This window comes from Monodelphis domestica, chromosome 1 (assembly GCF_027887165.1).
Source record: "Monodelphis domestica isolate mMonDom1 chromosome 1, mMonDom1.pri, whole genome shotgun sequence".
NCBI lineage: Eukaryota > Metazoa > Chordata > Mammalia > Didelphimorphia > Didelphidae > Monodelphis > Monodelphis domestica.
The window spans coordinates 735,983,276-736,238,275 of NC_077227.1; the positions used below are offsets into that span (position 1 = coordinate 735,983,276).

General features: G+C 42.6%; 2 protein-coding genes and 1 non-coding gene across 55 annotated transcripts in view; all 3 read left to right on the forward strand.

The window, feature by feature from the left end:
- Nucleotides 1–21,330: 21,330 nt before the first annotated feature.
- On the forward strand, nt 21,331–171,741 carry ZNF638 (zinc finger protein 638). 38 transcript variants are annotated; one of them, XM_056813923.1, is made up of 29 exons: nt 21,385–21,622; nt 90,876–92,397; nt 96,240–96,301; nt 99,410–99,448; nt 103,941–104,242; nt 105,238–105,503; nt 113,453–113,599; nt 117,460–117,594; nt 124,861–124,913; nt 125,351–125,400; nt 129,125–129,196; nt 130,003–130,089; nt 130,197–130,256; nt 130,336–130,431; nt 131,368–131,411; nt 132,265–132,396; nt 132,847–132,975; nt 134,008–134,049; nt 141,118–141,258; nt 145,081–145,206; nt 148,707–148,744; nt 152,963–154,229; nt 154,902–154,967; nt 158,050–159,022; nt 159,481–159,552; nt 161,503–161,604; nt 164,588–164,650; nt 166,179–166,297; nt 169,527–171,741. In XM_056813923.1, the coding sequence occupies exons 1-29, from the start codon at nt 21,444–21,446 to the stop codon at nt 169,587–169,589; spliced, it is 6,447 nt and encodes a 2,148-aa protein (XP_056669901.1). In that variant the 5' UTR covers nt 21,385–21,443; the 3' UTR covers nt 169,590–171,741. The 38 variants fall into 38 exon arrangements, with proteins under 38 accessions (XP_056669949.1, XP_056669958.1, XP_056669964.1 ...); XM_056813925.1 differs by having other exon boundaries at nt 131,371–131,411; XM_056813927.1 differs by having other exon boundaries at nt 130,351–130,431.
- MIR7246 (microRNA mir-7246) lies at nt 133,545–133,605 on the forward strand. Its single transcript, NR_127431.1, has one exon. It is a non-coding gene; the product is annotated as a microRNA mir-7246 (primary transcript).
- A 15,112-nt stretch (nt 171,742–186,853) lies between the features above and the next one.
- Nucleotides 186,854–255,000, forward strand: part of DYSF (dysferlin) — a 279,243-nt gene continuing 211,096 nt past the window's right edge. For 7 of the 16 annotated variants that reach the window (XM_056814043.1, XM_056814044.1, XM_056814045.1 and 4 more), the window contains exons 1-5: nt 186,854–187,378; nt 214,865–214,920; nt 217,431–217,522; nt 242,678–242,783; nt 251,786–251,900. In XM_056814043.1, coding sequence (XP_056670021.1) covers nt 187,291–187,378; nt 214,865–214,920; nt 217,431–217,522; nt 242,678–242,783; nt 251,786–251,900 — 457 coding nt within the window. In that variant the 5' untranslated portion in view covers nt 186,854–187,290. Of the gene's footprint in view, nt 187,379–204,254; nt 204,685–214,864; nt 214,921–217,430; nt 217,523–242,677; nt 242,784–251,785; nt 251,901–255,000 lie in introns of those variants that run through there. The other 9 variants (XM_056814047.1, XM_056814048.1, XM_056814050.1 and 6 more) reach the window with 3 other exon arrangements.

The window sequence follows — 255,000 nt, forward strand, 5'->3', positions numbered from 1 at the left end:
ACTGTGGTGCCTCCAGTCTGACTCTTTGGGACCCCTTCCAAGGTCTCCTGGCCATTTCCTTCTCCAGCTCATTTTACAAATGAGGGTTCAAGCAAATGGGAATTAGTGCCTTGTCCAGGGTCACACAACTAACTCATGAGGGTCTCAGGGCAGATTTGAACTCAGGGCGATGAGTCTCCAGGCCAGGCACTCTATCCACCAAAACTTGGACTAATGTCCTTGCTGGAGATTTTCCTCTGAGCCAGAAGCTCTCCTTGAAACTTCTGCTCTGACACTGGTGACACAACTCCCTCGGCTTGTTCCTCCCAGTTTCCAGGAATTAAAAACCAGTGATGGTTCTTCGGGTCCTCGGAGTGAGAGTTAGCAGGGACCATTCCGAGCCTTTAGAGGAACCTCTGAGTTTGTAGAGGGACAAACTGAGGCCCAGAGATGGCGGGTGATTTGTCCGTGGTCACACAGCGGCTATGAAAATCTTCAGCCAGCACTAGCCCAGGCTAGCAAATCTGCTTCTCCATCGGTCTCCCCTTCCTCCATTCAAGGGTTCATTTCGGGAGGATTACGTGCCAACGCTAGGCTGGTCCTAGAGAAAACCCCTGGAATGCCCAGAGTTTGGACACAGCTATGGCAACTCAAAGGACATTTGGAATCATTGCTTCCAGAAGCACAGCTAGGATGTCCCTGGGCTTCCAAAGCTCCCATCTGTGCCTCTGGACTCTGGAACTCCTTTTGCCATTCAATGGAAAATCCAGCAACCCAAATAGTGAGGTTAAAACAACTGTGACTGAGAAAAAAATATTTTTAGCTGAGTCTAGACAGAGCCAAGGAGGAAAAGTGGGATGGTTGGCCGGCAGCAGCCTGAGCGATACCACTGTGCCAAAAGTGCTACAAGGACAGGAGAAAAAAGCTATCCATCCTTAGAGCAAAAAAGTAGCCTTTTGTTCATCAAGAAGACAATAAACTTAGGCCTAAAAACAAGAAGTCCTGGGTTCAAATCTGGCCTCAGACACTTCCCAGCTGTGTGACCCTGGGTAAGTCACTTCACCCCATTGCCCAGCCCTGACTGCTCTTCTGCCTTGGAACCAATACTTAGCATTGATTCCAAGTCAGAAGGTAAGCATTTAAAAATAAAAGGGGGGAAAGTTAAATTATGAAGAGGTCTTACCTCTGTCTAGTGACAAACTGCAATAATGGCTCCAGAGTTTCCTAGATCTTGACAAAAGAGAGAATGGAAAGATCCTTAGGAACAATGGGGGATTATTTACATTGGTTGCCAGAGAACTGGACTAGATGGAGATCCATAAGAGCATCCAAGGCAGACTCAAAAGAAAGGCAGCACTTTTCTCGGGAAACATTAATCAAACAGATAATGGATCATGAATGGAAACCCAGCAATGTGGCATGGATATTCCTGACATCATAAAGACCAACATCTGAGCACTTCTGGGAAATGGGGGTGGCAATCTGCAAAAAAACTGATTAATTTAGAATATTTTTCCATGGTTCCACGATTCATGTTCTTTCCCTCCCCTCCTCCTACCCCCTCCCATAGCCAATGAGTAATTCCACTGGGTTTTACATGTGTCATTGATCAAGATCTATTTCCCTATTGTTGATATTTACACTAGGTTGATTGTTTAGAGTCTACATTCCCAACCATATCCCCATCGACCTACGTGATCAAGCAGTTGTTTTTCTTCTGTGTTTCTACTCCCACTGTTCTTTCTCTGGAGGTGGAGAGCATTCCTTCTCATAAGTAATGAGGGAATTTCTGACAAGGAGAAGAAGAAAAGTGGTGTTCCACCAGGAAGGCTTGGGGAGACAGAGACAGCCAAGATGGATTGGGTGACTCAGATGAGGAAATGCCTCACGTGCTCTAACTCTGATTTGACTGATGAAGAAATCATTATAATACAGTATACTCAAGCATTGCTGGTAAATACTCTGGTCATTCCGGTTTACTCAATCTCTTCTTCTTGCCTGGGAAAGAGTATTTGCTATGCAGTTTCAAAAGAATATGTTAACAAATCTTATTTGAAGAAGAATGACTGACATCTTAATTGAAACTATGGAAAAGAAATAGATACCAGCAAACCTTTTTCTTGGGTGCAACTGGATGAGGGGAAAATGAATCGTCATGTTGGTCCAGCTCCTGCTATCACACAGAATGTTAGAGTTTGGTCCTGTATCCAAGTTATTCCAGCACAACCCTTCCTTCCTACATTGGGATCTCTGAAGCCTCCTTCAGTGGACCTCCCAGTGTATACTCGGCTCTCTGAAGGCTACCATGTTTCCAGGGGCAGCCCCTTCCACTCTTGGCTAGCTCCCAACATGGAGGAGCCTTTCTTTGCAGCAAGCTTCACTTTGCCTCTTTGCAATTCCCAACTGCTGTGGGAAAAACCTCATTCCTTGGGCCATTTCAGTTCTTAAAATCCTTCTTTGTCACGTTTTTAGAATAGGTGTAAAGACTCATTTCCTTCATGAGCTCTGTAAATGGCAGAGAGTTCTTTCCCATGACTAGAGTCTTGACAAATCCAACCATTTAATTATTATTTTTTAAACCCTTACCTTCCATCTTAGAATCAATACTGTGCATTGGTTCCAAGGTAGTGGTAAGGGATAAGAAATGGGGGCCAAGTGACTTGCCCAGGGTCACACAACTAGGAAATGTTTTAGGTCAGATTTGAACCCAGGATCTCCCATCTCTGGGTCTGGTTCTCAATCTACTGAGCTACCCAGCTGTTCCCACCCCCTACCCTTTAATGATTACAATATCCTTCTTCTCTGAGGAAGGAAAAACTATGTGGAGTAGACTGGAAACATTCATTATTGGCATTTTAATCAATATGCCGATATGAGCCAGATAAGTCATCCAATGGATACAGTAGGGGGCCTGGAGTCAGGAAGACTCATCTCCATGATGATGTGGGCTGACAGTGGTCCGTAAGGGATAGTAACAGGAATGGGACACTCATTCTCCAAAATCTTGCATTTCTCACTAGTTAGCCCTGGTTAATCATCAACTGCAAAACCTGCCATTTCAGCATTAGTCAAGCATGGATGGCAGATTATTCAGTTACCCACTCTGTGTCCTGGATCTATAATTTTCTATACTGGGCATCAGCTTTGTGCCTAATCTGCTTTATTCATTACTCTTAGAACAGAAAGACAGAACTGATTACCAACAGTGGTCCTCCAATGTGCCACATTCCCACCACCATGTTGGAAAGCTCTCCAACATTGACAAATGATGACAGCTGGACAATGGGGGAACCTGGAACCTGCATCCTGGGGAATCCAGAGGAATCCCCCAATCTTGCACGTGCTTCTTATTTAACCCTATGGCTACACCCCCCCCAAACACATCTCCCCCTGAATTTGGCCATGCCCCCCTTCCAGGGTTTGGGGGAAAGGTGATGATTTCTCTGGAATGGTAGATGACCAACTTTCCAGACCCCAATAAATATGCTAACCCCTGATCCACAGGGTGTGGAAGCTGCGGCTCTACAGCAGAACTGTTACCCCATCCCATCAGCTCCAAAGAGGCTACTCTGCTAGCCCTCGGGCTTATCGTCAGCCCTCAAGTGACCTGACTAACCCCCAGACTATTCCACCAGCTATTAGGCTATCATACCACCAAATATCACTTCTTCAAATAAAATATTTTCTTACTTCTGGACTGAACGGACTTTGAGTCTTCCATTCTTGGGGTGAGAACCTGCTACAAACTCGAGTATGTTCCTCCCAAGATGAGTTCAAATCCAGTCTCAGATTTTACTAGCTGTATGATCCTGGGCAAGTCATTCAACCCTGGTGGCCTCGGTTTCTCTCACATGGAAAAAGAGCTGGAAAAATAAATGGTAAACCATTCTAGTATCTTTGCCAAGAAAACCCCAAAAGGAATCACAAAGTATCCAATAGGACTGAAAAACAACTTAACAACATATTAATCAACACTTTCTCAACCAAAGAGGATGGAAAAATAAAGAACCACAAATGTCTTGATTATCCCTCTCTTGCTTAGTTAAGTGAGCTACAAATGGATTCCGACTGGCTGCTCTTGCTTCTGTATGAGGGAGGGGAGCCCCAAAGGCTCAGACCAGGAGCTGAGGGTCCCTTAGGATTGAGAAATAAAGACCAGAGAGATTAGAATTTTTGGGTTTCTCAGAAGAGCTGCACAGCTGATAGCTAATGCTAGCAGCGTTTGTTGAATAGGGGGAGGGTTTATAAAGGAAAAAAACACAGAAATGAAGGGGGGGAGCGGGAGTATATGTGGGGTTCAGCAAGTTCCTGGTTAAATGGCTACAAAAACATTCTTTCTCCAGATTGTTTTTCTGGCTATCTGTGCCACTTCCTAAGATATTTAGTCTACTGGAATAGGCATCAGGCCCCAAACTTGGTTTGTCTCTGTCAATTTTCTGGTTTCCCATAATAACGTGACAGATCTTCCTGTAGGAAAAGCACTCTTAGGACGGAAGAAAGCACCGTGCATGTTCTACCTTCCAAGGAGTCTCCTTAAAGCTTGCACTCTTCCCCACATGCTCTATTATCCAGCGATGCTGCTTTCTCTGCTATTACCTCAAATAAGACATTCCCTCTACCAGCTCCCTGCCTTCTTCTTGGTTCCTCAGCCCTAGAGTGCTTTCCCTCCATCTCCACCTCCTGGCTTCCTGGCCTTCCTACAAGTCCCAGATAAAATCCAACTTTTTACAGGAAGCTAATTCTGATCCCCTGTTAATGCTGGTGCTTTCACTCTGAGATTATCTCTAATTTGTCCTGAATAAAGCTTGTTTAGACATAGTTATTTCTAGGTCTCTCTCCCATCAGATGGTGAGTTCTTCCAGAGCAAGGACTCTTTTGTCTTTCTTTGTATTCCCAGCATGCAGAAAGTGCCTGGCATGTAGAAGGGGTTGCTGAATATTTCTTCACTGACTAAATAGACAGGCAATGTGCCCTCTTTAGGAATTAGGAGGTCCAACAATGGCCAATATGGAAGCAGTTTTGCATGATAATTCTTGTGTAACCCAGATCAAATTGCTTACCATCTCTGGGAGGGGGGAGAGAGGAATAGGGGGAGATCATTTGAATTTTATAAGTTCAGAAAATATATGTTGAAAACTGTGATTACATATAATTGTGAAAATAAAATATTGTTTTAAAAGGGGGGGGGAAGAAAATTGGTGTTCAGGAAACTAATGTAATAATTGTAAAAAAAAAAAAAAAGAGGGGGCAGCTGGGTAGCTCAGTGGATTGAGAACCAGGCCTAGAGATGGGAGGTCCTAGGTTCAAATCTGGCCTCAGCCACTTCCTAGCTGTGTGACCCTGGGCAAGTCACTTGACCCCCATTGCCTAGCCCTTACCACTCTTCTGCCTTGGAGCCAATACACAGTATTGACTCCAAGACGGAAGGTAAGGGTTAAAAAAAAAAAAAAGAATTAAGAGACACTGTGGTAGCATGGCAGCCCAGTGGATAGAGTACCAGGCCTGGAATCCAGAGGACCTGGGTTCAAATGTGACATGAGACATTTCCTATCTATATGGTCCTAGGCAAGTTGTTAAACCCTAATTGCCTAGCCTTTACCACTCTTCTGCCTTAGAATTGATATTTAGCATCTATTCTAAGACAGAAAGCAAGGGTTAAAAAAAAAGGGAATTAAGAGAAGCACATTTCCTAGGGCTATGGAGTTGTTTATAGTTTTATTATTCTATGCATCCATGCATCCATGCATCCATCCCTTCACCCATCCATCCATCCATCCATCCATCCATCCATCCATGCATGCATCCATCCATCCCTTCACGCATCCATCCTTCCATCCATCCATCCATCCATCCATCCATCCATCCATCCATCCATCCATCCATCCATCTTCTCTGGAGTAAGATTCCTCTTCCAGGTTAAAGCTCATCACCATGCTGCTGATTTAAGTCTTATTTAACACACTTCTCTCAGGCTCTTTTCTCCTCTGATTGCAGGAATGGAAGATGCCATCCAGTGCCTTCCTTTAAGGACAGAAACTGGCCTTTTTGATTTTCTCCATTGCATCTGCTGCTTTGCCTGGTTTCACCTCCATGGGACAAGATGTCCTCAAGCCTGTGTTCCTACCTTCTTTTGTGTATCCTCACCCAACCATTAGAATTTCAGCTTCTTGAGGGCAGGAACTGTCTTTCTTTTATTAAATCTTATTAATTGTGTCCTCAGTGCTTGGCACATAGTAGGAGCTTAATAAATGTTTACTGGATTGATTCAGATTATTCCTTACAATGTATTTTTATCTTTTGTATCATACACCAATAACAAGAGTAAATTGTTCAGGGAAGTAGAATTTGAAAGATCATTTTAAAAATTTTACCGTTAAAATAACTTGATTTGTAATGGAAATAGGTCTTGATCAACGAGACATGTAAAACCCAGTGGAATTGTGCATTGGCTACTGGAGGGGGGTGGGAGGAGGGGAGACAAAGGACATGATTCTTGTAACCATGGAAACATTTTCTTAATTAATTAATTAAATAAAATTTAAAAAATTAAAAAACAATTTGATTTGTCACTGCTTAAACATGCATATCCCATATGGAAATAGGTCTTGGTCAATGATACATGTAAAACCTAGTTGAATTGCTTGTTGGCTACAGGAGGGGGGAGGGAGAAGGTGAGGGGAAAGAATATGAATCATACAACCATGGAATGGGAAAATAAAAAGAAATTTAAAATATCTTTTATATTGAAAAAATAAACCAATACCAAAAATATCAGCCACCAGCATTGATGGAGGGGAAAGAACATTTTTTTACAAAGTAGAATTTTCGCTTACCAAACTGGCCTGGTAAGCGTCTCCGACCCATCGTCCTGATTTCACCAAAAGAAACTTGCTTGATGGGACCTTTGGGCTGAGCTCCTCTGTACATCCTGCTCCATTTCCACCCCACCCCACCCCATTCATCTTTCAAGATAGACAGCCTGGCACCACACAGTGGTTAGCGTGCTGGGCTGGGAATCAGAGAAAACAAGCTTCAGATCCTATGTCCGACACTTAGGGACTGCGTGACCCCAGGAAATGAACTTCCTCTTAGCTAATCAGTTGTCACAGTGAATAGAATGGAGTCAGGAAGACCAGAGTTCAGATCTTGCCATGGATACTCGCTGGCTGTGCAGCACTGGGCAAAATCACCGAAGTTCTGATTGCTGGCTGTAAAAGCAGAGTTATCGCGCTCCCTACTTGACAGGGGTGTTGGGAGGATCATGTCCGACTCTTCATGACTCCATTTGGGGTTGGCCATTCCCTTCTCCAGATCATTTTACGGATGAGGAAACTGAGGCCAACAAGGTTGAGTGGCTTGGCCAGAACTAAATGAGATATTTGGAAATGCGCCTTATCAATGCTAGCGATTCTTATTATTACTAATGGGCAGCTAGGCGGCCTCAGTGAATGGAGAATGGAGCTTGGAGTCAGGAAGTCCCAATATGGAGTTCCAATATGGCCTCAGACACTTCCTAGCGGGGTGACCCTGGGCAAGTCACTTCCCTGTTGGCCTCCATTTCCTCATCTCTCACATGAGCTAGAGAAGCTAATGGCAAAGCCCTCCAGGATCTCTGCCAAGAAAACTCCAAATAGGGTTACAAAGAGTCGGACACAATGAAAGCGATCGAATAACAACACTTTGTTATGACTGCCTGTCGCCATCTTTATTAGGTGAACGAGTTCCCAAGCCATTGAAATCGTGGCTCTGTGACCTACCAGGGTTCCTTGTTCCGGGCTCGGTGCTGGCGTGAGGACGGGGGAGACGCAGGCCCACATTTGGGTGATCCAATAATGAAGCCCAAGCGGAGGAGAGGAGCTTCGGAGGGGATTGCTCATCAGCTGTGGGGATCAGGAGGGAGAGCCACAGCCCCCCTGGGGATGGGGAGGGGGTGCCAGAGGGTGGCTGCCTGCAGGCACCAACCTTTATGAAATGCGTGCTTTGTGCGAGGGGCTGGCGGGCGCCCAGCAGAGGCCTGCAGCATCAATCATCCCCTCTGCCTGGAGAAGGATTCCAGAGCCCTGGCTAGCCTGCCCAAGGCAAGTCTGGCCTCCCAAGCGGTCCAGCTCTCCCTTCTCCTCCTTCCTCCAACTTCTCCTTATTCTCGTATTTCCAGGCACCTGCTTTTACTCCAATGACAGTCTCCCCCGAGGGTTTTCCTGATAAAAACTCCTGTAGAACTGTTTGCCTTTTAGGAGAGGACTCGGAAAATCCAGGAAACCTTCCACAACCAAAGGAATGAATCTATAAAGATGGAATGGATGGGGGAATCTTACAGGCTGTTGAGGGAAATATTTTGCTACCAGGCAGCCTGCCCAGTTCCTCTCAAATCACATGGTGCCTGGCACATTTTGATGTTGTTGTTCAGTCATTTCAGCCGTGTCCAACTCTTTGTGACCCCATTTCAGCGTTTTCTTGGCAGAGATACTAAGTGGCTTGGCATTTCCTTCTCCATCTCATTTTACAGACGAGGAAACTGAGGCAAACAGAAATAAGTGACTTGTCCAGGGTCACCATGCTAGTGTCTGAGATCCGGGCCCAGCACTACTTGTCTGGTGCTTAATTGATTGATTGACTAATAAAGATTGGAATGTCTTCTTTCCTTCTCTTCACTTGCTAAATTCTTACCCATCCTTCAAGAGCCACCTGAAACAGCACCGCCTCCATCGAGAAGGTCCTTCCTTCAAGACTTGCCTCCATCTTTGCTTTGTACCTCTCTGAACAGCCCATGCATTCTTTTATGTTTCAGACCGTTATGGGTCATCTCCCATTCTCTGCGAAGACAGCGATGGCTCTGACTTCTTGGAGCCCTTCTCTGAAGCACCAGAAATGTTCATTTGGGGCCCCAGGACCCCCTAGCTAGGGCTGGAGTGGACCTCAAAGACCAGCAAGTCCAATCCCTTCATTTTACAGCCACAAAAACTGAAGCTTAGTGAGAGGAAGGTCCCAGAGGTGGCAAGTCTCAGAGGTGGGATTTGAATCCAAGTCCTCTGACTGAAGCTAGTGATGGGTCCATTTTACCAATCTGAAACCAGCCTCCAAGATGGCCCTGGGGAAAAAAGAATGATTAGTCTCTTCCATTAAGTAAAGGGTTGACAAAATTCTCCAGTTCTCTGGAAATTAGTGACCACCTTTATCCCATATACTAAAGGTGCTGGAGAGAAGAGGGGACAGCCTCTCTGAAGGAGGATGAGCAAATATCCAGGAGGCAGAGGACTCCCACGTTTTCCCCTGGCTTCCTACTCCCCAATCTCCACACACACACACACACACACACACACACACACACACACACACACACACACTGGAAAAAGGCAAAAAGTATATTCACAAAGTGGCCTGATTGTCCTCAGGACAAGCGAAGCCCCAAGAGAGCCTTTGCTTCTGCAGGCAGGATGGAGGCTGTCCATAAATCTTTCTTGGTGCCCCCTTTGCCCGCGAGGCCTTTGTTTTCTTGGTCTAGTCACTGCAAAAGGCATCAAACACCCTGCTGTCCCCCTTTCTAAAGCCCCAGCATCCCCTATTTATCCCTGTAACTAGGGTGATGACAGTGGAACACCCTTGATAAAAAGAAGCGAAGGCTGCCAGCTCAAGCCCAGCTGAGAAGGCTGTGTTTTTCCATCTTGGAACTGGGCAGAGATCGTCACTCATTTTTCTCATGGGCCATCAGAGAGAAACAGACACCAAGAAAGGCCTGTATGGGACCCAATGACACACTCTGAAAGTTCCCTTGCCCTTGGCATAAGGCTGAATGGCTTCCTGTGTTCTCTCTGCAAGAAAGTAGGCCAGAGGGACAGCTAGGTGGCTTAGTGGACAGAGAATCCTAGAGATGGAAAGTCCTGGGTTCAAATATGATCTCAGACACTTCTTAGCTGTGTGACCCTGGTCAAGTCACTTTACCCCATTGCCTAGCCCTTAACCTATCTTCTGCCTTGGAACCAATACACAGGATTGATTCTCAGGTGAAAGATAAGGGTTTACCAGTGGAATTGTGCATCGGCTATGGGAGGGGAGGGAAAGAACATGAATCTTGTAACCATAGAAAAATATTCTTATTTAATTAGTTAAATAAAATTAAATATTAAAAAAATATATAAGGGTTTAAAAAAAGAAAGAAAAAGAAAACAAGTAAGGGGTCCCCAGTCCCAGCCTCTGGGATGGTGAGCCAAGCATCAGCTTTAGAGTCAAGGGCTTTGGGTTCAAAATTCAGCTTTGCTGCTGGCTCTTTAGGAACTATTCCTCTGGACTCAGAGACTCTTAAAGGAAGAATGGACCCAAAGAAGCTTTGGCTTGACCCAGGAATCTCTCTACCATCCTGACCTGCAAGGAAGACCTGAGGAAGCCCTTTTATCTCTGGTCCTCTGATGCCTTATCTTGGAGAGGATATAATTAAATTAAACCTTTCCCCAACTCATTTGCTCATAGGACATTCTGGGGCTGAAAATACAAGTAAGTCATATAACGCGCTCCAATATGGCTCAACCACTCGATAAGTAGAAAATACAAGTAAGTCATATAATGCGCTCCAATATGGTGCAACCACTCGATAAGTAGAAAATACAAGTAAGTCATATAATACGCTCCAATATGGCTCAACCACTGGATAAGTAGAAAATACAACTAAGTCATATAATGCGCTCCAATATGGCACAACCACTCGATAAGTAGAAAATACAACTAAGTCATATAATGCGCTCCAATATGGCACAACCACTCGATAAGTAGAAAATACAAGTAAGTCATATAATGCGCTCCAATATGGTGCAACCACTCGATAAGTAGAAAATACAAGTAAGTCATATAATGCGCTCCAATATGGCACAACCACTCGATAAGTAGAAAATACAAGTAAGTCATATAATACGCTCCAATATGGCTCAACCACTCGATAAGTAGAAAATACGAGTAATATAATGTGCAATATGGCTCAACCACTCGATAAGTAGAAAATACAAGTAAGTCACATAATGAGCTCCAATATGGCACAACCACTCAATAAGTAGAAAATACAAGTAAGTCATATAATGCGCTCCAATATGGCACAACCACTCGATAAGTAGAAAATACAAGTAAGTCATATAATGCGCTCCAATATGGCACAACCACTCGATAAGTAGAAAATACAAGTAAGTCATATGATGAGCTCCAATATGGTGCAACCACTCGATAAGTAGAAAATACAAGTAAGTCATATAATGCGCTCCAATATGGCACAACCACTCGATAAGTAGAAAATACAAGTAAGTCATATAATACGCTCCAATATGGCTCAACCACTCGATAAGTAGAAAATACGAGTAATATAATGTGCAATATGGCTCAACCACTCGATAAGTAGAAAATACAAGTAAGTCACATAATGAGCTCCAATATGGCACAACCACTCAATAAGTAGAAAATACAAGTAAGTCATATAATGCGCTCCAATATGGCGCAAGCACTCAATAAATAGAAAATATGAGTAAGTCATATAATGTGTTCCAATATGGCTCAACCACTCGATAAGTAGAAAATACAAGTAAGTCATATAATGCGCTCCAATATGGCACAACCACTCGATAAGTAGAAAATACAAGTAAGTCATATAATGCGCTCCAATATGGCACAACCACTCGATAAGTAGAAAATACAAGTAAGTCATATGATGAGCTCCAATATGGTGCAACCACTCGATAAGTAGAAAATACAAGTAAGTCATATAATGCGCTCCAATATGGCACAACCACTCGATAAGTAGAAAATACAAGTAAGTCATATAATACGCTCCAATATGGCTCAACCACTCGATAAGTAGAAAATACGAGTAATATAATGTGCAATATGGCTCAACCACTCGATAAGTAGAAAATACAAGTAAGTCACATAATGAGCTCCAATATGGCACAACCACTCAATAAGTAGAAAATACAAGTAAGTCATATAATGCACTCCAATATGGCGCAAGCACTCAATAAATAGAAAATATGAGTAAGTCATATAATGTGTTCCAATATGGCTCAACCACTCGATAAGTAGAAAATACAAGTAAGTCATATAATGAGCTCCAATATGGCGCAAGCACTCAATAAATAGAAAATATGAGTAAGTCATATAATGTGTTCCAATATGGCACAACCACTGGATAAGTAGAAAATACAAGTAAGTCATATAATGCGCTCCAATATGGCGCAAGCACTCAATAAATAGAAAATATGAGTAAGTCATATAATGTGTTCCAATATGGCTCAACCACTCGATAAGTAGAAAATACAAGTAAGTCATATAATGAGCTCCAATATGGTACAACCACTCGATAAGTAGAAAATATAAGTAAGTCATATAATGCACTCCAATGTGGCACAACCACTTGATAAGTAGAAAATACGAGTAATATAATGTGCAATATGGCTCAACCACTCGATAAGTAGAAAATACAAGTAAGTCATATAACGTGCTCCAATATGGCGCAACAACTCAATAAGTAGAAAATACGAGTAAGTCATATAATGCGCTCCAATATGGCTCAACCACTCGATAAGTAGAAAATACAAGTAAGTCATATAACGTGCTCCAATATGGCACAACAACTCAATAAGTAGAAAATACGAGTAAGTCACATAATGAGCTCCAATATGGCACAACCACTTGATAAGTAGAAAGGGAATTTATTATCAGCCCATTTCCCAGATGAGGAAACCAAAAGGTTGCAGAGCTACTGATTGCCTGAGGCCACTCAATTCCTGAGAAAACTTGGACTCAAAGCCCAGCTCTTTGTACCAAATGACAATTGCCTCACACATAGCAATGGGGGAAGCCCATACAGGGGTTCGTGGAATAGATAGGACTCCTGTAATTGGGTGGTATGTGGAGGGGGGAATGAGAAGGAAAGATAAGCCAGTTTTTATAGCAAAACTCCCCTGTATTTACCACATCTGTAGCAAATCAGAGTTTTGTGTGAGAAGCAGCCTGCTAGAAAGCCAGTCCAAAAGCCTCAAAGTCAAGCCAAGAAGTATTTATTATGTGCCTTCTAGCCGAAAGCCTGGAGTAAGGAGGACTTGGGCTCCAATGTGGGCTTAGACCCTTCCTAGCTGTGTGACCCTGGACAAGTCACTTCACTCTGATTGGAGTCAAGGAGGCCAGGTTCAAATCTTCCTTTGGAAATGATCCACTGTGAGAGACTTAGCTACTCTCAGGAATACAAAGATCCAGGACAATTCTGAGCATCAAAGGACAAAGAATGCTATCCGCCCTCAGAGAAAGAACTGTTGGAGTCAGAATGCAGATGGAAACATTTGATTTTTTACTTGTTTATTTGGGGTTATGTTTTGGGGTTTTGGTTTTATAAGATTACTCATAAAAATGAACAATATGGAAAAAATAAATAACTAAAATAAAAATAAAAGCAAACCTTCCTTCCAATACTAGCTATTACTCTTCTCTCAGAGCCTCAGTTTCTTCATCTGTAAAATGGTACCTTAGAGGGTTGTCATAATCAAATGAGATAATCCCCGGACACACACCTTGCTTCCTTATATTCTGGAATTATTATTTTCTTCCAGGCTGGAGGAAAAGAGAGAGAGAGAGAGGCTGGCAAAAGCAGTTTCCGATGACCCTAACTCACAGGAGGCAGACCACCTTTGCTCTCACTGGGGATCTTGGGGATCTTGGAAAGCTGGGTACGAGATTGAATGTAGGCAAGAGATGGAATTGTCCATCTGTCCCCGGTGTGGTGATGCCACTGTCCTCACTCAGGGGGTGCCTTCCGCTTTAGCTCCTCGTGGAGCAATGGATGGAATCCCACCCAGTCTCTGGCCAAGCTCAGAATGGGAGATGATCCTGTCCGGAGGCAGCCACCACAGATCATTGCTGATGCTCTCTGCCCTGACAGGGCTTCAGCCCCCAAGGGGCTTGCACATCGGTGTGCTAATAGCGCTGGGCAGCTGCGGTCAGTTGATGCAAACTCTTTGTAGGTCTGCATTTTGAAAAGAAAAAAAGCACTCCTGGAGAGAGTGGCCTTAGCACCGGCAGGAGCAGTTGGGTTCTCCCCTTGAAATTCTGTGTTTAAATCTTAATGCTAGACTAAAGCCCACCCAGGAAGGAAGACCTGATCAGGCCAATACACTGTTACATCTCTCTGGGCAATTCATTTGCTTCTGTAGACCTCAGTTTCCCCTTCTGTAAAATGAGGAAGTTAGACTAGAATGCCTAGTGTGACTAGACTTTATTTTTTAAAATCCTTACCTTCTGTCTTAGGGTCAGTTCTAAAACAGAAGAGAGGCAGGGTTAGGCATTTGGGTCAAGTGACTGGTTCAGGGTCACACAGCTAGGAGGTATCGAAGGTCATGTTTGAACCCAGGTCCTCCTGACTCCAGGCCTCTGTTACCTAACTGCCCCATCACCAGACTTGTACAGCCACTTTGGCGTGTCCGATATGTCATTTGATTCTTTCATCAGCTGAGAGGTAGGTGCCATTATTATCCCCTTTTTACAGATGAGGAAACTGAGGTAAACAGGATGAAGTCACTTGTCCAGGGCCACATAGCTAGGATATATCCGAGGTGAGATTTCAGCTCAGGTCTTCAGACCCCACGTCTAGCGTTCTATCCACGGAACCACTTTGCTGCTTGTAGAAAGCGGCCCTCGAGCTCGGGCTCCAAAGAAGCCAACGATTCTGAGAGACTGGATCATGCCCAAGATCCCTTTTAGCCCCCACATCCTAAGAGTCTTTGATTCCTGGGCTAGAATTCTAAGCTGGCTACAAGCCCCCAAGAGGTCTACGTATGTGGTCGCGGCCTTCTCCGTGCAGTTGAGGTAGGCTGGAGCATCAGAGCCTTCCCCACACCACAGGTAGGCTCTGCACCGTCCGGATCACCCATAGCAGTGTCTCCCCCCTCCCGCTCTTGCTCTCTCCCTCTCTGTCTCTCCTTTTATGTCTCTGTCTCTCTATTTATTTCTCTGTCTCTGTTTCTTCCTCTTCCTCTCTCTGTCTCCCCTCTGTGGCTCTTCCTCCCCCCCATCTGTCTGTCTCTCCATTTTCTCTCTCCCTTTCCCTCTCTGTCTGTCCATGTCTCCCCCCACTCCCATCTGTCTCTCTGTCTCTGTCTCTCTGTCTCTGTCTCTCTCCCTCTCTCTCCTTCTCTCTCTGTCTCTCTCTGTCTCTCTCTCTGTCTCTCTCTCTCTCGTTCTCTGTCTCTGTCTCTCTTTCTGTCTCTGTCTGTCTGTCTGTCTGTCTGTCTCTGTCTCTCTGTCTCTGTCTCTCTCCCTCTCTCTCCTCTCTCTGTCTCTTTCTCTCTCTCTCTCTCTCTGTCTCTCTCTCTCTCGTTCTCTGTCTCTGTCTCTCTCTTTCTCTCTGTCTGTCTCTCTCTCTTTCTGTCTCTGTCTGTCTGTCTGTCTCTCTCTCTGTCTCTCTCTCACTCTCTGTCTCTGTCTCTCTCTCTTTCTGTCTCTGTCTGTCTGTCTGTCTGTCTGTCTCTGTCTCTGTCTCTCTCTCTCTCTCTCTCTGTGTCTCTCTGTCTCTCTCTCCCTATCCCTATCTCTCTCTTTCTCTCTCTCTGTCTCTTTCTCTCTCTCTCTCTGTCTCTCTCTCTCTCTTGTTCTCTGTCTCTGTCTCTCTCTCTCTGTCTCTGTCTGTCTGTCTGTCTGTCTGTCTCTCTGTCTCTCTCTCTCTCTCACTCTCTGTCTCTGTCTCTCTCTCTCTTTCTGTCTCTGTCTGTCTGTCTGTCTCTGTCTGTCTCTCTCTCTCTCTGTGTCTCTCTGTCTCTCTCTCCCTCTCCCTATCTCTCTCTGTCTCTCTCCCTGTCTCTCTCTCTCTCTCTCTCGCTCTCTGTCTCTGTCTCTCTTTCTGTCTCTGTCTGTCTGTCTGTCTCTGTCTCTGCCTCTCTCTCTGTGTCTCTCTGTGTCTCTCTCTTAGGGACAAGCTTCCCAGATCTCTGCCAACAGATCATGTCATCATATAGCCCATGTGGGAGTGAGCAGTACAGACTGTTCTATTCTCAGCTTCCCTCCTGACCCGCTCAATAACCTTGGGGAAGTCTCTTCTAGGCTCACCACAGACTTGCCACCTGCAAGCCGGGACTGTTTCTCTGGACCATCCCCTGGCTGAGTGCATGTGGGATTCGGATTCTAAGCATCGGCAGCGTCATTGGCGAGGACCGTTACTGGATAGTCTGCTTCCCCTCCTCTCTCAGAAGCCAGAAGCCAGGAACCCCCCTCCCTCGCTAATGATTTCCCTCCTGGGCCATCCACTTTTCAGAACTGTGCCCAAGCCTGGAACAAAGAAACGCGAGGATGCCATCCATCCTTTCCATTTGACCTCCTTTCCCCCAGGAGCAGTGTCATGGGAAGAGCATGAGATCTGAGTGAGAGACTTTGGCTCCTTTCTATCTGGTCCATCTTGGGCAAGCCACTACCTTCCTTCCTTTTTTTCATGTAAATCCTCACCTTCTATCTTGGAATCAATACTGTGCATTGGTTCCCAGGGCTAGGCCATGGGGCTGAAGTGACAGTCACACAGCTAGGAAGTGTCTGAGGTCACATTTGAACCCAGAACCTCTCAGCACCAAGTCTGATGCACTATCCACTCATCTACCCCATTCACACTCTTTCAGTTATTCCTTCCATTCTAAAGCTAAACGGTTCCACTACTCCTATCCAAGTCAAAATTGCTTTGGCTTCCTCTCCCTCCTCCCCATCTTCATTCCACCCCTTCAGCCTCTTCTCCAGTATATCCCAATTTCCCTTACATGGTGCAATTCAATCTGGGGCTGAGAAGGCAGCACATGGCTAACGATTGATGGAGAAGAGAGCTGGGATTACCTCACTTACTGAGGATTGATTGTTCTCAATGCTCCTTATGCAAAGCAGCTTTATAGAGCAACATACATCAGAGGGAAGGATGCTTTGGAGGTCCTCTAGTTCCCAGGGGTCCAGCTTTTTGGGTGGGCTGAGTGCATTTATTAAGCACCTACTGCACTCCGGGCACTATGCTAGGCACTGGGGAGACAAGGAAAATTGTCCCTGCCTTCAGAGGGCTTCCATTCTCTCAGGAGAGATGACATGTACTTATTTAGGCAAAGACAAAATCCTTTTTTTCAGGGTGTGGGGGATAATCAGCTAGAAGATCAGGAAGAATCCCATGCAGAAGCTGTCATCCGTGGAGTCTTGAAGGGAGACCAGCATAGCAGAAGGCATTCTGAGGCTCAGGGAATAGGTGGACTAGATGGAAGAAATGAAGCCACAAGAAAAGGGACTGGGCTCTGAAGGCTGTGAAGGGCAGTGAGGGGCATGAAATAAACCCAGGCTGTTGGCCGGGCTTAGTATCAAGGATTTTACATACCATCAGAGGAGAAAAAAAGGACTAAACAACAATAACAAGTTGAGACATGATAAGAGCTTGATCTATGGCTTGCTGGATCCAAGAAATATTGTGAAGGCAAAAACAAGATTTGACAAGTGAAGAATGACAGCTAATGTTTATATAGCACTTACTATGTGGCAGGCATGATTATTAGCTCATCTGAGACTCACAACCACTCTAGGGGGCAGCTGCTATTATGGTCCCTCTTTTACAGATGGGGAAACTGAGGCAGACATCGGAGAAGTGAATTTGCCCAGGGTCACACAACTGGTCACACAACATGCTTGAACTCAGGTCTACCTGACTCTGAGTCCATTTTGCCCACTTCTTAGATATTTGTGAGAAAGAGAGAAGAATCGAGGACGACAACAAGATTGTGAGCCTGGATGACAAGAAAGATAGTAGTCTAATGGGTAGAGTTCAGGAACTGGAGTCGGAAAGACTAGAGTTCAAATGTGACCCTAATCAGTTGTTGTATGATCCAGGGCAAATCAAGTCACTTAACTATCACCTCCTGCCTCAGTTTCTTCATCTGTAAAATGGGGATAATAATGGCACCTATCTCCCAGGGTTGTAGAGTAATAGTTGTAACAAGTCCTTAGTGCAGTGCCAGCACAGAGTGGGCTTTGTAAATGCTAAAACTATTTTGATTATGATAATGATTATTACCCTTAAAAGAAGGGTTGGAGGCAGGTGGGTTTTGGCTCAAATAGAAGGGGTTTTACATGCTTTTGATGCTAACTAGATGTCCAAACTCAGGAGAGAAACTACAGAAAGGTAAATAGATCTCCAAGTCATCAATAAAGAACCGATTTAACCCATGGGACCTTGTGAAAGCAGTTAGGGAAGGGCAGGGAAAGAAGCAAAGGGGGTTCAGAGCAGAGCCTCAGGAACACCCACAATTACCTGGGGGGGTGGGGTGAGGATGATGATCTAGTAAAGGTGAGAATGAGAAGGTAGAGGCAGAGTGGCAGAAGGAAAACCAAGAGAGAAAAGGGTCCTAAATGCCAGAGGGGACAGTCCATGGAGAAAGGGTTTTCTTTTCTTTCCTTTTTTAAAAAAACTTTTCCTTCAGTCAATACTATGTAATGGTTCAAAGGTAGCAGAGTGGGGAGGTCCAGGCAAACAGGATTGAAGTGATTTCTCCAGGGTTGCACCGCTAGAAAGTGTCTGAAGTCAGATTTGAACCCAAGCCTGGCTCTCCAGCCACTGAGCCCCCTGTGCAGGGGTTTTCCACTCTGCCAAATGCTGCAAAGAAGCCAAGCAGGGTGAAGCTTGAGAAAAGGCCATCGGATGGGGTCCCTCAGAGAAGACTTTCAATGGAGCGATGCTGTCAGAAGCTGGCATGCAGAAGGAAGAAAAGAGCAAAAGCAGAAGTGGAGCCATACGTGGTCGGGGTCCTCTCCAGGGGGTTAGCCACAAAGGAAGGAGAGGCATGGGATGCTCACCAGCAGGGAGGGATGGGGAGGCGGGGGCATGTGTCCAGGCAACAGGGAAACAGCCAGTAAGGAGGCAGGGAGAGAATGAAGGTAATGAGCGAGTGGGATGAGCCAGGGAGCAAAAGGCAATGGAATGAGATCCCTCAGGCAAACCAAGGGCTGAATCTTAGCAAGAGGAAGGGCTGCCTCCTGCTGGGAGCTGGGGGGCTGGGGGTGAGGGAGGAGGACAGAGTGGAGGAAGGCTTCTGAGTGATAGAAGAGGAGAAGCAGCTCTCAAGTTCTCAGGGATACAGGAGGCAAGTGCTCAGCAGAGAGGGTTGGGGAAGGGACACTTGGGGAGTGAATTAATTAAGGAGGTGTAAAAGAACTGCCTTGCAGTAATGAGGGCCCAGTTGAGATTATGTAAAATAAACCATGTCCTATAATAGCACTCACCTGACAGGGTCGTGGTGAGGAAAAATGGGATAATATATGTAAAGTGCTATTAAATGCTATTTATCATCATTATCATCGTGGATAACATTAATTCTTCTGGACAGCAATCATTCTTTTTGAGGGCACCGTATGTCAAAGTATATTAAAGTTTCTTTTTTTCCTAATGAAAAATATTAGACAGGGCACCTAGGTCCTTCATTGGATTGAGAGTCAGGTCTAGAGAGGGGAAGTCCTGGGTTCAGATTTGACCTCAGACACTTCCTTGATGTGTAACCTTGGGCAAATCACTTAATCCCAACTGCCTAGCCTTTTACCACTCTTCTGCTTTAGAACGAATAAAAAACCTATATTAGGAAATATATTTCCTCAGTCTAAAGTCCTTTCTAGAGGGCATCTGAGTGGCTCAGTGGATTGAGAGCCAGGCTTGGAAATGGGATTTCCTGGGTTCAAATCTGGCCTTAGACACTTCCTAGCTGTGTGACCCTGGGCAAGTCACTTAACCCCCATTGCCTAGCCCTTACCACTTTTCTGCCTTAAAACCAATGCATAGTAGGGATTCTAAGATGGAAGGTAAGGGTTTAAAAAAATAAGTAAATAAAGTCCTTTCCATTTTACCTAAAAAGGAAATTTTATCAATTTTTTTTATTAATAGAAGGAAATTAATTAATAGAATTTATTTCTAGGTATCTTAGCCCCTTTCTCTCCCCCTACACTGTAGAAGGCATCATCAAGGTATCTTATCACTTCTTAATCAGATTTTAATGAAAAATTCTTCCACCCTTTTCCAAAGTCTAATTATATTTCTATTAGGAGTCTTTGCAAAAGGGTAGTAACCAACTTTAGATGAAAAACGACTTAATCTTGTGAAGATCCTTGTCTTCCTCCGCACATTGCTCTGTGGCAAGCTGGATGGAAAGCAGGACTTGGAAACAGGAAGTCATGAATTCAGATTCTGCTTCAGGCACTCAGCAACGTCACCTTAGGAAAGTCACTTAGCTTCCTTCAAACTGTTTCCTCATAATAATGATAGCATCCACTCTGCAGCATCCTAAATGGTTGTCAATACTAGATTTATTATTAACCATACAGAATAATTTAGGAAAAGATTCTTTAGGCTTTGCTGACGTTTTATGGCTTTTTCTGTTGGACGAAACAAACTCTCAACTGACATTTTGACTTTCTGTTCAGTCTTTATTAAACTTTTCTTTCAGGAGTATTACAAATTGTAACTTCGAAAGGGCTTCTATTAGAGAGATTTCGAAGGGACTCTGCTAATGTGGACTTTCCTCTTTAAAAAATTAGATTAGAATACTTATTATTAAGAATTAGAATAATTATAATGAATAAATTTGTTTCTGGCCAGTTTGTGCCTAAAATGAAGGAAGCACCATTTCCTCCGCAATGTTAAGGCTTTTTCCTTGCATCCTGAATTCTTCCGCTCTTCGTTTCCATTTACTTGCGAAAAACCAACACAACTGATTCCTGAAGGCTACTGTGGACATTAGAGAAGGTGGAAAGCCACAGAATACAACTTAAATACAATTCCTGAAGAGGCTGTTTTTGTGTGCTTTCGGCACTAGTCACGATTTGTCTGGATGGGACATTCTGCCTCAGATGCCCCCTAGCTGGGTGACCCTCGGGCATGTTTGCCTCAGTTTCTTCCGTTGTAAAATGAGGGTAATAAGAGCCCCTGCTTCCCAAGGAAGACTTAATGAGGTCCCATTTAGATGTTATTGTAAGGTTCAGTGAGGCTGGGGTTCCCAACAGCGGGGACAGCGCTTGCCTCTCTCCGCGAGTGGCTCTTCTGGGGGGGAAAGGGGCATGAGAAAAAAGAGCCCTCAGAAGACCAGTCCGGCGGGGAGCCCAGGCCCAGCCGGGAGCCCAGCCTTTGGCAGGGGCGCAGCGCCCAGGAGGACGTGGCAAGCGGGCGGCGGGGGCGGACCCATGGCAGTTACCAGGGCCACGCGCCCGCCGGCTCCTGAGCTCCGCTGCGCCAGCCCCCCTGCCCAGGGCTCGAGCCTCTCTCTCTCCGCCTTCTTCTCCCACCTATCAGGCTTCCCGCGCTCAGTCCGTTCTCGCCTCTGATTGGCTGACCTACGCGGAGGGGGCGGGCCCCCGGCACGCCTAACGGAGCCGGCGGCGCCCCTCGCTCAGTCTCTCCGGGTCTCCGCCCGGGTTAGGTAGGAGTGCGTGAGAGGCCAGGCGTGGGTGCGAAGATGCCCCAGGACGGTGTCTCCGGCGGCGCGGCTGGGCACGGAAAGGAAGCCTTGGCGGCTGCCGCCGCCGCCGCTGCTGCCTCCGTTGCCGGAGTGGTCGGGCTCGGTGGCGGGGCGTTCCTGCCGAACCCCGCGTTGGTGGCCTCCGTCGCTGCGCCCGTCCCGGACCCGCTAAGGCGGTGAGCGCGTCCTTTGGGGAATCCGCGGCCCTGCGGCGAGTGCGCATGCGCCCTGGGGGTGTGTTTCCCGCAGGGAGGTAGGGAGGGGAGCCGGCTTGGGCAGGGGCGGGGCCGCGCTCTCTGGTTGGTTGGGAGAAGGCAATAAGTATTTCTGTGTATATCGGTTTCTCTACCTTCCCTCTTTCCCCTTTTATTCCCCCCCTGACGGAAAGGCTCTCTCCCCAGTCCAAAGGGGCCTCGGCGCTGCCTTAGCCTCCCCGGCCGGGCTCCGATTCTTGTGTCCGCCCGCCCCTTTCTCCGGGATGACCTTGGGCAGGTCACTTCGCAGGACCAGCTGCGAGGCGCAGTGTGGCTGTCCTTCGGACCTGGAGCCCCGAAAGCCCGAGTTCAGATCCGGTCTCGGGCTGGGTCACTCAACTTCAGCTTGCATTAGTCTCCCCAGCTGTAGATAATAATAAGTACGCCGACTTCCCGACGTTGCTGTGACAAAGCGCTTTACATGTTTTAAAGCGCTATCTAAAAGCTAGTTATAACTATTAACTACTCCCTGTGCCTCAATCTCCCCAGCTGTCATCAATAAGCACACCTACTTCCCAGGGTTGCTGTGAGGATAAAGTGAAATGAGCACTTTATACATTTTAAAGTTCCATCTGAAGACATTATTAACTTCCCCTCTCTAGTCCTCAGTTTCCCCAGCTGTAGATAATAATTACACATACTTCCTGTGAGGATAAAATTTGTATTTTATCCTACAAAAAGTATTTGTAGAGTGCTTTATACATTTCAAAGTACTATCCAAAGGCTAGTTATTCACTTCCCCTCTCTAGTCTTCAGTTTCCCCAGCTGTAGAAATAATTATATCTACTTCCTTGAGGATGTAGATATACATCTACTACTTGAGGATGAAATGAAATTATATTGGTAAAGTGTTTTGAAAGCCTTAAAGTAATATCAAAAGGCTACTTACTATTATTATTAACTTCGCTTCTCTGGGCCTCAGTTTCCCCAGCTGTTAATAATAAGCACAGCTACTTCCCAGGGTTGCTTTGAGGATAATATGAAATTGTATTTGTAAAGTGCTCTACACACTTTAAAGCATCATCTAAAGGTTAATTATTATCTTCCCTTTTCTGGGCCTCAGTTTTCTCATAGGAAAAGTAAATAATTAGGCTAGATAAAGTGTAAGGTTCTCTTCAGTCAGATGAAATTGGGAGAGCTTGGAGCTTGCCCTAGAATGTAGGACCAGCATTTTGTCCTCTCTGCCATAAGCTGCCTTTTAGGAAACCACCAGCCCCTCAGGGTTCTGCTTGTTAAGACTTAATAAAAGACAGCATCTAGTCCAGGGATTCCTTGAGCCCTTTTGGTTCTCTGGTGATGCCCATAGCCTCCTTTGGGGTTTTAAACCACTGCTTTAAAATATAATTTTAAATATTTGAAGAAAGTGCTCCATTTCAGTGGAAGTGAAAATAAAGATGCTCCATGAAAGCAAAGATGGACCCTCTGAAACATGTCCACGAATGATGGACTCCTGGTTAAGAACTCTGGTGACATTCTAGGCTAGCCTCATGTTTTAACTGAGGAACCTGGAAGTGAAGATATTAGATCTTTTTTGAAATCGGAAGGAGAACGTCTAGTTGAAAGCCTTCCTTTCACAGATGAGAAAATAGCCCAGATAGGAAAGCATTACAGAGCACGTGAGGTGGAAAGGAAGGACTTGAATGAAATTCTAATGATGTCTCATCTTTTTTTTTTAAATAACCTCCACCTGCTTCTCTCTATGCATCCATGCTGGAATAAAGTCATTTAAGAGCAGAAAGAAAATGAAATCTGACAAATGGTGAAGCCCAGTGACTTGAGCCTCTAGTATAGAGGTAGGCCAGGATTCTGTGGGGAAGGACCTTCAAAGGAGTCCAGTCCAGTGATCTTTTGGCTAAGGAGGGGAAGGGCCAACTTGGAGGCGAGACAGGGAGTCAGTGGCCAGGAGGAGCAGTCAGGCTTGGCTTCTCCGCCTCCAAGCTTGTTCCCTTACACCAGAAAGATGCTGCTTTCCTCTTTTCCTTTTTTACCTCCTTTTTCAGTTACTTGTAGAAATAATATTTCACAATTATTTTCTGACATTTTTTGATTCAGATTCTCCCGAGGTCATAAAGGGCCTGCTCTAAGCAGTCCAAGTTTCTGTGTGGCCCCTGCCCTGACAGAAGACGCACGCAGGAGGCTTTTCTCTTCCTGCCCTGTGAAGCCCATTTCCCTTTCCAGTAGTCGCTCTCTCAGCTGTCCTTTTTGTAGACCCCGATTTCCTGGAACATATTCAGCGAGAGCCCAGCTCTGTGCACAGGGCTAGAGAGCAGACACAGGAGGAACAGCCATCCCCCACATTTAGCTTAGAGCCTTTGCCCTTTCCTGCTCCTTGGGGATCACAAGGGATTCAGTTTCAAATTTTTTTAATTCAATTTGAATTCAAAAATTCAATTTCAAATGTTTTAGGGCTGTCATCGTGGCTTAGGAGACATCTAGGAAACCCTTGGAGACGGCCTATATTTTTTTCCCCTGGTGGTAGGGAAATGTGGGCAATTGATTTCTGGGGTGGCTCTCTAGGGGGAAGACTGAGGGGGAGAGGAGCCTCAGTCCTGAAGCTCCAGGCTTCTCTGGGTGCTGTGGGCTGAGGAGGGCCCGTGGCCCGCCGCCCTGATGCCCTCATGTCTGCAGGGCACCGAGGAGTCATTTCCTAGGCCTGGATCTACTGCGGGGCGCCTAGCCTGCACGGGCCTGCGCAGACCGGCCTGATCCACTGAACCGCCCAGCTGCCCGGTGGTGGCCTCCGTCTAAGTGCTAAGCCTGGAGAGGGGAGGAGGAGCGGTCTGTCCTCCAACACATTTCTGCTTAATGACCGTATTGCCAGAATTGCTGGTTTCTTGCCGCTCTTCCTGCGGTCCTGCTTGGCTGGGCCTCGTTTAAGAGCATCTCTTTGGTGCCAGGAGCCCTCTGAGGGCGCCGCAGAGCCTCTCCACACCTCCCCATCGTCTCGCTCCAGTGACTGGCCCAGGGCGCCCCGGCTAGGGAGGGTCTGAGGCCACGCTGGAACCCAGGACGGCCTCAGGAGTGCCACCAGGAGCCCCTCCTTAACTGGCCCTTTGTTTAAGGGGCGCCTCTGCTCGCAGGCGGGGAAAGGCCTTGGGGGCCCCCACATCCCCCTGTGCCCCCTCTCTGTGACTCCCTCCGTCCACCCAGGAGCTTGGGTTCAAGGCCTGCACCGAGGCTCGCCGCCAGGAAGGATGAGGTTCCAGAGAGCGGGATCCAGACCCGGGAAAGGGCAGCCGCGGGATTCTGTGGGTCAGGAAGAGCCAGGCTCAGATTGGGCCCGGCAGATCCCCTAACGGACCCAAGCCCGGCGTTCTCCTGTTCAGTGGGGTGATGCTGGGGGGGCCCCCGCAGGGTGCGAGTGCACGCTGGCTGTGCTTCTAAAGGGAGGTCACGGGGAGGCCTCTGGGACACCCGGGACCGGACCCGCGGGAGGGCCGCAGAATGGGCTGTAGAGTGTGGGACAGGAAATCTGGGGAGCTGCCCCTGGGGGATCCTGGAGGACCCGGCCTGGTCAGTGCTGTAGGGGCGGGAGGACCCGGCCTGGTCAGTGCTGTAGGGGCCGGAGGACCCGGCCTGGTCAGTGCTGTAGGGGCCGGAGGACCCGGCCCGGTCAGTGCTGTAGGGGCGGCCCGGCCTGGTCAGTGCTGTAGGAGCGGGAGGACCTGGCCTGGTCAGTGCTGAGGAGGCAGAGGGGACCCGGCCTGGTCAGTGCTGTAGGGGCGGGAGGACCCGGCCCGGTCAGTGCTGTAGGGGCGGAAGGACCCAGCCCGGTCAGTGCTGTAGGGGCCGGAGGACCCGGCCCGGTCAGTGCTGTAGGGGCCGGAGGACCCGGCCCGGTCAGTGCTGTAGGGGCGGGAGGACCCGGCCCGGTCAGTGCTGTAGGGGCCGGAGGACCCGGCCCGGTCAGTGCTGTAGGGGCGGGAGGACCCAGCCCGGTCAGTGCTGTAGGGGCCGGAGGACCCGGCCCGGTCAGTGCTGTAGGGGCCGGAGGACCCGGCCTGGTCAGTGCTGTAGGGGCGGAAGGACCCAGCCCGGTCAGTGCTGTAGGGGCCGGAGGACCCGGCCCGGTCAGTGCTGTAGGGGCCGGAGGACCCGGCCCGGTCAGTGCTGTAGGGGCCGGAGGACCCGGCCCGGTCAGTGCTGTAGGGGCGGGAGGACCCGGCCCGGTCAGTGCTGTAGGGGCCGGAGGACCCGGCCCGGTCAGTGCTGTAGGGGCGGGAGGACCCAGCCCGGTCAGTGCTGTAGGGGCCGGAGGACCCGGCCCGGTCAGTGCTGTAGGGGCCGGAGGACCCGGCCTGGTCAGTGCTGTAGGGGCCGGAGGACCCGGCCTGGTCAGTGCTGAGGAGGCAGAGGGGACCCGGCCTGGTCAGTGCTGTAGGGGCGGGAGGACCCGGCCTGGTCAGTGCTGTAGGGGCCGGAGGACCCGGCCTGGTCAGTGCTGTAGGGGCCGGAGGACCCGGCCTGGTCAGTGCTGTAGGGGCTGGAGGACCCGGCCTGGTCAGTGCTGAGGAGGCAGAGGGGACCCGGCCTGGTCAGTGCTGAGGAGGCAGAGAGGACCCGGCCTGGTCAGTGCTGTAGGGGCTGGAGGACCCGGCCTGGTCAGTGCTGAGGAGGCAGAGGGGACCCGGCCTGGTCAGTGCTGAGGAGGCAGAGGGGACCCGGTCTGGTCAGTGCTGAGGAGGCAGAGAGGACCCGGCCTGGTCAGTGCTGTAGGGGCGGGAGGACCCGGCCTGGTCAGTGCTGTAGGGGCGGGAGGACCCGGCCTGGTCAGTGCTGTAGGGGCGGGAGGACCCGGCCTGGTCAGTGCTGAGGAGGCAGAGGGGACCCGGCCTGGTCAGTGCTGTAGGGGCGGGAGGACCCGGCCTGGTCAGTGCTGTAGGGGCGGGAGGACCCGGCCTGGTCAGTGCTGAGGAGGCAGAGGGGACCTGGCCTGGTCAGTGCTGAGGAGGCAGAGGGGACCCGGCCTGGTCAGTGCTGAGGAGGCAGAGAGGACCCGGCCTGGTCAGTGCTGTAGGGGCGGGAGGACCCGGCCTGGTCAGTGCTGTAGGGGCGGGAGGACCCGGCCTGGTCAGTGCTGTAGGGGCGGGAGGACCCGGCCTGGTCAGTGCTGAGGAGGCAGAGAACCCGGCCTGGTCAGTGCTCAGGGACATCACTTTGGCTCCTGTGGCCCAAGAGGGAGAGGCTGGGGCAGGAAGGGGGTGAGGAAGACTGACCTGGGGGGCGGCCGTGCCAGGGGAGAGAAGGAGGCAGACACGAGAGGTTGTGGAAGCAGCAGCTTATCTGACAAGGGATGCTGGAGGCTGGCATTGAGGATGAAGGCTCCGAGGGGACGAGGGGAGGCCGGTGGAGGTAGGGTGGCTCTGTGGGAGGCGCAGAAGCAGCTCTTCTGCATCTGTTGGCGTCGGGCTGTTTGGGGACGTCCGCTGGGCGCTTGGTGGTGGGCATTGGAGTCCCAGGAGGCCAGCCTGGAGACCGAGCGGGGCGTGTGGGCATCACCATCAGGACGGAGGCCTGCAGCCCGGGCCGTGTCCCCCTTTGGGCTGGGTGCGGGGTGCACGGCGAGCAGGGAGGGTGAGGAAGGCCTCGCTCGGAGCACGGACACCTCCCATTTGGGGGCAGACACACTGGACAATCGAGTTGTCTTTCACTTAGAATGAATCATGGATATTCCTTTGGCCTGTTCAAGCTTGCCAGGCCCATTCAGGCCCGACCCTGTGGGCAGTTAGTTTACGGATCTGACGGAGGCTGCCAGAGGGTAGCTAGGAGGGAGTGGGGCGCCCTGAGAGGCCTGAGGACGTGGGGCTCTCGGGGATGGACCTGGGGGACTCTGAGCTCCCTGGAAGCTCTTCTTGGGCCGGTGCCTGAGAAGGCGAGCCCGGCTACTGCCCCTCTGCCCGCAGCCCCTCCTCCGTGGGGGCGAGCCTGCCCCCTGCCCCTCCTCCGTGGGGGCGAGCCGGCCCTCTGCCCCTCCTCCGTGGGGGCGAGCCTGCCCTCTGCCCCTCCTCCGTGGGGGCGAGCCTGCCCTCTGCCCCTCCTCCGTGGGGGCGAGCCGGCCCTCTGCCCCTCCTCTGTGGGGGCAAGGCTGGCCCGCTGCCCCTCTGCCCCTCCTCCGTGGGGGCGAGCCTGCCCTCTGCCCCTCCTCCATGGGGGCAAGCCGGCCCTCTGCCCCTCCTCCGTGGGGGCGAGCCTGCCCTCTGCCCCTCCTCCATGGGGGCGAGCCTGCCCTCTGCCCCTCCTCCGTGGGGGCAAGGCTGGCCCGCTGCCCCTCTGCCCCTCCTCCGTGGGGGCGAGCCGGCCCTCTGCCCCTCCTCCGTGGGGGCGAGCCTGCCCTCTGCCCCTCCTCCGTGGGGGCGAGCCTGCCCTCTGCCCCTCCTCCGTGGGGGCGAGGCTGGTCACTGCCACACACCTTTCTCGGGGTGGGGGAAGGTGCTGCTGAGGCAGGAGGCTGGCATTTGTGCAGGGAAGAGTGCGGTACTCCAGGGGCTCAAATAGCGAAGAGCACCTCGTGGAAGTCTCATTCTCGGCCGGCTCTGTGGCACGGGGCCTGGGCAGTGGCTGGTGGGGCAGACGTGAGTGGGGAGCCCTCGGGAGCCCCGGCTCCTCCTCTGCCGTGTCCCGAGGTTGGGCCGCTGCCGTGGGGCCTCTTTGTTTTCCATGAATCTTGGCCGTGTTCTCTCTGAGTGGGGCGCCAGGACGGCCCCGGGAAGGGTCCCCAAGGGGCCCGGGCGGCCTCGGGGAGCGGGCATTGCTGCCCCCTCGGTCCCCAGGCTTTTCTGCTACACCGTCTCGCTGTCTCTCTCGGCCTCGGCCTTCCCCAGGCCGGGCTCCCCAGAGAGCAGCTCCGCAGGGGCTCCTCCAGTTTCTCCCCCAGAGCCTGCCCGCCGGGGCGAGGACGGAGAGCCGGAGCTGCTGGTCTGAAGGGAGGATTCAGAGAGGCCTCCTTGTGTGTGTATATGTGGAGGAGAAGGAAAGAAGCAGGAGAGCCGCGGGGACATTTCCCGCCTTCCTATCACTTCAGTTCTTGTGACCCCCCCAGTTTTCTCAGTTACTTAAAAACTCACACGAGAGGGCAGGTGGCTTTCTGAGGGGGAGTCCTGGGTCCAAATCTGGCCTCAGACCCTTCCTCGCTGGCTGACCCTGGACCAGTCCCTCCATCCTGTTGGCCTCGGTTTCCCCTTCTGTAAAATGAGCTGGAGAAGGAGATGGCGGACCCTGGTGGGCTCAGAGTCAGACCCACCTGAAGATGCCCAGCACAAAACACCAAGAATGTAACATGGCATCCGTCCTGGGCAGCAAGTGATGGAAGTTTAATGGAGGGGCCCCGCGCCCGAGGGGATGGACTCTGGGCGTGCTGGAGGGCCTTCCGGCGCGGGCCTCCCCTCCTCTGTCCCCGGGACGTCGGCTGGGGTTCTTATGTGTGCCGGTGCCTGCCGCAGCTCCGGGGGGGGAGGAGGAGGAGGAGGAGGAAGGCTCCTGGGGCCCAGACCCTGCCCTCCCCATGCTGTGCGACTCTAGACGGGAAACACCGATGTGGAGGCTCCTTGTAGAAAGGGACCCATTAGCAGAGGCTCGAACGAGGCTGCTACAGCCAAGAGCCCGAGTTCCGGGAATGGGGCCGCCCAGGGAAATGGGGGTGTCGGGAAGCGCAGGGAAGCCGGGTCCCCGGCGTGGGGAGAGCCTCGGCGGGGCTCCAGCTCTGGAGGGGCCGAGTCCGAAACAGCCGCCTCATTCTTGCGGCTCTCCTACGAGGCACCGAGGGAACGCCAAGCGTCGCCCTTGCCTTTGCCGGCCCCCCTGAGGCCAGACACGGGAGGGGGTGAGCTGGGCCAGGCGCCGTGCCGAGAAAGGCCGCCGACTGGAGGGGCGCCCAGGCTGTGGGAGAGGCGGCCTCTGGCACGAGAGGGACCAGGCAAGGCCTAGAGGCCTGCAGAGGCGGAGGTGGAGCAGACCTTGAAGGGAGCATTATGGTGGCTCTAGGAGGCGAAAGGGCTCCGCTGGAGGCGATGGACTGAGGGAGTAACACGGCCATCCCTACATTTTAAGCAAACCACTTTTGGGGTCACTGAGGTCCTGGGTGCAAATGTGGCCTCAGATACTTCCTCGCTGGGTGACCCTGGGCAAGTCACTTACCCCCACTGCCTAGACCTTGGTGCTCTTCTGCCTTGGAGCCAACACACACAAGTGATTCCAAGACAGCAGCTCAGGGTTTAAGAGAAACCACCTGACTGCAGGATGGACTGGAGCGGGAGAACCTGTGGCAGGACGACTCCCCAGCGGCTTGTGGCCGCAAGGTGGTGCCCTGAACAGAAAGAGGGAGCCTTGGGGGGAAGGAGGAGGAGTTGCGTTTGGCATGTCTGATGGGAAGCTGAAGATTGGAGGCTGGAGGTCAGAAAAGGGCTGAGTTAGAGAAATAGAGGGGAAATCTTCAGCTGATCGTTGGATTCCCAGGAGCAGATGTCATCACACAACAAAGCGGTGTGGAGAGAGACAAGAGGCCAGGCCAGAGCCTGCGGGGACCCCCCCCCCCAGCCCCGAGTTCCTGGGCACGCCTAGGGGGAGGCCTAGCCAAGGAGACTGAAGGAGAACAGCCAGGAGAGGAGAGAGTGGTGAGCAGAGAAGCCATGAGGAGGGAGCACCGAGAAGGGGCCACTGGAGGTGGTGCTGGAGACGGGGATCAGAAGCAGACAGCAGAGCTCGACCATGAGAGAAGAGGAGGTGGCCATTGTGGATGGCCTCCTTCCCGAGTTTAGCCCAAAGGGAGGAGAGATGGCGGATTGTACCTAGCAGAGGAGACAGGGTCCTGGGGGAGGGGCTTGCCTTAGTGAGGAGGAGGGCCGCCTCTTTCTGGGAGAGGAGGGTGCCGAGAAGGTCATGCATGGCAGGAAGCATCTGCTGGCACATGAAGAGGGAGCTCTGGAGGAACGGCTATGGGATGAGATTGACAGATGAGAGAGTGAGGGGAGAGGCATAGAAGAGCTGCTGTGGAGAGTGAGCGAGCCCATTTGGAATAAGGACGGCCTTGTAGCCATGGAAGTTAAATAAGATGAATTTGTGGGCAGCAAGACCGCTCAGCGGATAGAGCCCCGGCCTGGAGTCAGGAAGACCCATCTTTAAGAACTCAAATCCAGCCTCAGATGGGTCCTAGCTGCGGGACCCTGGCCAAATCACTTCACCTTGTTGGCCTCCGTTTCCTCATTCCATAAAATGAGCTGGAAAAGGAGATGGCAAACCACCCTGTTAGCTTTGCCGAGAAGATCTCAAATGGAGTCACGAAGAATAGGACACGACTAAGCAACTAAAATAAACTTGTGGTGGAACCAGTCAACACAATTTCTGAGTTTTCCCCAGAAAATGTATGCTTTTTCTCCACCACTCACCTCCCCCCCCACCAGCAGTCAGCAGGAATATTCCAAAGCTGAGGCTCAGCAGGGCACAATGATGATATGATTGGGGACAAGGACTCAAGAGCGCAGTGTAGAGCAGGGATGGCAAACCTTTTAGAGATGGAATGCCGGGCCCACCCCCACCCCCAGACAGAGTGCTGTGCCTTTCCCCCCACCCCTTAGCCCACACAACAGAGGGAGGAAGTGCTCCCACTGGACTGCTGGAAGGAGAGGTGGGGGAGGGGAGTGACCAGAGCACTCTGCACCCCTCCAGCTCTGCAGCCTGTGCACTCCCATTGGCTGCTGGGCAGAAGGGGAGGGGAGCAGCTTTGCCCAAGTCCCTCTACCTTTCTGGGGGTGGGGGAGGGCAGCCAGTGCCCACAGAGAGTGCTCTGTGTACTGTCTGTTCACCATCACTGGGATAGGGTCAGACTGAGGTGGACAAGGGGACAACAGGGTCTGGTCCAAGGAATTGGTCAATGGCTCCAACTGACTCCATGGCCAGGAAAGAAGCTTCATTGTGAGAGAGCAGGCACAGAGGAGCTGGTACAGCAAGGCATTCATTAAGGTAAGGTGAAGAGGAATGGCAGGTGAAGGGGAGAGAGAGAGAGGGGCGGGGTACTCAGGAAGGCTTTTTCTCTTGCTCAGGGACTAAGGAAGGGCCTTTTGTCTGGGTACATGTTGCCCTGTGTTTCCCGGGAATGACATCACTTTACCCAGGGTTCCCTCTGCCTACTTGGGAGGGGGCAAACTGCAATGTAAATGAGATGCTAATGATATGTTAAAGACCTCAGGGCAAAGGTCAGTCAAGTTCTGCTCTTTTCTTTCTTTTTTCTTTTTTTTTAAAACCTACCTTCCATCTTAGAGTCAGTACTGTGTATTGGCTCCAAGGCAGAAGAGTGGTAAGGACTAGGCAATGGGGGTTAAGTGACTTGCCCAGGGTCACACAGCTAGGAAGTGGCTGAGGCCAGATTTGAACCTGGGACCGCCCATCTTTAGACCTAGCTCTCAATCCACTGAGCTACCCAGCTGCCCCTAAGTTCTGCTCTTTTCTGCAGACTCTTGGGGAGCATTGTTTGAGCCCATCCCTGCGTGGCTGGGGACCTGAACCCCTGTACCTGCTGCCCAGAGACGCCAACCTGGGCTGTGGGTAAAGGCAGATGAATCTAAGCAGCTTGTCTGCTTTACGTGAAAGGTGGCCCCATTCCAATTGCCAGGATTTTTGGCATTCTTCCTGTTCCAGATTGCCTCTTGGCAGGGCTTGGGGGGCTTTCTGACCTCCATAAGGGGTTAGGATGGGGGAAAGGGCAGCGGAGCCTGGAAGAAGACCGAGGGCTCCGGGGATTGGGCTCACGGTGTGAACAGAGAGCAGGTGGAGAAATGCCAGTGTTGCAGGCCCAAGGAAGAGGGCATGTGAGTGTTGGAGGCGCACTCACCCATCTTTAAACTGGGGCAAGGAGAAGAGAAGGAAGAAGCGCCACACACTGGGAGGACCCTCTACAGAAAGCGGGGATTGCCTTCTTGGGGCTGGGAGGGGCCCCAGTACAACAGCCGGAGGCCTTGACTGTCTGAGCTGAGTTTGGGCTTGTGGGACTAAAAGGATACCTCGGGGACAGCAGGGTGGCTCAGTGGATCGATAGGCAGGCCTGAAGATCTGAGGTCCTGGGTCTGAATGTGACCTCTGACACACCTCGCTGTGGCACCCTGGGCAAGTCACTTATCCCACTTACCTGGCCTTTCTTGCTCTTCTGCCCAAGATAGAAGGGAAGGTTGGTTTGGTTTTTTTAAACATGGTAAGGATTTTATTGTTCCATCTGGGGCTACGGTCAGTCTGGGGTTTCTGGAAGACCAGGTTGTCCGAGGGAATATCAGTGTATAGACTGAGGTCCACTAATATCAGAACAGGAGCTGAGGAGAGAAAGACAGAGCTAGACACGGACCCCTGGAGGAAAGAGGATGTCCATTGGGGTGGAGATGGGGTCATGGAATTTCAGAGGAATAGAGGTGACTGAGGGAGGAAGGGGGCTGTGGCCCGAGCCAGGCCGCAGCACCAGGGATCCAGGACCATTCCAGCTTGACCAGCGAGTCGGGGAGAATGAGGGAAAGTCCAGCCAGCCCTTTTTCCCCTGCCAGGCCTTTGGTTGCCAAGCCTTGCTCCGTCGTTCAGGCTTTCCAGCCTCCAAATCACAGAGCAGGGAGCGGTGCTAGTCACCAAGTAACTTGGCTGAGGAAACCCTATTCAAAGTTTCCCAAACTGACCTAGTTCTCACAAGTGGCAGAGATGTTGCCTGCCATCTCTGGTCTTGTTTTCCCCAAGTAAACCTCCCTTGTCTTAGTGACATCTTGGCATTTTGACTACATTTTACCCCAAAGCAGCCCTTAACATTGATCAGCGCATGTCTGTGGAGCGGAGCCCTGACAAGGCTTACGAGCCATCGAGAATGGCTTTAAACATCCAGGAAGGCCAGCCTCGGAGAGCCGGAATAAACGTGGAGGCCCAACAGCACAGCCAAGGCACTGAGAGGCTGCCCTGGGTTCCAAGTCCGCTTTCTCTTGCGAGATAAAATAGATTCACAGAGAAGTGAACTCAGGTGATTTTAAGAGGAAAAGAATAGCAACAATGGGGGGAGGGGGGAGGATAAGGGAAGGCTCCCCTAAAGAGGATTCCAGCAGAGGGGCTGACAGGTCTCATAAGTAAGTGCTCAGCAAATGTTTATCAGTTAAATAGCTCTGAGGGTTAGGAGTCTTTCTTCACCTGAACCCTAATGATGCCATTGGCAGATCCAAGAGGGTGGAGTGATTGAAAACAATGTGGCTCTCCACAAACTCCTCCTAGGGGATCTTGACAATGCACAAGGGGCAGCTAGGTAACCCAGTGGATGGAGCACCAGGCCTAAAGGCTGGAGCTCCTGGGTTCAGATGTGGCCTCAGACTCTTCCTAGCTCTGTGAAGTCATTTCACCCCAATTGCCTAGCCTTTCTCACTAGATGTTAAGACAGAAGGTGCCACGGGCCGGGGTCCAGCCCTACTCGTGGCTGCAGGGCTCCTTGGTCGGTGGAGCAGATAGGCAAAATGAGAGACGGAAGGTAGTTCTGTGTATGTGTGTCTGCCAGGGGCAGACTCTGCATGAAGTGGCTGCTTTGCCATGCCCAGGTTTAGCCTTTATTTTTATACCCATTTTTGGGGCACAGACACATTATTCAACATACATGTTCGAGTATTGGATAAGTGAACATTAACTTTTTTTTCTCTTTTTTTAATATATTTTATTTGATCATTTCCAAGCATTATTCATTAAAGACATAGATCATTTTCTTTTCCTCCGCGTAAATCCACTGGGCATTACATGTTTTCTTGATTTGAACCCATTGCTTTGTTGATAATATTTGCATTAGAGTGTTCATTTAGAGTCTCTCCTCTGTCATGTCCCCTCAACCTCTGTATTCAGGCAGTTGCTTTTTCTCGGTGTTTCCACTCCCATAGTTTATCCTTTGCTTATGAATGGTGTTTTTTTCTCCTGGATCCCTGCAAGTTGTTCAGGGACATTACACCGCCACTAATGGAGAAGTCCATTACGTTCGATTATACCACAGTGTATTAGTCTCTGTGTACAATGTTCTCCTGGTTCTGCTCCTCTCGCTCTGCATCACTTCCTGGAGGTCGTTCCAGTCTCCATGGAACTTCTCCACTTTATTATTCCTTTTAGCACAATAGTACTCCATCACCAACATATACCACAGTTTGCTCAGCCATTCCCCAATTGATGGGCATCCCCTCGTTTTCCAGTTTTGGGCCACCACAAAGAGCGCAGCTATGAATATTTTTGTACAAGTCTTTGTGTCCATTATCTCTTTGGGGTACAGACCCAGCAGTGCTATGGCTGGGTCAAAGGGTAGATATTCTTTTGTCGCCCTTTGGGCATAGTTCCAAATTGCCCTCCAGAATGGTTGGATCAGGTGAACATTAACTTTTAACAAATCGTTTGATTAACATTCTGAGATCACTCTATACATTTGTGTGGTAACTATTGACTTTGACAGGAAACACAAAGGTTCCACACAAGATAAATGATTTCGTCACAGGTGGCTTAATTTTCTCATTAACCTGTGAGGAGCTTTGAGCTTACGGACAATCAAGGAAAATCGCCGATTACCTTTAATAAAAAATGGGTAAGTCAGAAATTCTAGATACAATTCAACAATCATAGCAGTGAGGTTGAGAGATCAGAGGGGTACTAAGAGCACAATTCAAATTTAATATTAGGCTAATCATTTTTCAGGGTTTATTGGGGAGTTTCTCAGGGGGAGTTTTGGTTGGTAAAATCAAGTAACTTAGGCATGATGGAGCTTGTACCTGTACAAGTCTTTCCTTATGAATGATTTATGTACTGGCTTTAGGAGAATGAGTTTCTGTACAGAGAGAGTAGGGGATATTCTGGGCTTGGCTTGTGGGCACAGCTTTTTCTGGGAATTATGTACCTAAGCAAAATTTAACCCATAATAGTCTTTTGGGTTTGGTTTTGTGAGTCTAATCTTTTTGTGATATTTTGGGGAAATCCTGTGCAAACATTTTGCTCTTATATTACTTTTTCTGAGACCATGGAAAGGACAACAATCATGTCAATTCCATTAGTAAGGGATATTGATGAGAGAAGTCATGCAGAGGGGGCCAAGTGGGCAAGTCCATCCTGCCAAAGAGCCACTTTCTGACCTCTTGGCGTCCACGAGTGACCTTGTCAAGACACCATGGCTGATGGCTCCCAGCAAAAAGGAAAGGTTTTAAAAGAAAAAAAAGTATAAGAAGGAACTGTGAGCAAAATCTGGCCAGTCCCATGAGGGGACATTCAGGCGAGTGGGGAAGCCTGGTCAATGCTATTGTGTCCAGTTATGTCCACAAAATTTTATAACATATCTACCATTTCATAAGCAGGCCTTTTTTCCTGGGTTTTTAAAAAACATATTTGGAAATGTTGTTAAAGTGTGATGTTGTTAAAGTTCATAATACAAAAACCAAAACCTGAGTGTGTGTGGGATCAAAAAAGGTCAAGAAAGGCTTCCTAGAGATAGATGAATGAATGAAGCACTTATGAAGTGCTTACTATGTGCCTAGCACTGTGTAAAGTGCTGAGGATAAAAATAGAAAAGTCAGCTGGCCCTTGCTGTAGAGGAGCTTCCAGACTATGAGGAAGGTAAGAGGCGGAAGGGAAGGCCCCAGGGTCCTTCATGGGTAGAATACATGGGCACCTACACCATGCTGCCTCTCCTTTCCTTTCTTTCCCACTGACAGCAGAGGGGCCCTGAATGAGGAGTAGAGAGGAGTAGGGATTTAGCCATGCTGTGGGGAGAGCTTCATACCCGGATTCAGCATGCACTTTGTATGACTTTAGCTGGGGAGAACCCCTGAACAGTCAATCCAGGGACCTGCTCTTCTCCTGCCCCAGCTCTTTCTGAGCAGAACACGGGTGACCTTGGCTTCCATTGCTTTTCATTTATATCTGGAGGCATTTCTGGGGCTCTTGGTTCACCCATGAGCACCCTGCTTTGGAGCCCTTTAGATGTCTTCTTCCTGGTCCATGGAAAATCCCAGTGGACTACCCAAATAATCTATCTGCCCATCCGTCCATCCATCTACACATATATATGTATAATTAAGGTATTCTAAGCACACACATAGGCACCATCTAGCTATTAAGATGCTGCTGAGGGGAGTCACTGGACTGGACGACTTCTACAATCCCTTCTAACTCTGGGGCCATCTTCTCTTAGTTTTTTGTTTTTAATCGTACAGAAGCTAGCTAAGTGGTTGGTTTCTAATCTGGAGAGTTTCTCTTAAGTATTTATGCAGTAGCTAATATTAGAGCATACAGTGAATTTCTGAATATTCCTTTCCGAAAGGCAGAATTGGAAGTCCTCTTTATCATTTCTCCTCCTCCTATTGCATGAAGTTCTTTATGAAATATCCTCAAACTCTTTGGGGCCTGCCCTAGTTAGAAAGGATAGCCACCAGGGGAGACCAGGGCTTGCCTTTAAGAGAAAGCCTGCCAGCCCCAGGAGAATGTTCTGCAGGACTCCCTGAGGACATGGATCCTGTTCAAGAATGTACAAAAGTCCATAACTGTTGTTTGGTTGTTTCCGTCATGTCTGACTTTTTGTGATTCTCTTTGGGGTTTTCTTGGCAGACACTGGAGTGCTCTGCCATTTCCTTCTCATTTTACAGATGAGAAACTGAGGCCCACACAGCGAAGTGACTTACCCAGGGTCACACAGCTAGGAAATGTCTGAGGCTGGACTTGCACTCTTCCTGATTCCAGGCCTGGCTCTCTCTCCACAGTGGCACTGCCCAGCGGCCACTTGTCTTCTTGGTCTTCCAGATGACCCCGGCTTTAAGCACCGACATTGATAAAGCCTGGCTCCAGGACTAAACCTGTCCCTTCCCAAAGTGAACAAGGCTCTCAAAGCTCTTCTGCACAGATGTAAAGTGATCCACTAGCCTAGGACTAAGAGGGTGTCCGGAACCTCCAGGTTTCTGTCATTGCAACCATCCAACGGAACCCGAGGTACCTCCGGGCCTGGCAGCGTCTCGGCTCAAGGCGCATTTTCCTGCATTTGGTCAGATTTCACGTCCGTTCCTTTGCCTTGTGCCTCTCTGTGCCTGCGGCTTTGTTACTGTGTGGGCCCACTGCAGCACCGGGCTGGCCTCTCTTTTAGACAGCCTCCTGCCTAGATCCCATTCCTACCCAGAGCCAGACTGTCCTAGAACTTCACAAAGTGCTCCTTGGAGATCAGTGCTGGTCCTCTCCCATGCAGCTTCTCTGTGTTCTGCCATGATGGCTCCCCTCTGGCACGGCAACTGTGACTACAAGTTTGTCCTGTGAATAATACCAAGAGTTCTAGACTCGTCCTGAGGGCGTGGGGGGGACAGAGGGCCAAGAATCGCCCCCAGTGAGCGGGAATGGATGAGTCAGTCTATACTGCTGGAGGTGGTAGATCCACTGCGCTCCTCTTTGGGTCTTGGGGCTCCAGGATTGGCGATCAGAGGCGACGCGCTGCCGCCATTTATGGCTGAGATGAGCTGGCCAGGAAGCACCCGCCTAACAGAGGCGCTGAGGCATCGTGGCTGGTAGTACGGAGCAGCTTGGTAGGATGACGCGGGGCCAGCTGTGGCCAGGCTCTGACCTGACGACCAAACAGGCACATCTAGAAGCCAAAGGCTCTCAGCTCCGCCTCCCCAGTGGGCTCCCAGGTTGGAGACCCTCCAGAGAAGCAGCCGCTCAAGGATGTGGCTCCCAAGCCCTCCGGCCGAAGAACCAACATAATAGCACTTAATGAGACGGGAGAGCTGGGTCCGTGCGTACACGGGCATGCTTTCCCCCGTCTGGGTCCCCCTGGGGGAAGGGCACACCGACAGAACAAGGAAGCTGCCGTGGGAGCCCGGGGAGCACAATTATAGGGAGTATTAGACAGTCTGCCCAGTGTTGTAGAGCTGCCCCTCTGCTCTGCTGGGAGACTTTGTGCTGGGCGTCATCGCCGTTTGGGCTCTTTCTCCGCTAGTCCTGGTCCCTGAGGTGCATCGGGGCCATTGCGTCAGTAGCATTCCGTGTGGACCCACCAGGCCAGGCCTGGCCCTCTCCCCTGAGGAGTACCCAGCTGCCCAGGGAGCCAAAAAGTCAGGCAGGGGGCCCCGGCTGAGCTTGTTGGCTCCTCTCCCCCCGGGCGCCCGACTCTCTGACCTCGGACCGCCGCTGGACTTGAGGCTGGACACTTCTTTGTTTAAAGCCTCTGAATTTCCTGAAGATGAGCCTGTGTCCCCCAAACCCAATTTCAGGGACGCTTTCCACCAAACAGGCGCGACATGAAAGTCTGAGGTGAGCCAGCCCCCCTTTATCTGAAAGATTCTCCTGTGAAGCAGGCCGGGCCCCATTTCTGCCTATCTGTGCAGGCCAGTGTAAGGCTCCTAGTTGTGCACCCTCGGAAGAGAGAGCAGGGAAGGCTACTAGGATGTGCCGTGAGCGGAGTGGAATTTGTCATCGCTCCCAGGGCGGCCCAGAACCCCACTTTGAGTTCTGCCCCATCGCGGCCGCTCTCCTTCCTTCCTTCCTTGTGAAAACTTGATGTTTGCCCCCTTTTCTTTGGGGCCTTTTCCCCGCCAAGCACATGACTGTTTTGTTCATGCTCAAAGGTTTTATTTCTGACCGGAAATGCCCCGGCTGCCCCCTGCACCCCGCCTCCGCCGGCCTGGGCAGCCTAAAGGCAAAGGGACGAGGGTGGGGGGCGGGGGCTGTGCTGAGGGCACAGGCAGGCTTCCTGCTGGGGGAGGGCCCAGATGAAGGCTTCTTGTTCTAAGCGGGGAAAAGGCTTTGGTTGGCCAAGTGAAAAAGAAAAGCCTGGCCGGGATTCACCCTGCATTTGCCTGCAGTCTTGTCCATGTGTCTAATGTGGCAACGCCCATGGCTTCCGGTTCAATTTTGGCCATTCAAGAACCTCGGGCAGGTGGGTGGCTCCACGAATGGAGGGCTCAGACACTTCCTACCTGGGTGACCTCGGGCAAGTCATTTAACCCACCCCGCGCTGCCCTCGCCAGGTTCCGGCCCGGAAGTGACAGAATTGTTTTGAAGAAGGAAAGTAAGGGCTTAAACTTAAAAAACAAGCGTTTCTTCTTGTGCTGTTCGCCATGGGTGATCGTACCCCCCCCCCATCATCTGTGCTTTAAGCCCCCCTTAAGCTGCCCCTCCCACCTTCTGTGGCAGATCCTCTCCCCGCCCTCCTCGGGGCAGGTCCCGGGCCTCGCCATCAGTCCCATCTCCAGACTCCGGGCATTTTCAGCGGCGGTGCCCAGGCCTGGAATGCTGGCTCCATCTTTGGTCCCCCCTCCCCAAGAAGCCTTTCCTGAGCCCCCAAGACGAGAGCGGCCCCCCTGCCCAAAGCGGAGCTCCCAGAGAGCGGCGGGCGGCCGGGCTTCACCCCCTCTCTGCACCCCCTGGGCTTAGCGGCGCCCAGAAACCCTTCCGCCTCGCCTCCTCCCAGTCTGGGGGTCCGCTTTAGGGCGCTCGGCGAGGAGCAGGAGTGAGCACAGCGACGACTCGGACCCTTGCAGGGAGGCGATACTGGGAGTGGTCTGGGAGGGCGGGAGCCCCGGCGGCTGCTGTGGGTGCAGAGGACACGCAGAGAGAGCTTGTCGGCTATAGCCAGACTGGGGGGCCCGATCTAGAGAGCCTGTTCACTGGCCCTGCCCAAGGCTGCAGGAGACCCCGAGGCCCAGGCGGCCCTCCGCCGCTGCACGCGGCTGCCACCTGCTGGTCTGTGGAGGACCTGCAGCCTCTCCTCTCGGGGGAGGGGAAAAGGGCTCCGAGCGGGCCAAAGCTGCCCTGCCCTCCCCTCGGTCTGGGACCTTGGCTGGACAAGGCCGGCCTGGGGCGGAAACACTTGGAGGTTATCCGAGTCCCGGGGCTGGGCCCGGGCTATCTATACCCCCGGGTTGGGGAACTTCTGTGGCCATGGGAGGCTGCCTGGGCCCAAATCCAGGACCAGCATCCACTTAGGACAAGTTCCACGCGTGACCGGCAGGGCTCAGGGAGAAGCCAGGAGAGGGAGAGCTGGGACTCGGGCCCTCCTGGGAATGAAATGCCTTCATCTCCTCCCTCCCTTGTCTTCTCCCAAGCTTTGGGGAGAACTCTTGGGTGCCTTCCCTGGATTATTTGGGCCCGGGGCCCATCTCTGCTGTGTTACTTGTGTCCTTCCCACAGATGGGCTGATTGTGGGAGCACAAGGGCCCTCTGTGCTGCTCGGGGCTGGCCAGATCCTGCAGCAGCACCAGCCAGAGGCTGGCTCTGCGGTGCCTGTGCATCACAGGGGGGAGTCAGGCCAGCCGCTGACCCTTCTCTCAGAGAATGGATTCTGAGCATCAGCTCCAGGGCCCAGCAGTGTGGGTCACACAGCTAGAAGCGACGGAGGCCAGACTTGAATCCAGGCCCCACTCTATCCCAGAGCCACCCAGCTTCTCCAGCAGCGGCACCTTCAAAACAAAAAACAACAAACAGCTTTTAAATGTTTTGTTGATTTTTTTTGCCATTGCTGATACCCCTCTTTCCAATTTTATGTACCCCGTCCTTACCGGTGCTTGTGCCAAAGTACACAAAGCCTGGGGCCAGCAAGACCCATGTTCAGACTTGCCCCCAGACGCTAGCTGGGAGACCCTGAGCAAGTAACTTGACCCTGATGGTCTGCCTTTTACTGCTCCTCTGCTTTAAAATGGATACAAAGGCAGAAGATAAGGGTTTGGAAAAACAAAAAAGAACACACTGGAGCCCAGATTCCATATTTGAGCTCCAAACAAGGCCTACCCAGAATGCTGTGTCTCCCTGTTTTTAGAAGGCAGAGCTTTCCGGAATTGCTCCTCTTGAGGGAGGAGCCCCCAAAGGCATATTGGAGAGGAGCATTGCAGTGCTCATTGTTAGAGAGCAGAGCCAGGAGTCAGACCTTGTCTTCCTTTGGGCTGTGCCCACCACCTCCTGATGAGGCATGGCCAGTGCAGAGAATAAAAGGATACGGTTGGTTGGGCCTTCCTTCCCCTTCAGGCGAGGCCAATACCAATCTCTGCTGCCTCTCAAATCCACATTCCCTAAGCAGCTATTGAAGGGCTCCAAGGACCCCATCCTGACTTGTTCGCAGTCATCCCAGGGGCCCAAATCACAGGCTTCATCCCTCATTCAGTGGCGGCCAAACTCTCAGCATATTCCTTCCCTTCTCCCTGTAATTCAGTCTAGCCAGGCCCACCCTGGACCATCCCTCCTTAGACTTACCTCTGCTACTCAGTTCCACTGCGTTCTGTGGAGCCTCCATTCTGTTGTTAACTCACTTACCTTCATCATAGAAATCTTTTCAACTCTGTTTCTTCTTGCTCTAAGACATCTGACTCCTGAAGACACTAGATCCTTAGTCATTTTTTCAGTACAAGATACTCTTATCTCTTGGGTTCTTTTTTTTTTCAAACCCTCACCTTCCATCTTAGAATCAATACTGTGTATTGGCTCCAAGGCAGAAGAGTGGTCAGATCAGGGCTAGGCAATAGGGTCACCCAGCTAGGAAGTGTCTGAGGCCAGATTTGAACCCAGGACCTCCCATCGCTAGACTGGCTCTCAATCCACTGAGCCACCCAGCTGCTCCCTTTCTCTTGGGTTCTTGACACACTCTTGGGCTTTCCTGGAGGAGAAGTCGTAGTCCTTGCTTGATACTGCCACTTCCAGGCTATCCCTTTGTTACCATCACTCAGCAGACTCTCTTCTGTCAAGTCTATTCTATCCCTCTCTGTTACCCTACCTAGATCCTTGTGGACCTCGTCTACCAACCCCAGAATCATTCTCCTTCCTTTTTCAAGGGGATCAGTAGCATCCTTTCTTAATCCATAGCTCCTACCCTCATACACATGCCTTTCATCACGTAAGCCAAAATCCCTTTAATATCCTGGCCTCTCAGGCTCAAGGTGCTCTCAATTCCCACTGCCTACATATTCCATCCCAGCTACATGCAAGGGTAAGCCTACCTCTGATCTGATCATGATCCAGAACTTGAACATTTTTCTCTGGCATAGCTCCTTCAGCCTCTTCTGCCTTGGCCTTTTGACATTCTTCATCCTCCCTCTCTGTGGTCTGTTAATTTTATGGTTGGACTGAGTATTTAATTGGTCACCAGGAATTTGATTTCTAAATCTCCAAAATGAATTACTAAAGTCAAATGGAATTTATGGTAGTTTATTTTACAAAAGAGGAAAGATATTAAGGAAGAGAGAGAAGAAAAGGAGAGAGAGAGAGAGCGCGAGCGTGAGCAAGCTCTGGCTTCCTTTGAGCTAGGTAGCAATTCTAAGGCCCCATCCAGGGGAAAAGAGTCTCAAGACAATGGGCCTTTTCCAGAGGCTGATTCTTCCAGAAAGGGCAAGGAAGGAAGTCGGCCTTTACACTCACCATGTGTCAGTTCAATCAGCAGATTCTTTATCAGCCTTTACCAGGAGAACTGCTTCTTACAGCAGGCTCCACTCCAAGTGTCTCTCAAACTTCCAGAAGAACCAACCCTGTTCAGGCCCTTGTCTCTTTCTTTTAAAGACCTTTTTTTTTCCTTGCATCATTTCCCCTAATTCCACATCTACCAATCACAGCTGACGCTCTGCTCTAGGACTGCCCAGAAGGCAGTTAGTTGTTTCTGACTCATTACCTACTATTGCACACGTGGGTTACAGACCTCCCACTTCATGATTAAGTGGGATAGTTACACTTTGGGTGATGACATCTAAGGTGGGCACAATCTTCCCACTCAACTTCAAGTATTGTGCTCACATTTGGGGGGATTAAAATCTAAAAATAGACCCGGGATTACAATTTAATCTTCACAATCAAGAAAGAGCTGAGTACCTTCATTGTTACAATCAGGGGAGAACCAAATCCAGTCTTCACGGGTATCAGACTATTCTTTTGGCTTTGGCTTTATTTTTCTTCCCTGTACAATTGACCCATTAACTGTACACCATCCTTTACTCTTGAATCTCTTGCTCCCTTATGCTGCTGCCAGTGATGCCTTGCCAAACTCTAACCCCATGGTTATCCCACCATACTTATTTTACTTCCTACTTGAAAGTTGCTGAATATTGCTGGAAAAGTTCATGCAATTACTCATACTTACGTAGAATATCTGGATCTGATCAGCTGAAACTGGATCCTACTAGTTTCCTCACTTTTAGTTCTCGAGTGATGGATTTCATGGTTTTTATATACATAACCACACACATATATCTGTAAAATATTGCTCTCATTTGTAGTTCTGTGACTTTTAGGAATATATATTCCTCTGAAGAAATGTGGAAAAGTTATAACTCTTAAAGAGTATACCTGGAGTAGAGTCAAGGTGGTGGGGTAAAGGTAGGGAAGGACTCATCTGAACTCTCCTAGAAATACTCCTTCAAACAACTTTAAAATAATGGCTCAAAATTAATTCTTCAGCGGTAGAACCAACAAAAGAAGGGAGCGAAACAATTTTCCTGCCCAAGACAACTCAGAAAGTTGGCAGTAAAGGTCTGTCTCACTGGGGTGAGAGTGGAGCACTATCCAACACAGGTGGTTGCCAGCAACAGGCTCTGGGGGGTAATAGGATGAGCTGTGGCAGCTTCTGGAACTCCTAACCCACAGAAAGTAAGGAGGTTGGATAATTGGTCAGAAGGTGATTACAGAGAATTAATATAGAGTTAAAAACAAGAAACAGGGAAATGAGCAGCCAAAAACAAAACAAACAAAAAAAAACCCTGACTATAGAATTACTATAGTGTCAGGGAAGATCAAAACAAACTCGGAAGAGGACAACAATGTCAAAATAGCTGCATACAAAAACTCAAAATAAAAATGTGAATTGCCTTTAGGCCCAAGGAGAATTACTGAAAGATATTATAAAAAAGGTAGAAGGAGTATACATAGAGGGTCTAGGATGGGATGACATTACAAAAAAGAGGTAAGAAAGAGGGATGCAGTGGGAGAAAGGGCAAGGGAACAATAAAATGGAATGAATCATCTCACATAAAACAGTCATGAAATAGCTTTTACAGTGGAGAGGAAGATGGGGGAGTGAGGTGGGGAACACTTGAACTGTCATTGGCATTGGCTCAAAGAGGGAATAACATACACATCATTTCAAGGTATAGAAATCTATCTTGCCCAAAAGTTGTTGATAATCCTTTTTCAAAGAGGACCAATGACTTCACAAAGTGATGTCTTTATTTGTGCATGACTTGGATTTAAGTGAGAGTTGTACAAAACAGTCAGCCTCATTCTTTCTAACAGAGTTATCAAAGTTCAGTGGCAAAGCAAAAGTCAAGAAGACTGTCAATGGCCTGGGATGCAGTGAATGGCCTTAGTGCATGACCAGCCTCTCAATACTCCACACCTGCTTCGGCTACCTTTGTGGCCACTGGATCAAATTGTTCTCATCTGCTGTTCTGCTGGGGCAAATAAGAAAGAAGGGAATAAGAGAAGGGAAGGAAGCCAATTGAAGGGAGGATGGTTTGGGGAAGGCATTAGTCAGAATCAAAATATTTGAGGAGAGGCAGGGAGAAAGGAGAAAAGAGAGCAAGAGAAGGAAAAATAGAATGGAGGAAAATATACTTAATAATCATAACTGTAAATGGGAATGGGGTGAGTTCACCCATAAAATAGTAGATAGCAGATTGGATTAAAAACTAAAATCCTAAAATGTGTTTTTTTTTAATAAACACATTTGAAGCTCAGAGACACAGAGTAAAGATAAGGGGGTGATAAAGTTCTTAGTAATTATTGTGCTTCAGCTAACATGAAAACCCCCCAACAATAATGGGATAGTCATGATCTCAGACAAAGCAAAAGCAAAAATAGATCTACTTTTTAAAAAGATAAGCAGAGAAACTGTATTTTGCTACAAGTATTATAGACAATGAAATATCAATACAATGAAGTTTATGCCCCAAATGGTAATAATATCCATATTTTTAAAGGAAAAGTTAAATTATAGGAGGAAATAGTAAAACTATACTAGTGGAGGACCTTAACTTTCAGAATTAAGTAAATCTAACCTACCCCCTGTGATATGGAAATCACTTTAAAAGACTGATATATATTAATTTAAGGTCGCCAAGGAATTCAGCTATGTAATTCCTAAATGAAAACTCAAGTCAGCAGTAAACCTTTTATGGAGTTTTTAATTACAAACAGGAGGAAGAAAGGTATTAGAGAGAGAGAGAGAGAGAGAGAGAGAGAGAGAGAGAAAGGGAGAGAGAAAGGGGAGAGAAGGGAATAGGGCTTAAATACCCCCTCTGCTTAGGCTGGGCCAAAGGCCCAAGCCCTTAGATAGCTGAGGCAAAGAAAAGAGATCAGTCCCTATCACTCACATGACCAAAATGGAGAAACAGTCTCAGGGGCCTCCACCTCCAGCCTCCTTCAGAGCAAGCCCTCCTCTCAGACCTCTCCAGGAGCTCTCCCTCCAGGACCTCTCTCCTCTCAGACTCTTTCAGAGCAAAACCTCTCCAAGCAAAACCTCCCAGAGCAAAACCACCTGTCCTCAGACCCCGCTATCTTTAAGGAAACCATCTAAGTCCCCTCCTCTCAGTTCTCACATCTACCAATCACTGTTGATGTCTCCCCTGTGCCAATGGTGGCTCTAGCTTAACCCAGGACCGCCCAGAGGTCTGTTTCCTTTGCACATGTCTGTTGAAGGTCATATTCTCAAATAATTAAATCTTAATCTTTGCTGCAGCCCTTCCTAAATCCTGTTACTCTGAGTAGGGTGGAGATTGTAAGTTCCAAGACCTGGTTCTGTCATTCCAAGTATCTCTATTGTATCAATTCTAAAATCAATCATGACTCAAAGAACTTCCTGTTCTATGCTTAAGCATAGGTCAAAGCCCTTTCCATTGTTTAGCAAAAAGGTTTCTGTCCTAAAGTAGTCTTAAGTAGGGAGGAGAAGGATCCTCCCATGCCAAGGAGTTTCACATTCCAATAGAATTCTTACTATCAGTAGGAAATTTTTCAAGTATGAAATTTCCCAATGGGGAAATTTCCAACATCCCCCCAAAGAAAGAAGTTAAGTGGATGAATAGAATTTTTTAAAAATTAGTATAATAGACTTCCAAAATAGGAGCATACTTTTTTCTCAGTGGCACAAGATATCTTCAGGAAAACTTATCATAAATCAGGGCACAAAAGCCTTACAACCAAATGCACAAAAGCAAAAATGTTAAATGTATCCTTTTCAGACCATAATACAATAAAAATTACATTCAACAAAAGGCTGCAGAAAGAATAAAATTGAATTGGAAACTAATCTTATCCTAAAGAATGAGTGGGTCAAAGAATAAATCCTAGAAATAATTTCATTAAAGAGAATAACAACAGGAGGCAACATACCAAAATTTATTAGATGCAGCCAAAGCAATTTTATATCTCTAAATGCTTACATCAAGGCATGCAACTAAAATAACTAGAAAAAGGGACAAAATTTAAAATCCCCAATTAAAGACCAATTTGGAAATCCTAAAAAATCAAAGGAGAAATTAACCAAATTGAAAGTAAGCAAATCATTGAATTAATAAATAAAAGGAGCTTGTTTTATTGGAGGGTGGTGGCAGAATAGATGAATCATTTGTTAATTTGATTAAAAAACAAATTCTTATCAAAATGAAAAGAATTCATCACCAATGAAAATCAGGAGCTATTTTGTCCAGTCATAGGCTAATAAATCTGACAATCCAAGCAAAATGGATGAATATAAAAATATTAATTTTTCTAGATATAGAGAATAAAAGAATAGAATACTGAAATTACTCCATCTCAGAAAAAAGAGATTGAGCAAGCCATCACTGAACTTCCTAAGAAAAAAACCCCCAGGACCAGATGGATTCACAAATGAATACTACCAAATATTTGAAAAACAATTCCAATACTATATACTGGGAAAACAGGCAAAGAAAGACTCCTATCACATTCCTGTGACTATACAATTCTCCAATCTGCAAATAAAAGAACTGAGGCAGAGCCTGAGCCAAAAGCTATTTATTAAAGGGACCTGGCCCTTTCCTCATGGTCTGAGACCCCCCACATTCTCCAGAATACAGCTTTTATGTCTTTCAGGGCCCAGCTCCATCCTTATATGCCTAGTCAGTCCAGGTATCAGCCTGTTACATCATTGGTGCATTCCAAACTCTTGGTATTCCCCTTGGCCCTGCTGATGCCAAACATTAAAGTGGACATGCAGCAATGAGCCCATCTACACCCCATTCTCCAGATACCCACTTTAGCCATGGGCTTTAGGCACCCTGGTGAGAAAACTCTCAAGTGATGTGGTAGGTCAAGCTTCTTGTTCAGGGATGCCTGGCATGGGTCACGAGGAGGAAGTGATACGGGATAGAGAAGCTCTTAATATATCTCAGGACTTTTCATTGAAGCTTGTGACATCTGGGTGGAAGCCCCCTGTAAGCGACTCTAATTATTAAAAAGTTTAACATGAGAGGAAAGTCTCACTATATAAAGAACCTACTCAACTGTGACCTACAACTAGTTCCTTTTGATTATTGTCTATTAATGAGTAATCGCTATCCCTGTGCAATCACGTTAAACTCGGTAATACTAATGAGAACTAATCCTAGGGATATAATTGTTGATTTCAGATGGGCAGGGGACTACTAGACTAGGATGGGGTCAAATCATTTCTCACATTCATTTTATGAAACAAACATGATGCTAAACCAGAAAGAAAGAAAACAGAAAAAGAAAACTAGACCAATTTCTCTAAAGAACATTAATGCAAAAAAATTTAAATAAAATACTAAGGAGATTACGGCAATATATCACAAAGGTCATACTTTATGACCAGATGGTATTTATTTTTTAAATTTGGAAATTTTTATTTAATTAGAGTATTTTTCCATAGTTGCAAGATTCTTGTTCTTTCCTTCCCCTCCTCCCAACCCCCTCCCATGCAACACAATTCCACTGGGTTTTACATGTGTCATTGATCCAGACCTATTTCCACATTAATATTTGCACTGGGGTGATCACTTAGAGTCTACATCCCCAATCATATCCCCATGGACCCATGTGATCAAGCAGTTGTTTTTCTTCTGTGTTTCTACTCCCACATTCCTTTTCTCTGGATAGTGTTCTTTCTCATAAGTCGCTCCAAATTGTCCTGAATCATTGCATTGCTGCTAGTAGAGAAGTCTATTACATTCAATCGTACCACAGTGTATCAGTCTCTGTGTACAATGTTTTCCTGGTTCTGCTCCTCTTGCTCTGCATCACCTCCTGGAGGTTGTTCCAGTCTCCATGGAATTCCTCCACTTTATTATTCCTTTGAGCACAATAGTATTCCATCACCAACATATACCACAATTTATTCATCCATTCCCCAATAGAAAGGCATCCCCTCATTTTGCATCTTTTTGCCACTACAAAGAATGCAGCTATGAAAATTTTTCTACAAGTCTTTTTCCTTATTATCTCTTTGGGGGTACAAACCCAGCAGTGCTATGGCTGGATCAAAGGGCAGACAGTCTTTTATTGCCCTTTGGGCATAGTTCCAAATTGCCCTCCAGAATGGTTGGATCAATTCACAATTCCACCAGCAATGCATTAATGTCCAGACTTTACCACACCCCCCTCCAGCATTCATTACTTTCCTTTGCGGTCATGTTAGCCAATCTGCTAGGTGTGAGGAGGTACCTCAGAGTTGTTTTGATTTGCATTCCAGATGATATTTATATCTGGAATGCTGGGCTGGTTTCATGTTTGGAAAAACATCAGTATAATTGACCATACCAATTACAAAACCAGTAGAAATCATGTGATTATCTCAATAGATTCAGAAAAGGTTTTTGACAAAACACAACACTGATTTCTATTAAAAACACTAGATAACATAGGAATAAATGGAGCTTTCCTTAAAGAGATAAGTAGTGTTTATCTAAAACCATCAGTATTATCTGTAATGGGGATAAGCTAAAAACTGACCTAGTAAGACCAGGGTGAAGCAAGAATGCTCATTATCACCATCATTATTCAATATTGTACAAGAAATGCTAAAATCCACATAAACCATCAGCATTTCTACATATTACCAACAAAATCCAACAAGCAAGAGATTTAAAAATTCCACTTAAAATAATTCCAAACAATAAATAATCTGTTTGCTGAGACAAACCCGGGAGCTATATGAACACAATTACAAAACACTTTTCACACAAAGTCAGATTTGAGCAATTGGAAAAATATTAATTGCTCATGGGTAGGCTGAACCAATATAATAAAAATAACAGTTCTACCAAAATTTTTATTTACTTAATTTACTTGTTTAGTACCATGTCAATTAAGTTACCAAATATATCTTATAAAGCAAAAAGAAGTAATAGCTAAATTGATCTTGAAGAACAAAAGGTCCAAAATATCAAGGGAATTAATGGAAAAAAGTGGAGGAAGGTGGCCTAGTCTTACCAGAACTCAAACTATTACAAAATGATAGTCATCAATAGTCTGGTACAGGCTAAGAAGTAAGAGTATTGAATCAGTGGAATAGATTGGGTACACAATATATAGTAGATAATGATGACAGTAATCTAATGTTTGATAAAGGCAAAGATCCCAGCTTTGGGGAGAAGAATTCACTATTTCACAAAAATTGCTGGGGAAACTAGAAAGTGGTTTGGCAGAAACTAGGTATGGACCTCTATTTCCCCTGGGCTCAAATCAAATGCCATATTTTACGGAATTTTAACTCCAAATAGTATGAATTAAAATAATGTGACTACTTAAGGAATTTCATTCATCTTAAAGAGGATTCAGTTGTAATCTGCTTTTCATACTTAAAGAGGTCAGTTATTTCCTCTGGAATGTTCAGACTTTTGTCTAAGTTAGGGATGCTATCTGCTATTGAGCAAGAGCCGTGATCCAATGTGGTCAAACTAAATGCAAAGAACCGTGCAAAGACAGTTTTCCAGAAGGACCATTTCTTTTGGAATTGAGGTGGAACCCTGTTAACTTAAGGCTTTGGTCTCTGTTGAGTGCATTAGTAAAAGGGGAAGGGATTGGAGAATGGTGTTGCAGAATTCCTTGGCCAGAATATTGGGTGTGGAAGGATGACAAAGAATTAGCATGGAAACAGGATTCCTTTTTACCGAGAAGCTAAGGCCCTTGGGAGATTTGCTGGGAACAATATATTTGGAGTAGTCTAGCAGATCTCAGCAAAGAGACAAAAGTTAGCTAAAAGAGGAAAGAAACCTCTAGGCATTGGAATCTTCCCTGGAAGTTACAAATTGGAATTTAAAATATAATTTATATGTTTGTCTTTTCCAGATGCTGAGGGTCTGTTAGGGCAATGCATCTTGGCCTCCATGTTTGTACCTCATCAGTGACCTCACCCAGAGTCTTGGTCCTACGTTACCCTAAAAGTATTTTTGCTGGAGAGCCCCTGTGGAGCTATTTGGTTCCTCCTTCCTACATTACTAACACTTGCTGACACTAAGCACATTCAGCTGTTGTTCAGTCAAAATAACATGAATGATTTTGAAAAGACATCATTCTACTTCATGCTTGTGAACAATGGTGGGGAGAAAAGAGTTTTTTAGGGAAAGGGAAGGCAGGCCCCTACATGTCTACTACTACTTTAGTTTTAGCCATTTCTTTTCTAATTTTTAATATCTCCTTTTTTGCACTTATTTTGGATTTGTTTCTTTGTTGACTTTATAATTTTTAAAAAGGAACATTTAATTCATTAATCTTTTCTTTTTCTATTTTGTTAACATGTTTGTAGGGATATGATTTTCCCCTTGGGGACAGGCTTAGCTGTATCCCAGAAATTTTGGAATAATCATCATTCCATCATTATCATTTTCTTTCACATAATTATTAGTTTTTCCTATGATTTGCTCTTTTACCTACTCATTATTTAGGATTTCATTTTTCTATTCTGCTAATTGTTTTTCTTGTGCAAGCCTTACATTTTGCTTTCAAAATTCTTATTTCTCTTTTAAACTATCCAGTAGCATCCTTCTCTGGTTACATACTTCTTGGAAACCCACAGTCTTCTGCCTTATCAGGTGTTGATTCATTTTCCTTTGTTTTACAATAATGATTTGTGGATTCTGAGCTCTTTTAGCAGATTTGGACATTCTTACTATGAATGTATTCCCTATTGGATTATCTCCTTAACTCAGGGTCTTTCACTTTTTCTTGCTCCTGAGATCTTTGATAATGTCAAGTTTTTTTTTCTTTTCCTTTTTATTCTCCTATTGTTCACTTTGTGACTCCTTCCCTGTGGATGATCAATTTAGGCAATTCACATTTCCCCTCCTGTAGTCTCTGCCCCAGACTTCTGGGTAGAAGAGACTGGCATCAGTTGGACACTGGGCTCTTTCCTTCAGACTTAGAGATATGCCACACAGCCTTGCCTGTGTCCTGCCCTGGTTTCCTGTATTCCTCATTTCTCTGACCCAGCTCTGTGGCCACACAGAATGCAACCACACTGCTGTCCCAGCCAGAGCAAACTTCCACATTTGCATCCCTGATGCCAGAGTGTGGTGCCACTGGGACACAGGGGGCCACGTGTTTGTGGGGCTTCTATTAATTGGATTATTTTGTTGTTAGGGTTCTTGGAATTCTAGAAAATTCTTTGTGTTTTATGCAAATTCCTCTTTTGGAGAGGTGTGAGAGGCTGTGAGGATCAGAAGGAATGTCTAGTTCTCCATTCAGTTATGTGGCCCTGAAGGCCTCCACTACTATTTCAGTATTGAGTAGTCTCTGCAGTGCTTTGGTCTCCTCCCTTACTGGGTAGCACTAGCCATCCTTAAGTTAATGTATTACTGTTTATGAAATACCAACCTGGGGCTTGTCTTTTTACACCCCAGATGTTCCTTTTCTGCCCAAAACTCCTCAAAGAAAGTCACACACATTAAAGAAATTCTGGAAACAAGGGGGACTCCGGATTGTGAGGACCTGAAATGTCACTGATAAGAATACTGGAAACTAGATAATGCCCGTGTTCTAAAAAGATGCTCTTGCCCTACCTGCACACTGGGTGACTTTCTTTCATGTGCAGCTCCTCTGGAGAGGGGGTCCTTGGATCATTTTCTTCTTGCCAAGGTTCTACAAAGGCTGCATGTCTCCTGAGCTGCTCCTGGCTCACAGATGGTGAGTTCCTATGAACGTGGCGGTGCAAGGTTTACAGAGTGCTTTCCTGATGACTGCCCTGTCAAAGGGAATAGCAAATTAGCTATGATTTCCATTTTATTGGTGAGGAAAGTGCAACAGAGACATGAAAGTGTTTTTGCCCACCATCACCCAGTTAGTGGAAGAGTGAAAGATTTAATCTAAATTGGCAGACCCTGAGGTCAGTACTCCTGAGGAAATCATGCTCTCCCCTGCGAAAGAAGACTAATGGGAATTAGGAGCCCACTGTGGAACCCAGCTCTAAATGGGTAGAGAACAATGGACTTGCTCTTTCCTTTATGCCCAAATATAGGTGCACTGCTGCCGCAGAGGTTGTAAACTTTTGTGGCCCAGTGGCATTTGTGGGACTGAAGACTGAAGACTAGATACAGAGCTAGGCTGATCTGTGTTTACAGAAATGTGTTAGGGGAATTATTCTTTTTTCTTTTGTCTTTTTTTCAAACCCTTGCTTTCCATCTTTGAATCAATACTATATATTGGTTCCAAGGCCGAAGAGCAGTAAGGGCTGCGCAATGGGGATTAAGTGACTCACCCAGGGTCCCACAGCTAGGAAGTGTCTGAGGTTAGATTTGAACCCAGAACTTTCCATGTCTAGGTCTGGCTCTCAATCCACTGAGCCACCCGACTGCCCCAAAGCTCATTTACTTTTGCCTATTGTATCTGTGGAAGAGAAGGGTTTATGAAGCAAATGACCAGTGTTTGTGATATTTAGGGGCAGCATTTAAACTACTGAAGAGGATCAACTTTACAGATATTTAGCAGCACCTATTTGTCCATAAGTGCTCTCCTTGTTTTTATACTCTACACTCTTTTTGCTCTCCCTGGATCTTTTTATTTTGGCTTACACTGGGGGTCATGGGGGAGTTTAGCTGGAAGTTGGGTCATTTGAGGAAGGCAGGGAGAGAAGGGGAGGCGAAGAGAACTTTGTACCTGACCAGCAAGACAGTTCAGGTCTCCGTTCTCGCTTCTCAGCTCAGACAGAGAGCACATGAGGAAGTTCTTTCCTGTCCAGCCTTGAGTGCGAGCCCCGGGAAGAAGCCCAGAAATCACCAGGTTACTGGAAGTCCCTGCCTTAAAGTCTTACATCACCTGTAGCCTGTGTGTACAAGGGATTTGCTGCCCTTTGGCACCCTTCAGCTGTAAGCCGGTGTCCTTGTGTGGGTGGGCAGTGCCTAGCAGATGAGAATCCTATCCTCTTTTCCTTTTGGATGGGACAGAGTGAATCACATCGGACAAGCAGGAATGGATGGACTGTGATCTGCATCTGGGACCTCCTTACATTATTTTTTTTTCCCAAGCTCCCTTCTGAGGCAGCTGAGAAGTCCAGTGGATAGTGTTGGATTTTAGATCAGGAAAACTGGAATTGAAATCCTGCCTCAGGCACTTATTAGCCATGGGACTCTTGGGAAGTTATTTAACTTACTCAGCCTCAATTTCCTTATTTGTAAACTGGGATAATAACAGCACCTACCTTGAAGGTTTGATTTGAAGATCTTTTGAATTAACAAAAGGAAAAGTGCTTAATGAACCTTAAAGGGTTGTCATTCTGTTTCTGCTAAGGGTGCTAGGAACTTTTGGAGGACACAAAATTGAATCAATGTCATGGAAGAAAAGGAGAAGCTGTCTAAAAAATTTGATGTGGCTACCTAGGGAACTCTTGGATCAGCTTAGTTGTTAAAAAGACATAGGAAACAGAAGCAATCCCAGGCAGCTGACGGGCAAAAGAACTGATTTGTTCAGTGTCAGAACCAAAGAGCTTAGGCTGGCTGACTGCTGAGGTCAAAGAAGAGGGCTTAGTTTGGGAGCAAGAGGAATATTTAGGAATGAGGAAGAGGGTGGTTCAGCATTAATGAGAAGAGAAGAAAGGATTTCATTGAAAAACAATTATTCAGAGTTTGTTCCTCTTTTTGTGGCCCAAGAATACCCTTTTCATTCTTGGAAGGCTAGAACAAAAATAATTAACAGAAGATTGAAGTGCAAGATAAGAAAGGTAAGACTATGCCTAGATGCCCTGGAGGAACCCTTTCTGTTCCTCTGACAAGACATTCCATATTCCATCTCTGGGCATCTTCTCTGGGTGTGCTCCATGCATGGAATGTTCTCTCCTTATTGTCACCTCCTGGCTTCCCAGTCTTCCAAGTTCCAGCTAAAATCCCACCTTTTGTAAGAAGCCTTTCCTGATCCCTTCTAATTCTAGAGGCTTCCCCAGGTGGAATATCTTCTGCTTATTCTATCTCTAGCTTTTGGTATACTATCTTCTTTTAGATTGTGAGCTCCTTTTTTTTCTCTCTAGTGCTCAGCTCATAGTAGGTGTTTAATAAATATTTATTAATTGAGCCCACATTTAAATAATGTATTCCAAAGGAGGATTAACAGGACACTTCAGCCTGGTATACATTTAGACTTTAGAGCCAGGAAGGAAAACAAAGAAACAGTAGGTTAAGTGACTTGCCCAAGATCACACAGGTATTCAGTTGCAAAAATGGTGGCATATGTCAACCAGCAAGAGCACCAAAGTAATTAAAAAGAATAAGTCTTTAATCAAGACCAGGGAGACAGAGTTCTTGTGGCCACCACACACTCTTGCATGCACACACACACACCAGACCAAGTGATGTCTCTGGGAAAATGTACCACAAATGGAAATGTCCATCATGGGAATTTCCCACAAACTGAAGAACTTGGGTGCCTATATACACTTTGAAGAGTAAAGGAAAGAAAGGGCAACTGAGCAGTTTACAAAGGAGGCTACCTGGAAGAGGCTTAGATATAAAGGGAGAAACTTCTAAGATAACAGGTCCTTGAGATTAGATTATGTCTACTTCTCCTATCTAGGCTGAGATTTTTTGGTACCAGAAGTTTATTGTTCAGTCTAGGACAAACCTGTCTAGGTTGTATCTAGAGTGATTCAGGGGTGCCTGAGGGTTTCATAAAACAAGGTTGTCACATGATCAGACATCAGTATGTACCTTATAAAGCACATAAAGGAAACTCTGAAAGGATGAAACAAGACATTTTATTTTATTGAGTCTAAAAATCCCTTATTGCTCTTTAAAGCAGTATGATTGAACGGCTCTCATTTTAAAAAATATCTCTTTATGTGTTCTAGGGAACATTTGTAAATAATCTTTATTTCTTTAGTTAATTGGATCCCAGTCCTGTCTTTGCTTGTTTCTTCCTCTCCTGCCTCCCTCCCTTTCTCTCTCTCTTTCTTCCCTGCCTCCCTCTCTTTTTCTCTTTCTTCCTTCCCTCCCTCCCTTTCTCTCTCTCTTCCCTGCCTCCCTCTCTTTTTCTCTTTGTTCCCTCCCTCCCTCCCTTTTTCTCTTTCTTCCTTCCCTCCCTCCCTTTCTCTCTCTCTTCCCTGCCTCCCTCTCTTTTTCTCTTTGTTCCCTCCCTCCCTCCCTCTCTTTTTCTTTCTTCCTTCCCTCCCTCCCTTTCTCTCTCTCTTCCCTGCCTCCCTCTCTTTTTCTCTTTGTTCCCTCCCTCCCTCCCTCTCTTTTTCTTTCTTCCTTCCCTCCCTCCCTTTCTCTCTCTCTTCCCTGCCTCCCTCTCTTTTTCTCTTTGTTCCCTCCCTCCCTCTCTTTTTCTCTTTCTTTCTTCCCTCCCTCCATTTCTCTCTCTTTTTCTTCTCTGCCTCCCTCTCTTTCTTCCCTCTCTCCCTCCCTTCCATCATCTTATTTTCTGTATTAGAAGGAGGGTATTGCAAACCAGTATGAACCTGGGTCAATTTGGTATTAGAAAATCTGGAGGCTGGAAGGAAGTGAGGAGGGGCTTTATCTACCTCAAACTCATTTTACAGTTATTGGTTGTGGACATCTTCTTTGACACTAGATGCATCTGTCTTAAACAATGCAGAGATCACAGTCTCAATCTGAATTCTAGACTGGTATACACACACACACACACACACACACACACACAGTTTGTCTGCCTTTGCTACGTAAAAGTGTGTGTGTGTGTGTGTGTGTGTGTGTGTGTGTGTGTGTGTGTGTGTATAGTCTGGCCCTAGAGTCAGGAAGACTCCTTTTCCTGAGTTCAAATTTGACCTCAGACACTTACTGGTTGTGTGACCCTGGACAAGTCACTTTATCCTGTTCCTCATCTGTAAAATGATCTGGAGAAGGGAGTGGCCAACCCCTCCAGTGTCTTTGCCAAGAAAACCCCGAATGGGTGGGCTCATGAAGAGTCAGGCAGGACTAAGAATGGTTGAACACCACCACCATGAGCAATGGTCAGGGGCAGGTGTTGGTGTCAGAAGGTGAGGCACCACACAGTGCTAGGCACAGATGAGCCAGAGGCAAAAACAGCAGCCCTTGGCTTCAAGATCTTACCTTTCTAGAAACAAAGGTGCGACGTGGTGTCTGAATTCTGTTCTCTGCTTACCTGTGTTCCATGTGCTGGGGGGGTTATTGCTAATTTATCCCCAAAGATGAGCTACAGTTATTATTAGTCTTACGTTGTGTCTGAGGAGACACAAGCTGACTAATTCTTAGCCCAATTCAATCCTGCAGAAACCCCAGTTTATGGCTTAAGACCAATCAGCAGCATCTTCCCTGGAATCATGGTCTTACAGGAGGGGACACTTAGCATCTGTACAGCTGAAGGCATCTTGGCCTTGGAAAGAACCTCCAGAGTCATCCAGCTCTTCCATGGAACCAGTAGATGAGCATTCCTGACCCCTGGAGTGCCTCTCTAAGGAGAGGGAGAGGCTCAGTGTTGAACAGAGCTCCAGAGGCTTTGGCTTCCAGAAGGGAGGCCTGAGCTTTTCTGGGATGGAATGAAGGAGAAGGTCATCCCAAGCTGCGTGTTCCTGACCCAGCCCAGAGGAGGGCTGGTCACTTTTTCTCTTCCGAGGCTCTTTCCTTTTAATAAAAATTAAGGGATACCATACTGTAAGTCCAAATTTGCCTCTAGAAAATATTACAGTTTGTTGTCAGTTATACTTATTAAATATAGAATTATCCAGGATGAAAAAGTTTCATTTCTTCTCCTTTGTTCCACAGTTTGATTAACCAGTGGGAATTCTAAGCCCTGGAACAGTTTGTCTGCCTTTGCTACGTAAATATATGTAACCTTCATATGGGGTTTGCGGACAAATTGGTTTGGGAGATACTGGGTTAAGTGGTATTTTTTTATTTAGAAATTGTTTTATTTAGAATTTTTTTTTTTAGAAAAATCTTATTGCTGTTTTCTGTTTCTTATATCACCTTAGTATCCAACTTATCTTTCCCCTCCCTGAGAGCCATCCCATATGGCAAATGCATTTTTTTTTCACGAGGAAAGAAATGTCAGCAAAACCGATCTCTATGAAGAAAGTCAGAAAACCTGTGAGCCTCCTGATAGAGTAGGTTGGGGTGGGCGTTCGGCTTGTGGCTCTTTATTGGAGATTTTCACTGGCTCTATATTTTATAGTTTTGTTACATTGACTTTGGATTTTTTGACGTGTGATTCTTCCCCTTTACAGCGTTCAATCACTGTGCGTACTGCTTTCGAGGCTCAGCTTCTATCATGCTCAGTATTTGCCCCATGCATTATTTCTTAGAGCTCAGTGATAGTCTATTACCTTCTTGTACCACAATTTGTTTAGCCTTGCCCCAGCTGATGGTCACCGAGTTCGTTTCCAATACATTTTGGAGCATACGGGGACTTTTCCTTGTCAGTGGCTTCTCTGGGGTATAAGCCCAGTAAAGGAGTCTCTGCTTCAAAGCATATGGACATTTTAGTTTACTTGCACAATTCCAAATTGTGCCATTTCCTCTCTTCACCAACAAGGGACTCCTTAGTGTCCTTATCTTCCCACAGCCCCTCCAACTTTGATGGTTGCCATTCCCCCCCCCCATTTTTGCAAATTTGCAAGGTGGGAGGTAAAACCATAGAATTATTTTGATCTGCATCTTTTATTATTAGTGCTTAAGAACTTTTTTCTTGTGGTTGTGAATACTTTGCAGTTATTTTGAGAACTGTTTGTTCATTTCCTTTTTTTTTTTAAACCCTTACCTTCTGCCTGTGTATTGATTCTAAGGCAGAAGAGCTGTAAGGGCTAGGCAGTGGGGGCTAAGTGACTTACCCAGGGTCACACAGCTGGGAAGTGTCTGAGGTCACATTTGAACCCAGGACCACCTGGCTCTGAATTCCCCCTGTGCATTTTCTTTGATTATTCATCTTTTGGGGAATGGCTATTACTCTTGTCTATATTTATTAATTGGTTATATTTTTGGATATGAAAGCCTTGTCAGAGAAATTTGATACAAAGATTCCTATTCAAACACTCACCTTCTTATCCTAAATGCATTGATGTTGTCTGTGCAGAAGATTTTCAGTTTCAATAATCAGTTATCTATTTTATCTTTTGTAATTGCCTCCATCTCTGGTTTGGTTAAGAATATATCTCTCACTAGGGGCAGCTATGTGGCTCAATGGATAGAATGCCAAGCCTGGATTTTGGAGGACCTGAGTTCAAGTTTGACCTCAGATCCTTCCTAGCTGTGTGCCCCCTGGGCTACATATGCACTTAACCCCAACTGCATAGCCTTTATTACTCTTCTGCTTAGAAGTGATACTTGTATCAATTCTAAGACAAAAAGTAACGGTTTAAAAACAAAAAACTCATCTTTAAGCTTTGAGAAGTTCGGGATCTGTTTCTCTTCTAATTTATATAGTATGAGCTTTAATATTAAGCTATCAAAACCATTTGGAATATCTTGGGAAGTATAGTGTAAGGTGTTGGTCTAAGCTTAATTTCTACTAAACTGCTTTCTGTTTTTCCCAGAAATTTTAAAAATCAAATAAGGAGTTTGCTCATAGAAAACATGCTACTTTGGGGGCAGCTGGGTAGCTCAGTGGATTGAGAGCCAGGCCTAGAGGTGGGAGGTCCTAGGTTCAAATTTGACCTCAGCCACTTCCTAGCTGTGTGACCCTGGGCAAGTCACTTGACCCCCCATTGCCTAGCCCTTACCACTCTTCTGCCTTGGAGCCAATACACTGTATTGACTCCCAGACAGAAGGTAAGGGTTTAAAAAAAAAAAAGAAAACATGCTACTTTATCAAACAATGGGTTATTGAATTCAACCATTTCTGAATCTTCCTTATTTAGTCTGTTTTAATGATTTGTCTCTCCTTTTTTTAACCAATACCAAATGGTTTTGAAGACCACTGTATTAAAATATAACTTGAGGTCTTTGTCTTTTCTTCTTTTCATCATTTCCTTGAATAGTCTAGATCTTTTTTTCCCAAATTAATTTTGTTATTATTTTAGCAAGCTCTAAAAAATATTTTCTTGGTTATTGGATTGGTATAGGATTAAAAGTAAAATTAAAAAAAATAAGTAATAATTTTTTTAAACAAAAAAAAAGTATAATAAATAAATAAATAAATGTATCGGCATTTTTATTGCACTGACACAGCCTAGCCATGACTATTGAATATTCTTCCAGCAATGCACTATTATTCTTTAATTTTTTAAGAGTGCTTTGAATTTAAATCTTTACAAATCTCTTATGTGCTTTGGGATGTTGACCTCTAGATATTTCATGCATTTTGTAGTTACTTATGGAATTGTGGGTTGGAATTTCCCTTTCCATTATTGCTTTTTAGAGTTTGTTATTATTATATAGAGATACAATTGATTTTTTGAGGATTTGTTTATATGGCCTGAAACTTTGCTGAAGCTACTAATTGTCTCAGTTAATTATCTTTGCTGATTTCCTGGCATTTTCCAAGTAAACTATTGTAAAATTAGCAGACAGAATTTCCCCCTTGCCTTCTTTATTCTTATAATTCTTTTCTCTTGTGTTGTTGTTATTGCTAGCATTTTTTGAACTATATTAAATGATAGCAGGTAGCCATCCTTGCTTTACTCCTATATTTAATGGGAAAGGTTCTAGTATATTCCCATTACATATGATGCTTGCTTTTGATTTCAGATAGATGCTTTTCATGATATGAAAAATAATCTTTCTACTTTATCAAAGGCCTTTTCTGCATCTATGGAGATTATCATCTAGTTTTGGGTATTTTGGTTTCTAATATGCTGATTATTTTCTTAATGTTGAACAATCTTTGCATGCTTGATATAAGCCTTACTCTATGATAATGAATAACTAACTGAAATTTTGTTTAAAATTTTTGAGCCAATATTCATGAATGATATTGGCCCATAGTTTTCTTTTCATATTTTATCTTTCTCTGGTTTAGATTGGACTATATTTGTCTCGTAAAAGGATTCAAGTAGAGTTCTTTTTTCAATTTTTGAGAATAATTTGTTAAGTGGAGGTACTAACTGTTGTTTAAAATTTTTATAGAATCCTCCTGAATCCATCAGGTCTAGGGTAGTTGGTTTTATTTAGTTTTTGATATTTTCTTTATAGCTAGATCTATTTCTTTTTCTGAGATTGAGTTATTTAAAATCTTTATTGGTCCTTCTTCTTTTTTAAAACCCTTACCTTCCATCTTAGAATCAATACTGTGTATTGGTTCCAAGGCAGAAGAGTAGTAAGAGATGGCATTAAGTGACCTGCCCAGGGAATGGGCAAGAAATGTCTGAGGCCACATTTGAACCCAGGACCTCTTGTCTCCAGGCCTGGCTCTCTATCCATTGAGCTACCTAGCTATCCCTGTCATATGTCTTCTAACTCAAGTTTCTCCTGAAATTAGTTCAATCCCATATTTTTTTGTTCATTTTTCTGTCAGATTTACCCACATCTGACAGAGATATATTAAAGTCACCTGTCACTTTTGTCTTTATCTTCTTGAAGCTCAGATGTTTCCTTTATGAATTTGGATGGTATTTGAAGCATTTAAGTTTCTTACTGATGTTGGTTTGTGTCTATGGTTCTGTTCAGCATATATTTTTCTTGTTTACTCTTTTTATTTTTTGAATGTGTATATATATATATATATACATATATGTGTCATATATATATGTATATATATATCAGGATGGCAACTCCTGTTTTTTTTTAATTCACTTTGATGCATAGTAGATTTTCCCCTCTATTCCTTCAGTTTAGTTTCTTTATCTCTTTGTTTCTTAAATGTATTTCTTGTAATCAACAGATTGTAGAATTTTGTTTTAGAATTCATTCCCATTTAAAGTTATAAGAATTTGGTCTATATTTTTCTCCATCTAGCTTTAAAATTGAGCTTTATTGAAGTTATTATTCCTCCCCTTTCTAGTGTAAACACAGTACAGGCATCTCTTCCACATTGCAACTTTCCCTATCAAGGTTACAATATATTGTGGGTGGCATAAGAAAATAAATAGGAATTTTGGGAGAGTTTTGTGGAAGCTGCAGATAACACAGAAAAGCTTTAGAAACTCAGAAATGCTTAAGACATCTGTAAAATATTGTATAATAATATATTTTATCTTTTAATAAAACCATAAATATGCACAATTTCTTTTTTAAAGTTAAAATAAGTAAAAAGTTAAAATTAATGAGAAAAAAGTCAGGAGATGACACAAAAAGGCTAGAAATGTCTTTAAAAGTTTAGTAAATGCATAAAAGGCACTTTAAACACCCCATTAAAGAAAAAGAAAAAAATTCTGACTTCTTCTCTGGTATGAAGAAAGGACCAAAAAATTTTATGTGGATTCTCTAGATCCCAGGGGCGCTGAAACCCCTATGATATGGAATGGATACCTATATTATGTTCCTTCAATTACTTTTTTTTAAAGGTGATCCAATTTCCACTGGCTCTCTTCCCTATGTCCCAGATACCTTCTTCTCATTTGATACTGCTTTCTTCTTAGAGTTTTGTATATTAGTTCCTTTCTCCTGTTTTAATCTATGTACCTTCTCATTTTTCTTTTAAACTGCTCAAGAAGAGTATGTTGTGGTTCTTTGTTCCCCTCAACTTCTACCTGGTCCTCTGTCTCATTAGCCATTAGATCCTTTCCCATTATTTTGAAGTATTTATTCTTAGATGCTTAAACTCATTTACAAGAATGGAGGCCATGTTTCCTTCTGATGTTACTGTTTTTCATATTGATTTTATTCATTCATATTCTAGGTGTTTGGGATGTCTTCTACCTAGAATTCTTGGTCCCTTCCCCCGATTTTCCTTATCACTCACTTTTGACTCCCTCCCCTTTGGGTAAGGCATCCTTAGTAGTTGGATCTCCAGGTGTCTTAGCCTTCTCCCACCTGGGCAGTTCCCAGATCTCCAGCCTCAGTCTCTGTTGGTCTCTGTCAGCTTTCCCTGAGGAGTACCACATGGCTTCCCTTGTGTCCAGTGCCTTGCTTGGGCAGGTAAGAGCTTTGCAGCTGGGTCCTTCAGGGTTGCTGTTACACCTTCTGGGCTTTGGCAGCTCAGGCACTGGCAAAAGGGGGACTGGGGAAGAGGTATGGGTATGAGCCTGTGGGGGTAGTCCTGGGTCTGCTGGGAGAGGTAGGACAGGGTGCTGAGGGACTCAGGCAATGAATGCCAGTTCCTATAAAGGGTTTAGGGTGTTTGTTTACCTTCTTTTGGATCCTTGGTGCCCTAGATGTTGTTGCTTTGTTTTGGGGATATTATTTCTGTTTGGGGAAAGTTCAGGAGCTTTTGGGGATTGGAGAACATGCCTGGCATAGCAGTCCTGTCCTTGCTTGGGTGACTTGGAAGAAGGTGGCCAACATTTTTAGTGTTTGATGTCCTGTTTGTATATTCTGTAAGCTCTCAGGAGGGAGTGGACTCCAAGAGTGGGAGAGAATGGTTATGGTCCCCACTTCAGGCTTTCCCTGCCAACTCTGACCAGGAAGGATGGGCTGGTGCTCAAGATGCCACAGGCTAACTGGCTCTGGTTGTGGGGGGACCCCCTCCTCCTGGAATTGGATTGACTCCAGCTAGAAAGGGGGATGATGGTACTAGATTTTTTGGAGGGGCATTTTCCAGCTCTAACATTCTAGAATTCTAAATAGTGTTTGTAAAGCCCAAAAATATACCATGTAATAGCAACTTTAAAAATGGAATTTTAGTGCCGTGACTGCTTTTTTGTTTTTTCACTTTCAAGCTGTTTATATTTAGGATAGGATTGTCTGGTAGAGTCTGTGGAGTCCTTTTTGCTATAGTTGTTTTTTTTTAACCCTTACTTTCTGTCTTAGAATCAATATTAAGTATTGGGTCCAAGGTAGAAGAGGGAGGAATTGGTAAGGGCTAGGCCATATGAGGGTTCAGTGACTTGCCCAGGGTGACACAGCTAGGAAGTATCTGAAATCACATTTGAACCCAGGGCCTCCCATTTCCAAGCCTGACTCTCTATCCACTGAGCTACCTAGCTGCCCCTTATTTGCTAGAGTTTTTTGCAAATAGGTACTCAATAATTAATGAAGGTATCATTAATAAGAATGAAAGCTCAATTTTTAGCTCACTAGAGTCTCAAATCTTAGCAAATCTGGAGGAAGCAGTATTTGTATTTATTCTGAAATATATATGCAAAGACAAATGGAAATATTTTCAGTCAGGGAAAAAGCAGTTGAAGGTGGCAGGGAGTAGTGGTGGGGAGGCTGGCCCTGCTCTGGCCATTAGACAGGAGTGTAGAGACATAGAGTTTCACAAACAGATTTTCCCCAGGCATTCCAACTAGAGAAAGCTTGGGGAAGGAAGTGCCAACTTGGAAAAACACAGAACCACTAAATTAGTCATATAAACACCTCTGATCACCACCTAAACTGGGATCATTCAGTACTTTAAGGTTATTGTTCAATCTGAAAGGGCAAGTTCCTAGGGGACAGACAAACTTGGGGGTCCCCCAAACCAAGTTGACACAAGTGAGTGGCATTCTCTCTGCCACTGGCTTCCTTCTTCTGGAATTAGATGGGAAAAGAGAGGCTCAGGCTCCCCTGGTCTCCTCTGCCTCCGAAGGGCTGGTTAGGACAGGCTTCTCTTCCCAGGCTGGACAGTTATTAGCAGAACTCTTGAAAGGCTGGATCTCATACAAGCTGGAATTAGAAGTGAATCCCAATGTAGGGGGTGGTCAGGGGCTTTACAGTGGTTGGAATTCCAGTCAGGAAAGGCTAGCTGAGAGGCCCCAAGATGGACCAGCACAGACCAGTTGGCATCCAAACTTACACTTTTGGAATAACCCTGAAAGTTGACCCTTAACTCCTTGCTTTCATTTGTTCTTGTTAACTGAGCTTAGGCCAGTGTTGGAGAACTTTTTAGAAGTGGAATGCTGCCCTTCCAAGTGTTGTGCCCCCCCACATGTTGGGTATGCCCAGCTCCCCTCCCCGCCATACACACAGGGGAGGGGGAGGGAGAAAGAGCTCCCATTGGGCTGCTCACTGGAGAGGTGGGTGACATGAGGCATGTCCTGAGCCCGTAGAGAGGGGAGGGGAGTGGCCCTAGTGCTCTGCTCCCCTCTAGCTCTGCCACCTGTGAGCAGCCCACCTGACCAGGGTGGGCTCCCATTGGCAGCTGGGCAAAGGGCAGGTGAGAGAGAGTGAGGAGCAGTTCATCGAAGTCCCTCTGCTTTTCTATTAAGGACCTGGGGGAGGGAGGGAGGGTGGCTGGGTGCCCTCTGCCTGTGCCATAGGTTGGCCATCACTGGTTTAGGCCCTGATAGTATGGATGGGTTAAACCTTTGCACCTTTCAGAGGCAGGCAAGGGTCTCTACTATTCCTTAGAGGCAGCTCAGAGGTGGGAATTGATCACACCCTCCCCTGACCAGCAGGGTCACTCTAAATAAATTAGGGCTGAGCCCAGCCCCTCCCCCAGCACCCCATCTTAAAGAGGGGTCACTTTCGCCCAAATCTCTGCATCTAGGAACAGCAGTCCTGGGGTTTATTTGGTTTAGTTTTGGAACCCCGAGTCCTTAAAGTGCTGCTTCTGGCAGCCCCAGAGCCACCCCGAACCTGCGTGTTGGAAGGGAAGCTTTGGAGGGTGAATCGACTCCTTCGGCTCTTCTGTGTCCCGGGTGCTAGACAGGCTTGTTAACTGAGGAAGAATGGAGGTTGTGCCCAGTGCATCCCGAGACCCGGCTTTCTTGGCCACTGAAGTGAATTCACTTACTCAAGGCCATGGGCATTGTACCTTGCAGAACAAATGAGATCCCTGGCTGGGCTGGGGGCGGGGCATAGAATGCGGGGATGGGGCTCCCGGCTCCTGGGCTGCAGAGCAGGGCTTTGGCCTGGTTGTCACTTGTCCCTTCCCTCCCCTGCTCTCTAGGGGGCATCGGGCCAGACTGCCCCTGTCCCCCCATATCTCTAATCCAGGGGGGTACAAGACTGGGCGATAGGGGGCCTCTCCTCCCACCAAGAGCTGGGCACAGAGGATCCCGGAGAGCAGCCCGGAGCTCTGGGCAGCTTGCAGGGACACAAGTGCCTCGGGCCAAGGTCGGGCCTAAAGCCCCTGCAGAGTAGCGCCTGCCCTCCAGGAGCTCCCCTTCCATAGACGATGGACCAGAAAGCCCCTTCTGGCAAAGGCCCAGGTCAGGGTGCCCGAGGGCGAACGGCCCCAATCCTATCGATGGGTAGGGGGGGCGGGTCTTGTAGAAGGCCACCCTCAGCCTGAGCTGGGAAGGCCGAGTGCAAAGGTGTGGAGATGGGAGGTGGGCAGGAGGGCCGACCAGCGGCTGAGCTGGCGCCTTTTTCCCGGGAGCTCAACGTCGGGGTGACACCCTCCCCCTTCCATCCCGCTAGGCCAGAGCCTTCAGGCGAGGGCGACCCCCCAGGCTGCAGGGTGTGCTGGGACTAGCAGGTGCGCGGCTGGGAGCCAGGGAGAAATACTGCGCAGATACTAGAGGGGGCGGCGGGTCAGGCAGCGCGGCGAGCACATCACGCATGCGCAGATCGGCCTGCCTCCCAGGCCTCCCTAGATCCCGGAGCTGCCTCTGAACGCGGTCTTCTCTCCGCCTCCCTGGGGCTCGCATCTCATTGGCGCATCGGGGTAGTGCGCAAGCGTCCCCGCGGCCGGAGAGCCGAGGGGGGGAGGGTGGCCCGACGGCGGCTCTGATCAGTGCGCATGTGCGGCAGGGCGGCCGCGGGAGCGGTAGCAGCGGCGGGGGCTCCCTGAGAGGGGAGTTGAAGAAGCTGTGGGGGTGAGAGGGCCGGGGCCGCCGGTCTGCTTGGCGTAGGTAGGACAAGGTCCGTGGGGCTGGGCGCGGGCAGACTCGGACTGCGGGGAAGGGATCCTGGCCATTTGCCGACGGCCAGCTTGCGGGGCCGGCTATTGTGTATAGTGTCGCAGCCGCGGCGGCGGCGGCGGCGGCGGAGGCGGAGGCCGGCGCCTAAGATGGCGGCGGAGCGGGGGGCGGGCAACCAGAGCGAGGCTGCCGAGGGTTCCCCCCCTCCCGCTCCTCCTTGTCTCCTCGGGCTCTCCCATCCTTGGCCGCGGAGCAGAAAGGCTGCGGTCGTGGGCCGGCCCCAGCCCCCTCCCCTTCTCCCCGGGGGGCCTCCAGCGGCAGCAGCAGCGCGGCCTCCCTTCCCCTTCCCCTCCCTCTTTCCTTTGCTCGCTCCGCGGTTGCGCAGGAGGCGCGGGGCTGAGCCGGGGCCCGGAGGAGCGTGCGCGGTCCCCTCCCCCCCCGGGGAGGGCCTAGGGGACCTGCGGCCCAGTCCGGGGCCTCCGCAGGGGGCTCGAGGGCTGCAGACGAGGCAGGCAGGGGATGATTCCTGAGCCCGCGGGAGCAGCAGCCAGGGCCGCTCTCTCTGGCCAGTTGGGGGATTCTCCTGGGAGCCTGCAGCAGATGGTTTGATTTTAACTTCGTTTCAGGACTAGCCTTCTCCTAGGATGTCGTCACTTTATCATTCGTGGTGGGGGGTAAAGACTCCCTTGGACACTGGTAGAGGGTGTAAGCTGTCTGTGTGGTGCTTACATAACGGTGGAGGCCAGGGCCCCACAGAGCCCAGACTGGGCAACTGCTGCCAGAGAGGGGAAGGGTCTTGTGCAAGTCGTGCACGTGACCCGACCGTATTGGGAGGGAAGAAAGGAAACAAGTGTTTATCTAGCACCTACTGTTTGTTGTGCTGGCTCTGCCATCAATGGTGTGTAAATATCTCATTTTATCTTCACAGGACTCCTTGGAGGTAAGGCCTAGTATCCTCATTTTACAATTGAGGAAACTGAGGCAAACAGTGACTTGCACAGGGTCACACAGCTAGTAAGTGTCTGAAGTCTGATTTGACCTGGGTCTTCCTGACTCCAGGAATACTCTATCCACTGAGCTGGCTAGTGGCCTTTAATGTGTAATCTACTGGTATTTCCCTCATACTTTTTAAGTATCTCCTTTTCAAATAAAATGTGTATACTTTTGCCATCCTGCAGATGCAGGTTTTTCCTGTTCTCTTTCACCATGGCACTTTTTTGGTCAGGATGCTCCACAGTGCACATAGAGTTTATAGGCTTAGAGCTGGAGAGCTGGAATGGGCTTAAGGAGCCCATGGAGTACCATTTTATTTTGCAGATGAGGTCTCTGAGGCCAAGAGATCCAGGGAAACACAGTGAATGAGTGTTGAAAGCAGAATGCAAACTCCATTCTATTTGATGCACAAGTTCTAACACTAACTTACTAGGTCACCAAGGTGATTTCTGTACTCTTGACTCATTCTTCATTAGCCTGGCACCTGTAATGTTCTGTATATTCACATCCAGTCCTTTACTCTTCACACTCATGTTCTCCAACAGCCAAACTGGTCTAGAAAGCATCTTTCTCCATTTCTGCTTGTTGAGGTCTTTATTTTTCTTCAAATTCAGCCTGGGGTCATTTCTCCATGAAGACTGCCTTGCTATTCTCACTCCCCTGTGATCCCTGGTTAGAATGACCTTAGAAATTTCTGGCAGTTTTGCCTCTGCCATTTATTGATACTTACATTAATTTGTTCCACCAAGTACTATCAGTGGAAGGATTTTGTAACCGTTAAGAATTATTTTTCTTTGTTTACTCCTGAGACTCATGTGTCTTAACATATTTTCTTCTTTTCTTTCTAGAATCTCCATTCTCATCAAATCTGACTCCTTAATCATCTCTCCAAATAGTTAGCATTAGCATTCCTCAAACTTTTTGGGCTTTGGTCCTCCTTCCTCTTCTTTCTCTTGCCAATCCTTGATTTCCTTTATTTCAGTGGAGTAAATCTACTTCGTGCCTTTTTCCCCCAAATCTTTATTTGTGGCCCTGACTTTGTCCCTGAGCACTTCAGGTGTCTTCTCTTTTCCTCATTTCAAAACTACCATATGTCCTAACTGCACCCCAAAGTCTTTATTTCTGAGATAAAAGTAAACATTTATTTTTATTAAGTGCCTGCTGTGTGCTAGGCATTGTGCTAAAGTGTTTTTGCAAATAACTCATTGTATCTTCACAACAATCCTAGAAGGCAGGTTGTTTCCCCCATTTTACAGTTGAGGAAACGGAGACTGGCAGGTTAAGTGACTTGCCCAGAGTCACAGCTCTAGTAAAGTGACTGAGGCTGGTTTTGGATGCAGGTCTTCTCAACTCCAGGCCCAGCATCTAAGCTTTCTCTACTATTCATCCCTGTCATTTTAACTAGTTACCAGGGATTAATAAGCCAGAGGAAACTAGGTAAGTGGTGAAGGAAGACCTAAATTCAAATCTTGCCTCAAATACTTACTATTCTGTGACCCTGGGTAAGTTACTTCACCTCTGCCTACCTCAGTTTTTTCATCTCTGAAATGGAGGTAACAATAGCATCTAACCTCAGGGTTATTGTGTAAAGATCAAGTGGAATAACTTATTTTAAACCCTTACTTTCTGTCTTGGTATTAGTACTAAGACAAAGAGAAAAGGGGTTAAGTGATTTGCCCAGGGTCACACATTGTAGAAATATCTGAAGTCAGATTTGAATCCAACTTCCCAACTCCAGGCCTGGCTCTCTATCCATTGTGCTAACTAGCTTATTTTTGGTTATTCCCACATTCTGATTTCTCCTTTTCATTCAGTTGTCACATTCTCATTTTTCTATCTCCCCCTCAGCAACTTGTTTTTCCTTCCTTTCCCCATTTCTGCTCCCCTAATATTAGTGGGCATTGATCAAAGTATTTAATTTAAAAGATGTAAATTTGAATCTCAGACCTAAACCAGCTAGGTTTAATCCTGGACAGGTGTATAAAATGAGGGGTCTGAGACAGATGGGCTGGAGAACAGCACCAAGAGTGGAAGGTATGCTGAATTGAGAGTCAGAAGACCTGGGTTTGAGTCCTGGCTATCTATGTGTGTCCATCCAATCAATCTAGCTTACCTATCTACCTAGTTCTGTATCTGTCTATCTATTTTCATATCTATCTACATTTCTCTAACTGTATCTATACACTTAGGTATCTGACTGGGTAAGTCACTTAATTCTTCATCTGTACAGAGGAGATTATGCTAGATGTCTTCCAAAGTCTGAGATTTTCAGGTTCTTCCAGTTCTAAATCCTGTGAACTATTTTAGCCAAATTGCACCCCTTCCCCCTGGCACCCAAAGCCAGCTGGTCCACACTATCCTAGGATCTAGCTCCTTCTCTCCTGAAAGCCTAGCTCAGAGAGGTGATGAGATCCCTTCTCAGTAGTGATCATCTTGGCTCATCTTAGTTACTCCTGTACCTCTCAGCCTGTCCCAAACTGCTTCAGCTAGATGGACCAGGGACATTCAGTGAGGCACCAATTCTTATTTCACTTGGAAATAAAATTTTCATCCTAATATCTATTCTCTTTTTCTTGTGAATAAAACAGTGCACTGCATCCATTTGTGGAGGGTGGGCCTTCTAGATATTCTTTCCTTTAAATCTTTTTTTAAATCTTCATCCTTGATCTAGATGTGGTCAATACATGTTTGTTAAATGGAATTTAATTTTCTTGTATCATTTAAAATATAGCTATTTTCTTATAATTCCTGACTAGACTGTAGATTCCATGAGGGTAATCTTGGCATTTTCATACTTTCCTAGCTGAGTGCTCTGTATACAGTAGGCAGTTTGTAAATGCTTTAAATTTTCATAGTAAATAAGACATGAATCCAACTAAAAAGCTTAATGTCATAGATAAGATTTTACTGAGAAATAAACATAGCTTGCTAATCTATCATTTTAATTTTTTTTTCTGAGAATGTTATGGGATAAAATTTGTAAGACCCCAAACTGAAAGTGATCTCAAGAAAGAGGAAAAGTCAGAATATGTCTGATCTAGTTCCATTTCTTATTTTTGAGAGCCTTGGGCAAACCCCTTAGTTTGCTTGTACCTGATTTTCTCATTTGTATAGCTCTTCCATTTAATATACAGAATATGAGAATCAAATGAAGATTCAATTCTTATTCACTTAAGGGCTGTTGAGTTCATTGATTATTTGTTCAGGACCCTCTAAAATGGGTAGTGGAAGTATTTCCCTATTTTTACAAATGAGGTAATCAGGCGACTTGTATCTTAGGCCAAAGCTAGGGTTTGAACCGCCATGATTCCTCTCATCTCTGTCCATCCCCATTGACTCAAAGAATGGAGACTTAGGGCAATAGAAGCTCTTTGAGGATATTTGATTTGCCCTTGTTCACTCATAATGTTAGAAAGGATCTGAATTCAGCTCTTTGGGGCCCAAGCCAGTATACTGCTACACCCTGCTGAGACTTGGGGGAAGGTGTTTTGTTAATTTAAGTACACCGTACAAGTTGGTTGTCTTAGTTCTGGCAGGTCCCTCCCCTCCCCCCCAATGGTTCCCCTTCCAATAAACTTCCCTTTAGCCTGGAGGTGGGGAATGGGAGGCTGGGAGCTGCATATGGAGAATTGGCCAACTTGACTCTGGCCTTGCTGATTTTTCATTTTACCCTTCTCTCCTCTCCATTTTCTGCCACCTCTTCTCTTCATCTTCACTTCTTCAACTCTGTAATTCATTAGCATTTTATAGAGATCCCAGTGTCAGAAGCAGAGTCCTGATTGCTAGACATTCTGCTAAATTCAGGGGATTTTAATTAAGCTAAGCCAAAGCCAGTTCCTGCTGGCCAGGAGCTACCACAGGCAAACAATGAAGTCCAAGCTAGATAAAGATTATACAATGGAGATAATCAACTGAGAAGGCAGCAGAAAGGACTCCTTAGAGAAGGTGGGATTTTAGTTGACACTTAAAGCCAGGAGGCAGAGAAGAAAGGAGAGAATCCCATTTCTGGGGGATTGCCTGGGAGACATGGAATGTTCTGTGCTAGGAACAGTTTGAGCCTGTGTCAAGGTTACAGAGTATTTTGTGGAGAGAGCAAGGCATGAGTTGTAAGAAGACTGGAGAAGTAGGAAGGGGCCAATTTAGAATGGTGCCTGGAGGCTGGACTGAGGGAGGAGATTTGAGGCAGAAGACTCACTAGCAGGCTAGTGTAGTAGTCCAGGTGTGAGGTGATAATAGGCCAGCTCCAGAACACCAAGAGTGTCAGAAATGAAGGAAGCTATGTGAGTTTAAGGGAGGACATCAAGCTTGATATGTCCAAGGGGCAGTTAGAGATGCGAATCTGACCAGTAGGAGAGAGGTCAAATAGATCCAAGAATCATCAGCAGAGGGATGATTAAATCTGCGGGACTTGATGATATCACAATTAAGTATGGAAGAGAAGAGGACCCAGGAGAGAGCATTGCTGTAATATGAGCCCCCTGCCCATGTTTGGGAAATATAATAATAGAATTAGAGTTGATAAACATTTTAGTACCTATTGCAAATACCAGGTGGAAATATACAGAAACTAACCTAGTCTTGAGAGCAGAGTAAAGGGCTCCTTTCTCCTTCTTTTAAAGATATTTCATTTGGTATTCTTATGGGTGATGACAATTTTGAGTTACATAATTAATCAGCACCGGTAAGAGAATTACCTAAAATTTGATGTGGAAATTTCCCCAAATTTATTTTGGATATTATAGCACACTAATTGAATTTACCCAGTTATTGTGGGGGCTAAATAATAAAAAGGTGAGAGGGAACAAATCTAAAAACCATAAAGTCTAAATTTGACTTTGGCAAATGGGGTCTGTCTTATATTTGTGTCCTTTTTGTTACTTAAAGGATTAGTAGCATTCTTCTCCTTTCCCACCCTTGAGAAATATTGTGTATCCTGATATTACATTCCCAGGCCGCATGCCACGTGCCCCCCCCCCCCCCCATTGCCCTTTGTTTCTTGATTCAAAACATTTGGAGAATAATTTGTCTATTGATATTTTCTCCTTAGTTCTAGAAATGTCTATTCTAATGCAGGTATTGCATGTCATGGTCACGTAGGTTGTTTGTAATTTTTCACTATTCCAAGTAAAGCAGTTCGGCTTTTATTAGTCACCCAGATTTGCCACTTTTATCATCCTCACTCATCCAAGCAGTTCCCACATGTTTCTACTGTTATAGTTTCTTTTCTCTCTTCTCTTCGCCCAGTCCTCTGCCATCCTAGTTCAGATTCTCCTTACCAACCTACCTGTTTCAGTACCGTGGCCTAGTTGTCTTCTTCCTCAAATATCTCCCTTTTCCACTCCATACAGCTGCCAAAATGATTTTTTTTCCAAAGGATAGGTCTGACCAATGCAGTACCCATATTACCTCTAGGATCAAGTATCAATTGTTCTAGCATTTAAAGCTCTTCACAACCTTGCTCCCATCAGCCCCCATAATCCAGACAGGTCTCCTTTTGAATGGCGTTTAAGCTCCTGATTTGGCGCCTTTAAAGCAGCTGCTCCCCATGACTAGATTCCTTCCCCATCTCTAAGACCTTTTGGATCCCTGACTCCCTGAGCTACTGGTTTGTTACCCTCTCACCTTCTGTCTATACATGTGTACACTGTCTCCTGATAGAATTTAAGTTTTTCACTTTCGAATCCCCTAGGACCTAGTACAGCATCTGACATATTGGGCCCTTAGACATTCTTCTTCAATGTTAACAATTGTATCCGGTCCAAAGTTTTGTACTAATGAATAAGACCAGTAACAAGTTAGTTGAAAAAGTTGGGAGAAAATAAGGTTCCAAATCCTGCCTCTGATATTTCTTAACTATATGATTACAGGTGATCTATTTACCTCTGAATTTTAGTTTCCTAATCTATAGAATGAGGGCCAGTTATCCCCACAATATTAAATATGTGAATGTATGGATGTTTTTTATATATGCACACACTTTTGCTGTTTATTCCAAATTGAGGTGGTTTTAATTTGTTTCTTAGATTTATTACAATTTGAACAGTTTTTCAAGTGACCAACAGCTTGTTTCCTTGCTTCTATATTTTCTTTTAGGGTTGGAGAATGGATGTTAATTACTCTCTAATTGTGCCTGAGTGGCAGATTATTTTTTTATTAGATTGGTTTACCATAGTTTTCCTAATTTGTTTCTTTATTTTGAGTATATAGTTTTCTGCAGCATTACGTCTTTTTATTTAATAAAATTCTAAAGTTTGGTTTCTAATGATTCCTTGCATTTGTTGAGTAACTTATCCAGGGGCCTGAATTCCAGTCCCAGTTATGTCACTGCCTCATTCTCAAGTTTGGGGCAAATAACTTCCCTTCTATTGATCTTAATTTTTTTTTTATCTATAAAATCAGAATTCTGGACTGACTGGTCTATTTCTCAGAACCCTTTTGTTTCTAAATGTAGACTTTTTATTATTGTCAAGCCCTTTCAGGCATGCCTGACTCTTTGTTGTTTTCTTGGCAAAGATAATGGAGTGGTTTGACATTTTCTTCAAGCTTGACACCTAATCAAGTGCTCAATCCATGCTCTACCTAGCTACCCACTTTTTATTCTATTATCTAATTTTTCCAGGCCTTTTTACTGATTGATGATTCTTTTCTCAAATATTTTATGATCTTAGTTTTTATTAAATACTGATTTTTGATACATTTTCTTTTCTAGATTTCCTACTTTGTTCTACTGATCTATCTAATCATTTTTTAGTAAGCAGAATGACTGCACAGTAGATAGAGATCTAATTTGGCCTAAGGGAGGTAGAGGCTTTGTGCTGTCTTTTGTTCTATGGATGAGTCTGTTAAACCTCTGTGCTGCAGGTTCCTCATTTGTAAAGTAGGAATAATATTTCTAATGTCCATCTTAATGGGGTAATTTTGAACCTCAAATGATGCAACATAAGTAAATCACTTTGCAAATTTTAAAGTGTCATAAATGTTTGATATTGTGAATTGTCTGGAAAATTTCTAAATTGGAAGATATTTTGAAATTTGACAGTGGCAATGGAGGCTCTCTTGATTTTATTTTTCTGCCTCCTGATGGCAACTTGCTTCTTTTTTCGTATGACATGTTTTAAAAAATCTTTATAAAGTAACTCATTGTCATTTGGATAAGAATATTAATTTACGGAGCACTGGCAAGTTTACAATTGACTATATTGGTTTGATATAGCCAGATAACAGAGAATGTCCTAATAATTAAGTTTTTTTTTATTTCTTTCAAAATTGTAAAGTCGTCCTGCCATATGAGCACTGATATGATTTGCTGATTGACTCATTTAATGTAGATCTCTTTAATGTAGATGAACAAGTTTAGAAAGAATGTGACAGTATTTTTTGTTTTAGATATATAACATTAGATAGAGGATAGTTGAGTTAGAGTTGTCTTCAGTGTTTTTTCTGACATGAACCCTTTTGGCAGTTTTGGTAAAGCCTATAGACTTTAGAAGAATGTTTTAAAATGCATATAAAATACATTATTAAGGAAACCAATTGTATTAGAACACAGTTACCAAAAAATCTTTAAAATTTGAGGATTCCCTGAGGGGCCTGGATATCAGATTAAGAACCCCTATAAGAACCTGTATTTGTATACTCTGTTGTCATATTGATAGTAATCACTTTAGGTAGAGTATCCCAAGACCTCTTGGAGTATACTACTTCTGCTTGCTTTTACAGCCTTCCTGTGGGAACCCCCCACCCCACCCTACTAGGGGGCAGTGAAGTTTTATCTTTTTTTTTTTGACCAGGGAAATTAAGGTACCAGAGGAGGGGTGTGTGTGTGTGTGTGAAATTTGAGAATAGAGAGTGAGACACACTATAGTTTGGAAACAGACTGGAGTCTGTAGTTGGAAGATGGTTGTTATGGTAGCAGAGTACCCTTTTGCAGTGCTCGCAATATGTGGTTATTGAGTTTGTAGAAGTAAAGACATCTTTTTGTTTTCAATCATATCTTGGTAATCATTGAACTTTTCACTACCCTGAAAACAATCAAGGATTTGAAGTTATGTTTTGGGACTTGCTCTTTCAGGCCAAAGCTGTTTACGTTTCCCATCCCTCATTACCTTAGTTTGAGTAGTATTGGAATACAGAGTAGTTTTATCTCAAACTCAGTGTTCAGAGAATATGTTGGAGAAATTTTACAAAACCTTGCCAACCAAGACTTAGTTCTGTTTAGGTTTTTTAAAAGATTTCTTGGCTATGCTGTGGTGGTGGCATACTAGTTGGTTTGTATTGTGCATCATAGTTTTTGATATTCTAATGTTGTAAAGCATCAGTTTTGCCAGATACAGTAAACAATTTTGGCCCTAATTCCAATAGCCTGTAATGAAGAAACTAGACATCCCTTAGTTATTAAAACAAACCATTAGGTTAAGAACTGAATAGATATCACAAAGCATAATTTTCTAAGTTTAGGATCTGTGGAAGTGAGCAGATTTAAATTTGAGGACCCTCACTGAATTTTTGAGCTTGCCTGTGTAGAATGAATGAAACTGACTTCTTTTGGATCTTTCTTGGTATTAAGAATTGATTCTCAGAGCACTGTCCCTACCATTGTGGAAAAATCCTGGGATATCACTAATTGCCTGAACTCAGGTTACTAGATAAATTGAAGATTAAATGTGTTTCTCAATTCCAGGAATGGAATAACAGACTCTTAATTGTCTATGGTGTTGGCCCTCATAGTGGGATCCCACTGAAAGTTTTGGTGGCCTTTTTAAACCCAGAAAGGCATTTCCTTTGTGCTTGCTACTGGAGCTCATTTTCTAATAAAACTTCTGGAAACCACTCTTTAAGGTTGACAGATTCAGGATTATTTTTTCTTAGTGGAGCTAGCAACTCTGTGAGATAGATGAGGAAGATTTTGATAGTTGGACACCATTATCCTCAGTTTCTACTCTTGTTTAAGACACTTGAGAGCTCTAAGCCTCAGGTATTATAAGGAGCTGTTCTTGTGTGTAAACAATATACTATCTACTAACAAGATCTATTCACCACAAATTAGAGATAAGAAAGGGTAGGCACTGGCATTAAGGGGGATCAGGAAAGGCTTCTTGGAGAAAGGGGATTTTACCTGGATGCTTAAAGGAAATTGGGAGGCAGAAAGAAGAGACCATTCTAGGCATGGGGGACAGCTAGTGAAACTGTTGAAAGTCAGAAGATTAAATGTCTAATTCAAGGAATAACCAGTAGGCCAGTATCACAATATTGGAGTATGTGTGCAGGTGTAAGGTATAGGAAGACTGGAAAGGTGGGGAGCAAGTTATAAAGAGCTTTGAGATCGTATCTAGGATGCAGTTGGATTTTATTTTGGGGCGTTTTTGGAGGTGCTTTAGGAAGATCACTTTCATAACTGAATGGGGAATGGACTAGAATGGAGAGAGATTTGGAGGAGGGAAATGAACTATCTATCAGGCTTTTGCAGTATTCTAGGCATGAGGTAATTAGGGCCTGTAACAGTGCGTTGTCAGTGCCAGAGGTGATGGAATATACAGGACATGTTAGGATGATAAACTTGACAGCACACGGCAATAGATTGGATATAGGGAAAGAGTAAGGAGGTCAAGTATAACATGTAGGTTCTAAGTCTGGGAGGATGGTGGTACCACCAACAACAGTAAGAGTTGAGAGTAAGAGAGTAAGTTAAGAAGAGAGAAGTTAAGAAAAATGGAGGGTATGAAGGGGAAAGATAATGATTTGAGTTTGGTATTTGTTAAAATAGTTCCAGGATATCCATTTTGAGATGTCCAGTAGGCACTTGGATTTTCCCTAAAGGTTAGGAGAGAGACTGGGGCTGGACAAATAGATATGAGAATTATTAACATGGAGATGCTAATTTAATCCATGGGAGCCAATGAGATCAAGTGAAATTTTGGTGTAAAGGGAGGTTAGCAGATGTTACCTGGATGAAGATCTAGCAGAGCAGCCTGAGAAGGAGCAGTCAGATAGGAAAACTAAGAGAGAGTAAGGTCCCAAAACTCTAGTGAAGTGTCAGAAGGGGTGGTCTTGACCTTGTCAACAGCTATTGAGCCATTGATTGCAATGGTAGAGAGCATTGGTAACTGGGGAGTGGAACTGGATGGCAGAGTTAGAGAGCGAGAACTGAGGTAGCAGAGGCACTTAGTATAGACAATTTATCAAGAAATTTAGCCCTAAAAGGGGGAAGGGACATGAAGCACTAGCTAAGCAGGGATGGCTAGATCAAGGGAAGGGGAAGGGTTTTGTTTTTTTTTTTCAGGATGGAAGAGAGAGATGTCATGTTTGTAGGCAGTAGGAACATAGCCAATAGATAGAAATAGAAGATTAGCAAGAGTGGGTATGATATGATAGAGAGTACTCTGAAGAAAATGGGATGGAATAGTAACCCTTGTGCATGTAGATGAGGTTGACTAGTAGGATCACCTCATTATGTGGCACAGGTAAAAGAGGAGCTGGCACAGAAAACATCTAGGTAATGTGAAATGAGGACTGGAGAAGAGCAAATTTGGGGAATGACTTTAATTTTTCAGTGAGAAAGGAGGTCACATTTTCCAGCTGTGGGGGTGGGAAAGACTGGGAATTTTGAGGAGGAATAAAAAGATTTGGAAGGGCTGCTGTGGAGAGTGGGATAGGGAGTCAGTGGGGGAGGTGTTCAGGGATTGTCTTGCTCTATTGAGTGTTCAGTTGAGATTATGCAATAAATCTGTAGTGGAGCTAGTCAGTATTTTGTGTGTGTGATTTTCTCCTGTTTCAATAGCATGTAAGTAGTAGTGAATGCAACAGATGATTGGAGTGAGCCATTGCCAGGGTTTGGCAGGGTAAGATTTTCTTTAGGGTAATAGGTAGGAGCCTGAAGAAAACAGTGCAGTTTAATTGGTTCACCAAGGGAAGGGCTCAAGGTGGAGGAAATAGAGTAGTATCTAGAATAGGGATGGAAGCCTGGAAAAGAACTAAGAGATCTAAGATTAGAGGTCAGAATGTGAATGAAAAATAACTTTTGGGCAGAGGGAGAGGTGGAATGACAAGATAGTAAGCAGATAAAGTAACTTCAAAAGTTCACAAACACACAAGTAGAGCTTTTGGGGGTGGTAGCAAGATCAAGGATGTGAGCATCTGGGTATAGCTGAGAAATAGGTAATGGGAAAAGAGTAAGATGAACTGTGAGATTAGGCTATTTGAAGGAGAATATCAAGGTTTCCCCAGATGAGCTTAGAAGCTGGGGAAGAGAGTCTGTTTGAGCTAGGCTCTGAAATAATGGAGGATAAAAGAGGAATCTCTGACATAGTATTTCTTTTTGCCTTAGGGGGCGATAGGACTGCCCACTCCTTTCTCTCTTCAAATTGTATCTGTTAGGCTTCCTTCCATTTATCTGCAACTTCTTTCTTCTGGCTTCATTTCTTTATGGAAAGGTAGCAAAAGATATGGCAGTACTCCTCCAGGAATATGTATGCTTGTTGGGCACAGGGCAGCAAGTGCCTCATTTGGAGTGCTATGGCTACAGACAGTCAGAAAAGCTCAGAGTCATTACACTAGGCCCCTTTCCCACCATGCTATCAGTCAGCAATCATTTATTAAGTCAACCATGTGCCAGAATAGTTCCTGAGTTCTGTGGAAGCAAAAGGGGGCCCAAACAAAGGATCATTTTTTTTGTTTTTTCTTTGTTTCATGTGCTGACATGGCCAAAAATTTCATTACTGCTCAGTTTTCCTGAATTTAGTTCTGACTTCAGACACTGATTAGCTGGGACCATGAGCAAGACACTTAACTCTGTTCGCTCAGTTTTCTCATCTGTAAAATGAGTTGGAGTAGGAAATGACAAATCACTATTTCTCTGCTAAGAAAACCCCAAAAGGGGTCACAAAGAGTTAGACTTGACTGAAAAATGACTAAATGATGACAAAGCATTTATGTAGCTCAGGTGCTATGCTAGGTGCTGGAAATAAAATGAATTAAACCATCTTTGATTTCCACAATTAACTAGACTGGACCTTGGAGAGTAGTGTTGCCTTTCTAGACTGATAGGACATTCCTAACCCTCAAGTTTGTGCTCTGTTGGCATAATATTTAAGAACCCAAGTTTCAGCTCTGTCACATTGTAATTGGATTTTTTTTTAAGTGCAAAGATAGGAAGATATGGGGATAGTAAAAGATATGGCATGATGACCATTTTTTTTTTAAACCCTTACCTTCCATCTTGGAGTCAATACTTTGTATTGGTTCCAAGGCAGAAGAGTGATAAGGGCTAGGTAATGGGGGTCAAGTGACTTGCCCAGGGTCACACAGCTGGGAAATGTCAAAGGCCAGATTTGAACCTAGGACCTCCCGTCTTTAGGCCTGGTTCTCCACTGAGCCACCCAGATGCCCCCTAAGCTGTAGACTTTTATATATCATGAATATTCTGAGAAGAAAATTGGTAAATGCTAGAAATCATGAGAACCAAATAATATCACAAGAAATAAAATTGATTATATTTTAACGTATAGGAAAGGATTATATTTTTAACAAATGGGAGCCAATCCTGTACCTACCTGAGGTGTGTGTATGAGGGGTGGGGGGGTGGTTATGATGACTTTAGATTAAAGGTTAAAATTAGTTACAGTAATCAAAAGTTAATGCCTGGAATTCAATAACAGTTTTGAGTTATTTAAAGAAGTAATTGATAATGAAGAATGAGTAACAATGAGTGATACCAACAATCATAACTTCACACAGACAGATGTGAAATATTTGCTGTAATAAGGAGACCCAAAGGCTAAGGGCATCTGGGTCAACATATCATTACTTACAGAAAGCAGTGATGGCAAAGGGCAGCATTTTTTAAATTGTTAGAGAGAGAAGGATTGATCCTTATGAGCAGAATCACATTATGAGGCAGAAAGAAGCAGTGGAGGATAAAAACTCATTTAGAGACTGCTTGTCAGGAGAGTCAATTGAGCAGATCATCCTGAGGGCAGGACGAAAATGGAAGCACAAAAAAAAAAAAGAAAAATTAACAATATCTGCTAATATTTTTGTTAACAAACTATTCTCCATCAATGATGGGAGAACCCACATGCCCTGGGCTCAAAAATCAAGAGTCTGGAGTATGCTTTTAGCTGTTAGAAATGACACCAAAGAGAACAAAGAAGGGACAAGTACCTGAATAGAACCGAGTGCGCCTAGAGGAGATGCCATGAAGAGGGTACAGCCTTCAAGGCATTGAGGGAGCTGGTCACAGGGCATCTGATTCAATCAGGCATGGGCCAGGCACTGTGCTAGGTGCTAGGGGTATGAGGCATGGAAAAAAAACAAAAATGGCAATTGAGTGACTACTACTAACCCATACTTAATTTCATCTATATTAAATCTGAGAATCATTAATAGGGAATAGGCAGGCTTTTTTTTGGGATCATAAACCTACAATGGACTTACATCTTTTGCTGTCATGTGGTTGAAACATGTAGAAAATACAAATCCTGCTTGTCTTTATTATGTAATTACGAAAACATGTTTTATTTGATAGATCATGATACAGCCTTCAGAGGTGTTCTCCCACCTAGATGTCTCCTATACATTAAAATAAATTATCCCTTAACAAAGTATATATTGCTGTCATTGAAGAATTCCATAGCATGCTAGAATGAGGGGGGAAAGGGATTTTAGGGGTGGAGAAAAGGGAACTTGACTCTTGGATCATGGAATAAGGAAGGAAAAGGACAGTGATACAATTAAAACTTAAAAATAGATTTGCAGATCTTCCTGAAGAGGAGGAACTGGGTGTTCTGAGGAAGAAGCTGGTTATCCTTTCTAGAATGTGTTATAGAATCACAGCAACTCTCAGAGCTACGGTAGTGAGTCTCCCTTCACAAGGACACTAAGGTAGCTGTTTGTCAACCTGATTAAGAGCAAACAGAAAGGGTCTGTGGCCTGACTAGATTATAAGACTTAACAGAAAACTTTGCAAGACTTAGCAAAATGTATGACACCTATCTACTTTTTGAAGATTCATGTGGGCACACATTGCATGAATAGAAGCACCTAAAATTATTAAAAACCAATTATAAAGTCTTGAGCAAAGAACTGAAAACCCCATAGAGGAGATGAGTGGTTTTACTTATTGTTGCCTGTTGAAAGCAAGGGAGTTTAAAATGAAACATTAATTTGGGAAGTAAACACCTAACAAAGGCTTGCATATACTTCCATTGTATCTTGAAAAATCTAATCTAAAGACCTTTGTGTGAGACAGATACAGAGAGACCTGAAAGTTCAAAAGAGACAAACCCAGGAAGGAGATAGAAGTAAAATCCATGGCATCAAGGGTATATATTAAAAAGGTCACAGGCAACACATCAGAACTGGAGGTCCTAAAAGCAAAATGCCAAATTTCACCTTAAAGCTACAATGACTCCAGATGGGTATAGTTATTTGGAAGAAGGATAGGTAAAAGGGTATGTAGATACATAGAGAATAACATTTTATATTAAGGAGTTCTGTAAGTAAATCTTAAGAACTGACAGGATTTGGGATGTGATAGAGAATATTTGGGTTAAAGTCCAAGGAGGGAGAAACAGATGATTTTGTCATTGGAGCATACTACTGACCACTTGGACAGAAAGAGAAAATAGGTGAGGAATTTTGGAAACATCACCAGTCTGGCCCAGAAGTATGATACAACAGCGATGGCAATTGTCCAGACATCTTCTGGAGGTCTCAGAGCTCAAATAGAACCGGCAATAATAAATTCATGTCTTACAAGATTGAGGAACCAGTAAGGGGTAATTGTATTTTAATTCTGATTCTTTGGTTTAAATTGCTCTACTTTTAGATTCCTATGCCTTCTGTGGACAAAAGTGAGTGAACATAAACTGTGTCTCTATGGATTTCAGTTTCTTACCTAAGACTTTATAAATTGTCATCAAAGGGAAGAATTGCTGGAGTGTGGACTGTGGGAAATTTGGGAGTTGGAGGGAAGTGATCACTTCTTCATCTTAGAGAAGAGAAAGCTGGCTATAGTCTGATTTCATTATATTCAGAGGAAATATGAGATCCTATCAGCTAATGCTTTTAGATAAATCAGCTCTGGAGTGATGAGAGAGTCTCAAGAATGAAATTCTAGACACACAGGAAGTCTCATATTTGAGGAAGAAAAATGTTAGAAGGAATCATTTTGGTGCATAGGGAACTTGCCAACTACCTTAGATTTAAGCAAGGGCAGGAAATATGAATTTAAAAGTGTGGTTCAGTTCTATAAAAAGTCAGGAATGCTCAAGCTTAGAACAAAGCCAAGAATTCAAAGGAAGTGGAGGATAACAATAAAAATTTAGAAGTTAAGATGAGCAAAGAAATACTGAGTCTCAAAGAAGGGACAAGATATTTGCTTCCAAGTAGTTTGGAGAATGATAACTGATAAGAGTAAGAAGAGAAAGAAGCTCTGCAAAAGAGAATGACTTTTATACTATGACAGAACAAAAATTACTGAACAGAGTGTTAATTTCAAAGATAAAATAAAAATGACAAGAGAGCCTAGCTGCCTTGGATGGATTAATCCCAACAGGCCCAAGTGGGCTATATCCTTACTCCGAAAAGAATTGTCAGATATGATTTATGGAGCCACCATCTGTGATGTGATGGAAACTAGATCTTCTACATGCCCACAGAAAGGTCCAGATCAGCTAAAAACAGGATCACTAAAGTATTAGATAAGAGAATTTTGTGGATATAGTTTACCTGTATGTTAGCAAAGCTTTTGATAAATATACTCTTGTGGGGAAGATGGAAACACAGTATAATTCAGTTAAATGGATTCTAAATTTATTGAATGGCTGGCCTCAAAATCATGGTAACCAGACTTTGTGGCACACTTCTACTCTACTAGCTACCTCCCAGTTTCCAGGGAGGCTGAGGCCAATGGATCTCTCAAGCTCAAGAGTTTAATGTAGCACAGGGCTGTGCCAATTGACTTCCCTAAGACCAGTGTCAAAAAGGTCTCAGGATTGCTGGACAGCACTAGGTTGCATGAAGAGGTAAACTGGTCTAGGTAAGAAATGTAGCAGGTCAAAAGCTCCTGTGCCATTCAGGCCTGTGAGCACACTCTGAACTCCTCTCCCTGGAAGACTCATTCTTTAAAAACAAACCACAGTGGGCAACTGGGTAGCTCAGTGGATAGAGAACCAGGCCTAGAGACGGGAGGTTCTAGTTTCAAATCTGGCCTCAGACACTTCCCAGCTGTGTGACCCTGGGCAAGTCACTTAACCTCTATTGCCTAGCCCTTACCACTCTTCTGCCTTAGAACCAATACCCAGTATTGATTCTAAGACAGAAGGTAAGGGTTTTTAAAAAAAATTAAAAAAAAAAAACAAACAAAGCCAAACCACAACCATGGCAGGTCTCCAGAGGGGAACCCGAGGATTCTGTAGTTGGCCCTGTGCTATTTACTAGTTTTGTATATGTCTTGGATAAAGAAATTAGATTAGTAGCTAGGTGGCCCAGTGTATAGAGTGTTGGACCTGGAATCAGGAAGACTCATCTTCTGAGTTCAAATCTGGCCTCAGACACTTAGTTGTATGACTCTGGGCAAGTCACCTAACCCTGTCTGCCTCAGTTTTCTCATCTATAAAATGAACTGGAGAAGGAAATGACAAACCATGCCAGGATCTTTACAAAGAAAACCCCAAATGGGGTCATGATGAGTTGGACACGACTAAATGACTGAAAAACTAATTTTCAGATTACACAAATCCTTAACTCGGTGATAGGACCCAAAAGGCTCTTGAATGTTTAGAGCATTGGACTGAATCTCATAAGATGAAATTGAATTCAGAACTACATTTGGGTGGGAAAAAATGATCTCTACAAATGGGAGGGGTGTGGTTAGACAGAAGTTCTGAAAAGGATCTGGGGCTTTTAGTAGATTCCACACATGCTTAGTATAAGTGGGTAGGATGATATAGCATCACCAAAAGGGGAATATAATCTTGGGAATAGGTATCTGGTCATCTCGGCATTCTTGGACTTTGTTTGATGTTTTCTGGAGTACATGTTTTCTCCTGGGTTTAGGGAGAACTTAGATAAACTGAGATGTACAGAGGAGGGATCCAAGATGTAGAAGGGCCTTGATTTCATGATGTATGAGGACTGGTTGGAAGAGCCAAACAGGTTAATCTCAAGAAAAGAGGACTTGGGCACAATGTTTAGTAATTGCAAAGAGGCAGATTATATAAGTCTTAATGTTTGGAGACTTTTTCTAAGAGTAATAAGAACTGTCCAGAAGTGGAATGGTAACTGAGGTAGTTATAGTTTTCCTTTCCTTTCAGTTCTTCAAGCAGAAGTTGGGTGACATCTTACTAGTAGGGTGTATTCCAGTGGGGATTCCTTTGGTAGAAGAGTCAGCTTCTAACTTTGGTTTGGAAACTAAGTTACTAGAGGTGATAACAGAATTTGTTCTCAGTTCAAAATGACTAATTCAGGAAAGAAAACTTCTGGATCATAACAGGTTAGAAAGTACTGTTGAAGACTCTTGTCCATGATAAAATGCACTTTTTTCTGTTTGTTTTTATATCACAGTCATTTCTGGATATTAGTCTCCCCCCTCCCCCCCAAAAAACCCCATCAAAAACAAAGCCTCAACAACAAATAACCAAGCATATACCGTCTTGCTTTATAACAAAGAAAAATAATGAAGTAAAACTAACTGACATAGTGTCTGATAGTATGTGCTACATTCTATACTTATAGTCATTGGTAATAAGTTTCAGCTTTTTCATGCCCATCATGTTCCTCCCCTTTGTAGTAATCTTAGCTATGATTATGACTAGCAAGAATGCAGTTCAGTGGAAGCAGTAGTCACAAGATGGTCAGAAAGACTTGAGTTGGACCTTGAAGGAAGGAGCAAGGATAGCCAATTGGGGAAAAAGAAGATTAGTGCAGGAAAAGGCCCAGAAATGATTTTGTTATTGTGAGTGTTCAGCGAACAGTGAATAGTGTAAAGATTAAAATTTAGGGGATACTGAGGCAGGTAGAAATTAGTTTCTCTCTGCAAGGAATATTACATTTTTTAGAGGTTTATTAAAGGTTAAGGATTTAAAAATATACAAGTAATAAAAGGCACGTGCCAGGTGGGCCATAAGGCCCACCCAAAATTTCACTCACATCATGAGATGTGTCTGTTTGCCAGCGGAGACAGAAAGTAAAGATACCCAAAAGCCTTTGCAATCAGGTTAAATACCCCATCTCGTTCTCGGCCCAGGTGAGGTTACAAAGCATTCTGGGGAAGTGGAGCAAGGGCTTCTGGGGATTGAAGTCCAGAGTTCAAATTCATTTTTACAATAGAAAAGTCTGGCCAAAGTGGAAGTGGACAGTATTTTAATTTTAATTTAATTTTTTAACCCTTACCTTCTGTCTTAGAATCAATACTATCTATTGGTTCCAAGGCAGAAGAGTGGTAAGGGTTAGGCAATGGGGGTTAAGTGACTTCCCCAGGGTCACACAGCTATGAAGTGTGAGGCCAAATTTGAATCCAGGACCTCCGTCTCTAGGCCTGGCTCTCAATCCACTGAGTCACCTAGCTGCCCCTTGCATAGGACAGTATTGAGTGAGGATTAAGTTTTTAAACATTTCTTCCATAATATGGATAAAATAAAGCATTCTAAATGTAAAGCACTAAACTATCCATAAAATTCTTTTGTCCTCTAGTATCATTCTTAGATAATTTTGTATGGCCTATAGAGAATAAATAACTGGATTTTACTTTGATAATTTCACAAATTGTGTAATGTCTCATTTCTAACTGTTCAGAAAGTCATCCTTTTCTGGATTTCCACAAGCCTGACTTTTTTTCTACTTATAGGTTTCTGTTGTTATATTTTGAACCCCCCCTCCCCCATCCCCAGAGTTAATCATTTTCCTGTTTTGTTTTTGATAGGAACTAATTTTAAAACAACACTCAGAAAGTTGGTGGTGGCTTGTAATTTTAGATGGTATAGCATAGAGATGTCAAACACTCGTCTCAGCCTGAACCAGATTAAAATATGAACGGGAAATAATTAACAAAATGAATAAAAATATAACAAAAAAAGATGACATTGTATTTTAAAAGTGTCACTGATGTAGCAGGTAGTTTTGGACTTGGAATCAAGAATGTCTATGTTCAAACCCTGCCTCATACTTAATGGCTGCATAACTTGGCAAATCATTTAACCTCTCCCAGGCTCAGTTCCTTTATTTGTAAAATGGTGATAATAGTGCTTACTTTTTAGGGTTGTTGTAAAAATCCAAAGAGAACATAAATTACATTGCAAACTTCAAAGAGCTATGTAAATGCTGGTTTCTATTGTTATTTTCCTAGTTTTGTGTAAGTTTCTGCTTGTTTCATAGAAACTACTTAGTTGGCTTTTTATTTTGTTTTAATTCTTTCAATAAATAACTTATCCAAAAAGATGGATAGAGTTGAATGCTATTTAAAATAACTGGTTTAGCATTTGTGTTTTCTTGATTATTCTACTTAAGTAGTTTGGAAGTTTAGTGACGAGTGAAAAAATAAAAGCCAAACTGTATATTAAATACACAATGAGAAAACAGCCATGTTTAGCACAATGTTTTGAAATATAATAAATGCTTACTAAATAATTACTAGTTGGTTAATTGATATTTGAATACAAAATGCCTGAAAGGAAAAGAAAATATCAAGATTTATTTCCATGAATTGCAGAATGACAGGTATTGAGCTGAGGCCACACCATTAGAAAAGTTAGGAAGAAGATGAAGCACAGAAAAAACATATGTTGACAAACTAAAGAACTTTGACATTTTGTCAGGGAGTTTCCATTGCTTGTTACTCTGCTCCACCACTTAAGTGTTGTGGCCTTCTATTATAACATGTACTTCATTGGTTCTGGGTAATTGTCACTAGCAAGCTAGAAGGAATTATTCTGGGATTCTCTGTACTTTAAATATCCTTCACATTCATCACATTGATGAACAGACTGTATTCTAAAGTATGATACTGGGGGATAGCTGGGTGGGTTAGGGGATTGAGAGCCAGGCCCAGAGACAAGAGATTCTGAGTTCAAATATGACCTCAGACACTTAGTAGCTGTGTGACCCTGGGCAAGTTACTTAACCCCCACTTCCTAGCCCTTACCACTCTTCTGCCTCAGAACCAATACACACAGTATTGATTCTAAGATGGAAGGGTTAGGGTTTAAAAAAAAAGAAAAGAAAAAAATAAAGTATGATATTATCTTTGGAGCATTGCAAAGGATACTTTCATGTTCCACCTTCAACACATCTTGGCCCCTTGCTCCTGGGCAAATTAATTAAATATTTTTAGTGCTGGAGGCAACCTTAACACTACAAGAAACAGATGTCTCTTGGGCTTGGTGTAGTATCCTTATCCAGTAGTCACCTATATCAATGATCATAGGTCCAGGCCCTATCCATATTTTGGTGTTAATCAGAAGGGTTATTCTTGATCTTTGCTTCTTCAGGAGAATGAAACTTAATAAAATTCAGAAAAAAAGATTTGTAAATCGCCTTGCCCAAGAAATATAAGGGAAACTATAGGGGAGATTCTGACTTCTTAAATTTAAATTTTGTTTTCTCTATGGTGAAAATTAAATCCATTTAAAAACTATTTTGCTGAGACACAGTATGTTTCAATCTTTGTTTTAAGAGAATATATTTTTTGGATATTCTGAAATAACTGAGGATTTTGGAACTTTATTTTTTACTTGGTACTTAAGGCCACTGCTTCCTTTTAAGCCTGGGATGGGGGCCTAAGAGCTAAAGAAGTATATGTAAGCAAGAAAGGAGAAAAAAATGACTGGTGGTTGGTGTGGGAGAGGGCTTTCTCAAAAGCCCTCTTTCTTGCGTCAAATCCATGGGAAATGGTTTTCAAAGGATCAAATATACACATTATAAAACTCATATTTAAGTACTATAATTTGAAAGTAAAGATACATGAACAATAATCAGTTTTGTTTTCAAATGATAAAAGGAACAAATGCTTTCTAAATAAGTTCCACAGAGAGGATCATAAATATATGGAGATTAAAAGTAGGTATTGAGTCAATAAAGACCAATGCTTTCATTTCAGAAAGCATTTATTAAGATGCTTAGTATCATGACAGCTACTGAACAGATAATCTGTGGATAGTCGAATATACATTCAAAAGTACATGTATAATATATAGTTATAATTTATAATAATAATTATTTATTGGCTATATTAATTTCATTAATAATAATAAGTTAAGATGTGGTATGGTTATAACTAAATAGGAACTAAAACAATATGCTTGAAACTGCATAAAAATACCTATATAGAGTTGATGAATCAGAGGTAGGAAAGTGAAGGAAATCTCAGCTGTTGCTCATGGAGGGACAGGAGATATTGAGAACTGTCCTAGGCTGGGCACTCCCAGAGGAACCCTAGTAAATCCTTAAAGTAGTCTTATGCTTATCTTCTCTCAGAAAATAGAGTGATGTCTTCATAGGACAACCAAAATAAAAGACCCTGACTTTTTGCTTATCATATGAACTAAAATGGCTAAATCACATTTCACTTCAAAGATATTGTGTGGTTTCAGAACCGCTTTGCTCCCCCAAATCTATGCCCGCTTATTGAAGCTTTGGGTCCTTTAAAAGAAAAAGAAATTTATTTGTGCTTACTCTTTACACAAGTATGATTGAGTCAAAGGCTAGAATATACCATTTTGGTTAGAGTCCAGTATTTGAGAAGGGACTCAATGTTGAAGTAGTAGAGTTGGGAAGATTGTAAAGGACCTTGAGCTTTTCTATAAAGAATTCAGCCTTTAGTTAGTTTATAAGCAGTGGGGGTGCCCTTAAAGAATTTGAATAGGTAGGCAATAGGATGGGGATATTATAGGAGATTAATCAGGTAACTGCATTTAGGCTGGATTGTTGAAGAATACATTTAGTTTTAATACTGTTCTCTACTTTCTTAGATAACATGCATAAATACATAATGGAGTTAGGAATAAATCTGTAGCATGAGCTAAAAAGATGGTAACCAAGTACAGTTGAAACCACATGTTTTAGCAGATGTATTAGCTGTCCTTGGCTGCCTATGTTCTGGTGTCAAGCATTGGGGGTTCTTGGCTAGAAGTTCTTTGAAGCCTAATATTATATTGTCTTCCACATGCTGAATCATGTGGCTCCTGCTTTGGGAGGGGAGATGGGGCAGCAGTGCCTTTACACTTATGTAAATGCAGGAAATGTTTGTAACTCCCTCAGTGTTATACATTTGGATCTGTTCAGGAGGTTTTATTCCTTTGGAGAGTCTCCAAGAAGGGTTTAAAAGAGGTTGTGCCAACTTAAGAGAAAGGATTAAAAAAAAAGTATTTAAATTTGGAATTCAATGTAATTATTGTAGGGGTACCAAGATAATTATTCGTGGAAGTAATTTGCCCAGTTAAATTGCTACCAAAAGGAAATCCTTTAATTGCATTGCCACTTTATGTCGCACAGGAATCGCTAATGAACTTTACTTGCTTCTAAAAAATGACTTGTATATCTCCCTTTAATGGGTTAGATTTTACTGTTCTGTGGGCATCATGCTACCTTATAATTGAGAATTTTGAATTCTAAAGTGTTCAACATTTTTATGTCTATGTATTTTTGTAACACTAAAATAGCATGGAATAAATTCCATAATCATTTTTTTGGGGGAAAAACACCCCAAAACCAAACACTTTTAACTGTTTTAAGCGTTGGAAGCCATTGCTCAGCACCTCGGACAGTTCTTGTTACTCCTCAGGAGAAGATGGGGGATGGATGTTCAATTACCACTGTCAGTATTTCTGTTTTTAAGAACAAGAAAGAAAATACACTGGGATTATCATGATTTAAAATTTTTCCTGAAGCTTCTATTCCAAAAGCATTTAAAATTTAGCTTGATTTCATGATTTAACATTTCATAATGTTTTTCACTGGCTATAGAATCCACTTCATAAAATAGTTTGAGTTAAAATGATCTAATATTTGTGTTTTAACTTTCAGCTTTGTGTTATTCTTGGAAAATTTCGCACCACTTGTGAATTCCTTGAACCTGGGCATTGCAAACCCACTTCTGTTGGGCCCATCTCCTTTGCAGTTTGCTCAGATTAAGACACAGTTGGCTCTTCAACAGCTGCATGCAGTTGCTTCACATGGTTCAGCATCACCTTATTCTTTATTAAATCAGTCATTCTTGAAAATAGCCATGTCAAGACCCAGGTTTAATCCTCGAGGACACTTTCCAGGTCAAAGGCCACAAGCACCTAACCCTTCTGGGATGAAGCCTCATGGAGGATATATGAGAACTGAAACAATGGGTATCCCAAGATTACAACCCTCAGGAAGACCACATGGAATTGCACAAAGATTTGGGGGCCATGAGTCTTATCAGAGCATGGGTCCCCATCGGACAAATGTTCAGATGATGCAACACCGAACTGATCCAAGATTGGCCAAAGAAAAAATGGATTTTCATGAAGCCCAACAAAAGAAGGGAAAACCTCATGTTGGTCAGTGGGATGATAGTCCTCGTCCATCTGGAACATCAGGACTGAAACGTGGTTCTGCCACGCATATTACAGACCAGAGTCCAAAAGTCCACAGTCGATACACAAAGGAAAGTGCATCAAGTATTTTAGCAAGTTTTGGATTATCCAATGAAGACCTAGAGGAACTCAGTCGATATCCAGATGAACAGCTAACCCCAGAAAATATGCCATTGATACTGAGGGATATAAGAATGCGTAAAATGGGGCGCTGGTTACCTAATTTGCCTTCCCAGAGAAGTGGTAAAGAAACCCTTGGTGGTGAGACAGTTTCAAGTAATGTGATTGATTATGGACATGCTAGTAAATATGGTTACACAGAAGATCCATTGGAAGTACGAATTTATGACCCTGAAGAACCGACAGAAGAAAATAAGGCTGAATTTCAGTCCCAACAGAATATTTCTGTGTCTGCTCCAAATGTGATATGTAATACAATGTTTCCAGTTGAAGATTTGATCAGACAGATGGGTTTCCAAAGTGAGTCCTCCAGTAATCAATCATTTTTCCCAGTTGATAGTGCAAACAAGATGTCAAATTTAAACATGACAGGACAGTCAGTTCTTGAACCAGTGAACTCTGTGAGCCAATCTATTAGTCAAGCAATGAGCCAGTCACTTATTTCTTCAATGAGCCAATCTCTGATACCACCTCCTATGAGCCAGCAGTCTTTTTCAGCTGAATTAATTACACCTGTAAGTCAACAGGAAAGGATTTCGCATGAACCTGTGATTAATTCGTCTAACATGCATATTGGGTCTGGAGGTGGGAAAAAAAATTATTCATCAGAACCTGATGCTCCTATTCAGTCTCCGTTTGGAATTGTGAAAGCATCTTGGCTGCCAAAGTTTTCACAGACAGGTGCCCAGAAGATGAAGAGACTTCCAACTCCTTCTATGATGAATGATTATTATGCTGCATCTCCAAGAATATTTCCACATATGTGTTCTCTATGTAACGTAGAGTGTAGTCATTTGAAGGTGAGTGGTTTCTAAAGATCACTGTATAATATCTCAGCGCCTGAGTAAATTATATTCTACATTCTAATGTGTTCTGGTATTTATTGGGAATTAAGAAATTGAAAAGCAATTTAAGTCTGATCTTTATGTAAACGTTTTTGAAGATCTTATCACAAATTATTGATTAAGATTATAATATTTCTCTGCTTGGATGACAACTTAAGCCTATGAATTATGTAAAAAGTTGACGTGTTGCATTGATCTTTGGTACATCCTTTGGAGACCCTCAGCAGCCTTGCACATACCCTTGTGTTCAGGGCTTGTGACAATTAATGTTGATTTAAGTGTGTTCTGACTGGGGAACATGGACCAAATAACTTTTAATACAGGTAAGGAAATGGAAACAAGTTAGTTTTCTAAGATGACAATTAATGGCAGAACTAAGATAAGAATTATTTCTGTCCCTTATACCTCTTTAAAAATTATATTATATATATATCAATATATTTTGCTTTTACACTGTCTAGTTAAGTAATTCTTAATCACTTGTGTCATAGATGCCTTTGGCAGTCTGATAAAGCCAGTAGACTATTCAGAATGTTTTAAAATTCATGAAAAATATAGAAATACAAAGAAAACTAATTATTGATTACAGTTGTCAAAATAGTAAAAACAAGTTCAGGTAGCCCAGATTAAGAACCTCTGGTTTGGATTTTCCTTTGGAAAATAGAACCAAAAACTATGATATTTGTCTCTTGATGAATAGAACTAATAGGTTTCTGAGGTGCTGTATGTGTGTGTGTATAGCATATTTTAGAGAATGTAAAATGACAGCGGAATATGGATAAACATAAATATGTATTTATTAGGCTTAAATACTTAATGATTAGTGTAGCTGCCACAGTGATATTTATTGAAGTTTGGAAGAGTTATCTAGAAGTAGTAGGATGTTTAAATGATGTAATATGGTATATATTGTTTTTCAAATCAAGTATTTTGGAGTTCAGAATGAATTTTTTTTGCAGTTTGTTTACTATGCTTGTATAAACTTATTTTCTGCTAAAATTCTTTGTAATTTATAATCTAAATTCTTATGCTCAAAATATGAGCAGAGAAAATCCCTTCCTTACAGGAGCAAGTTTTTGTTAAAAGTCCCTTTTTGAAACCTGTGGATTTTTGCCTATGCTCCAGGGTAGTGACTCCTCCTATCATCTTAATTTTCATTTAGTCTAAATCCTCTTCACTTTAACCACATTCATTGCTTTCTCAGCCTCAGCATCTGATGTTCACTTATGGAGATGGGGAAGTTGACATTATAGAGGAAAATGTATTTGAGTTGCTACCACATCTTTTAGTTTAGCCTCTTTAGAAACAGGGTCTCTGTCTCAGTTTGTTTAGGAAAGATGTTAAATGATCTTTTATCTTCTGAGCATGGAGACCCTAGAGGAATTTTTAGAATAAAGAATATGAAGTGAAAATGAAGCTGTATGTGAGGGGAACATATGCTAGATGCCCATATACCCTAAATGTGTATTCATAGAAATTTTATTTCTACTTTTGGATCATTTAAAAGTTGTTCAGAGGAGGTAAATTTTCAGCTCAGGATAAGAAAATGTCCTCCAAATTGGAATAGGTTACTTTGAATTTTCCCTATCATTGAAAGTATATAAGTAGTCAAGGAGGAGTAGGTAGAGGAGTTTGCTTGGATGAAAGAATTCAACTAGATGACCTTTAAGGTGTCTTTCAGTTTTATGTTTACTTCTGTTTAAAGATGGAATTTTGTTTCCATCTCATGTTTCTTTAGCAAAATTTTGTCCTCATGCAGGATTACAAAACTGCTTTTCATTGTTGGACATGCTTGAGTATTTTGAAATTTTTATAGGGCAGAATATTTAAAAAATAAGTTTTAAGTAGCATCAGGGTCTTGTATATAAATATCAGTGTATGTATAGATTATAAATTGTCTTTCTAAGAAAGACTAAAAAAATTGGGCAAAGAAACAAAATGTTAAAAAAGCTCTTTTGTGTTTGGTCCATAAGGAGACAGCTTGATTTGGAGCTGGTTTAGGTTCAGATCCCATCTTTCTCTTTTTCTACTTATGTGAGCAAGTCCTTTTAACTGTTCTGCTTGCATTTCTTCATCTGTAAAATGAGATTGGACAAGATGACCTCTTGGGTACCTTAAATCTCTAAATTGTTAGTGTTGAATTTACACTGTTAAGGGCAGTGTGCCAGTGGCAAAAGTGATTCAGGTTAGGTCAGTCAGATTTAGGAAATTTAGGGAGGGAGTAAGGAGAAGGTAAAGATGGTTAGAAGACTTAATAAACTTAACCTTCTTGGGTTTACTTATATCCTAGCACTTCTGGATTAAAGTTAGAAATTTCCTTTTATCTCTAAGAGATAAAAATTGTCTTCTGGACATTTTGATAATCAGGATGCCATCTTTGGAGATTTCTTAACCAAAACATGAGGAAACACTGTCAACCTGTAGGTACTAGTACTTGTTTTCATTTGACTCCATGTTTGTACGAAGTTTGTCTAAATTTCCCATTTTGGGGGACAGTTAGGTAGCTCAATGGATTGAGAGCCAGGCCTAGAGACAGGTCCTAGGTTCAAATCTGGCCTCAGACACTTCCTAACTGTGTGACCCTGGGCAAGTCACTTGACCCCCGTTGCCTAGCTTTCACTGCTCTTCTGCCTTGGAACCAATATACAGTATTGATTCTAAGATGGAATGTAAGGGGTTTTTGAATTAAAACAAATAACCCATTTTTAGTTCCCAGTCCGTATCATCTGGGGAGGTCTTGAAAAGTTGTGGTCTGGTTTTACACCTCAATTACTGCTGGCACAGAGGCAACCATATGGGATAGCTCTGCCTTTATCTGCTTTAAGGCTTCGTCAGTAACTTGATAGCCTTACCTGTGTACCCTCTGCTTGACACTAGCAGTTAAAGTACTATTCGAAACAAGGGAATTGGGCACTTTTTTAATGGGGGGGTGGGCCTTACTATATGAGAATTCTCTTTCATGTTGGAAAAACAAAACAGCATTAAACCAAATGTTTTGTTTTCAGGTGGGTGGATCACTTCTGGTTTACTTTGAGAATTGTGTATTTTAAGAGATAATGGGCTGCATTTGTTATTTTAGGGCAGAGTTCTTTGTATTGTTATTTCTTCAATTACTTAATAATTTGAAAATGCCCAATATTTAATTCTTTTATTACATATTTTGGTTGTTATAACTTTAGAATGAAAGCAAACAAATTGTATTTTTAGAGTACATGAATCCATATCCTTGTGCAGATCTAATGATGGCCTCTTTTGGAATGATATCTGTCATGAATAATAGGATTTTGATGACATGAATTTTATACTGTAAAACATTAAGTTATGTGTATTTGGAGGACACATGTCATAAAGACCATTTTCTTTAAAACATAGGTGTGGTCTCTGGCATTTCTTTTTTCTTTTGGCAAAAATGAACATTTGTCCTATAGACTTTTACAAACTTTTTTTTTAGTAAGCCCTTTTCTGAGACATGAACAACTTAAAAATCTGAAGTTGTGCCTATGAAATGAAATGGGGTAAATAATATTTTTGTTATAATTTACTTTATCAGCAACATCAGTAAGCTGATGATGCCAAAAATGTACTTGGGACTTTATTTTCTTGTGTTTGTTAAGTTTGTTGAATATAAGTTTTAATATGATACCTGTAATTGTGCACTTTAGTTTTGAAGATCAGATAAATTGCTCAAACAATTGAAAAAATTCTTAATATCTCTGACTCTTAAGAATTGAAATTATGGTGGGCATGTCATGGTATGGCATATTCTAACTTTAGCACTTTCTCCTCTTTTTTAATAGAATTGGATTCAACATCAGAATACACCTGCCCACATTGAGAGCTGTCGACAGTTACGTCAACAGTAAGGAAATTTATTTTTTCTTGGGTAGATAAAGAACCTTTAGAATGCCTGTTAACTTTTTCAATCTGAAACTTTTGGAAAATACTCAAGGCATTTTGAGTTAGTTTTTGTTTATTTTACTGTCATATATATTTGGTCCTTTTAATGGTAGGAAGATATAAAATTGCCTAATGAAAAAAAATGTCTTGTGGTTTCTACCTTACTACTACTCTCAGGGTCCAAAACCATTGAGTCACTTCTGTTACACCGACATTTTTAAGATAAATCTTTTTTTGGTCCCTCTTCTCCCCTAAGGAAGATTTATTTTGAAACAGACCCTATCCCTTTCTACTTTTCCTTGTATGTTTTAGGATTCATTCATTAGCTAATTATTAAGTACACTTGGGGGCTGAGGAAACACAAAAAATTAAAACCCTTCCTGTTTGCCTGTCTTGGAGCTTACATTCTGCTAGGATTGAGGGGAGGTCATCAATTATATCGATACAAGGTAATTTGAGTACTTAAATTTAGGGGGTGTTGAGATGGACTTGACGAAATTTAATCTAGGGTCTGTCATTAGAAAAAATCATCAGGGTGAGCTGGGAGAATTATGTACTACTGCTTCTCCCTTCTCTTGCCCAACTCATAAGACTTGGTGCCTTCTTGGGGAATTTTTCAAGGAGTTTTCCCTGATAATCTAGGACCAGAAAACAATAAGAACACTAGTAGTATTGCCTCTTTCTATCTCAGGGATCACCTTAAATGGTAATGTTGGCCCAGAGAAAAGTTTCTCATTCCAAGTATTGCCATGTGACTTGGTAGACTAATTGTATTGAACTTTCAGACTTTACCTGACCCACAAAATGTGACTAATTGGAGAAGCTATTTTGTCATCTGACCACTTCCTGACAACTGTCATAAGATTGTGACAGTTTTGGCTTTTTAATTTAAATTACACCATAAAAAAAATACTTCATTGCTATTGAACTTGTATACATGGGACCTCAATTCCTTATCTCCTGACTTCTGACCTAAGCCCACAGACTCTTAGTAGGTATCCTAATTATTTTTTCTTAGTCTAAGAGAGGATAAGTACTTCTCCAAGTTGTTAACAGGTAGTAACTATAGGATTTTGAACTTGTGTCTTCCAGTTTCCAAGTCCAGTGTTCATTATTTTTGGTTACTGTTGGTACAATCAGTCTTTTTTTTTTTAATTATATGTAGAAAATTTTTTTTGACAATTTCTTATTTGACATTTTGCAATTCAGATTCCCTCCCTCCCTCCCTTCTTGTTCACCAAGGTTGTAAAAAAGTCTGATATAGGTTATACCAGTGCTTTCATGCAATACATATTTCCATATACTTTGTACCATTAAAAAAAAGACATCACACATACTCTAAGAAGCTCATGAAAGAAATATAGTGGAAGATGGCATACTTTGATCTGTAATTAGACTCCAACAGTTCCTTCTTTGGCCATGGATTTTATCAGAGTCCTTTGGGGTTATCTTGGAACCTTGTTTTGCTAATAGTTTAGCCCTTCACAGTTGATCATCAAACAGTATTTCTGTTACTGTACATATACACACTGTTCTAGTTCTACTCACTTCATTTTGCATTAGTTCCTACAAGTCTTTTGAAGTTTTTCTGGACTCGTCCTGTTTGTCGCTTCTTTTTTTTAAACTTAAAAAATTTCTCCTATTTGTCATTTCTTATGGTGCAATAGTATTCTATTACAACCATATGCCACATCTTGTTCAGCTTTCCCCAGTTGATGAACACCCCCTCAGTTTCCAGTTCTTTGCCACTATGAAATGAATCGCTAAAAATATTTTAGAACAAGTAGGTCCTTTAATCTTTTTGGGATGTAGTTTCAATAGGGATTGATCAAAAGGGATCTATCCAAAGATATGCATACAATCAGTCTTTTTTTAACCCCTCTTGCTGAGGTTTGAACCTCTTATAGAGAATCCTTAACATGTTGGTTTCATGCGTCAAAGAGATTGATTTTAAGTTTGAAAACTGGCTACTTTATATGGAGATAGTTAGCAGAATTTTTCCACTAGTGAGATCAGTTATTCATTATGCAATGGTCCAAAAATTTTTCCCCTCAAGTTATGAGAAGTGAGAAAATCTTACCAGACCATTGTATTACTTGAAGTTACAGTGTAACTTTTTTTGGTAAACTAATCATCTAAGGGAGTTGATTAATGCTTGTAGTTAATTAATTTCATGGATCTTGTATCTACTAGTTAAAGTTGAAATGGTGCCTAAATAATTTTAAGAATACAAAGATTATACAGAAAATAGATTTTAACAGGAAATATTTATTAGGCACTTAGCATAGTCTCCAACACTCCAAATAAATATTAAATGCTAGGGGTAGAAAACAAAAATAGTCGTCCATTTAAGAGACTTACATTCTAATGGAAAAAGACAACAGAATCAGTACATGCAAGTTAAATTGAGTTGATGGGCATTTGGGGTATTTTAAAGAAACTTTTTATGAAAGTACTAAAAAATAACTAATGGTGTTTTTTTCCTAAAAGAAACATGTTAAAGCATATGTTAAAAAGAATTTTTTTTTTGATACTGTCACAGGAGTACTGGTGCCTTTATACTAAGGCTCTGTTCTCCTATCTGAAATTTTGGATACCACTTTGATACATGTTGTTGCTTATTTATTTAATTAATTAATTTAGGATATTTTTCCATGGTTACATGATTTATGTTCTTTCCCTCCACTCCTCCCACATCCTTCCTGTTGATACATATTGATTTACCATTGACTTAAAATTCTTTTCATCATCTTTTAGTTTGTGATTTCTGCAGTAGGAACATTTTTACTTTAAAAAAATTGAATTATAGCTTGTACTTCTTAGTCTTTTTGTCTAAAAGAACATCCAAGAATATCAAGTCATAAGTTATAGATGGATGTCTAACCCAGGAGCACAGTTGTATTGTATTATTTTTTAAAAGTGGAAATTACTCTTGTAAACCTGGGATGTTTGGGAACAATATATATATTTTTTTGTAGTTAGGAAAAAAAAGACATGATTGTACTTCTATAACACTTGATGTTATAACATCGATAATCTTTATGTTCATCAATGTTCTTTCTCAAAATAGATACCCTGATTGGAATCCTGAGATCCTTTCTTCCAGGAGGTAATGTTTTTTGCTGTGTTATTGTTTAGTCATGTTTTACTCTTGGTTATTCCCGTGTTCCCACTGAATGCTGGGCCCTTCCATCCTTCACCATCTTCTGAAGTCTGTCCAAGTTTGTATTTGTTTCTTCCATGACACTATTCTAGCCTTCTCATCCTCTCATCCCTTTCTTTTGGCCATAACCTATCTTTTCAGCTACAGTGGAAATCCCTCTGCCCAACCAACACATACCATTGAAACTATTCTCTATTCTTTACATCCTCTACTCTACTTCCTGTCACTGCTTTTTCTCCAGCCATCCCACATTCCTACAAACAATTCCATCCTTTCCTTGCCTCATAGAGTCCTCATCCCTGAAGATACAGCTCTGATAACACCTGCATGAAGTCTTTCCTGGTCCCTCCCACTGCTGGTATCCATCCTTCTAAACCACTTTTTATGTATTTGTATAGATTAAATTTACATTTATACTGTTTATAGTTTTATATGCACTTGTTGTCTCACCCATTAGGGTTTGTTTCATTCTTGTATTTTGTATTCCCAGTGCCTGGCCTATTGATACTCAGGATTTAATAAATATTATTTGGTTAATCCAGCCAGTATTTTTTTTCTAACCCCTTAACTTCCATCTTAGAATCACTTGGTTTCAAGGCAGAATTGTGGTAAGGACTAGGCAATGGGGGTTAAGTGACTTGCCCAGAGTCACACAGCTAGGAAGTATCTCAGGCCAAATTTGAACGTAGGACCTCCTGTCTCGGCCTGGCTCTCAATCCACTGAGCTACGCAGCTGCCCCTCCAGTCAGTATTTTGATCATAGTTCCATCCACTGCATGTCTTCCAAAGTGATCCCCCAGCTTCTATTTGAATGCTTCCAGGGAATGGGGGAATCTGCCTCTCTCCAAAGCAGCCTTTCCCACTTGTGCAGAATTTATATTATTACAGTTTTTCTTTACATTGAGCTAAAATCTGCTTTGATTTTATTGTTCCTTCTTCTGCCCATTTGAGTCAAGCTGAACAAACTGCCTTTCATCTTAACCCTTTTCTGACTGCTTTCATCTGGCACTCTCTAAAATCTGGCTCCTTCCAGATGACAGTACACTCCTGGTGATCTTTTCTTAAACTGGTTGTATTTTGACTAATAATTCATAGAGCTCCCTCCCTTCCTTCCCTCATTGAATCAAAAAACTCCTTGTGCCCTATTGCCACTTTTATACTCTGCCTCTGCCGCTGTCACACTAATCTTTACTCCTTTGAGATGAGTGTTACCAAGTTTTATCATGGAATCCAGATCCTGATGGCTATTAGAAATTCCTAAATGTATTTAACTTCCATAACTTAATCCATCTCAGCTGCACCCAGGAATGTTCATACCCTTAATCTTACTAGCATCCACAGGTGTTTGTTTTATCATTGACAGTGTACTATTTAATTCCACTATTGTCTCCACCTTGGCATGTTTGAAAGGGTGGCCTGTCTTGCCAAGACTATCCCTTTTATAGGCACAAATGACCCCTTGTCATTTTGTCCTTTCTTGCAGACTGCTCCTGTCCCCAATCTTTGTTCAATCTCTCTTTACTGATTCCTATCTTGCTTAAAATTATAACCATTTCTCCCTCATCCCATCCTGTGATCTCACCATGTCCATTAGCTATTATCCTATATATATGTTCTTCTTGTCAAAATTCCTTGAGAAAACCCATGTATATTCAGTGCCTCTATTTCCTTTTTCCTTTTTTTTTAAACCCTTATCTTCCATCTTAAACTCACTACTGTGTATTGGTTCAAGAGCAGAAGAATATTAAGGGCCAGGCAATGAGAGTTTCATGATTTACTAGGGTCAGACAGCCAGGAAGGGTCTGAGGTCAGATTTGAACCCAAGATCTTCCATTTCTAGGTCTGGTTCTCAACCCAATGAGTCACCTAGATGCCCTGCTCTTTTCTTCCTCTGCAATCTGACTTTGAAGTTGATCTTTCCAACGTTATCAGTGATCTCTTAATTGCTGATCTAATGGCTTTTTTATTAGTCTTCATCCTTCTAAATCTCTCTGCAGCCACTGACATGGTCAGGATTGCCCTTCCTCCTGATACTGTTATCTCTAGGGTTTCAGAACAGTGCTCTTTCCTGTTGCTTCTTGCCTGTCAGACTACTACTTCTCAATTTCCTTTGCTGGATCTGGACATACCTGCTAACCACAGGTGCTTCCCAAGTCTGTCCTGGGCCCTCCTCTCTTCTCCCTCTACACGATTTCACTTGGTGATCTTTTCAGCTCCCACATATTAGATTATCATCTCTCTGCTGAGGATCCTCAGATGTTTGTTGCACCTAATCTCTCTACTGATCCAATTTTACATCTCTACATATCTGTCAGCATCCTAAATGTAGCATGTTTGTCAGTGAACTCTTCATTACTTCCCCCCTGTCCTATTGCAGTAGTGTACTAGATAGTCTCCCCAATCTAGTCCATTCTCCACTTAACTCTCAGCCTGGTCTTCCTAAAGCACAGATGGGACCATGTCACATACCTCCCTCACCTATTCAAGTAAACACTACTACTTCCCTGTTCATTCAGGATCAGATGCCAACTCCTCTCTTTGGAGTTTAAAGCCCTTCATGATCTGTCCCCCTCTTACCTTTCCAGGCTTCTTATTCCTTACCCACCCCCATGTACTCTTTGATCTAGTGATCTAGCCTTCCTCACTCCTGGCTCTGGCCAGGGCTACTTACAAGAAGCTTTCCTGAGCATCCTCCTCAGTTCTAGTACCTACCCTCTGTTGATGATCTCCAGTTTATCTTGTCTTCCCCATTAAACTGTGAAGCATCCTGATAGCAAAGACTCTCCCCTTTGCCTTTCTGTATTCCCAACAGTGCTTATTCTGGTGCCTGGCACACGTTGTTTATCTGATCTCCCTGACCATACTATCTATGATGTTTTCTTGGCAGAGATACTGGACTTTTTTGCCAGTGAATTAAGGCAAACAGGTTAAGTGACTTTCCCAGGGTCACATAGTATTTGAACTGGATTTGAACTCATGTGCTTTTGTCTGTTAAGTCACCTAGCTGCCTCCAACCTGGTAAACAGTGCTTGATAAATGCTTACTGGATTGACTGTTGATCACAAATGCCCTTTTCTCAATCCTGCATTTTCTTTAGTTTCAGACTTTGATCCAGTTATCCTGTGTTTCTAGATATTCTTTCCTCTTTAGCCTTTCATGACTGTGCTTTCTCTTGGTTCTTTTACCTTTATTTGACCATTTCTTCTCAGTCTCCTTTGCTGAATCTTTCAGGTCACACCTGCTAACTATGGTTAGACCTTTAAAGCTATGTCCTAGAACTTCTTTCTTCCCCATTACATCTTCTTGGTGATCCAGTCACCTCACATGGATTCAATAGTCTAATCTAGCTGACTTCTCAATTACCAAGTCCTGAATTACCAAGTGCCTCTGGGGGCATTTTGAACATGCTATTTGGTACCCAGTTCAAACTTCACATGTGTGGTTGACCTTCATTATCTTTTCCCTTATACAAACTCTTATCTTCCATACTTCCCATTTACTGTAAAGGTTACAGTCATCCTCTGGTTATTTAGGCCTGTAACTCACCTTACATGTTCAGTCTGCTGAGAGATTTTTCATCCCTGTTTTCATGATTGTCTTTCACATGTCTCCTGTTCTCTACTCATGAAGCTACCACATCAATTCAGGCCTTCATCATCTATGTTTATTCTGTATTCTTTGTACAATTATAGATATGCATATTTTCTCTCCCCAAGAAAATAATCTATTTGAAGAGGGAAGATTTAATATTTTATTTTTGTGTCCCTTGTACCTAACATATACAGGAAGTGTTTAGTAAGTACTGATGGATTGAGTCCCATAGAGGCTTCAGAAGCTTCTTTGATAAAAATAACAACAAAGTCTTTGTTATTTGTTTCCAGAACTTGCTCTCTGAAATTTAAAATAGATAATACTTTTTTCCTTACCCTGGTCAGATTTTTGGCTTTCCTCTTGTTAAGAGAGTTTTTATTAAATATGCAATTTATACATCTAATACTCTTAACACAGAGGTGTCAATACATCCTGTGTAGCCACAGTATCTGAAGGGACTAAGGCAGATTAAAATGGTGTTAACAAATAAAAATACACTAAAACATAGATGTCATTAACATGTTTTTTAAAGACAATAGGCTGCCTACAAGGATCCTGATACAATTTGTTCGTCTCCTGTTTTAAACCAGTCTTAAACCCTTAGATAGTTGTGTTTGTGACTATCAGACATAAAAACATTTGTGGAGTGAACTAGATCTGGTCTATTGTTGAGTCATTCATCATAAACAGTCTTTCCCTTTTTAAAGCCTTAAGAGCTTGGCGTATGCATGTTTTATCACCCTTTCTAAAAATGATTCTTCTAAAATTTTAAATTAGGTTAATTCTCAATAAGTTAAAATTAAGTGGAAGTTTGCTTAAATCTAGAATGTTGATTTTTATTTTACAGAGATGAGGGCAATCGAAAAGAAAATCAGACTCCAAGGAGACGGACTCACTCTTCTAGTGTCAGTCCCCGACGATCTAGGGGGCCAAGTTTCAGTCACAAGTTGCGGCGGTCTCGATCTAGAAGCCCTGGACGTTATATGCCAAGTAGACCAAGAAGTCGAAGTCCAAGATATTCACATCGATTCAGTCCCAGACACCGGTCTCGGTCACCACATCGATCTCGAAATCCTCTCAGAGGAAGTCCTAAACCCCCAAGATCTGCTAGCTCTGAGTGGACATCAAGGAGACGACCAAGGTCACCAGGTACAATGATGGCCACATTGTTGATGATAAAAATTGGTTTATCTACTACTTTTTCTTTAAACCCTTACCTTCCACCTTAGAATTAATACTATGTATTGGTTCCAAGGCAGAGGAGTGGTAAGGACTAGGGAATGGGGGTTAAGTGACTTCCACTTGCCCAGGGTCACACAGCTGGGAAGTGTCTGAGGCAAAATTTGAACCCAGGACCTCCCAGAGGTTTCTAGACCTGGCTCTCAAACCACCAAGCTACCCAGCTGCCCTTTTAAAGAGACTTTTAAAAAGATTCTCACCTAAATAGCTTGACTCCATAATTTCTTCTTCCCTCAGCAGTGGTAGAAGGTGGCAGAGTATGACTTTATAGTCTGAATCCATTATTCAAATGCTCAAACATGCATATCAAATACTGAATATAAAGGATGTAAAGTAGTAGCAAAAGTGAGAGGCCTATTTTGAATCCTCATTTGCAAATCAGAGTTTAATAGAAAGTCAAATTACTTTCAAATAGAATTAATAACTTTTTGTTTACAAGAATGCATTGTATCGTCTGTCAACAGTTTAATTTCCTATAAATGTCCCTAAAAATAATGTAAACAGGGACAGTTAGTTAGCTCAGTAGATTGAGAGCTAGATCTAGAGACAGGAGGTCCTGTGTTCAAATCTGTCCTGAGATTCTTCCTAGCTGTGTGACCCTGGGCAAGTCACTTAACCCCCATTGCCTAGCCCTTACTGCTCCTCTGCCTTGGAACCAATATTTCATATTGGTTCTAAGAGAGAAGGTGAGGATTAAAAAAAAAGAATGAAGAAGACCAATTCCAAACATTTTTTAAGGACCCTTAGTACATAGGAATTCACCTATTAAGTTTGAAGCTGATGACCAAGCTTTCCCTTTATGTGTCCAAAGCAGTGAAAAGATTGCCCTGCACTGGTTTTTATGATGGTGTGGGTACCAATAGCTTTCAGTCTTGAAGACTCAAGTTGTGCTGTCCCCTGTCCAGATAAAAGAAGCTCATTGGAAGCTGTGGTTCAGAGTTTGGGACACGGTTTCCCTGCAGAGTTCAGTAAGCAGAAACACTTTGAAGCAAGCGGGAAGGGAAGATCCTCCACCCAAAAGAGTCTCAGCAGCAGTTCAAAACTACCCTGTAAGACTGTAGGTTCTACAAAGAGTGAGTCCTCAGCCAGTCACACTGCTCGCCATAAAGCCAAGAATCCTGAAGATGCCAGCTCATCCCAGGTGCTGGAGGAAAGCGTTACTCAAAGAAAGGTTAGTGACTGATACTGGCAGGACCAAGCTTGTGTACTTCATTTTGTTCTACTGGTGAGCATACTCTAAATATAGAGGCCCTTTTCTCTCACACTGGAAGAATCAAAATCTCAAAAGATTAAAGGAGTAAGGATTAGCTCTTTGCTGGAGTGGGGCACAGGAATGAGTACTACATCATACAGATCTCAGCCTGAAGGGGCCCTCACATGTCTACTGGTGATCTGCTGAATGAGCTGGGAATAGTGTAGGGAAAACTGAGAAAACTTCAAGAGAGTGGACCACAGTAGAACCTGTGGGCATTAATATAGTTGGGAAAGATTTCTGAGGATTTAGGAATAGCAGGTAGGACTGAGCAATTTAAAAAAAGGATATCTTTTGTTTTTACATCACCTATGTTACCTATTGCCATCCCTTAGGATAATGAGCTGTGTTGTGTGTGGTTTTTTATTTTTATGTATATATATATGTGTGTGTGTGTATATATATATATATATATATATATATATATATATATATATATGAGGAAAGGAAAGAATTTAAAAGTATCCAGCAGATTAAAGTCTCACATTATAGGCAGAATTCCACACCAACCTCTACAAAGGACTGTAGGGAGGTGTCATCGTCTTCTTTGGAGCCCTGCTTGGTCATGATCTATTATAGTATTCAGTGTTGGTTGTATTACTGTCCTCATTATTTCTTTAATCACAGTGTTGTTTTCCTGGCAATGCTTACTCTGCTTTTTGCATCTGTTCATACTTTTCATGATCACTATTTCTTGCAGTGTAATAATTCTCCATTTTGTTCATGCACTGCAGCCTGTTTAGCTATTCCTAAATCATCAACATCTACTATGTTTCTAGTTTGTTACTCTGCTACCACAACAAAAAAGGGATGTGTATCATTGACTTCCTTGCCTAGCACTGTGTTTAGGTCAAATACAATGGATAGTTTAATACTTTTCTCAGTATATTTCCAGATTGCTCTGAAGAGGGGTTATAATAACCATTTCATAGTTCCACCAAAAATACGTTAATATGTGCCTATATTGACACATTCCCTGCAATATTAACCATTCCCTTCTGTCATCCATGTCAATTTTCTGGATGTGGGTTGAGCTTTAGGGTCCTTTTGATGAATAGTTCTTAATATAATTTCTTTTTATTTTAGTCAATTTGCATTTAAAATTTTTTTATCCTTGCCTTTTCTTTATATTGTAGTTATTTCAAAAGAAAAAAATCTAGCCACTGTCTCTAAATTTACTACTTGTAAAAAAAAGTAAAAAATTTCTGATACAGTGACAGAATTTATGTTTATACATAACATTCTGTCCTTTTTGTTTTGAGGCAAGAAGTACCTTTTGTCATTATTCTCCAAGAGTATCCTTAGTTTTTTATTACTTAGGTTGTGGCAGATTGTTTAGGGTATCTGTCTTCTCACTGTCCTGTTGCTATTATCTTTGTTCATAGGGCATTAGTTGAGGTCTGAGTTGAATTTTCATTTCTCTTTTGCTAGTGTTTTTAGAGTTTGTCTTTAGGTGGTTCAATCATAGTTAGACTCCTTATCTAGTAGAGAATGACTCTTAGTGTTATTCATGGCTCATATATTTTTTAAATTTAAAGATGTTTTATTTTCCCAATTACATGTAATAATAATTTTCAAAATTGTAAGATCCAAATCATCTCCTTTCCCCTACATGGAAATGGTAAGCAATTTGATCTGGGCTTTACATATATTATTATTATGCAAAACACATTTCCAGATTGGTCATTGTTGTAAGACCACACTCATACAAAACCAAAACCCCAAAATAAAACTGTAAATACACTGATGTGAAAGATAGTGAACTTGATTTGTAGCCATCCGACTCCCAACAGTTCTTTCTCTGGAAGTGGATAGCATTCTTCTTCATAAGTCTTTCAGAATTGTCCCAGATCATCGCATTTCTGAGAGTAGTCAGGTTTTCACAGTTGATCATCAGACAATATTGTTGTTACCTTGTTGTATAGTGTTCTCCTTGTTCTGCTTATTTCTCTCTGCTTCAGTTTATGTAGATCTTTCTAGTTTTTTTTTTTAATTATCCTGCTCATTTCTTATAGGGCAACAGAATTCCATTACATATATATATATCATAATTTGTTCAGCTACTCCCCATTTGATGGAAATCCCCATAATTACTAATTCTTTGCCACCACAAAGAGCTGCTATGCTCATCATTGTTTTTAGTTTTTTTTTTTCTTTCAAACTTGGTCCTGAATTTTGACCATGTTGGGATAGGTATTTTTTCCTCAGATTTGGAAGCTGTCTTGTTTGCTTTCAATTTGTAATCTTGTCTGCATGTTTTTAATGTCTAATTTCTTTTTTTTTTTAAACCTTACCTTCCATCTTGGAGTCAATACTGTATATTGGCTCCAAGGCAGAAGAGTGGTAGGGCTAGATAATGGAGTTTAAGTGATTTGCCCAGGGTCACACAGCTGGGAAATGTCTGAGACCAGATTTGAACCTAGGACCTCCCATCTCTGGGCCTGGCTCTCATTACACTGAGCCACCCAGCTGCCCCCAATGTCTAATTTCTAATGTCTAATTTCAACAGTTTTTTTTTTTAACAAGCAATAAAAAACAACAGAGTAAAAATAAGATCTTTGTAATAAAAATAGATAATTACGTGAGGCTGATTTCCTTTTTAGTTGTGTCCAAAAATTAAGGTCCTACCAGAAAGTGATCAGTGTGCTGCATCTTCAATCCTCAGAATCATAATTTGTCATTGTATTGAGCAGCATGCTAAAGTCTTTCGGAGTTGTTTTTCTTTCCCCATGCTATTGTCATTATAGAAATTCTTTTCCTAGCTCTTATTTATTTGTCTATGTCACTTCATAGGAGTTTTTTAGTTTCCTTTGAAACTATTTCTAACAATACCATAATATTCCATTATATTTTATATACTATAATTTCTTGAGTCATTCCTTAGTAGGTGATCACCCCCTTACTTTTCAGTTCTTTGCTACTTTGAAAAAAGCTGTTAAAAAGGTTTTTGTACTTATGGGTCTTTTCTTCTTTCTTTAATGTCTTGTGGTATTGAGGAATTAAAAGGTATATACCAGTGATGGTGAACCTATGGCACTGGTGCCAAAGATGGCAGGCAGAACACTCTGTGGGCTCTTAACCACCCTCTCCCCCCACTCCAAAGTTTGTTACTAGAAAGGCTTTTACTCTCAGTGTACAAATGTGCCCGGTATTAATATTTGTCATTTTCCACTTTGCCAGCTTTGCCTATGAAGATGGTTCTGAAGGAACCTTAGATTTGCTTTAATTTGCATTTCTCTTTATTATTAGAGTTTGGGAGCATTTTTTTCCTGTGGATATAATAGCTTTTATTTCTTCTTCTGAAAAGCGCCTTGTATTTCTTTGACCTTTTATCTATTGGGAATGGCTTTTAGAATGATACATTTTAGTTAATTCCTGGCTTTTTTTTTTAACCCATATCTTCCATCTTAGATTCAATACTGTGTATTGGTTTCAAGGCAGAAGAGTGGTGAGGGCAAAGCAATGGGTCATACAGTTATGAAATGTCTAAGATCAGATTTGAACCCTTTAGGCCTCACTCAATCCATTGAGCCACCTAACTGCTACAGTTCCTTATATGTCTTAGAAATGTGACCTTTATCAGAGAAATTTGTTGCAAAGATTCCTCCCTCCCCCTAGTTACTTGTTTCCCTTCTAATGTGAATTTTTTTCATGTTTATACAAAATCTCTTAATTTTACTTTATTATTTACTTTATTCAATATTCAAACTATTCATTTTACCTTCTTTGATCCTTTCTGTTACTTATTTGGTCCTGAGCTCTTCCTATCCATATATCTGAAAATCATTTTCTTCTTCCTTCTCTAATTTGTTCATGATATAGCTTCTTATATTTAGTTTATGTATCCATTTGGAACTTATTGTGGTATATGGTGTAAGGTATTGATCTGTACTTCATTTCTGCTCTAGTTTTCCCAGTAAGTTTGCACAATAGAATGTCCTTAGTCCATTCTGTGGGGTATTTAGATGATCAAACATTAGGCTGCTGTTTGTGTTTGCTCTCGTATATTTGGAAGCTATAGCGGGAATAATGAATGTTTGGAATATAAAGGAATGATGGTATGCCATCAAGGAAGGATCACTGAATTTTAGATTGATAGGATTTGGAAACATAAGAAATTACAATAAAGAGAAGAATTTTCATAGTTTAATATCACTCTGAGTGGCTTAGAGTGTAAAAATGTAGATCCTGGGATTTGATGAATTATGAGGCCAGGTTATTTAGGATATATACTGAGGTCCTTGATTCTGAAAATGGTAATGGAGCTAAGACATAAATTCAACTAACTACTAATTCATTTAGGAGAGAGCAAGCCTAACCTGGTAGCCAGTAAGTAATGTTAATTGTATCTGACTTGATAATTGATAACACCACATCAGTTTAAAAAAAAAATCAATGCATAACCTTGGTATACATATACTTTCATGTCACATGGATATTATTCATTTGTTTCAGCTATGTCTGACTTGTGACCCTATTTGGAGATTTTTGTGGCAAAGTCTGGAATGGCTGGCCATTCCTTCTCTAGCTCTATTGACAGATGAGGAAACTCAGGCCACCAGGGTTGTGACTCACTCAGGGTCTCACAGTTAAATTATTGTCTCAGGTCAGATTTGAACTCCAGTCTTCCTGATTCTAGATCTGGCTCTTTTATCTACAATGCCACCTAGCTGCCCCATCAAGTGACTATACCACTCTACTAATGTGTATATTATGGTAAAAATTTTACATGTAAAAATGACAACAATATTTTATAAGTTCATTAACAGTATTTTTTTTCTTTAATTTATAATGGGATTGAATAGCTTTATTTTTTAAAATGCCTTGCATATGTCTTGGGGAACAGGTTATAGTTGTAAATAATGGTTTTATGTAATTTTTCAGATAACTTGGTCTTTGTAACTGAAGAAACAGATAGGGTTTTAAGAGTTTTATTTAATTAAGATTCTTATAATAATAGCTAACACAATTATATAGCACTTATTATGTGGGCTAGGCATTATGATAAGTGCTTTGCAATTATTTTTTCCTTTGATCCTCACACCCACCCTGGGAGGTAGATGCTACTATTTACAGTTTTACTTTTACATTTGAGGAAACTGAGGCAGACAGACTACATCTCTTTCCCAGAGTCATACAACTACTGAGTACCTGAATCATTATTCACACTTGGTCTTTCTAACTCCAGGTTCAGTGCTCTGTGATTCTGTGCTCTGTGTTCAGGTGGCTATGTTCCACCTAAATCGGTCATAACAGGAATTGAGTTTTCTTTGAATATAATTGGTCCCCATACAAAAAGTAGACAATGAGCCTAAATAGAATTTTTTTATTTTGACTCAGCAGAAATACTTTTCCTCCTAATTTACTTGATTGTGCTTAAAGGACAATATATGTTTATGATCTCTTCATGTTTGGGTATTTTTGTTGTGGTTTTGTGTGAAGAAAAAGATGAGTGAAAAAAAGGCTGGAAAGATAGATTAGATCTGGTTGTGAAGTTTTAGATACCAAACTGAGGTAATAGGGAGCTCTTAGAGTTGGGAGGAGGAAAGCACTCCAGAATCTTATGGAATCCTCTGTATGGAGAATAGACTAGAATGTGAAGAGCTTTGGGGCTAATAGGTAACTGTGATTGTAGCGAAGAGCCAAGTTCTGAAAGGTGTTTGAAGAGACAAAAAAGATTGGGCAACTGATCTGCTGTCTGGGATCAGGGAAAGTGAAGATTTGCAGATGGGACCAAGCTTGTAAGTAGATAAGATGCTGGGGATGCAGAGAGATGGTTTGAGGATAGATTATTAGCTAATGAGAGCTGTCATGCTTCACTTATGCTTATTCCCTGAAGTATGTTCTTTTCTACTCCAAGTGGAAAATTGCCTTCACTAGTTTTCTGCCCTGGAGGTCTGTGCCCATCCCCCCAGGGCACCTCCATTTCTTGGCTTCTACATATAGCCAGGAAAAGCATTTTTCTTAGCAGCAGGAAATTCTGACCATGCTGTCCTTGTACTTGGATTTCAGTGATTCCCTATTGCCATGAATTATATCAACTTCTCTCCTTAACTTTAAAAAAATCAAAAACTATTCAGAGGGATATTTATTCATCTTTACTACATTGGGGACATTTTGAGGGAATGGAAGATGCCAAATGCTATTTGCAAAGTCATAAGAAAATTACAGGCAGGCTTTTTCAAATGTAACTCTCTAGCAGACTACATTTTTTACCATGTGTTTGTGGAAAGGCACCTGAAGGTGTGATCACAGTGCTTGATTACCAAAGTCTTTGATCAGGTAGAACAAAATACCATATTGAAGACTTGGCCTTATTCTAAAATTATGTGAGATTGATGCAACAGGGAACTTTATCTGTCATCAGTCCAGATAAGGCAAAGCTGGAGGATGTATTATGCTCATGCGAAGTGTTTCCTCTGTTGTGGAAGATGGATATACTTAACAAAATGCTTTTTTATTCAAAATACTGAGATGTTTCTTCTAGATCTTCAGATGCTGCTCTTGTTGGTGAAAGCTTGCTATATGAGATCCATAAGCACTTAATTCTTTCTTGAATGCCTGCTAGATTCAAGGCACTGGGGATACAAATGCAAAATCTTAATCCATATTCTGAAGGAAATCTTTTATTTGAATGAGAAAACAAGTACATATGTAAACATACAAAGAAAAAATGTAATGGTCTGGGGAGACTTTATTCTAGCAGTTGAAAGAAAGCTGAGTGTTATACAGTGGAGGTTGGCAGGTCATGAAGGGATTTACAAGCTGGAGGCCATAGGGAGCCACTTCTGTTAAACAGTGGGAATGATGTGGTCAGAGCTGCTCTTAAGGAAAAGTACTATCATTTCTGTGAGACTGGGAGACCAATTAAGAATCTGTCATTTAACAATGACTGGCATGAGATGATGAGGTCTGAGTTAAAGTAGTGACTGTGTGATGGAATGAAGGGGTCAGAGGTTAGATATGGAGCTAGAAACAGCAAGATTTGGCAGGTGCCTGGATCTGTCTAGGAAGTTGGTAGCATGTTTCATGAGCATGTTTTGTTATCAGCCTTCTGGAATTAGTATTCCATTGATCAGTCTATCAAAATCTTTTTTTTTTTTTAATATTTCATATCAGTTGTTCTCCTGGTTCTGCACATCTTTTCTCTGCATTAGTTCATACAGGTCTTCCCAGGTTTCTCTGAAACTGTCCCTCATTTTTTTACAGGGTAATAATATTAATATTACATCCATAAATTATAATTTGTTCAGCCATTCTCCAATTGATGAGCACCTTCTTTTGTTTGTAGTTGTTTGCCATAACAAAAAGAGATGCTATCAATATTTTGGTATATTAGTCGTTTTTTCCTTTGGTCTCTTTGGAATACAGGCCCCTTTTGGAATATAGGCATCAGTGGGTCAAGTGCAGGCTCAGTTTTAGTTTGGGATATAGTTTCAAATTGTTTTCCAAAATGGCTGAACCAATCCTTTATTTCATTAACAGTGTACCAGTGTGTTTGTCTTCCATACTGGGCTGATTTTCAGACCCTTGCTTTGAGTAAAAATGAATGCCATATAAGAATATGGTTGGCCCAATTAAAAAATCATCACTAATACTAAGGGAAGAAAAACAAAGCACTTGTGTTAATCATTGTGATTTCCTTGTGCCCTCTTCGTTTACAAAGAACAGTATTTGGTATCTTTGTGTCTAAGTGCTTTTCAGCATCTGGTACACTACAATTTGGACACTTATAAGCGTGGTAACTGAAACATTCATGATTTGTTAGTGTTTTTTCCTTTAATTTTAGAAGTATTGTTAATTTGAGGGTGTAGTGACTTATTTGGATTGCTTGAAATCCAAATAACTTTTTTCCTCCTCCCATACAGCCGTGGGAAGATGAATCCTTGCGTTGTGATACAATTATTCATGTATCAGAGTTACCAACTGATGGCTACACTGAGCAAGATATTATAAAAATAGTTCAACCATTTGGAAAAGTTAGTGATCTCTTGATTGTTCCATCTAGAAATGAGGTAAGCAATTCAATCAGCACTTTTGAAGGAGATTTTGTAATTTTATGGAAAATGACTAGATTTTTAAAAAAAATTCAGAAATGACTGATTTTTAACAGCTCTCCTCTACCATCCCATTATCTATTCAATAATCTATCCCGCCCCCAATCTCCAATCCCACTTACATTAGACCTAGGATTTAATTGATGGAGGCAGGTTGGCTCAGCACTTAGTTTACATCGTGATAGTGTAGAGAGTTGTTAAGGACAGTTGGAGGTTAAGTGACTTGTCCAGAGTCGCTCAGCCAATTGGTGACAGAAGTGGCTTTTTTCAAGATTGGTGGTTCTCAAGCATTTATGCTTGTGGTGTGAAGAGTGAATCAAATTCTTTGTCTATCAATCAGCAACTTTTAAGTTATCAATCAAAAACTTAAGTACCCCTACTTAGTACCTTAACAGTAAGTATGAGAATTCACAAGTCACTTGTTAGAGTGGGTGACAACTCCAGAGACCACTGCCCGGCTGTGGGCAGTGCTAGGCAAATTGAAAGACTGCGATTGGTTCCTGTTAAGTGGGGAAGGGACAGTAAGTGACCTGGGAAAAGGACTATAAAAAATCATGAACTTCTTGTTTAAGGGACTTCTCCTTGAGGCTTTTTCCTTTGGAGTTCTTCTTTGGAGTCTCTGCTCCTTGGATCTTCTCCTTTGGACCTCTTCTTTGGAGGATGGCTCCTTGGGGCTTTTTGACTTCGACTTCAACTTGGAGTTTGGGGCTTTGGGACTTTGACTTTTGGCTTTGGAGTTTCTTAAGAGTCAGGGACTTTCTTGTTGGGTTCACTGCTGCCTTGGTGAGCTTAGCTCATGAGGATTTTTCTGCATTAGGACCTTGCGTGGATCCTGCTTGGCTTGCTGATGAGTGACTAGGATTCTCACGTGATCATTGGAACTCTGTCCGGAGCAAGCTTCATTTCACCGGATTAGCATTTAGGGTAGGCTAGGCAGTCTCCTTATCTCTTTCCCTTCCACATTTCCCTCTTTTTATTAATATTCCAATTAAACAAAATAGCTAAAAGCTGCTAATAGTTCTCCTGACTTAAGGGATAATATTTGCCGACCACTTTTTTTATAACTCTTATTTGGTCAAAACTGTGAAAGAGAATTCTTTACTCTCTTGTCTATCTTGAGTTAACATTAACTTAAGTATCCCTACTTAGTATCTCATTAGACTAAAGACAGCATTAACTCTTCTTTGTCTACTTTTAAATTGAATCAACAAAAGATTGAACACCCTACTTAGTAGTAGGTGAGAAGCTAGCAAGGTACTTAGAGAAAATTCACACCCTTAGCTGTGAATCTTTTCAACAAGAATTTAACCTTCAGAAGGTGAGAAGGTCAGTCTCCTGGACAGAGCTAGACAATTTGGAAACTGTGATTGGCCCCTGTGAAGAGGGGAAGGGACAAGAAATCACCATTAAAAGCAAGCCCCAAACTCCCTCAGAGCAGATTGTCTTTGAGAAGATAGTCTGAAGAGATTGTCTTCTGGAGACAGGAGCTTCGCTGGAGACTGTGTCTTGGATTGTGGACTTGGAGCTCGACTTCAAATTAGACTGACTCCTGGACTACTTCATTGGGTGAGTGAAAGGCTGACTCCGTTCCTAGTTTCCCAAGAGACTAGCTTCCATCTTGGAGGAGGCCGCATGGTTTTACTCACTGCCAGCCTTCCTGGTTGAGAGCTAATTAATCTCTGCCTGGATTAAGCAGACCTGGAGTAAGCATTTAGATTGACAGGATAGATAACCTCTCTAACCTCTTCACATTTCTCTTAATTTATTGTTTCCTCTCCATTTTGTAAATATGTGCAAATAAATTTCTGACTCGAGATATAATAAATATTGGTGACCACATAATTTCTTAAAATTATAGTCCAACCATTAAATTTGACCCTTACAAAATCACAATGTAACCATTATAGTGGCCTTTCTCCTTTATGTCTCCTTGCTCATTTATGATGTGTTTCTGGGTAGTTTTATGGTTTATAGTTGGTGTTTTCTGGAAGTCAGAAGTAGTGTTACGTTTCTTGATCTGTACCTACCATTAATACTTGCAGGAGTTGTGATATGGCAGGTAGCTTCTTGTTACTAAAAAAGCCTGACACGGTGTCCAGACTTATGTTGACTAATCCAAAACTCAAAGACTCGAGTTGAGAAGGACTGTCATGGAACTCAGCTTTCCTCCAATATACCTGAGAAGTGATTCTCTTACCCTGTAAAGGAGCCCTTGCAGTGAGATTATATTTTATGCATTTTGAGGGCATTTTCTGATCCTCTTCTGTTCTTTTCCTGTATTTTCCTTCTTTAGATACCTCTCTACTCTAATATGGGGTAGTTTTCTCTTTCTCATAGGTAGTATCTGATCTTAATCTTTTATTTTGATTGGCTGAATTTCAGTCTTGAATGTAGTGGGATATTGGGATGTAAGATGAGGAGAATTAAAGAACTTTCATAGGATTTCTAAAGGACCCTGTCTTAAGCTTCCATCCACATGCTTTTGCATACTTCTGAAATATTTCATTTCAACAAAAATGTTTTATAGGATTTGAAAATAAGTGACTTCTGACCCTGCAACTTCAATCCGTGAGCCAGGAAGAAGTTACTTCTCCTGCAATTCATGCATTTCATATGACTGAATGACCAGCTAACATGCTTCATATGCTGACTGACTGGCTAGTCATGGCTCTCTATTCCCCCCCTTACCCTCCCCAGTAGAAGGAAAGAAGAGTGCTTTTCTCCATCTGGACCCCTTTGCAACAAGGATTATTGCTTTATGGCAGGGGCTGCTTTGGGCAGAGTTCTAGGCATGTCAACACTACCAGAAAAATAGAAAGCGAAAATATTGTGTCAGTTTTTAAAGTGAGCTACTTAATTTTGAAGAATTTATTTTTAAGTATGTATATTTGATTATTTGTGAGTATAACATTATACTATTTTGAAAGAAGACTATCTCTTTTAGGCAAAATCTATGCAGCTTCATATAGCTCTGCTAAAGGCAACTAGGTCTTTTTTGTGTGTCAAGAAGTGAATTTGACTAGTAAATGTTTCCAAAATACCATTTAGTATTACTAATCACTGGCATCTTTTTAGTTCTAGTTCTCTTAGGTTTACATTACATACATTTATTTACCTTTTGACCCTAATCCTTATGAGTTAGATGAGTATTAATCTCATTTTTTTTTAGTTAAGGTAACAGTCTGGGAGAGGTCCCACAAATAGAAAGTAGGTGAAACAAGATTTAAATGTAAGGTCTTATCCTAGCATCATGCTTCATCACAAATAGTGCTATAGGGCAGATTTTTATTTGTACAGTAATATTCATTCTTAAGTGTCATGATGATCAAGAAGAAAAGAAACTACCATTGATTGATGTGAGCAGATCTTGAAATACAGGGCTAAACAAGGAAGGTGGTAAAATAAGCAGAATCCCTTTCTCTTGCTTTCTTTCCATAATGCCTTTTGTAGACCATCCTGTTCTGTCTTGGTTTGTGTTGCTGCTTTGCCCACTTTCAGCCTTCTCTTTCAGGGGACCCCTCAGCCTCAGACAGCTGTCTACTTTTTTCAGTGGTGACTACTTAACCAGTCCTCTGTCAATTTCTAAAGGAGAGCTGGAATGCTCACAGCTCCCTCCTCAGCTAAGAGACAGTGTGTGGGTGCTCAAGGTGGAGAGCTCCAGAAGAGTGGGGTCAGCTCTTAAGTTACCTTAAGCATCAAATGAACAATTAGCCAGGAAGACGGAGTGCACAGAGGGAACCACACAGTCCACTGACGTGTCTGACATTTTTAAACCTAGACCTTAGGGAGATGAGCCATAAACTTGCCATTTATTTTAGGCCTACTTGGAAATGAAATTTAAGGAGGCTGTGGCTGCTGCTGTCAAGTACTGTGAAACCACACCAGTCCAGGTGAAAGGGAAGCGGGTAAAGATCAGCACTGCGGGCAAGAAGAAGTTACCGAGCGCCAATCAGGTAAATGGAAGCAAACACAAGTATGTGCTGGCTTCTCTGTAAGCCCCAATGTTGACACTGGGGGTGAGGGGTTACAATGAAGTTAGAACAATAGCACAACAGCTGGGGACAAAGATTTTACCAAGTCAGGAAGTATCCAATCCAATTCTACAAGCACAGCAATTTCTGAGGCTTCTTCAATGATGTGAAAACTTTCTTAGAGTTATTGCAGGTTGTTAATACTTCAGTAAACTGGATGCTATACCTAGTGTCTTTGGGGATTGTGTTACAGGTGTATATGGTCTTTGATAACCCTAACCCTAACACTAACCCTAATTAATGGACCATATGAAATCAAATAGTTCCTAGACCAGAGGTTCTTTAACTAGAAGCCAGGGAACTGAATTTTTAAGTATTGTGGTAACATTTCAGTATAATTGATTTCCTTTGGAATCCTGAGCATTTTAAAACATGATTCTGAGAAGGAAAAGGATCTATAATATTCACTAAGTTGTCAAAAGGATGGATCCAGGGGGCCAGAGGACCCAAAAAAAAGGGATTAAGATTCCTTGGACTAGAACTTTTTTGGGGGAGGAGAGTACCTTATGTCAACTGTTTTCTTTAACAGCATAATAACATATTTTGTTATTATGCTGGAAGATTAATTATTGAGTTAAAGGATGAAAAAACTTTTTATATATGCTGTGCCCTCTATAAAGCCATTGCTGATATTAATGTCTTTTGACCTATCAAACACATTATGTAACAGACCCAGATTTCTTCTCATTCCTTCTTCAGTATTGATTTTAAGAAATCTATTTCAGGCACAAAAAAACACTTTAAAATCTCATTTCTGATTTTATAACAAGATTGAGAGTAAGGTACTAGAGATGTAAGTACAAATATTGAGACAATCCCTACTTGGAAATGAGCTTTATAATGGAAGAGTTGAATGAACATTAAAATACAGGGTGTCCAAAAGTTTTATGCAGTTTGAATAGATATTTAGAAGCTACTAAACTGTAAGACTGCGCTGTAGCTTGTCCATAAAGCCCAAATATCAGCTGGAAAAACATTTTTATATAGATGCAAGAACACAGCAGCACAAAAGTAGTTAAATACAAGGGACTAGAGGAGGGAGCACACTAGGAGTTAGAGATTAGGAAAGGCCTTAGTGCAGAAGATACCCAGTCTGCGTCTTAAAGGATTTTACGAGCCAGAAGTTGGGTAGGGACTGATAATGAGACTAATAATACAAAGGCATGAAAATGTGTTGAGTGAGGACTAGAAAAAGAGCAAGAATGTAAACATCACTCCATAAACATTTTTAATGTGCCAGGCACCAGAATAAGCACTGTTGGGGATACAGAAAGGCAAAGGGGAGAGTCTTTGCTATCAGGATGCTTCACAGTTTAATGGGGAAGACAAGATAAACTGGAGATCATCAACAGAGGGTAGGTACTAGGACTGAGCAGGATGCTCAGGAAAGCTTCTTGTAAGTGGCCCTGGCCAGAGCCAGGAGTGAGGGAGGCTAGATCACTAGATCAAAGAGTACATGGGGATGGGTAAGGAATAAGAAGCCTGGAAAGGTAGGAGGGGGACAGATCATGAAGGGCTTTAAACTCCAAAGAGAGGAGTTGGCATCTGATCCTGAATGAACAGGGAAGTAGTAGTGTTTACTTGAATAGGTGAGGGAGGTATGTGACATGGTCCCATCTGTGCTTTAGGAAGACCAGGCTGAGAGTTAAGTGGAGAATGGACTAGATTGGGGAGGGATTTGATCAGGGAGACTACACAGCATGTTACTGTAATATTCCAAGCATGAGGTGATGATGGCCTGCATGGGGGTGGCGATGGTATGAGAGGAGAAGGGAGGACATAGGAGAGATGTTTTGAAGGTAAATTGACAGACCTTTTGCAACATACTGAGACACACATAATCTCAAGAATGATATTTAAGCTGGGAATTTATGTGACTGGATTGTAGTGCCCCCAAGAGTAATAGGGAAATTAGGAAGATGTGAAGATGTTGGGGGGAGGAAAGATAATGAGTTCAGTTTTGGACGTGTTGAGTTAGGATGTCTAAGATCAGCAGAGAGGTTAGGGTGGGATAAACAGATCTGAGAATAATCTTTAGCATCTGTGGGAGCTGATGAGATCACCAAGGGAAATACTAAATAGTATAGAGAGAGAAGAGGGCCCAGATATAGTTAAAGGAGACTGAGAAAGAGTGGTCTAAAAGGCAAAACCATGAGAGAGTAGTGTCCTGAAACTGTAGAGAAAAGACAGTATCAGGGCATCTAGTGGCTCAATGGATAGAGAACCAGGTTTTGAGGCAGGAGGACCTGGTTTCAAATATAGCTTCAGGCAATTTTTAGTTGTGTGATCCTGGGCAAGTCACTTAACCCCAGTTGGCTACCCCTCATTACTCTTCTGCCTTGGAGGTGATACTTAGTATAACTTCTGTGATAAAAGGTAAGATGATTTTTAAAAAAAGAAGTTGAGGATCTTTATCCTGTCAGTTTCTGCAGAGAAATTTAGAAAGATGAAAATTTATAAAAAGGTTGTTAAATTGGCAATTAAGAGGGCATTGGTAATTGTTAAAATGTTGCTTCAAAGGCTGCAGAGGGTTTAAACACAAATGAGAAAAGAATCAGAGGCACTGAGTGTGGGTGGTTTTCTCAGAGTTTAGCTACAGAAGGGTAGAAGGATATGGGATAATAACAAATGGGAATGGTGACTCAAACCAGGACCTTTTTTTTTTTAACACAATTTAAAAAAATACATATTTTAAAAATTGTTAATAAAGCTTTTTTGTTTTACTAATTACATGTAATACATTTGCACACAAGTTTTCCAAAGTTATATGATCCAAACTGTCTCCCTCCCTCCCCCACCCGTACCCTCCAGACCCCTCCCAGAGCTGGAAAACAATTTGTTCAAAGCAGGTATTTTTTAAGGTAAGAGAGATGTAGGTTTGTATATAATAAGTAGAGAACCACCATAGAAAATAAGAGAGTGGGTATGACGGAGGCAGTCTAGAGGATGGAATTGGAATTATTTGTATATACAGAAGGATTTGCCTTGTCAAGGAACAGGGCCATCTCATGTGAGACAGGGAAGGAGGAGGTGGTGATGGCAGAAGTCATCTGGGAAGTATGGGAGGAGGAGAGAAGAAGAAGGAACTCTTGTTGAAGAGATAATATCCAATGAGATTAGAAGAAGGTTCTGTAAAACTAAAGGTTTATATTTCATTCTAGAAGCAATAGGAAGCCACTAGAGCCGATTGAGTAGGAAAATGACATGATCAAATCTGTGGTGAAGCAAAATGACCTTGGCAGCAGTAGGAAGGAGAACTCAGAGAGACAGGCAGGGAGAGCTGTTAGGAGTTTGTTGCACAGTCTAGGTGAATGGTAATGAAGGCCTGGACTGATTGTTTTGCTAGTAGAGTGAGAAGTCTGTAGAGGTATGAACAGCAAGGGCTGACAACTGATTGGAGATGGGGTTAAGGTTGAGGAGTCAATTATGATGCTGAGATTACATATAGATAATAAATACAGAAGCACTAGTAGAGTGGTGTCTTTGACAGAAAAGGGGAAGGTCTAGGGCAAGACATCTGAGTTTTAGGCATAGAGTTTAGGATGTCTTTTGGATAGCAGAGAGCATTTGATAATGTGGGATTGAGTAATAAGTTCATTGGCGTATAGAAGATAGTTAAATCTGTGCCAATTGAAGAGGTTGCTGGAAAGATTAAAATTAATATACAATAACTAGATAGTATATTTTATAAAGTTTTTTTAATAATAATTGGTACAGCATGTGGTTTCTGCAGGCAACCATCTTCATGGCGCATTCTGGATTCTGGGAGGTAGCAAGTTTCTTATCATAAAATTGCTCAATTTCAAATAAAAGTTCACAACAATAACATAGTCTCCCCTGAGGAAAATAATAATACATTTCCCTCTGAGGAGGATACAGGGATACATGGCTAAGTTATGAGGTATATGAATCATTTTGCAAAAGAAATAAAAAACATCCAAAAAAATCCATATCCAATCAAAATTTAAAAAAATCCAAATAAAAGAAAAAAACTTGTGGATGAAATACAAAATGTAAAAGTCTTACGTGTAAAAAATTCTAAGTAAAGGAAAAATAAACTTATTAACAGTTCCTTGAATCAGGGCCCAATTGAAGTGATTTATGCAATTATGCACTTACCCAATCAGTAGCCAGTACTATAAAAAGTTTACCACACTATGATAGACAGAAAAGGCACTAGATTTCAGCAGCAAATGCGAACCAGTATGTCAGTGAAAAGGAGGTGCTTGATAGAATGTGGCTCAAGGAAGTCCTGCATGTAAACGGCTGCAACTTTGAACCTCAAACAAGTTAAAGCCCCCTTGTCTTGGCTTAAAATTACATCAATCCCACTGAGAACGGTCTCTTTGACCTTGTGCTCCATAGGCACTATGCAGGTGCTCTGTGCTTCTTTGGCACTGTGCAACGGCTCTTTTTGTATTCCCTTATCCTGGAATCAGACAGAATCATTAAGTAAATTCCCATGATTTTTTAAAATAATCAGTGGCATCATTTTTATAGTCTAAAGCTTTTGGGATATGCATTAATATTAGAACAAATGTATTTAAAACTTATATTACTGCAAAATCAAAAAAATTAAAGAAAAATCTCAATATTGTTGACATGTGCTTCAAATGCAAAAAGGAGAGAAAAAATAATACTGAAATGCTATATTGCACATGCAAAGAAAGACAATAATAAAAAAGTTTTAAAAATCAAAAACATGGCTTAAAATCAGTGACACACTGTGTCAGTCAAGGAGAGGTAAAATACAAAGGTTCCTCACTAAAAAAATGAGATCCATTTCCTTTTTAACTTGGCTGTGAACCATGGTGTGGATACATTATGATTTTCAGAATAAAACTGTAATACAGTAGATAATGCACAAAGAAGTACCAAAGTCCCCAAAATTCAGTTAATCACAATAGCAAACAAACCCACTGTCATATTTCATATAAGTTGCTCTGTGACATAAAAAACCCTGTGAACTGATAAATATTTGTCACAATTTTTACAGATGTAGCAAATCTTTCAACCTTGGCAAATATATTTTTAAACTAAGTAAAACTTATTTGGGTCTAGAACTTCAAGAAATCTAGATTGTTTTGGTGGAAGTAAATTAAATGAGTTTTGCAGGAGCTCTTTTTGGCTTTCCTGATTCATAGAAACACCTTTGTAGGAGCATTTCTTTGTTTCTCTACCTTTAATACAACATTCTTTATTATTATATATATTTTAAAAATCATCCATTCATAAACTACTAGTTACTAAAAGTATTTCTGAACACCCCTTAGAATTACCATTTAAATTCTTAGCTTATTAAATTCTCTAACAGTTATATATAGCTTTTGATGAAGTCCATCTATCATCTATGTGACAATACACAAAGGCAACATGTCATCTTCAGTGGATCTAGTGAAAATGGTTTGGACAAGATATTCATGGGCTTACAATGATATTTTGTTCTCCAGCAGAGATAAAGGTACAAATTAAAGATCAATATAGGTAAAACATGGTAGCTTAAAGTGATTCAGTATAACAGAAAGATATTGATTAGATTAAAACAAATAAACTTCAAAAAAGTTTTAAACCTTAAAGCAATCAGTAAATACAATAATATAAACCAACGAGAAGGTGCAGGCAGGCAGGCAGTGCAGTCAATCCTTTTTAACAATCCCAAATAGACTTTTTCTATATTATAGAAGGAGAATAAACTCAAAATAGTTAGCAAGAAGCTTCCAGATATTTTTAAAAGTTTCCTTCCCCTCTCCCAATATTTATTATCCATTTAGATTTCTTTTGTCAGATCTCTGAATTTTCTCATAGAAGCACAGGGCAGAATCTCCACTCTGCGTGTTGAGAGCAGTTTAGGATTTTTAGAACTTTGTCAAAATATTTCGGGTTGGTTTGTAGCATAAGCAGTCTAGCTTGTGGCATATTCTTGAGGAGAAGGAAATAAAGTGGGAAATCTCCAATGAAAATAAAAAGTCCCAGGAAAAAAATTAAGCAGATCCAAACTGCACTTTTTATCTCTACCAACTCTCAAACTGTTGTTTCAGAGTTTCAAGCGTACTTTGCAATAGCATTTTCCCTGAGAGACACTGAATGAAAAAACAGCTAGCACAGGCTCCCACGTAACAGGATGGGGGTGGGTGGCTTGAAAGGATTGGGGTCTCACCCTCAGCGCAGAGACTCGAATCAGAGATAGCAATGGGAGGCAGCAGCAGAGCAGCTCTTCCTGAGAGCACACAAGGGGAAGAGAAACCACTCCCAGGCTCTTGTGATTGATGGCGGTGGCGGCAGCAACAGTGGCCGAGATGGTGCGAAGGCAGACGGGCTGGGTGGCCAGTGAAAAACTTACTAACTTAACTGGAAACCTCTCTTAAAAATATTTGAGAATCCCATCCCTTGGTAGGTTAGCCAAAAATGTAAAGATTAAAATTAATATGCAATAACTAGGTATTATGTTATATTTTGTAAAGTTTTTTTAGTAATAACTAAAGCAAAAGAACTGCCTGAAACTCAAGCCTGGTCATAGGTCAGAGAGAGAGTGTGGGAGGAGTTACAGCCAGTTAAATACCAATAACGTGATCTCACCAATGTGGAGGTGCAGGAGAGAGTATAGAGAATTTTGGGAAATACTAAGGACTTCTGGGGAATGAAGTCAAAGGTTCAAAATCTCCATTTATACATTGCTAAAAATGAGTATTGAAAAAGAATAGAAAAGACTTCAGGAAACTACTTTGTGGGGAGTATCAATAGTTAAGTGTCATTTGTGATATGAATGTGATTAATAAAATGACTATGAAGTATTGAGATAGGGAGGAGGCAAACCAGGTGAAAGTGATATCATGAAAACCTAATGAGAAATATCTTCCAATGAGCATTATGGTCATGAGTACCAAATGCAAGAGAGAGATTATGAAGGATAAAAACTGAGAAAGTTGTTTTGAATTGAGTGATAGGGTAGAACAAATGTGAGGTGAAGATTTTGATTACTTTAAAGGGAAAAAGCTAGAGCTTGGTAACTTGCTGGGATGAAAACAGTCATTCATGGGGAAGAAAAGCAAACACAGCCAAAGGAAGCCTTTTTAGCGGAAGGGAGATGTGTCAAACTGAAGTATTTATTGATAATAGGTCAATAGAAATACCACTAACAAATAGTTTTGACTGAAGCCTAGGTTTTAAAGTCATCACTTTTATTTTTAGAACAAAGATGGAAAGAAAGTGGTTTCAGAAGCAAAAAAGCTGTCAACTTCAAAGTAAGTGTTTCCACAATTATATTTGGGAGTGGGATATGGAATTAATTTAAGGGGCATTCTTTGAAGAATTGCTTGTTTTACTGTGACAAACCTCTTGCTTTACTTTTTACTTTTTCATTATTTCTTCATAAATCTTCCCTTTTAACAAAGAATAAGAGTCAACTAAAACCAACACACTTGAGAGCTTGACAGTATTCAAAGTGCTATTCAGCCCTGGCCTGCCACTTGCCTACTCAAAAGGAGAGAGGATTTTTTTCTCATCTCTTCCTTTATATCCAGATTTCTCACCTCCATTGTTTGGTGTTAAGCTGCAATTTCTCGCTTGTGTAGGTCTTCTAATGAAACAAGACAGCTTAAAATTTTGTGAAAGTAATTTTAGCCTCCTGCATTTGTGAAATTAGCATTGGTTTTATGGATCTTTCTACTTTTTCTATTAGAAAAGATGGGGATGGTTCAAAGACCGAATCTGTAATGGCAGCTTCCACTGGTAAGTTGACTTTACTCTCCAGTATTTCTGACTGCTAAGCTTAACTTGATTTTTTCCCATCTTTCCTAACTGACTCTAAGCGTAAGCCTTTAGAGGTGAAACAAGGGTGGACAACAGTTCTGTGCTTTTATTTGAGGGGGTCGGGGGGGGGGGGGGTGGTGGTGGTGGAGAGAGAGACAGAGAGAGAATGAGAATATACTTGAGAGTCACCGAAGGGGGAAACCCTGGACCATTTAGTAAGATCCTTATGTTCACACAGACAAGGCACTGTTTTTTTTCCTGAGCAATGCAGGTCAGAAAAGGTTAGGTTCAGAGAGGAATTTGTCCTTAGAGGACATTTGCATGACAACACCTGAAAGGAGGGCAGAGGTTTTCTAGAAGAACTCAAATCATAGAAGTCTTGAAGCTAGAAGAGTCAGCTCCTTAGCATATTAGAATATTTCTGCATAGTATGGTGAGGATTTTGGCAAACTTGAATTCTCAAGGAAAGATTAAAGAATGTTGTATTTTGTTAAAGAACTTAGCAAACATGTAATCTGTTTTAGAAATATTTCTATCCTCATAGATTAAAATGTTTGTTCTCTTTATTCACTTTGATGCCAAACATATGAGATAATGCTATATGCAAAGCCTGGGGAAGGGGGGGGGGGAAGGGTAATAATTTATAATATATCTAGTTAGGGGGCTTGACAGTTAAAAACATTTTACTCAGTTAGGTAATAAAACTATTGTCTTCATTTTACAGATGAAGAAATTGAGAGTCAGCTAGATTAAGGACCTTGACCTTTTTGATAGAGTGACTGTACTGCCTGAATATTGAAGTTACTATAATTAGGTAAAATACTAGTTGCCTGCTCAGGATGAGTAGGAGGAGAGATGTGATTTTAGTTGGTTCTCAAAGCTAATGAGTGTTGTTAGGTAGAGTGATAGAGAAAGCCTTTTTTGACAAGTCACCATGCAAAGGTGCTCCACAAATGTGCAATGACTCCTTTAGGACAGTGAATTAGAATTCTTGAAGTCATGAAGAAGAAAAATGGTTATTTAAATGGGGGAAAAGGAGAGGAAAAGAGGGAAGTCTTTGGTGAAAGTGGAGAAATTCGTTCTGTAGGTAGTTGGCATCAGCTGCTAATTCCTGGATCAGGGTGACAGGATAGACATGACTGACAAGATGATTCTGCTTGATATAGAATACCATTAAAAAGCCCGGGGTAGGTGCTTTGAGAGAGTAGGAGCCTGGGTTTGTGGCATGAAAGCTGGACCCATGGTCAGTCAGTTAAAAAGGCCAAAATAGACCTTCACTCTTGACAGGAGAATTTAGGAATGTTCATTTTGTAGATGAGAATTGAAGGAACTGTACGATACCACGGTCATATACAGCTTCTTGCTTGGTATCATACAGGCTAATGGAACTTGGGTCTGCTCCTCACTCTTGGCTTTACTACACCATTTCCATATGTGAGAAATGCTGGCTTTTGAAAACAGGGAGAAAAATAAAAAAAAACAAACTTGTTTTCATTCTTTGAAAAGTTCAAATAGAAGGATTCTGATAATGACAGAAAAGGGAGATTGAAGAATGATTATTCTGAGGGAGGAGATGTGCTCTTCTCCATTGTTACAGAATACAAAGGAATATGCTTTAGGATGCTAGAGACTGGAAAGAAGTAGGCATACAGGGATTATAGGTTAGAATCATAAAGGAAACTGCCCATTTTCAAGATCCAGGGTGTGAATCTGTGTCTTGGGATCAGCATGGTGATGCCATCCTTTCCTTTGAAACAAAGATTTTACCCCTTTGTTTTGAGCCACAAGTTCCTTGGCGCGAGGAACTGAGAAGCAGAAGTTTTGGGTAGGAATGATAAAGGTATAAGGAGGATGGCAAGACAAAGTGCTGGAGAATATTTGCTAGTTTCAAGAACCAAGAATAATTCTACTTACATCTTTTATTTGGAAATGCTGGGTTATCCCAAATCATCCTGCTTTGCTCTTGGTGCCGGAAGGCAAAGGGTATTCTTTAGTTGTCCAATTGAGTTATGTCAAAATTTGGTTTATAGGAGATTCACTTTGTTGGGTTTTATTAGAACTCAGGGTTTTTGATTCCCAGAGATAGCCATTGATTTTGTGATGTTTTTACAACTAATGATGAAATTTCTTGTTGATTCTTTAAAATCATTGATCCATTGGCTCCTACTTGCATTTGTTAAAATTAATTAGTTTTGGGATTCAAGATTTATAATGACACCTTTTTTCTTACTTCATCCAGCTTAACAAAAACTGGACATGTCAAAGCCACTGCAGCTGTAGTGACTAAGCCTGCTGGTGTGTTGTGGATTGGTTCTCCTCAGTATGTCTGAGAAGCAAAGCAGAGCAATGGTGTTTGATTTTTTATACAATCAGCAGGGTGTGATCCTAATTGAGGAGAAATGGAAGTGCTCACAAACACCTAGAAACCTGAAGAAAATAGGGTTTAGTGTATAATGTTCTTTCTTTTGACTCCATCCCCCAAATAAGCTTAGTAGTCCTAAGTCCTAAGCCTGGAGAAGCAGTTTCTCAGATGAGATTTTCAGTTGAACTTCAGCCATGACAGGCAGAAGGGCATAGGATTGCCCCTTCATAGGCACTGTAAGAGATGCAGGTGGTATTTTCAGTACTTTTACCTATTTTTCTCCTCCTGCTCAGTGCCTGATTGATTCCTGAACCTCTTGTATCCCAGAAAGAGGTGAATTAGTTAACTTGGCCCATTATTAGTAAAGTTAGATCCAAGAGAGGAATTACTGACCAATCATGAAGGCAATTCTCCTGATTTTTTTCCCAGCTTTTGAGCTGTTCTAGCCTCCCCCTGGATATGTAGGTATTTGTGGTATGGTGATCAATTTAAATACAGAGAGCCAAAAAAAAAATGTCTTAGAGATTCACTGCAGTAAGTGCATCCTTAGGCAGTAGTACCATGGGAGTGGTGAGCTGGGACCTTCTGCTCAGGAAGCAGGTATGGAGCATGGGAAACAAATGGGAGCCAAGACTGCCTTTGATGCATTCATTGTCTGCATTGAATGTCAGTCGTCCTGGGAAGTTGACAGGGCAGATTTCATAGAAGGTCTGTGGCAGCTCACAGAAATTAAGAATAGGTCAAGGAGAAGGAGGTTGGGTCCCCTCACTCAGAGACTTGTTATGTTCTTTGACTCATGGTGGTACTAAGAAAGGAACACACAAACTTCAAGAATCCTTGAAGAATCCTTCAAGAATCCTAATGACGACTAGGACCCCAGAGCTTTGTATGGAGCACTTTCAGCATAAAGAGCTTTTGATAGTGACTATGACTGTGAAGGGGGCAGAGACAGGGCTTTAGAAAAGCTACAAGAGCTGAGTCAAGATTGTTTTTCTGGGGCCTGGAGCTCCTGGGGCTCCTCTACATTTTAGGGTTCTAGGCATCCTTCCTCTTGTAGCTTAACTTCCTGGGGGCACTGCTGCATCCCCCAAGAAGTAGGTAAGTAACTTTTTCTAGTAAAATATTTTCATTTTTGTTTCCTGTCCAACTATCATTTATTGATTAACATATGTGTCCCATGCCATAAAGGTGATAAAATCTCAAGTTATGAAAGCAGTACTTTAATTTGGCTGCTTGTATTTACTTTCATTTTTAAGCCATTTTTAAGGAATGAATGATAGCTGAATACAAAGTTTTGTTTTTAAAAATGAACCAGTCTTGACTCTAATTTCTGTAATTTAGGGAAGTCATCAGTTAATAAAAAGTCTGTGATTTCTGCAAGTGCTAAAAGTAATAAAACTTCTAACAAATCAGGTAAGGCTACTGTAAGCAAAAAAAAACACGTTTTAAATAATGATTCTTTAGATAACATCTGAAACAATTTCTAAACTCGTATTTTCTCCAGACATATTCAACTTTGAAAAATCTATTAGGTTTGGCCTTAAGTAGCTTAGTAGATTTGAATGTTTTTGTTTGTTTGTTTGTTTGTTTGTTTTAAGACTTTAACAAAGATTTTGGTGTGAAAATCTTAAATCATTAGGTGCAGAACCTTCTGAATCAAAGTTTGACAATTCTCTATGGTTGCATAGGATTGTCAATTGGTGTCTTTGCTATGTGTAATTTCTGATTGATGCCTTTTATAATAAGACAAATGCTTTGTAAAAATTTAGATTACTTTTGTCATCTCTGAAGTAGAAAATAACTTTTAAAATAGTGTTATTTCTCAAATTCAATATGATTCAAGTATTATAGTAACAAAAATATTTTAGCTTTTACAAAATCCAAATCATATTATGTAAGAGTAATCCTGTCAGCAAAGGAAGAACGAATATGGAAGCAACAGCCTCTAGAGTACCATTTTAATCAGTTTTGTGAAATAAGGCCCACTACATTATATAAGAATAGTTTTTGAAACAATGAAGTTCATTAATTTAATTTTCTCATTGCTTAGTCAAGTGATGTTAATAAGAAAAAAATTATTGATTGAATAAGAAAGAAAAAAATTATCAAAGGAAAAGCTGAACTTCATATTTGACAGTGGTATCTAGATGTAATAGAAAGTTTATGATTAAGCTGTGAAATATATGTTGGAATAATTGTTTTGAATCTACTTCTAACAGCAAAACCTAGTGGAAAGAAGACAATAGAAAACAAAAAACCTATAGATTCCCAAATAAAAGACTCTAATAAGGCTGTGACAGTGCCAGGTAAACTTGGAATACCATTTTAATATTTACTTTCAAAAATAAAAAAACTTTTTGAAATATACTTGAGATATACCTTTTCATTTTTGCTGAATTTTTTTTTTTTAAAGAGAAACTTGCACCAGTTTTGACTGAATCAGATCAACCTACCAAGACTTTAGTTGACAAAGGTAAGTAGTAGGCTGTTTATAGGTTAATTTAGATTTATTATTTGACTTGAGTAGCTTGTTTTTGTGATGCTTTAAAAAGAAAATTTTCATGCAGAACACACTGAAACCAGAAACATTTCAGAAACCAAGAGCATTCCTGAAGCCACTGAGAACACTGCTAAAGAAAATGCTTCAGGTAGGTTAAGAAAAAATTTATACCTATGATAATTTGTGGAAAAAATAGTGATGATTTTGTTTAATTAAATTAGATGCCTTGTTTATGACCAAGTGAAATATGGAATGGGACAAGATTTTCATTCTGCAGTAAAGCTTTTAGAAATATTTTAAATTGATGAGTTTTCCCTCTCCCTATATTTATTTCATCATTGTAAAAATTTGTCCTCAAAAGAAATAAAACTGGCCATCCAACAAAGCTAAAATTATTTTTGTCTAGATTTATAGGGCAGCCTGTTTGCTCTTCTGTCATCTGCTTGTATGCATTTAATTTTTTTTGTAAAGAGATTTTATTTTACTAATTACATGTAATAACAGATTTCCTCATAAGTTTTCCAAAGTTATAAGACCAAAATTATATCTTCTCCCTTACCATCCACTCCCCTTTCCTGGAGCTGGCAAGCAATTCAGTCTAGGTTATACATATATTATCATTCAATACATATTTTCATATTGTTCATTTTTGTAAAGAGCATAATCATAAAACCCAAATACCAAAATAAAAATCTAAATGAACTAAATTGAAAACTAAACTAAAAATTTCAAACTAAATTGAAAAATTGTAGACTTTCATCTGCATTATGACTCCAACAGTTCTTTCTCTAGAGGTGGATAGCATTCTTTGTCATAAATCCCTCAGAATTGTCTTGCATCATTATGTATTGCTGATAGTGGTTATGTTTTTTACAGTTGATCATAGTACAATATTGATGTTACTATGTACAATATTCTCTTGTTTCTGCTTGTTTCATTCTGCATCCGTTTATGTAGGTCTTTTCAGCTCTTTCTGAAATCATCTTGTTTATCATTTCTTATAACACAATAGTATTCCATCACCAAGATTTATGACTTCCAAATTTTTTTTTATTCATAACTTTCATTTTTTTTTGTCTGCAAGAAGCTGTTTCGGGGATCACCGAAAATGAGGATTCAGTTAATAAGGTTGGTTTAAATGTTTATTTGGTTGGAAACAATTGTATTGTTTTTGAAAGTTGAAAATATGGGAGTATTAGATATAAATACAATAAACATTCCCTTTCCCCCAAAAGATAATTTAGGATATCGGTCATGATGACATATTTCTGTGTTTCTTTGGGAAGTTTTGAGAGAAGGAGAATTTGCCTAAACTTGAGTATGCACTGAACAGCATTTATACAGATAACTGACTGGCCATCACTTATCAAGTTGGAACTAGATTTAAATGGAGGATTTGAAATTCTTAGTATGAAAAAGCAAATTTTCTAGAGCCATATGACATATCATTGGGTGGTTGAATGAAGTTTTCTTTGCATTTATTTTTTTAAGATATTGTTTTATTGCATAAAATAATCTTGGGAGTTGGGACTATATCAGCATCTCTCCACCTAGTATATATTAGGCATTTTAACTGAACTATTTTGAGAAGATTGGGGTATAGTCAGTCTAGCAAGTCCCTTTAGCATTGTTAAAATAATGAAATAGTGAAAATAAGCATTTTAGAAAGAATTTACATAAACATTTACATTATTTACTCAGTGTTTTTATTCAGTTTTTCAACATCACATTAAATACTCAATACATTCTTTACCTATTTAGCAAACCATTCTGTGTAACAAAATTTTAGTAGTTTGGAGAGTTTGGGTGATGTAAGCCAATTCACATTCTTGTTTGTGCCAGGGTTCCACACCCATAGTACCCTCATCTTCGTAATGAATTAGAAGTCCTGACTTTGAAAATGTCTAAAACAAATACTTGAACAATATACAGTAAAAAAAGAACTAAAAGGAAATAACAATATCATCATCTTGATTTAAAGGAAACTGAAGAGATGTGCATTGTCCTCATTTCAAATTTGCCAAATAAAGGATATTCTACAGAAGAAGTTTCTAATCTGGCAAAACCATTTGGTGGTTTGAAGGATATTTTGATTTTATCATCTCATAAGAAGGTAAGAATTTTCTTGATAAAGAAGACTTTGATTACATGTTTAAGTAGGTCCACTTGAAAAATGTTTCATGTTCTATAGATTGCTTAATTCAGATATAGATTCAAAATATTAATGTAATTTTCTTTTAATTGTTAAAAAGAAACACAGAAAGTTTAGTCTTGGTGTTTTCTAGGGATATCTAATCCCCAGTGTATTAGGAATGGGGATTGGTGGGACATTTAGGAGCAAAACTGGAGAAATTAAACCTATTGTTTATAGTCTTCAAACTGTTACGTGTGATACATTTCACTTTATATACTTTGATGCTGTAATTGAAACTTCTGTTTACATCCTAGGTAGTATTATACTGCTATAGGTTTGAAAATAGACTTTTTTGTAAAAAAGGTTTTTGTCTATTTTTTTGATGACTATAAATATCTAATTTTTGTTTTCTAATTTCTATTTTGAAAGGCATACATGGAAATAAATAGAAAGTCTGCAGACTCTATGGTAAAGTTTTATACATGCTTCCCAATGTCAATGGATGGAAATCAGCTTTCAATAAATATGGCTTCTGAAAATGTCAATCTAAAGGATGAGGTAAGAAATGGCTGTCACTTGTTTTGGGCCTGAATTTCAGAAATCTTATTTCTGTTCATACACATGAGAAGCATAATCCTTACATACAAATAATAGGTTCTAAAGAGTCTTAATAAAAATTATTTCTTTATTAGTTTCAGGGTGAATATTTTTTAATTGCTTCTACATAGCTTTCAACCTTTTACAATCAGATTTGTTTTTTATTTATCTTATTTCCAATTCTGTTCAGGGCATGTATATTTACAGGATACATTCCAATTTCTTTTAGCTCTATCCCCTCAATCTTCTGAAACTAAAAATACTTAGTTAATTATTGATTCCTCCTCTTCCTTTACATCTAACATATTCTTCCCACTTGGTTTTTCCTTTGCTATATTAAATACTGTGTGCTGCCTTTGCCTCCCCACTGTCCTCCTTCACTCAAGTCTCTCTTTCTCTATTCCTCTGCTGTATTGACTGTCATCTTTCCCTATGTCCCTCCTAAAGAACCTGTGGTGGCTTCTACTGAATCCTGTTCAGACTTCTCTGCCTGACTTTCAAGGTCCTTCACAATCTAGTCTCACCCTACCTATCCAACCTTATTTCCCACTACGTGTAATAGAAGAGTGATGGAAACTAAGGTTGGATAGGTAGAGTAAGACCACATTTGAAAATCAGGGCGTTATATTCAACAAGTAGCATTGTTGACCAGGTAAAAAAAAATGCAAGAAAGGCATCTATGGCTAAGCAAGAAAGATCAGGGGGCTAACATCGGAAACATGGATTCTGATCTCTCCACTAAGGAGTGTGACCTTGGGCAAGTCATTTAACTTGGATGGGCATCCATTTCCTCATCATAGAGGGTGAGGTTCACTCTAAATTCTGAGTTCCTTTCCAACTATATAAATCCTGTGACTGTTAGATAAGGGATTTTGTGAGGATAGAGGTGCCTGTCTTAGGAAAAGTGGATACATCAGCATATTAATATATCATAGGCTAGATGTGTAATTCATTAGAAGATATATCTTTAGCTTTTCAACTTTTATTTTTTAGGAGGCTATATTCACAACTTTGATTAAAGAATCTTCCCCTGAGGTGAGTTTTGTTTTTGTTATTTTCCAAATTCGTTTAATAGATCAAAAAACTAGTATTTTTATTTGTCTTAGGAAATCTAGGACCCACTTATCTGGAATCTAGAGACTGTGAGATTTAAAATAGTGAAGCCCATAAACTGTAGTGAGTTAAAATGGTGGAAGATATAAATTGTGATAGATATGAGAGGGTGAGTAAATTTGACTGCAGAAAATATGTTTCACTACAGTGTCTTGGTTTTAAATCAAATATAAGGTGGTTGCCAGGGAAATATTCCCAATTATTCAAATACCCAAGTCAACTGGGTTTTATAGAGATTTTTAATTAATAATATAATGAGGAATTAGAGAAAGAGTAGGAAAGGAATAATTATGAAGGGCCTCAAGCCAATATGGCCTAGACCTGAGTCTTAAGAGAGAGAATCAGTCAGTCAGTCTTTTAACACTCACCACAAGGTCTGCCTAAACAAGGATTACACCAGGCCAGCTCCATCTCAGCTGACTTCACCAGAGAGCCTTCCAGCCAGAGACTGTTCCAAAGGGCCTCTCTCCAGAGCCTCCAGAGGGACAGAGTCTCCTTAGAGGAGCTCCAGCGAGACCTCCTTAGAGATTGTCCTCCAAGAGCTTCCCTTCTCTAGAGCCTCTCTCAAGAGATTCTTCCCAAGCGATCCTCATCAGAGATCCTCCAAAAGAATATCTCCTCAAGAGATTCTGCTTTTTCTTATATAGGAGTTCTTCTCCCATGTCACCTCCCCTAAGTCCCTACATCTACCTATCACTGTAGATGCTTTCCAAAGGACTGCCCATCTAAATTCCTGCTAAGTCGACCAATCTCCTCAGTAAGTCTGAATCAGAAAAAATGCTTCTGTGTCAACCAATCTCCTCAGTAAGTCTGAACTAGAGAAAACACAGCTGAGTCAACTAATCTCATCAAGAGAAAACTTGCCCGACCCTTTTAGGTACCTAGCATCCCATTGTATCAATTCTAAAAACAGCTGGCTCAAAGAACTCCTTGCCTTATTATAATCATGGGTCCAAGTACTTTCATTGTTTAGCAAGGAGTTTTCTCTCCTAAAGCAGTCTTAAGTATGGGTAGAGTAGGGGTCCTCCCATAGCAAGGAGTTTTCTCCTCTAAAGCAGTCTTAAGTAAGGGTGGAGTGGAGGTCCTCCCATTTCTGAACCTGGCGAGTTCTCACATCAAAATGGGGAATGTTTCTCAGTAGGGAATTTGTTCCAATTAAGAATTCCCCGATGGGGAAATTTTTAACATTCACAAATCTGAGAAATTTCAAGGTTTACAATCCCCCCTGATGATCATTGGGAGACTAGTCTCCCCATTGATCATTTAACATAATCAATTTGTAATCCTAAATGCACTTCTAACTGTAGATATACACGATATTCAATTTTCTAAGAGAAATTAGAATAGTAAGAGAGGAAATAGAAAAGAAAAGAAAGCAAAACCAATGTTTTGCTAGGCACATTGACAGAAAGCCAAATTAGGGGCAGTCCCTTTTGGCATAAATTTACATTTACAATAAATGTTCAATCAAAGTTCAGTTCAATCAATCATATTCAAAGTTCATTCTTGATCTTCTTGATGAAGTGTAGGTTTTCCGACATCTTTCTGCAACAGTTCATTCTCTGGATATAAAAGTTTCAAGCTTCTTTCTTGAAGATCTTTTCTCGAACAAAATCAAAATCTTGAATTTTTATAAAAGTACAATCTTAAAAAATCAAAATTCTTGGATTTTTATAAAAATACAATCTCAAACAAAAAATTCAAAAATTCTTAGATTTTAAATTAAGATACAATCCCCCCTGAAGTAAGTATTAAAAAACATCAAGTTTAGCTCAGAATGCAATGTTCGGTTACCGGGGTGTATGAGTCAATTATCAAAAGAATAGAAAAACAATCAAAAACATAAGAAAAATTCAAAATAGGCCTTGTATAGGTCCAGTTTAAAGTAATTTCTATCCCACAAGTATGTAGGACAGAATGCAGTAATATTTCACTTAGTCATTTGTAGCCAAGACTAGAGGAAGTTGCCATAATGCAAGAAGAGAAGAATTAGAATTCTATTTTGATGGGGAAATGTCATTCCCTCATCTGATTTTTTTGTCATTTTCAGGGATAAAGGGAGCCAGCATGATAGTCAAGCTTTGTACTTGTTTGAGTACTTCGTAAAGAGTGTAGATACAAGGAAGTCCTGCGACTTAACATATGTCAGGCGTTGCAACCTCGAGTCTCACATTACTATTTCCTGTGTGCTCTTTTTGGCACTATTTAGGTTAAGTCTATGCTCCTTGTTTTTTTCCCATTTTCTGGAATCAGATTCAAACATTAATCACAGTCCTATAATATTTTATCAATAAATGGCAGGTTCCCATAGTTTAAAGCTTTTGTGCATATATTGGTATTATAGCAAGAATATATATATATTAACTTCTATTACTGCAGGAAAAAATATTAATTATGTGTACCCTCAGTACAAAAATGAGAAAAAATCAAATATTCTAATCAAAATAAAAGAAAAGCAATAATAAAAATAAGGAAAAAATCAGTAATTCAATGTGTTCTCAAAGAAAAAAACAGCATCCATTTGTCTATGGATTATTATCTCCAATTCATATGATAGGATACAGTCAATTAGTCTCAGCAGAAGATGCTTTCTTCACATGTGAGCAGTGAATCCAAGAGTCCTTTTCTCCAATCTTTATGGATGTTGGAGTAGTTAACAATATTTGGAATGGTCCTTCCCACGAAGGCTGAGATGCTCCAGTACGCTTGAAATTCTTAATATAAACTTTATCTCCTGGATTCAGGTCATGCTGAGAAACGTCTAGTGGTCCAGCTTGTACTGCAGCTCCGGATTCATGAAGTTCATGTAGTTTGTGCTGTAACTCCTGTATATAGGAAGCAATAGTAATATCTCCCCCTAAATGGTGAAATATGTAAGTCTCCTCTAGGCCTGCTTCTAAGATAAAATAGGGCCAGAGGGAGAATTTCAGGCCATTTTAAATGGGTTTCAGTGCATAATTTGCCAATCATAGTTTTAAGTTCTTTGTTCATCCTCTCTACTTGGCCTGAGCTCTGGGGATGATATGGAACATGAAGTTTTGGAGTTATTCTCAAGCAAGAATATATCTGATTTAGAACAGAACCAGTAAAATGACTTCCCCTATTGGAATCAATACATGCTGGCAGGCCAAAGCAAGAAATAATTTCTTTTAAAAGTATCTTTGCAACAAAATCCGCCATGGCTTGGGTCTCAGGAAATGCTTCTGGCCATCTGGTTAGTTGATCTACAATTACTAGACAAAATTTATAACGTCCAGCCTTTGGCATTGTTATGAAATCTCTCTGTAGATGTTCAAAAGGTGTGTAAGCCAGAGGACGTCCCCCAAAGGCTTTTCCAAGAAATGCATGTTGGTTATATGCCTTGCAGGTAGAGCAGGCTGAACACACTTTAGAGGCTATGGTAGTTATACCAGGGGCTATCCATACTCTCTTAACAGAGTCCACGATGCCCTAGGTGCCAAAATGACCATTTTTATGAATAGATTGGTGAATTTGGTTATAGAAACTTCTAGGGAGCAGAGGTTTTCCTTCAAATGACATCCACACTCCATTAATCTGTTTTGATTTGAATTTTGTTTCCATTTTTCCACTTCCTTTTCATTATAGGAAAGTGGTAAATTTAAATCATTAGTAGTTGTTAATGTTAAAATTAATTCAGGCCCTTCTATGGCTGCTAGCTTTGCAGAGGCATCTGCTCGATCATTTCCTCTAGAGACAGGGTCAGTGCCACCTGTATGGGCAGAACGATGAACTACAGCTAGGGCTTCAGGAAGCTGCAGAGCAGAAAGAACTTCATTAATAATTTCTGCATTAGCTATAGATTTTCCAGCTGAGGTTAAGAATCCTCTCTGGAGCCATAACATTTTGACTGAGTGACAAATGCCAAAAGCATATCTAGAATCCGTATAAATTGTTGCCTTTTTATCCTTGGCAATTATACAAGCTTGCTTCAGAGCTATGAGTTCTGCTCCTTGAGCGCTAATGTTAGAAGGTAGTGAAGCTGACCATTCAGTGGCAAATTCTGAGACTACGGCAGCTCTAGTGTAACGTATGCCATCCCTCATAAAAGAGTAACCATCGGTAAATAAAATCAGATCTGCATTGTCTAAGGGAGTGTCCAAGAGATTATCTGGAGGCTTTTCTGCCATGGACACTAATGTTTCACCATTGTGTAATGGTTCTCCTGAAGTTGGTAAATCTGGAAGCAAGGTGGCAGGGTTAAGAGTAGTTCAATGTTTTAAAGTAATGTTTTTACTATTTAATAAGGTTATTTCATATCTTGTAATTCTCTGATCCGAGAATGCCTGTGTTCTATGTTTTATCAATAATGCTTCTATCTCATGTGGGCACATTATTGTTAATGGACATCCCAATACTAAATCAACAGTTTTTGTTACTAGTAAGGCTGTAGCAGCTACTCCTCTAAGGCATGGTGGTGCTCCTGCTGCTACTGGGTCCAATTTAGCAGAATAATAAGCAATTGGGGGCTGAGAAGGTCCCAAAGTCTGAGTTAACATGCCAGAAGCTACTCCTCTTACTCGCTTACTCGCTTACTCGCTCATGCACATACAAAGTAAATGGCTTGTTGTAATCTGGGATGCCTAGAGCAGAGGCAGACATGATAGCCTTTTTTAGATCTGATCTGATAGAGCTGACAAGTGTTCAGGCTCTAATTTGAGGGGTTCAGGAACCGAATCCTTTGTTAATGCTATAAGGGGTTTAGTGATTTCCCCATAGCAAGGAATCCATTGTCTACAAAACCCTGTTGCTCCTAAAATTGCTCTCAACTGTTTCTTAGTAGTAGGAGCACTTAAATTTTGAAATTTCTCAATTCGTTTTGGAGAAATATAACGAGCACCCGCAGATAGGATGAATCCCTAATATTCTACTTTAGGGAGACACCACTGAACTTTGTCCTTCGAGATTTTATGTCCTCTTCTGTACAATTCCAAAAGAAGGTGTTTGCTATCTTCTTGACATGTTTTTGCGTCTGTTGAAGCCAAGAGTAGATCATCTACATATTTGATTAATTTACTATTTTTAAATGTTATATTGTCTGTGTCTTGGCTCAAAATTTGCTCAAATAAACTCGGACTTTCCACATAACCCTGTGGCAGCCAACTCCATGAATATCGTGAGCCCTTCCAGGTAAAAGTAAAAATATGCCTGGAGTTCTCATGTATAGGTATGGAAAAGAAAGCTGAACACAAGTCTACTACTGTAAAGTATGTAGCTGTGCTAAGAATAGAGGAAATAATAGTATTTATGTTAGAAACTACAGAGTGTCTCTTTATAACGTGATTATTCACTGCCCTTTGATCCTGTACGAATCTATAGAGGTGCTTGACATCGGGCCCTCTTTTTGGTTTTTTAATTGGCAGGATGGGCGTGTTGTATTCAGATTTTCAAGGGATTATTATTCCCTGTTCTATTAATGAGTTAATAACTGGTGTAATACCGTCAATTGCCTCCTTTGAGAGGGGATACTGAGGGATGGAAGGAGGTGGGCTAGATTTAGTTTTTATCTGCACAGGAACAGCAGATTTAAGTAAGCCTCCATTGGAAGAAGATGTGGCCCAAAGAGACTCCAGTATATCCTTAGGTTTTTCAAAAGTGGAAGGCTCTTTTGCCTCCTGGTGTTCCGAGAGGAGTACAGGGAATAAATTTAAAGATTCCTCTGGTACTTCCAATGATAAAGAACCATCTGGTGAACAAGTTATTGTGGCTCTGAGTTTGCATAGAAGATCTCTCCCCAGCAAATTTAAAGGGGAGTCAGGCATTAAAAGAAAGGAATGTTGTACCTCTAGGGGTCCTACAGACACCATTCTAGGGGCAAGTTTTTTAACTCTTTGGGGTATTCCTGATACCCCCACTACACTTTGTGAATCAACGGAATAACAATTTAAATCTGGTACATTCTTCAATACAGACCTGGTAGCTCCAGTGTCTAATAGACAATCATAATAAGTGTTACCCACCTTTAAGGTAACATGGGGTTCATAAGTATGGGGAGGGCAGTGGATAGGGACAACGGGCAGTAGGACATCAGGGTCCTGAAAATCAAAGGTTGTATCCTCTGATTCCTGTGCCCCAGCCCCCCCTCCCCTTCCCCGACACCTTCATTGTTGGGATATTCCTTGGGCACCCCCCTGAAGGGCACCTTGACTATTTTTTGGACGAGCTCCATTTCTTATATTTTGTTGTTGGGTATTATCATTTTCTTCATTTGGAGCATTGTCATTATTTTCCCAGTTCCTATTTCTATAATTCTGGTTTCTCAAGTTCTTATTTATATGTTCATTATAGTTATTTCCATAATCATCATTATAATTTCTAGAATTTCTAAAATTCTGGTTTCTATGACCATTATCATCATTATACTTGTTCTGGTTTCTATGACCATTATCTTCATTTCTATAGTTATTTCTAAAGCTATTATTAAACTGTGTATTACTTCCAATCATCTTAAGAAAGGTTCTACATTCCATCATTTTGTGGCCCTTCTTCTCACAGAAGTGGCAAGTTATTGATTTATTTGTGAATTCCCGCAAAGGGGCTATAGTCTCTCCCTTATTTTTCAATTGTCTCTTTAACATTTCAGTTTCTTTCTTTAAATCTTCAGTTGATGTATCGTCTTCCTCAGGTCTTTTTACACGACCTTTATAAACAAGACCAGCTGACTTTTTTATTTATAGCAAATAAAAGATTTAGTTTTGTTCATCATAAGACCTTCAATTAAGCCAATTCTGTGATTAAGGCTTTTGAAAGTTAATGATTGTTAATAGTTAAGAAATTTAGTTTTCCATGAAGCCTGTTCAGTTTTAAACATGAGAACTTGTAGGGGTAATTGTTTTTGTACTCTATGGAGAGGGTTTGGTCTTGACTACATCATTTGTTCTTGGAAACATAGTGTGCAGTCATTTTTTCAATGTGATGCCAAAGTTCTAATAATTATTTTTCTTTTAAAAATGAACTTATCTATCTATACAGGCCAATCTAGATACCATTCACAAGCAGTTTGTGCATCTTGGTAACTTACCAGATGATGGATATACTGAACAAGAAGTTGTTTGTGTTGGACTTCAGTTTGGAAAAGTGGATCGCTATGTGTTCATAAATAATAGAAACAAGGTAGTTTCTTTTTAAATTTTTAGATTCTGATTAGTGTTCATGGTTTAGTCTTTTTTTCCCCTTTTTTCAACTGAAACCTTCCATTTTAGAGTCAATATTGTATATTGGTTCCAAGGCAGAAGAGGGATAAGGACTAGACATTGGGGTTAAATGACTTGCCCATGGTCACACAGCTAAGACATGTCTGAGGCCACATTTGAACCAAGGACCTCCATCTTTAATCCTGACACTCTCCATTGCTGAGCTCCCTAGCTGTCCCCCATGGTTTAATCTTGAGATGTAACTAAATATTAATGAGATCTATTTCAATCAATTGGGAATTAAGTATCTATTCTGCACCTTGCCCTGTGCTCAGTAAGGCCTGATGATACAAGTACAAAGAATGAAACCATTCTTATTTCCTGGCAACTTAGGTTCAAAGAGGAAAAGATAATTTCATATAAAATAGTATATATAAATAGTGTAGAATAACATTGTGGAAAATGGGATGTAATGCAACCCAACAAGACTGTTGTATAGGACTTCACATGCTCAGCAAAGGGAACTATGTTTGATTATAGATATATTGGCTTCAGCAGGAAGCCAAGGGGTTTATTGAAGAGAGTGATGACGTAGTCAGCACTTTGGCAAAAATGCATAAGGTACGCTGGAGTGGGGAGAACCTTGAGGAGAGACCAGTGAAGAAGCTGCTGCAGTCTAGATGAGAGGTGATAATTGGAAAGTTCAGATATGAGAGAAGTTATGAAGATAGATTTGGCAGCTGATGGGATTTGTGAGACATGGGAAATAGCGGCAAATGCTGAGATGAAATCCTGAACAACTAGAATTAGGGTGGTGCTTCTTTGAAGGAGGAAGAAGATGAGCTCAGTTTTAGAGAAGTTTTAGGATGTCTCTAGGACATGAGTTTGAAATGTCCTATGAGCACTTGCTGGTGTGGAAATGTCTGATGCTCAGGGGAGATAGTGAGAATGGAGGTAGAGATCATGGAGCCATCTTCATTAACAGGATTCTTAACTGTAAAAATTAAATTATATCTCTACTAATAAAAATATTATATTTTATGAGGTTTATTAAGGATCATTAGAAATCAAGGAATAAAGAGGATACAAAATAAAACCCACATGCCCATGGCTGATTAGCCCATTTAAAATCCCTGCACTTAGCTTACCACTATACTTGCTATATCATTGCAAGGGAAAAGAGTGTGGGAGGCGTTACTGCCATTTAAATACCAATTGTGCTCTCGCCAACATGGTGACTCAGGAGAGATTATAGGGAATTCTGGGAAATATCAAGGACTTTGGGGGATTAAAGTCTAGGGTTCAAAAATCTCCATTTTTACATAACAAGGTCTGATGAGTTTACCAAGGAAGCAAATCTAGTGGGAAAAGAAAAGAGGACCTAGAATAGGACTTGCAGAACATACATGTTGGCGGCCAGCATTGGAGGCAGAGGAAGAGAGGAGTGTCAGGAAAACTAGAGAGGGAAGAACACCAAAAGCAGAGACCTGTATTGTCAGGATCAGATGAAGCTGAGGAGATAGAGCAGCACTGACCACGGTCAGGGCAATCATTGGACCATTTAGAGGCCATGGCCGATTGATGAGGTCAAGTCAGATTGAAATTATTTCAAACTGAGGAAGTGGATGAACCAAGTAGAGCCCACTTTTTCAAGGAGCTTGGCTAGGGGTAAGGGTGGGAGGAGAAGGTGAGCACAAACACTTCATGAAATCAGAGGGGAGGGGTGAAAATAGCAGGAAATGGTTCAGTTGATAGGAAGAGGCTGCAAATTAGGGATGCTTAAGGATGTGCTTAGCTAGAGAGGCTATAGAGGGAAGGTGAGTTGAGTTGACTTATAGATGTGTTAGCCTTTGTGAGGGGAAATGGGGAGAGAGTGGAGGGTAGTGTTGTTAAGGGGTTATGAAAAAGAAGATGTTTGCTTCTTTTTTTCAGTAAGGGTTTTTTTTTTTCCAGTAAGTTAAAACAAGTTCCTTGATGGAGGGGAAGATAGGAAAAGAAGACACTTGAATAGGGAGAGATTTGGAACAAAATCTGTGAGTGACATAGGTGGGAATAAAAGGACATTAATTTGTATTGTAAACAATCACCACATGGGGTAAAATGTTATTCCTTATTCTGAGCCAGAAAGTATATCTGAATCTTTGTTTTCTTCTTACCCTTACCTTCCATCTTAGATTCAATACTGTGTATCAGTTCCAAGGCAGAAGATTGGCAAGGGCTCTGCAGGGTTAAGTGACTTGCCCAGGGTTACATAGCTAGGAAATATCTGAGGTCAGATTTGAACCCAGGAATTCCCATCTCTAGGCCCACCCAGCTGCACCCCACCTTTTTTTTCCCCTTGGAAGAATACATACTATTTAGTGATACTATTGATAATCCTATATGCACAATTTACCACAAAAAAACTTTGAAGAAGAAATCTGTAGATTTAGTTACAGCATAAGTGAATACAAGTTATAAGCTATTAAATTTTGAGACTGATGAGACCAAAATTAATCAATCCCCATTTGGGCCAAAGAGCTTCATTCTCTCTTTTTTAAACACTTGCCTTACATCTTAGAATCAATACTAAGAATTGGTTCCAAGGCATAAGAGTGCTGAGCAACTGGGTTAAGTAACTTGCCCAGGGTCACACAGCTAGGAATTGTCTGAAGCCAGATTTGAACTCTGGATCTCCTGTCTCTGGGCCTGGCTGCCCCTTGCATCTTTGTTTCTTCTGGTCAAAAGCCTCTAAAGTGACCAGCTGTAGCTTACTGACCCTTATTTCACAATAACCCAGTGTCCCTGGGCAACTGGTTCAAGCCCATGGTTTGTTGGGGAGCATAAATAAGGAGAGAATGAGCCTTGGTGAGATCAGGCCAAATCATGGAATTCCCTCAATTGGTTTAGTTTAGGGTAGGTTGTACCAGATGAGATCTAGGTTGCTTCCAACATAGATTTGTTGTTGAGTTGATAGTTATATGAAGAAAAAAAGAAAAGATGAAAATATTTTCATTTTTTTGTGTCACCTAGTGCTACTTCTTCAGTTAGCAATGCAATTATTGGCAATATTTATTTACAGATGTCCTGCCATCTATACCTTGTACTGATTTATGAAGTATAAGTACCATAATTAGGACATATCATAACAAAGACAAATTAAACTTTATTAGATCTTTGGAACAAAAAGGGTTTATAAATATTTTTAGTGAGGAAATGATTGTTTTGATTGGAGCTAATCTATAAAAATTTTAAGGAGGTAGCTGGGTGGCTCAGTGGATTGAGAGCCAGACCTAGAGACAGGAGGTTCCAGGTTCAAATGTGGCCCAGACACTTCCTAGCTGTGTGACCTTGGGCAAGTTACTTAATCCCCCCCCCCCCCCCCCCCCCCCCCCCGCCCCGTTGCCTAGCCCTTACCACTCTTCTGCCTTGGAGCCAATACATAGTATTGTCCAAGATGGAAGGTAAGGGTTTAAAAATTTTTGATTAAAATAAAATTTTAAAGCAAACTAGTATTTTTGTCCATCGCCCCCCCCCCCCCCCCCAATATTCCCTCCCTGTGACCTCATGTATTCATTTGCTTTTTTTCTTTACTTTGAAAATATCATTATGGAAAGTCCATCTTTAGCAAAGCATACAATAGGTGCTAACCAAGGTTGTATCTAAAATGCAGAACAAAAATTATACTTGAAAGTTTTAAAATATTATGTTTGTATGTATGTATGTATGTATGTATGTATGTACATGTATGTATGTATGTAAAATATTATGGGGTAAATTATGTTTTCCTTTTTTCCTCCTCTCCCACCCCCCCACCCCAAAGGTAATTCTTCAGTTAGATACTTGTGAATCTGCTCAGAAAATGCACGACTTCTTAAAACAAAATCCTTTTAAGATGGGTGAAAATATCTTGTCCTGTTCATTGTCTCTGAAGATAGAACCATCCAAGGTAAGACAGAATTTAGTAATTCAGAGTTTTTGGACTTAAGAGTGACAAGAGTCATGTTGAAAGATGATTGTGAACCACTTGCTTTCTTCTTAATTTTTTTTTCTAATATTGCCTTTTGTTTTTCCATCTCTCCCTTCCTTGATGAGCCTTCCTTATAACAAGAATTAGGAAGAATAAAGGCAAGTTATACCAATCATAGGACCTCACCTTTGGTGTAATATTACCTTGTTTGTAAAATTCTAAAACGTTTCATCTGTATAGATAAATTACTGCATCAAAAATTGCCACAGATCTTCCAACAAGGTGACTCAAGAAAATAAAATGTATGCAGTGCTTTCTTTCAGTGTCAGATTTACTCATTTCTTCAGAGCTTGATTATTTTCAGCTAGATTCTTGTTTTCCTTGGACTTAGGATTGGTGGAGCCATCTCTAGGAGGGCTCTGATAAATATACTAGTCAGTAATTTGAATAACTTTTTTTTTTACCCTTAACTTTTTTTCTTGGAATCAATACTGTGTATTGGTTCCAAGGCAGAAGAGTGGTAAGGGCTAGGCAGTGTGGGTCAGGTGACTTGCCCAAGGATCACACAGCTAAGAAGTGTCTGAGGTCAGATTTGAACACAGTACCCCCCATCTCTAGACCTGGCTCTCCATCCACTGAGCTACCCAGCTGCACCCTTGAATAACTTTTTTAACATGACTATAGATCATGTGGTTTTAGGAAGAAAGTCATTACCAGTGATTTTGTAAAACACTCGAGTAGAGATATCTTTGTATAACTCTTCCTAATCGTTATGAATCAAAAATGACTAAAAAATTTAGGTTCCAGAAGGGAGGTAATAAAGATCCAGATATCTGAAAGATATTTTTATGGAGAAGTCCACAGTTGTGTCAAAATTTCATTAATTTTAAAGGTCTTGTTCTGGCATTTGGTGTACAACTTAAACTCATGTAATATTTCTGTCTCACATTTTCATTATTATAAAATATTGCTAATAATCAATAGTAGAGAAACAGCTGGGTATCTCAGTGGTTAGAGTGCCAGCCTTATGGTTGGGAGAATTGGAGTTCAATTCTGCCCTCAGACACTCCAACTTGTGTGTCCCTTGGCAAGTTGCTTACCTCTGATTGCCTAGCCAATGCCACTATTCTGTCTTAGAATTGGTAGTAAGACAAAAAGCAAGGATTTAATTAAAAAAAAAAATAATCAATAGCAAATCTTTGATTAATAGAATTTGATTCATTAGGCATAATAGTTGTATGTTCACATATATTTCCTATATCAGTATTGTTGAAGACATGGCTCCATTTCCTTGCTTCCCGGCGCCAAGGACATTTTTTTGTATGCTCCTTCCCTCTGACCAGCAGCCCAAAGCAAGCACTTCCTACCTCAGCTCTCTCTCTCTTTTTTTTAAATTTAATTTTATTTAATTAGTTGCTTTAGAACATTTTTCCTTGGTTAAAGAATCATATACTTTCCCTCCCCTCCCCCACCCCTTCCCATAGCTGACATGCAATTCCACTGGGTTTTACATGTGTTCTTGATCAAAACCTATTTCCATGTTGTTAATGTTTGCACTAGGGTGATCCTTTAGAGTCTACCTCCCCAATCATATCCCCATCAACCCATGTGATCTGGCAGTTATTTTTCTTCTGTGCGTCTATTCCCACAGTTTTTCCTCTGAATGTGGCTAGTGTTCTTTCTTGTAGATCCCTCTGGGTTGTTCAGGGACATTGCATTGCCACTAAAGGAGAAGTCCATTACATTCGATTGTACCACAGTGTATTAGTCTCTGTGTACAATGTTCTTCTGATTCTGCTCCTTTCGCTCTGCATCACTTCCTGGAGGTCGTTCCAGTTCACATGGAATCCCTCCAGTTCATTATTCCTTTGAGCACAAGAGTATTCCATCACCAACAGATCTACAATTTGTTCAGCCATTCCCAAACTGAAGGGCATCCCCTCATTTTTCCAGTTTTTTGCTAACACAAAGAGCGCAGCTATGAATATTCTTGTACAAGTCTTTTCCTTATGATCTCTTTGGGGTATAAAATAAACCCAGCAGTGCAATGGCTAGAGCAAAGGGCACACAGTCTTTTAGCATCCTCTGGGTATAGTTCCAAATTGCCGTATATTGAGGAAATATTAAAAGATCATCAGATTTTTGTTCATTTGAATCTGTTTTTTTCTAGTAGTTTTCTTCTTCTGAAAAAGGAAATTTATCAGCACACGGAAGGTTTTGGGAAGGAGAGATTGAAGGGTGGAGTTTTAACAACTGAATTATCATTTCCCCCTTATAGACATCTTAATATCTAGGCACTTTTATTCCCTAACAACAATATTGGTACCATTTCCTCTGTCTCATTTTGTTGTTGTTTTTAGTTTTTTTAAACACTTTTAAAATGAAAATTCTATATAGTACGTATAATATATTAGATATAGCTTGCCTTGGGACCAGAAGGACCTGGTTAAAGTTCTACCTCTTAAAGATTCTAACTGGAAGATACTGAAGGGTCTAAATGACTCTCTTAAGGGGCTCTGACTTTCAAAATGGGAGAACTCCATTGATAGAAGCTCCATGAGGCCTTCAGGCCTGGTACCTTAGCCCCTCCTCCTCCAATACCAAACTTACCAAGATAACTTCAGTTTAATGACCAAATTTGACTTTTGATTCTTTTGCTATTAACTCTTGTCTCCATCCCCTTTCTTTTAGTAAGTGCTAGAGAGTACAGGCTTACTCTCACTTATTAAACATGCTGCTCAGGAAAGGTTTAGAATCCTTTTCTCATCATTATGACAGTGAAGATGCTGGTATTTCAATGACAGTTTTTAAGTTTTATGCAGAGGGTGATACTTTTAAGTCTCAATATTTAATATTGTTCTGTACTAGGAATTTGTATACTTCTTTGGAAGGCAAAGAAAGCTTGTTTTTTGAATGCTCAGAAAATATGGAGGATGGCAAAGGAAACCAGTAATGTTAAAATATAGTTATCAAGATATATTTTAGGGGGCAGCTAGGTTGTTCAATGGATTGAGAACCAGGTCTAGGTTCAAATCTGGCCTCAGATACTTCCTAACTGTGTGACCTTGAGTAAGTCACTTAACCCCCATTGCCTACCCCATATCACTCTTCTGCCTTGGTAAGGGTTTAAAAAGAAAAAAAGATATCTTTTAAAAAGTCTGTGGATCACAGGTTAAGAATACTCGTTCTTTCTCCACTTCCCCCATGCCCTCCTTCCCCAATTGATGTGTGGCTTATTAAGCTAGCGTGAGATTTTTTTCCCAACAAGAACAAGAGATCCTTTTGCCATAACTTGATATTTAAGGTATAGTTACAAGTTGTTGAGAATTTTGCTATTTGCTATTAAAGGTATTATCTTGGTTTTTAAATATTCAAGTCATTTGATTCAACTTGTATCAGCATTGTATAACAGCATGGTCTGGACTATAAGTGGTAATGTGAAGGATTTTCCAAATTAAATGAATGAAATTGTATTTCAGGTTCAAACTGAGAGAGACCCAGAACCTGGAAAAGAGAGGTATGTTTTAGTTGTCTAATGTTTGGTATTGTTCAAATCAGAGAGAGAGAGAGAGAAAGAGAGAGAGAGTGTGTGTGTGTGTGTGTGTTCATTTGTTCTTCTGTGTTTTAAATTAAAGTTTTTGTGTGCATATATAGCCCCAGATGCCCCCATACCTTTGATTTGAGGTTACTTAATGTATGTACAAGTTTGTTATGCTTTTCTTTTTATGTTTGTCCAGAGTTTATATTTTTTTTCCAGGAGATGTTTATTGGTCATATTTATTTTAAGAAATTGTATGAATGCACAGATATGCTTTAATTTGAGGATTCAAATGTAGTGTTTTAGTCAAATAGCAGATTGCTAAATTGTTTTTGAATTAATTAACCATTTGGCTTACCTGTATATTCTTTTGATGCTTTAAATATCAGCACCATTTCTATTTTAAATGATTAAGCATAATATTAACCTTTTATATGATCTATTTTCTTGTCATTGACTTGAAACAAAAAAAACTGATATTGAAAATGTCATTTTTAAAATCTGATTGGTTACTCAAAGTACATAGGAAAATATAAAATCTTAACAATAATGATTCACTTTTATAATAACAATTGCTTTGAAATCCCTTGGGGGAAGAGGAGTGGGGAAAATCCTTTGTGTAGTTTTTGTGGTATTTCTGTCTATATTTTGTAGGCAGAAGTTATTAAAAGCCAAATAAAATAGTTTTAAGATGTTTTATGTTTCTGCAATAGGAAACCATGTTTTTATTGTTTGTGACTTGGTCCTTATCAGTTATTTGCTTCTCCTTTCAGTATATTTAGACTTATTTATTTATTTGTATTTTAAGGTATTCTGCAACATACATGTTTTGGGGTCAGAACATACTCTTTTAGAAAATATGGACAATTTTCTGTTCTTCTGGGTGACCCACTCTTCTAATCTGAGGAGTTCTGAAAATGATGTGGCTCTCAGTCCTTATGTTGTAGAAAAGAAAATATTTAACCATTAGTTCAGAAGTAGTGGATAGAATTCACATAAAAATATGTTGGGAACCTTATCCGTCCAATATTTCATCAGCACAACACACATTGAATCTTTTAAAATAAATATGCCACAGGAGTAATGCTATCAGCATCTTTGAATTCCCAGTGTTAAGATAGATTTAATTTAAGAAAAGTATCCCAAGGAAAGTAAAAAGACCCATACAGCCCATATCGACTTATCCACATTTGTTCTGTGACTGGTAAACAAGTGAATATGTTTCTGCTTTGCACATTTCGACCTGAGCTACTGGCATGTGCCTGGAATAATCTTTCTTCTCAACTTCTTAGACTATTGTCCCCTCCACTTTGGTCTTCCCCCAGCTAATAGCCACTTTAGAAATAAATTTACAAGAAATTAAAAAAAAAAGACAAATTCATGGAAATTCCCTTCTGTATTAGCTACAGCTTTTCTCGCTTCCCATTCCCAATTGAGTTTTCCAAGCTGAGGAATGGGAGTAGAGGGCCAGAGAATGTGATCTGACCACTGTGGATTGAATTTGCTTTTGGTTGGGTGAACTAACCTTGAAGAAATGCTGGGATTTTCTTCGCTCTTGACACAAGGGACCTGTTTGAATGTGGTCTATTTGATCATTATAGCTGCAGTCTGAAGAAGGAAAATTTCACAACTTTTTATTACTCATTGTCAGTCAAGTTCTTCTGAAAACTATTGATTTCTTAAGCAGTATGTGGTTGAAACTTCAAAGCAGGATGGAAGAGCAAGTCTTTAATGTTCCTTAATGATATTTGGAGGGCACTTCAGGGTCAACTGAAATACCAGAGTTTAGATCTGAGCTGAAAGTGTATGTTCTGTGACTTTGATCAGATTCCCCATTTCCTCTGATTGATGGAGGTTCTTAACAGGCACATGTTCTTAAGGGAATTCAATTGTGAAGCTTAAGTATGGTGGGAAAAGTAAGGCTCTGGATTTGGCAGCAACTGCAGTGAGACATAGAACGAGGGCGACGGTGGCATCCTATTTCAGTTGCTGCTGATGAGGTCCTTCTTGGGGCAGCTTGCTGGGCTCTGCTAATGTGACCCCAAAGGGGGACATGCCTTTTTTCCACCTGAGATCTTCATCCCTAATTGTGCTTTCTTCTATCTTGAAGACTGTTGAACTGTATTGTCATGGGGGGGGGGGGGGATTGAATTTTCATGACTGTGAGATACTTTGTGACTAGTAAAGAACCAACTTTTCCTAAAATGCCAAAGCTTCCCCAGAAATCTGGAAACTGAGCCTGATTTTTGTGAAGAAACTTTGCATCTTTGGATCCCAACATATAAGAACAAAGATGGCAAGATAATGCCATTTTCGGATCAGGGACTAGACAGTCTTTCACTGCCTTTCTGAGCTAGTGAACCACAGATGTATTTATCAATTCTTTGGGGGCTCGCTTGTAGTCCAATAAATGAGGAATGGAATGGAGCACCCAGGCCTGCAAAAGAATCTCATGCTTTGAAGAATAAAGCATAATTGAAAAGTTAGTTTTCATATGCCCATTTTGCCAGGATTTTTTCTTGTCTTTATCCCAATTTTTTTTATTGGCATATAAATTCACTTAGACAAGTTGGAGCAGTTGTCCTCAGTCCCAGGTGTTTGTGAGGACTGAATTGTTCTTCCAGTAGCGAAGAGCTACATTTCTCTCGTAAACAAGACACTGCTTGCACCATGGAACTAAATTCTCAGAGTTTTAGTTTGTCATTACAGCTTTTCAGGAGAGTGGAAGATTTTTTTGAATGTGGTTACTGATCTGTTAGAGACTTGGTCTCCTTTTTGAAGCCTGAACCTACCACTTTTAGGGGAGAAGATAACAGTTCCACCAACTGGACTGGACTCTCAGGTAGCAGCAGTAAGCATTTGCTTTTTGTGATGCATTAAGACCTTTTCAGAGAATGATTAGCTTTGGATACCAGCTTCATTACCTAAGGAAGAATATAGAGAAAGATATTTTGTTACTTAAGCCATGGAAATCTCAAAACTTGCTCTTCTGAAAAGCATGGGATGTCATAAATCTTTTCATCTCTTCTTAAAAGAAATGGAAGGGAAAGTAATGTCCTTTTCTGCTCGATATTTATGCCCGTCTGACTATCTCTTGCTTTGAGTCATGCCTTCCCCTCGCCATTTTTAATACATTTTACTTCATTTTTAATAGCATGTTGGGTATATAAGATGAGCAATGATCTGTGTAGTATTAATGAAAAGATGGTTCATTGGGTCTCTTTGCCTCAGGGACAGAGTTGGAAAAGTAGGCACTAAATAAATGTTGACCCAAAAAGGAAAGTGTTGGTGCATAGAATTTTAAAGGAAGTATTTAACTTCCATTTTTCTTCCTATATGTAGCAGAAGACTTCTTTCTGTTATCTTGTGTGTGCTCACATTATGGTAATTTGATTTTTGAAAAATTTTCTCTTATCTTGAATTCCTTTTTGAAGGTCTTTATAGGGAACCTAACTTCCAGTAGAACTGTTCTTTGAAAGCATGACAAACTGGGGAATAGGGGAGGGGGATGGATGGATGGAGAACATTCTTTATCTTCACAGCCTTGGAAACTGAAGGCAAACTCATAGCCAAACCGGTCCCCCCATTTAAAAGGAGGGTGATACATTTGGGGATCAGGGGATATTTGTTGGATAACACTTTTCTCCCCTCTCCCTTCCCAACAGTTTCCAGTTGTACTTTTTTAGCTGTGACTTAGTCAAATGACATCCTTTATGTGAGAATTAGAGCTTCAGGTCGCCACTTTCAGGGAAATGGGCTCTTGGTAGTTAATCAAAATTGTTTTTGATGAGGGTGGTATGGGGATAATGTTTTATGCGCGTACCTGTATACACTTGTCCAACCTCCTAAAATCAGATGTAGCCATGATCTCGGGGAAAAAAAGCTGCTCCTCGTTAAATAAGCAAAAATAATGAGCAGAAGTCTTACTTGTATAAGTAATTTCCCTTGAATTATAGGGAAATTTTCAGTTCTAAGGAGGATTTCTTTTTTTTTTTTAATTAAATTGTTCACTGATTTGCCTCAAATATTTTTAACCATTTTAACGCTGATAGGCTAGATTTCCCAATGCTAATTACTAATGCATCAGGAAATCTTAACCATTGGCGTCAAGAGGGTTATTTGTAAAGATTGAATTCTCATCATAGTTTGATTTTTGTTTGTTTTTTGTTTGTGTTTTTTGTTTTTAAATACCTTTAGCCCTGACTTGAAAAACAATCCAGTTGATGAAAGTGAGGTGCAAACAGCAGCTGATAGTTCCTCAGTTAAACCTAGTGAAATCAAGGAAGAGGCCATCCCAAATCCTGTCCTCCAAATGGAGCCTTCCACACTGCAGGAAGAGCCTTCCAAGGGAGAGCCTGAAAGAGGAGCAGTGTGTGACTCTGACTTGGCTCCTGGCAAAGTGGAGGTAGAAGTACAGGTGGAGGAGGCAGAGCTGAGGAATACCGATGGAAACTCTGCCCCAACTATGGTCAAAGACAATTCAGAGAATTCTATGATTACTCTTCAGGAAAACATGGCTGATTTGGAGAAAGAGGAGAAGGTCAAAGTTAAGCCGGAACTAGAACTGGCTCTCTGCGCTGGGCCATGTGCAGAAGAGGACAGTAAACAAAAGATGGAAGAGTCTCTTCCAGAGACCGAAGATGTCCATGACGTGGAGAAATCAGGAAATGCCCTCTTGGGGTTTGTTGGTGAAGCAACAACAGACATGGAAGTACTCGAAGCCTCTGCAGAAGTGCTGCTACCTGTTTCTCCTATGGTGACAATACAGGGAGCTTCTACTGGGAATGAGAAGGCAGCAGTCAGCAAAGAGGAAATTTGTGATAAAAACACGATGGAGGAAAAAGAGGACAAGGGGACTGATTTCAAGGACACTAGAATAGAGCTGAAAACTGCGCTGGAAATAGGGCCAGAAAAGGAACCCGAAAAGAATGGCGCTGAGGATGCATTGGGCATGGAGAAGTCTGAAAGGATTGTCGTGACAAGAGAGAAAACTGGAGACAGCACTGTGACTAAGGAACATGTGAATAAAGGAGTAGGCCAACCTAGCAAGCCTGACGAAACAAGTAAAACCAGTGTTCAGGTGGTATCAAATGCCTCTTCCAGCAAACTGAGCTCCAAGCTCATGGCTTCCACCCCAAATACACTCAAGACAAAAGTGACTGGTCAGAAAAGTGAGGTGAAAACAGAAGATCAGAGGACATGCTCAAAGCTTTTGCCCAAAAGCCAAGCAAGTGTGGAGAAGAAGCTCACCACCAAAGACATGGGCTCCCTTAGACCTGCCAGTGCCAGGTCCACACTGGGTGAAAGCGGCAGCAAATCTAAAACTTCCCCCAGCGGCATAGCCAGAGGAAGCAGTGGGCGGACCTCAGTTCCACAAGACAAGGATTACAGGGCTCTAGCAAAACAGTCTCAAGAAACAGAGACTAGACCTTCCACCATGAAACGGGATGACAGCGGCAATAAGGTGAGAAAAGGCAGGAAGGCCGGCTCGGTGTAATTGTCAAGTAACTAACTCTGCTGCTCCAGCTATGGGGTAGACTGTGTAAATGTGCTCTCACGTCCCCTTCCCTGAGCTCCCACTCCTTTTCCTTCAGAATTGCTGGTTTTAGGCCCACGGCAGCATGGGACTATCAACATGACAGGTAATTTGTTCATTTGCGTTAACAGCTTCGGTCCATCATTTGAATATTACAGGTTTGAAAAGTGTTATATGGATGAGGTTCTTCCAGAGAGGAAACAATTTCTTTTTTAAAGATTCTCTCCAGTGAATCTCCCAAATGTCATTTCTGCCAATCTGACTCTCAATGGGGGAACAGTTTTTGTCTTTTTGTGAATTGTAGCTTTTACTTTATTCATTTTTTTTATTTTTTTTAATGAAATCACTGATCATACTACCCAGGGATTGGTTTCAGGGAGAAGAGATCTTGAATCCGATATTAATGATGACTTTGTTTCAGAGACTTTGCCTCTATTATTAAGTGATTGATGGCTTAGTTTGATACATATTAAATATTTGAACCATGGAGTCCACCATGACCATGTTACTTGCACTTGATGTGATATTTTGGCTCTTGAAAGAAGACTGACTGCCTGATTGTGTGTCCTGTGTTCCTTCATCCCTTGTCTAATCTTTCAGACTTCTGCTGGGCAGAACACTAAGAACCCTAAAGGCAGCTCTGGTAAGACTGCCAAACCTAGAGAGGTAAGGATGGACCCTTCCCTCTCACCCCTGTTCCTCCATGGGAGGATTCTATGTGAAAAACTGTGTGGGGTAAAACAAAAGGGACAGGAAATAAGAAGAACTGGAGAACTGGACTTCAAGTTAGCTGGTTTTACTAGCTTCGAGCTCTTGTAGTAGACCTGCTGGGACTAGATGAAAGACACATCTGAAATGATCTGTTACTAGTCTTAATAAGGCCATGACACCATAAGATGAGTACTGTAACTCTAGGGAGTTGTATTCAATTTAATTGAGCTATTCCTGATTTATCCTTTTTTTTTCCCTTCAAAAAAAGGAAAGAAATGCTGGGTTTTCCTAAATCTTGCCCATCCTGGAAGTACAGGGGCCACACAGGTCCCATTGTGATAAGCATGAGAGCTTTAACAAACTATTCTGTTTCAAAATTACCTAGGACTTTTTGACCCTCCATAGACAGAGCCCTCTTTCTGGGGCTCACCATATTGATACTGACCAATCAGCTTAAAACTCCTGAGCTCCAGAGATCCACCAGCCTCAGCCTTTCTATTAGTTAGAGATAGCAGAATTATAGGCTGTGCCACTATGCCCAATCTTTACTTGTTGGAAAGAAACAACCATTATTCAGGGTAGACAGAAAAGCCTGTGTGGAAGGGATGTTTTAAGGGTAGAAGAGGGGTGAGATGAAAAAACCATGTACACGGTATCAGGGAGCCTCTGTAGACAGTGGAATCCATGCTATGGCACTACCTTAGGATGAAATTGATGAGCATAATCCTGGGGATCAATCTGGCACTGCTTAGCAAATAAATAATGGGATAGTGAAATTCTAATTTCATAGAGGAATGATTTCTCTCATGTACCTTTTTTGTTTTGAGTTTTGTTGCTGCTATTTAAAGCGTATTTTTCTAAGCCTATTTCTTTTCATTCGATTCTTTTCTTTAAAGGACTAAATATCAGATGGGTTTAATTGTGGGAAGAAACTTTGTTTTTCCACCCTACCTTAAAGGGCAAACTTAATAATAATTCTGGAGTTTTGTTTGAAAAGCAGGAGGGACAATCATAGTTCATCCCATTCATTTGGTAACAGAGCTTTGGGTTTTTTAATATATAACTTAATTGTTTTTGTTTATGGTTTTTGTTTTGTTTTCAATAAAGATCTCCCTATTCTGCAAATGCAGAGAGGTTGCTTAGTTAGAATTGGAAGAAACTTTAGACTTTTTTTAATCCAACCTGTGTAGAGATTGGGAGACCTGAGTGGTTAATATAATTAGTGAGTAGCACAGACCCCTAATTTGAAGTGTCTTTGTATCACACATTCCTTCTCTGTGCACTGTACTAGGTCTGGTCAGGCTTAAAGCTTTGAGATGGAGGAGATAGTAAATGATCATTCCAGGGCAGAGATAGTGCAATATTTGTTATGTTCTGTTGCCTTTGTTAAGACCAGTAATTCAAAGGAATCTTTCTTGGTGGAATTTATTTCTTTAATTGAGACCTATCCACACTCCCTACTCCAATCCCTCCTTTACACAGTTTCCAAAATAATATTGGTAAAACAGAACTGATTGTGTCATTTCCCTGTCAAAACTCAGACTATTTATCACCTCCTAGACTCCTCAGCCTCTTCTTTTTTTCCCCCTGCCCTTTACAAAGAAAATAATAGTGATCCTTTCAGTGGGGAATGTACTTTATTGTTCTTTATTTTCATTGTCCCTAGTAACAAAAGTCAAAAAAGAAGAGAGAGTTTAGCAAAACCAACAAACACATGAACTGTTGAGTTTCTATTATAGTTTATATTATATTCCTTACTTATAGTCCCCCCGTTCTGCAGAGTAAGGGAGCCTGTTATTTAAAGCTCTTCATCATATGGCTCCCAAGTAGTTTTCATATTACTTTTGTGTGTTACAGCCAGAATGGCTACTGACTGTTCCTTGAACTCAACATTCCACTTCCATGACTTAAACAAGGCTTTTATCCATGTAACTCTTCTTCACTTCTACAGCTTAGAATTTATCAGGGCTCAGCTCAGTTGCCAATTAATATGGTTAGTTAGCCACTCTCCTTTTCCTTCAGTTGTTAATGTTTTCTTTCTCCTCAAATTATTCTGTATTTGCATCTTTGGCAATTGAACGATAATATATTGAGGGCAGGGACTAGTTTCTCTTCAGTACTTATTTTTAAACATCAGAATCCTGTCTCAGATCTCCCATCATTGAATCTAACCTTGTAACAAAAATTTGAGCAAAAGTCCCAAACTAAAAAGATAATATATGCCAGCATATGCAATGTGTGTCCATTTGTCCCCTTCCCCACCTAACTTTGTATCATATAGTGCTTGAAGCGTTGCTTTTATTGCACATCATAAGTAGGCATTTAGTAGGTCTTGGTTTGAATTCTTAAACGATGTAATTTTTATTTGGAAAAAATAGTAAAAAAATTTATTCTGTTTCTAAATATAAATTTTAATCTTTGATCCAATGACTCATTTAAAATTCAGATCTTTTGTTATTTTGTCTTTCTGGACATTTTTGAATCTGTTAATTCAGAGGTCATTTGGATTTCATGTGAATATACTGTTCATAGTATGTCAAGACCTTAAAAAATTACATGAAAGCATCCTTGTGATGCTTTATGCATAAAATTTTGAAAAAATAAGTAGCTGATATGTCTAGTAGGGAGTGACTTGAAGCTTTATGACCACATAAAATAGTTAATGACTTCTTTTAAACAGCTTTTCATTGGAATCAAAGGTCTTATAAGATCAGATTCCTTTTGTCCTATAGGAAAGCTCTTTGGGAACATAACCATGGAACAAGACTACATTATAAATGCTTTATCAGTGGGATATAAATATAGTAAGCTTATTCTGTTAAGTCTCCTGAAGGTCTTTAATTCTCCAGGGTTATTTATATTGAAATTATCTTGAAAATATGTAAATAGAAGCATGTGTTATTGATTGTTGTGAGGATCAAATGAAAACAGTATATTTAAGGCTCTGCATAATATTTGTTGTCATTCTTAATGAGTCAGGTGTATCCAAATTGAGAAGCTGGTTGTAACTCAGAATATCATACTTTGATTTTTTCAGGAAGAAGAGCTTTTTCCATTTAATTTGGATGAGTTTGTTACCGTGGATGAAGTTATAGAAGAGGTGGACCCTTCTCAAGCCAAGCAAAATGCACCAAAGGGGAAAAAGAAAGAACCTCTCAAGAATCTTCCATCTTCTGAGATTAACTTAAAAAGAAGGAAAGGGAAAAGTTCAGTAAGTTGTGTTGCTGAGAGTGAGTTATCTTTTGTTACACTGGATGAGATTGGTGAAGAAGAAGATGCTGCTGCTCACCTGACCATTGAGTCTAGCTTGGAAACCAAAGCTCTGGTCACTGTGGATGAAGTTAATGATGAAGAGGAGCTGAATGTGGAGGAAATGGTCCAAAATGCAAATTCCCTTCTTACTTTAGATGAGATAATTGAGCAAGAGGATTGCACTTCCCATAGTGAGCCTAAAGATGTTACTATTTTGTCAGTGGATGAAGAACGAGATCTTTTGAAGAGGGAACCCCTAGTAACTGTGGATGAAATTGGAGAAGTGGAAGAGCTACCTCTCACTGAGTCAGCAGATATAAATTTTGCTCCTATAAATCCCAAGGAAGAAGAAAATGTTGTAAGGGAGTCCATTGGCTTCATTTCTTCTCAGGTGCCTGAAGACCCAACCACTTTAGTTACAGTAGATGAGATACAAGATGATAGCAGTGATGTCCATTTAGTGACTTTAGATGAAGTGACAGAAGAAGATGAAGAGTCTTTGGCAGACTTTAACAACCTTAAAGAGGAGCTTAATTTTGTTACTGTTGATGAGGTTGGAGAAGAGGAAGAAGGAGAAAATGAATTAAAAGTTGAGACAGCTAGAAAAGATGTTTGCTCTGTGGCTAAAACAGGAGGCATTAAGAAGAAACCTATAACTGTCAAGCAGGAGAAGCCTAGAGCTTTGCAACAAGTGGGCCAGATCAATGAAGAGATTATAGAGAAAGACCCCAAAACTATGACTGAACGACATCTAGCAGGTAACAACTAAGTAATGGTGGATTTTTCTCTCTTTCTCTTTTTTAAAAAATCAAAATTCTGTCATAGTAAGCACTGAATAACTTTTTTGACTTGATATTTTTTTCTTCTTTAAAAATTATCTGAAGTGGACTCCTACAAATTATTTCTTCCACTTTACCTTTGAATTGAAAGAAATTTTGTTTCCCTTTTGTAAAGTTATAACTTCTTTTTATTAAATCTCACTAGTTAACCTGAACTAGAATTGTTTTAGTGGAAAAAAAAAGATCTTTAATAATAATAAATATGACCTTGAATTTGAGGGAAGTCATGGATATTTTAGTACTTTAAAAAAAAATTAGTCATGTTGTTCGAAAAGTATTTTGGCCGTGTGGTAGTAAGAACCTAGAAAGAGTTGTTGTGGGTTACTGTGGGGCCTGATTAAACATGGTAAAGATATTTAAACTTTGCTTAATTTCAGAACAAAGCATTTCCCAAGTTGCTTCATCTCAAGAAAAGGGGATGAAGCCAGAGAGCAAGCAAGAACACTCAGGTAGGAAATAGGCATATATAAAAAAAGATCTCAATCCTAAACAATCCTTTTCCCAGTTAGTTTTCCCTATTCTGGATTCACTTGGCTCCACATTCTACCTTGATCATATCTTTGGCCATTTTAAAGTTTAACCAGTTTTTACCTTAGAATTCCCCTGCTTCTTTGACCTTCCTGAATTCTGCCTCCTCCTAGACAGAGAGATTGACACTGTCTAGTTTTTCCTCTTGTGTGAGGACCGATAAGTAGGAATGTCATGGAATCCTTCAGATTTGTCAGATTGTCTTAGCCGGGGCTTTCAGAGTAGCTCGACAGTCTCCTTGATTCTTAGTGACTTTGCGTTCCCTGTGGTATCTTATTGTAGAGACCTTGTTTGTCTTTTGCCACTACCCAGGCTCCACCATAATTTGAGGACCCTTCCACTCAGAAGAGAGCCTATCACTTCCCTTTCTCTATTCCTCAAAATATGTGCAAAAGATTTAGAAGGAACAAGTAGCCAATGGTAAACATGATAGGGCAGTAGGGCAGCAACACCGGTGAGGTTCTGGGGGGAACCTACTGTCCAAGGAAGTCCCTGGGTAGGTGGTCCATCAGCATATCCAGCTTAGCCTTGCTCAGGCTCTTTTCTCCCCAAGGCTGACTTGATTCTTTCAGTCTGAGACATTACCATTCACACATGTCCTGCTGACATATCAATATATTATTTCCCTGGAAGACTGGAAGCAAAAATATTTTCATTTTTTGTTTTTGTATCCTCAGTGCTAGGCACATAATATATATCTGATTTGTTTTCCAGTGGCATAACCTCTCTAATTCAATCATCTAATGTGATGATGTATGTAAAATGTTTTATAAACTTGGAAGCACAGTAATTGTCAGATAATAATAGAGCCTGTCCTGCCTCTTCAGTCTGCTGCTCACTTTGAAACAGTACAGGTGGAAGGGAGGTGGCTCAGTGAATTGAGAGCCAGGTCCAGAGATGGGAGGTGCGAAGTTCAAATCTGGGCTCAGACACTTCCTAGCTGTGTGACCCTGGGCAAATCACTTAACCCCATTACCTAGCCCAATCCATTCTTTTGTCCTAGAACCAATACACAATATTGAATATGAGATAGAACATAAAGGTTTTTTAAAAATTAAAATAATATGTTGAATTCTTTGTGTTATTTTCCAAACTGCCCACTTTTTCTCTTCTGTGCATTTAAAAAAGTGTTACTTTGGCTCTTGATTTTTTTATTTTTTGGCATCAGTCTTGCTACTCTGCTCTTTCCCTATCCTTGATTATCTTATCCTTGATAAGAATGAGAGGAGGAATAAAAAAAATAGATGTCATTATTTAAGACTATAAATCCACAGAATGTCTGTGATTTTCACCTCTCTTTTAGGAGGTAGGTAACACACTTCATCTTTACTTATTGTGACCAGAGTTCTTCAGTCATTGAAAGTTATTTTTCTTATCCTTATACATAAATTGTTCCCATGGTTGTCCTCATTTTATTTTGCAACAGGTCATACTTCCTAAGAGTCTCTTGCTTCTTACAACACAGTAATATTTCATTTGTGTTTGTTCGAATAGTTTCTTGTTCTCTTGTAGGCATCTAAGACAATCCCTAAGAGTTTTCTTTGAAATCCACCTTCAGGATCAGGAGGTTTCTTTGTAGTTTTGCTTTCCTGAGTACTATGCTCTTTAGCCTTTTGCCTCTCCCCAAAGGTTCCCATTACCACTTTATGCACATACATAATTAGTCATTCAGTTGTGTGTTTAGAGAAAAGGAGAAAACACTTCTAGCTCTGGGGATAGGAAAACTTTTAAAGGAAAGGAGAAAAAAATGTCTTCTGTAGGTTTCTGAAGCATACTGGAAAACATAATACAAAGCAGATTATCCTCCTTTTGAAAGTCCCGAGATTGCTACTACAATGTTAAGTTTTTTACCTTTTCACTTCTCTTTAAAGCCAAAACTCCAGCTAAGAGAAGTAGAACCAAGAAAGTACCATCATCAGAGACTTTTGATACTTCAGAACCACCAAAACTTGAAGAGACCTCGATGACTATTGGTAAAATAGGGCTATTTGAAAGTGAAGGTCTGGTACTGATTCTCTGCATAGGGATAGAATCAAAGTCAGAAGGGACTCCTGTCTGAACAGTCATGTTTGGAACAAGTCAGGCCTCTGTTGAAAGGTTCTCAAGAGCGGGGGATTAAGGGGGATGCCTTCCCTAGGCAAGGCCATTCTCCTAACTGAATGCTCAGTTCATTAGGAAAATGTTTCTTGATGTTAAGCCGAAACCTCCTCCACTTCCAGTTCTTTTATTCCTTCTTCTTTCTTCCTTCAATCCTTCTTCTACATGACAATGCTTTAACTTCTCAAGGAGGCTTCACAACTCTCTCTGTGCCTCCATTTTCCCCTTCCCTTCAAGCTAAACCAAGTCAGACAACTTAGACTTAGGCACCTGACCCTTTAGCAAAGAAATCAATTCAGGTCTTTTCATATTTATTCAACAGAAATGAAGCAGTGACTTTGAAGTGAGGAAAAAAATGAAAAGACAGATCAGTAGAAACTTCTTGTATCCATTTAAAAAACTCCATCTAAAAAGCATATTCTTACACAGAGCCACTTAAATCCACCATGTCCCTGTTAGTTTGTGTTTATAGACAAAAGGACCGATACATCTCAACCAAAAGAGTGGACAGATTGGGTTTATGTAACATACATGTAGAATAAGGTCACAGTTATAAAACCACTGTGCATAACACTCTAAATGCTAGTTAATTATTGCAGTGGTCCTTGCCTTCAGAGAGCGTATTTAGCTGTAGATGCAGGACACATTCATAGGAAAATAACATGACAGAGTAACCAGAAGAAATGTCACTTCTGGCCTTGAACAAGTTAAATAATCCCTCTGAGCCTTGGTTTTCAGATGTGTGAAGTGAAAGGATTGGACGAGATATAGATAATCTAATAAATAGCCTTTGCAGTGCTTTGTTCCAAAAGAATTTCATAGAAGGAAAAAATCTTTGTGTAGAGAAGTTATATAGAAACCTTCATGATGGCATGGGCAGAAAGGACCTCTGTTAGACTGGGCTGATTATAGGTCCATACAGTGGCTAGCATCTCCTTACTGCACTTCAGAGTTTTTGGTGTACATCATAATTATTGCTGTTTGTGGGTTTTGAAATTAATAATTAATAACTAAATATTATATTTTATCAAGTTTTGTTAATAATAACTAAAGAGAACTGCCTGACTTCAGCCTGGTCACAGGTCCAAGAGAGGAAAAGGGAGCAATTACCTCCACTTAAATACAATCACGCAAAACATGGGGATGCAGGAAAAGGGACTTGTGGGAAATGTAGTCTCTAGGGTTCAAGGTTCTAAATCAATACATGGTGTTAGAAGGTGTATGAAAGTTATCCAAATGAAACTGCACATGAAGTGGGTCACAGCTGTTTAGACATTTCCACAGTAGATAGACAATAGTACAGTTTAGATGGGTTTGGAATTGGTTAAGTGACTAGACTCATTAGTCTAAATTAAAGGTTTGATGTCTTTGGAGGAAGGTCTACTAGTTGAGTGCTCTAGGAATCTGTACAGGCTGTATAATTTGTCTAGTACACAGATTAAGATGTTAAAAGGAGAGAAGATTACACAATTTAGTTTGTAGATGGCAGAGCTAGCACACAAGGTGGCAGAATTAGGACCTCTAAGGTAGGCATGGGATTTAAGATGAAATGGAATAGAGATAAATGTAAGGTCTTAACCCTTGGTTTCTGAAAACAAACCTTTCACAGCAACAAGGTGGAAGAAGAACATGGCCAGCCAATAGCCTTATTTGCAAAAGATTTGGGTGTTTTAGCAACCTACAAACTCGGTAGGATTCTATCAGGGGATAGAGTAGCCATTAGAATGAATTAGGGCATCATCTCTGGAAACAAAGACAAGGAAGTCCCTCTGTGTTCCATTCTAGTCTGACCACATATAGTATTGTCTTCAGTCTGTGCACTGAATTTAGGGAGGATATTAATGAAACTGGAGACTGTCCAGAGGTAGACATCTGGGATGCTAAGGCAGGGGGGACCTTGAGGCTCTACCTGAGAAGGACCAGCTGAAACACCTGGGGTTGTTTAGCTTAGAAAAGCAAAAGCTGTAGGACCTGCTGTAATTATCTTTAGGTATTTGAATGGCTGCCCAGTGAAAGAGGGATAAGTTTTGGTCTGTTTCTGCTCTTAACTTTACTGCTCTTTACTTTCTTCACCTGGAAAAGGAGGGGATTGGAGGTCCCTTCTAGCTTTTGATCTTTGATCCTATTGTTGTTAAGGTATATTATAGGGGGAACCTTGAGTGTGGTTTGGTTTGAATTTTAATTATTTCAACATATTTTGTTTCTTTTATAATCAAATATTTTAAGCATTTAAAAATATTCTGAGAACAGACTCTTTGATTCCAGATTGCCAAAAGGACTCCATGAAACCAAAAAAACTAAAATTTCCTGGTTTAGGTGGTCTCTGTTTGAAGTCTCTTTCAAAGCAAATTCTGCTATTCTGAGAATCATCATAGCCCATTTGTTTCTGTCTTAATGGCAATGTTACAAAGTCAAGAGTTTGACTTTCTGGCCTATGAAACTGCATGTTCTATTACTCCATATTAGAATATTCCCTGGGCTTTCACCATTCTTCCATTTGTAAATATTATCTACAATGCCAGCATATAGATAATACAAAACATTGATATTTGACGCCCTTTTATTCAAGACTTTTTGATCCCACAAGCAATCTATAAAAATAAATCTTGCATTCCATTCCACAAAGAATTTCTAATATTTATAGTAGAAATAATATTTACCTATTGGTAAGACATGGAGTAAAATGAGTCTGGAAATGAGATGTAAATCATTGCAGACTTCAGATGTGTGAAGTGTTTGGATTTTTAAGTAGGGGAGGGGACGGGGACTCTTTGGGAGATTGGAAAAATAGTATCCTGCAAATCTGATGGGGGAGGTTTTGTTTTTGTTTTTTAAACTAAACTATGATTTTAATTGAAGAATCTGGATCCGAAGATGCAGAACCAGAGAAAAAGAGAAAGAAAGATGAAGAATCTTCACTAGGCAAGTAAACCTCAGACCATTTTAACAACAGACATTTGACCAAGCTCTTTGTAAAGCAGCTATTGGGGGTGACACAACATCTAAACAGAAAACTGCCCTTTGGATTTAGTCTGCTAAGGACTTGGCACATTCACAAGTATTTGACCTAAAAAGTTTATGGGAGGCACTAAGAAAGGACCTCATGGGTTCTGTTAGGAGAGTGATTTTGGGAATAGGACCAGATGGATAGGTTTGGGCCAGTATCAGAAGATAACAGGTTTGGGAAGGTCAACAGAGCCCAGTGCAGGCAGAGCTTGACTCTTAAGATGACACAGCCAGATTACTCAGTGAAGTGGGAAGTAGGTTTTAATAAAGAAGAATAATGTAGAAGAGTATGGGATAACTTAAAGCTAATTGTCTAACTAATACCCCAGGATCTAATATCTCTTCACAGCAATTTCTTCAGAGTGATTTTTCCTACTCTAATCCTCCCTAACTGCCTAAATCCTCAGTTCCTTATCTTGACTAAGTGTTAAACTCACTCACTCACTCACTCATACAAATGCAGTCTCACAATCAGATGCCAGATGGTTCAGGATCACCATGAACTGCAGTAGAGAAAACATCAGCAAAACAAGCAGGCAGCTGTGTAGCAAGACAAGATAGGGAATTCAGGGTAGTATAAGGTAGTATTAACTACTAAGGAAAAGCAGCTTATCCCTCCAAGTCAAACCAGAGAAAGACCCCATAACCTCAGATAACTGCCTCTCCCTTACTTTCCTATTCTAGAATTCTCTCCCTCTTATTCTTATGCTTCTGCAAACTTGCTCTAACCCTTATAACAGTTCTGAGGTCCTAAGGTAAAGCCATCTGCTTATTGGACTTCAGGGGACAAAGATCATTTGAATTATTTTCTCATCATATGCACATTTTCAGGCATAAGAATATTCTGGGTAGAAAATTGAGCAACTTTTGGAGTTTTTGCCAGAAGTAGTTTTAAAATTCAAGAATAGCCTTTTTTAGGTTGGGCATAAATGTAGCATTAGCTTTATTCCTTTCTTGTTATTAAACCATCAATGGGACTGTAATCTGAATACCCTTTAATATGTTCTTTGGGATAAGGAGGTGAATATATTTGCCCCCAAAATTTTTCAGAGGAGAGGTTGTAGGATGGTATCTGATGGCAAGTTATTTCATGGCCTATTAGTATCAAGGGCTTTGCCAAAGATAAGCCCCAGGATACCTTGCTTATGAACCAGTGTATCTTCAAGCAAGTTAATCTCTTCAATTTGATTTTGAAAAGAACTTTCAAGTGAAGTTGATAGAGTTAAGAGAAATTCTGAGGCCTTTCTTGACCTTTTCTAAGAATCCTCTGGAGGCATTACCAGCCTGCCATTTCCCTGGGAATGATGGGTGCCTCATGAAGGTTCTGGAATATCACAATTTCAAATCATAGTATTTTGTTTTTAAAAGTTTGTATACTTTAAAACTATGTAATATAGTTTAATACACACACATCCTTTGTCTTCCTTGTCATTTTGTCTTGTAGATTTAGATTTTCTTATACCGAAGGCTGGTTTCTTCTGTCCTATTTGTTCCCTCTTCTACTCCGATCAGAAAACAATGGCAAATCATTGCAAGAGTGCACGTCATAAGCAGAATACAGAGGTAATATTCTTACTTCTCCTAGAATCTTTAAATGTTGCTCAGTCACCATTGGATTGCTTAGGTCCTTCCTTTTTTGAAGTAATACCTTGACTTAAAGCCTTTGGTTTCTGAGTGAATTCAGTGCCAACTTTGTAGAGTAGCCTGGGACAGACAAGCATATCAGACTTGTAAGTCACAGAGTTCAAATTCCAGTTCTGCCATTTACTTCCATTGTGGAAAATTGGGGGAGTGGGGAGGTAGGGGCAGGTTGGAGTAAATGACCTCTGGAATCTATACCACTCTTAATCTTTAATGTTACTTTTGATCTGTCTTCTTACTGCCAATCTAGGGAGAATTTCATTTATATTCACGGTTTATGTAATTCCCTCTTTTCTCCAATACATGCCTGATCCAAAGCATGCCTATGGATTGGGTGTCCTCCCTCATGTTCTTTTTTTTTTTTATTTATTTATTTTTTTTAATTTATTTTTTTTTTCCTCCCTCATGTTCTTAAGAGAATTCGTGTAGCACCATATCTCTGACCTTTCTCTTGGGAAATTGGGATATTCCTAATTTATATAAATATAATAGATAAGGAAGAAATTAATAGGAACTATTTTGACCAATTTATGTGTCAATAAAACTGACAATATCAATGAAAATGGATGAATATTTATGGAAACAAAATGCTGAGATCAAGAAAAGAGAAAATAGAGTACTTAATAACCTAATCTTACAAGAAGTTTAAAAAATACAAAAATGAACTGGCAAAAAACCTAGGACTGATGAGTTTACAAGTGCATTCCATCAAACATTTAAAGGACAATTTAAATATTACCTAACCCTGGGGCGCCTGAAAACTGCCTAAACCAGGGAAATTCAAAACAAACTATCAACTGATATTCCTAAAAAAATAATGATTTGAAATATTAGAAGGACACTATAGCAGTATGTTACAAAGATTATTATATTCTTATTACTGGGCTTGATTTATGCCAGAAATCCAGGACAATGGATTCCTGGATTCTAGGACTGGTTCAATATTAGTAAAATTATAAACAGAATTAGTCATAATAGCAGCAATAAAAACATCATGATTAGAATGAGAGAGACAGAAAAGGCTTTTGATGAGATACAATACCTGTTCCCATTAAAAATAGTCAAAAGCACAGGAATAAACAGTTTTCCTGAACACGATGAATATCTAAAAACAATAGCCAACATTTATTTATATAATGGAAAGAAAATTTTCAGTTAGATCAGTAAAGCCAGGATGTCTGTGCTCACCATTACTATTTAGGAAAGTATTAGAACTGCTAATTGTAACAATAAGATAAAAAATTTCTTCATAGAATGAGCAGGCAGAAAGGAAACATACTGATTCAGTGGATCATATGATGATTTACTTGCAGAACCCTAGTCAACTCATTGAAAGCAGTTAACTTAAGCAAAAATGTAGTGTATAAAATAAACTCATATACATTATTGTTTTTCAGTTGTGTCTGAACTCTCTGAGATCCCATTTGGGATTTTCTTCACAAAAATGATGGAATGGTTTGCTATTTTCCTTTCCCAGCTCATCTGAAAGATGAGAAAACTGAGGCAAACAGGGTGAAGTAACTTGCCCATGGTCACTCAGCTAGTAACTATTTGAGGTCAGATTTGAACTCAAGAAGAGGGGCCTTCTTGACTGGACCTGACAATCTATCCACTGCACCACCTATTTGCCCTGTGTAAATCATTAGCCTTTCCATAGATTTAACAAAATATAGCAAAAAGAGAGAAAAAATTCCTTTTAAAATTATTATAGGAATTATACATGCATATAGGAACATGTGTCAATGAATATAACTACAAAACTCTTTATATAAATAAATATTGAGCTAAATAATTGATCCCATATCAAGCAGACATTAGCTGTGTGGTGACCCTGGGAAAGTTACCTAACCCTGTTCACCTGTTTCCTCATCTGTCAAATGACCCAGAGAAGGAAATGGCAAACCACTCCGGCATCTTTGCCAAGACACCCCCAAAAAGAGTCATGAAGAGTTGGACGTGACTGAAACAACTGAAAAACAAAATAATTGAAGAAGTATTCATTGCTCTTGGATGGGCAAGAGAACTAACTTTTTTTTTCCTGTTGCTCAGATTTTGAAAAAAGTTTTTAATTGATGATTTTTATCTTTGTATATCACCATAGTTTTTCCCAGTATCCCTCTTCTCTGAGCCATCCCATAAAAAGAAAGAAAAAATTAACACAACTGCTAAACACAGTAAAAGCCTGAAAATATTTACTCTGTGCAACACTCATAGACCTCTCATTTCTTCAGTTATGATGAGAGTGCCTTCTGCCTCTTATTTTGAGCCAGAATTGTTATTTTAAATCTTGCAACATTTACTTTTAGGGGGGGGCAGGGATATTATTTTTCCAGCAAAAAAGTATTCCTTCACAGGAACTATGTATCACAGTTTGTTTAGCTATTCCCTGATCACTAGGCATTGATTTTGTTTCCTATTCTTTGCTAACATTAAAAAAAAAGCTGCTGTCTATATTTCCATGTCTTTGGGGAAGGTATGGATATTTTAGTCATTCTGTTAGCATAGTTAAAAATTGCTTTCCAAAATGGTTTCTGATTCACAGTTCCACCAGCAATGCAGTACTGTGTATCTGTCTTCCCAAATCCTGCCAACATTGACTGTCCCCATCCTTCCTTCCTTGCAGGATGTGAAGTGAATCCTCAGGGTTCTGAATTGTCACTTTGATTTTCAATTTGTCTTATTAGGGATTTGAAGCACTCTTTCATGTAGTGGTTAATAGTTTGTAACTGGAGAATTGGTTCTGTCCTTTGATTACTGATCTATTGAGGAGTGAAATATACAGTGGTATTATAGTTTTGTTCACAGATACATTAATATGGTGTAGGTGTTGGTCTCAGCCTAAATATATATCTTTGTGGTGTTTGGTTGTTGCTTTTTTTTTTAAACCCATACCTTCCGTCTGGGAATCCAAGGCAGAAGAGTGAAGAGTGGTAAGGGCTAGGCAATGGGAGTTAAGTGACTTGCCCAGGGTCACCCAGCTAGGAAGTGTCTGAGGTCAAATTTGAATCCAGGACCTCCCATCTCTAGGCTTGGCTCTCAAACCATTGAGCTACTCAGCTGCCCCCTAAATATATATATCTGGATGGTTACATACCAAGGGATGGAAAACACTTCTAATAAATGGTTCTTTGTTGCATGTTATTTTCAACAGAAATTCATGGCCAGACAAAAAGAGAAAGAGCGGAAAGAAGCTGAAGAGAAAAGCTCCAGGTGATCAGGAGAAGAATTCATTCAGAATTCATTTAGGGTCCAGTTGATTTTATGTATTTTGTTATCACTTAATTTGTAACTTTGTTTCAGAAGCAGATATTCATGTTGTACAAATTTCTGATTGCACTTGATGTAGAAAAGACTGTTGGGGGTGGGGGGAGGGGAAGTATGATGGGTTTGATTTTTATATCAAATCATCTGGCCTGGAGAAACATCTTTTACATACAAGTGTTGAAATAAATGTTGCTACTGTATATTTAACAGCACCTACTTGTGTTTGTTGTTTATTGCTAAGGATCTTTCTGTGATTGCTGTGTCTTATAAAGAATTTTCTTGACTGACAATCTTGTGAGTCATTGTGGTGACATTTAGTGTCCTGTTTTCAGAAGATGATTGTACTTTATTCATTTCCTTGCACTGTGGTGTCAGAGATTTCTTCATGGGTTAGACTGATTGGCCTTTTTGGATAACAGTCACCTGAGAATCTGTCATAACTTGGTATGTGACATTGTCCCCTTTTAGCGGCTTCGCTCGCTTGTTTTTGTAATAGCATGGTGTTTAGTTTGAGTACAAAGTGACTGTTTATTTTGTGCATTAAACTTTAACTGTTAGGTTTTTAGTCAGATCAGAATTGTAGAGACCTACATTTTAAGTAGTTCTCTCAAAAAGGGTATTTATTTTGTTAAAATTTATAAATTTTTTTTTTGCAAGTCAAAAAGGTGACTCAAATTTTTCTTGGCCTCTGGGAATCTCTGTCATATATTGCCAAGACCCAGCTGTGACCCCTAGACTAGCAAGTCAGTATTTGTCATCAGTTCAGGGTAATGGGGTGGGAGGGGAAACAGCTTATCACTAACCTACTTACAATGTTGCTTTTGATGGGTACCAAAGTGATCATACTCACTGGAAATTGTACAGGTATGAATTTATTAGATAAAGGTATAGTAATGGCACATTTATCAAACAGGGAATGTAACTATTTCACATTAATGAATTTCCCTGATTTAAATGTCCTTTTTTATTTTTAAAAAAAATGGTGAAGTAGTTATTTGTAAAATGTATTTCACATTCCCCTGACTCATAGTGTATTGAGTTCAGTCTAGCCTTTTCCTGATGACTTAGGTTTTCAGGTTGAACATGAATTATTCTGTTCTCAAATACAATGTTTTTACCTGTATTGTAAAGCTGATAAGATCTGGGAAGTCATTTTGTTGCATTTTTACATCCTACTTTGGCATATAATTGTTTATTTGAGTTGAGAGGCTACTTGCAGCATGTCCATTGGCTTAGCCAGAGTCATCTCTCTAATTTGAACATAAGCTTTTAGAGGGAAGGCAGTGATAATAACTATATTTTATTTTTGTCTCCCACTCTTTATTGCTGTTCAAGTCACGGTAACTTTTGCCCCAGAATTAGTAACCAAGAGAGATTGTCACCTTAGTAAACATTTAGTGAATGTCTGTGCCCTCTCCTCAGTACCTTACAGATGCTGTGAAAAGACAGAAATGAATTTAGACCACTTATTTATTAACAAGTATGAGATAGTACAGATAGAATAAAGAAAAATGATAGGTGAGAGCCAGGCTAATTAGGGAACGCTGGGGAGGAAGGCACAGGCAACACACATTTATCAGGCACCTACCATGTGCAGAGCACTAGTTAATATTAAGGGAAATGGGCAGAGGAGGGGAGGCTAGTAGAGAGCAAGATTTTAACTGGGATTTGAAGGAAGCCAGTGGAGCCAGGAGAATGGAGATGAGGATGAGAATTTCAGGCATAGGGGACAGCCGGTCTAAATGCCTGGAGTCAAGAGATAGGAATGTGTTGAGCAAAGAACAGGACAAAGTCAGTGTTGCCAGATGTAGGCAGACTAGAAAGGTAAGAGGAATAGGTGTTTTGGGTTTAGTCTTAAAGGGAAGTATGATGGGCTTGGAAGATAAAAGCATGAGTGAAAACATAAGAAGGGAGATGATCCTGTCTAGGTCAGCGGTACCTTGTTTTTTATTGATTTTTAAAATTCTGAACTTATTAACACACTTAGAATGAGCATTTCCATATAAGGAGAGCAGACAATAAGGCTTGTACTTGAAATGACAAATTTATTTCCGCTTGTTTTTCCTTTGAGTGCATAATAAATTCAACCTGTTACTTTCAAAGCTCTCCTGTTTGTTTTTCCTTCTGGTTTTTCATCAGTTCCCTTCTATGCATTTTTAAAAATTCTCGAATGACCCTCAGAGGTGCCATGCTTGAGCAGCAAGAGATCAGGGTGAGCAGGCGGTTAAGTCTAGATGAACACAGGTAGTAATTCAACTGATTGATTCAACTGATCAATAATTGTAATTCAACTGATTGATAGTTGTAGTTCTAGAAATGGGAAAGGATTAAAAAAGTAGAAGAGGAATTATGCCAAGGAAGCCAACATTGGCATAGGAGGAAGCAGTTCAGCCTTGAGGCCTTGGAACCCCAGAGGAGAGAAGGATCTGAACCTGAGACTCGGTGCAAAGAGCAAGGCCTCCCCATGGTCACAGTCTTGATCCCTGGAGAGAGATCTCGAATTCTAGTCCGAGGCACAAGGACCACAGATACTGTCACTCGACCCAAGAGAGGTGATCTCAGAACCAGACTTCCCACAGAAAACAGAGCCATCCTGCTGTCACTCTGACTCCAAGAGTAGGAACATTGTTAAAGCAGTCTAGGACCATACAAGATGTGTTAGTAGCAGAAGTATGTAGAGCCCAGATGGAATGCAGGCTCATTCAGGGAAGTAAGGTAGGAAAAATGAGTCAACAAAGACGAGCATGTCATGCTGCAGGTGATTATGATGTTATTCAGTCGTTTCTGATTATTCCTGACCCCATTTGAGGTTTTCTTGGCAAAGATGCTGAAGTGGTTTGCCATTTCCTTTCCCAGCTCATTTTACAGTCAAACAGGGTCAAGTGACTTGCTTAGGTTCACACAGCTAGAGTCTGGCCAGATTTGAACAGTCGGGGTGGGGGGTTGCGAGTGGCATGGGGCGAGTCTTCTTGACTCCAGGTCTAATTATCTTGGATGTTACTACAACTGGAGATCAAGTTTCCCAAATAGGTCGCCATGGAGCTACGGGTCCCGTCCTTCCTCTGGAGATGAGGCACCAACTGCTCACCTTTGCAAGCTGGAGGTACAAGCCAACAGTGCTTCTGACCAGTAGAGAGGTTGATTTCACAACCTCTGGGATCTGGATCGGGTTGTTGTTTGTTGTTTTTTTCCAGGAATAATCCTCATTAAGAAGCCGGAGATGAATCAAGGACCAAAGCCTGCTGGGATTCCATCCCTGTGATGGAATTTCAGGAGAATCCACTGATCTTCCAGCCCATTACAAGTTGACCTCCATCAAGGTCCCATTGGGGCTGCATGCCCAACATTGGCCTCTGGTGCCGTAAACCTCAGAGGCGACCTTTGCAGACAGATGGGGATGTGGCTCCTTCCCATATGGCCAGACTTGGATGTCTGATACATGGAAAGTAAACTGAGATCGGTGCTGAATGAGGTGTACTTTGGGGAAATAGGCTGTTATTGCAGACAAAGCAAGCCCTTTAAAATGACCTGTTGGGCTCTTTGATGAGGAAGTGCAGTATTTGAAATTCTTGATGATGATAAGCCCATGCTGAGATTCCTTTCTTGCAAAACTCCCTCCCATCGTGTAACAACTCACATCAGATTCTTTCTGCATCTCTCCCCATGAATAAAGGTGTAGAAAACGGTTGAGTCAAGCCGCTTTTCCACCACATTTCCAATGAATGTTTCCATGGACACCATATGTTGTTATTGTTGCTTTTTTGATTCTCCTGCTCTGAAAATCCACTTATTAACATCGTATGCAATCCACTATCTGTCCATTCCACCTCCTGCTCTCCCACCTTTTGGTTACATTGATGTAAAAATGATAATTAAAAAACTACAAAATGAGGAAGAGTCACAGTTACAAGAGGAGGTCATGATAAGTTCTCGTTTTTTGTGCTCTAGATTCATTCCAGTGCCAAGGAGATGCCATTTTGGAGGAATGTCACAATCACAAAATCTGTTATTTGCAGTTTGCCTAAAAATACGTAAATGTATATGTGTGTTAATATAAACATCCTCAGCTTTTCAGTTCTTTGGGTTTTGTTTTGATAACTTGAGTGGAGAGTGTCTATTTTTAAAAATGTAATCATAATTTTACAATTGTATTTTTTTCTGTTCTTTTCATCTCTTCATATATTTATACTGTTTGTCATTTCTAATAAAATAATATTGCCCATGACGTTCAGATATTTTTATCTACTCAGCTGTTTCTCCAATCATTGCATTTGTATCATTTCTAGTCATTTTGTCATTATGAACAAATCTTCCATGAATACTTTTAGACATATACAGCTTTTTACCCTTTTAGTTATGCCCTTAGGTGAAGGATGGAGGCCTAATAGTACCAGATCTTAAACTGTACTATAAAGCTGTGATCATCACAACAATATAATGACCTCAGCAAGATAGTGTTTGATAAACCTAAAGATCCAACTGCTGGGAAAATTGGAAAACCGTATGGGAGAAATTAGGTTTAGCTTAACATCTCACACCCTATACCAAGATAAATTCAGAATGGGTGAATGACGTAAATATAAAGAGGGAAATTATAATTAGGTGAACATAGAATAGTATGCCTGTCAGATCTATGGGAAGGGAAAGAATTTCAGAACCAAGCAAAATGTAAATGAATCATTTTTATTACATTAAATTGAAAGGTTTTTGTACAAACAAAACCAATGCAAGCAAAATTAGAAGGAAAACATGGGGGGGGGGGAGATATTTAAAACAAAAACCTCTTAACAGGTCTTAATTTCTCAAATTTATAAGGAGCCAAGTCAATGGTATAAAAAATTAAGCCATTCCCTGGTTAACAAGATCAAGGGACATGAATAGGTAGTTTTCAGATAAAGAAATCAAAACTATTAATAAGCACATAAAGTTTTCTAAATCTCATTAGAGAACTGCAAATCAAAACCTCACACCTAGCAGATTGTTCAATATGACAAGGAAAATGACGAGTGTTGGAGGGGATGTGGCAAAATAGGAACACTAATGCATCACTGGTGGAGTTGTGAATTGGTCCAACCATTCTGGATGGCAGTTTGGAACTATGCCCAAAGGGTGATAAAGGACTTGTCTGCCCTTTGAGCCAGTCATAGAACTGCCAAGTTTGTACCCCAAAGAGACAATGAGGAAAAAGATCTGAACAAAATTATAGCCGTGCTTTTTATGGTGGCAAAAAAAATTGGAAGACAAGGGGGTGTCCTGTGATTGAGGAATGGCTGAACAAATTGTGGTATATGTTGGTGATGGAATATTATTGTGCTGAAAGTAATAATGAACTGGAGGATTTCTATGTGAATTGTAAAGACCTCCAGAAATTGATGCAGAGTGAAAGGAGCAGAACCAAGAGAACGTTGTACACAGAGACGGATACACTGTGGGCCAATCCTTTGTAATGACTTCTTTACTAGTAGCAATGCAATGGTTGACAATCCAGAGGAACTTATGAGAAAGATGCTATCCACATCCAGGGTTTAGAAATGCAGAAGAAAAACATGATTGATCCATTGGCTCAATGGGTATAAGATTGGGGATTTGGGCTTTCTATTGCAAATAATAATACGGAAATAGGTTTTGAACAATATGTATAACCCAGTGGAATTGCTCATCAGCTCTGGGAGAAGAAAGAGAAGAGAGAAGGGAAAGAACATTAATCATGTAGCCATGGAAAAATATTCTAAATTTTAAAAAAATTTATAAGTGCCCTTGGGCCAAATCTTATCAAAGGGACTCCCCCACTTAACTCAGTGAGCTCAGACCCCATTGCTTAGCCCTTACCACTCTGCCTTCGGACAATAGACATTTAAATGGATAATTAAAGACAACAAACAAAAAAACCCAAGGAACTTTAAAGATTGAGGTTATAAATTTTAAGGCATTTCAGACTCCAATGGTTTATACAAATCTCTGTATTCTATTGCATTTTTCCTGATTGTTTTGTTTAAGGTTTAACTTTGTGATTTTAAGTTCATATATTACTGGATTCAATATTATTCTGTTACACTGTTCATTTAATGTACTGAGTTTTAAAAATTCTGTTGTTTTCCCCCTATAACTGTGCTGAACAAATATTATTGAATAAGCCCATATATGAAAAAACAGCTTTTTTCTATTTTGCTGAGGATAGATGGACTTCAGGACTGGTTACAATTGTTTAACAACCTTTGGAAAATGTAATATGCTAAATACCTCAAATGATTTTAAGGGTTTTTTAAATATGATTTTTGTAATTTTTTTTTAACAATCTCTGGTTATTTTGCCTGCCCCTACCACGAGGTAAGGCCCATTCTAGTGGCTGAAGTGAAATAAATTTTATAACCCCCAACCTTCCCGCATTTCTAAATATGTGAATGGAAGTTGGGGCAGTTAATCTCAGGGCATTTGTACCCCGAAAAACCTCCAAAAAAGGAGCACCTCTCATTTATACCTCTTCAGCTCACTTTTACTTCCACCAGAATGATCTCTAGATTTCTTGATTATGTTCTTAACCCAAGATGAGTTTTACTTTGTTTAAAAATATGTTTATTATCAAGGTTGAAAGATTGCTACATTTGTTAAAAAAAAAGTGTGACAAAGGTCCATCAATTCATAGGTTTTTTAAAATGCCATGCAGCAACTTGTGTGAAATATGATAGTGTGATTGTTTGCTATTGTAATTAATTGGGCTATTGATATCTACATATTTGTACTACTGTTCAATTCATTTGCCTTCCACTCACAGTGATCATGGCCAGATATTAAGAGGAAATGGATCTCAATTTTGGTGAGAAAGCCTTGCATTTTATATTTTCTTAGCTGACACAGAGTGTCAATGATTATAAGCTACATTTTTAAATTTTTTAAAGCTCTTTTATTATTACAAAAATTTTTATATAATAATTATTATATTATATAATATATATTATATATATTATAATATATATTAAGATATATTTGCTAATGCAGGCCCTAAAAAGCTTGTGACTATAAAAACGATGCCACTAATTATTTAAATAAATTATGGGACTTTGCTTAATGATTCTGTCTGATTCTAGGATGAGATATACACACAAGAGCCATTTCACAGGGCCAAAGAAAAGCCAATCCAGGATGGATTGATGCACGTCTAGGCCAATACAAAGGTCTTGAACCTAGTGTGAAGACTCGAGGTTACTGTGTTTATCATTGTTAGACATAGGCTTTCCTTGTGTCCACACTCACTCTGAAGATACTCACAGACGAGTATCCCCAAACCTTGGCTCCTATAATCTGGTCCCCTTTTCTGCCTTTCATAGTCCTTTCTGTAGTCCTGGCTACTGACTGGGTAAATGCATCATTGCTTAGATCATCTAATTGGGCTCTGATTCAAGGACCTGTTATAGATTTATTTTCTTTTCACTTGGAATTTTACACATAAGACCTTGATAGTCTATATTTTCATCCAGTATTTTCTTTTTTTATTTGGATTTTTCTGATGTCTTTTTAATATCTCTTGCCAATTGATTCATATACCTCAGCCATGTATCCCTAAGTGATCCCGGTTTTTTAATCACCCTCTTAACAGGGGGAATGTAAAAAAATATCATTATTTAAATTGCAAAGTTTAAATTCCTTTTGAGAAGAATTTTAGGTAAAGAAGATGCTCCCTCTCTGAATCCAGAACTGAACTGTTGGAGAAGCCACCATGAAGAAGCCTCCAGACCACAAGCTGCACAAAAATGAACTTTGGGTGTATTTGATTGAACATTTATTTGTATGTATACTTTCATGCCAAAGGGGACTGCCCCCTAACTGGCTTTCTGTCAATGCGTCCAGCAATTATTGGTTTTGTTCTTTTTTTCTCTTATCCTAACATTATTGTAATCTTTAAGTTGATTATGTTTTTATGATCCTTTTGGGGAAAAAATTAATTTTTTCCAATAAATAATCAAATGGGGAAATGTAAAAAAATGGATTTGAACTCTGGACTCCATTCCCCAGGAGTCCTTGCTAGCTCCCAGAATGCCCTCTAATCTCACTGAATTCTCACCTGGGACAAGAGCAAAATTTTATTTAAAGGGTCTTCCCCATAGGCAGGGTCACTTTACTTCCTGTCTCCACTGGCAAACAGACGCGTCTCATGATTTGAGTGAAATTGTGGGTGGGCCTCATGGCCCACCTGGCACGTGCCTTTTCTTACTTGTATATTCTTAAATTCTCAACCTTTAATAAACCTCATAAAACATAACACTCCTTGCAGAGAGAAACTAATTTCAGTCTCCTCAGTCTCCCCTAAATTTTAATCTCTACACACTGCAGTAAGCGAAGTCACAGGTACCATAATGGACCCCATCAGAACGATTGCATGATTTTCTCTACCTACTTCCATGGCATTCATAAATCATCGTTTTTTCCATCCATTTCTCAAAGAAGACCACTTGGAAGAACCAAAGACCTGGAAACACAAGGTGATAACCATGAGTATTTTGTTAAATATCCAATCTTTTTCCCCCCTTGCCTTTGACTTTCTCTGGACGTATGCTCAAGAGTGGAACCTGGGGATCAAAGGATGTGGACAGCTTAGTTGTTTTGCTTGTCTAAAACTCCAATTTCATGACCAGAGTGGGAAGGCCCTTTCATAGTTCCACCAACAATGTAGTAGTTCTAGTCTTCCTGTATCCCCTTGAACATAGACTAGTCCTTTTTTTTTTTTTTGACATCTTTGTCAACTTTCTGATTGGGAGATGAAGCATGACTGTTTCTTGATCATTGTCTCCTTTTTTACATGTCTACAAACATTCCTGTATTTGTCTATCCTAGAATTTTGCCAGGAGCCAGTCAAGTTCTTTGGCCTAGAGTTTACAGATGCCACAGAACTGTTGGGATTCAAGATGAATGAAAAATGCTTAAAAAAGAAAAGGAAAAAAGATACATTAATTAAACACCCAAAGAATACACAGAAGAAGAAAAAAACCCAATCAGATCATGATACATACAAGGACAATGTTGTTACTACCATTTAAAATTTAATATGCCCTTAAAAATCTGTATATAACAGAAATGAATGATGTTCATGTACAGTTAGTTCTCTGTTCTTTGTATACTGAAATGTTGGCAGTAGAGTATGACTGAAAGTTCTCTGGCTGCAGAATCAGCAGCCTTGTAAACTCCCAGGTCTGTCTGATGCTTTAGCACCTTTATCACCTTGGGCAACTCACTGGACCTCATCTTTCTGAACCCCAAAATAAGGGTGGGGCATACTAGATGGCCATTAAGGTTCCCATTAGGACCTTTTTGTCCTTTATTTCAGCTCATAAAAAGGGAATTAAAAATAATGATTGGATTGCAAAGAAATTCTTTCTTTATAAAGTCATCCCCCTTTTTAGCCTTTAAAAATAAAATCTATTTGGCTTGATTAGAGAATATTAAAGCCTCGATGGCACCCCCAGCCCCAATATTTTCCTTGTTTTAGCACACAAAGCCCCGGCAATACAGAACTGCAGAAGTTCACATATGGCCGCCATTTAAGACATGATGCCTGGGGGAGGTGCTTTGGGATTCCAATTCTGTTCTGGGTTTCTGTCATGTCATCAGTTAAATCCAGAGAAAAGAAAACAGCTTCTGTTTTTCGGGAGCCGTGCCTGCCAAACCAGTCTGCTGGTCATTGTGCACAGGCACTTGAGTTACCCAATGCCTTCCAAAAGGGCTTATCCCCATGAGGTATTGCGTACCAGGAGTATCAGTGCCTGACTCTTTGCAAGCCAAAGGAGCTTCACTTTGCTTTTCCTACTTGGGAAATAGGAAAACACCATTTTTGTGTAGAACATAAAGGAGATAAAATATTAAGGTAGAAGGATTTTTTTGTTTGGGGGTGTCTAGACCAACATTATTGTTGCTTAGATCTTTATGTGATTCTGAGTTAGTTCCTTCCTTCCTTCTTTCTCTTTCTTTCTTTCTTTCTTTCTTTCTTTCTTTCTTTCTTTCTTTCTTTCTTTCTTTCTTCCTTCCTTCCTTCCTTCCTTCCTTCCTTCCTTCCTTCCTTCCTTCCTTCCTTCCTTCCTTCCTTCCTTCCTTCCTTCCTTCCTTCCTTCCTTCCTTCCTTCCTTCCTTCCTTCCTTCCTTCCTTCCTTCCTTCCTTCCTTCCTTCCTTCCTTCCTTCCTTCCTTCCTTCTTTCTTTCTTTCTTTCTTTCTTTCTTTCTTTCTTTCTTTCTTTCTCTCTCTCTCTCTTTCTTTCTTTCTTAATGGTAAGGGCTAGGCAATGGGGGTCAAGTGACTTGCCCAGGTCACACAGCTGGGAAGTGTCTAAGACCAGATTTGAACCCAGGATCTCCCATCTATGGGCCTGGTTCTCAATCCACTGAGCCACCCAACTGTCCCCTGCTTCAGTTTCTGTCAAATGAACTGGGGAAGGAAATGGAAAACCACTCTAATATCTTTGCCAAGAAAACCCAAAATTGTGGCATGTGACTAAAATTGACTGAACAATGACAATCCCCATTTAACAGAAGGAGAAACTGAGACTGACAATGAGAGGTCGAGTCACTGGTATCAGAAGTTAGATTCAACCTCAGGCTCTCCCGAATCCAAATCTAGCAGTTTCCATTTCTCAGCACCTCTTGTTTGACCTGTGCCTCTCCACCTTACCTGAAGAAATACATGAGCCACTTCCATCATGCCTCACTGAAACCTAAGGATACTCTGATCTTCCAGTCTGCCCAGTCCAAAAAAAAGGAAATGAGCTTATCCAGCACAGTCGGTTCTTAATGAAGCCATGCTAAGTCTTAGTTGTCAGCTGCTTCCTTTTCTAAATGTCTAAAACCATCTTTCTTGCGTTCTGTCCTTTTGAGCCCATGAGAAGCAAAAAGGGACAGAAAGTTGGACTTGAAGCCAAGAAGGCCAGTGCATGTTCTTCCTCAGTCACATCACATGCTGGCTTTGTGATTCTGGAGCAATTTCTCAACTTCTCAGAGTTGAGGCACCTCATTGAGACCAAGTTGCAGAAAAAGTGGTGACCTGCATTATTAGAACGAATTTTTCTTCACCCAAGAATTCCTTAAACCAATTATTAGAAGCCACATTGTTGCACCCATTGTGCGTATATATATATTTCCAATATACATTGGTAGAGTCCAATATATGTGCCTGTAACACAGGGCTTAATAATGATTTTCTATATCTTTCTACATATCTGTCTAATTACTTGTCCTTGCTTCCACCTTCTATAAAGGTCTTCTTTTTATTCCTTACCTTCCATCTTGGAATCAGTGCCTTATATTGGTCCCAAGAGCAATAAAAGCTAGGCAATAGGAGTTAAGTGACTTGCCCAGGGTCATATAGCTAGGAAGCATCTGAGGACAGATTCTAAAAATGTCTTTAAAAAACTGCATTGGAAGGTGATTTTCCAAGTAGCCCAATTGATTTCTTGAGCTGGATTCCTCCTTTCTCTCCTTATAGGAGTCATTTCGCTTGGCTCTCTTCTTTTTTTTTTTAATTCAAAGATATTTTATTTCCCAAATACGTGCAATCAATAATAAATTTTAACATGTTTTCCAAAATTATAAGATCCAAAATGTCTCCTTCCCCCACCTTGGAGATGGCAAGTAATTTGATCTGGTCCATCCACATATTATCATGCAAAACACACTTCCATATTGGTCATTGTTGTAAGAGAATGTTCATATAAAACCTAAACTCCAAAATAAAACTGAAAATACACTGATGGGGAAGATAGTAAGCTTTACTTGCATCCATCTGACTCCAATAGTTCTTTCTTCAAAATTGCTCCAGGTCATGGAATTACTGAGAGTCACCAGTTTTTCACAGTTGATCATCATCCAATACTGCTGTCACTGTGTACAGTGTTCTTCTGATTTTGCTTATTTCACTCCACATCAGTTCATGTAGATCTTTCCAGCTCTTTCTGAAATCATCCTGCTTATCATTTCTTATAGCGCAGTAATATTCCATCCCCAACATATACCCTAATTTGTTCAGCCATTCAATGGGCCTCCCCTCCATTTCCAGTTCATTGCCGCCACAAAAAGAGCTAACATAAATATTTTTGTACAAGTAGGTCCTTTCCTCTTTTTTATTATCTATTTGGGATGCAGACCCAGTAGTGCTATTATAGATCAAAGGGTATGCTCAATTTTATGGTTCTTTGGACATATGTCCAAACTCTCCTCCAGAATGGTTGGATCAATTCACAACTCCACCAACAATGCATCAGCATCCCAATTTTGCCATATTCCCTCCAACATTTATTATTTTCCTTTACTGTCATGTTATCCAATCTGCTAGGTGTGAGTTGGTACCTCAGAGTTGTTATAATTTGCATTTCTCAAATCAGAGGGATTTAGTACACTTTTTCATATGACTATTGATGGCTTTGATTTCTTTATCTGAAAATTATTTGTTCATATCTTTTGTGGATCTCTTCTTCTTAAGAAATTTCCATCCCTCTTGAGCCAGCATCCTCTGAGGAGTCTGAGTCCATTTTCTCCTGCCTAACCTTTCTTTGAATCCATTGAACTTTGCTTCCCCAGAATCAAGAATTCACATCACCCCATGGCTGACTTTTCTCCCCTCTATCATGAACTTTCTGATGGAGTGGTCACTTGCCCTCAGTTTCCCTTGGTTTCAACTTCAGCAACCACTTTCCATTACGCTCCCTAGTTTACCCTGTTTATTTCTCTTTGTCCATTTGTCTACAGAATTGGAATGTGAGCTCCCTGAAGGCAGGGAGCCTTCTTTTGGTGTCCTCAGCACTTAGCACCTTGTTTGGCACATAGTAGGTGCTTAATGAATGTTTGATTGATTCTGATCTTTCTTTAGGGATTCAAAACCCAATAGGAAGCCCCGCAGAGGCAGAGCTCAGAAGGGAGTGGCCCTTGGAGCACAGGATTTTTCCTAGACTGTTTGGGTCTCCTTTCTGACTGGAATGGCCTGATGCTAGGAAGGTAAGGAGGGGTGAGATGGGGAAGTGTTATTTGGCACCATCCACATGATGTTGCCACCACGTAAATAACCAGCAGGGTCACTAAATATAGCTGGAGGGAGCCAGTTCGGGCTGGCACCAAGGTGCCTGGTTACCGAATGCTGAAAAGAGATCTCGGCTTTTAAGTCAGATGAGCTCACTGGGAGTTAGTCCCAACACTGGCTGGTCGCTCTAGGAAGAAGGGGTTTCCTGATCAAATACAAAAACAAACCATGACTAATGTTGCAGGGGCCAATGAACCTGCCAATGGGCCAACATTAACAGTCAGAGGGATTTAGGTCCTTCCAGACACCTTTCAGTATGTCACTCTGGGGTTGCTTAACCAGAACTGACTCTTCTCTCTTCGTGACATTGTTCAGTCCTTTCTCAGTCATGTCTGACTCTTCTTGAGTCCATGTGAGATTTTCTTCACAGAGATACTGGAGTGGTTTGCTATTTCCTGCTCCAGCTCATTTACAGACGAGGAAACTGAGGCAAAGAGAAGTGACTTGGCCAGGGTCACACAGCTAGGAAGTGTCTGAGGTCAGATTTGAACTCAGGAACTCCGAGGCTGGTACTATGCCTCTTGGTGGCCCAATGTAGCCTTGTGATTACATCATTAGAATGGACTCTTCCCTCTTCGTTAATAGGTTTGCTTTATTCTATGGAGTTGAGAGGATGACAACTGGACTTAGAGGACAGCCTGCCCCCCTGATTCAGACAGGAGCCCCCCAGGGAATGACATCACCGAAACGGGGCTTTTTTTGGCTATCAAAGAGGGTTAAGCACAGAAGAAAACCATGCTTTATCACTCTTTGATATGGGTATATGATTGGGGTTTTGCCTTTTCAAGATGGCTCTATTACAAAAATGGGTGATATGGAAATAGGGGTTGAGAGGTGACACGTGTATCGCCCAGGGGAATTGCTCGGCAGCTCTGGGAGGGGGACGATATGAATTATGGGACCATGGGAAAATATTTAAACATTTAAAATGCATACAATAAAAAAGGGGGTTCAGTTCTGAGATGACGTTGCTACTTGGACAGATCTCTGGTGCTTAAAAATACACACATAAGAAGAGTCAACACTTTTTAAAAATTAAAATTTTAACTTTTTAACCCTTACTTTTTGCTTAAGAGTCAATGCTAAATATTGGTTCCAAGGCAGAAGAGCACTAAGGGCTAGGCAATGAGGGTTAAGTGACTTGTCCAGGGTCACATAACCAGGAAGGGTCTGAGGTCAGATTTGAACTCAGGACCTCCTGACTCCAGGTCTGGTTCTCAATTCACTGAGTCACCCAGCTTCCCCCTATCAATTTGTTTTAAAAATTAAATTAAATTCAGTGTATTTCCAGAGAGAGAACTGAAAAGTGGAAGCATGAAAGACTTCATTTATATGAACATGTCTGGCCCCAGGATAATGCCTTCTGTCATGTGAGGGGGAGAGGAACTGGCACACTTGGGGATAAATTCTATTAATTTTTTAAAAACCAAGCAACCAATAAACAAGCATTTCTTCAGGGCCTTTTGTGCTAAGTATTGGGGACCCAAAAATAAAATAGACCCTCGAGAAGCTTATTGGGAGCGGAGGGAATAGTCCTAGAGTGCATTGATTAGATAGAAACATCTTCCTGTCGGGACTCCTCCTTATTAACCTCTCTGAGGGCGCTTGTTCAGTGCCCAGGGCACGCTCAGCTCCTGAGTCATGCTCTTGTGGGAACAGGCAAAGGCAGGTGACGTGGTTTTCCATGGCAGGATGGCCACTGGTCATAGGAGGTGCCCCCTCCAGCAACTCTCAATTTTCAGTTCCTTTTTAGGAGTTAATCTACAGATTATGCAGAATGCTGGAAGCACTGAGGATTCAGAGACAGGAGGAAAAAGCAGTCCTTACCCTCAAGGAGCTTCCATTCTAACTGGAAATGTGACATATATATGTAAAAGTAGAATATATGTGAAATGCAGAGACAGCAGTATGGGAGGGAGGAAGGCAGCCAGGAGACATCATAGTGCATAACAGGCAGGATCTGGAGTCAGGAAGACTGATCTTCCTGAGTTCAAAATCTGGCCTCAAGACACTTCTTAGCTGTGTGACCTTGGGCAAGTCACTGAACTGTTTGCCTCAGGTTCCTTGTCTATAAAGGATGAGCTGGATAAGGAAATGGAAAATTACTCTAATATCTTTGTCAAGAAGACCCCAAATTGGTGTCAGCTGGGTGGCTCAGTGGATTGGGAGCCAGGTCTAGAGATGGGAGGTCCTGGGTTCAAATCTTGCCTCAGACACTTCCCAGCTGGGTGACCCTGGGCAAGTCACTTGACCCCCATTGCCTAGCTAGCCTTTACCATTCTTCTGCCTTGGAACCAATACCCAGTATTGATTCCAAGATGGAAGGTGAGGGTTTACAAAAAAAAAACAAAAACAAATTGAGTCATGAAGAGTCAGACATGACGAAATGCCTGAACAACAACATAGGAAGGAGGTTCTATGAGTGTCTGTCCTTCCCTGCAGGCCATACCCAACTATGATCCCCTCATTTAATATAAAGTTTTAAATATATTTTAATTTAAATTATATATTATGATTTTAATATATAAATGTATAGATACACATTTTATTGTATTTTATATAAATTATATAATTTAAATAGAAATTTTATGCATATATTTATAACATCTATTTATTCATTTTTAAAAAGTATTTTTTACAAAGTTATTTGCATATTGTTTTTCCTGTTAGACTGGCTTGAGGATGCAAACTGTCTTTTCCCCGTCTTTGTAAGCTCAGTGCTTAGCACAATGCCTGACACACAGTAGGTACTACAGGATTTAAATGAATATCAATAACTCCAAGTACTATATTTTATAAAGTGTGTTAATAATCACTTGAAGTAGAAAGTAAATAACTTAAAAGAAATGGAAGTTCAAACCTGATTATCTAACAAGCAGTAAATCCACTTGAGTAGAGTGTGTAGATTCTCCTGCCTGGCATAAAGCCCGCTTTCCCAGCTGCCAGATCAGGGTAAAGAGAGTGAGGGGCGGAGTCACACACTTTATCTCCAAAACCTAAGGATGGAAGGTGAGAAGGAAAGTGGGATGCTGGGATTTAGAGTCCAGGGGAGCAGATTCAAATTATACAGCACTTAATACACTTACTAAAAAACAAACAAGGGAAAAATATCTTCAAATACAGCCTGGTTAGAATTAAGCAACCCCAGTCAGAAGCCCATTCCTTCGGGCTTACCCCCCTCATTCCTGATAACTTAGTAGAGAAGGGTGCCCCCCCCCACTTCAGGTGGCAGGTGAAGAGCAGCCTGTCCTCACATGGATCAATCCCCAGGTCACTCCCGGAGTGGTAAACCAGAGCAAAGGCTGTTCTTTATTAAAAGGGTTGGGGCCACCCTTAGCCATGTGCCCAAGAAGCGTTCTTCATTGTTTTTCTTCCTGTCACCTAGCCCAACCACTCACCCATCTCCTCTAGTCTGGCAGGGGCTTTCCAGAGCACTATGACTTGGTCATATATTCAGTTTTACTATAAACGAGGCTTCCAACATGCTTTTATACATGGTGTGGGATGGGGAATTGTCCAGCCTTGGGAGTCCTGATCATCCCATCAGAGGGGATGAGGAATGGGAGCCAGGAGGTCCGGGGTCCAGTCCTACCCCCCAGGAAGACAATACTTGCACTGCCCACTTTGTTGTGCTGTTCTTTATTGTGCTTTACAAACGTTAAAGCCCTGGGTCAGGGTCTTAGAACCGGAAGAGATTCCGAAGTCATCTTGTCCCAGTTCTGCATTTTACAGATGAGCAGGGTTAGGACCAGGGGAGGGCAATGGTTCTGATCACTGGCTCAACGTTCTACAGTTCTGGAGAAGATCTTGGAGGTCATCTAGCCCACCCACTGGGCTTCCCTTCCCACTTTTACAGAAGAGGAGGTCTCGGAGAAGTTGTGACTTGCCCAAGGTCACTCGGGTACTTAGCAGCAGAAATGGGATTTGAATTCCAGATCGCTAGTACCTCTCCAGCGCTTGACAGTGGTTTACCATGCCATCCTCGCTTACTGTGTTCCAAGCTGGCTCTCACACTAGGAGGGAGTAGCAGGGCTGCGATTCCAATCGCGGTCCTCTAGCTCGGGCAGATCCAGCTCCCCCCTCGGCTGTCACCGTCATGGTCAGGCCCTGCCTCCCTCCTTCCTTTGCTGCCCCCGGGATGGGAGGACCCAAGTGAACTCCCCGCCGCTGGCCGGCCCCTGAGTAGTCCCAGACCGGGGGTAGAGGGCAGTGCCACTGGGAGACTCGGCTGGCAGCAGCAGATCCCGGTCCAGCTCTGGCTCCGAGCCTGAGAAATGACTCCGCGGACAGGAGATCGAGCGGCTTCCTGCTGACTCAGTGTGTCCCTGCAAGCCCACTGTCCCGGGCACGGGCACGTCCCTTAAAAGCAGTCGGTTCCCCTTTAAGAGCGGCCACTCGGTGGGGACCTGCTAGAGTGCGCTGGGCTTAGCCAGAGTCCGCCGGAGCCCGGGAGCCGAGGGAGGCGCCGCAGCCGCAGACTGCCTTGGAGGGCCGGAGAGGCAGCAGCTCCCCGGGCAGTGTCCCTGCGCCTGCGGACGGGAGAGGTGCGTGCGTGGTGAGGGGCTCCCCGCCTTCCGCCTGCCCGCTGGGAGGAGGCAGCATGCTGAGGGTGTTCATCCTCTACGCCCAAAACACTCTCACCGGCGATAGCGATGTCTGCGATGCCTACTGCTCCGTGGTGTTCCAAGGTAAGAGGCCCGCGGGCCGATCTCGAGGGGGACCGGGGCGGGGCGGGGCCGGGGGACGCCAGAGACACCCAGGAGCAGGTGCGGGGATCCCGGATCCAGAGGTGGGACCTCCGAGATCACCTAGCCCAAACCCCTCATTTTGCCGGCCGGGAAGCAGAGATTCTCCGAGAAGGAGAGCGATTTGCCTGAGGTTCCGCAAGTAGGAAGTGATGGAGCTGGGATTTGAACTCGGCTCCCAAGTGCAGACGCAGGCGTGGGCGCGGACACAGGCGCACCCCAAAGTACATACAAGGAGTTAGTGCCTCAGAGACTTGGAGAGGAGGCAAAGACAGAGAAACAAAAATGCAGAATGAGAACGAGGCCCGGAGAGGGAAAAGAAAGCGAGGGACTTCGAGATCCCCAAGCCCAGAGCAGGCTGCAGACGTGTGCCAGGGAGGCATCCGCTGGGAACTGAGACCAGGCAGAGGGGCATGAGGCCAGCCTGCTCCTCCACGCTGGGGGTCGGTGCTCCCTTGGGATGCTCCAGGATGGGTCCAGCCCTGTGAGGCCCTCCATTGGGATTTCTACCACAGCCGTCTCCCCCGCCCCCCTCCCTCAGGCCCTCCGCACCGCCCTGGGACCAGGGTTATTTATAACCGAGCGCTAGTCCCCATCCCCCACCTCAGTTCCACCCCGCTATTCTTGCCTTCCTGGGACGGCCCGAGTGACTCATTCCTGTTCCCAGACCCCGGATGTTGGATGCTGTCCGAGGTCTGAGACCCCCGACCCCGCCGCCAGGCTCTGTGACCCTCCGCGGAGCTAACTTCCAGGCACTGCCTCCCGCTCCCGTTCAGAGGCTCCCAGAGGCTGGGACCACACCTCCCCCATTGTTCTGGGCCGGGGGCTGCGCGGTCGCCCGCACCTTCTCCCTGAGCCTGGAGGGAGGGGTACGCGGCGGGACATTTCCCTGAGAGGCTGCTAACTTCCTCAGCAGCTCTGGCGTCCCGGGGTTCCCTGGCAGGCGCCTCGGTAGTCTGGGAACAGAATATGGGGAGAGGGACCTTGAGGGCAGGGGGTCAGCCGGTCCCAGCTCTGCCTTCTCCGGCCGCTCCCCCACGAAGCCCATTTTCTCCTACCTCGGCTCCGACTCCTCCCCTCCCCCTCGCCCGGCTGAGTCAGGGCCACGCCCACCGCCCTGGAGTCTGCAACAGTATCCTTGGACCGCAACCCGCCAGCCCAGAGATGCTCCCTTTCATTTTCTCAGGCCTTAAGGGGGACGCGGCGAAGAGGAGTGGGAATGAATGAAACGGGACCCAAAGGAACCAACTAAGCCGATCAAGGGATTACTCTTCCAGAACGGAGGCCGGGGAATCAAGGCCGCGGCCCTGCGTGCGCCCTTTGACCTCCGACAAGCTACTGCGCCTCTGAGCCTCAGTTTCCTCCGCCATAAAACGGGGGGTTGGGCTTTGCGCTCTGTAAGATCCGTTCCAGGATCCCTGATGCCAGGCACCTGGGCACGTGCCCCCAGACACCAGGCCTGCTATTCCCCTATAGGCAGGGCGCTGCCTGATTGTATTGCGGTGAGTGAAGGCTCCCCAGAAACATGCACTTACACACCCCAACTACAGACTCCCGTGCAGTTCCTGGCTTGGCACCGGCCTCCAGAAGAGTCTACATTCATCGATCCGGAGAGCTGAGCTCCAGGGAGACAGACAGGGGCAGAGCCAGGGCAGGAAGCTGGGGGGCTGCTTCTGTTCTGTGAACGAGGTGTCTGCTGGGAAAAGCAGCTGTGGACCCTTGCTTGTGTGCTTGTGTACTTGCGACGTCCATCCTTGGGAGGGCACGACAGAAGGGCAGGCAGACAGACGCACGTGCATCCTCCAGGGCTCTTTGCTCTGCAAACCCCAGGGCAGCTGATCTCCATCATTCCTTTCTCAGGAAACTGACTTTGCCAAGGTCTCAGGGGCCTCCAGATGCCTCCTGGACAGAAGGGGAGGAAGCCAGTGGCGGTGGAAAAGACTGTACACGGTATTCCCCTTCTACATGGGAGGGGAAGAGAGAAGTCACTGACCCTCGTTTGAAAGAGGGAGGTGGTAGAAATCATCCCCCATCTCACCCTGACCAGCCCCACTCAGAGGAAAGAGAGAACGACCAGCGCCTGTTGAATTTGATGGGCTCCAGGACCCCTGACTCAGGATCTCCCCAAGCCAGGGTGCTGGGGACAGGGGAGGTATTTTCCACCCCATCGCCCCACTGTTTCATGGTTTCATCATGGTTGTTTTCTTCCCTGGACTGCATCTCAACCTGGATAAACTCCATAGAGCCTCCCTTCCTTCTGGCCCCTCCTCTCCCTTCATCTCATCCGGAGCCATGGCCACCCCACTGAACCTCTTTTCCCATCAAAAGCACAGAATCGTGCATTAGGCAGGGCTTGGGGAAGGGGAGCTGCCAGGCTGACAACACAGAGGCTCCAGCTCTTAAGGACCTGGCTTGATGGGAGAGACTCAGCCCTTCCACGCCCAGGGAGCCCCAGGTCTGATTTTGGAGCCGTCCCTGCACCGTGGTGAGGAAAAGGAGGAACCTGCTCCCTTGTACACTCCAGAAAGCTATAGGCTAAGGCTTGGCTGACTTTTATGGGGCAAAATTTTGCAGATTAACCCCATCTTATTTTCCACTCTAGAATATTCTCTCCAGTCATTCATTTAAACAGATTTAAATATTTCCCCATGTTTCCATGATTCATTTTCTTTCCCTCCTCCCTCCCAGAGCCTACAAGCAATTCCACTGGGGTGTACAAATGTTGTCACTTGATCCCTATTTCCACATTGTTCATTTTTGCTATAGAGCCATTTTTAAAGGTCCAAACCCCAAATCACATCCCCATATATGCGTGTGATAAGTGATGTCCTGTTTTGCTTTTGCATGTCTACTCCCACAGTTCTTTCTCTCAATGCAGACAGCATTCTTTCCCAGAAGTCCTTCAGGAGAGTCCTGGCTTGTTGCTTTGCTACTAGTAGCAACTCCCCAGTCATTCATGATGCCTCTGGCTTCATTCATCATGGCCTGAGGTGCAGCAGGGTACAAGGAAAGCTAGACTTAGAGGAGGCAGGCTTGAGGTTGGAGTCCCAGCCCAGCTTTGACATTCACTAGCTGTGCATGGTCAGGACAAAGCCCTGACCCTGTCTGGCCCTTAGTTTCCTCATTAGTAAAATAGGATAATAAAACCCTGCCTATGGAAAAAGAACTTTGTAAACCTTAACATGCTATATAAACCTTGGGCCATTATTAACTTGTGCTTTTTTATTTATTTGATTTCACATATTTATATAAATATACCTATATTTATGTATTTTATTTTATATATTTATCCATTTTTAGATGTTATATTATGTCTTTGTCTTATAACAATGGCCTGTCTTTTATATTCTCTTTTAATTTTACATTTTTATTTAAGCCCTACCTTCTGTCTTAGAATCAATACTGGGTATTGGTTCCAAGGCAGAAGAGGGGTATGGGCTAGGCAATGGGGGCTAAGTGACTGATCCAGGGTCACACAGCTAGGAAGTATCTGAGGTCAGATTTGAATCCAGGGCCTCCCATCTCTGGGCCTGACTCTCAATCCACTGAGCTACCCAGGTGCCCCCTTATTTTTACATTTTAATATTCATTTCCCCATTTATCTCCTCCCCTGCTGAATCCTCCCTTTTAATATGGGGAAAACTATTAAGCACAACCAACAGAGCCACAACTTTGATAGTGTCTGACCCACCCATTCAGCAATCAGTCTCTCATCTTTTTACTAAAAAGAAACAGTTCATCATTTTCCCTCCTGGGCTAGAATGGGCTGTTATCACTAATTCAAGTTCAGGGGCCTTTCAGAGCCAGAACACTCAGAACAATGGATCCAGGGGACATGCTGTACAGTCTCTTGTTTCTTCTCTCTGTGTCCATTCACACAATCCTTCTATAGTTTATCTTCTCCAGTGGAATCAGGACTTTCAGAGAATGAGAGTCATGACTATCATATTAGCCTGGGAGCTTCCTGAAGCTAGGAGTTGAATTTTCTCTCCTGGTGACCCAGTGGATAGAGGACCAGACCTGGAGTCAGTCTCTTCCTGAGTTCAAATCTGGCCTCAGATACTTCCTGGCTGAGTGACCCTGAGCAAGTCACTTAACCCTGGTTGCCATAGTTTCCTCATCTGTCAAAAGGGCTGGAGAAGGAAATGACAAACCACTCCAGTATCTCTGCCAAGAAAACTCCAAAAAAAGATGCCAAGTAGTTGGACAGAACTGAAAAACAATGAAAACAAACATTAGGCTGGGAACCTCCTGAATTAAGAATCCTCTTTTCTCTGCTACTAGTATTGTCAGAGAATTGTGGTATCATAGTCTTAGAGCTGGAAATTACTTGAGGAGTCATTGAATTCAATCCCTTCATAAAAGAGTGAGGAAACAGGTCGAGAGAGTTTCAGTGACTTACTCAGGATCATGCAGCTAGTTCATATTGGAGGTAGGATCTGAACTCAGGTCTTTCTGACTCTAGGACTAGTATTCTATGTCCTTTGCTACCTTGACTTTCCCTTGGAATGTCCCTTTCCCAATTTAGAATGGAGTGTCGGGACTCTAAACATTCAGATTCATTCATCCAAAGGCAATAGCTAAATGCTGTGACTAAACTCTCTTTCCTGCTGTCTGAGTTGTCCTCCTCCCCCACATGGACAATGTGATCGCATTTCACCTCCAGCATTAGTCATCCCGACCCATTCCCAAATTTGGGATCCTAAAACAAATCTGGCTTCCCTTCGATTGCTGCCAGGCTGGTGAATGATTACACGGGAGGTTTGACCCCAGGGAAAAGCTTTGGTCAATGGATAACATTTCTGGCCAGCTCTCCCTACCTCGGTGTGCTGACTTGTCTCACTTCTCTGAATTCCAATGGAATTTGCAATCTGTCCCACGGAATCCTTTTCTCCCTGACCCAATTCCCCAGAAGAATAGTTCAGGGACTTAGCCTGCTCCCAGCACCCCCCATTCCTAACCGCCTGCCCAAAGCCTTCTAATTCCTCTGTCCCTCCCCCTCCTCCTCCTCGGGGCTCCAGAGCCTTTTTTGATCCTTAATGGGTTCAGGAGAAAGTGGATTCCCTAGTTCTGTGCCTCTGCTCTTAAATCTTGCCTTTCTACACCTACCCCTCTCCCTTCCGGCCCTTTTCTTTTCTCTTTCCTCTCACAGCCACCGCCCTAGTTCAGACCTTCATGCCCGGCTCAGTGACCTGCTAACTGATCTCCCAGCTTCTTCTCCCATCCATCTACTCAGTTACCAAAGAGATTTTCACAAACTCCGGGTCTCACCATGTCACCCCGCCCCCCTGACTAATTCCAGCAGCTTTCTTTAACTTTCCACAATCAACTCTGCTTCTGAAAGCCTTTCAAACACCCAACTCTAGCCCATATTTCCAGTGTGATCTCCTATTACAGTTCCTCCCCCTTCACTCCATTTAAACTGGCTTACTCACTGGTCCTGGTACGTGACCCTCCATCTCTTCATTTTGGGCACACACTGTCCCCCGTGCCTGGGACACATTCAGTTTTCACCTCCATGTTTCCAAGTTTCTGAAACCCTGTGTAGGATCAACATCTTTCTACTGGCCTCTCCGGATCCCCACTCTTGTAGTTGTTCAATAGTTTTAGTTGTCCTCAACTGTTTGTGACTCCATTTGGGGTTTTCTTGGCAAAGATACTGGACTGGTTGGCTATTTCCTTCTTTGGCTCATTTTACAGATGAGGAAACTGAGGTAAATGATGTTAGGTGACTTACCTAGGGTCACACAGCTAGTAAGTATCTAAGGTCAGATTTGAACTCATGAAGATGAGTCTTCCTGACTCCAAGCTGGGTACTCTATCCTTTTCACCATCTAGTTGCCAACCATGCACTCTAATTAACTTGTGTGTGCATGAATAATATTTTTTTATCTGTGTACATGTATCTCCCCAGTAGAAAATAAACTCTTTGCGTTTAGAGGTGATATCATGGAATGTTCTCCCTCCTTACCTGAACCTGTGGTAGTCCCTCCTTCCCCCAAGGTTACCTTGACATCTGTTCTGTTTGTGTTATCATTAAGAGCAACTATTTAACAAATAGCTACTCTTTCCTGGGATGTGGAGGAATACAAATCCAGTGGATGAAATAATCCTCGTTAACCAAGTCCAGCCAAGTCCCTCCTGTTAGTTGTTTATTCATTTCAGTCATGTCCAATTCATTGTGACCCTATTTGGGGTTTTCTTGGCAAAGATACTGGAGTGGTTTGTCATTTCCTTCTCCAGCCCATTTGACAGATGAGGAAACTGTGGCAACCAGGATTAAGTGACTTGCTCAGAAGAATATTAAATATTTAAGTAGATATAGAATAAGTATATGGCTAACAGGACAGCTAGGGAGATGAATACGTTGCCAGACCAAGAATCAAGAAGGTTCAACTTTGTGAGTTCAAATCTAGCCTCAGGCATATCCTGCCTGTAATATCCTGGGTAAGTCACTTAACTCTTTGTCTCAGTTTCTTCATCTATCAAATGATCTAGAGAAGGAAATGTCAAATCACTCTAGTGATTTATACACACACACACACACACACACACACACACACATATAGTGGTTTTCTAAGTTAATATACCTCCTAAATGGATTCTTATTAGGGTTTAGTGACCCTATTTCTATTTGAGTTCATCATTGTCCTAGAATACTATGCTTGTTCCAATCTCTCCACTTCTAAACCTTCAGATTCTATAGCTACTTAAATATGTAGAAGCCTCTTTCTTTTATACTGATTCCTTAGGGCTGTGTTGGTGAACCTATGGCACAAATGCCTGAGGGGGCTGCTCCTTTCCCCCTCTCCATTTGCACCTGAGGACATTTCTGGCATGACCTGCCCCTCTATCTAGCTGCCCAATGAGAGTGATTCCTCCCTCCCCTGTCTTGGGTAAGGGGTGGGGGTTCACATGTGGCATGAAGGTTGCAGTTTGGGCACTTTGTTTCTAAAGGGTTCACCATTGCCTTAGGGCATGGTCAAGTCTCACACAATGGCTTTGATTGATCCTGGGGATTGTACAGGCTCTATTCACACTAGTTTTTGATTGTATGGTTGATTCAATCCCTAAGTGTTCTTACCTAACAGAGGTAATTTCTTTGGGGATGAGAATGCCTAATAAGAAATTGAAGAAGTTATTTATAAACGCAGAGTAGAGTCAAATTGTAGGCTTTAATTGCCAACATGTTCAGGGAAGAGTGGCTGGCTTTAGAATGGAGTGAACTCAGGTCTTCCTGACTCCAAGCCGGGGGCTCTGTCCATTGTGCCACCTTGCCGCTCCAGGGAGGTAGTTACAAGTATTATTGCTCTATTTAGATGAGGAAATTGAGAATCTGAGAGGTTAGGTGACTTGCCCAGTATTAATTAACAAGCAATTAATGTTTGTTGGATTAAGTTGAACTGACTGCACGAGATGGAAGGTTAATTCTTATCAGGCAGCTGCCAATTGGAGAGCTTGAGGAGACATGTGAGGTCTCTCTCCTCCAACCACCAGCAATGATGCTAGGGCTACTTCATTCCTTTGGGTGAAGCCATTGATCCCCAGTTAAATGCAAAGGCCTTGGGACTTTTCCTTTTATCTCAGAAACGATGTGTTTATCAGGTTCCTTTCAAGAGGACAGTGTACTTGGGGCTGATTTGGGTCCTGGGAGCATCATGTGGGAGAACATCAATGTATCTGAGTCATCAAACCTAGGCTCTAGATTATAAAACATGGATCAACATTTCTTACATTCATGGCCTTGTACAAGACACTTTATTGTCTGGTTGTCTTCTTTATCTCTAAAATGGGAATACTCATCTTTTGCTAGCTGCTTCATATAGATGAGAATTATGACATGATAGGTATGGAAGAAAGACAACTGGATTTGGAATCTGAAGACCCTTTTATTATCCCAGTTGGGGTAACCACTACCAGCAAGTCTCTATTCCATCTTGGGTTTCAGTTTCTTCATCTGGAAAATGTCAGGGATAAACTAGATAACGTTGCACATCCTCTAAAGTTTTACATTCCAGGAAATTCTGTATCCATAAAGCAGTGGGTTCAAATCCTGGCTCTGCTACCTTCCAATTATTTGATATTGGGCAAATTACTTGAGCTCTTTGGACCCCGGTTTTTTCATCCATAAACTGAGGGATTTGGGTAGATGGACCTTGAGGTCCCTTCCAGTTCTAATTCTGTGCTCCCAGAATAGAAATTATTATTATTATTATTATTATTATTGTTATTGTTATTATTACTGGCTAAGGGAGAATGGAGAAGACCTGATTTTTTAAAGTGGGTTGCATTAGGAACTTGGCAATTAATAGGAGGGCCACTTGGTGGTGCCATAGTGCACAGAATCAGGCCTGGAATCAAGAAGACTCATCTTCCTGAGTTCAAATTTGGCCTCAGATACTTCCTGGCTGGGTGACCTTGAGCAAGTCACTTAACTCTGGTTGCCACAGTTTCCTCATCTGTCAAATGGGCTGGAGAAGGAAATGACAAAACAATCCAGTATCTTTGCCAAGAAAACCCCAGATAGGGTCACAATGAATTGGACATGACTGAAATGACTGAACAACTAGTAGGAGGGCACTGGATGCCTAAAAGTGGGTAATGCAGAAGGGGGGTTCAAGTTGAAGAGAGAGAGAGAGAGAGAGAGAGACAGAGAGAGGGAGAGAGAGAGAGACAGACAGAGAGAGAGAGAGAGAGAGAGAGAGAGAGAGAGAGAGAGAGAGAGAGAGAGAGAGAGGGAGGGAGAGAGAGAGAGAGACAGAGAGAGAGAGAGAGAGAGAGAGAGAGAGAGAGAGAGAGAGAGAGAGAGAGAGAGAGAGAGAGAGAGAGATATTGAGAGAACTTAATAGGTGGGGATGAAGGGATGCTAAAGGCTACCCTTACTAACTCCACTGCCTATCCTGGGCCAAGTCTGTTTAGATTTCTGTCTGCTTAGAGAATGACTTGAATTTGCTGTTGGAGAGATTGAGAGGAGAAATTCAGGCCCAGGCACATGGGAGCAGGTATATGAATTGAGAGTGGAATAGGGAGAATGACTAGACATGGGGAAACTACTTGGAGCTGTTTTTAAAGGGGGGTTGGGAGGCAAACCAATCAATCAATCATTTACAAGAAAGCAAACATTTATTAACTAATTACTCAACTAATTACCTGTGCCAAGCACTGGGGAAAGTATCAAGACAAAAATGAAAGTCCCTGCCCTTAAGGAGATCATATTCTATTGGAGGGGACATGGGCATTTAGACATTTTTATAGAATAAATATAAAATGAATACAAAGCAGACAAGGAGGGAGGACCCTAGCAGTTGGGGGAATCAGGAAAGGCTTCATAAAGAAGGTGGTACTTGAGCTGGACCATGAAGAAGGAGAGGGATTCTGTGAGATGGGAATGAGAAGGAAGGACATTCTAGGCATGGGAATAGCCCATGTGAGAACACAGAGATAGGAGATGGATTGCCATAGGTGAGGAGCAGACAGAAGGCTAATTTAGCCAGCTGGGGTTATACATATTCTTAGTATCAGAACAAGGCTGAAAAGAGATGGATGGGGCAGTAATCTAGGTTTGGACTTTGCCACAGAGTGATGGGTAAGAGAACAAAGAGGCAAGGGCTCGAAGAGAAGAGGATAGGGTAGAATTGAACTATTTCACCCACAGGTCAAGGCAAAGAAAGGAGAGAAGTGTAGCTAGTAGAGAGGGTTGATGGATGGTCTGAGAATGAGCTGAGGGTTTGAATTTCATGAGAACAAAGAACAGGGATATGGGCACTAAATCGTAGGGGGAAAGAGAAAAAGAAGAGATTTCTTGTTGGATGAAGGCATTTTAGCATTCATGAACGTGGAAGTCGAAGACTTTGGGTGTGATGGAAAGATCAGGGGTATCACCATCTCTGGGTGTGGCTGAGTGGGGGCTGGGGAAGACAATAATACCACCCCAATCAAGAGAAGCTGAAATAGATGAAGAGTTGAAAAAACACATTTTTATTTAAAATAAAAAGAACAGTTTGACACACTCCTCTCTTTTTTCCTCAAGAAAAAAGTACAACCTTGTCAACAAAATAAGCCTGGTACTTGACTAAAAGAATTTCCCTTTAATGGTGACCTGCCCTTCCATTTAAATGACGAGGAACTCTCCAGCAGCTCACCCAGAAGGAAGAGTGGATTTAGACTGTCCCCAGCTGTTCTCCTCCCCCAGTTCCCTAATTTCCTACCCCCACTCCTCCACTCAAAGCTTTTACTTGAATGACTGGCTCCACCCTTGTTTATTTTAAGATTCTGCTCTGGCTTTGGGCTCAAATGATAACTGAGATCTCACCCTCTGGTGGAATTGAATTTGATTGAAAGGAAAGAAAAACATGGGGTAAAGCTAGAGGGGCCCCCCAGGGAAAGATGGGGCTCAGACCCTTGGGGGCTGTTTTACATAAAAACACCAGCAGGGGCCATCTTGCTCTAAGCTGGGTTTCCAGAATCCTTACCCTGACAGAGTGCCCTGGGACTGATTCCCATCTCCATTCCCTCCCCCTAAGCACTTTCCAGCATTTCCAAAAATAGGCAGGGTGATGTGATGTGGGGGTTCTTAACCTCATGTCAAAGGACTCCCAAAGAGTCCATGGAGAGAGTTCATTTAGATAGGAAAAATGACATCTTTATTTCAAACCATTGGTTTCTTCTGTCAACCTCCATATTTTATTTTATATATTTAAAAACATGAGTCTGCAGTGGGTCCATAGGCTTTTGGCAGACTGTCAATGGGACCAGGGTACAAAAAAAGCTTAAGAATCTCTGGTGTTTGTGGCCAAGGATAGACTAGGAGCGAGGAAGACATGGGTTCAAATTCCACCTCCCACACGATTCAATTCAATCCAAGGAGCTTGCCAAGCACTGTCCTAGGTGGTAGGGGCTCAGGAGCTGCCCCCAAGGAGTTTCTAGTCTGCTAGAAGGAAACAGGGCCATAGAAACTGAAGTACAAGGTATATAAAAAGTCACTTCAGAAACTAGAACGTGGGGGGCTCAGGGCGATTCCTGTAGGAGGTGTTCTTAACAGGGACACTGTCTTCTACTCCCAGCTCCCTCTCAGTGGAAATCTGATTCCTACATTAGTCCTTCTGTGAGCAAAGACCTCCCCTAGAATAGTCAGCCTGTTCTCCTGCCTGCAGGCTCTGAGGGGAAAGCCAACCAAGGGCTGAGAGGGAAAGCTTTTTGCTCCCCAGTTCCACTGGCTGCTTGCCTCTGAGGCTCATGCTATGGTCCTTTGGGGTTCTATTCTAAAGTAGGGCAGGGAAGGAAAGAAGGTCTGGTCAGAAGATGCCAGGTGGGTGTGGCAGCAGAATGGAAAATGCTCTTTCTTGGATTCTCTGTCCTACCTACTGCTCGGGGACCAGAGATCCTGCAAGGGAAGCTGGGAGTAACTAGGGGAGGCATGCTGGGAAGCTCCCAAAATGCAATGGGTGCAGCAAAAGCCACTTTTCCCACATGAAATTGCCCCTCCCCCAAAAAGAGACCCAAGGCAACTTATCCCAAAAGTCTGTCATTAAATGTAGCACTCCACAACCGTGTTCCTCGACCTCTGTGAAGAAGTGGGGGAGATGTCTACTCTTATCCCTTCTTTGGGCCATTATAATTTCGTAACATGTTTCAATTGTTTTGTTCTTTCCTTTTATATACTTGTAGCAATAGTCAGGGCCACTAGATGGCGCCATAGGGCACAGAACACCAGCCTGGAATCAAGAAGACTCATCTTGGGGGCAGCTGGGTAGCTCAGTGGATTGAGAGTCAGGACTAGAGAGGGGAGGTCCTGGGTTCAAATCCGACTTCAGATGCTTCCCAGATGTGTGATCCTGGGCAAGTCACTTAACTTACCCTATTGCCTAGCCCTTACCATTCTTCTGTCTTAGAACCAATACTCAGTATTGATTCTAAGGCAGAAAATAAGGGTTTTTATAAAAACAAACAAATAAACAACCCCCCCCCCAACAAAACAAGACCTCATCTTCCTAAGATCAAACCCTGCCTCAGACATACTAGCTGTGTGACTTTGGGGAGGTCACTTTATTCTGCTTGCCTCAGTTTCCTTATCTGTAAAATGACTAGAGAAGGAAATAGCAAGCTTCTTCAGTACTTCAGCCAAGAAAACCTCAATTGAGGGTCACAAAGAGTCAGATGTAACCAAAAAGTGGCTAAGCAAAGTCATCATCAACACTGCTATTTCACCTTGTATCAGTTCATATAAGTCTTTCCACTCTTCTCTGCATTGATCATCATTGCTTCTGCTTCGGTGTTGTACACAGGGCCCACCCATCCCTTGCCTCCCTTTGACCCTCTGTGAGATCCTCATTTTTGATTCCCAAACACAGCCGTATCCCGTCTTTCACTGCTCTGGAGCACGTGCATGGAATGTTGGTTCACCCAAAGATGGCCCTGTGTTTCTTGGTTTTACAATTTCCAGAAGGCAATTCAGCCTGCTTTCCTCTGCCATCTCTCAGCTTAGTCCCAAAGCTGGTTGTTCATCCTTTGACTCTGAAATCTGGGCAATAGACAAATGCCTTTAGTGGGTCCAGTGTTGTTCTTGGGGTTTGGTGGAGCCAACATGCAGCCAGGATAGGGCCACCAGGCACTGAAATCTGTGGGGTGGCTGTGGGTGGGGTCCCTGTGACAGTCGGGATTCCACCATGTCAGAACTTGAAGGCCCTTTGGTGGCCTGGGCTTCTCTCCTCGTGTTGGGATTCAGCAGCAGCTTTGCCTAATCAGACTCTCCCTCCAAAGCAGGCAGGAGGAAAGGAGTTTCTCTAGGTAACAACCTGCCCCCTCTCCAACACCCCCTTCCCTTTGGCTTGGTATCATAGTATCTGCCAGTCCCAACCACATGAAAAGCTTTAGTTCTCCTGGGGAATTGGCTGAGGAGATACACACTGTTTCAAACAAAATGTATCACTTAAGAAAGCTTTGTGTTAGCAAGTGATAAGATAGTCTTTCTCTGCCTTGCCACATTTGACTTTTCCTAGATCATCTCTGGGGGAATATTGGTTTTAAAGGGGAGGCTCCTTTGGTAATGATTTAGGGTCATTGATCAGACTGAGAGAAGACAGGAAGCTCAACCTTCCTATCAAAGGCTTGACTTCCTCCCCCTAAATACCTGCTCTACAATGACCAAACACACCACAGATAGCATAGAAACTCATGCATACAGCATGGGTGTTTTCCCACTCTTAGCTGTCCTTCTCTCCAACAATTTATTTCTTGTCTAGCTTGATTTATCCTCATTCTCTCTGTTCTAGGAAGTCATCACAAAAGAATCCATAATTCTCCCCAGTTGTTCTTTTAGCCTCGAACCCTCAGCCAGGAACAGCAATTTAGAAAAACATTACAGGGTTAAATCTTTCTCCTTTCCTTCGATCAGCTGCCCTTAATCACCTCCTTCTAACTGCATCCTCATTAAGTATGCCCAGTCTAGCAATTCTCTTGATGGTTCATATTTTATTCCTTCTTAGGGCACACTAATATGGTTATGTTCATATGTTAGAGTTTACCTAGCCATTTGCTAGGCAATGAATGGGTTTCTGCTTTGACTCTGTCTCTTAGCCACAACAAAATGCTGCTGTGAATATTTTGGTGTGTAAAGGATCTTTCTGTCTTTAACATCCCTGAAGGATATATGCCTTGAGGTGGGATCTCTGGGTTCAAGGGGGGTGGTTATTTTAGTCAATTTCTTTTTAAGTCAATTTCTTACTATGACTCCAAATGACTTTCCATAATCACTTGAACAATTCACAACTCCACCAACAGGGCATTAGTGTACCAGGCAGAGGGATCAATGAAAACAAAACACCTTTTAAATAAAGACAGAAATCCTCAAATGGTGGAGGCTTGAAAGGGAATGGGCTTCCCTTCAATGGAGGTTTTCAAGCAGCAGCTAGGGGATTATTATAATGGGAATTCTTGTTCTGATATGGTTTGGACTGCTCAGATCCCTGGAAGGCTGCATTCTTTCCAGTTCGATTACCTTTCTACATGTGCCTGGTTCAGCTACTTCTCCAGATTTCACTTTGTTAAGCCTTGCTGATGCTTGCTCCCATCCAGAGAAAGAGCCCTGTGGGTAGACACAAGTGAATCTAAGCCTTGCCATCAGGAGGCAGTGTGGGACAATGGAAAGATCACTAGCTCTGGAATCTGAGGACCTCAGGTCAAATGCCAGTTCTATTTCCCACCTGGGTGACCTTGGGCAGTTTCTTTATCTCTTTGAGTCACAGTTAAAATCGAGGGCTAGGGAAGACTTGAGTTCAAATCTTTCCTTAAAGGAAGGCTGAGATTATGGGCAAGCCACTTTATGTTTCTGAGCCTTGGCTTTCTCATCTGTAAAACGAGAATAATAACCACCATCTCATAGGGCTGTTGTGAGGATCAAATGAGGTAACATTTGGAAAGAGCTTTGTAAACCTTAATGATATATAAATGTTAGCTATTATTAGTGGTAATACTTAGTTTCCACCCTATTTAAAAAAATTACAGGGTTGGATTAGATAATCCTGCCTTCATACCACAGGCATATTCAATCATCCCCTCTGGTCAGTCATTTTGGATTTATATTCTCCTGGAGGATGGAACATGTACAGAGATGAATAAATACAAAGGAATCTGAGCATCATGGGATGGAAGGTCTAGAGCCAGTAGGGATTTTGGAGAATATCTAATCCAATCCTCCTCATTTTACAGATAAGGAAACTGAGGCCAGTAGAAGGGGTAAAGTAACCTCCTCAAGGTCACACAGGTGGTCAGTATCAGAGAGAGAAAGCACTGATGGGAAAGAGGGAGGCAGCATCTGAAAGTTTTAAGAGTTGGTGTCCCCTGAGGCTAGTTTGGAAGAAAATAATAAAGATTGTAAAAGCAAGAAAGGAGGAAGCCTGCTATTCCAGGCTTGGGAAAAGACCTAGACAAATGCCAGGAGGAGGAAGATCCATAGAGGGCAGGAAATGGAGGAAGGGGCAATAAAGCTTGTAAGACAGGTGGGAACCTGATTTTGGAGGTATTAGAACACAAAACTGAGGAATTTGCATTTTATCCGAGAGGTAATCAGGAGACAGAAAATATTTGAGCAGGGGAGTGATGGGCAGTGAAAACCTTCCTCCAGTGGGAGGATCTGGTTTGAAATCCTGCCACCAGAGTCACCTTGGGCAAGTCACTCCCCTTTATGGGAGGCTGTTGAAAGAGCCCAGGAGAAAGATAAATTAAACAGGCTTTAGAACTGACCTGAGACCTTGTCAAATCACCTTGTTCCTATTAAAAATGAATTCAGAGTTAAACAAAAACCAAGAAAACAAAACAGACTCACCTAAGAATTATGGGAACCTGGTTTGTTGTAACCTGGGAATGGGCCAGTCTATATTTTTCATATTCGTCTCTTTGCTTCAGTGTCTCGGTATAGAGGGTTCACTAGGCTCCAGAAGGCTCTTCCAGAAAAGGATAAGCTTTGATAGGTCAAACTATGCTAGAAATTCAAGTGAAAGCTCTGCTTTCTGTCTTGTTCATCTGAGGATCAGGTTAGCCAAGACTGCAAAGACTCATGGGACAGGGAGAGAAGGGAGTCTGAGCTGGGAGCCAGCCTGACTCCATTCCACAAAAGTCTCCTTGTCCTATGGTAAAAAAGGTAAGAGACTTTTTTTTTTTGCTATTAACTTTTCTTGAGCCCTTTTGGGGTTTTCTTGGCAAAAAATTTGAAGTGATTTGCCATTGTTTCTCCAGCTGAGGAAACTGAGACCAACAGAGTTAAGTGACTTGTCCAGGCTCATGTTGCTAGCTAGTAAGTGTCTGAGGCTGGATTTGAATTCATGAAAATGTCTTCTTGATTCCAAGCCCAAGTTTCCATCCACTGTGGAGCCACTTGGCTGCCCTGGGGTAGCAAATTGTCCTGGAGCTAGAGACAGGAAGATCTGTGTTCAAATCCTGCCTCATCTATTTACAGACTTTTGATCCTGGGCAAGTGACTTAATTTCTTGAGCCTCAGTTTATTCTAAGCTGTCAAAGGATCCTTCAAAGTGCATGGGGTTATGATCTGCATCAGTGGGGGAGGGGGAAGCGTGCATCCTTGGAAAATGGACATTTTAGTAATTCCTTCTGGTAAATTCCCAGAATCTGCATTGTGCTTCCAGGGTGCACTGCCTCAGGCTGGACTTCCCTCTGAGAGGCACATCAGAGAGTGGGGTGGGACAGGATGTGGTTAATCCCCAGACAGTGTGGTCCTTCTCTAAGGGTTCTAGGAATTCAGAAGGTGACAAGGGGAAAAGCAGCCTGGGGGAGGGCCCTGTCCTCAGGAGTGATGTCTTTGGAGTCAGAAGAGACCTTGGCTCATTACTTAGTCCACACCTCAATTTCTTCACTTGCTAAATAGAGATGAAAACAACTGCAAGTCCTTAACGGAGGGGGCTGCTAATGTGGGAAGCTGTAGGCATCTGGTTCCAGAGCCCTGATCTTCTTGGCAAGGCCAGTGGGCAAAACAAATGGGTGGCCCTCTATCAGTGTGAGTTATTCTCGTTCAGTTCTGGGGCTTCTGGCTGGAGCTACAGACCAGAGCACACGTGTTATGCTTGTCAGAGAAGGAAACTGAGGCAAACTAAGTGAGCTAAGTGATTTCCCCAAGGTCACACAGCTAGGAGCCGAGCCTAGCTCTGCTTGAGGGCAGCATGCTATAGTAGAGAGAGCCCTGGCTCTGGAGTCAATGGAGCTGAGTTCAGATTCTCCGCATCTGCCTCCCAGGGGGCTCGGGAGATATCAATGATCTTGGCTGGCCTCAGTTTCCTTACTGTAAAGTAAGGGGCACCCGAGCAGATGGCCTCTGAGGATCCTAAGCGTCCGCTTAGAGTCCAGGCTGCTCTGCTCTCCCTCTCCCTCCCCTTATCGGCCCCGCTCCCAGCTTCCCTCCCCGCGCTCCTTCCTTGCAGCCGCGCTGACGGCCCCAGAAGGAGCTTCCTTTCCCACCGAGCGGGGCGCCCTCTGCAGTCCCGCGGACCCCAGCGGGTCCCAGGCCGGCCTGGAGACGCGGGGGGCGGGGAAGAGCCCCGCCCCGCCCCGCCCCGCCCCGCCTCCGGGTGTCCGGTGTCCGGCTCTCTCCGTGGCCTGCCCGGCGCGGTGCCCGCGGCCGCTCCGTTCGTCTGTCAGTCCGTTCCCCGTGCCTGGAGCCATGCTGTGCTGCCTGCTCCAGCAGGCCTTCAACCTGCCCGGCTCCGACAGGAAGGACCCCGTGGCCAGCGTCACTTTCCGAGGTGAGAGCCCGGCCCGAGCCCTCCACCCGCTGGGGCACGGGGGAGAAGGGAGCCTCGAAGGGAGCTGGCCCAGCCTAGCCTGGAGCCCTCACGCCCCCAGGCTTGCGTGGTGGGGAAGGGGTGGGATGCCAGGCTGCTTGGGAGCACGGAGAGAAAGAAAACGGACGCCTGGCTGGCCCCTGAGTGCCGGCCACCCCCAGCGTGCTGGGGTCCTGCCTGGCCTAAGGACCAGGGGCTCCTCATCCGAATTTCAAAAGAACATCCCGGGCTCAGTGGGTAGAGCATCGGGCCTGGAGATGGGAGGTTCTGTGTTCCAATTTGACCTCAGACACTTCCCAGCTGTGTGACCCTGGGCAAGTCACTTTACCCCCATTGTCTAGCCTTAACCTCCCTTCTGCCTTGGAACCAATACATGGCATTGATTCTAAGAGGGAATGTGAGGGTTAAAAGAAAAGAAAACCTGTGGGCTGTAATTAGGTCTAGAGTTAAAAAAAAAAAGGATGGGGGGGGGGATCTTTGTCAAAGATACATTTTCCCTAGAAACTATTTTGAATCCTAGTTCTGATGTTTAACTAGCTGGGTGACCCTGGGCAAGTCACTTCACCCCCATTGTCTACCCCTTATGGCTCTTCTGCCTTGGAACCAATATCCAGAATTGATTCTAAGCTGGAAGGGAAGGACTTAAAGAAAGATCCCACAATAGTGTGGGTTTCCTTTGTCATCCTTTGCCCCTTCTAGGCTTCACCAGACTCCCTTGGGAGTGAGTCCACGACCCCAGAATGTTAAGAATCCCTGCTCTAGTCCGAGCCAATTCTTGTTTTACAGATAGGGAAACTGAGGCTTAGTAAGAGCCCTTCAGCTGCTCGGGTGTGATTCTAACTCAAGCCTCCTGAGGGAATTTTTTTTTTTACTATCTTTGAACCTATCAGCAATCCTCAGTCACGGGAGGTGCCTGGAGCAGCTACAAAGCTCTGGGGGAGATGCAAGGTTTAGGTAAGATGCTGGTCCTTCCCTCTTGGAGTGTGTCTGCCAAGGATGCTGGCCATGGGATGGTGACACGAATAATTAGAGTAACAGTAGAGGCGATGTGAACTCAAGAGGCACAGCAAATTATTCTGTAAAGTATGCAGAGGGGCAAGTAGGCAGGATTGTGTCTGAACCTGCCTGGTGGAGCCCATCTTAAGATTTTTAGTGGAGGCGTTTGCACTCCAAAAATAGGCAAACATTTATTGTCTTGTTGATTGTCTCAGCTTAAGAAAGTGATTGAGAGGGTTGCTCAATGGTTAGAGAGTCATGCCTGGAGCCAGGAGGGCTTGGGTTCAAATATGACCTCAGATACTTTCTAATGATGTGATTCTGGTTAAGTCCCTTAACCCCAGTTGCCTTGCCCTGATCACCCTTCTGTCTTGGAACAGATAACTTGATTATAAGACAAAAGATGAGGGTGTAAAAAAGTGATGGAGAAAATGTTAATAATGAAGGTTAAGCATGAAAGAGTGTTCTGCATGTGTGTGTGTGTGTGTTTTTTGAGAGAGAGCCGGTTGTTAAACATTTGCTAACAGTCCCTGGCAACAGGGCATTGGGAGCATTAGGGTAATTCAAGGGTAGTTAGGAGGAGGGGAGAAGAAGAGTGTGAACATACTCCAAATATAAGGAATAAACAATTTGAGCAAATGCACCAAGGCAGGAAATGGGACTGTGAGTAACCCTCTTGGGTGGGAGGCAAGAGTGAGGGTGGAGACAGCTTGGTGTAGTGGATTGGGAGTTAACCTTGAAGCCAGGAAGACCTGGGTTTGAGTGCCACCCCTCAGACATCCTGGCTTTGTGACTTCCAGCAACTCACTTAATTTTTCTGGGCTCTTGTCAATTCTTTAAGTCTCTACATTACAGAGGAAGTTTGCTTTTGCCTGAAGGGATTTTCCTCCCTAGGTGATTCCTATGTTTATAAAATCATGTCTGATTAAAAAAATAGAACGAAGGGTATGAGGTGAGGAGAGATGTCTGGGGAGAGAGGACAGCCCCAAACTGTGGAGGGGCGGAAAAGGCAAGCAAAGAATGTGACATTTTCCTTGTGGGGAGCCACAGAGGGGTTTAGAGCAGAGAGGCATGGACAGATCTGTGCTAGGGGGAAGCTGTGACTATGGATTAGAGTTGGGGTCTTACCTTTTGGGGTGTTCTGCACCCTTCTGGCAGTTTGGGGGAGCCTGTAGAGCCCTCCTCATAATAATGTTTTAATTGAATAAAATAAACTACAGAGCATCACGTTGACTCCTAGCTTGCCTGGCTTCCTTTAAGCCCCAGCTAAAATTCTTCAGTCTACTGGAAACTTCCCAGCCTCTCTTAGTTCTAGTGTCTTCTCTCTGTTAATTATTTCCTATCCATCCTATAGAGTTGGATAGTACTTAGCCAGGTGTTGTCTTCACCTTGGAATATGAGTTCCTTAAGGGCAGGGATTGTCTTTTGTTTTTCATTGTATATTCAGTACTTTTGATGTTGTATCTGGCACTTAAAAAGATTAATAAATGTTGATTGATTGACAAAGGAAATGAATTTTATCATTCAATAAATATTAAGTGCCTATTATGTGCCTGGTACTATATTAATCTGGATTGCATAAAATATGTGTATATGTATTTATATGTATATACATATATATATACACACAGACATATTTGTTTATATACAGTATATATATACTTTTTCTCATTCAAGTTTCAGGTTTTTTCTTGAAAGGTAGAGGGGTAGCTAGGTAGTACAGTGGAAAGAGTACCAGGCCTAGAGTATAGAGTACTCAGTTTCCAAATATGGCTTTAGGCATTTTCTAACTGTGTGACCCTGGGCAAGTCACTTAACTCCAATTGCCTGAGCCCAAATTTGAACCCAGGGCCCCTGGACTCCAGGTCTGGCAGGCAATTCACTGAGTCACCTAGTTGCTCTTCCCAATAAGTTAATACTTAGCTCTCCCAAGTCTAGTTTAATCTTGTACTCCTGAAACCCCTGTGGGACTCAGTTTCCTAATTTGTAACATTGGACTAGACAACTTCTAAAGTCTTTTAAAAGTCTAAATCTATGATCCTGTGATGGAAGACTGATTCAAGAGTGAACTTTTCCCCATCAGAGGTCTTCCTGACCACTTGCAGGTATGTTGTGAGGGCCCTGGTTGGACCAGATGGCTTTTGAGGTCTTTCTCACTTGGTATTTCTGGCCATGAAAGATAGGACTCAGAAAGGAAATATGCAGAGACTTGGAGTGATTTAATATTGGGGAGCTACACTTCAGAATAATCCAATCCTTCAAGAAGCTATAATTTCTTTGTCATGATTGATCTCTCTATCCACTGAGTTAGTCAGTCAGTCAGTTGGTTAACTAGCTTTTATTGTGCCACTTGCTATGTGCCAAGATGTGTATTAAGGGCTGAGAATATGAGTATCAGTAGAAAGAAAATCCTTGTCCTTAAGAGACAAAACCTATGGGGAAGCTGAAGGGGGTGGGAGGGGGCACAGAGGGATGGTAGAGAAATCCAGAATGCTGGAGAGGAGTGATTGCACCCTGTGGTAATTTAGCTGATGATCACTGGGGATTGCTATGGCATTGAACATTCCTCACCCTGCATTCCTGGATTCATCTCTCCAGTTTCACCCTGGCTCATCCTCAGATGACATCTCTGTGGATGGGTTCATGCTTCATCAAAATCCTCAAATATGGGACCAATTGGTCCAAGTCAAATAGGTGAAGTGGATTCCAGCTCTCCTTCAGGAGAAAAGATGTGGGGTAGGAAGGATTTAGGCTAGATATAAAGAATCACTCCCCCCTTTCAAAAGGACTATTTCTCATTCAATTTAGATATGCTTTGATGAATTATTAAGCATATTTTATATTTAGTATTAGTGGTTGACTCTGGGGAGTCTTTATTCAAATCCCTGCTTTGCTACTTATTAACTGTGACCTTGGGTAAGTCATTTCCTTTTGTAAAATTAAGGGGCTGAACTTTTTTTTAAACAATATTTTATTTGGTCATTTCAAAACATTATTCATTGGAGACAAAGATCATTTTCCTTTCTTCCCCCTCCCCCCCGCCCCCTATAGCTGACGCACAATTCCACTGGGTTTCACATGTATTCTTGATTTGAACCCATTTCCATGTTGTTGGTATTTGCATTAGAGTCCAGGTGTTCTTCACCTTTTTTTGTGTGTCCTGGACTCATTGGGCAGCCTGGCAAAGCCTGTAGATTTCTTCTATGAAGCATGTTTTTAAATGCCCCAAAGAGAAGCTATGGAGGGAGAATCTATGGGACTTGGCAATATGTCATATTAAAGAGAGGTGAGTGAGGAGGTAGGGATGACCGTAAGATCGCAAAGCCCAGCGATGGGAAGAATGTTAGTGCCCTGGACAGAAATAGGGAAATTCAGAGGAAGGTTATGTTTTGAGGGTGCCTAGAAGATAATGAATCATATGTTGGGAATATTGAGCTGCCACATTCCAGCGACCTGCTCCATGTCTGGAGAATGAATGCCCTCTCTCCTTGCCTTTGCTACGTGCAAACCCTACTTCCTTTCAAGGCTTAGTCTGAGAGCCCCTTCTTACATAAAACCTTCCTGATCTCCCACTTGCTTGTGCTCTCCCTTGGGCTCAGATTCTTCTAGCTCCATTTGGTATTCCATTATCTGGATCTCTGTTGTTCTTCCCTCCCTTCTTTCAGCGGCATGTGAGCTCCTAGAGGGCAACCAATGGTGGTTTGGTTTTGTCTTTGTGCTCTTTGGCTTGGAAGCACTGGGCTTTGCGCACCATAGGTGTTAATGCCTGTTCAACCAAATTGAAAATAAAATGAAAAATAAACACTATTGGAATGGACCCTGGGAAAGAGTTCAGACTCTAGGGAAGGGAGTCAGGGCTGTAGCAGGAGATTATCTCTGAAAAGGCCTTTAGTATTTCAGCAGGTAGGAAGGATTAGAGGCAGGGAGGGGGCATTCCAGGCAGAGAATCATAACCGATTTTTAGTCCTGTTAGCCTTTAGTAAGCGTCTACTGTCTTCAGAGCACCTGATAGAACTACGGAGGGAAAAACCTTTACGCAATGATTCACCGAGTGATCATCTTCCCTTCTCCGTGCAAAGAAGCCTCTGGAATCATCAGGGTTCCATTCATTCCCTTATATCTTCCTTCAGCCTTTCCCTGACTGCCTGTCCACCTTCTTTCTCTTTCCCTTCCCCAATCTCTCTCCTCTTTCTTTCCCATTCTTTCTCCGTCTCTGTTTCTATCTCTGAATGTCTCTGGCTCCCTTGGGTCCCCTCTTTCCTCTCTGAGGATCTACCATAGAGGTTGGGAATGGGGGATGGGTTCTTGGGAGAGGGGAAGGTTTTTTGAAGAAGCCGTCAAACAGAAGAAAGAACAATGGTCATGAGTCAAACCTCATAATAATAATAAGGAAATCCAGAGAGGAGAGGGGCCTTTTCTCCCCTCTCCCTTCCCAGCAGCAGGCAATGACCATATACGGGCACAGAAATGTCCCGAAAGATGGAATCGATGGAAGAGGGAAAAGCAACAGGGGAATTTGCAGTAGGGCTTTATGAAGGAATCCACCCCAAAGCCAGAAAGCCAGGCTCCCCAACCTGCTCGGCTCTCTTACATGGAGCCCGTTGGTATGCGGTTGGCAGTTTGGCATTCCATGGATGGAATTTCATGCGCTGCTTCCCGAAATAGCCTGGAAGAGCCGGGGAGGAGGGTCTCCCCGCAATGTTCCTTTGGTCCGGTCGGCTCTTCTGGGCTGCCTCGATGCAGAAGAGTCGAGGAGCGTACTGAGCTGCCCGTTGGCTTTTCATTCATTCATTGGCCCACTGCTTCACTGATTTATTTATTTATTGTGATAGGGATTTTTCACTTGGATCTCGGCACTTAAAAATGTTTTGATGACTAGATTTCACCCTGATAGGTTTTCTTTAGAATCTGGCGTATTTTATTTTGTGCATTTAAAAGCATTCTTTTGAGAAGCGGGCCAGAGACTTCTCCAGATTGCTGCCCAAAAGTCCATAACACGAAAAAGGTTAAGAACTCCCACATTATAGAAACTTGGGGCCAGTAGCTGTCATCTGATAATACGAGCTGGGTCAATATTTCCTCTCCAATCCCCTGAATCTCCAGTTACTCCATGTGGTGAGTATTTATTAAGTGCTTACTGTGTACAAGGCTCCACAAATATTGCAAACTATTGGGATCATTGATTTAGACCTGGAAGGAAACTAATAGACCATCTGGAACATTTTACAGAAAAGGAAACTGAGGCTCAGATAGGTTAACTGATTTATCCAAGATTCCACAGGAAGTGTCAGAGGTAGGCTTTGAACCCTAGTCCTCTGACTGGGTTCTTCCTACTGTACCATGCATATATCCTCTTCTCTTGCCAGACACAGTCTTCTGTCATCCTAATCACTTGTTTTCTAGAAAATGGAATGGAAGAACCTCCATTCAATCACTAACGTGATTTTCCTTAAGCCTAGCCGTGATCCCTTACTATTACTCCCATAACCTTCAGTGACTCCCTATTGCTTCCAGGAGCAAATACAAAATCCTTTGGCATTCACAGCTCTTTGTAACCTTACCCCTTCCTACCTTTCCAGTTTTCCTACACCTTCCTCCCTGGGTCCAGGGACACTGGCTTCCTGGCTGTTCTGTGAACCAGACACTCCATCTCTTGGCTCTAGCCATTCTCTCTGGTTGCCCCCATGCCTAGAATGCTGTCCCTTCTCCACTTTTGACTACTGTACTGGCTTCTCTGGTTTCCTTTAAAGTCCTAACTAAAACCCCCCATTCTACAGGAAGCCTTCTCCTGTTCCCCTTAAAAAAAAAAAAAGAGAGAGGCGGCTAGTACAAAGACCCGAAGGCAGAGTGTTGAGTATGGGGAACAGAAAGAAGGCCAGAACAATGGGGCTATAGAATGTGTGAAGGGGACAGGAAACCTCCTTAGGCACCATATTCTGAAGAGCTTTAAATGCCAAACAGGAGGTAATATTGAAGCTTAGGGAGTTATTGAGGTTTATTGAGCAGAGGAGTGACAGCCTTAGGCTTTAGGAAAATCAATTTGGCAGCTGTGTGGGGATGGGAGACCGGAGAGCCCTGAGAGCAGGGAGGCTCTTTCCATAGTTTGAGGAGAAATGTTGACAGCCTGTAGTAGAGCTGTGGCTCTGGGAGTGGCGAGAAGGGGATAGATGCCAAAGATTTTGCAACTGATTGCATATATGAGGTAAGAGTGTTTGTTGATAGCACTAAGCTATCCGAGGACAGGACTTGGGCTAAATTGAGTAGAATTTGAGGAGCTCCTTCCTGTCCATCCTACCCTCAGCAAAGCCTTGCCCTTTGGTGGTCCTTTGGTGATGGGAAATGAAGGTGCCTTGTGTGAGAATTCATCCATCTCTGCCACTTTCAGATAACCATCTTGGATTCTTGGCCAGCTGGGCAGGAAGAGCTACTCAGCCCTAGTGGATGACACGGTTCCCTTCCTTCCCCACCTCCTCTGACCTCAATGACTTTCCCTGGTGGCTCTTTGTATTCCTCTGGTGACCTTGACTTCATCCTCACTCCTGGTGCTTCTTAGAAAAGAACATTTTGTGGCTCCCGGGTGCTCTTCACTCTCTCTCAACCCTTCGATCCAATCATTTGGGTTCTGTTGACTCTGCCATCATGATATGTTTGTAAAACCCTCTTTTGTCCTATCATTGCCCCCATCCCAGAGCAGTCCCTCATCTCCTCACAATTGGACTATTGCGATAGCCTTTGGATGAATCTGCCTGCCTCAAATCTCTCTTTACTCTAGTCTGTCTTCCACCTAGCTGTCAGACTGATTTCCCTGAAGAGCAAGTCTGGCTATGTCACTCTCTCCCTACTCAGTAAACTTCAGTGGCTCCCTATTACCTCCAGGATTAACCATAAAATCTTCTATTGGACTTTTAAATCCCTTCCTAACTGAGCCCCTTCCTACCTTTCCAGTCTTCTTATGCCTCAATCCCCCCAACATATCCTGTGATCCAGTGATACTGGTCTCTTTACTGTTCCTCCTTACTGGTACTCTTTACTAAGGAAGTCATTCCATTTCTAGACTCCAGGCATTTTCATTGACTGTACATGATGTCTGGAATTCTCTCTCTTCATATCACTTGGCTTTGCTGGCTTCTTTTAAATCCCAATGGAAATCTCACCTTCTGAAAAAAGCCTTTTTAGACAGCTAGGTGGCTCAGTGTATAGAGTATCAGACCTGGAGTTAGGAAGATCTGAGTTCAAATCTGGCCCCAGATATTTCCTAACTCTGTTTGCCTTAAGCCATTAGAGAAGGAAATGACAAATCACTCCAGTGTCTTTGTTGAGAAAACCCCATGCCAGTGTGGTTCATGGAGTCACAAAGTTTAGACATGACTGAATGACTAAACAACAATCCTCTTTGTACTTATTGCTTTCCCTATGAGATAATCTCCAATCTATCCATCCTATATATAGTTTGCTTGAACATATTTGTTCACTGGTTGTTTCCACCATTAGTCTGTGAACTCTTTGAGAAGAGGGACTGTTTTTTGCCTTTCTTTATGCCCAGCACTTAGAATAGTACCTGGTGAGAGTAGCTAGAGAGCAGAGGTGGCTCAAGGTTCTGGGTTTAAATCTGGCCCCAGACATTTCATAGCTGTGTGACCCTGGGCAAGTCACTTAACCCCAGTTGCCTAGCCCTTACCTCTCTTCTGCTTGGGAACAAATACTTGGTCTTGGTTTCAGGACAGGAGGTAAGGGGTTAAAAAATAGTGGTTGACCCAGAGTAGGTGCTTAGTAGATGTTTCTTGATTTGCATTCCTCTGGTCAACCTTTTTATAAGGTTGTTTGGATGAGGCCCAGAGACCAGAGGTCCTGGGTTCAAATGTGACCTCAGACACTTCCTAGCTATGTGACATTGGCCAAGTCACTTAATCCCCATTACCTAGCCCGTACTGCTCTTCATTCAGCCTTGGAACCAATACGTGGTATTATTGATTCTAAGATGGAAGGTAAGGGTTTAAGAAATCCTTTTTGGATAATGGTATAGATGGCATGCTTCTGATACTTCAGAACTGGGAAGATTAGCTAACATGTTTGGTGACACAATTGAGATGCCCTGTTACCTGTAATAAGGGTTGACAAGTCTGTGCAATCATTCAGGTTTCTTCTGGTGACTCATGAGCTCTGGCCACTTGCTAAAGGTATTGAGCCCAAGGCTGGGTCCATGATGACCTGGAAGGAGGCTTTAAAAGAGAGAACCAGCTTTTCAGTCTTTCTTCCATTTGTATGAGTGTGTCAGGACATTTATGACCAGGACATTATGACCATGTATCCTCAAACATCCCAAGTGATAGGATCTACAAGGACCAACAGGGAACTGTTAGTCCCCCAAGCCCTTTCTCGAGGGACCAGAGACCATGACCAAAATGGTCTGAACAGTTGTTCGATCCTGTTGTCCACCATTCAACCTGTCTGGAAGTCTAGACCAGCCTTGGGGAATGAGAGTCCAGGTGGGAGACAGACACTCACAAAACAATCAGAATAAAGGCACAGACTCAGGAGGTGCCCTGAAGGGAGTGGATTTTGAAGACCAGGATAGCTATGGATGAATGGAGAGGAGAGAGGAGATGACTGTCAGGCGAGGAATTAAAGTGACAAGGTGTTGTGAAGGGCATGAGGATATTGACTAAAGAGGGGATACAGGAAACAGATGAGCCCAGCCGGAGTGAAGAGGTGGCATTGGAGAATAAAAAGAGACCAAACAGTAGAGAAGCTGGTGGCCCACTTGAGGAAAAGTCCTACAAGTCAAGCCTGGAAAGCTGGATTGGTTGTTGCTGTCAGGAGTGTTTCAGTTGTTCCCTTCCCCACTGGAGAATGGACACTCCTCAGGGGAAGGGACTACTTGATTTTGTCTTTGTATCCCCAGCACATAGCTTGGTGCTTGCACATAGTAGGTGTTTAATACGTGTTTTTTAAAAAGTAAGTAAATAAAAGAATGCATAGATTATTTTAATGTGACCTCTCTTTGGTGTCTGGGGGTACTATTTGGAGGCTTCTTTTTGTGCCATTTTCTTTTCATGAAGAGGCCATGTTTCAACATTTCTTTGGCTCTGGAGATGACTGAAGGGAATCATAAAACAATCTGACACACTCTTCCTTTCTTCCCCAGGGGTGAAGAAGAGAACTAAGGTCATCAAGAACAATGTGAATCCTGTATGGAATGAGGTGAGGTGCTGCCCATGGAACATGGAATCCTGGGAGGCTTCCTTGAGGAGGCAGATTTTTAAGGGACATTTTAGAATTTTTATTATTTTAAATTTTATTAAAAATTTTTCCATGGTTATATGATTCATGTTGCCTCCCTCCTTTCTTCCATCCCCCCTTCCGGAGTCAACAAGCAATTCCACTGGTTGATACATATATTATCATTCAAAATTAAGGAATATTTTAGAAGAGGGAAAAGCCAGGACACATGTGGCTCAGGGTATGTGCTGGATTTCCAAGGGATTCTTAGGATTCATGAAATCATGTGTGATGTAAAGGGAGGTGGAAGAATAGGTGGGTTACAATTTTCATGAGTTGGGAGGTTGGGAATGCTGGTCTTAGAGTCAGAAAGCCCTGAGTTAAAATCCTAACTCAGGCACTTACCAGCTCTGTGACACAGGACAAGTCACTTTTCTGCTCTGGCCTCAGTTATTGTTCAGCCATTTTCAATCATCTTCTACCCTTTGTGACCAGACTTGGTGTTTTCTTGGCAGAGATACTGAATTGGTTTGCCATTTCCTTGTCCAGGTCATTTGACAAGTAAGGAAACTGAGGCCAATAAGGTGAAATGACTTGGCCAGGGTCACCATAGTTTGTAAGCTGAGACCAAATTTGACTCTGTGCACTGTGGCATGCCTAACTGTCCCTTGCCTTGGTTGGATGAGATTGCCACAGAGGACCCTTCTAGCTCAAGGCCTAAGACCGTTTAGCCTTCATCGATCCCTAACCCTTCACTTGATTACCATCTCCTTTTTGAACCCCACTCCTCCCAAACAACATATATTTAGGAGTCCATTTACTGATATCTGAATGTTACTCTGGGAACTGTCCCCTCTGACAATTAGGGATTTACTGATCAAGGGATTAGAGATTTCCCCTGAAGCTCCTCCTCCCTTAAATCATGTCCTTCCTCTTTCTATAAGACTCTGGTCAAACTCATCTCCTCCTCCAGGAAGCCTTTCCTGATTAGCCTGATCCCTTTCAAGTCATCATCTTACTTTGGCTTCCCTCTCTCACCTCTGCCCCCAATGCTGGATGGTGGTAGAATGTGATTTCAAGTCTGTTTCCTGTATATACGTCTTGTTTCCTCCACTGGGCTAGCCTGAGGGGACACTGAAAGAGAAAAAAGCTTTCTGAGGGATTGTGAAGTCTGATGTGGGGACATGATCCCAAGCAGACCAGAAGGGCTCTTATGCTCATCTACTCCATCATTTTACTTGGGAGCCCTTAGTCTAAAGAGAGAGACTCAGTCTCTGTCCTCAAGCAATCTCTACTTTGAAGGAGAAGCCTGCCCTGCCTGCCCTCAGGGAGCCTCTAGTCTGAAGGGAAGACCCAGCCCCTGCCCTCAGGGAGCCTCTAGTCTGAAGGGAAGACCCAGCCCCTGCCCTCTGATTTGAAGGGGGAGATGAAGACCTAGTCTTCTTGGAGCTCTGATGTGGAAGACCCAGCCCCTGCCCTCAGGGAGCCTCTAGTCTGAAGGGAAGACCCAGCCCCTGCCCTCTGATTTGAAGGGGGAGATGAAGACCTAGTCTTCTTGGAGCTCTGATGTGGAAGACCCAGCCCCTGCCCTCAGGGAGCCTCTAGTCTGAAGGGAAGACCCAGCCCCTGCCCTCAGGGAGCCTCTAGTCTGAAGGGAAGACCCAGCCCCTGCCCTCAGGGAGCCTCTAGTCTGAAGGGAAGACCCAGCCCCTGCCCTCTGATTTGAAGGGGGAGATGAAGACCTAGTCTTCTTGGAGCTCTGATGTGGAAGACCCAGCCCCTGCCCTCAGGGAGCCTCTAGTCTGAAGGGAAGACCCAGCCCCTGCCCTCAGGGAGCCTCTAGTCTGAAGGGAAGACCCAGCCCCTGCCCTCAGGGAGCCTCTAGTCTGAAGGGAAGACCCAGCCCCTGCCCTCTGATTTGAAGGGGGAGATGAAGACCTAGTCTTCTTGGAGCTCTGATGTGGAAGACCCAGCCCCTGCCCTCAGGGAGCCTCTAGTCTGAAGGGAAGACCCAGCCCCTGCCCTCAGGGAGCCTCTAGTCTGAAGGGAAGACCCAGCCCCTGCCCTCTGATTTGAAGGGGGAGATGAAGACCTAGTCTTCTTGGAGCTCTGATGTGGAAGACCCAGCCCCTGCCCTCAGGGAGCCTCCAGTCTGAAGGGAGAGACCCAGTCCTAGTAATCTCAGAGCTCTGGTCTGACGGGAGAGATGCTACATGGAGGTTATTGGGTAATAACAAGTGATGTATTTTCCTGAAGGATGAACTGCTCTTGACTTCAATCCCTAAGAGAGCAGCCAGGTCCACTGGGCACTTCTCATGAGCCCTGCTTCTTTGGTTGGTGCCTCTCCCACACGCTAATCCCTGGGCCCCTATGGTGCAATGGAGGGAGGGGGTGGGGACCTGGACCTTCCTGCCCTCTCTCTGCTCTCGGTTGGACCGCTGCCTTCAGGTCCCTGGGCTCTCCTGCTGATGCTGCCTTTTCTCTCCTTGCAGGGATTCGAGTGGGATCTGAAGGGCATCCCTTTGGACCATAGCTCTGAGCTGCACGTAGTTGTAAAAGACCATGAGACAGTCGGAAGGAACAGGTGAGGAACCACAGGGCCCCTGAGAAGGATGCTGCCCCTTGGCATGGGCCCCTCTCCTGCCCTCTAGTCCAGCCTTCCTTTTCTTTAAGGAATATTTTTCTTTTCTTTTTCTCAATTCCACGTAAAACTCTGGAATTTAACATTCATTTCCAGGATTTTTGAGTTCCCAATTCCTTCCTCAGGACCCTTTGCTCTGGATTATCCATGTGCAGTCAGATAAAACCCCAGCGTTCTCTTATACCTGGGCCAGGCTGAGAGCTTATATGACTAGCCAGCCTCATGGGATTATTGGATAATATACACACAAACACTTTGTAAACCTCAGATGCTGCTTATTATTATTAATAATCACAAACAACTTTAAGGTATTCAAAGTACTTCATATATTATCTCACTTGAATTTCACCACAACTCTGTGAAGTAGGTGCTATTACTATCCCCACTTTACATTTGAGTAAACTGAGGATAGAGAGGGCAAATGACTTACTCAGGGCCACACAATTCATTTCCTGAGCAGGAACATGAAAGATCAATTCCTTTATCCAATATAAAAAAATCATTCTGGGATGTGAGGACATTGGAGCTCTGGGTGGGGCAGAAGATCAGCCCTCTGAGCCTCAATGGCTTTATCTGTAAGATGAAAGGTCGGGGTTAGGGGGTCCCTGAGCTTTCTACCAGATATCCTCTTCTGGGATTTTGCTGGGATTATTCGGCATGCCTTAGAGCCCACTCCATGGTTTATCTAAGTCAGATGAGGGCTGTGTTCGTTCTGAACCCGTGGGATAGGTAAGACGTGGGCATGGGCATTCCTGCTGCTGCTGGAGTCATCCTTCTGGGAGTTCTCTTATCAGTCAATCCACTAGTGGATGGGTCAGGCAGGTGCCTCTTGTGCCAGCCCTGATTGCTGCTGCAGCTGGTTCCTTCTTCCATCCTCTCATTTTTAGCATCTGTGGCTTCTGTTAAGATTTAACTCAATTACTGCCTTCTTTAGGAAGCCTTTCCTCCCCTCCCCTCACTCCTTTCCCCTTTAAGATTGCCTTCTATCTACCAATATTTACTTTTTAAACCTTTACTTTTTGTTCTAGACTCAATTATAAGACAGGAAAGTGGCAAGGGCTAGGTAATCAAGGTTAAGTGACTAATCTAGGGTCACCCAGGCAGGAAGTATCTGAGGTCACATTTGAACCCAGGACCTCCCCATGTCATATTTTTCTTATGTGCTGCCTCCTAATTAAAATGCAGGCTCTGTGAGGACAGGGATTGTCATTTACTTTTCTTTCTTTTTCTAGCATTGTGCCTAGTGCCTGTTGCTCTACGGTCATTTTTCGGTTGTGTCCAACTGGGGTTTTCTTGGCAAAGATACTAGAGGGGTTTGCCATGTCCTTCCCCAGCAAGCCCCCACTTTACAGAGGCAAACAGGATTAAGTGACTTGCCCAGGGTCACATAGCTAGGAAGTGTCAGGTTGGATTTGAACTCTGGTCCTCCTGACTCTAGGAGGGGCACTCTATCCCCTACACCAACTCCCTGTCTGCTTACCACATAAAAGATGCTGATCCTTGGCTATGGCTACTCTGTCCTGAAATCTGGCTGCCCATTCTGGCCTCGATTCTCTGCCTGCTGAAATCCTATCCATCCAGTATTTTACAGAGGAGGAAGCCACCTGTTATTGTCAGTTCTTCCTCAGATCATTCCCTATTCCCAAGCCTGGAGGGAAATAACAGGGTATCGATCTGCAGCAGGTTAAGGTTGATGGGAGGCAGAATGGTAGAGGGTCAGCGTGCTGGACTTATAATCAGGATGATCTGGGTTCAGGTCCCTCTTCAAGTTGTGGGACCTCAGCTGGACCAATCACCTAAACTTATCCAGTCCGCAGTTTCCTGGAATCGTGGACATCTAGGTCTCTTTTCAGCTCTAAATCTATGATCATGTGATCACAAGCCTTATTGTCCCAACTTGACAGTTGAGGAAATAGTTTTAATCAGAAGACTTGAGGAGCAACTAGGCAGCTCAGTGGATAGAGCACCACACCTGGAGGTCCTGAGTTCAAATATGGCCTCAGATGCTTCCTAGCTGTCTGACCCTGGGCAAGTCACTTCACCCCAATTACCTAGCCTTTACTGTTCTTCTGCCTTGGAACTGACAGTTTCAATTTTAAGACAGAAAGTCAGGGTGTAATAAAAAATTAAAAAAACTAGGGGAAGGGACTTACTCAAGATAATATGACTAGTAGGTGATGGAGGCAGGACTTGATTTCTGAATTCACTACTCTTTCTTCCACACTGAATGAACTGTTGTTCCAGTAGTAGTCACACAGCATTGTAAGTCTGCTCTGGCTTTATAGGTCACAGCAGCAAAGTCATCCCCTGGTAAAACTGTGACCCAAACACAGTTTGCCTTCTGGGCTCTTTGGAAAACACTTAGCACAGTGCCTGGCACATAGCAGACACTTACTAAATGCTTATTTTCTTCTTTCTAAATTCCTAAATTTATGGCTGATGCATGAAAATCCCATCTTCATATTCTCCCTGTGGTTGTGTGTTCATTGGGGTATGCCCTTAGCTTCACCATTGTTTTATTATTTTAGATGAGAATTCAGTTGAACTCAATAAACATTAATTAAGCACCAACTGTGTACCAGGCTATGAAAATAGGAAGGCAAAAAATGAAATCATCTCTCCTCTCAAAAAGCTTCTATCCTAATGGAAAGACAATACGTATATGTGATAAAAGGAAAATAAAAAAAAACCTGCACTCACAGAGCATATATTCTATTGTGTATTGACATGAGCTAATACCAGATAATTTTAGGAAAAAGGTAGCACTGATGAGTTGGGAGTATCAGGGAAGGATTAGTGGAGAAGGTGGCATTTCAGCTGAAACTTGAATCCTTTCCCCACCCACTGAGAAGGCCAAGTACCATGACATTTATTCTGTATACAAAATCAAGCAAAAATGTATTTCTGCATTAGTCATGTTGCAAGAACAAATAACCCAAAGGATGTTGGATGGAAATGAAGGAAATGAAGGAAATGAAGGAAAAAGTAGGCTTCAATCTGCACTTAGAGTCCATCAGTTTTCTCTCTGGAGGTGGAGAGCATTTTTTATCCTGAGTCCTTTGGATTGGTATGGATCATTGTATTGATCAGGGTAGAAAAGTCTTTCATGGTTGATCATTATTACAATATTGCTGTAATGGTGTATGATGCTCTTCTGGTTCTGCTTACTTCACTTTGCCTCAGTTCATGTAAATGTTCCCAGGTTTTTTTTTTAAATAAACCCTCACCTTCCATCTTAGAATCAAAACTTTGTATTGGTTCCAAGGCAGAAGAGTGGTAAGGGCTAGGTAATGGGAAGTAAGTGACTTGCCCAGGATCACACAGCTGGGAAGTGTCTGAGGTCAGATTCAAACCTAGGACCTCCCGTCTCTACACCTGGCTCTCAATCCACTGAGCCACCCAGCTGCCCCCTTCCTAGATTTTTCTGAAACTATCCCCCTCATCATTTCTTTTAGCACAGTAACATTCTATCACAATAATATACTATAACTCGTTCATTCATTCTTCAGTCGATGGGCATTCTCTCACTTTTAAATTCTTTGCCACCACAAAAAGAGCTGCTATAAATATTTTTGTATATATGGTCCTTTCCCTTTAATCTATCAGGGGATGTAGACATGATGGGGGCAAGGCTAAAGGATACAAGCTTTATCATGAGAGAATATAGTAACAGAGTAGCTAGTATAGTAAATAAGGCAAGGTAGATAAGTAAAGGTAAAAGTAAAAGTCAGAGTAAGAGTGTAAAAGGGAGAGTGAGAAAGTTCTTATCTTGCTTACTAACTAAGGAAGGGGGTCATTTGTTTGGGTAGTTGTCCCCCTGTGTCTCTAGGGAACTTCACCCTTGGTCTACCTTGATCTGCCTGGCTTGACTCAGGATTTACTCCGTTTGCCCACTGCAGGGGAGCAAACTGCAGTATAAATGTGATTTTAACGATGTGTTAAACACCCTGGGGCAACTTTTGGTCAGTTTTGCTCTTTTCTGCATGGACTTTAAGGAAGGCAGTGAGTGTAGAACTGAACATTGTTTGAACCTAGTCCTGTGTGACTGGGAAACTGAACCACCTACACTTGCTGAACAAAGATCCCACTCAAGGACCTAAGTTATTACATCACAGTTTTATAGCCCTTTGGGCACAATTCCAAATTGTTCTCCAGAATAGTTTGGACTAGTTTACAACTCCACCAGCAATGCATTAATACCTCTCTTTTTCCACATTCTCTCCAGCATTTGTCATTTTTCTTTTTTTTTTTTGTCATGTTAGCCAATCTGGTAGGCATGAAGTGGTAACTCAGCATTGTTTTAATGTATATTTCTCTAATTACTAATGACTTAGAACATTTTTATATGACTATAGCTTTGATTTCTTCCTCTGGAAATTCCCTGTTCATATTCTTTGACTATTTCTTTATTGGGGAATGGCTCTTATTTTTATGAATTTGGCTTACTTAGTTCCTTATGTAGTTGTCAGAGAAATTTGCTATCAAAATTTCCTTCTGTTTTCTGTTTTCCTTCTAATTTCAGCTATGTTGGTTTTTTTTTATGCAAAGTCCCTTTAATTTAAAGTAATAAAAATGATCCATTTTACCACTTGTGATCCTCTCTAGCTCTTGTTTGATCATGAACTCTTCCCTTATCCATAAATCTGACAGGTAATTTTTTTCCATGTTCCTCTAATTTGTTTATGATGTCACCTTTTATAGCTAAATTGTGTATTCATTTTGAACCTTATCTTGGTACATGGTGTGAGATGTTGGCCTTTGCTTAGTTTCTGCCAGATTGCTTTCCAGATTTCTCAGCAGTTTTAATGAGCTCTTATCCCCCAAAGCTTGGATCTTTGGGTTTATCAATAACTAGATTAATGTAGTTATTTACTTTTGTATAATATATGTTGTGTGGATGGAAAATTTGCGACACCTGAGCTACATTCTCAGCATCATTTTAAGTTACATCCTCATCTTATGTAAGGATGCTTAGGAGATAAATTTGTCTGAGAGCCATGCTGTGGGACTCTTTTTTCTGGAGCTTGTGCTTTTGGTAAAGTGCTACAGGCACTGATTTTGCTCTGCTCATTTGACTGGAAGAACCTTTTTTCTTTTCCCTCTCTTTTGATTTAGAATAAAAAATCCTATATATTTTTAAATATTAGGAGTATTTATTCATTTTTACTCCTACAGTGTCTAATCTCTTCCATTGATCAACCTCTCTATTTCTTATCTAGGACCAGATTATTTCAATGATTATCCCATTGTAGTATAGTTTGAGATCTATTCCTGCCTTTCTTCACATTAAAAAAAAAAAAAACAAACTTCCCATGATATTCTTGACTATTTATTACTCAAGATGAACTTTGTTGTTATTTTTTCTAGCTCTATAAAACAATTCTTTGGTAGTTTGATAATGACACTGAACACATAAATTAATTTAGGTAATACTGTCATTTTTATTATATTAGCTCAACCTACCCTTGAACAATTAATATTTTCCCATTTCTTTAGATCTGTCTTTGTGTGAAAAGTATTTTTGATTATATTAATATAATTTCTGTGTGTGTCTTGGCTGGTACACTCCTAAGTATTTTATATTATCTGAAGTTATTTTAAATAGAATTTCCCTTTCTATCTGTTCCTGCTGGGCTTTATTGTTAACATATAGAAATGATGATGATTTATATGAGTTTATTTTATGTCTTGTGATTTTGCTAAAGTTTTAATTGTTTTGATTATTTTTTAATTGATTTTCTAGGGTTCTCGAAATAAATCGTTGTATCATTTACAAAAAGCAATAATTTTGTTTTCCTGTCAGCCATTCCTATTCCTTTGATTTCTTTTTCTTCTCTTCCTGGCATAGCTAGCATTTCTTTTTTTTTTAAGTTTATTTTTAAAAAAATTTTCCCATGGTTAAATGATTCTTGTCTTCCTCTCCTCTTCCTTCCTCCCTCCTGGAGTTGACAAGCAATTTCACTGGGTTATACATATATTATCACTCAAAACCTATTTCCATATTATTCATTTTTGTAATAGAGTCATTTTTTAAAACCAAAACCCCAAATCAAATACCCACATAAACAAGTGATAACTCATGTTTTCTTCTGAATTTCTACTCCCACAGTTCTTTCTCTAGGTATAGACAGCATCTTTCTCATGAGTCTCTCAGAATTGTCCTGGATCATTGCATTGCTCTTAGTAGCAAAGTCAATCAATCACATTTGATTGCCCCACAATGTTTCAGTTACTGTATATAATGTTCTCCTGGTCCTGTTTATTTCATTCCTCATCAGTTCATGGAGGTTTTCCCAGTTCTTATAGCACAATAGTATTCCATCACCATCATATGTCACAATTTGTGCAGCCATTCCCCAATCAAGGGAAACTCCCACCACAAAAAGTGCAGCTATAAATATTTTTGTACGTTTGGTCTTTTCTCATTTTTTAATCTCTTTGGGATACAAACCTAGTAGTGGTATTGTGTAGCTAGCATCTCTAATATAATATTGGATTCTAGTGGTGAAAATAGACATCCTTGCTTCCCCCCTGGTCCAGTCTATCCCTATTACAGATAATACTTGCTCTTGGTTTTCAGTGGATTCTCCTTATTTATTCCTTTGCTTTCTAATGAGTCTTACTGGTTTCTGACACTTTCTTACTTCTGTACTTATTGACACTTACTTTTCCTGAGGTCTCTGTTTTCTCATCTGTTTCTCATCTTTTTTTGTCTGAGTGGCATTTCCATCCTTAAGCTCTCTCTCCATTATCAGTGCTATTCTTAGGTTCCACCATCCCCATTCTATATGAAGCGACTTCCTCTGTCTGATTGCTTTCTACAGGCCTGATAAATGCTATCTCTTTTAGCAATCCCTTCCAGCATTTCCTGTCTCTCATTCCCATTCCAGTTCTGATCCTGGGATTGGCCAGTTGGTCAGTGATTTTGATCAATCCTCAAAAGAGCAGAAAAGAGCCGGAATTGGGGCCCCCACTCTCAGAACATAAGGGTGTTCAAGTCAGCAAGTCCTTATCAAAGGACTTGAATCTACCTAGACTAGACTGCCTAGCTGTACTGTGCCAAGGGAGATGAGAGGACCCAGGCTAGATGGTGCCCATCTGGGCCAACAGGATTGACCTGGGGATCTCAGAGAGGCATGCAGAGCAGCAGAGAAAGCACTGGACTGGGAGACAGAAGACTGTCAGCTCCCCGAGGGTAGAACATTACAGTCAAACAGAACTATGAGTTTTTCTCCATCTTTTCTCCTACCTCCATGCCTTTGTCTCCTGTGCCTGGAAAGTATTATTTTCTTACCTCCCCCTTAATGAATACTTAACTTTTCCCCAGCTCAGTTTAGATAACATGCCTTACAGGAGACTTTTCTGAACTCCAAAGGAATTACTCTCTCCTTCCTGAAGTGACTCTGCAATTTTGGTATTTGTTTATCTCTGTACATGCTATAGTATAGTTAGGTGGTACAGTGATTAGAGCTACAGGCCTGGAGTTAAGAAGACCTGAGTTCAAATCTGGTCTCAGACACTTGCTAGGCTGTGTCACCCTGGGCAACTCATTTCATCTTGTTTGCCTCAGTTTCCTCATCTGTCAAATAAGCTGGAGAAGGAAATGGCAAATCACTTCAGTATCTTTGCCAAGAAACCCCCCAAATGGAGTCACAAAGAGTCAAACAACTGAAAGGACTAACTAACAAGTATGTATTGTTCTCTTCTCCCTCTAATAAAATGAAAACTCCTTATGGGCAAGGACTACTGAAATTTTGTCTTTGTAACCCTGATACATAGTAAGTGCTTGATAAATGGTGACTTGAACGGAATCTTTGTTTCTCAGCCCAGACCACAGGGTCTTGTGCATAGTAAACAGTTTTACAAACCAGTTTTTTGAAGAAGTGATCTTTTTCATTTCCTTTCTAGTCATCAAACAGGAATATTTGTATAAAGAACAAAAAAGGGGACTGTGCATGAAGTGAATTGCTACTATATACATATAGTTAAATTATTAGCCAAGCTTCAAAAAAAAGGCAAGAAAAACCAAGTGGAGAAAATCTGCTTCAATATGAGCGCGTTCGTCCTCTCTGGAGGCAGAGAACATTGCTCACCGCGAGTGCTTTGGAGGGATCATTGTATGATCAGAGTGGCTAAGTCTTTCACCGTTGGTCATTGTACAACATTGCTGTCACTGTGAACAGTGTTTTCCTGATTCTGCTTATTTCACTTTGCATCAGTTCATGGAGGTCTTCCCAGATTTCTCTGAAATCATCCTTCTGTCATTTCTTAGGGCACAATAGTATTCCAGTACAACTATATGCTACAACTTGTTCAGCCATTCCCCAACTTATGGATTGTTGAGGGGGGCAGATGGGTGGCTCAGTGGATGGAGAGTCAGGCCCAGAGACAGGAGGTTCTGGGTTCAAAATCTGACCTCAGACACTTCCTAGCTATGTGACCCTGGGCAAGTCACTTGACCTCCATTGCCTAGCCCTTACCTCTCTTCTTCCTTAGAACATTGGTTCTAAGTATTGATTATTCTAAGTATTGACACAGTATTGATTCCAAGATGGAAGATGAGGTTTAAAAAAAATCCTTGTTGAATCGTTGCTGCCAGAGTGTTTGTTTTTGTTAGTGCTGGCTTGAAAGTAGTGCTAACTAGATCTCGGTGTGACATGGCAGGCAAGAAAGCGAATGCTGCCATAGGCTGTGTTACTCGAGGCAGAGTGTCCAGAATGAAGGAGGTGAGGGCAGGGCCCTGTGGTCCTCCATCCTGGTCAGACCCTACCTGGAGTGCTGGGCTCAGCTCTGGGTGCTACAGTCCAAGAAGCCTGTCTGTAATTTTCTGCAGAACCATTGGAAAATGGCAGCCAAGATGGTGAAGACCCTTCAGATCCTCTACTATGAGGACGGGTTTTTGAGGCTTAGCCTGAAGAAGAGAACACTCAGAGGAAGCAGCCAGGTGGGGCAAGCGGATAGAACTCTGGACCTCGAGTCTGGAACGTTAGAAGCTTGTTAGCTGTGTGACCCTGGGCAAGTCACTTAGCCTCTGCCTGCCTTGGTTTCCTCATTTCTGAAATGAGGATAATGATGGCAGCTCCCTCCCAAGGTTGTTGTGAGGAGAGAAGGAGATAATACAAACCTCCCAGCCCTATGTAATGCTAGCTGTTATTTGATTTTATTATTATGAACATGATAACTGCCTTCAAGCCTGAAAGGTTGTCGTCTGGAGGACCGAGCAGATTTTGTGATGGTGGGAAGGGCTCGATTCTGGCTCCATTCAGCCTTACTCAGCCTTACTCTCCAATGCTAGCTAGAGGGCTCTGAGAGTAGAAGGGCCCAAAGTCACTAACCTGGGCCTTCCCGGTCCCTTTGTCCGGCCCTGCTCCGACTAGTCTGGAAATATATAGAACACGACATGGTTGTATGCATGTATATGTGCTCTCCGCTCTCCTCTATAGTGAGAGATCATCATGGCGGACTTGGAATGGCGGGCAAAGAAGTCTAAGTTCTATCCTTCAGGCCATGAGGAAGCTTCGTCAGCCTGGCTTGGGTGGGAAGCTCCAGAAGCATGCGGACCCCCCCAGACTTCAGTCCATCCTCGTGGGCTGCCTCTCGGCACTGGTTCTGCTGAAAGGCTTCACCAGGGAGAGCTTTGAGTTAGGTCTTGATGGAAGCAACGGGGGAAAGAGGAGGGAAGAAAAGCAGAAGGGGACGATTTTAGGGGCAGAAACGGAGCTGGGAGGGCCCTTTGGGCAGGGAATGCCAGAGCTGGGAGGGCCCTAGAACTTGGAATGTCCAAGCTGGAGGGCCAGCAGGCAGGGGCTTCAGAGCTGGGAGGGAGGACTTTAGGGCGCAGAATGGCAGTCTCGGGGCAGCGGTGCTTCCATGGAGCTGCCCTGCGCTGGCCATCAGAGTCTCTCTCCCACGGAGTGCCAGGGCACATGGCATCTTGGCTTCTTTCCAGCCTTCCTCTACATTCCTCCTCTGGGCTCAGACTTTCTCCTTTCTCCCCCACACAGGACTGAGCAGAGTTTGTTTCTGGTCTGGGCACAGGCTTTACAGGCCAGTAAATAATAGCAGAGAGTTTGTTTTCAGAGGGAAGGCCTGAAGCCCCCCTTGTCTTTCTTGTTCTCTCTCATTAAGGGGATGAGAATGGTGAGAAACACCCTTTATGAGCTGCCTACAAGCCCTTACTCTCCAGCCCCCCAGAGGCTCACCTGGGGCCATTGCTGGAGGGGCCTCAGAGGTCATTTAATAGACAGATGTGGAAACGGAAGCCCAGAAGGGAGGGACTCTGTCCAGGGTCACTGGGGTGGCACTGCCAGAGGCAGGATCCAAACCCACTTCCTCTGATCCCTGGATCTCTTTTTCACTTCCCTTTCCAGGCCCCAACCCGCCCACCTCTTTACCAAGAAGGCCACAATGGGTCCTCTGGGGTGCCCTTCTAGGGCCCCTCACCCCTTTGTGACTCCTTGTGTTCCTCCATTTGTCCAGAGCCCTAAAAATGCACCCAATACTCCCCCAATGTGAACTCTTTGCAGGGTCCTGGGGGAGACACAACGTAGTTCAGCTAAGACATCATCCCTGCCCTCACAGAGCTTTCATGCCAACAGAGAACCAGGATGCCCAGCATCCCACCCTAAGCTCATGAGAGAGGGGCAAACCAGATGCTCTGTGAGGTCTCCCGGTGCTCTCTGCCTTCCTCTCTGTCTCCATCTCTTCCAGTCTTCTGGGAAGACTCTCAAACTAATTCATGCCACAGTGTAGCTGATAATGGCTTACTGTGTCCCTGTCTAGAGGAATCAACATTGTAACAGCCCATGAATGCTTTCAGCCAAAAGGAATAAAGCTCTAATGGGTGGGACACATTTGAGAGGCAGGAGGAGGCACTCTTCGGTCTCACTGGATAGGAAGCTTATTTTGCCAGCCTCAGTTTCCCCAGTATGTGCCCCACTTTCTTCTGGGGGATTTCCCTTGATATTTCCCCTTCCTCACTTCTGACCTCTCTCCCAGGACATGGAGATATTCCATGGGGAAGACAGGAATCAGGGGTGTGTATTTGGAGTTGGAAGTGCTGCATTCTGGTCCTAGCTCCGTCACTACACACTGTATGTATGACCTTGGATAAGTAACATGACCTCTTACTATTCACATCAAGAAAAGGAGTCACTCAGACTAGAGGATCTCAAAGGTACCTTCTAGGTCTGAATTTTGGTCATGCACTATGAAGACAAGTCCCTTCCCCTCTATGAACCTCTTTTTTTATATATCTGTTTAATGGGGTGGTTGAACCAGATTAAGATCCCTTTCTAGGGGGGTCCTATTGGAGGCTCTTAGCTTTCAGTGCCAGATAGGGACAGAGCTTGGCTTTCCGATTTCTGACATCTCCACATTCCCAACTGGGCATGGATTTGTGAGAGCTGCTAATGCTGTCTCTTAATGGGCTGCTTTTGTTACTGCCTCTGTTCTGCATGTGTGGGTGTGGACAGAAGACAGCACACATTGTACAGAGTACTGCAATTGGAGCCAGGAGATCTGGGGTCTAGTCTTAGATTAGTTTCTTACTATTGATGCTACTTTGGGTAAGTCATTTTGCCTCAGTTTACTCATCTGTCAAATGGAGATAATGTACAACCTGCTATGAGAAAAAGACTTTGTCACTTTCCGTTTTAGGGAGGGAGGAAGAGAATTTGGAACTCAAATTTTAGAAAACAAATGTTAAAACTTTTACATGTAATTGGGAAAATATGATATTAATAAATAAAGAAAAGGGCTTTTTCTTAATACTCTGATTATTTTTGCTATTCTCATTCTTTGTGTCTATTTGATGAAGCTCAGATAAAACAATCCTGATACAGGTCACTAGCTGGTCATTCTTTGGTGCTTGATGGTTAAAAAAAATCCTCATCTTTTATCTCAGTACCAATTCTAAAATGGAAGAGCATCAAGAGCTCAGCAATCAGTTAAGTGACTTGTCCAAGGTCACACAGCTAGAAAGTGTCTGAGGTCACACTTGAATTCAGGACTTCCCATCTCCAGGTCTGGCTCTCTATCCACCGAGTCACCTAGCTATTCATTTATAAAGGCAATCTAGCTTCTATCCTACAATCCAGGCCATTAGAGTCTATCTATCTGGGTATGTGATAGGTGTTGCAGTTTTGTGACTATAAGGTGCAGTGGTATATGGGAGTTTCAGTTGCTTCTTTGCCTAATCTACATCAATCCAGGTCAGTCAGTCAGTCAATAAATGCTTATTAAGTGCCTCCTCTCTGCTAAGTACTGTGCTAAGTACTGGGGATTTTAAAAGAAGGAAAAAAAGACAGTCCCTGCCCTCACTGAGCTTGCATTCTAACAGGGTTAGACATGCAGAAAAAGAAGCTGAGGGAGGAAGAGAAGGGGTTGAGTGCAAGGCATGATGGAGAAGTCTAGTGAGAAATGAGGAGATGGCTGGCCTGGGCACCTGCTCTCAGAAAGCCCCCTGTTTCCATAAACATGGCTCCACGACTCATCCCTTTGTTTGATGCTACTTCGTCAGTCTCTCGTTGGTTGAGTTTCTGTGGCTGTCACCCCTGGAGGGCCTTTGGAGTCCACTCATGGATCCTGGGTCCTTCCTAAGTGTGAAATCATTCTGTGTCATGTTCATTAAGTGTGTCGATTGGTGCCGGTCATCATCATCCTTCACCATGACTCTCTTTGCTTCAGAAGTATTTCTGAAGGTTTTAAAGCTTTCTGTCAAAAGCCCGAAGAATCGAAGGAATCCTCCGCCTTCTTTTGGGGCTGATGCTCTAATCTTTCTGTTGCTACTCCCATGGAGTGGTGGGCCTGATGTTTTATCAACATTGTAAGGGACGTTTTTTCTCTTCTAAATCTGACATTCATTTTACTCTTCTAAAAGTATAAGTTAAGGCTGGTATAGAGGCAGCTAGGTGGCTCAGTGGATGGAGAGCCAAGCCTGGAGATGGGTTCGAATCTGGCCTCAGATACCTCCTAGCTGTGTGACCCTGGGCAAGTCACTTGACTCCCATTGCCTGGCCCTTATGGCTCCTCTGCTTTGGAACTAATACTTAGTATTGATTTGGAGAGAGAAGGTGAGAGTTAAAAAAAAAGAAAGACTGCTTTTGCCTCTGTTAATTGCTCTAAGTATATTCTTTCCACTGAGCTTTGATTTCAAGATGCCAATCGGGCTCTTGGTGGTGCTTTTTCTTTAATAACTTTATGCCTGATGTGTCTTGTCTCAAGAAGACCAAGACATCTGTAAGCATCGCAAAGTTCCAGTGGATGTGTTTGACTGCATAGTCCCTAGACTATGTTTTTCCTTAGCATACACTGAGAATTTTGCATTTGGGGCAGCCAGGTAAATAGAATGCCAAGTGTGAAATTGGGAGGTCCTGGGTTCAAATCTAGTCTCAGACCCTTCCTAGGCTGTGTGACCCTGGGCAAGTCACTTAACCCCATTTGCCTAGCCCTTGCCCTTCTGTCTTAGAATTGATTCTATGAATGGAAGAAAGGGTTTAAAACAAAAAGGTTTTGTGCTCACTGATTCCCAATTCCATTTGATGTCATTTGGGTAAATTATCATGAGATGAAAAAGCTTTTTAATGTATTTTCCAGTAAGGTGTAACTCAATGTCATAGAAGCTAATAGCTAATGTTTATAGAATGCTTTAACGTCTGCAAAGAGCTCCAGCTATATTAACTCACTTTGCCCTTGCAATAAGCCTGTGAGGTAGATTCCACCATTTAGTGACCCATCTTCTAGATGAATGTAGAGGCAAGAGAGCTCAAGTGGCTTACCCAGGGTTACATAGCTTGTAAGTATCAGAGGTTCAACTTGGGTCTTCCTCCTTCCAAGACCAACACATCAGAGAATCAAGTTGCCTTAGGATATATGTGCCAGCCCTGGATATCAAGTGATTAATGCACTATTTTGATATGATGCCTCTTTTGATGTGGAAGCCATGTTCATTTATAGGTATGTTAGTAATGGTAGTAATAGCTAGAATTTGGGGCACTTTAAGGTTCACAAAACACTTTTTATGCTTTGACTTTTGAGCTTCACAACTACCATAGGAAATTGGTGCTATTATTATCAGCATTTTACAGATGAGGAAACTGAGGCAGAGAGCAGTTAAGTGACTTGCCTAGGGTAACACAGCTAGGAAGTATCTAAGGTCAGATTTAAACTCAGTTCTTGACTCCAGGCTCTATCCACTGTCTAAGAACAATAGAATAGCTTTCCAGATGTCCCATCAAGGCTCTGGTGTTCTTCTTAAACTTGGGATTATTATCAAATCGATAAATTACACTCTGAATGCCTAGGGCTTGGGGGCATTACATAGTTTTTGCTCAACAGCCAATAGTTTTCTTGTATTTGTAGATTTTTTTTGAGTGGCAAAAGCAGTGAATGCTTTTTGTACATAAACTTATATAACCCTTGTTTAAATGCCCAATTCACAGAGGCTAGAGAGTCTGTGTTTGTCTCTTTAAGTGTGCAGGGACCAAAGAGTGGGCTGGAGAAAGAAACTGATGCTGTCCATTGGAAGCACAATTGAGGACTATATTACAATGATGTGCTTTTCTCTATGGAGTCAGGAAAGGGCCTGTTTTATCCTGATCTAAAAAGATCTGTGTAGAATCTGTAGAGAAGACAGAGATAAGGTGATGTGAGACTTCTTCCTTCAAAGCAACGCCAGAAATGTTATGTTCTAAAGAAACCTTATCAAGAAAATTCTCTGAAGAGAGTTTGGGAGGAATTGAAAGGTATGATATATTTTAGAAAGAATATTCATATGATTACTGTAGCTAGGACAAAGGAAAAGGGCTTATTTAGCTTCTTTCCTAAAAGACTGAATTTAACTCCTGTCTTACGGAGGTTCTTTTTTACCCTTACCTTGCATCTTAGAATCAATACTGTGTATTGGTTCTAAGGTAGAAGAACAGTGAGGGCTAGGCAATAGGGGCTTAAGTGACTAACCCAGGTCCCACAGCTAGGAAGTATCTGAGGCCAGATTTGAACTTAGAATCAATATTATGTATTGGTTCCAAGGCAGAAGAGTGGTAATGGCTGGGCAATGGGGGTTAAGTGACTTGTCCAGGGTCACACAGCTGGGAAGTATCTGAGGCCAGATTTGAACTTAGAATCAATCCTATGTATTGGTTCTAAGGCAGAAGAGTGGTAAGGGCTAGGCAATAGGGGTTTAAGTGACTTGCCCAGGGTCACCCAGCTAGGAAGTATCTGAGGCCAGATTTGAATCCAGGACCTCCCATCTCTGGGCCTGGCTCTGAATCACTGAGCCGCCTTGCTTCCCGTACTTGAGAAGATTCTTAAGAGACTTTCAATATCAGGAATGAACTGAGTAGTGTGAGACTGAGAGTTTAGATAAGTGAAGGAGAGTCATCTGCTATTACACTGAGAGTTGACATGGACTCCAGCTGTGTACATTTGTAAAGACAAAATATTGTAAATTTTTAAATTTTGTCCATAGTTACATGATTCTTGTTGTCCCCATCCCCCCTCCTGCAGCTGACAAGCACTTCCACTGGAGTTTACATGTATTATCCCTCAAATCTGATTTCCATATTATTCATTTTGGTAACAGAGTAAACTCTCTCAAGTTCACTGTCAGAAGCAGTGTTATTATCAGCTGGCTACTGGAGTCAATCCATTGCTATCCTGGGGCAAACAGGTTGCTTCTCATCAAGCTCGGCAACTAGCAGACTCTGGCATGGACTCTCATCTCTGGACCTTATGATTCTTTCTTTAAGAAAATATACCTAGTGTGGCTTCAGTTTACATCAGTTCATAGAAGTCTTCCCAGTTTCTCCCATAATTGACCATTTCATTTTTTACCTCACAATGTGGCTTACTCTTAAAAAAAATACCAACCCAACATTTACCTTCCATCTTAGAATCAATACTGCTTTATCTAAGACAAAGGGAGGACTGATAGAGCTGGACAGAAACAACAGCAGAGCAATGGGTTCATGCCTTCATTCAGGTGTTTTTTTTTTTAACCATTCCAAATACATTTATTAATTGTGTTTTAGTCAAGAAAAAAGCATTTCCAAATTTAGTCATGTCTTCCTGTTGATCTGGGTGGGGCCAGAAGGCTGCTGGCTTTCTGTTTCTTTCTCTGTTCTGTTATCTGTCCCTCAGTCTCTATCTCTGACTCTGATTTGTCTGTCTCTTTTCCTATTTCTTTCTCTGTCTCTGTCTTTGTCTCTGCCTCTCTCTGATTCTGTCTCTCTGTCTCTGTCTGTCTGCCTGTCTCTCTTTCCCTCCCCCTCCCCACCCAGAGTCTTACATCAGTTATTACTGCCTCACTGATGCACAACTGGGAAAAGAGATTGCATTCCCCTCATTGGGAGGCTCGGTTTTGTCTCAGCAGCTAATTGATGAGGCTTATTCCCCTCTCAACAATCTGGGAATTGAACATTGAAACAAGCACACACATCCATGCTCTGAGATCCATATGGGAACTCCTGTCAGGGTGAGGACAGCAGACAAGCTCTGAAAGGCTGGCTGGGCTCTCATCAATACCTTCTTTTGCAGAAACGCTTGTTATAAAGCTTGTGGCCACTTGAGTTCAGGGCTGGCAACTTCACTCATTTGTTGTTGTTCAGATGTTCCAGACATGTCCAACTCTTCACATCCCCATCTGGGATTTTCTTGGCAAAGACACTGGAGTGTTTGGCCATTTCCTTCTCCAACTGATTTGACATATGAAGAAACTGAAACAAACAGGGTGAAGTGACTTACCCAGGGCCACACAGCTAGCAAGTGCCTGAGGCTAGATTTGGACTCATGGAGATAAGTCTTCCTAACTCCAGGCTCAGCACTCTATCCACTGTGCTACCTGGCTGCCCAGCTTCACTAGGGATCATTATATTTTCTTCTGTATAAGGTTATCATGAGAGAAACACTTTGCCAAACTTTGATGTAGTATAGAAGTGTGCTATTATTACCCTAGCCTGCCAAAAAACAATTTATAGGCATAATGGCTAAAGAGCTGGCCCAGGAATCAGAGAGATCTGGGTTCAAATTCTACTCCCTGGGCAGGTCACTCATCTGTGTGCCAGTTTTCTCATTTGGATAATGAGGGGTTTGGGCTTGATTGATTCAGAGTTCCCTTCTAGCTTTAAATCTGTGATCATGTGTAGATTTCAAAATGAGATGTTCTAATTTCTTCTTTCATGATATTAGAGATTTAGAATCAAAAGGGACCTTGGAGGTCATCTCTTCCAACTCCTGCATTTTGCAGAAGATCTGTGTGTCAGAGACACTAAGTAACCTGTCTGGGACTACCCAGGATGTAAATAACAGTCTGGATTTGAACTCAGACCCTTGAACTCCAGATTGCCCTGAACCACACAACTTCCAACTTTTTAAATGCATGAACACCTCACTAGGAGGTGGCCTCTCCACATACAACCTTTTCCCTGCCTCCAGAGTAATTTGAGTCCCCTCCATTTTATTTTTTTGGGGAGAAATATTACCTAATAGCCCATTAAATACTGTCATATATCACTTAGCCACAGCTATCTCCTCCCGCACCCCATCCCATGCTAAGTCCTGCTTGTGCAGTCCCAGAACTTGCCACCCCTTTCTCCTCCTCCTCAAATTCCAGTGTATTCAGAGCATAATGGAGTGAGAGAGATGCCCCACATTCTCAAAGTATGAGAGGGCTAGAGGCTTTGGGTTTTTTCTTCTTCTCTTTCCTGTGTGAGGGAAGAGGTTATGGACATCAGGGAGAGTCGTGTGATAGGAAAAGCCCTGGGTTTGGAGCCAGACAGCCTGGGTTCAAATCATGTTTCTGCTCCTGTGTGATGACGGGCAAATCAGTTCCCTTCACGGGCGGAGGGTTCATTCTTTGCAATAAGAAGGGGTTTGTCTAGTGATTTCCAAGCATAGATTCTAAGGTCCCCTGACTCTTTATTGGGTATCTCTATTTTCTGGGGGAAGAGATGGGAGAAGTATACTGCTTCTTATTTACTCTTCCTTCTTGAGGGATCTTGGGCAGGTACCTCCCTTTGCCTCGGTGGCCTCAGTTTCCTCATCTGTAAACTGAAGGGTTGGACTAGAAGATTTCCAAGATCCCCTCAAGTGTTAGAGCCAGGATCTTTTGGTCCTAAGTACAAACTTAGTTACCTCATGCTAGTGGTGTGACCTTGGGCAGCTCCCTTACCACTTTGGTTCACAGTTTTCCATCTGTAAAATCAATCGACAAGCATTTATTAAGCACCAACAGTTTGCCAAGCAATTTGGGGGGCCTCAGACTGGATTATAGAAGAGCATCCACTCCAACCTTCTTATTTTACAGATGAGGAAACCGGGGCAGAAAGGGTTAAGTGATCTGCCTAGGGTTATGTAGCTAGTAAATGTCCGGTGTGAGGTTTCAGTCTGGCTCTTCCTCATCGTAAGTCTATTATACCACACTGCCCCTTCATTACCTTAGCTATCTCTAAGGTCCTTTCTAGCTTCAACATTATAAATCAAAATGGGCAGCTTGGTATTATAGTGGAAAGATGAAGACTTGAGATCAGATCCTACCTTGGATACTTATGTGACAAAAGTCACTTGATCTCTCAGACTCAGTTTCCTCATCTATAAAATGGGGATAAGTTCTTACCTCCCACAATTCTCCGGAAGATCAAATGTTAACACATGTAAACATTTCCCAAACCTATGTAAATACTAGCTTGTAAAATTCTGCGAGATCCAGGATAACTTCATCTCTCAGCTGTCTTTCTCTTCCTTCAAGACCTTTCTTCCATCTTCTTGCCCTCTTCAAGAAGGTATGTGAGGTTGAGTGGAAGAGAGGAAGCCGTAGCACAGTGCCTGGCGCACAGTATGCACTTAATAAATGTTGATTGATCAAGCTATTGAATTACCTTGAACTTCAGTTCCTGTCCATGGGCATGTCGCCTCTGCAGAACAAGATGAGCCCCTCTGTTCCTATGAAATGTGAGCCTTCATTAGGCTGAAGTCCTTTACAGTCTGGCTCCACCTCTCATTCCAGACTGATTAGATATTATTCTCCTCATAGACTCAGTAGCCCGGGATAACTGGGGTCTCAGCTGTTCTCCGTGGAAGACATTCTATGTTGGGCTCTCCACCATGCCAGGAATGCTCACTCTCCTTCCCTTCTCCAGCTCTGCTCAAATGCCACCTCCCACAGGAGTTGGTCATTCAGTTGCTAAGCATCTCTTAAACATTTACAGTGTGCCAGGCACAGAGGATTTGATGTTTGATCATTTCATTTGTGTCCAACTCTCTGTGACCCCATTTGGGATTTTCTTGGCAAAGACACTGGAGTGGTTTGCCATTTCCATCTCCATCCCATTTTACAAACAAGGAAACTGAGGCAAATGGGTTAAGTGACTGGGTCAGGGTCACACAGCTGTGTCTGAAGCTAGATCTCTTCTAGATGGGGCTTTCTACTGAACCATCCAGCTTCCCTAGACACTGGGGATACATAGATTAAAAAAAATGGTGCCTGCTCTCAAGGAACTTACATTCAAATGAGAGAAACAATATGCAAACATGAAGCTTTCCTTCACTCTCCTAGTTGCTAGTACTCCTTGTGTCCTTAAACTTTGTATTTATTTTGAGGATATTGTGTATTCTTGTTGTGTGGTCCTGGGCAAGTTAGTAGCCCTGGGCCTCAGTTTCCTCATCTGTCAAATGAGGAAGTCTGGCTGGGCAGCCTCTGAGTTCTCTTTCATCTTTAGAGTTGAGGACCTATGATTTGTGTCTATTGTTTTCTTCTAGTAGAATGGAAACTCCTTGAGGGAAGAAGTCATCTCTTCTCTTGTATTTTTATTCCCAACACTGATGGGCAGGGACTGTCCTATCCTACAGGTGCTTCATAAATGCTGTTTAAACTGCTTTGGCCTTCCTCTACCTCCTTTCTCCCCAGGAAAGTCCTTCTTCAATGCCTTCTCTTGCCCTGGAGTTGCTTCACATTTCCAAGGCTTTGTGGGCAGAGTGCCATGACTGGTGGATTTTGTCACTTAGGAAATGTTCTTCCAGGATGGGCTAGGACAGTGATGGTGAACCTTTTAGAGACTTTAGAGACAAAGTACTCAAACTACAACCCTCACACTGCATGTGAGTCTCCTGCTTTACCCCAGACAGGGGAGGGAGGAAGCACTCCCATGGGCTGCTAGGCAGAAGGGAAGATGATGGGAGAAATATTCTCAGGCATGTGTGGAGAAAGGGAAGGGAGCAGCCTCCTCTGACATACTCTGGCATGCATGCCATAGGTTCACCAACATGGGGGATAGGGGAACAACTAGGTCTGGACCATATTTAGAGATTAATGAATGCTTATTGACTGATTTTGTAGCATCTTTTCTGCTCCCTCCTCTCTTCTGACCCTGTCACCACTCTGGTACATGGTCATTCCCTCATGTGATGAATTCCTCATCATCTCCTGCCTAGATTAGAGAAATAGCCAGCTGCTTTGTCTCCTAATCACACGTGTCTCCCTCCTCCAGTCCATCTTCTACTTTTCTGTCAAACTCAGCTTCCTAAAGCACAACTCTCCTATTTAATAAATTCCAGGAGTTCTCTGTCACCTCCAAGATGGAATATACAAACATCTATTTGGGCTACAAAGTCTAGCCCAAACCTTGATGTCTCTTCTCCCCCAAGACCCTGCAATCCAGTGACACTGCTCTCTTGGCTGTTCTTTGAACAAGACCCTCCATCTTGGATTCCTGCCATTTTCTTTGGCTGCCCCACCCTCCCTGGAATGCTTTTCCTCCTCATCTCTGCCTCCTGATTTCCCTCAAGTCCCAGCTGAAATCCTACTTTCTGCCAGAAGCCCTTGTCCAGAAGCATTTTTTCTGTTGGTTATCTCCTGCTCATAGCTTGCTTGTACATTGTTGCTGGCACATTGTCTCCCCCATTACCCTGTGAGCTCCTCCAGACTTTGTATCCCCAGAGCTTGGTACACAGTAGGCACAGCTATTTATTTTAAAACCCTCACCTTCAGACTTAGCATCAGTTCTAAGACAGAAGGGCCACAAGGACTAGGTAATGGGAGTTAAGTGACTTGTCCAGGGTCACACAGGTGGGAAGTGTCTAAGACCAGATTTGAAGCCAGGACCTCCTAACTCCAGGCCTGGCACTTTATCTACTGAGGCACCAAGCTGCCCCTTTAATAAGTCTTGACTGACTGAGCAGCTTCTAGCTACTTGAGTATAGCCCATTAGATAATGAGGGCATCCTGGTTCCTACCATTGATCGGGTCTGCTGAAGGACTTGAGGGGCTTGGTGGGAGGAGGATAGGGGCTTAATTGTAGTGCCAAATAAGTGTTGATGACTACGTGGTTCCATTCCATATTGTTTTCTGTTTTGTTCTCTGAGAGGCAACCGTGATCCCTGGGGCTTTGTCTCTTCTGGAAATCCTGCTCCCTCCTTTTCAGGGGTCCCCAAGGAACTCAGACGCCAGAGGAAGAGGAAGGCCATAAACTGACCCTAATCAGGGCGGGTGATGGATCCCTGTCCTAGGAATAGGAAGCTGAGAGGCTCCGGGAAAGAGACGTCCCCCCCTTGGCAAGTCACTTGCCTATGAAGTGTTTCTTCTGGGGAATTACACTTCAGTTGGGAGTGAAGACCTTAACAAATGGGAGGAAATAGCAATTAGTCAATACACGGCTGCCCCTGGGGCCAGCTTAGGCCCCTCTCCCTGCTCTGGAGATAGCCCAAGGTTGGCCCAGTTGGCTGTCAGGGCTGGCTGGCTGGGGTTTACTGTGTTACTGTGACAGCTGCTTCCTGCCATGCTTCCGGCCATTGTCCCCCCCTACCCTCCTTCTTCCGGGAATTCTCCCCTCTGTACTTAGGAGGCCCAGGGTCTCAGAGCTGGATGGGGCCACAGAGGCCGTGTAGCCCCATCTGTACCAGACTTCAAATCCCTTCTGCCCATCCCCAGAAAGCTTCTGCTCAGACAGCGAGGGGGAACCCACCATGGCTCAAAACAGCCCATAATTCATTGGGATGGCTCCTTCTCCCAGTTATGCAGTTTTTCCTGATAGCAAGACTTCCTGGGCTGGGCAGACCATTAGGTTAGAGTTGGAAGAGGCCTTAGAAATTATCCAGACTTTGCTGAAAGTCTCCTCTAATGGGGAACTCACTACCTCCTAAAGCAGCTCCCTCCATTGCTGGACAGCGCTAAATGTTAGGAAGTTTCCCCTTAAGTCATGAGGTCAAAACCAGTCTTGAATCCAGGTTCTATGATTGCAGCTTCTGCCCTCTCTTGATTTTGACCACAGAACTGCTCCATCTCTCCAGTGCAATTCATTTAGCATCTCTTAAGGGGCTAGTATTGGAACCACCCTCCTCCCTAGACCCCACTGGATGGTCCTTAGGAGCTGATGGTACATTCTTTTTCAAGCTTTGATCTCCCTCCCTTGCCCAGAATGGAATATGGCCCCAATCCTTCATCTGACTGGCACAAGAGCTGTGATCCCCCTGACTATGGGAAGCCTTCTTCAACCCCTCTTAATTCTAGTGTCTTCCCTCTGTTAATTATTTCCTATTTATCTTGTCTATAACTTAAAAAAAATAAAACCAAGCCATACCTTCTGTCTTAGAATCAATACTAATTATTGATTCCAAGGCAGAAGAGTGGTAAGGGCTAGGCAATAGGGGTTAAGTGACTTGTCCAGGGTCACACAGCTAGGAAGTGTCTAAGGTCATATTTCAACCCAGATCCTTTTGACTTCAGGTCTGGTGCTATTTCTACTGTGCTACCTGGCTGCTCCAACAAAATGGCATTTGAGGTAAAAGGTTCACCATGAGAAGGAAGATGGAAGTTATTGAGGCAGGACAGTAAAAGCCCCAAACCCCAAGACTTCAGTGTTTTGGCCCAGCCTAAGCTGGGACTTACAGACCTGCTGCTGAGGGCTGTAAGTTACCTATTGCTCTAGGCTGGAGTAGGAATCAGTTCTATGCTGGGCCAGATATTTTGGAAAATAACGCCCTTATAGATATTCCTTTAATACTAATTACCCTGTTTCACTCCCCTTTAGCGTTCCTTCCTCTCCTCCTCCTCTCCTTTTCTGTCTCTCTCTTTTCCTTTCCTTCTCTCTCTTTTCCTCTCCCTCTCCCTTCCTCCTCTCTCTGTCTCTCTCTGTCACTGTCTATCTCTCTCTGTATTTTTCTGTCTCTCTTTGTCCCTCCCTCTCTCTCTCTGTCTCTGTCTCTCTCTGTTTGTCTCTGAGCAAGTGGCCATTCTAAGACATGGTATTATAATGATACCACCTGCAACCTGAGGGTGTGTGGGTGGGGTGGGGAGGAGCTGTCCAGCAGGGGGATTCTCCTTGGTCTACAGGCCAGTGAGAGAGAGCTGCCTTTGCTCCCTGTGCCAGTGGGTCATGACTCAGTGTTGTATGCCCTTCACTTTCCTGGGTCTGAGGGATGTATGGGATGAGGATCTCTGCCCCAGGAGCTCAGACATCAGCCACAACCGAGAAGGCTCGGTGCTCGCTCTGCTTGCTTTTATTCTCCTGCTCCCTTTGGTCATACGTCTGACCAGACTGGTTGAGCCAGTGGGTTAAAGTTCCTGAAAGAGCCCGACGGAGCAGAACACCCAACCAGATCAGTGACTCAAAAGTGGCTAGAAGTAGCCATAGTGGCTGCTGTAGAAACCTGTCGTCCAGGAATCGGCTGTTGTCGTCCTTCCCTGTACCTGATGGAGTTTGGCCAGATCCGGTCTTGTCTGCTCCTTTTCCTTCTGCTTTTCCACCTTGGACTGCAGCCACTTACAGTTGTCAGGGCTTGTTCCTACCTCCTTGCTGCCATGTTGAGGCCTACTGTGTGCTATAACCAGTCATGTGAATGGAAATTTCCGTTGCTTTGGAAAAGACCCATTTTTGTTGAATTGAAATCTCTCTAGCCTCCAAGACTCCAAGGTCTTCCCTCTGGAAATCCAAAAGACAAGCGTGACCCCTCTTTGAAGTCATAGTCCTTCGTATGTTTGAAGATAACCATCAGAGCAGAGTCAAGTCTATGTTATCGAGCTCAGCTGATATCTCTCCTCTTTTCTCTCTGTCTCTTCAGCCATCTCTGCCTTTGCTCTTCTTAGTTGGATCGGCAGTGGCAATTAAGGGTCAGCCTTTCGTTGGCTCGGTGACCATTCAGTGACTAGGTTTAGGGTTAAGACCTTGGCTGAGTCACTGGACAGTCTGTGACCAGAGTGAGTGACCCAGCGCTGAATGAGTTAGTGTCAATGTTGAGGGTTAAGGGTCAGCCCTTGTCAGGGATTAGTGGCCTGTTGGTGGCCAGGGTTAGGTCTCAGTCTCAGACCGGGTTGGGAATTCCTTCTGTAGCCCGAATTAGAAGTCAGATGAGTCTGCTTGTGGCAGGGGAGAGAGGTCAGCCCACACTTCCGTCTGGATCGGGGGTTAGCCATCGCCCGGCATCAGAGGTCCCAGACTCTTCCCTTCTCAGGTGGGACAGCCATCAGCTTTCCGTGGCTGGGATACAGCTAAGAAAACATGAAAAATCCTTTTCTCCTCTTTTCTGCTGGTGGTTGGGGGGGGGTGCTTCCTTTTTCTCAGCCTGCAAAGATCCCCTAGACCTAGAGTTTCTTTTTTATTTTCTCATGAATGAAATGACTCATGGCCACGTCTGCCTGAGGAAAATGATTGGGTCAACTGCCTGGGGACAAGAAATAAAGAATATTCCTGGGGTGGGGGCTTGTCTGCTGCCCTGGGCAGTCTCTGATTCTTCTGGATTCCCTCTTGGTTTTCCTTCTACCTCTCATGATAGGCCCAGTCTGTAGTGTATTTCCTCATCTGTTTCCATGTTATTTCCCACCACAGACTGTAAGCCTCTTGAGGGCAGGATGATTTCATTTTTTGATCAGTGACTAGCATAGTGCCTAGTTCCCACTGAGCACTTAATTAATAAGTGCTGGTTTATTGAATGACCTCTTGAGATGGCATTTTGCTGGGTCCTTCACTCCACCTGGTTAGGTGGTGGTGAGGGTAGACGGGGGCTTTCTGGGGGAAAGTTAGTCCTGGGAAGAACAGCAGCTTCCTGAGGAGGGGGTACAGATGACTCTTAATTTCTGTGTGTTCCCTTCCCTTCCCTGTCTCCTCCTAGGTTCCTGGGGGAAGCTCGGGTCCCCCTCCGAGACCTCCTCACCACCCCGACTTTGTCTGCCAGCTTCAATGCTCCACTTCTGGACACCAAGAAACAGCCAACAGGGGTGAGTGCCTGACTTTGATTGTGACTCAAAATATTTTGGATAGAGGAAGTTGGGCTTTGTGGTAAGCCTTGGCCAGGATCATCTAAACTTGCTGAAGCCAGTCGCAGTAGAAAGAGTGATGGATATGGAGTCAAGAGGGCCTGGGTTCAAAATCTGCTGCCACTTATTATTTGTGTGACCCTGGGCAAGTCATTTTCCTTTCCCACATCTCTGCTTCTGTAAAGTGCTGGACAAGTCAACCTCTAAAGTTCCTTCTAGTTGGTGATTCTAAGATATGCATCCCCCAGGGAATTAGGCAGAGTCATCTTGCCAGGCCTGGTCACTCAGAGAAAGGGCAGGGCAGGAGAGACAGGAGACACAGGTGAGAGAGGGAGAATCCTGGTCTTGGATGCTTAGAAAATTCCCTGGAGTCCCAGCCTTGGGAGGGACCCTCAAGATACCCCCAATCCTCTCAGATTACAGCTGGAGGAGGAGGCTGAAGTCTAGAGCAGTGAAGTAACTGCCCTCAGGTCATGTCCTTTACATCCAGGCCAGTAATGATCTTAGCAGAGAGGGGCCACACCTCTGATTTCACTGGTTTAGGCAACTCCTGGATGAGGAAACTTCCTCTACCAAAGGACCCAGTTGTCTTGGAGAAAAGAGAAGAGACTCACCCAGGGTCTCACAGCCATTTTGGGGTAGGGGTAGAACACCTCAAAGGAGGTGTCTCTCTTATTCCTCCATCAGATTGTGACTCTTTGTCTTTTACCTCTTTTTATCTCCAGCCCTTAGAACAGGTCTTGGTACATTTTTGTTGTTTAGTCATTTGAGTTGTGTCCAACTCTTTGTATATCCCCATCTGGGGTTTTCTTGGCAAATATACTGGAGTGGTTTGCCACTTCCTTCTCCAGCTTATTTGATAGGTGAGGAAACCGAGGTACAGAGGGTGAAGTGACTTGTCCAGGGTCATGAAGCTTATAAGTGTCTGAGGCGGAATTTGAACACAGGTTTTCCTGATTTCAGACCTGGTGCTTTATCCACTATGCCACCTAGCTGCCATGTTGGTACATAGTAGGCACTTAAATGTTTATGGATTGATTTGGCTTCAGGGCCAGGTTTTTATGCACTATTCAGGATTACTTCTTTTCCTTAATAATAATAACTAACATTTATATAGTGCTTTAAGGTTCACAAAGTGCTTTACAAATATCTCATTTAATCTTCACAACTCTGAGAGGTCCCATTTTACAGATGAAGAAACTGAGGCAGACAGGGGTTAAGTAACTTACTGAGAGGCAAAAAGCTAGAGAGTGTCTGAGGCTGGATTTGGACTCAGGGATTCCCCACTCAAGGTCCAATACTCTCTCCACTGGGCCACCAGCTCATTATATGGGCAGAGCTAGGTGGCACAGTAGATAAGAGAACTGGGCTTTAAGTCAGAGAGATTCATCTTCCAGAGTTCAAATCCAGCTTCAGACATTTTACTAGCTGTGTGTCCCTGGGTGAATCATTTAACCCTGTTTGCCTCAGTTTCCTCATCTGTAAAAATGAGCCAGAGAAAGAAATGTCAAATCAAAGACAAAGCATTCAAGGCCAGCTCTCTAGGCTCTAGGCTATGTGTCTTCTCATAACAAGAATAATACTAATTTGGGAGGGAGAGCAGGTGGTTTGGACCTGTGATTTCACCTGCATAGGGAATTCCCTGGTAAGGAGATTCCACCCCCACCAATTTGGATCTGGAGCTGCTCTGCATCTTATAATCTGAGAAGGCTGCCCAGGATGCCAAGAGGGGAGGGGTAGGAATAGGGTCTCTCAGCCAGGGTATGTCTGAGAGGGTCAGAGGGAAGCCTGAACCTAATCCCCAGAGCCACATCCGATAATATGATATTTACTATTCCAAATGTTCAAAGGCACTCTCTGTACCTGTCTTGTGTCAGAGCCTTCTGGGTCCCTATTGGTCCAATCAGCCTCAGTTGGACATGCATTGACTCTGATAGAGTGGCGGTGTTTTGGTCCTCTCCAAGTACCCACGACAACAGCCACCAGGACACTGATAGAATGTTTGGAGATTTTCAGGGCAACAAAGAGACATGATCTCTTTGGGGTACCTGTTCACCCCCAAGGCCAGCCCTTCTCTTGTTTTATCTCCATCTTTCTTCCTTTCTCCCCACCCTGGTGGATCCATCATCAGCCAATCAGTGAACCTATATTAAGCACCCACTATGCACCAGGCATTGACTGAGGTGTAGGGGAGTCAGAGTGAAGTCATCCCTGCCCTTAAGGAGAGCCTATCCTCATGGGGGAGAGAGATGATGTTCCCCTCTATAGTCATCTTCAACACAGAGAGACACAAATATACCTATATAAAGAAATCTATGTCTATCCGGTGATGGGGAGACTTCATCAGCCCAGAGGCAGAATCTCTTCTAGGGAATGAGATTATTCCAGTGCCTCAACTGCTCCCTATTTTTGTACCTCAGGAGTTTTTCCCAGCATCCCAAGGGTTATTGCAGGTTCTGTACCTGGCTGGAGTCCAGGCTTGGGTTTGTCCTTCCTCTGTATCTAACTCATCATTCTTCTCCTCCTGATTTAGGGAACTGTGAGTCATCTGGCCTCACCCTAATCCCCCCTGACCCAGAGGGAAGGCTTCTATTAAAGGAGCCTTCCACAGACCCTGGGAGATCACTGGGCTCCCCCTTCCCTTCCTCCCATTGGTCTTCCCATGGACTTTGGAGCCAGCCCCTCCCAAAACTGTCCAATTCCATCAGAGGACTCCCCCCCCCCAAGTTTCCCTTTTGGTATACTGTTATTTTTAGTGAGCTAATGATACCCTGGTGGTGGGACGACTCCCCTACTTTGAAAGGATGCCTGGCCTTCTGCCCTCATCTCCTTGTTCTCTCCTTCCCTTCAAAGGCAACAGCTGATGGGCATCCAAGTTAGAGACAGACTCCTCAGGGAGAGCCCCGAGTGAACAAAGGTAGAGTGGTTCAAAAGGAGAGAGCCCTGGCTCTGGAGGGTCAGAGGACCCTGATTCAAATCCCAGTTCTGCTGCTTACTACCTGGATGACCTTGGTCAGGTCATCTTATTCCTCTGGGAATGTGGACTTCTCGGGTTAAGGTTCCTTCTAGCTTTAAATCTATGATCTATTTCTTAAAATCTTTACCTTCCATCTTAGGACCTGTATGACGTATAGGTTCTAAGGCAGAAAAGTGGTAAGGGCTAGGCAATGGGAGTTAAGTCACTTGCCCAGGGTCACAGTTAGGATGTGTCTGAGATCAGATTTGAATCTAGGATCTCCCATCTTCAGGATTGGCTCTCTATCCACTGAGCCACCCAGCTGCCCCCTATGATCATTTTTTAAAAACCTATGAAAGAAATTCATCCTGGGAGATGAGAAAGGCCAAGAGGTCTGGATTAAAATTCTGGTCATACGGGATCTGAGGAAAGTCACTTCCTGTCTCTGGGTCTTTGGCATTAATGATCTCTTTTAGCTTTCACTCTTAAGGTTCTGAAAGTGTATTTTCTTTCTTAGGATGGTTGCTATGGAAAGAAGGACTTGGAGGGAACAGTGTTGAGCTCAGAGGAATGAAGTGCTAATGGGGGAATTTCAGGCATCCTGACAGGAGATGGGAGGGGGAAGAGCTTGAAGGCATCTCAGCAGCTATCTTGTCCAATCCCCTCATTTTACAGAGGAGGAAGCTGAGGCCCAGAGAGATGAGATAATAGGATTGGAACTCAGCTCTTTTGACTCTAGAATTTTTTACTTTGCCCGTCTTCACTTTCCTTGGTGTCCTCTGGATGGGGTGAGGGTGGAATGAGATGGCTAGTGGGAAAGTGAATTAGAAAGACCTTTGTGCAAAGAGAAAGGCCTGAGATGGGAGAATTCGGGAGTTCTCAGCACTCACTTCCCCCTTTCTCCTCTTGGACTGAGCCCATGTGGGAAGAAGTCTGACCCTTAGTTCCTTTTCTGCCTTTAGTTTGGACTTTCCCTTGTGGGCAAAGGGCACTGGAGCAGTCAGGGCTAGGCATGTGCCAAGAAAAGAGAGGCAGAGCTGCTCCCCAGGGAGAGGGCAAGCCCTACCCCAGCTCACCTGGATGGGGAAGGTTCCTCGAAGGGGTTGAGGGGTGAATGGCCCAGAGGGGGACCTGGGGGCCAGAGCGTTGAGGGCAGAGGGCTGGGTGCGTGGGGCAGCGGAGTCGCCCACAGCTAAAAGGGATGTAGGATGCTCGAATCCTAGGACTCTAGAGCTAGAAGGGACCTCAGAGGTTCAGACCCAACACTGTACTGGTGGGGAAACTCAGCTTTAGACATGCATTTCCCGGAGGTCACAAAGAGACCTCGGAGAGCCCAGCCGGGTTAGAGAATCCAGACCCCTGCTTTAGAGGTGAGGAAATTGCCCCAGAGAGAATGCCGCTGTCCAAGGTCACACGTCAGCCATTACAGGAGTCCTTATTTTGGGTCAAGCACGACACTGAGCTCTATTCTACTCTACTCTAGCTGTGCCATGCCATGCCATGCCATGCCACACAATACTATATCATACCATGCCATGCCATACATGCCATATGATGCCACACTGTGCCATGCTACAGAATGCCAAGCCACACCATGTCATGTCATACATGCAATATAGTACTATGTCATACCATGCCACACTATACGTATACCACACCTCACCACGCCACGCCATGCCATGCCATGCCATGCTATACTATAGTATCTTACACTCTACTCTACTAAGGCAGTGGACACAGAGACAAAGGTGAGGCCATTCCTTCCCTCAGGGAGCCTCCGTTCTCTGCACACGATGCATGCACCTATGTAACTAGAGGCAGTTGGCTAGGAAAGGCTCGGGGCATTTGCAAAATTCTTAGCACGGGGAGAGCATCATAACGAAGGGCTCGGTCCCAACATCCCGCTAGCCCCGGGGGAGTCTCGAGAGGCTCCAGACAGGAGGGAAATGGCCCAATCGAGGTCCTCATCAGGCAGTGGACGTGTGAGTGGAGCGGAGGGCTGTATCCGAGGAAGGTACGGCCATGGAAACGAGAGATGTCCAATGGGGGAGTCGGGAACTGAGCTCGGACGGCATAGGAAACCAGGTCCTTCGATGGAGATGAAGGAGAAGCCCCAGTTGGGGCCCTGGGTGGCAGACCCGCTTCCACTCCCACTCTGAGCCTCGGAGTCGGCTCGCTCATTGTCCCTCGTCCCTCCCCATCTCTCTGCGAGGTCCTCTTCATGGAGACCTTCCCGGGGGCTCAGGGATCACCACCCCAGATGCAGGGATCCCTCCATGGGAAGGCCTCCACTGGACCAGTCTCATGGCCAGGGCTCCTAGAATGAGAATACTGCCTTCATTTGGTCTGTCCTCTGCCTTCAGGGTCCATCACCCCCAGACGGAGCACATCTGTCCCCAGGCACACCCACTCACTGTTTACACTGACTCACACTCAGCATCCACCCATCCATGTCACTCACTCCCTGATCACACTCACTGTGTCTCTTGGAGTAATTAATTCACTCTGACAGTGCTTCCTTGCCTCCACCCCAGCCTTATCAATAGTTTCCATCATAAACAAAGGGCCGCCAGGCCTGATGTTGGGAGGTTCTGGGTTCAAGTCTGACCTCAGACACTTCCTAACTGGGTGACCCTGGGCAAGTCCCTTAACCCTGATTACCCAGCCCTTGATATTCTTCTTTCTTAAAATTGATATTAAAACAGAAAGTAAGGGTTTTAAACCAAAACATAATTAAACTCAAAACACCAACAGATTCGACCTAGTGATTACCGGTGTCAGAAAAATGTTCTGGGACATCCCTTTAAAGGAAATGTTCAGTTTCAATTCCTCTCCTTCCCTCCACCCTCCCCAACCCAATGAGAAAGCAAGAAATATGATACTTCATCAAAGTTGGATGTCTGGGAAAACTAACAATTGGTTGTTTGTTATTCAGTCATATCCGACTCCTTGTGGCCCCATTTGGAATTTTCCAGTCAAAGACAATGGAGTGGTTTACCATTCCCTTCTCTAGCTCATTTGACAGATGAGGAAACTGAGGCCAACAGGGTGCTGTGACTTGCCCAGGTTCATACAGCCAGTAAGTGTCCAAAGCAAGATTTGAACTCAGGAAGATAAGTCTTCCTGACTTCAGTTCTGGTGTTTCATTCCCCAATAGAATGGGCTGCCTTGGGGACTAGTGGGCTCTCCCTCCCTGGGGGGCTTTGAGTAAAGGTTCCATGAGGTTGTAGGGTACATTCTTAAGCATCTCCTGTTTGAACTCTGAGGCTTCTGAGATTCCTACCAACTCAGAGATGGGTTCTTACAGTTGTGCTTTCCCTGTGGTCAGAGACTGCTCCAGGGTCTCTCATTTCTTTTGCTTTCAGTTTGTTTCTTCCCTTAATTTCATCATGGAGCCTTTAAGTGTGACCTTGTGTCCTCTTACTTAAGGAAATGAGGGCTCCAGAAAGTCTAGGCCAGAACAGGGAAGTTCTGGTGGCTGGCGACAGGGCACGGGCTTTAGGGGCTTGAAGAGAAGGTGCTTCCCAGGGCACGTCTATCAAGAGCCACCAGCCTGGCGAGGGGGCTGTGCCTGCCCTCTCCCCTCCCCTGCTCCTATTGAGTAGAGCTGGCCCTTTCCTTGGGTGATTGGGGAGTGGAGCCATCGGTCCCATTTTTCAGACGATGGTGCCCTTATTTCCTCATCTGTAAAATGGGAGGACGAAGGACTTAGAGGGTCCCCGTGGTCCTCTGATCAAGGAGATGGATGATGTGTCCGTCAGCCTAGACAAGGGCGGAGAGAGGGACATCGCCTCAGGTCCAGGATCCAGCCTTGGAAGCCCTGCGTCCTTGTTTTACAGATGAGGAAATGGATGGCCAAAGGGGAGGCCACTCAGGCCGAGTGACAGAGCTCGGGTCTACCCCGGGTCGTCCAATTCCAAATCCAGAAGGCGAGCCAGCAGCGTTCCACAGAGAGACTCAGCCAAGCTACGGCTGAGCCTTCTCTTCCCCCCAAGAGGCGATGCTGGAATTCTTCTGATTGATCATAGCCAGCCTGAGGATTTCACCCCTTTGGGGCCCTTGGGGCACCCCCAGGTTTCTGTGGCTTATCCAAATAGGAGTCTTATTGGAGATCCTCAGTCTGGAGCCTCCCACTGACTGGCCCGTCGGCCCCTTCTGGAAGAGCAGCGGCGAGTCAATTCCATCCTTACAGGCAGGGAAACAGGCGCCCAGAGACAAGCATCGCTCACTTCACTTCCATTTTCTTTCAGTGTCCGAGGAATGCTTGGAGGCAGGTCGGTGCCTGACTGAGTGGTCAGTGGGTGACACCTAGTGGTCTGTTTGGGAATAGCAGCGAGACCGACTTCCTCTTCAATCCCAGACTTCCCGGCTTTCAGTCAGTCAGAACTGAAAGGTGGAAGGGACCTTCGGGATTATAGTTCTGATGGGGCTCTGAGGGGAGCAGCAGGCTCTAAATCCCGGTCCTCTGCTGGATTCCATCCAAAGCGGCATTGCTCTCCTCCCCCACCCCCAGCCCCTGGGTTACAGGCTGGGGGCTTGATCGGTGCCTCTTGGATCAGATAGAGTTGTATTTGTAACCTTGGCACCTGGTGTAATGATTGGCACACAGTGGGTGCTTAATCAACACTCCTTGGATTGGATAGAGTTCTGCTGTATTTATAACCTTGACACCTGGTATAATGGCTGGCACACAGTGGGCACTTGATCAGTGCTCCTTGGATTGGATAGAGTTCTGCTGTATTTATACCTTGACACCTGGTGCAATGGCTGGCACACAGTGGGTGCTTATCAATGCTAATTGGATTAGATAGAACTCTATTGTATTTTTATCCTTTACACCTAGTACAATGGCTGGCACACAGTGGGTGCTTAATGCTAATTGGATTGGACAAAATTCTATTGTACTTTTATGCTTGGCACCTAGTAAAGTGACTGGCACACAGTGGGCACTTAGTCAATGCTAATTGGATTAGACAGAATTCTGTTGTCTTTGTGACCTTGGCACCTGGTATAATGGCTGGCACACAGTGGGTGCTTAATCAAAGCTTGTTGGGTTGGATAGAGTTCTGCTCTATTTGTAAACTTGACACCTGGTGTAATGGCTGGCACACAGAGGGCACTTGATCAGTGCTCCTTGGATTGTATAAAATTCTGTTGTATTTGTAACCTTGACACTTGGTGTAAAGGCTGGCACACAGTGGGTGCTTATCAATGCTAATTGAATTAGATAGAACTCTATTGTATTTTTATCCTTGGCACCTAGTACAATGGCTGGTACACAGTGGGTGCTTAGTCAATGCTCATTGGATTAGACAGAATTCTGTTGCCTTTGTAACCTTGGCACCTGGTATAATGACTGGCACACAGTGGGTGCTTAATCAAAGCTTGTTCATAAGGCGTCCCTGAACACCAAATGTCTCAATGTCTCTAAGGAGCTCTGCAAACCTTAAAACATCATATAAATAGGAGTTATTAACTGATTCCAATCAGCTTCTTTCATTTGAATTGAATTGGTATCAGCAATCATTTATTAAGCACTCAGGGTATGCAGGGCTCCCTGGTGAGTCCTGGGGCCTGGAAGAAGACTAAATTCTAAGCTCTTCTACCTCCTTATTAAAGCATAACTATGGGGAGTGAAGGGAGGTCCGGGTTGGGAAGAGAAATTGAGTCAAGAGTTCTGGAGAGGAGGTACTGTGGTACAGTAGAAAAGAACACTGGTTTTGAGGACCTGGGTTCAAATTCTGATTTTGATACTTCACTTTTAGAAAATCACTTAACTTCCTTGGTCTCAGTTTCCTGATCTGTAAATGATGGATTGAACTAGACGGGATCCCTTTCATTGCTAGATCTATATCCCTATGGTTTCTACTGGGGCGCAGGGCTTCCTGCCTCCCCAGACTCTTCCTTCAGGTTTTGTGGGAGCCTCTATTTTGGGTTGACACCCTGGGGAGGGGGCTGTGCTCCTGTATTGCCATAGTAACCCCCTTCCTCTTCCTCTCTCTTCTAGGCATCTCTTGTGCTCCAGGCATCCTATACGCCTCCTCCTGGAGCTGCTCCCCTGTTCCCTCCCCCTACGCCCTTGGACACCTCTCCTTCCCTGACTGAGATGGACATGGGGGCTGGTAAGGACAACCTCTCTCCTCCTGCTTAGCAAATCTAGTGACAGCCGGGGCTCCCCAATGTCCCAGAGTGGGGGTCCCCAGCAATGACTCCCAGGCCAGGAACAAAACAAGAACAGTCGAGCCCTGGGTGGCAAAACCACCCAGAAACCTACCAGGTGACTGAAAAATGACTCAGTGGCCATCGCCTAGGATGAACTCAGTGGAGTTTTGGGGGTTGAGATGGTGGATGGAGACGCTGATTTGGTTGTTGCCCCAAACTTGAGGTTTCACTAGATTGAAGGGAATCTAGTGGCAGCTTTTCTCCCCCATTTAGAGACCTAGAGCGCTGCCTGGGGGCCCCCCAGAGGTTCCTGGACTTGCCCCAGATGGCTTATCCTGCAAGAAGTAGAGGCAAACTTTCTGATGCCAAGGTCTGCTCTCTAACCACTAGGTGGCATGGTGTCTCTTCCAAGCTCCTGGCCGGCTATAAATCATCTAGTGGGTCATGGGGCAAGCATCAGGGACTGGCCTGGCTACACTGCCCCAGGCTGATATCACACCATGACTCTAGAACACGTTCTGATTGGCAAAGCCTCTGTCCACTCTATCTCATTTGAGAATGAGAGCTCACCATTTGCCTAACTTGGAGTCCAGGGTGGCCCTGTGGATGGAGTGCCCGACTGGGCATCAGGACCACCTGGACCCCAGTCTCCCTTCTTGTCACTTCCCTGCTTCGTGATCCTGGGCAAATTATTGACCTCTCGGGGCCCCGAGTTCATCATCTGTAAAATGGGCTGATCCTCACAATGAGCTGCTGCCGGACTCAATTGATATAATGAGCCCCCCTGGGGTTCCTGGGGTTCCCCAAGTAGAGGCTGGATGCCCACTTCTTAGGGAACTCAGAGAAAGAAGATTAGAGAAGGAGTTGGAGTAGATGACCATGAAGTCTCGATTTTATACTACAAGGCTGCTCTCTCAGCCTTGGACCCAGAACGCCCAGGGTTCTAGTCCTGCCTCTGACTCCTCCAGGTTTGGGGAACCTAAGCAAGCCACTGAACTTCTCCCTGCCCCCAGGCAGCTGTCTAAGGCAGAAAGTTCCAGACAAACTGCCAGTCTGTATTGGTAGAGGAAGTTTCCATGCCAGAAGGTCCCCACACTGATAAAATCACAGATCTGGACAGGAGGAAAAGACCAAACCAACTCCTAGAGAGCAGCTTGGCTTCTGGGACCACCGTTAGCTTTGTCCAACCCAACAGGGTGTCCCTTGTTAGTGATCCAGAAGGAACCTTTGATTGCATTCACTCCATTTAGACCCAGGAAACTGGGCTCATTCTCACTCGGTGGACACATGAAGAAACTGAGTCCAGAGAGATGGGGACTCTTCATGGGGGGGTGTCTCAAATCCAGATATTCTTTTCTGCTGCCCTAGGTTCTTTGCCTGTGAATCCCTGCTCCAATGGGGCAAGGAAGGCTCAAAGGGGAGGGAAGATGCCCCGTCCAGATCTAGCCCTTTAGGCTTTGCAGAATTTGGTCCTCACAAAAGCCCTGGGAAGCAAGTGAAGTCTTTATCCCCATTTTATAGATGAGAATATAGAGCCAGAGAGGTTCAGTTACTCAAGGTCAGAGGCAGAATCCGAAGGCAGCTCTTTAAAAGAACAAACAAATAACCTTCCCTTCTCTCTTGGAATTAATGCTGTGTATTGCTTCCAAAGCAGAAGAGCAGTAAGGGCTAGGCAATGGGAGTTAAGTGACTTTCCCAGGGTCACGCAGCTAGAAAGTGTCTGAGGTCAGATTTGAACCCATGACCTCTTGTTTCCAGACCTGGCTATCCATCCCTTGAACTGCCCTCAAGATGGGTCTTTTTTATTCCAATTCAGCTAAGGCAGCACTTTGGATAGTGGGCTGGGCCTGGTGCCAGGAAGACCTTAGTTCAAATCCAGCCTCAAATACTAACTGGGTGACCCTGAGTTAGTCACTTATCCATGTGTGCCTCAGTTTACTGAACTATAAAATGGGGATAATAACAGTCATTCCCTCCCTGAGTTATGAGGATCAAATGAGGCACTGACTGGCACAGAATGAGTGCTACAGACATGTTAGTTGTTGTTATCATCATCATTGCCTCACTTGTGACTGAGTCATTTTTCAGTCATGGCTGACTCTTCATGACCCCTTTTTTGGGTTTTCTTGGCTGACATCCTCCTGGAGCGGTTTGACCATGCCCTTCTCCAGGTCATTTTACAATCGTTGCACCTCGCTGCTTTGGGTATGCTTTTTTGTTTCCCAAAACATCCTTCCACCCCTTTCCCTGTCCCGTGACTTCTCCTTTTTAATAAAGAATATGCAATACAGAGAAAAAGGGGAGAGAGAGAGGAAAGGAAGAGAAGAGGGAGAGAGAGAGAGCTAGAGAGAGAGAGACAGAGACACAGAGAGACAGAGAGACACACACAGAGATAGAGAGAGAGACAGAGACACAGAGAGACAGAGAGACACACAGAGACAGAGAGACAGAGAGAGAGAGAGACAGAGAGACAGAGAGAGAGACAGAGAGACAGAGACAGAGACAGAGAGAGACAGACAGAGAGAGTCCTCTAAGTAAAAGAAGATCGGAAAGGCATGGAGGCTGGAAATCATGGCAGATTCATGGTACAGAAGATGAAGAGTCATTAAGTTTGACTGGTAGAGGATGAAACAACGGTAGGGTTTTGGGGATGGCGATGAGATGTGTAATTAGGCCAGTAACAGAACATCACACTGTTTGGGGAAGGCTAACTGCACACTCCATGTGCTCAGATCCCCTCTTTCTTATAACAAGGAGAGTGGGGTGACCTAAAGTGGCAGATGTAGATCTGTGTCTCTTGGGGAGGGTCTGGAATACTAGATGGAGGACTTCAGAGAAGGGCCCAGATGCAGCTGGACAAAGAGGGAAGTCCGAATCCATGGGACACAGGAGATCTGAGCAGGCTCTCAAAAGATAGCCAGCCGATCTAAAGGAAGAGGGAAGGAGCAAGATATTCTCTGGGTTGGGGTGGAATGACACAGACGGAGTCCAGGGGGCTTTAGTGTCATGGAGGAATCCAAATTTAATAGTTGATGCATGAAAAACTTGAGGTGGAACGAG

Bases quoted from the DNA above. Each gene is read 5' to 3' on its own strand.
- ZNF638 (XM_056813923.1), top strand. From the start codon at position 21,444: ATGCCCCAGGACGGTGTCTCCGGCGGCGCGGCTGGGCACGGAAAGGAA. The intron at 124,914-125,350 runs GTAAGTGTTTCC...TTTTTCTATTAG, and splicing joins AAAAAGCTGTCAACTTCAAA to AAAAGATGGGGATGGTTCAA. The intron at 125,401-129,124 runs GTAAGTTGACTT...TCTGTAATTTAG, and splicing joins TGTAATGGCAGCTTCCACTG to GGAAGTCATCAGTTAATAAA.